This window comes from Mirounga angustirostris, unplaced genomic scaffold (genome assembly GCF_029215605.1).
Source record: "Mirounga angustirostris isolate CCGP_5_RB_7025 unplaced genomic scaffold, mMirAng1.0.hap1 SCAF_14, whole genome shotgun sequence".
Taxonomy (NCBI): domain Eukaryota; kingdom Metazoa; phylum Chordata; class Mammalia; order Carnivora; family Phocidae; genus Mirounga; species Mirounga angustirostris.
Window position 1 is genome coordinate 19830291 of NW_026991722.1, and position 288358 is coordinate 20118648.

At 38.8% G+C, this 288358-nt stretch overlaps 2 protein-coding genes across 6 annotated transcripts; one reads left to right on the top strand and one right to left on the bottom strand.

Annotated features, from left to right (window-relative positions):
• Positions 1–36430: 36430 nt before the first annotated feature.
• On the top strand, positions 36431–89071 carry CCDC68 (coiled-coil domain containing 68). Of its 4 annotated transcripts, XM_064578887.1 has the most exons (16): positions 36431–36554; positions 36910–37059; positions 43841–43952; positions 46558–46651; positions 47781–48032; positions 48344–48437; positions 51230–51360; positions 52485–52571; positions 56304–56444; positions 57851–57976; positions 59626–59754; positions 65189–65271; positions 72726–72831; positions 74133–74216; positions 83602–83678; positions 85990–89071. In XM_064578887.1, exons 7-16 carry the CDS (start codon positions 51244–51246, stop codon positions 86045–86047), a joined length of 1008 nt encoding a protein of 335 aa, XP_064434957.1. In that variant the 5' UTR covers positions 36431–36554; positions 36910–37059; positions 43841–43952; positions 46558–46651; positions 47781–48032; positions 48344–48437; positions 51230–51243; the 3' UTR covers positions 86048–89071. The 4 variants fall into 4 exon arrangements, with proteins under 4 accessions (XP_064434957.1, XP_045742631.1, XP_064434958.1 ...); XM_045886675.3 differs by lacking the exon at positions 47781–48032; XM_064578888.1 differs by lacking the exons at positions 46558–46651; positions 47781–48032.
• A 7755-nt stretch (positions 89072–96826) lies between these two features.
• RAB27B (RAB27B, member RAS oncogene family) lies at positions 96827–213601 on the bottom strand. Of its 2 annotated transcripts, none has more exons than XM_064578890.1 (6): positions 213339–213601; positions 111723–111894; positions 109968–110053; positions 104471–104574; positions 100961–101084; positions 96827–99892 (listed from the first exon to the last, which is right to left on the bottom strand). In XM_064578890.1, exons 2-6 carry the CDS (start codon positions 111873–111875, stop codon positions 99703–99705), a joined length of 657 nt encoding a protein of 218 aa, XP_064434960.1. In that variant the 5' UTR covers positions 111876–111894; positions 213339–213601; the 3' UTR covers positions 96827–99702. The 2 variants fall into 2 exon arrangements, with proteins under 2 accessions (XP_064434960.1, XP_045742634.1); XM_045886678.3 differs by lacking the exon at positions 213339–213601 and adding an exon at positions 151433–152235.
• Between the last annotated feature and the right edge of the window lie 74757 nt (positions 213602–288358).

Here is a 288358-nt window from a genome sequence, read left to right on the forward strand (position 1 = left end):
TCAAGATGCCTGACAAAAGATAGTTACTTTCTCCAAGATTGACAAGGTATTGTTTGCTGGTCCTCAGAGCTACAGCAGTGGTCACCTGTGTGGGTAATAAGGTTTGGTGAAGTGAAGGTCAAATCAGACCTTCTGGAAGCCCTGCAGGCTCTCCCTGAGCCCATGGTCATATATATAGGAGCTTTCTGCATTAGTTAGTATGCACCATGCTGGACCTCTCACCTGGGCCAGGTGCACTCCTCAATCGTGGAGTTACACAATGCACTGTAGATCAAAGCTTGCTATAAAATCCAAGCATAAGCAAAGTCCCTGCCTAGAATTCTACACTTGGACACTGCAGCGAAGTACAGCCTGTGCTCGGGACATCACTAAACTCAGGGCCACACAACTAAAACAAAAGCCACGTTTCGAAATTCAGTTACTTTTCTAAAAAGGTAGACTGATGGTGTCTTGTATAATGAGATGTGCTAGTGATTTCTTTTTAAACAAAAACATACACCAGGGGAAAACTGAAACTAGGATTTACAACATTACATATAATTACAGAGTCATGAGGCTGATAGGCCACATGTGGCTCTCATTCTCCATAACTCATACACATAGACTCTACCCTCTGTTGCAAGAAACCTCTCTTGTCTATACCCTGTTTAAATACATGAGGTTGACACACTGTTCAAAGAACTAGATACTTACCTTCTTAGCAAGGAAACGCTGGTAGGCAGGTATATATACATATATATATATATTTTTAAAGATTTTATTTATTTATTTGACAGAAAGAGACACAGCGAGAGAGGGAATACAAGCAGGGGGAGTGGAAGAGGGAGAAGCAGGCTTCCCGCGGAGCAGGGAGCCTGATGCGGGGCTCGATCCCAGGACCCTGGGATCATGACCTGAGCCGAAGGCAGACGCTTAACGACTGAGCCACCCAGGCGCCCCTAGGCAGGTATATTTTTAAACATATGTATGACACGTTTTATAATTTTTTTCTTTGAAAGAGTAAAAATGATGATCATTTTAGAAGGTGGAGAAATAAAGGAAAGCAAAAAGAAAAAATACAAGAGACCCAAAAATCTACAATTTTTAAATTGTAGTATTTTGATCTATTATTTTTTAGTCTTTCTCTTACAAATTTATTTATTAATATTGTGTATTTTATGAGCAAATATATTGTTTTAAGAGCCTGGAATGATTAATGTAATGAAATGAACATTTTATCATATTATTAAATATTTCTCACCAGTTGGATCAATCAACATGTAGTCTAAATAAACCTGACCTCTAAAACAAGAAAACGAAATTCATACTTCCACTTGAAGTGTTAAAGAATATTTCTCATTCTTAAACCTACGAGACTAAATATTCCATTTTATTTCATTAAAAAAATAAAAGTTGATACCTCTTTAATTTTTAGAAAACATTTCTATGATTACTGGAGATTTAAAATTTTTTCATGTGCTGATTGGCCAATTATATATTATTTTTTGCAAATTAGCTGGCCCTGCCCTCTCTGTAGTTTAGTGGGGAGGGAGAATGGAAGATTTTATTTGTTTCTTACTGGTTGGTGAGATCTATTTCTGTAAAAGAATAATAAACCTCTGTCTGCCATTTATTTCAAATATTTTTTTCTCAATTTGATGTTGGGCTTCCTTATGGTCAGTTTTAGTGGCAGAAATTTAATATTCTATGTGTTCAAATCTCAGGGACTTGGAAAGAACCACAAACGTGAGTGCATGAGTAAATAAATCTTTCTAATCAGGACATTCCTAAAATAGTTTGGACCTGGGAGTGCCTATGTTTGTATATACAGGTGGCTGCTGGCTGGTGGCCCCTCAGCCTCACTCCTACATCCTCTAAGGAAGGGGGTGGTCAGTTTTAAAATGCTTTGTTGCAATCACTTTGAGGAAATGGTCCAGTCAGGTAAGGCGCTCTTTCTGGTACTCTGACGGGTAACTTTGCAAAGGACCCAGTCAGAGAGTGAGTTTCTTAAGATAAAATGGGAAGAAGGCTTTTAAGAAATGGAACATCTGTGATAAACTCATTTTTCTGTGCGCACACCAATGGAGATGCCTGCCTGGGTCGGCTAAACAGCGTTTCTATAGCAGTCGAAAATTCATTTAATTTCATTATCGGAACTGTTCAAGCACCCCGGTTTGGATCAAGAAACAGCTTCTTAAACCTGCGGGAAGCTCATTTACCCCTGCTGAGGCTCCAGCTCCCTTTCTTGTGGGAAGGTAGAGGCGGCTTGCTTACAGATCCTGGCAGATATATGTATATATGTATTTCCTGATCATATATATAAGTACAATTCCTATTGAAGGAACATGAACGTTTCTCAGGACCCTCTATCTCTAACAGCTTTAATATTACCCTTTTTCTGTTTGATTTGGGTCTGTTTCAAGGCTACTTTCCCAATCCTCCCATCTGGTAAAAATACCGCTCTCAGTGCATTAATACCCAGAGAAGAGCTTTTGAGGTGGTGCACAGTAGAACAAAGGACACAGCATCAATTCTCTCATCAGCCAGCAATAAGGCACAGTGAAGTATTTTTCAAAAAAACAAACACTGATTGAGAAAACTTTTAAGAATCCCAGATGGCATTTACGGATTCAGAACTAAATTAATGGAGGGGGAAAAAATCCATATAATTTGAAGTCTTTACAATCAAAGCCATAAGACTTCTACCTGTTTCTCAACCATGACACTTCCAGACTCAAAAGCCATTAACTGCAAGTGCATTCTTGGATCCTCTATGTCGGGGAAGGAGCCAGAAGCCAGGCAGGACTGGGAAGAGGCCAAGTGATTCCGGGACACAGGAGAGTGGCACACTGTTGGGGGGTGGGGGTATGGAGATTGAGGTGACACACAGATTCAGGTAATACTTGGGGCAATTCGGTGGCCAAAGAGTGGAAGGGCAAGGAATGGGTAATAGTCAAGACAAGTCAGCTAGCAGGTAGGTACCAGCATCCCAGGAATTGGGGAAGAGGCGCTGCGGAGACATCCAGACAGGTGGTCCCCAGGTCAGGGTGAGAGAGTTTAGAAAGAGTAACCCCAGAGGGAACTCAGCATGGGCCTCCATCCCGGGGTCACTGGCAGGAATAAGCCACGATCCTGGGTACTGGGCAGACTCTTTTTTTTTTTTTTAAGATTTTATTTATTTATTTGACAGAGAGAGACACAGCGAGAGAGGGAATACAAGCAGGGGGAGTGGGAGAGGGAGAAGGAGGCTTCCCGCGGAGCAGAGAGCCCGATGTGGGGCTCGATCCCAGGACCCTGGGATCATGACCTGAGCCGATGGCAGATGCTTAACGACTGAGCCACCCAGGTGCCCCGAGGGAGAGAATCTTAAGCAAAACATAACTTTGTTATGTTTTGGGTTTTTTTTTCCAGCCCAGTGCATTTCTTTCCTCCAAGGGCTCTGCCCATCATGATGCTGTGCATACAGTGGGAGCAATATTAATGTAGGCTGCTGGACTGGCGATATCTCAGGAAAATCAGGGACGGGCATTGTGGATAAGCCATAGAATCAGTTCTGGTCCAGAGAGAGCTGGGCTCTGCTCTGTGGGATAGACGAGTGGGTCACGGACCAATAGAGGGCAGTCAGTGCCAAAGCCAACACTGTGGCCAGATGCCCTTGGTTGAGCACTTCTATAGACTACTCATTATGTGAAATGTTTCATGTGAATTGTTTCCTTTACAAAAGCCCTATGAGATAGCTACAATTTTTTTTGATACCCACTTAAGAATGAAGAAAGTAAGTCTCAATGTAAATGAAAACATCCCCAAGACCATAGAAATAAATGGCAGAACTTGCATATGGATTTCTCAGACTTGGAAGCATACAATGTTCTATACAGTAGAACGTCTTCTTGGTCTCATAACACTCATTTAATGTAGCATCAGGCATAGCCTGAGTGATTCACTGCTGTACTGAAAATACAGGGTCACATATCTTGTCAACACAGGATATTTTATTTGAATTCCCGACCTTCAACTGGTTCACCCTTTGCCTGTGTGGAATTAGTAAAATGGCTACATTAACATTTCTTTTAATGCTCTTTTTTAAAGAGTACATTTTTAAGCACGGAAATAATGCATTTAAATGTGCTCTACAAAATGTGCATTTGTTTATAATAGGCCAAGAAAACTGCAAATGCAAAAGTACAAATTGTCTTAGACACAAGCAATTTTTGTACTTATAGTACTTATAACAGCCTAAAATACACATTTTAGTGTATATGTGCTAAGAAATGTGTTTTTAAATGTTGACTTGTAATATAGACATATCAAAAAATTCTTATTAATTGCAAATATGTCCTAGTTATTACCTATTTCTTAAATTAGAACAATATCTACCTCATTTTAATGACCAATATAGAACAATTCACACATATGTAATTTCTGAGTAGGAAGCAAGATAGAAAATAAATGTACAAAGTGGTAAGTCTGTTAATGCAAAAGTTAAGTGCCTTTATCTTATGTATTTGAGCAATTGCACTTGTTTGATAGGATAATAAATAAAGGGGGAGGTGGGGAGACAGAAAAATAGAAGATAAAATGGCAGGAAGGAAGGAGAAGTAGAATTAATGGAGGGAGTCGGGAGGATAATGTTTATTTATCCATATGAAAAATAAAAATGATTTTTGGCAGAAATATTTCGTTAAGGTAGGACTGTGCCTTTTTTACTCATTTATATTAAACTTAAATGCCAGAAAAATGTTATTATTTTGCCCACTCTTATTTATTAAAATCATTTTAAAAATGCAGTTCCCAGACATCCATCTGTCATATCAGGAAATAATCGACTGTTCTCTTTCTTTTTTTTTTCCAAAAAGAAATTAGATAAATGAATGTAATGTAATTTATTATACGTTTTCTCCACAGTATAAGAATGCATATACTTATTAGAAAAACTTTGAAATAAAGAAAAATAGAGGAGAAAAATCAATATTTTCATCACGCAAAGGAAACAAATCTTAAAATTTCAGTGAATTCCCTTCCTTCCAGTCTTTTCCCCCCCACCCGCCTACTTATGGGTTTAAACCAACATTTTCGCAAACCGTTAAAATATCCAGAGTTCAAGAAGTATTAGGTATATCATTATTATTTTCTCCCAGATTGAAAAGAAGCAACAAAAGGCTTCAGAAACATAGTTCATGCATCTTGCTCTGATTCCAATAGAAATGATATTTTAGTCTAAGCTGAGTTCATTTCAACCCTACATCCCTCACTGCTCTTGATGTATCCAACCATATGTGCAAGAGAGCAGAGCTTCCGTCCCCCGTTCCCCAGTCTCTCTCCCAAGTGCATTGTAATGATGATGGAACCATGAAAGCTGCGTCAATGAAGAAATCGCACAATTCAGAGTGTTGGTGCAGAATAAACCTGATGAACTTAATGTCTCAGTAGGTATCCATTGGTTCCAAAATTGGAACATAATACATGTGTAAGAATTTTCTTTCCTGGAGATAGTAGCCGGGAATATGTCTGCTTTGATTCCATGAGCTCAAGGGAAAGTGTAAGTTGCTCCGCACTACTTAGTCATTTACCAGAGATTGATGAGAAGACAGTCTGTGTCGTCCAAAGGAAGGGCAACGTCGGTCCTTCTGTGGGAAGTTCAGGTTCTGGAGAAGCAGCCTTTGCACGCAAATGTACACTTGGGGCTTGACACCTGCTTGAAGTCTGTGCTGTGTGGCTACTCGAATGAGGAGTCAGGAGACCTCAGAGGTTCAGTTTGGACAGTCACTCAACAGCCCGCTCCTTATTCTATTGTCTCCAGTTGAGGTGTGAGAGAGGCTGTTCTAACTTTGGGAATGGAGGAGATTTTGTATTGATTATAACTGATGTGGCTTACAGACTTACACGTTATAGACTCAAACAAACCATGGTTGCTTATTCAGAAGTTAGCATTTGGTGCCTTCATCCACAGGTGCCCAACCCTATGCAGAGGAAATGATAGGAGATTCTGTAGCTTTGGCAACTTTATCCCACAGAGTCAGGGATTTCTTCCTCATGAAAGTAGTTTTGGCCTGATGTTTTATAGGACTTTCTGTCTTGGGAAGGTGCTGTTGCCTTCATCTTCCCAAAGGCGTTGTAACCCAGCACAGAACATCATTCAATCTTTACCTCTGGATAGGCTGGGTACTCTTGTGTATCTTCATGTAATTCCCAAGAGGCTGACATCACTTTCAGCTAATCAGAGAACTAGATTTGGCTGACTTCTCTAGGCTCGATTTTCTCTGCCTTAGTGGTCTTATGTTAGTGTCAGCATTTTTGATGTGTGCACACATATACATTTTTAATAATTATATACAACATGACTGATTAATTTCTGTATTTTATTATTGCCTTGGAATACAGACCTATATGGCATGAAGATGGCATTCCTTGTTTGCCTTAGTTGATAATATGAAAACTTTATATTTCCTTGGTCTCCCTTATCCTTCCCATTTCCCTTCAGTGGGATCTGTCCCCTTGGCCACAAGCCAACTACTGTTTATTCTTTGATGTTGTTCTGCTCAGGTGATCACTTGCTTCTATAGCGGTTTCCTGTACTGTTTTGCTTGCTAGCTGGTGAATCAAGGTAATTCTCAGACAGTCTCTTCCTTTAGCATTTCTCTAAGTATTGCATGTCCTTCAGCTCCCCTATATTCTTTCTTGATTCCTTGTATTTTCTTTATGGTCTGGGTGAGGGAATGGCAAACTTTTTCTGTCGGGGACAGATGGTAAATATTTTAGGCTTTTCTGGCTATGCAGTCTCTGTGGTAAATACTCAATTTGGCCACCGTAGTACAAAACACCATAGACAAGATTTAAACAAATGAGTGTAGCTATGGTCCAATAATGTTTTATTTACCAAAAGAGGCAGCAGGTCAGATTTAGCCTGGGGATCACAGTTTGCCCACCCCTGTTCTGGACTATCATCTACCAAGTCAGACTCGCTGTTACCCCATAACACTTTTGGCACATTAAGAATTTATAAATATTTACAAGCACAGTTATGTGAATTGTTAAACATAAGGAAAAGCTCATAATGATGATGATGATGATGTTATTTCTTGAACACTTACTATGTTTTAGGTACTATGTTTAGTATATGAATTATCTCATTTAATTGGCTCCATGGCCCTATGAGATTGATTCTCATATTAGTCTCTTTATAATGAGGAAATTAAGGAACAGAGAGGTTAAGTAGCTTGCTCAAGATCTCCTGTTAAAAGGAATCCTTGTGCTCTACCTCCAGAGCCCACTCTAATAACCACACACCTGTGTTGACTTCCATACCCTAGGAGGTATGGTTCCAGGTCTGAGGACTATATGCCCGATGACACCATGGTCAAAATGGCCATTCAAGTATGTTTTAAGTAGCTATAACCAAAAAAATAACAACAGTGCCATTGTTGATCATCCATTCCTCAGTGATATTCAAGATTAAGTATATCCACTATCCAGCATTTTAGCCAAGGTGACTTCCTTTTCTTTCTTGCTACCTTTTGATTATCTATAGAGAATTGAAGAGGAGATTTAACTGTTAGTTGAGAACATGTATGTTATATGGAACACTGAAATAATTGCTGAGTTTTCTATTCACATGATGAATGTTGGCAGTAAATCAGACAACTTCTAGCTACTGGCAGAAATTTTGGGCTGGAGTAGCACATCCTCCAAGGTTGACTCTGACTGAAATATGTAAATAGCATGTCCTTACTTTGCTTCATAGAATGTGGAGGAAGGATCAGTTAGTTACCCATCCTATATCTTCTAGTAGACCCCTTAGCCTCTGTGATAAATGACTACATATTTATAGAAAATTTTAGTCTATCCAAGAAAACTACAAAAAAGCTTTCTTTTAAGTGAAATAGCTCAAGAGCAGCCTGTGTATGAAGATGCTCTCCGAGTTTTTGAAGGAATGTTTTTGTGCCAAAATGAATAAATAAATATTCTCTGAGCATCTATTATATAAAAGATATGTATTCATTACTTAGTATGTAACAGTCACTGTTAAATGGGGGATAAATAGGATATCTATCATACAATTAAAAAAAAACTGCCAACAACCTTAAAAAAACCTGATTATAAGAAAAATGTTCATTGTAGAAAATCTGAAAAATTAAAAAAAGAAAGAAAAAAATTTAATCTTCCTTAATTCTCCATTCAAAGAGAACCATATTACCAATTTGAGGTGTTCCATATTTTCCTGTGAATACTCTACATGTAAATCATCTTTAAAAAATACATCAAAAGATCTACTTTCTTCTATACATACTCTATCTGTAGATCATTATTGGGATAATACAGAATATGACTTTATATCTTTCTTTTTCCATTCAACATTATAGAGAAGGGATTTTCCATATCATTAAATGTCATGCAAAAATATCATTTAAATTGTACATTATATTCTAATTCATGCTCACTAAGTAATAGAATTCCTTTCTCACAATTATCTGGCTCTTACTCAGAATCCTCATCATTTAAGAAATGAGGAAAGTTGAGACCTTTCCATTAAAATGGTTAAAATTAAAATTTTGTGGGTTTAATTTTGGTTTTCTGGAAAATTCACTTATGCAAAAACTCATAATGGTAAATAAATGAGCTGTTAATGAATGCACATCATGTCTAGTCCAAAAACGTCTATCTACATGACAGAATGTAATCGCTATTCCTTTAAATTGTTGCAGAGAGGTAGAAGCTATGGTATCAATAAAGCTGCAGTTTTAAATGAAAATCCAAAGGACTATAGGTATGTAAGTCAAACAAAAGGTGAACTGACTACTTGGCAAAATTAATTAATATGAATAATTACTGTAATTCAGATACTCAAGAACTTTTTTTTAATTAACATTTTTAATCTTGCCACTCCTTTTCCTTTCAAAATGCATGCACTCACACAGCACATACACAACAAACACACACAACAAACACACACACATGCTCATAAACACACATCCAATTCCTGGATCAGTCAATCAATTTTCCATTTTGCTATAGAGTTGAATCATAAGATTTAGTGACAGATATTTTTCATATCTTGTCATATCTAACTTGTACAATCATGTACATATGGTGGATTTTGGTGCAGAATCATGACCAGATTTTTTTCTAAGGCATCAATCAAAACATTTTGATCTTTCATTTAATATAAGCAAGAAAACCCCTCATTTTACCTTTTTTTGTAACTTTGTAAAACATGTGATTGGGGGTGGGGGTTGGTTTCACTGTATCAAAAAACATCTTGAATCCCTCTGCCTTTTTTTTCCCCTCCTTCTCAAAGGTTCTTCAACTTGGAACTCAGCTCAAAATCTGAGTCTAACTAAAATTCAATTTAGTTGTTAATTCCATAAGGGGATACAATAGCTTCTACATATTCTGGCAGACTCAAAAATCTACAAATTTTTACTTTTAATAATCTTTTCCCTGTCTCTAATTTCCTGTGTAAGAAAACATTGTCTTGGACAATTACCCCCATAATGGCCTTGCCAGAATCAATTTCAACGTGCGCTGTCTCAGAGAGTTCAGTAGCAGTCAGATTTTTTTCCTACAACTTTTGTTTTGTTGCACAAGAAAACTGAAGTGCTTTTTCATTGCCTTCTCAAATGTTTTCACTTATTGTTAAATGCACATGGGACATATATGTATTAGTATTAGTATGAGGGCAAAACTCAGACGGTCTCCAACTTACAAATGGGTTAAGTCCTAAAGATTATTTTATTACTCATTTGAAGGATGTTATACATCTCCCCAGTGGAACAGTGGTAGCATTAAAGGTGGATTGCAAGAAAAAAATTTAAAATAATGTAAACCGTAATAAAACAATATAAAGCCCTTGAAGCAATATCTTAATGACACGTAGTCACCAGTGATACTGAGAAATGCATTCCGAATTCCAGGACAGATACCAAAAATGCATCTCTCTTCATTCATTGGTTTCTCTGCAAGGGACATAAGGAATGGCATGTGGGGTTAGGGAGAAATGGGTGATATAGGCAGAAATGATCCCTATGCCAATATCTTGTTAACACTCTATACAGTTCAAAAGAAAACACATTTCTTGAGATCAATCACAGTCTATGGGGTTCAAACTGAGAAAGAAAGGATAAATTTATCCAGAAGAAATGGGATCTCTAGTCTTCAATATATTCAGTGGCCTGGTGTTTGTCTATCAGATTCTTTTTTTTTTTTCACTGACAAATTTTTTTAATAACTTAAAAATGTAATGAAATTCAAGCTGCACAACACTGGGAGCTCAGAGGCTACTCTCAGATCATCACTGCATTCGTAATAATTTGATAAGCAAAAGTGACCAGCAAGCTTGCTACAAGGAACCAGGCAAAAGCATCACCTACTTAGTGAATACGTCACCGCTAAGGGATCAAATGGCAACTCCATGGCCCATGAGCAGCCATTCCACTTCCTATATGCTGTTCAGGCTCATTCATCAATTGTCCCCTTGTTGCCTGCGGAGCCCGAATGAGGTTTCAGAATCTTTTCCTATGATGGTGCTGCTTTGTTTTCATAAAAAGAATACATAAAAATCAATCAATGTAATCTACTACATTATAACACCAAACAAGAAAAACCACATGATCCTAACAAGAGATTCCAAAAAAGCATTAGACAAAATTCATTCAGCAGAACTCTTTGCAATGTAGGGATAGAAGAGAATCTCCTCAACTTGATATTGGGCTATACATGTTTAATAGGAGAGTGCAGAGAACCCACTCAAGGTCAGGAATAGGACCTGTTCCGCATCAGCCAGACAGAAAAAAATCTTATGATTCATAGAGCATTGGATAGTAGCTTCCTCAAAGTGACAAACTGATAAAGAACATCTACAGAAATGTTAACAGGTAACATCATGTTTAGAGATGAAAGATTAGATGCTTTCCCTCTAAGATCAAGTGAAAGACAAGGATGTCCACTTTCATCATTGAAATTCAACATTGTTTTAAAGGTTGTAGTCAGCAGAAAACAAGAAGAAAGGCAAATCAAATAAAAGGCATCCAGATTCGAAAAACAACCTTATATGCAGATAACATGTTCATCTATGTAGAATATTCTATGGAATTTATGCAACAAAAGACACCAAGACTAGTAAGTGGGTTTTGTTAAGATGGCAGGACACAAAATCAATATAAAAGTTAATTCTATTTTGATATGCTAGTAATCAAAAAGCAAAAATTGAAATTAAAATAACATTACCATACATTACTATGAGCAATTTAAGATGACCTACACAAATGGAGAAATATATCATGTCCATTGGTTGGAAGACACAATGTTAAGATGGCAGTTCTCCCAAAGCTCATGTATAGATTCAATGCAATTTCAACCAAAATCCCAACAACGTTTTAAGCAAGAATTGGCAAGCCACTTTTGGAAAATGGAAATGCAAAGGGCCCAGCATAATCCAAACAACTTTGAAAAGGAAGAACAAATTTGGAGAACTAACACCATCTGATTTCAAGATTTACTTCTACACCCGAAGTATAGGGTTATACCTTTTACTACTCCTAGTGCTCAAGGTGAGAAAATCCTAAACAAAACAATATGCTATATGACAGAGTTCCTGGAACATTCCACCCCACTATCCTTTCTTTACCAGTCAAGGGGAGATAAAAACAAATGGAATTTTAAGGAGTCTCCTAAACACTATTGGCTGTATGAGTTTGGGCAAATCACAACTTGTCAGTCCTTGATTTTCCCAGCTGTAGAGATGAAAAGATTATACAGAATGATCTCGAAGGTCTCATTCAATTCTATGCAGACACATATGTTCCCAGGCCTTAGCGGGTTTGCAATCTGGTAGGACTGGAAGACTAACCATCCTGAAAAAAACAGCAAACATTACTAAAAAAAAAATACAATTAGGTGTTCAATTATGTGGTGCAGATTCTGAGTGTTCTAAGAATTTAGTACGCAGTAATTTCTGAGGTTGTAGAAACAAGTCAAGGCTTCATGAAGAAGTGGTGGTTTCATCTGGATCTTAGACATGACTTATTAGCGTTGTGATTCCAAAATCCATTGGGGCAGTGGCAATTTTCAGGGCAGGAACTGTGTCTTCCTAATTGTACTTTGCCTCCCTAGAGCTCCTTGTCTACGCTATTGGATTTAGTTCCAAATCCAGTCTATCTTGTCCTGCTTACTGTGGACTCATGCATGCTAGTCCAACTATGTTGTGAATTCTTCTAGAGCCTCTATGCTAGTTTTCTGTATCCAGATTCATTGATTCGGTAGTTCAACACCAAAGTAAATCATACTCTTTATGACGCAGTCCTTTCTAAACTCCTCTCATAGAATTGAAATCTATTTAAAGGATGTGATAAGGGCAGGTTTCAAAGGAAAAGAAATTATTGAAGAGAAACCCAAGGAAACTGGGAGGAGAGGGTGGGTGGATTTTATGTGGCACATATATACCACCCTTTTGTGGTCATGGGCTGAAAAATATGAACCTGAAAAATATGAACAAAACAAATATGATTGTTTTGTTTTAGCCTGATTGTGTTCAGCTCTACCACCTTCTGCCCTGCTTGCTGCCTTTTAAAATCCTTCCTCCACTCTTCATAATTTGTGTATCCCATGCTGAGGTCATTAGAGAATTATAACCTAGTGATGACTGTGTCTGCATCCCTCCCTCAGCCTCCAGTATGGATCTGGGCATAGTGTGGTGCTTTATAAAATTTCTGTTTCTTCATCTATTTATCCCTTAAATTTAATTTGCCTTAGGCAATCAAAATGTTAATTGCTTCATTAAATTAGGGTAGTATCAGATTTCAGAGCCCAGTTGATTCTGATGTAGCAATCGGCTAAGGATATAGGCCCATTGAACCTAGACCTGCTTGAATAGTGTAGAGATTTGGGACATGATGGTTCAGGGACTTGACCCCTGGAGCTTGAGTATGGCTTATGATCAGGTTCTGTGCAGAATATAGGCCAGGAAGGGTGTAGTAGATGGTGTTAATGGCCCCAAATATGCTCCATCCCTTTCTGGAACTTGTGCCCTTTGCCCAAGGGCTTTGTGTTTTAGTAAAGAGGTGAACGCCACTTTGCTCTCCTTCAGTTTGGGCTGATCCTGCCACTTGCTTTGGCCAACTGAATACAGCAGAAGTAATGGTATGCCAGTTCCAAGTCTAGGCCTCAGGAGGCCTGGCATGTTCCCACTTGCTCTACTCTTGCTCCTCTTCTGTAGCCATGAGCACATGCCTGGGTGAGCCTGCTGAACTCTGAGATATGGGGCCAGAGCTGAGTTGCCCTGTCATCCCAGCCAAAGCCAAACTAAACATATGATCCCGAATGTGTGTTGCAAACTCAGCCAAGATCAGCTGAGCCCAGTCCATGTCAACTGAACCCTGCGAACACATGAGCCCCCAAAATGCTCATTGTTTTATGCACCTAAGGTTTGAAGCTGTATGTTACACAGCATTATTGTGGTGATAGGTCACCGATACAGAGGGTTCACTGCAGCCGTGGAAAGTGGGACTAGTGTTCAGCTGCAGCTCTTCATGGTCCCCTCCGACACACCAGTACTAGGCGCCATCAGGCTCGTATTCTTCAGACTTGTCGGTTCTTGCTGGGAACACTGTTGGTTACTGGGAAGCAGAACTGACCTCTTTGGGACTGATAAAACGAGAGAGGTTTTTGGGCGAGTTGAGGGAGACAAAAGGTAGAGATTCTATACTTCCTGCTCAAAAGCCAGGGCTTTTTTGGGGGCGGAAGCTCAAATGATCAATTAGAAAAAAACTAGAAGAGACATGAGTATATTTTGTAAGTGGACCATACCCGCTATACTGTACTTTCAGGTGAGTTGGGGGAAATAAACCAAAACTAAACCAAATAAATGTAGTATAATTCCTATCTGAGATATGGTGACATTGGTATGTGTTCAAATGTCTTGACGAGATGGACAGATCTATTCATTTTTGCGACAAATATTTATTCAGCAACTCCTTTATGCCAGACACTATTCTGGATGTTGGAACCACATCAGTGAACAAAACGTAAAAACTCTCTCTACTTGTTGAGCTTCTGTTCTAATGGAGGGGAAGATGTAACAATCAACAAACATAATAAGTGCAGAATATGATATGCTGAAAGGTGATGCACGCCATTGGAAAGGGGGAAAAAATAGAGTAAGGGGAGGGGCATTGGATGTGCCACGGGGGGGGGGGCAGTTAGAGTTTCAAGGTGAGACTCAGAGGTAAGAGACAGGTGAGGTGGAGGGGATTTAAGGAAGAAGGTCCAAGCAGCTGCTACAGCAAAGGCCCTATGTGGGCTCTTGCCACATGTAAAGAGCAGCAAAAGGTCGGTGTGACTGAAGAATGAGCTGGAGGCTGAGGAGCAGTAAGAAGAGGTCAGAGAGGTAGTAGGAGGCAACACTGTTAAAGCGTCAAAGGCCATTATGAGAACTTTGCCGTGTACTTGGGGAACAAATGGGAGCCCTTGGAGTGTGGTGAGCATGAAGTTGTTCTTAATCAGACTCAGCCATCAGCTAGTTCTTAATCAGACTCAGCTGTCAGCTAGGCGAGGCCAGATGCGTGGGGGGCACTGAAGACCAGTTAGGAGCCTACTGCAGGAATCCTGGTGATGGCTGGTGGCCTGGCACAGTGCAGGCAGACAGCATGGGAAGAAGGGGGTGGATTCTTTGTATATATTAAAGGTAGAGCTGGAAGGATTTGTTGGTGGATGGGTTGTAGCACATGAGAGGGGGAGGAGTCAGGACGACTGTAAGGCTTTGGACCTGAGAAACTGAAAGGACGGGGTTGCCCTTACTTGAATTGGGAAGACTGTGAGAAGGACAGAGTTTACCAGAAAGATGGGGAGTTGGTTCCATTTTGGAAAGTTGGGGTTGAGCCCCCTGCTAGCCCTTCAAGTCGAGATGTCCTGTGCCAGGTAAAACCAGATCTAGCTTTCTGGATTCAGTGGAAAAACTAGATTCTCCTCTCAAATTATTTAAGCAAACCTAAAAGCCCATAGATTTGTGATGTTCTAGAAGGATGGTGGTTATCAATATCTGTTTACTTTTGTTTGTCTTTTAAATAACATCTCCATTTTATTGACCCAAACACCTGCATACACGGTGTAATTGTTCCTCATCATGATGCACTCAGTTATTTATCCCCAAATTATGAATTTTGTTTGGTGATGCAAACGACCAATCAATACAAAATCTTTCAAAGCACCCCCTACATCATTTCAACTGCAAAGTCACAACAGAGTTGAAGAAAACAACTTACTGTCAAATTGTACATTTAGGATTTTAATTTTAGATAGACCTAAATTTATTTTATCTACCCAACAAACATTTCCTGAGTAAATACTGTGGGCCCAGCAATGTGCTAAATACCAGAGGGTGCAGAGATTTTTTTTTTTAATGCCATTTCTTGTTTTTAGGAGCTTGCATGAGGCAGCAGTGGGGGTGATGGGCACAGGTAAGGGGTTAGTGAATAGACTGAAATATTCACATAATATAACCAAATGCTATAATTAAAGGGCTGGGCAAGTTGTTTGGGGAGCGCTGGAGGAAGTTCTATCTCTCTTTTGTTCCACATGTAAATTCCATCTCCAGTGTTCCAGACAATTCCTTGTTTTACTAGGTCTGAGATTCAACACTTTCTCACTTCTAACCCAGCAAGAGGTGCTGGTTGGGCTCAGAAACAATGGGCAGAAATGGGTTAATTAGATCAAATCTTCACAGCTTCTGGGTTACCCTCTCAGATAACAATGTTTTAGCCCTTAAAAAGTGAATTTGAATGCACTCAAATTTGAATTCTGGCAGTGGGCAATGCTCTGTCTGATGGCAATAGGGTGGGAGTGGGCTTCTTCATTCCAGCACAGAGGACACACAGCTTGGGGTCCTCTTGCTTCCTTTTTCGAAAGCCAAGTTACTTCAGGTATCGTATACATTCAATGAAGAGTGTGAAGTTACCTCCCAGGATGCCATGTTTTATAAAATTAGGTCCAGTCCCAATCATTCGCCCGTGATAAACCGAGAGAGTCACCTCTGTTCACAAGATGACCTAGGCTCTGCATTCAAACCTCAGCTCCACAGCTTGAGACCAGGTACCTTGGGTGAGTCACTTACTCTTATTCACTGATTTCTTAATCTGTAAAAAGAGGATTTATAATAGTAATGGGGCTGCTGTGAGGATTATAAGAGATAATCCAGGGAAATGTTTGCATATAGAAGGTGCTCAATAAACGTTAGGCATTTCTATCTTCTGACTTTGATTCTTGACGTTACAAATCAAATTCTGACAAATCTGGAGTCGAAGCTGATGGTATCAAACAAGAGGGCTGGCTAGAATGGAGTCGAAGTTCCCCACAAACCCTACATTTTATGATCCTAAGTCCACATACAGTGTCAGGGAACTGGATGTCTAGAAATTTTATGAAATGTCCACTAGGTGGCAACATGTTGTCATATTTACCATCTTCACTGCATAAATTTGTAAAAGGAATCCGGAGAGACCATATTCACCTTATATATAATTAAGAATTTTGTTACCACAAACAAAAATGGTCTGGCTATAGTCATTATTTGAAGGGAAAATGCTCCATTAGTGGCTTCTTGTTTTAAAAAGAACATATTTTTAATTCATGTTTGGTTATCCTTGTATCATAAGAGCAATATAATGTTAACTATTACACTCTAGGATTTGCCTATTTCCTATTCTTAGGCTCTTATTTATTTGATTTTTAAGTGTTCTAACTTGCTGGTTGCCTGACAAAGGATGAAGAATTTGGATATTTATCTCTGTGATTCAAAAAATTTCATTTGCACACCCTTCTGTTCGTTTGCCATGATGTTAACAACTCAGGTAGACAAAGGGAGCAAAGTTTCTCTCATGGATTTTATGTTCTTAGATCAAAGTATTGATGCAGACACAAAAAGTCAGCAATAGCATGTGGGATTGACTGGCTGATAAAACAGGCTGGTATATTTCACAAATATCAAAGTAATCTCTCTAAAATGAACTTCAATTTTACTTTCCTTTGCTATTTCTTTATAGTGTGTTTAGTTAAAGAAGCATAGGAAAGGAAGGAGCAAGGAAGAAGTTGGTGAATATGACCTCAATGAGGCTTTGGAAGCAGCTATGAGAGAGGGGGGTGAACAAAAACAAGAGTTTGTGAATGAGGGAGAAAACATTACCAGTGATGGGAATCAGCATTAAAGAACTCCATCCTAAAGAAGGACTTAGGGTTATATGTGAAACACAATATACAATCAAACCATTATAAGGACACAATTTAGGAAATCTTTGCATGATGGCATGTTATATTATTTTCAATAATACATATTTGAATACATTACCGAGTCCTTTGAGAGTACCATAACACACTGGGTTGCTTACTTACATTTACTGTAAAGCCTTCAATGGATGGGGAATAGTTGATATTAACCAATGAAATTCCCTAATGAGTGCTGTCTGTGGGCGTTGCTTCGGAAATCCCACTGCCTGGAATAAAATAATCATATATTCTTGATCCATACATACACCACGTCTTCTCTTTTTAACTGAAATAGCCATGAATTGTCTGACTATTGCCTCAAGGAAATTAACCCCTGGCCTATTATCAAATTAGCATTCTCAAACTCAGATTTTTAAGCAACCTTTTAAAATTACTTTTGCTGTTGTTAGTGATGGTGCTGTGGTCCACGGTGGAAAAGGAGGTATATTGATTACAGTACATGCTATTGAGGAAGAGTCATCCACCATAACCCTCCAATTATATTGGAAGTCACTTGTGGTAATACGTTAATATTTTCTAATGTTATATAGTAGGGGTTTATCTGTTTGTTTGGCAAAGAATACAGTGTCTGTACATGAATGGTTTAGAAGTATTTAAAGTTGTAATTGTTGAGAGCTGGAAAGTTAGCCTTAGCAAGAACAAAGATACCATTGTTCACTAAACAAATATGTATTGACTTCCTATTGGCCTTAGGAATGCAGTAGGGATCCAAATAGACATAATCTCTGCCCTCACGATTGCTCATAGATTCTAATAGGAAAACAGACAATGAGTAAACAATCGTAATACATGCAGCAATGATAGGAAAGCAGGCTAGTGTGGAAATCTGAAATAAAAGGAGTTTACCCAGAGTGCACATTGGAATTTTAGTCTACTAAATAAAGGACTTATACGTGTAAAACAAAATAAAACAAACAAAACCCACATTGTTTAATAACTAATTAATGACCGACCCTTCAAATAATCAGAAAACATGTGGTGCTACCAATTTGTTGATATCCTTCAAGCTAGCACAGAACCTAAAAAGAAACTCTTTATCTGATCTTCACCTGACTGACTCATGGAATTAAACCTTTAGGGTCCATTCCATTGGTAAACTCTATGAGTAATGCTCACCGCCTCTGGATACTGGCAGCTGGTGACGGAGCTCTCTAGAACCTCCAGAAACTTCTGCTCAGACTAGTGAATTACATGAGTATTAAGTATCAATTACATTTTTTTCCAAACCTGTTTATGCTAGTTCTATTCTACATGTTGGTTTTGTAATTTATTTAAATATTTTATAAACTGATGTAGTGCAAAAAAAAATGAGTAGTTTTTATGAAAAATAAGCTGAGTGCTTTGAAAAGACTCAGGTGAGTTGCTAAAAAAAAGCGTAGGTAAGATAACTTTTCCTCTCAAAAAAGGTGTAGGTAAGAAAATTAATGCATTAGCAGCAACAGTAAAAGTCTAGAAGTGTCCTACACTGAGTTTGTTTCACAAGTGTATTTAAGTCCTTGCTTTTCTTTAAAAGATCTGAATTTGCACATTTCAGACCATGCCCATTTGAGTGTGTTTTTTTAGAATTGAGATGCCCCAAATGACTCATCAGAGGTCAGCTACTTACAAAAGACTCAAGCCTTTCCTAAAAATATTGGTGAATAAATGTACACTTAACATTTTAAGTTAAAGTAAAATGTTTTAAAAATCTACAGACTATTATTTTATGATTATGCCACTTTAGCCAACTTGTTGGACCCCACTACAATTTTTTTTCACTAGAAAAAATTCTATAAAGAATAGTCAAACATTTCCTGCTTCCATTTCTTTACACTTCTTACTCCTGAACACTTTGAGTCAAGACTTCAGTGATCTCTAATGGTTTCCCCGACAGCCCAACCCCCACAGCCAGTGGCACTCTTGCCTGTCTTCTATTCCCTCCCCAGACCCTCCCATTTCCTCCCCATTCCTTGTCCAGTCCAAGTTCAGGCTCTTCCATTTTGCAGAAACCTCCCATCTAACCCACTGCCTCCAATCTGCTGTATACATTGATGCCAGATTAATCTTCCTAAAGTACAATCCTGTCCAGGTTGTCCAGTTCTTACTTGAAAGATCTGTGGGACCTGGTAGGAGTAGGTTTGATAAAGAGGGGTGAGCAAGGGGGAGGATGATGGGAATGGGGATGCATGGAGGGGTTCCAGAGCCAAACTGAATGAACCATGTAGACCCAATCAGCTGAATTCACAAAAAATCCACCCTGTGGTCAAGGAGCCAGGAAAATTGTGCCATATATGAGTGCTGAAGGATGAGATTGAAGGGGAAAAACCATAAAGGGAAATAGGATTAGAAGACAGAAAGATGGGCTATATAGTATTGAATATAGTCTTAATAACAAGAAGGCCCTAAATGGCAAGAAGGAGTGTTGGGGTTGGCTTTCTCTGAGCTACTTGGCCTGTGATGTGGGATTGGGGTTGAGTTGAAGAGCTGGGGCAACTTCCCAAGTCTTCTACCTATCATTGGGCTAGGAGTCCCCACATTCTTGATTGGACTGCTGACCGAGATGCTCTTTCCAACATTGGCCAGATGATGAACAGCTGATACATAGAGATCATATAGAGTAATCTTCCTCTTAGAAATTTGAATCTTGAGTGGAGAGAACCAAAACATCTGTAGATGACTTACTGTAACATCAGTGCCTTGGAGAGACTTCCACTGGGTCCTGCTCCTTGATCCCTAGTAGAGCTCTCTGGGTTTCTCTTCTTCCTGAGACCTGGTTGTCCAGCTTTTCCTTTGACTCTATGACCTTTTTCCAATTCATTTATCCAATCAGCTCTGTTTGGGGCACAGTTACTGTTGCATGCTACCTGAGAGTACTGTCTGATTCCCAGCTTAATATCCTGGCCCAAGACAATGGGGCCTTGCTGTCCAAACATTCAATGGTCACCTCTGAACTGGTGAATTAAGTGTACGTTCCTCACCGTGGAGTTTTAGGCCTCCCAAAGGATAACAGCAATCTACTTCTCCATTTTAATTTGTACTATTTCCGTACTGACACATCCTGCTCTCTAGTCCATAAATTACCACCTGGGGTAAATCATTATAGTAAAGGCTGACAGTGAATCATTGCTCTTGGACTTATGTCTCTTGTGGAGTCCCTCCTGCATTGACCCTGGGCTTGGTCTTGTGACTTCCTTTGGTGAAGGGGGCGTTAGTAAACATGGCAGAAGCAGAGGCTTGAAAAGTGCTTCTCCATTGGGCCTGCACCTCTTAGAACATTGCTGCCACCATATGATGAAATCCAGTCTAGACTTTTGGAGGGCAAAAGGCAACCAGCAGAGAGGCCAGCCTCCCAGCCCCCAGCAAGCCTCCAGCTGAAGCCTAATGAGCGACCCAAAGAATCAAATCAGGAGAACTGTTATTTTAAGCTACTTAAATGTTAGGGTAGTTTGTTGGGTAACCGAGACAGAAATTGTTCCCATCTCCTTAATCAGAGCCGTAAGTGCATTAGACACATGTTTTATCCTCCAAGCTGTCTTCCAGGCACCGGTTTGCCCACCTGTTTAACTGCCACAAAACACGGGTCTGGGCAGCATCCTGCCAGCTTCCTACAGCTGTTTCCCCCCTGCTCTTCCAGACCCCACCACCAGCCTCCTTGCTGCTCTGCTAGCCCCTGCCTGCTATCTGGGCACAAAGTCAATGCCGCATGTTTTCATTTTTTTGTTACAGCAACACCTGCGTAACCAATCTATGTCTCTTGCAAACTATCACAGTCATATTTTTTAATGTAATACAACTTTTTTAAAAAGATGACCCTAAATGCCACCTTCTCCATGAATATTTCCTCCTGTACCAAATGTAGTTTCTCCTTTCTTGGAGATTTTCACAGTACTTTGAACCTCTCTCACGGTACTTAAAATTTGCATCAGATTCTTCTCTGCCTTGCCATGGTCTTATGGGTGCTTCATTTTAACAGATGTCGGAGCACTCATCTCTGCAATCCCTATCCTGTACTCCCCAAAAGGTGGCTCCCAGACCGGAAGCAATGATGTCACCTGGGAATTTCTTAAAAATGCCAAACCTCAGGCCCCACCCCCAAAATACTGAAGCAGAATCTGCATTTTTCCAACACCTCCAGGTGACTTGAATACATAAAGAAGTTTGAAAAGCATTACTTTAATGCGGTCTCATGCAGCTACATGTTAAAATACTGTGGGGACTTTAAAATCTATATATCCCAATGCTTGGGTACCACACCAGATGAATTAAATTCATTTACAGTCTGGGTTGAGACCCAGTGTTCTAACATAGAATTGGCAGATGTAGCAAATGAAAATGCAGAACACCCAGTGAAATTAGAATTTCAGATCAATAGTAAAGAATTTTTTTGTGTAAGTGTGTCTCAAATATTGCATGAGACATACTTATGCGAAAAAATTCTTTGCTGTTGATCTGAAATTCTAATTTCACTATGCATCCTAGATTTTATCTGGCAGCCCCGCTCTAATGTTAGTCAAGAGTGGTGAGTGGTTTTCAAACATTAGAATCACTTGGAGGGATTCAGCAACACAAAGTCCTAGGCCCCAATGCTCAAAATTTAATTTCTGATTCAGTGGAGCTGGGATAAGACACAAGAATTTGTATTTCTGATAAGTTTTCTGGATGAAACCCTTGATCTGGGAACCACATTTAGAAACATTGTCTAGCATTAGGTTTGTCTGAATGCATGTCTTAAGTGTGCACAAATCAGTGATTAGAAGAAAACTTCTGAGTAGAGACCATGGCTACCTTCATCAGCAATAGTGAACATGAAAATAAACCTTATGGGGTGCCTCAGCTGGTTAAGCGTCTGCCTTCGGCTCGTGATCCTGGGATCAAGCCCTGCATCGGGCTTCCTCCTCAGTGGGGAGCCTGCTTCTCCTTCTCACTCTCCCTCTGTGCACATGCTGTCTCTCTCTGTCTCTCTCTCAAATGAACAAATAAAATCTTAAAAAAAAAAACAAAAAACAAAGAAACCTTATAATGGAGGTGGGGATTATAGGAAGGCCAGGTGCATGGGTAGGAAAATAAGTTCCTCACTGGACATAATGAGCTCAGGTATCTATCTACAGGACCCCAGTGTGTACCCTTTCCTCCAGGGGCAGCTGGAAGCTTAGCTTAGCTCTGTCTAAGAATATGGCTCTAAACCAAAGCTCTCCCAAGAACACATGTGAGCCACAGACATAACTTTTAATTTTAGGAGTTATAGAAAATGACTTAAAGACGAACAGACGAATTCATTTTAGTAATAGATTTAACTCAACATGTCCAAAATCGCATCATTTTAATCTGTAAGCATTACAATTAATCAATGAGATCATTTACATGATTTTTTTCATACTAAGTCTTCGAAATCTGGTATATATTTTATGCCTGTGTTACATTTCCATGCAGGCTGGCCACATCCCAAATGCTTGGTAGACACATGTGGCCAGTGGTTGCCCTATTGGACAGCACTGCTTAGAACTATTGTCTGACCCTGAGCTTGAGGACACGGCCCAACCTTGGAGTGATCACGTGGTCCAAGCACCTCACTCTTCTCTGACCACAGGCTGGGGCTAGTTCTCAGGCCAATGGTACCCTGTGAATTTTTCTTTTCCTGAATTCCTAGCTTTGTCCTTCCCCTCCTTTCTCCTGAACGCTTGCCCAAGGGGAAACCACATGAATGGAAATCTCAATGCCAAAAATAACTAGCCAGGCTTAAAGGGACCTTGTTGCCCATCCAGTGTAATGTGAAGTGAATGAAACATTGCATGAGTTCACTGAACCTTGGCTTTGGACTGGTTTTTCCATCACACGGGAGGCTTAACCAAAGTTTCAGTCCAGGAAGCCCTGTTGAGGCCTTGTTTAATCTAGTTTTAAAATCACAAGCATCGTTGGGGCGCCTGGGTGGCTCAGTCATTAAGCATCTGCCTCCGGCTCAGGTCATGATCCCAGGGTCCTGGGATCGAGCCCCGCATCGGGCTCCCTACTCTGTGGGAAGCCCTGCTTCTCCCTCTCCCACTTCCCCTGCTTGTGTTCCCTCTCTTGCTGTCTCTCTCTCTCTGTCAAATAAATAAATAAATAAATAAAAATAAAATCACAAGCATCGGTGAGACTAACATTTTCCTAGGATAGCTTGAATCCTATAGCTTTCATTTTCAAGAAAATTGGCTTCATATAAATAACACAAGTAAAAGAGAAGAAAAATCACCACAAAGTAATAGGCCAAAAGTCTTAAGTTCTTGGGTAAAAAATAAACAGGGTATAATTGAAACCATCATTAATATTTTTTCACATGTCAGTGGTATATTTATCCCATATTTGAAACTCTTTGAGCTCTAAAGATGTCAAAGAGTTTAGTAATTTTACATTTAAAAGTCAAAAAGGAATTATTTATCAAACATCTTATTCTATGAGACAGAAAAAATATGTACAAATTGTCTGTATATTGTTTCTATTTTCATAGCCAAGGAAGGTTCAGATAAGTCTCCACTGTAGGCCTGAGGCTTTGTGGGATCTGAAACTTGCCTACAAGTTAATAGAGAAACAAAGAGGCACATAGGGGATTCTAAAACCATGATCACTGCTGTGATCTGGAATTATGTTTGAGGTCCTGAGACATGGGTTAAATTTAACTTAGATCATTAACTAGACGAATTTTCGGCTAGGATTTCAGCTGTAAACAATCTGACAGGGTGATTGGCAGCCTCTCATTATAGAGGCGTAGTGATTAATTAACACGGAGCTTAATTAATTTTGTAAGGCAAGAAACAGTATTTCTTTGCAGTGAAAATCAATACTTGAATATTTGGAACCCTTTCTCTGAGTTAATTTCACTCAGATATTTAGCTCACTTTAAATTCTCAGCTCTTAGTTAATATTATATGCTCCTGACTATTAAGGTAATTGGGAATATTTATGATATTCTACCTGAAGCTATTTTTGGAAGAAGGTGAGGTAAAAATAAATACGTTATTTTATTCTTGTTTCAATTTCAAAAGCATATTTCTATTATTGTACTCACAAGGATGTTAAACTACATTCTTGAAGGCAAAGCTGAATATAGAAACTGTGGAAAAGTATCTTTCCTCCTGCCTTGCTTTTAGTAGGGATTACCTGAATGTCATGCTCAATGCCCATTTAAATCATTTCGCCATTGTCAAAGCCTGGAGAAATATTTCCTTAAGTACTGGAGTGAATCTTAGGGACTCCACAGAGAGGAGTTCCTCTGGCATGTGACTTAGCAGTAATCTCCATTCTGCAAAGAAACCAAGAATGGGGGATTGTCGTCAGCCTGGAAAAGTAATTTACTGGGAGGGTCTGAAGAGAGCCCAGAGGTTGGAAACTAGAAGGTCTGGGATTCTCCCTCTTGGCTAGGAAAGAGAGATATGCCCACCAAGAAGCTCAAGGTGAAGACTGGGCTACATGGCAGTCTCAAGGACCATCCAGAGACCGGGCTCAGAACAACAAATGAAGAAGCTCGCTTTCCTGAGGAGGACAATGGTGTATGTGGCATTGACCAGTTGTATAGCAAAGAGACGCAGAGAGAGGTGAGACAAGGTGGGCGGTGGACCCCGTGGGAAAAGGGACTCTAGGACATTCCTGGAAAGGGGGCAAGAATTTGCTACAAGACCAGAAGCCTAGGGAAGACTCGGTAGTATCTTCTTTCTCCTACACCAAGAACTGAAGCCAGCTTGAGGGACGCTAGAAAGGCAGAGGGAAGCAAGCAGAAAGGCAATGACTCTGCTCTGTAAGGACCAAAGAGGACCATGGGAGATAATGATGAGGCAACAGATCCCAGGATTCACAGGGCAACCTGCTACACCTCAAACCCACAACGGTGGAACTTTACATCTGTGAGAACTGTATTTTACCTCAGGTTGCAGAAAATTTCTCCCCAAAGTAATTTAGTAATTATGTGGTTCAGCTAAGTTTTTAAGTAACTATCACTCCATTAGAGTCTCTTTAAAGTCTTAGGGGTACAGTGTTTCCTTAGGAGTCAGGTGTGCATGCCAGTGAACCCCAAAGCCAAGGGAGACTCAGTGATGCAGGACAGGATGAGGTGAGGTACCGGAGAGAGAATTTCAGAGTCAGCTGTGGACAGCTGAGGCCCCGATGCCTGCATCGGTTACTGAAGCCAGCTGAAATGCTACTCCCCAGGCGTTGTGACTACCAGATACCATATGTACAAGTCATGTGCACACAGAGGGGACACTTCTTTTTTTTTTTTTTTAAGATTTTATTTATTTATTTGGCAGAGAGACACAGCGAGAGAGGGAACACAAGCAGGGGGAGTGGGAGAGGGAGAAGCAGGCTTCCCGCCAAGCAGGGAGCCCCATATGGGGCTCGATCCCAGGACCCGGGGATCATGACCTGAACCAAAGGCAGACACTTAACCGACTGAGCCACCCAGGTGCCCCCAGAGGGGACACTTCTTTGTGAATAAAGGTAAGCTGTGACCCTTGATCACTCTCTGTTTTTAGGAAAAAGACACGAATTAGATTTTTTCCCAGACTTTAGCCTAATTTCACGTGTTTGAACTGTCTAAGATCTTTTTTAATATTTAATTTTAGTTTTTATTTCTTATTTCACAGTTCAACATCATGGAAACATACACACATAAGCTTTAAATGGTTACGTACTTAGTAGGTTAAGCTGACTTTGACTTTTGATTGAATCCTCCCATTGTCATGGCATCATGAAATTTACCAAAAGAGCTGGCATTTCAAAACTATGTAAATCTAGTTTTTCTCCCAGTTGAGCTGTTTTTTCTCAATCTTTGCTACAACCTTCTCCTGCTTTATCATCTCAATACTTTTTCTCTGGACTCATTTCCTTGATACTTCATTCAATTCTATATTTCCTATACCTTTATTAATTCATATATTCATTTTTCTGTATCTATGGAAATATAGTCTTGAATTCTAGACGCATATATTCAACTACCTAATTGTCATTTCCCTCCATTGGGTATCTAACAGGCACGTTAGTTATAAAAGTTTGAAAACAAAACCCTCAGTTCTCTAAAACTCACTCTTTCTTCTTTTAACCCAATTTCATAAATTAGTTTATTCAACAAATATTATTGAATACATCTTATCTGCCAGATATTGCTTAAGATTAATCTATGAACAAAAAAGAGAGGAACAGAAACGAAGCAGCAAATAAAACACCCAAATAAACCCCCAGTGTGTTAGAGGGTAAGAAGTGCTTTGTAAAAAATAAAAAAGGAAATCAGATCAGGGATCACTGGAAAGAGGCCTGCATCATTACCTCAGGTGTCCAGGGAGATGTCACAGAGAAGGTGGCATTTGAGCAAAGTCTAGAAGTTGGTGAGGGCGTTCTGGAGCCTGTTTAAGAAAGAGTAAGGAAAGAGAAATTAGATGTAATAACTCCTTTTTTTAAGTGAAATTATTTTTTTAAAGATTCTTTTTTTTTATTTGAGAGAGAGAGAGAACAGAGGTAGAGTGGGAGGGAGAAGCAGACTCCCCACTGAGCGGAGAACCCAATGTGGGGCTTGATCCCAGGACCCCAAGACCATGACCCAAGCCAAGGGCAGGCACTTAACCTCCTGAGCCACCCAGGTGCCCAGTAATAACTCTTTTTAGGAATTTTGGTGCAAAATTGTTGGTACAAAGGAATGGAGATATGATTGCCAAAAGAAGTAGAATCAAGAGATTTTTTCCTTTGTTTTTATTAAAAGTTTTATTTGAAGTACAACAGACTGTGCAAAAATTCTAAGTGCAGACTGTAAAATGTTTTCACAAGGTGAACATCACCCAAGTCAGAAGATGGACTAGTACCCACACTCCAGAAGTTGCCCCTTGTGCCCCAGCCCTAGCACAAAGTGCCCAAGGGGAAACTCTGTATTGACTTCTGATTCCACAAAGTCATTTTCCAGTTTTTGAATTTTATATAAATGAATCATTTAGTGCATACACTTCTGTGATTGGCTTCTTTCTCTAAATAAAGTTTGTGAGATTTATCCATACTGTTGTATACAGGAGGAGCTCATTTATTCTCATTTCTGTACAGCATTTACACTGTACAGTAGATCACTCTGTAATTTGCTTTTCACTCTTAATGATGTAATTTGAGGAAAAGAACTTATTAATTTTCAGGTAGTTACATTTATTCGTCTTATCCTTTATAATGTGTGATTTGGTGTCCCATTTAAGAACGTTTGCCTATGCTAAAGTTATAAATAAATTTTCTTATGTTGATTTCTAGAAGCTTTGTTACTTTTCTTTTTCTTTTCTCTCTCTCTCTCTCTTTTTTTTTTAAAGATCTTATTTATTTATTTGAGAGAGAGAATGAGATAGAGACAGAGAGCATGAGAGAGGGGAGGGTCAGAGGGAGAAGCAGACTCCCTGCTGAGCGGGGAGCCCGATGCGGGACTCGATTCCGGGACTCCAGGATCATGACCTGAGCCGAAGGCAGTCACTTAACCAACTGAGCCACCCAGGCGCCCTCTCTCTTTTTTTTTTTTTAAGAGAGAGAGAGCACGTGTGCGTGGCAGGGTAAGAGCAGAGGGGGAGGGAGAGAGAGAATCTTAAGCAGGCTCCACGCCCAGCACAGAGCCTGATATGGGGTCCAATCCCACGACCCAGAGATCATGACCTGAGTCAAATCAGGAGTTGGACGCTCAATCAACTGAGCCACCCAGGTGCCCCTGTCTTTTAAATTAAGATCTATGATTCACCTGGAAGTGATTTTATGTATATGATGTAATTCGGATACAAGATTCATTATTGGCACTGTATTGAAAAGAACATATTTTTCAATTTTTTTTCACTTCATAAATTATGTGACTGGATGTATGTGATGTGTCTCTGGACTTTCTATTCTACTCAGGTTGTGTTGTTGTCTATCTTTGGGCCACTTACAAAGCTAATTACTACGGCTTTTTACTAACTCTTGATATTTGATTGTGTAAGTCCTCCAACATAGCTCATTTTTGTTCACGTTTGTCTTGACTATTTTTGGACCTTTACATTTCCATATAAATTTTATAAATAACTTGTCAACTTAGATTTTAAAATGTGATTTTGATTGTGATTTCATGAAATCTAGAGAGATCAATATGGGGACAACTAACATCTTTATAGTCCATCTTCAGCTTTACAAATTAGGCTTCCAACCTCTGAACATAGTAGAGCCCACACCATCATCTACAAGCCTTCTTTAGTTGGGTTTATCGGGGGGAGGGGGATGGGGGCGTTGTTTTCTGTGCAGTGGACTTGGATTTCTTTTGTTTGATTTATTCCTAGTATTTTATGTTCATTGGTGCTATTGTAAATGACATCTTTCTAAGTCACTTTCTGTCACTTACTTCTATGTAGAAATAGAACTGATTTTTTTTTTCACGTATTGACCACATAAATACAGCAAAACAATGGATTCACTTCTTAATTCTGATAGTTCTTGTGGACATTCTATATATACAATCATGTTATCTGTAAATAAGGACATAATGTTTCCTTTTCAATCTTTATATATTTTATTTCCCTTTCTCATCTGACTTCACTGGATGGAATTTCCAATATGCCATTGCATAAAAACTGTGATGGAAGTGTCCTTACCTTACTTCTGATCTCAGATTAGTAGCTTTCAATTTTTCACCATTAAGTATGATGTTTTCTATAAAGTTTTGTGGGTATTCTTTTATTGAATTAAGGAAGTTTTCTTCTTAGTTTTCTAAGAGTTTTGTTTGTTTTTAAAATCATGAACAGGGGGCACCTGGGTGGCTCAATCAGTTAAGCAACCGACTCTTGATTTTGGCTTCAGGTCATGATCTCAGGGTCCTGGGATCAAGCCCAGTGGTATAGGACTCCACGCTCAGCTAGGAGTCTGCTTGAGGAATCTCTCTCTCCCTCTCCCTCTGTCCCTTCCCTGCTCACGCATGCTCTTTCTCTCTCAAATAAATAAGTAAATCTTTTAAAAAATAAAATCATGAATAGGTGTTGAATTTTAACAAATTATTTTGCTCCATTTTAAAAATTACCAGTTATTTTTCTTCTTTAGTCCCTTAATGTTGAGACTTATGTGGGATAATTTTTAATAGTTAAACCAATCTTGCTGCTCTGGAATAAGCCCAACTTGGTTCGGATGTATTGTACTTTTTGTGCCTTGCTAGATTCAATTTGATAATATTTGTTTGAGAGGTTTACATATATGATTATGAAAGGCATTGGCTGGTCACTCTCCTGTCCTCTCTTGTAGTAGTCTTGTTGCATTTTCCCTGGCCCGAGTGCCAGGCCATCTCCAGACGGTACCAAGCCAGCTAGCAGTACCATGCTATCTTTTGCTGACAGGGGCTGCTTTTCTCTTTTTAGTCCCCCTCCATTTGGGCCAAGGATAAACAATGTTAGACCAGGGGGCATTCATCTTGGATATGCAGGTTTTTACCATTGCCATGATTTTGCTGATCAGGAGGTTGTCCCAAGTATGTTGCCTGTAGCGGGAGAAAGGTTAGTGTTTCCTAGTCTCTTTATTCCATGATGTGTTATTCAAACCCTTGCAGTAGCATTTAAGAATATGGAAAAGATACGTCAGCCATCTGCAACCCGGGTATTTACCAAAAACAACCTGGCCATCTCTTCTTATATTAGACTCTCAAACAGAGGCCTAGATTATCATCTCAGGATATGAAAATATGTCCCAAAGGTTAGCTGGTCTTTTCTAGAGACCTGGATGGTGTTCTCATCCTTACAATACAGAAGGAAATGGCACTTATTACTCTAGCTACTGCCAAGGCAGAGCAAACCAAGCTCATCACAGAAAGAAATGATATAACAATCAAAATTGATTAGGTCCAAAGGAATATACTCAACTGTGTGCTTTCAAAGGGAATTTTTATTTTTTTTTAAATTTTTTATTGTTATGTTAATCACCATACATTACATCATTAGTTTTTGATGTAGTGTTCCATGATTCATTGTTTGCGTATAACACCCAGTGCTCCATTCAATACGTGCCCTCTTTAATACCCATCACCAGGCTAACCAACCCCCCCCTTCCCTCTAGAACCCTCAGTTTGTTTCTCAGAGTCCATAGTCTCTCATGGTTCATCTCCCCCTCTGATTTCCCCCTCTTCATTTTTCCCTTCCTGCTATCTTCTTCTTCTTCTTTTTTTTAAACATATAATGTATTATTTGTTTCAGAGGTACAGGTCTGTGATTCAACAGTCTTGCACAATTCACAGTGCTTACCATAGCACATACCCTCCCCAGTGTCTATCACCCAGACACCCATCCCTCCCACCCCTCCAGCAACCCTCAGTTTGTTTCCTGAGATTAAGAATTCCTCCTATCAGTGAGGTCATTCAAAGGGAATTTTTAAAAGAAAATGAAAGAACATCTAGTTATGCTAAGATAGCAATAATAGTTTTAAATAAAGATCTCCTTCAGCTGGTCACATAGGTTCATCCATACCAGGTCATTATGGCTGGTAGCTTTTCTGATTGGTCAGTGCTACCCCTCAATCAGTAGGCACATAGTCTGAACATTACCTTTGGTTATGTTATGCTTTCTGTGTCCATTATGTGAAAGGAGCCTTAGAAAAAGATCCACCTGTTTAGACAGACTTGTATATACAAGCAGACACTCATTTATTGTTCATAAATATTTGTTAAGTGTTTTGCTAATGAACTCAGAACAACCGGGGTTTCATTTCCCACAGTGATTTTTCCTTCTTTTCTTAGAAGAGATGAACAAGAAAAATATATTATTACCCGAACCTTTTGTGTTTTACACATGATTTGCTCCCCCCTCTCTGTTCTGTCTCCTCTGAATCTCTTGTGATCCAGCTGGACTGGTCTACTTGGTAGCTCACAAACCTGCCTGAACATTTACTTTCTTTGTGCCTTTGCCCATGCCCGAGCAAAAAAAAGCTCCCGTGCTCTCCCATGTAACATGGTACTGATGTGGGAAACAAAGGCAAAAGAAAAATTAAATTTCCTTACTACCTACAGCCCACTGACAAGTCCTTGAAACAGGCAGAGTGACGTTTCTCTAGGAACTCAGCTGCCTCCACGTTAATACTTTGCTAAGGGCAAAAGGCAATCTTAGCCCAACCCCCAGGATCCTATAAGTCTACTTTAACATCTAAAACTTCCTTTATCTCTAACCCCCAAGATATATGGTGGCAGTCATCCCCCAAGCAAATGACCCACCGATATATATCTGAAGGGTCTCGTGACTAGGGTTTTACTTGACAGTAATAAATGACCTCTTCCTAACAATAGCGAGCCCCCTCAAGGTCCTGGAAACCTTGCTTCCAAAATTCCTTAAGAGACTTAAGTTACTCCTAATCCCCTCTCAACTTGAAAGTGTTTAATGGGCCTCTCCTCATGACCCCTGGGCAGCTCTTTCTGCCCAGGGGCCTGTCCCCAAGCTTCAGTAAAATCACATTTTTGCACCAAAGAATTCTCAAGAATTCTTTGTTAGCCAGCCCAAACCCTAACATCTTTCCTACATCAGTACTTACACTTAAAACCCAGTTCCAATCCTACTTCCTCCTGAGGATTTCCCTGGGGCACTGACTAAACTCAGTACTCTCTCTCTTAGTCATCTAGTACTGGTTAGCTCTCCTACTAGTCAGTGATAGTTTGTTGTTTGGGAATATTTTAATTTACTATGTAATAGTATTTATAGTTATTTTCCATGTGCATATGTGACTTACCCATTTCAAGTGCAAACTCATTGAAATTTAAAATTATAACAATTGACCCCAATGCTCAGCAAGGCAGCTTGCATAGGGTAGACAGACTGTGGTTCCCAGCTGGTGAGAGATATGTAGGTGCAGTGCGTTTTCTCTGGGCCCAGAGTTCAATCTGCAAGACTCAGGGGGCCTATAGGGTTCAATTATGTTAAGATCACATGCCTTAATTTCTACATTTGCTTTCTCTTCGCCCATCAACAAGTCCCAGAAAGCCCAGGAAGACTGTAGGTATGGGGAAGGAGAAAAACCTCGAAAAATCTTCCAACATCAGGTGCTCCTTCGGCTGGTGCTATGGGGGTGCGATGGGAAGGAGAGAGAAAAGAAGAGAAAGACAGAAAAGAGGCATCACTAAAAAGGAATGGGAGCATGCCTCCTTCATAATGTTGCCAAGCCTTCTTGATTTAGTGGCATAAAAGAAGTATTTAATGACAAAATTTAATGTTTATTTCGCAGCACAGTCGTGGCAGACAGAATAATGACCCCTCAAAGACGTCCAGGTCCTCATCTCTGGGACCTGTGCATATGTAATTTTCAATGGCACAACAGACTTTGCAGATGGGATTAAGATATGGGTCTTAAAATGGGGGAGATGATCCTGGATTATCCAGTTGACTGCAACGTAATCCCAAGAGTTTTTGCAAGTGAAACAGGGAGAGCTGGAATCAGAGTTGCAGAGAGATATGTTGTTGGTTTTGAAGATGGAGAAAGGGGCCAAGAAATGCAGGCAGCCTCTAGAAAAGATGGAAAAGACAAGAGAACAGATTCACAGGAACAGGGCCTGCCGATGTATTGAATTTAGGTCCATGAGTGCCATATCAGACTTCTAACCCACGGAATTGTAGGATAATAAATGCGTATTTTTTTTAAGCAACCAAGTTCAAGGTAATTTGTTACAGCAGCTGTCGGAAACTAAAACAAGTGCAATATATGGAGCATTTTGTGGGGAAGACCTAAGCGGGCTGCTCAACGTCAGTGGGGGATCTCAAGGGAAGGTTTCCCTGTACATACTGAATAAAGTGAACAGGAATTTCCAGGCGAAGAGGAGGGGAAAGAACATTCTCGCCTATGGGGTGAGGGTGTGCTTATGTGGGGAATTAGGGCAAAATGGAACATAAAGGGAGAAACAAGAGAGGGTTTGGAACAGTACAAACCATTCACCTTGCTGGCAAACAATGTGGTGATGTGGCAAGAGAGGAAGCAGGAGGGATGGAGGTGGGTGACTTCTCTGCCCGGGGGAGGGGCTTAGGCTTTAAACCCAAGGTCCTTAGGAGGTTTTAAAGAATGGTAGTGGTGGTGGTGTGGTGGGTGTGTGTGTGTATTGGGGGAGGGGCAGAGCTGAAATGACATGGTAGGATTTGCATTTGAAAATACATATTACATATAATTTCCTTTTAGCAAATAACCCCCAAACAGAAATAAACAACAGTGATTTCAAATATGAGCCCCAGTCTGAATGCCACAAGGCAGAGGCTCTGAATGTGGGCGCTTGATTCACGGTCCGAGCCACTTTTAACCCGGACAATAATGTGTAGTGTCCTCCAAGAGGCAAGACTGTATCTGCTACTTTGTTCTCCGTCCCCCAAATCCTTCCTTTTTAGTGAACCCCGACACAAGGTCAGAGCATTTATTCAGTGAGGGTGCTGAGGGTGGTTTGAGGTGCTTTGTCCCTACAACCCAAGCCATTCCAAAACATACATAATACTAATACCAATACTTTTTTAAAAATGTGGATAACCATAGGTAAAATGTGAAGAAAAGCAGCTTTAGAAAATATGGCTATTTAAAATGATTTATGTATATTCTGACATAAAAATAGCAATCAAATGCTACAGCTATAAGAGAAATCCATAAACATTGATCTGCCTTTCCTCAATTTCCACCCTCTGAGACATACCACTGGAGTTTTAAATTTAAGGATGGTTTATGGGTTTTCCTGGGCAGCACTATTATAGGTTGCTAATATTTTATAGTTCCATAGTCTCCTTAATCCTGAGTGGTTCTCTGCTCTCCTCCCCAGAAAGTTATTAAAATTATTTGGGTAATAGCCATTTAGAAAACTATGAAATACAGTCAGTACTTGATATTGATTAGAATGATTAGTTTCAGTTAGAGTCCCTTCTCCCTCCAGGAAAATGCACAGAAGTCTCACCTTTACCTCTGATCTTGTCCATTTCTCTGGGATATGGTGGGACTTAAATACAAAATGGAAAACATTTAGTTTTCCAAAATGGAAAAACACAAGTATTATTATTTTTAGTAACTTTGTCAAAAATGCTTAAAAAGTAGAAAACCTCTTCATTCCGTGGTGCTGGATTACTCACTGGGCACCCCTCCTGTGTTTACCCAGCAAAACTCGGACTAATGGAGTAGATTTCCCTCTCCGAGAAAGGTTAAGGCCAGAAAGACAGGTGAGGGTCACAGAACGCAAGGCAGCGTCCCAGATTCCAGCTCTGAAGGAGGAAATGTAGTGTTTACAGGACCAGCTTGCAAGTGCAAACAGGAGCAATCCAAAGCAACATAACAAAGGATCCTCAACAGCAGGATTTCTTCAATGTTTAATGCAATTATAAACACCCATGGCTAACTTTGGAACATGATTTGTCTATAAATATCCATTTATCTATTAGAACCACAAGGATTAGTTGACCAAAATTTACCTAAGGAAACATCAACTTTCACTTCTCCAGTTGGGTCCCAAACTACAAGTTCATCTGTTAGGAAAACAAACAGACAAAACAACAATTTTCCACCCCCCCCCTCACCTTTTTTTCCCCAGGAAGATTCAGAATAGCTCTCAGATATTAGAGGACTGTTTCAGTTTTCTGTATCTGTTAAATGTGAGAGGGGTGGAGCCAATAATTAGTGAGGTTTTTATCCCCAGTCCCTAAATGTTTATGAACTTCCAAAGGGACACAGGAACCAACCTGAAAGAGCTCCCAAGAGTCAAAGCTGGAACAATTTGAACAACATCATACATAATGTGGTATTGAATTATAGCTCCAAGTATAAAATGAATATGTATGAGTCCATGCTGATATAATAAATGATCGAATAGGTCAATAAATGGGAGAGGAGGAATAAATCCTCCTTATAGAAATATTCCAATAATATATGTAGATAGCCCCTCCCACCCCCAGATGTTGTTTCATTCCCCCACTCTCCTCTCCTGATACAGGTTGAACTTAGTGACTCCCATCCAAAGAAAAGAGTATGGAAAAAGAAAAATAGTAACTGTGCAGTAGAGAAAGAAGGCAGATAGCTACTTCAACCAAGCGATAAAAATTAGTATCACCGGCAGTTAAGTCATGTTGCTATCATGTACCCTGGTAGGAGGCTGTGATGAGAAAGGCACTTTCCCATTGTGGTCTTTCTCCACCAAACCCATAACCACAGTCTCATCATGAGGAAAGCAACAGACAAAACCAAATGAGAGATACCCACAAGACAGCTTAGCAGAATTCTAGAAAATGATCAAGAAAAACAAGAGTTAAGAAACTGTTACAGGGCGCCTGGGTGGCTCAGTTGGTTAAGCGACTGCCTTCGGCTCAGGTCATGATCCTGGAGTCCCGGGATCGAGTCCCGCATCGGGCTCCCTGCTCGGCAGGGAGTCTCCTTCTCCCTCTGACCCTCCTCCCTCTCATGCTCTCTGTCTCTCATTCTCTCTCGCAAATAAATAAATAAAATCTTAAAAAAAAAAAAGAAAAGAAACTGTTACAGACCAGAAGAGATTAAAGAGACATGACACTAAATGCATTGTGGAACCCTGGATGGGATCCTGGTACAGAAAGACATTAGCAGAAAACTAGTGAAATCTGTAACAGGTTGAGTTTAGTTGATAGTAAGGGACCAGTGTTCATTTCTTAGCTTTGACAAATGTACTATGTACTATGCACACGCTTACGTGCACACGTACAGACGTAGGATGTGAATATTAGGGGGCACCGGCTGAAGGGTTTAGGGAACTCTGGACTCTCTCTGCAACTTTTTCTTTTCTTTTTTTTTTTTTAAAGATTTTATTTATTTATTTGAGAGAGAGAGAATGAGAGAGAGCAAGCACATGAGAGGGGGGAGGGTCAGAGGGAGAAGCAGGCTCCCCGCCGAGCAGGGAGCCCGATGCGGGACTCGATCCCTGGACTCCAGGGTCATGACCTGAGCCGAAGGCAGTCGCCTAACCAACTGAGCCACCCAGGCGCCCTGCAACTTTTTCTTAAATCTAAAATTACTCCAAAATAAAAAGTTTTATATCCTCAACAAAGACAGAAGTTCCTGAACTGAGAGTGCAGACAGAACCTTCTTCAAAAACAGCAACATCTGCCCCCTTGTATCTCTCCACCGACAGGAGCGCAGCGTTGGGGACCGGGGGGCGGCTGCAGGGAGCGCACACCCGGGTGCGTGCAGCAGGGCGTGCGCGTCCTAGCGCGGCGGCAGCGCGGGCTCCTCCCCGGAGTCTCCCAGGCGCCGGACTCCGGCCGGGGCGCACCCGACGGGGCGGAGCCCAATCGACGGCGGCGGAGCCACCGACGCCCCGCGGAGCCGACCGTGGCGGCGGGCGGGAGAGCCAGGTCGGGACCCCCGCGCGCTCCAAGGTAGGCGAGCCCCCGGCGACCCGCGAGCTCAGCCCTTGCGGCGCGCGCCTGGTCACCCCCTCCCGCCCCACCCCCGGTGAGCGGACGTCCGGGGCCCTCAGAGCCGGTTCCCCCAGCGCAGCGCAGCGCAGCGCAGCGCACCGACGGCAAAAACAGGTTCTTGGGGAGGAGGCTACTCCTCCCTGTATACCTCTCTCTCTGTTCTGGGCGAGAAGTTCCCGATCCCCCGGGCGAGAAGTTTCGGCTCCTCTCGGAAGAGAAAGAGCTGCCTTTCCCCGGGAAAGGATAACCCTCCTTTCGCCCGCTGCGCATCTGGTTATTTATTTGGGTGACTGTTTTGCAATCCCTTTGCCAGGGGTCTCCGAGAGTGAGCGGACCGGAAGACTTGCTGTCCCCTTGTGGCAGCTTCGACAGGTCACTGGCCGCAATTTTTAAGAGCACAAATGAATGAATAAAGGTGGTGGTCTTACCCTCCCTTCGTTACCGCTGGCTTCTGTAGCTGCAGGTACGTATTCCAAAAGGAGAGCAGCCCATTGGCTGACAGTTTTCTACTGCCCTGGGATTTTAGAGCTGGAAGTTACAGAGCTCTTGGCAGGTGCGCAAAGGGGCATTGTTATCTTACTGAAGAATATAGTACAGGACAGTGTAAGGATAGTTGTTAGACTGAGTGAAGACATGGCTGTAAATTTTTCACCCTTCTTCAAAAGAGGGGAGAATATATATATGTAATATATATAAAAATATATATTATATATAAAATATATAAGAATACATCGTGTATATGAAATATATAATATATAGATATGTAAATATAAAAACATAATATATAAATATATGTATAATATATATATTATATATAGATTATATATTATATATATTATATATAGATTATATATTATACATATATATTATATCTATATATACATATATAGATATGTAAATATAAAAACATAATATATAAATATATATAAATATAAACATATATGTGTATATATATATTTATAAAATAAGGATCAGAAGAAGCAATTAGCCCCAAACATAACAGAGCTGTGTCTGTTTACCATTATACTATAGTTGTTTTATTTTAGGAATCAAAACTTTATTATCTTGGTATATATAGACTAGATAAAGCATCAAAGGGAATTATTCTGCATTTGCAATAAGGAAAAGATAATCTGCCCTTTTGACTTTACCTAATGCTATTAAATATTCAGTTGTGCAGAAGTCTGGTTTTTCAGAAATATGATCTGAGCCACAGTCTCAGGTACCCTGGCAGACACAGTTTGTGCTTTGTTTCCTGTTACTGGCCTGTTCCCCACCCTCTCCCCTCCCCCACACTGAGAGTTTTAGAGTGAAGGTCCCTGACACAGAGGAATTTGTGCCTGAGGCAGGGTGTACCCTTGTGGTTCCTCAGCTACTTACAGAAAGAATGAAAACATCTTATACTTCCTGCAAATTTCTTAAGGTTCCTGTCTTTGTGATTTGCTGAATAAATTTCGTTAACTAAACCTACACTAATGAAAAAGAGACTTTTGAAATAAACACACTATTTCAGTTATATCATTCCCTTTCATAATTTTATGAAATAATAACAGGCATGTTATTTGTTAGCTGATTGATTTACAATGTGCTGGACAGTGGGCTTAGTTGTAGTCCAAATTCTGGCCGAAGCTGAAAAATTAGGCATATATTTATTTGTTTGGATCATGACTGAAAAAGGAAAGAACTGAAGGTTTTGAAAGGAATCTAAAAGTCTTTCAAAGTCTTGGCTTCGAATCTTCTGAACTGAGATAGTTATATCAAAATTATAGGCCGTTTATCAATAGAAAATAAATTCATAATGGCAAAATGTTACTATCAACTTAATAACATGTTTAAGTGAATTTGCATTTTACTAAGCATGAAAACAGCCAGCTACATGGGTTTGGAAAACAAAAGCATGAGTGTGTGCACATTCAGTTTTAGAAAATATTTGGTGCATGTGTGGATTTGTGGGCCCATTCATGCATTGGTTGAGCACCTGTTGCGCAGAGCACTTTGTTTTGAGTTCAGATTGGGAGGGAGGGGTGGATACAGCGATGTGTAAATAAGTCACATTCCTGTCCTCATGGAATTTGCACAATGCTGGAGTCCTCCAGGACACCTTGAGATCATAGATAAGAACCGTATCAGTGATCATCTACCAGTTTTGACAGTGACTGAAACTAGATTATCTTCAAATCACATACTCTCTTTCACCAGTTTAAATAGTCAACTCTAAAATTATAAAGGAACTTATATATTATTCAGGTCAGTGTTTTTCTCTTTTGCTTAGATTGGGGAAAAATTTAGGAATCACATGTTCTGGGTTAAATATTAAGAAAAATTGAGATGTTAAGTCTGAAATAGCTAAATATCAATTTCATGCAAATTAAATAAAAACTGAGCTTGTAGCAGTGGGTGCCAATAATTTAGCATATAAATCAATAAATGAAAAACTTCAAATTGAGAAAATTCTATCCATCACATTGTTTTTTCCTGTAAATTAGAAAAATATGACTGTAATTATATTTTGCCCCAGTGGAAAAGACTTACTTTGTCCAAGGCATTCTTGCTTTTTGTTGTTGTTGTCGTTGTTGCTGTTTTTAAAAAAACAGCTTTATTGGAAGTATAATTTACATACCATAAAATATATCCAAGTGTACAATTCAATGATTTTTAGGAAATTTATGGGATTGTGCAACCGTTACCACAACCCAGTTTTAAAGCATTCTCAGCATCCCCAAAAGACCCCACCTTCCTATTTGTTACCCCCAGACAACCACTAATCTGGTTTCTCTCTCTTTAGATTTGACTTTCTGGACATTTCACACAAATGGGATAATACAATAGATGGTCTTTCGCATGTGGCTTCTTTCACCTAGAACCAGTGGTTTTGAGGTTCATTCAGGGTGTAGCATGTTATCAGTAGCTTGTTCCTTTTTATTGCTAACTACTATACATTCCATTCTATGGCTGGTTCACATTTTGTTCACCAGTTGGTGGGTAGTTCTGCATTTACATTTTAAGTGGTAAGACAGATACTTTGGTCCAGCTTCCCTGGTAGCATAATTAGAAAATAATTGATAGGAGCCAAACTCTTATTTATATTTACGAAAAATACAGTCCTGGTATGGATTACTGCTATTTTCTGTGATCTTTCTGTGATACTCCCATGAAAATAGTAAATAGTAAACCCTGTGCAAATAGCAGAAAACATCAATCATTTGGTATTCTAGGTTGGACTTAGAAGATGTTTTGCTCTTGACATTCATATTTGCAAAGAGAATTCGTATCTCCTTTGCTATATTTTCTTCACAAATGATGCAGTTAGAGTGGGTGAATTTTGTTGATTGTTTGACCTAACAGTGATAACTGAAGTACCCTTAAAAATCTGAGTGTTTCCTAATAACATATTTTAATGGCCCACTTAACATAAAGCATGAGTCATCTATTTCCTTAAGCCTTAAAAAGTTGAAGGGAGTGAATGTGAATTTATATGCTTTTAGTTTTATTATTCTATGGTTTCTATGACTGTGCTAAAGAATAAAACATACAGCTGTTTATTTACAAAATGAGGCACTAGTTTGAGCTCTTAGATCAGTGAAAATCTAAAACAAAACAAAACAAAAAGGTCCCACTTCTTTTTTCTCTGGGACCTTTCTAAGGAGCTAGAACAAAATTATAAATCACTCCAAGTTCCTCTTAAGTGGTGGTGTTTTTCTGTGTGTCGTCCAGAGAACAAGCCAAATCAGAACTTTCTCACACTGCAAAAGCATTGACCTTTGAATTACCTTTCTTAGGAATCAGGAACCTTGAACAGCAGTTCGGTTAGAGCTGTTCCCTTGCACACCCCCATTCACCCTGCTTTGTGCCAACTACTACAGCAAATGCATTCTTAGGAGGCTATGCTTGGCAACTTATGCTTAAAGATCCTCTTAGAAGGATTTCTCTGGTTGAGTAGAAACCCTTCTAGAAAAAGCTGGCAAATTCTGTGAAACTAAAGAGAAGACAATATGTCTCTTCATGCCTGCAAGTTACTGCTGAAATTACACTTTCCTACTGGGGAAAAAAGAGCATTAATATAACTTGAAGGTCTATTTTATTGACAACTTAGAATGGGAAGGATTTTATTTTTAAAATTCTAAAATTTGAAAACAAGATAGTCTAGATTAAATAATGTAGTTTTCCAAAGCTGAATGTGCTCATTTGGAACTCAGTTTTTTCTGCTTGGAATATCAGAACAACTTGCTGAAATCCCTGGGTGGGAACAGTGTGCTTTTGATGATCTGTGATTGGATCAATTAATCAGTCTCTACTGCTAATGTCCTTTTTTTTTTTTTTTTAACTTGGTAAGGGTTTAAAAATCTCTAGAACAGGTGCATTTTTCCAGACTTCCACTGACAATGTCATTCCAAATGTCTCCTAAGAGTCATATACCCTTGACAGGAATCTGTCTCCATCCTTCCCACTTTCATATGCTCTGAAATTGGCGGGGATATGCTCCCCCCAAGTTGTGTCTGTTCACCTGCAGGAGGAAGGCTTGATCAGCATTGAGCTGTGAGAGTCTACGAATTATTTTGATGAGCTCACTCACTCATCACTCATGATGATGTGATCTGTTATAAGGAACTAGGTTTTACCCAGAGCCAGAAGCTGCTCTCACCCTGGTTATCTTTCTGTGAGCTCCGGTTTGGGGAGGATGCTGCACTGAGCGTGTGCATCAGTCTGACATCTTCCTGCCATGGGAAGGTCCTCACTGCTGCCGGTGGTGGCCATCCTGGACAGACTTTGGAGTCGCTAACCCAGTAGTCTACGTGCAAATGGGCCGTGGTGAAGAGTGGAAACATGTTATGCAGCTAGAAAACGATTAAGAAGGGGATGGGTAGATGAGATGAGGAATTCTAGGTTCATGAATTAGATTTAAATCTTGTCGTGGCAAATACTCTTATGTACTTCTTGTATACTTCTATAGATTTCCTCCTACTTTTCCACTTTAGTGAATAATAAGTGTGGTTAACTTTCGTAAGATGTTTAGGATTTTCCTGGGGCTCCTCTGTCACCATATTGAATGTCAGGCTCCCCTGGCTATTCTTGTGGCAACAATGGTTCTACTTTACCTTTTAACAATCCTGATTCCATCACTGTTTTGTTTTGTTTTGTTTGCCATTTACATTGTTTGGGGGTCAATAATTTGAATAAAGGGAAACAAATCCAGCTAATTGTGACTTCCAGTTAGTGCTGATAAAATCAGTGAAGGCCCTTGGCTTTTGAAATCTCAGTTGTACTTTGCTTTCTCTAGGCTGCTGTTGCATGATTATTATTTTTAAAATAAAAGTATATAAGTTCACCCCTTTTAGCACAGAGTTCTGTTAGTTTTGATGAATGGTTACAGTCATGGAACCACCATCACCATCAAGATGTAGAACAGTTGTGGGGCACCTGGGTGGCTGAGTCAGTTAAGCGTCTGCCTTCGGCTTGGGTCATGATCTCAGGGTCATGATCTTGGGGTCCTGGGATTGAGCCCCACATCAGGCTCCCTGCTTAGTGGAGAGTCTGCTTCTTCCTCTCCCTCTGCCCCCCCCCACACACTCCCGCTCATGGGCTTGCTCGCTCTCTTTCTCAAATAAATAAATAAAATCTTTAAAAAAAGATATAGAACAGTCATGTTTCCCCCCCCAAAACAATTCCCCTGTGTCCCCTTTGTAGTCAATCCCTCCCCCACTCCCAGTCCCCAGGTAACCACTGATCTATTTTCTGTGCCCATAATTTCGAATTTTCTAAATCTCATACAAATAGAACTATAGAACGTAGCCCTTTGGATTTAGCTATTTTCGATCAGGAAAATGCTTTGGAGATTGATCTACATTGTGTGCATCAGTACTTCATTCTTCTTATTGATGAGTAGGATTTACCTTTGGAGGAATATTTGAATTTTTTCCAGTGTTTGACAATTAGAAACATTTGTGATTTATGGGACATAGACCTTCATTTCACTTAGGTAAATACCTAGAAGTGGGATTGCTGGGTTGTACAGTGAGTGCTTAACTTTATAGGAAACTGCCTTAGGGTTGTCCAACGTGGCTGCCCACTTTGCATTCCCATCAGCATCAGACAGGAGTTCTAGCTACTCTGCATCCTCATTCACACTTACTGTTGTCTGTCTTTTACCTCCCTTACAGGATAATTTTTTAAATGAAGTAAATTATGTTGGAGCTAACATATTCCAGGATGAGTTTAGGAAGCTAAAGATATTTTGTGGATTCCCGAACCTTTCACTCTTAAAATATTTTATAGTTACAGGAGAAATTTTCCAAAAGGGTACCTTCCTTTTAAATGTTACAAATGACTAAAATATATGTCATTGACATGTTTCTTTTCATATTCTTGTCACAGACAAATCCTAGGTGGTTTTGAGTTGATTGTTAACTGAGGTCAAAACAGGAGGAATAGTTGACGGATGGGGGTGATGGCGGGGTGGGGAGGGGTGGATAGTGAGGGGACAGCTGGGCTTATGCTTCGACACTTCCAAACGATGTCCTATATGCAAATGTCCTTAATGGGCTGTGGATTTCAATATGATTATTTAATATTCTTTGTGCGTGATGGGTCAGACACTTCACGAAGCATTTTTATGCACTGTCCCGTTTAATCCTCATACAACTCTGTGACAAATTCAACAGTTGCATCTGAAATTTTCAGTTGGGGAAGCTGAAGCCTGGGAAGTTTGAAACTGTTCCCAGGCCACCCAGCTAGTGGGAAGTAGAAGAGCCTCGTGGACAGCACCGACCAAGTCCTAAGCCGCCATTTTTAAGCCATGAAGCCATACCGCCCCTGTCCGTGGAATAAATCTATTGGGACAAAAATATCTGCTCTTGCTCCTGAAGGACACACCGGGGAGCTCACAGCAGAAGTCACTTGACTGTTACTTAGTGACCTGACTACTAAACTAGCTCGGGCCCAAGAAAGTAGGCTTAGAAATCCACTCAGAATAGAAGGCAAGGTGGTAAGATGGAAAGAACCAGCAAACTCAGGCTTGAGATCCACGACCATCATTAACTGGCTGTTTTGCTTCATCTTGCTCAGCTATGTTTATTCATCTATAAAATGGAAATAATAACACCGACCTCTCAGAGTGTATGTGAGGATTATTAAAGGAGGTAAACCCTAGCCTGCATGCAGTAGGCTCTCAGCAGACTCTGGTCCCTTCTCCCCAGTGGTTCCCCCAGATGGGAACGGATTCATGTGATTTTTTTCCTTTTTTGCAGTTTCGTTGCTATACTGGGCACTGGGTGAAATCTTCAGCTGTTTTCAAAATTTCAAATTATGCAATGAACAAAGAAGATAGATTATTTCATTACAAAGACACCTCGATCTAAGGTCAGTCTGTCTGGGTTCAGGTGGAGAGGTCAATTGATGACCGTGAAAAACTTGAATCACTGTTCTGGGACTTGGTTGCCTTATACATACATACATGGGTGGATTTAGATACAGCTATAGATATATAGATAATAGGTATAGTGGTACAGTATGTTGTAATGATTAATTTTGACAATATACGGAAACTGATTTAGTAAATGGCACAGTGTTCGTCAATCCCATTTATTTGTATATTGCGCGTGTGCCAGTATTTCGATCCTTTTTTCAAAATCAATGACTTTTATTTCCTATCTAAGAGCTTTCTATAGTGTTGACTATGATGTAAATATCTGTTTGTATATAAATGAGTGTCACAAATGAATAAAATTAATTCTACTTAAAAAAATCTTAGATTATTACTTGAAAACAATGTCATTATTACTGGAGCTGAGGGTTAACACGCATGTCTTCTTATAGACGCTTCCCTCCAGCATCGCTTTCAGGTAAAATGCACAGTCACCTGAGATTCAGCCAGCTGACACTGGATGTCACCATTGTGCTGTGTAATATAGCTGCAGAACAGGTGTGCTCTTTAATGTTCAAGACACAGTCAGTCTCTTCCAGGGTTTGGACATCTGTTCACGTTCTTTCCCTGCAACATTAAAAGAAAAAGAAAGTGGTAGGTTACACTGTGTACCTTATTGTTCTTAGAACACGACCCTAAGCAAATTCCAGCCTCTTGTCTTGCTGCCCCTTCGCCTGGGACCCTCTTCTCCCCAGCTGGCCACACAGCATCACCTTCTGTCGTTCAGGCCTTTTGCTTAACTGCCACCTCTTCAGAATGGCCTTCCCTCACCACGCATCCAGAACCGTCCAGAACAGCACCTCGTTCTCTTCTGTTTCCCTTCTCTACTTTTCTTCCTCACGCTTGTCGCCACCTCTCAGTACGTTCCCTGTGTGTTCACTGTTTAGTGTAATGTCTGTCTTCCCTCTGCGCTGGAAGTCCCATGAGGGCAAGGTGTCTTGCGCACCTCTGTGGTCCCAGCACCTAACACCGCTGTATTCAATGAATACTTGATCCATGGGTGAATCAATCAAAGGTTAAATAAAGGGAGAAAATACCTTTGTTAGAAGCTCTAGAATATAAGCAGTGCCTGTATTCATTTCCTAGGACTGCTATAACAAAGTACCACTGACTAAGTGGCTTAAACATAGTAATTGCTTGTCTCACGGTTCTGGTAGCTGGAAGTCCAAGATCAAGGTGTTGGCAGGATTAGGTTTTTCTGAGGCTGTAAGGAAGGTTCTGTTCCATGCTTCTCCTCCAGCTTCTGGTGGTTTGCTTGCCATTTTGGCTTTTCCTTGGCAGATAGAAGCATCACCTTGATCTCTACCTTCAGCTTTACATGACATTCTCCTGTGTGCATCTGTGTCCCAATTTTTATAAAAACACCAGTCATATTGGATTAGGGGACCAGCCTACTCCAGTATGACTTCATCTTAACTAATTACATCTGTGATGATCCTGTTTCCTAAGAAGATCGCATTCTGAGATACTGGGGAGTTAGAACTTGAACATATGAATGGGGAGGAAGCAAAATTCAACTCCATAATGGTGCCTCATATGTGTTTATTGTATAATGCATAAACCATTCTTATGTCATTAAACAGAGAAGTAGGTTTAGTTACATTACCCTGGGCACCCAATGATGTGTTGGTTTATTGCACAGATTACAAATAATGTGTATGAATTGCTTTGTAAATTGGAAATTATTCATTAGGTGTTAGCATAATCAGTTGGGGATGTTGATGAATTATTGATGTGTTATTGAGAAAGAACCAATACCATGGATTTGCTAGTCTTAAAATCCCAGAAGCAGATTTTCCTAGCTGGGTCTGCAGACTGTTTAAAATATTACCTAGTTCTTCTCTAATAATCAGATGGCTTATCAGCAATAATTGTGGATAATGGATTCATATTTTATTTACTCATTTGACAAACAGATACAAATCACTTATTTTATGCTGTGAACTGTTTTCGGTGCCCGGAAAATGTTAACTCACAAAAAGCCCTATGTTGTTTATTATTTCTATCATTATTAATTATTAATCTTATCTGGGAATAAGGGAACTGAGGCACAGAGAGGTTAAGAAACTTGCCCACGGTCACACAGCTCCTGAGTGGCAGAGTCAGGCCATGAAACAAGGCAGTCTGCCTCCAAACCTTTTCATTTGTAGAATGTTCCTTCTTCACAGAAAATCTCATGGAAGAATTCAGTGTGTGGCATAACAAAGCAGAACTGCTTTGGTTCAAGTTGAGAATGGCAAAGCCCTGTCTACTTAGCACCTCCCCTCCCCCTGGGAACCCTGTTTGCAAAGCCCCGATCTAGGAAATAACACCTCTTGGCGTGATGCCACTTGTAAGCTGTCTTCAGTCCACTCTAGCATAAAACAAATACAATTCTTTTCTCACTTTAATTAACTGATTGTGTTTTATTTTGAAAATTTTATCTGCCTAATCTACTTCTGGCAGAAATAAAATGCTAAGATGGACTTTCCCTGGGATGGTGATGCCATATGGTAATTTGGACTTTGCTGGTTTAAGTTCACCTTGGCTTTCTTTATACAGATCAAGGACTGTGATCACAAAAATTTCCTGAATCAAAGAGAGAAATGGAATTTGATTTCATTTGAATAGAGTTGGCTATAAACTTCGCAACCAGGTTGGCATAAACCACCCCCTCTGTTATAGGCTGCGTGTGTTCTGTGGTTATTAATAATACTAAAAAATAGGAGCAACGATATTAACCATTACCGTCCATTGAGTGCCTGCTGCAACCAAGGAACTAAAAACAAACAAACTAACAAACAAACAAAACCCTCAGTTTTACAACTCTAGGTGTTTTATCCCTATTTTACAGATATGGGTAAATTGAGGCTAAAATTTTATGTAACTTGTTGAAGATGACCCAACCAGCAAGTAGAAGAGGTAACAGTGTTTTGAGAAATAATCAGTGATTAAGGAGCAGAATTCCTTGATATGAAGAATAAAAGGCACAGAAGAGAATATGTTTAGGATATATAACGTGGGGCCCGAGGTGATTTTCAAATTATGAAAGACTGTGAGAATGCATTTGGGATCCATTCCGAAGAGTGATTCATTCCTATGCTGAAACGCCTCTTATCATTCGTTATTGTACACATTGTGTAACATACTAAAAAGAAAAAAAAAAAGAATGCAAATCAATCAAATGGGACCGTGGATCAGTGGGGGATGGAACTGGAGAACAAAACAGAACTCAGACCAAATTTATTGTTCTGCTCGCCTCTATTTTCCCCCAGATTTTGCTCCCACCCTCTGCTACATCCTAACCCAGGGGTCAGCAAACCTTTTGTGTAAAGGATCGGGTAGTAAATATTTGAGACAGTGCTTGCCACATATTTTCTCTGCCGCAGCCACTCAACTCTGCTGTTATAAAGCAAAAACAGCATAGACAGCATGTAAATGAATGGCTGTGGTTATTGTAGAGTAAACCTTCATGTATGAACACTAAATTTGAACTTCATATCATTTTCATGTAGTGCTTGTTTTGATTTTTGTTTTGTGTGTGTGTGTGCGTGCACGTTCATGTTGGACCATTAAAAAACGTTAGAACCATTGTTTGTTCATAGGTTGTGCAACAGGTGGAAAGCCAGATTGGGTTCCCATGGTTTGGCGACCACCACTCAAGCTTGAACTTCACATTCCCCTCTGGTTTTCAAGCACATTGCTTCTTGTCTCTATGGGTGTTTCTTTTATTTCTTTTTTTTTTCTTTTTTTTTTTTTTAAGATTTTATTTATTTATTTGACAGAGAGAGACACAGCGAGAGAGGGAACACAAGCAGGGGGAGCGGGAGAGGGAGAAGCAGGCTCCCCGCAGAGCAGGGAGCCCGACGCGGTACTCGATCCCAGGACCCTGGGATCATGACCTGAGCTGAAGGCAGTCGCTCAACCAACTGAGCCACCCAGGCGCCCCAGTTTCTTTTATTTCAAATTGCATTTAAATGCTGTTTGGGACCAAGGACTTCATCCGGGAAGAGACTTCAGAGGACCAAGTAGCAGAGGTGCGTGCAGCATATTCTGCGAAAGCTGACTTGCTGCGTTGCCAACGGCCAAATCGACTGCAGGCAACACAAAGAGAAGCCACTGTGGCTGTCTAAGAGGATTTACAATAAAATGGAAAATTCTTGGCGTCCTCTGTCAATTTCATTGATGATTAAATGATAAATTCAGGACTTAGAGTTATCCTAGCCTAGAGATATCCTAGCTATCTAGTTTTAAAGTGATGCTAGCAAATGTGAAAATTCTTTGTGTGTTTTACCAGCAGAGGTCATTGCTAAATTTTAAATATTTTTGTTGTTTTTTTTCTCACTAGGGAAGCCAGCCTTAATGTGATAGAAACACCCTTGAACTTGTCGTCCAAAAGACAAAGGCTTGAGTTTCAGCTCTTAGTTTTACGGTGACCTTGGGTAAGTTATCACCTACGGGAGTCTTGGCTTCCTTATCAGTAAATTGAGACAAATAATCCTACCTCACAGGGCTTTTCATTTTATTTATTTTATTTTTTTCAGTTCTTTACTATTTATTAGGGAAATTTCAAACAGAACCAAAATAGAGGAGTCTAGTGAACACCATGTGCCCTCGACCCGCTTCAGTGATTCCTTGCATTTTGCCAAACTTCATTCATTTTTACCCCACCCCATTTTTTCTCTCTGCTAGAGCATTCTACAGCAATTCCAAATGTAATATTTCAGTAAGTATGACTAACGGAAAAGATCTTTCTAAAGAATATCATAATTCTAGGGGTGCCTGGGTGACTCAGTCATTAAGCATCTGCCTTTGGCTCAGGTCATGATCCCAGGGTCCTGGGCTCGAGCCCCGCATCAGGCTCCCTGCTCAGCGGGAAGCCTGCTTCTCCCTCTCCCACTCCACCTGCTTGTGTTCCCTCTCTCGCTGTCTCTGTGTCAAATAAATAAATAAAATCTTTTTTAAAAAATCATAACTCTAATATCATACCTAGCGAAATTACAATGACTCTTTAACATCATTTGTTACCCAGTCGGACTTTAAGTTTCCCCAGCTGTCTCAACAATGTCTTTATGTAACTGGTTTATTTGAATCAAGAGCCAAAGAAGATTCCTATATTGCATTTGGTCATGTTTCTTAAGACTCTTCATTTGTGGCAATTTTCCTTCTTTTCTTCCCATCTTTCTTCATATAGTTTGTGGAAGGAACTAGTTATTCGTCCCATAAAATGTCACATAATTTGGGTTTGGCTGATTGCAGCCTTAACCCTTGTAGGGTCATTGAACGTTTTCCTCTTGTCCAGATACTTACTGTCCTTAGATACAGTGGCTTGATGAGATTCAAGTTCACTTTTTTTTTTTTTAAAGCATACTTTGTAGGTGATGCTTTCTACTTGTGACTGTACCATATCTAGAGGACAAAATGTCTGGGTGTCTCTTTCTACTCACGTCAAGATGGATTAGTGAGGTTCCCCAGGTTAGTACATCAGCTTCTCACCTAGTGATTTTAGCACTGGTTGATGACTGTTGTTTCAGATCCATTACTTCATAAGGGGTTACAAAATGTAGGTCTTCTATCAATCCACTTGGATTTATTAGCAGAAATTCTTTAGAAAAAAAGAATCAACTATTTGGTCACCATGAAATATAATCCATACAGGAAAGGCAAGATAAATGCTTGTTGGTGACCCCTCACTCCCTCTTTTGAACTAATGTTAGTACGATGGGGGCCTCTCCATTGAGTTGGATGATAATGGTTGCTGGTGTTGGTGGTTTTTCTCCTTCACTATGATTTCAGGAATTTCAAAATCCTTTATATTTTTCAATCCTTCACAGTCATTTTTCTATCATGCTGGCTTTTGTGTCTTATTTGAGTAGCATTTGATCACTTTTTGCCTTCTGGAAGAACAAGATATCTTGAGCTTACTTTGTACATTTCTTGTCCCAGACCTAAATCACTCAAGAAGCCATGGTTTCTTTTTAGTGGAAAGTGGTATACTGAGACCACAGTCTGGCACCAGGAGCGTTAATTGCTCATATTTCTAAATTTTTGAGGGGCTGGACCTAGAATATTCATTTTTAAGGGAAGATAAATCATTATTTCCTACTCATCATTTCAGTTTGGATTGTAAGGTTTTTACAGAACATTTTTTGTTCTAACGGTAGGAGCTTTTTCTTTTATTCTCAGAATCTTGGTTCTTAATGATGTTAAGACAATGACTTTGTGGCTTTATTCTACATCATGCATTTCTGTGGGTGAGTGCATGTGTATGCACGTACACATAACTAGTTTCAAAATAGCAACACCAACATTTCCATTAACAATATTATTAGTGAGTATGGTTTAAGATTGTTTTGCAATTCTTTTCATTCCTAGGGCATAGCACACCTGGGATAAATAGTCCCTGGCAAATGCTTTAAAAATCACTTCAAATAATTCATGTGGCTATGTCACCAACTTGATATAAAGATATAGTCATTTGTTTTATTTATTTCTTATCTTGAAGGATTTCATTTTTTCTTTTTAATTTAGTTTTATTTTAAAATGAGGTAAAATAATGTTGTTCAGTGTCAAAACTTAAATCATAGATTTTCCCCTTCTATCCACCTCTCCCTTCTTTTAGAAATCATGATGCCATAGATCCTTTATATATCCTTTTCTGCACCATGTTTTTTTTATTGAATAATGCATCGTAGAGAAGACCCCATAGCAGTAGATTACTCAACCAGTCCTCTTTTTGTGGGCATTTTAGCTTTTCCCAACATTTTTCTATTACAAATAGTTCTCCAGTAGATGACCTTTATAGGCTATTGAGAGTTAGATAAAGTGTAAAGTGATATATATATATATATGATTTTGCTATAATATATTGTTTTAGTTCCACGGTCATTTATTAAGTAGTTATAATGTGCTAGAATACAAAGATGAATAAGATATGGTCTCTGGTCTTGAGGTTTTACAGTCCAATATGATGTGGAGTAAAAAAGAAACGTTTTACATTTTTCCTTCTCAGATAATTTGATTTTTATGCTTCTAATCAGTGAATGCTTCAGCTGGTGCTGTTTTTATATTAAATTAATTCCTGGATTTCTGGATCTATACAGATATCAATAATTTATAATACTTTCTACTATATTTAATTACAGTGCTAATACAGAACTTCTTTTAGTTTATGAGCCATATTATCGTATCATCAAAGAAGTTAGTTTTGTCTAATCGATTTATGCTTCCCTAGAGCCAGAATTCACAATGACAACAGTAACAGGGACCACAAAGTTCCCCCCAATGGGTAAAAGAGAAGATAATTCTGCCTTGTATGAGTTCACACCAGCTCATGTTATTGAAGAAACCGAATATGTGAGAAAGGTATGCAGGTGCTGGGAATCATATTAGCATGACATGATTTTTTGAAATGCAATCTAATATGGTTTGGTGGGCTTTGTTTCTCCCTCCATAGAACCTGAGAGGACACATTTGGTAAAAGGACAATCCGAGCAGCTGAAATTTCAACATATGTTTAGTAACCTCTCTTGAGGACATGAACCTCTGTTCCCACATGTGGAGTAAACTTGAATAATGGGCCAGAAGGGTTCAGAACACCTATCAGCACTTAATTTGCCCCACACCATTCACCACTGTACTTCCTACCATTTTATATCATTTCTCAGTGGTTTCATGAGTGTTGCTACTGCGTTCCCAAGTAGATGTTTACGAGTCTCTCTGAGTTTCTGTCTCTCCTTACCCACTTTCTTTTTACATTCCGGGTTGCTCTCCCCAGTGACCCATGTTGGCATGTTACTTCATTAAAAATGTGAAATCTTATGAGAATCCAGGGATAGTGGCTGACAAAAGTATATATTCTTAGGAACTGTTTCTTTGAACAGATAGAGAAATTTGGACAGAGATAGTTGGTAACTTATTTAGATCGATTAATTTATCTTTGAGTGTCTTGCAGTTCCATAGGTCACTAAGACATGGGCTTATATTTCCTGCATAAATTTGTATGATCTCCTCTTAGTAATTATTCTGTAGTAATTACTAAATAGTAATTATTCTCTAGTAATTACAAGCTAGTAATTATTCTCTAGTAATTACTAGCTAGTAATTATTTTGTAGTGATTACTAAATAGTAATTGTTTTATAGTAATTACTAAATAGTAAATTAGTACTAAATTACTACATAGGAAAAATAGAATTAAATAGTATTAAATACTAATTACTAAACGGTAATTATTTTGTAGTATAATACTCATTTAGGTTATATTTTAGGTTTGACTGAGAAAGAATTATAAAGACCAAATGTTCATTTTCTGCAATCTAAACCATATTAGCCTAAATGCAAGTCAGGTTAAAGGCAGTGATTTAAATCTAAGATCAGTATTTATGTATTAACTTTCCAGTTAAATCAGGTATACTATAGCTGGTATAAAGGAAAAAAATATTTGGCATTAAATGCCTTTGAAAAAAAATAAAATCTTTTTTTCTTCTAGATCCGAACTACTCTGGAAAAGATCCGAAATCAAATTTTTAAAGATGAAGTAGGACATAACAGTACACATCACAAACTAGAAACAAAGGTAATAAATGGATCAAAATGTACCACTTTATTCCTTCAGTAAATAAACATAAAACAGTATAAACCTTATTTAAATAACTTTTTAATATAATTATTAAATTTTCCTTTGAAGCTTTGAATGATGAATGTTAAATATTTTGTCAGTATCTAAAGATGTTAATGGGCATATGTAAGAAATATTTAACCACAGATGTTATTAGTAGGCTCAGATTGGAATGACTAGACCTTACTTGAATATTTTAAACGGGGCTTACTTATCTAAAGTATATGGGAAGATGTCAGCCCAGCCAGGATATATGGCAGCAACATTTCCCAAAGACAGATGGAGGTACACCTTTTAGGCTCACAGAGTTGAAGCTGTTAGGTTTCTGGGTCAAGTGATCAGACAGTTGATAAACTGAAATTTCCCTCTCCCCTTCGACTGACCTTATATTCGTGACATCAAGCAATCTACGCTTAGCCTTGTCTGGATTCTGCAGGTTAGAGCTCATCTGAGCCAGGTGCACCTCATCAATGTCAGTGTTGTCCACTATATAGTATGGCCACAGAGCATGCAGATCACAGGGTCTGAGGTATAAACAGTGTTCCCTTTATCATCCTCAGCCTCCCAAACTAACACAACTAGCTCCAAATATTTTCTTTTTTTTTTTTTTTTAGGATTTTATTCATTTATTTGAGAGAGAGAGAGAGAGCGTGAGCACGAGGGGGGTGGGGTGAGGAGCAGAGGGAGAAGCAAACTCCCCGCTGAGCAGGGAGCCCGATGTGGGGCTCGATCCCAGAACCCTGGGATCATGACCTGAGCTGAAGGCAGACACTTAACCGACTGAGCCACCCAGGTGCCCCAGCTCCAAATATTTTCTTATAGTAAGTGCTCAGAAACTAGAAAAAAAGGTTAATATTTGTGAATGGTGAAAAAGATAAAAAAATTCCATTTTGGTTCTGTGGAGTTGTTTATTAGACCTCTAAGTGGAGGTTCCTCATGGGTGCTGCATGTCTGATTCTGGGGTTGAAGGGTCTGGGCTTGGAGGTCCAGGCTACAGGGCAGAGATTTGGGGCATAAGGATAGCATTTAAAGTTCTGAAATTGGACGAGATCACCAAATATGTGAGTGTGGATAGAAATGACAGGGGCACCTGGGTGTCTCAGTCAGTTGAGCATCTGACTCTTGGTTTTGGGTTAGGTCATGATCTTATGGGTCCTAAGATGGAGCCCTGCCTCCAGCTCTAGGCTCAGAGGGAAGTCGAGGATTCTCTCCTTCTGCCTCTCCTGCCACATGGGCAGGAGCTCTCTCTCTCAAAAATAAATACGTAAATAAATAAACAAATCTCAAAAACCAAAAGAAATGACAGAAAATTTGAGCCTTGAGTTCTGAGATATCCAACACTTAGGAAGAAGAATCACCAGAGCAGGCTGGGGAAAGAAGCTAGTGAATTAGAAGGAAAATCAGGAGAGAGGGGAGTCACTGAAGACAAGTGAGAAAGGGTTTCAGAAAGTGGGGAGAGGCCACTGTGTCAAATGGTGCCTCTGGGCCAAGTAAATGGAGGGCTGAACATTGACCACTGGATCTAACAATGGGGAGGTTGTTGGTGACCTTGATAGGAGTAGCTTCTTAGGAATGGAGAGGAATTGTGTTGCTGGTGTCTGCCTTGGTCATCTCAAACCTCAGATGGTTAGCAGACATATAACAGCCTCAAAGTACCTGCCCCTTCCCCTGCAATATCTGAACAATGTCCATGTAGGAATTTAGCCGTCGTGATCTCGGGCTTTGCTGCTCACCAAGTGTGGGCTGCCGTCCTGGAAGTAACAGCAATATCAGGGAGGTCTTTAGAAATGCAGCATCCAGCGAAGAATAGCATGGAGCAGATACCATTTGGAGGGCAGTGAAATTTACTGGAAAAAAAAATTGTATAATCACTTCTAATTCTACTCTCTAGAGATAACCGTTACTAACATTTGCTATGTACATCCTTCAGTTTTTTTCCTATGCATGTTTTTGTATATATGGCTATGTTTCTTTCCATAAAATGGTATTACTGTATATATTGTTTTATGTCCTGTGTATTTCATGTAGAAGTATATTGCTCACATTTTCCCATGTCAATATATATTCTTCTATGGCTTAAAAAAAAAAGGAAGAAATGCGGCATCTAGAGCCCCACCCCAGACCTCTTGAATCAGAATCTGCATTTAACCAGATCTGTCACCAAATGACTCATATGCACATTAAAGTTCAAGACGCACAAATCCATGACCTTTGTAGCTATCTATTGCTGCCAGCAATCTGCCTTCTATAAGAATCTTTCTATCAAGTATCCTTTAACAAATTAAAAAACAAAATAACTTCTATATACAGAGAGTGAGAGTATATAGTAGGGTCTGGAGTACAGTAAATAAAACCCTGACCAAGGGCGCCTGGGTGGCTCAGTTGGTTAAGCGACTGCCTTCGGCTCAGGTCATGATCCTGGAGTCCCAGGATCGAGTCCCGCATCGGGCTCCCTGCTCGGCGGGGAGCCTGCTTCTGCCTCTGACCCTCCCCCCTCTCATGTGCTCGCTCTCTCTCATTCTCTCTGTCTCAAATAAATAAATAAAATCTTTAAAAAAAATAAATAAATAAAACCCTGACCAAATTATAGTAACTATATTATTTATATGCACTATATTCTTTTTTGCTTTTTTGTTTTTATTTCTGTAAATGTAGCCCATCTTTTGTACTGAAAAGAATATTGGCTTTGTTAAACAGACTTGGATTCTAATTCTGGTTCTGGTAGTTATTTTAGGTATAACCTCGGCTTATTAGTGAAACACTCTCATCGTCAGTTTTCTTCTCTGTATAATGGTCACAGTGCCTTCTAGTGTTTTAAGTAATCAGACAAAGGGGTGTTGATAAAACATCTAAAAGATTACAGGGCACATAGGTAGGTAGATGCTTATTAAATAGAAGCTATTATTTTATAATTGTTTCATGTAGGGTATGTAGAATCGTGTAATTCCTTCGTCTGTCTTGAAATAATTTGGAAGAGCAGAAAGCATAGGATGGATACTCAAGCGGCTGTGTAAAGAGCTCTCCCACTTATTGCATAAACCCAGGCTCAGTACCTCACTTTTCATATCGTAAAATTGATGTAGTTGGGTTAGATCATTTCAAATTTCCTTTCCACTTCTGCGTGTCCTTGATTCCAGATGAGATTTATCTTATGCTCCAAGTGTATTTTCAGTGGGCTAGAGTTTACATTGAGTCACACTGGCAGTAATATTCAGTTCTGACATCTCTGGAAATTTAATATGGGGTGATTACAGTGAAACATCACTGAACATTGAATATTATGTCTTGTAACTATTATGTCTGATTATATTAGTTTATAATACAATGTAACCAAAATGCACTTATGTCTGCAACTTAGGTAAAAAAGGAAAAAAAGTTGGCCTTGTGGATATTATTTATCTCCTAAAAAGGACTTCATGGTAAATTTAAAACTATAGGAAATATAAAAAGTATAAAAGATGTACCTCTACCTTTTTTTGATATAAGAATCTAATCAAATTTGAGCAAATATAGAGGTCAGCTGCTTCATCTAGAATTCCCTATTAATACTTGAAATTCAAAAGATGTATTTTATTTGTGCTGACCTGAATCTTTTTTGGTATATGTAATAGTGAGTGGTAATTACTGTTGTCAAAGTTTGTAGAGGAAGGGAATAGTCAGGTTGCTGAGTTTTGTGTTTTTTCATTTCAGCACTGTCGAAACATTCAAAATGGCTCTGATTCTGAAATGGACCCCTCTTGTTGCAGTTTGGATCTGCTCATGGAAAGGATGAAAGGAAAAGAACAGCAGATCTTAGAAATGAACAAAGAAAATGAAGTATTGAAAATCAAGGTATGACTATCAGGAGAAATTTCTTTTTTTTTTTTTAGATTTTATTTATATATTTTAGGGAGAGAGTGGGAAGGGGCAGAAGGAAAGGGAGAGACAGAATCTCAAGCAGACTCCCTGCTGAGTGCAGAGCCTGACATGGGGCTCAGTCTCCCAACCCTGAGATCATAACCTGAGCCAAAACCAAGAGTTGGACGCTTAACTGACTGAGCCACCCAGGTGCCCCTATTAAGAGAAATCTAATTTTGTATTTTTGAGCCAATAAGATAGCTTCATGGATGTGTAAAAACAGACAGACATCATTATACATCCACAGATCCATACGTATGTTCACCTATGTAGAGAAATGCTTTTCCATTTCATAAATTAATTCTGTTTTATTTTGAAGACTACTTTACTATTGAAAAGATTTTACACAAGTTCAATGGGTATAAAGTTTCAGTTGTGCAAGATGAATCAGTTCTAGAGATCTGCTGTGTTGTGCCGGTAGTTAATACGGTGTCTTACACTTAAAAATGTGTTAAGAGGGTCGTCTCATGTTAAGTGTTCTTACTAAATAATTTTTTAAAGTCTTTCATGTTTAATAAATATTAATTAGAGCACTCAAAGTCAAATGTCTCATTATTTTGTTTAATTAATCTATTGTTGGATGCTTTAGATTTTCTTCTTTTTCTTTTTCTTTTTTTGGTTTGTTATGTATGCAGTCCTGCAATGAATATCTCTGTAGGTAAATCCTTGTGGCCATTCCTGATTATTTCTTTAGGTTAAGTCCCTTGAGAGATTCATGACACTCACCCTTAATCCTCACCTCTTGTCCCACTGCTATTTTAGGAAAATACATCTTTTAGGACTGTTGTGGACATCAATGATAAAACACAAATAAGTGTATAAGCCGATAAAGCACTGGGAGCTCTTTGAAGGGTGCAGTTTATAAATGTAGCCCATTGATTTTGGAGCTTTATTTTTTTTTTATTTTTTTTTTAAAGATTTTATTTATTTATTTGAGAGAGAGAATGAGATAGAGAGAGCACATGAGAGGGGGGAGGGTCAGAAGGAGAAGCAGACTTCCCGCCGAGCAGGGAGCCCGATGTGGGACTCGATCCCGGGACTCCAGGATCATGACCTGAGCCGAAGGCAGTCGCCTAACCAACTGAGCCACCCAGGCGCCCGATTTTGGAGCTTTAGATTGGCCTGGTCAGTGCAAATCCTTCTGCATGACAGTTTCCCTAAATAGGGCATTTCTCATTTTACATTTTCCTCTTAACCAGATCGTAGTGTCTTTTCTCCTATCTGTTGTCTAGGAGGATGCAATGGTACAGTTACAGCCTGTTTTCAACCGCCTGTCAAGCTGTTCTGCCTTTAACCCTTTTTGCTGTAAACGTCGAAACATTCATGACCTCTTTTCCCAGCTGGAAGCCTGCAGACAAGCAGGAGCAGGGGCTCTGAGAAACGTGGCCCAGAGATTATCTGAAAGCTACCAAACACAGTCTGAAGAAGTTAGAAAGAAGCATGAGGATGGTAAACACTTACTCGAGGTACTAAGCTAGCAGCTTGTCTATTGGAGAACTAGCACCCCGGTGCGTGTGTCTGTGTGTTGGTTCACGAATCTCTTTTTGAGGTTAGGTGTAAAATAAGCAACGTCCCGGGACTCTGGCAAGCCTTGGACAGGGCAGGGTGCCCATCTTCGGCGCTGGTCTCTCCCCACCCCTGCTTGGCCTGGCGCCCAGACGTTGCCCGGATCCTGTGTTGCTGCAGTTGTCCAGAGCCCTGTGGAACACCGGTGGAAGGAGGCGGTACCCCCTGCCTGGAAATCGGGGCTGTCCCGGTGACACTGGCCAGTGACTCCTCCCCTGGTTCTGCTTTGGACTAACTAGATGACCTAGGTAGAGGCGTTCTCCCTCTTTGGGGTTGGCTTTCCGTGTCTCTACAATGAAAGAATTGGCCTAGATCAATGGTTTCAAAACGGTTTTGACCCTAGAATATATTCTTCAAATTAAAAAAAAGAAAACGTATGTGTACCTTTATATTTTAAAATGCATATTTCATATTTTAATATATAAATTAAAATATTTTAAACACATAAATATGTACACATGTGTATGTATGTGTGTGTGTATATCATAGACATACACACGTGCAGACACACCCATCCTTTTTTTGCTTTGTTTTTAAATCTGAAGGGTACATTCTAGGACCAGTTATACACCAAGCGTATTCTAGGACTGGAAAAGGAAAAAAAAATGTGTGTGTGTGTATGTTCATCAAAACTCAAAATAGGGAAGCTCACTGATGCTGGGGTGGGGTGCCTAGGCCTCTGCGAGGTCCCCAGGGGAGCACAGTAGGAAATCCACTGGGCAGGTGATACACCTTCATGCTGCTGGATGTGGTGGTGATGGTCAGAAACTCACACGCATGTGACGGTGCAGATTAAGAAGCTCAGTGAATGAAGCGAGCCCGCTTATGTGGACCCGAGTGCTCTGTGTGAGTGAATGGTTGGCCTGTAGGGAAGGGAATGCACGCACGTTCTGCAAAGGGGCCTCAGCGCCGGCCTGAAGTTGCCTGGCAGGAATGCCCAGCTGGGGTTTCCAAGGGAAGGGAGCTAGACACTTTTTTCTACTGTAAATCTCAAGTTTTATGAAATGTAAATGCTGATGTGTGTGTGCATGTCGAAGTCAGTTGAGACACTCCCAAGTGTGGCCTATGGGCTGCCAGATGTAGACTTCACTTCTATGGTCTTTAGTACAACTCAGGCTATAGGCCTGAGAAATAGCCCCCAACACAGTGGGGATCATTATTCTGCTTTTATGAAACTTTCTGATTAAAAATAAAACACTAAAAAAAAAACTGAAACGTTTTTTACTGGAACAGTAAAAGATTTCATTTTTGTTCTAATTCAGTTTCATTGAGAAAAAGTCAAAAATTTCACTTTTCTTAAATTAGCATCTCTCTTATACCAGTTGGGATAGCATGATTTATGGTAACACGTGTAAACATTCTAGGAATAATACTAATATATTATTAATTCTACATTGCTTTAGTTTGTTGCAGCCCATTAATTCAAAAGAGTAATTTGAATCAAGTGTGAATTATTAACTTTTTTTGGCTACTCAACATTATAGAGGGAGAGAATAGCTGTATAAATTTAATAAAAGCAAGAGTTTGATAATCATTTTTCTGACCTAAGGTTAACAGACTCGAAAAGGAACAGCAACTGAAGCAACATGTTGAAAATCTGAATCAGGTTGCTGAAAAGCTTGAAGAAAAACATAATCAAATCACAGAGCTGGAGAACCTTGTACAGAGGATGGAAAGGGTGAGCCCCTGGGGATTTAAAGGGATTTCTTCCAGACAGGGTTAGGGAGAGGATGAAAGAAAATAGCACTAAAATAAATATATAAATATTACATATGTATAAATATAACTTATAAGTTTATATAATTAAATATATTTATATAATAACATGTATATTTTATTTTATTAGGTTTTTTTTATTATGTTCAATTAGCCAACAATAATATATATATTTTAGAAAGAGAGCATGCATGCTAGAGCGAGCAGGGGGAGGGGAGGAGCAGAGGGAAAGGGAGAGAAACAATCTCAAGCAGACTCCCTGCTAAGCACGGAGCCCAACGTGGGGCTTGATTTCATGACCCTGAGATCATGACCTGAGCCAAAATCAAGAGCAGGATGCCCAACCGACTGAGCCACCCAGGCACCCCTAAAATAAATAAGATATTAATTGAAAGTAAGTACCCTTTGCAACAACTAAGACTTTAGAAAGTACTCAATAATATTAGTTCCTTCCCTTATACATTTAACACGATCTGTACGGTCGCTGATTGACCTCTCTACAAATACTGTAGTCATATCATCCTCTGTCCCTTTCTCTCTCTGGTGTATGTATGGCTTAGAGAGGCGAAGCAGATGAGGCTGTGAGTAGAAACAATGGGAATGATCACAAAGTCCACCTATTACTAGGAATCATACAGTGGATCCCTGTAATCATAGCATTTCTACGTTAGAGTCAGTGAAGTATCCATTCTTTGGCCACCCGAGTTCACTTTGGGATTGTGAATACCTATGGCTGCATTAGGACCGATATAATTCACATTAAGAAAAGACATCCTCTAGGAATTGGAACTTCCATAAGAGACAATTTAGAAAAGAGTTGTGACAGAGCAAAAATTCTTAAAAATTTTATGCCGTGTGCCTTTGAAAGACACTCCAAAAATATGCACAAGGTGAGCCCATAAATTTAATAATGCATCCCTTAGAATTTAGAATACAGGCAAACCAAGGAATACTGGGTTTTTAGTGGCAAAACAAACTAATAGAAAATTGGGCTCTCTGAAACTGAATTTGGCCTAGATAAGAATATAGGCTTTGGAGGTGCCTAGATGCCTGGCTCATTCAGTAGAGCGTGCCACTCTTGATTACAGGGTTGTGAGTTCGAGCCTCACATTGGGTGTAGAGATTACTTAAAAATAAAATCTTAAAAAAAAAAAAAAAGAATATAGGTTTTGACTGCTGGTAAATATTGCCCAATAAATTTTTATATTTACTGTAATAATTCCCTGATTTGCCTTTTCCCTCCTCAGCCTTACTCCGTTTTATGTCTGCTTGAGTTGATGCCATCTGAGAAATGTCACTTCAGAAGCATCACATTTCCATATTCAGGTTTCTTGCCAAAGGAAATTTGATTAATTTTTTACATATTTCCCAATAATTTATAACACTGAGTTTGGTTGAATTTGTAGTGTCAGTGAAGGTCCTATGAGGAAATCACAAAAATTAAATAAGCCCAAATTTAACTGAATCTAGTAATAATAATATATAGCTACATATATAGTATTGTGCAGTGGGTCACTGAATGGTTTACTGGAGCCAGAATCGCTGGGCTAGAATGTCCTCAAGCAGCTGGTTTGCTGAAGTGGGACAGTGTATGGTTAGGATATTTTGAACAAACTGTAACATTTGGATGACTACTTTTTAACATTAGAATATTTATCCTGTAATAAATAGTTTCTCAAACTCAGCACAAAGAATGTTTGCATTTAGAAAAGGAAGACAGTTCTGGAATGCAAATAGGGCTGATTAACCAGCTTTCATTTAAATTTAGATTTGTGATCACCTCAAACCCAAACCCAGTCACACTGGGCCAGGTTTAATAGCCAGCTGTGGAATATCATTTCTATTTCCTAGAAATCCTGTGAAATGGATGTGAGTTCGTCTCAGAATTCTGGGTTACCTTCATTTGACTGTTTACTCAACAAATACTTGAGCACTTACCGTGTACCAGTCAGAGCTAGAGGCTAGATATCTGTTTGTAAATGAACCGGGTATAGTCTCTTTGTGGAGATTGCAATGTAGGATATCTGGGTTCTGTGGGACTCGAGGAACTTCCCATACCTCTCTTCATTCATTCTCCTAGGGAGGCAAACACCCATATTGAAGGTAGGGGAATGTACCCCCGAATAAAGTTGGCTGGCTTAGATATTGGCAGACATTTTTGAGAAGTGATAGCCTAGCATTTATCTTTTTTGTTTTATTGCTTTTGGTTTTTTTGCATTTATTTTGATATTGACCCGTAATGGTGGACTGTCTTTAGGTGCTCTGTGACCAAGTAAGTGGACAGGATGCCCATGGTTCATGGCCTTGCAGGAACTTTCCTGAATATTCTAGTTCAGTAATTTCCTAGAGTAGAGCCTACTGAAATCTCAGGAAGGTGGAAGTAGGTGGGGATGGATGGAAGGGCACTGTGCAGGAGTTTTTTTAAAAACATATTTAGGTTAAAGGGATGTTATATCTGTAAAACAAACAAGCAAATAAATTAAACTATAAGAAACAAAGCTTGGCAACATCTTCTTGTTTTAAGGTAATACTGAGAATACTTTTAAGGCTGTGATGAAGGGTTCCTTAGGTGGGGGGTGTGTATCAGAAGGAGAGGAGGGCGCACTCTAGATTTTTGTGTTAGTAGGAGAAAGACATGCGTTGAGAAAGGAAATGAAAATTAAAAATGAACGCCCACGCAGAGATTGATAAATATTGTCCTGGTAGTCGGTGGCCCCTAGAGAAGGATTCATTTTCTACTCACTTGAACAAGCCACTACTCCAGTAAATAGCCATTAGTGGTATGAGGTCTGGTAATGAACACATTACTTAAAACCTTCACCATCTGTCCCACTTTAATCAGGAATGCAGTGAGAATGAATTCCATAAACACAGTGATAAGCCAGCAAAAACGCCCAATAAGTGCATTTTAATACAGCGTATGTTCCTTTTGCTAGCAGTGCAGTTCTGTTGCATCATATTTGTTTTCCGGTCTCATTGATTTAGCTCTATTAGAATTTTAGAGCTCAGAGGTGCTTTTGAGACCACCTAGTTCCTCGTTCACCATTTTATAAATAAGGGCAGTGGGAACAAGGAACGATTCCACTGTCCTCCAGTTACCAGTTCAAAATGCTTTCCATTATGCCCTGATCTTCTCTGGTGTCAGATAAAAATGATATACTTGGTTCCTAAATCATTTAGATGTTAACATATGGCAATTATTTAAATTGGTGTCTTCTCCACTTTGATCAGTAGGGCGAGGGAGCTCTTGAGCTCCCCAGTGCAGCAGTTTTGGGAAGAGTGCATTGCCCACTGGGTGGTGCTGTGAACTCCTTTCCTATTCCACAAGACACTGTCCCTGAGAAAAAGGGCTGGCCAGTATGGTGTGATTTTCCATGTTGTCAGAGAGGAAGCATTGAGAGCCCAGGCTCCATGCTGGAACCTTGGCCAGGGCAGAATGTTTACTTGTCCAGTTGTCCAGTCTGCTTGAACCCTGGTTATGAAGATCCATTAATGGAGAGTAAGCCCATTAAGAAGAATGTTAAACACCATTTTCCTCCCTACAAAGTCAAAATATATTATCAGTGTTGTGTTTCTTTGATGATCCAAGTATCAGAATAAGCTTACAAGGCATACCTGTGATCCCTCAAAAATAAGTTGAACACAGCTAGGGAACACAAGGGAAATTCCTATACGTGACAAGAATGCTACAGGAAAAAAATTGAAAAAATTAATATAAACTTAAAAAATAATAGCGCCTAAGATAGGGAGTGTTTGACGCCTTCAAATTATTATAAATCAAGGTCCTAATATGTACGAGAGAAGCATGTGGGCCTTTCACATATAATATCTCCAACCATCCCAACGTTTCAATATAGGTAGTATTATCCCCATTTTAGGGATGTTCGGAAAGTCATGACTTAAAAAACCACGACTTAAACAAATATAGAATGAATACATGTCTGATATTTTACTCAGCTCATTCATTAATAAGGGAAGCAGTAAGATGGTAAAGCTGGTTTAAATAGATTTTGAGAAACTGGGTATTTATAGGCATTTTGAAAAAAGGAATATAGGATCGGATTACTAGATTAGATACAAAGCTGGTTAATATTTTTGAAGACCATCAAACCATAACCTGAGGGATTATCTTTTCTACCAGGCAGAAATCTGCACATGAACATGCAACTTCACAGAGTCAGGGCTCTAATCAAATCATAAACAATAGAGTCAAACACAGAAATTCTCCATGAGAATTGCTTATTCAACAATGACCCAATATGACATTAAAATCATATATGGTTTTGTTTTCCAAGTTTTGGCTAATTTTTCTTAAAAAACATGTTACAGTCACAGTTTCAAAACTAGGTCAGTCCATGTCCAAAGAGATTCCCACTGCATTTTGTATTTTACCCATATGAGTACTGCAGCAGGAGTAGTTTATTTTTTTTTTTTAAGATTTATTTATTTCTTTGAGAGCGAGCGAGCATGAGTGTGTGTGGGGGGGGAGGGTCAGAGCGAGAAGCAGACTCCCTGCTGAGCAGGGAGCCCAATTCGGGACTTGATCCTGGGACTCCAGGATCATGACCTGAGCCGAAGGCAGTTGCTTAACCAACTGAGCCACCCAGGCGCCCTGGAATGGTTTTAAACAGCCCTGTAAACAGTGTCAAAACATCAAATATTCTTACCATCGAATATTAAAAAACAAAACAAAACAAACAAAAAAAAAACAACCCACAATCATCCCAACTTGGTTTTCGTGGACTTGTTATTTATTTATTTATTTATTTATTTTTGAATGGAAAGAATTTAATAATGACATTCAGGTATTTCTTTATATTTTCTTTCTCCATATCAAAATTTCTCTTGTATTCTAACTAGGAAGTGATTTTATTGCCTGTGGCCTTGATCCTTCACTAAAAAGGCATTTACTACTTTGCTACTTTCTGACAGATGCCATGTGAGCAGGTAGGGGTATAAGGTCAATAGCGTCTTTGGATACCAGCGACTCGGTCTAATGTAGGAGAAGCAGGTGGGATGGAGGAGAGCCAATGCCTAGAGAGATGAGCTGCCAGTTTGTATTCGGGGTGGGATGGAGAGAGGCAGGAGTTAGACTGAGCACGGTATACTTCAGTAGGTGGCTGGAGGAGGAGCAAAACCTCTCCAGGCAAGTGAGGGGAGTGAAGACAACTAGTCTGGACCTGTGCCTGAGCTACTTGGAAACCACACAGGAGAATGCCTGGCCAGGCCTCATTGGGGTGGGTTGTAACAGCGCCATCTGAAATGAGCTCTTTAGCTTAAAAGGTATTTTCTAATATTATAAGAAGTGTCTTTTGCAAACAGTTTGCAAGAGTGACTTAGCAAACACATGCACACATGCACAGAAATAAATAGAATTGTATTTTATTTTCTTCTAGGAAAAGAAAACACTGCTAGAAAAAAAACTGTCTTTGGAAAACAAGCTGCTGCAACTCAAATCCAATGCTACATATGCTAAAAGGTTTGCAAATCTCCCTCCTTACTAAAGCAGTTCCTGATACCTTTCCTCTCCGATGGTCCACTGGCCAACGGACAGAAGGCTAGCACCCTCCAAGGAGACAGGAAGGCTGAAAGGGCAGGACAAAGGGAGATTACTTAATATTAACAGTCACATACCTCCCCTCCCTCCCACTGGGGAGGGTTCCCTGGTGGTACTGGGAAACTGGGGCAGGGTTAATCCTCCTGAAGAATGAATGAGCCTGTCCGTTCCCTGTTGACCCTGGGTGCTAAAGAGGATGCTTCATTCCCCCTGATGCTTCTGATTTTGTTAAAGGGTCTCTGCGATAACATGTATCAAATTGGCTAGCCCACAAGTGGAACTGTAAGATCCTTTTATGGTGCTCCCCAACTTTGTAGAGAATGAAGGAACTACTCTGAATGCATTCTTAGTTCTTTGGACTTACTTACGAATACTCACAATTCACAAGCTGTTAACAGCCCTGAGTACAGGGGTGGCGTGGATCATGGTTATCACCCAACTGCTGCATTACTTCGCTGGTTTCAGAAAAATTCTCTCAACATCATGTAATAACTTATAACGTATAAAGTTTCCTCACTTTTGTCCCCCTTCCCTTCTCTTCTCTTTTAATTCTAAACCTGCCACTGTCATTATAGGTTCTGATATAATGTTCCAAGTCAAGCCTATTTTGAGGTCTTCTTTTATCCATCTGCAACTATTGCTTCTTAGGATATCAAGCACTATGATGAGCCTCAGAATGTACAAATTCTTATTCTCATTTATCCAGTAATATATACTCAAACATCCCTCTCTCTTGGTCTTTGATTTTTTTTTCTGTTTCTCTTTCCTTTCCAATTATCTTTCTTTCTCTTCTCATCTCTCACAAGCTTCTGCCTTCCGTCTGGCTCATAGTCATGTATTGAACCACATACGCCAAAGTCCAGACCTGGTCTGACCCTAGCAATTGCACTTACATATTCAGAACACACTGCAACACCACTGATATTAATTTACCCATATTCTTCTTTGTGAACAAGCACGTAGCCCCAGTAGGGAGCTTTCTAAGAGAGTGCAGGATAGCACTGCTCATCTCTGTCGGAAATGAAGAAGTACCGTGGAGGACATTCCTAGGTCTTCAGAATTACTTGCATATACTCATAACTCTTAAGTAAATCTGTGGGTTATGTTGGGTTTTTTTCCTTTTTAAAGAGAGTCTGTGCATACAGCAGAACTACTGGCTGGCACACTATGCTTTCCATCAAGAGTCCAGACAACCTGAGTCTGATTTTTTTTTCCTTTAGAAATGATTTTTATTGATAATAGGGTTTTTGTCAGTCTTTGAGCCAAAAATGTAACCATTTTAGAAACCAAACTGAACTGTTCTTTCTGTTCTATTATATATGAGCAGTTGTTATAGGGAATTCTCAGACAGCTCTTAGGGAGGATTTAGAAATGTCTTGAGGGAAATGGATGTTTTGTGTTTCTAGAAAGGTGTTTGAACATCCAGGCTTATGTAATTTTTATAGACTGTAGGCATCACAAATATTTATCTTACTTATTATTTGTCTGTGTGTAGACAAGAAAATGAAATCAGTAGGAGTCAGACTCTTTTGGTTAAGGCAATAGAGACTTGGTAAAGCTACCACAAATAAGAGGATTTCTGGTAGGTGAAGACTGATTAGATATGGCCACAAAGAAGATGGATCTCGTGGGAAGACGGGAAGACCACCCTTTAGCATCTAATGTGTTTTCAAAAACCAGATTATTTTGTTGCTCCTGTTCAGTTATGTGTATTCATACAGTTTCACTCTTTCTTGTTCTTTGTTTTTCCTGTGTGATTTATTAGCTTTTTTCAGTGGTTTTCTCCAGCTGGCTTATATTCTTCATTTTCCTTTCAAATTGCAGAGGAAAGAGTCTATGGGCCTAATACTACTTCCTGTATTGGGCAGATTGTTCATGGTCACCAAACTCCTACATTGTCATCTAACCAATGGCCTTTTGGCAGGCACCAACTCCCAGTCCTACAGGTGGCCTTCCCTTACCCCCAAAAGAGCTCCCTGATCAGGGGGCTCTGGGTGATTACATTTCCCTTGGGCAGGATAGTGGGTTTGACAGGTGCCATGGCTCTCTGCCATTTTTTTTATATCTGTATGACATTTATTTATAGATTTTTCTCTATATAAGCCTAAGTTAATTATTTAGTTCAGTTTAAACAATCTGTTTTTTAATTTATTTTATTTATTTTTTAAAATTTTATTATGTTATGTTAATCACCATACATTACATCATTAGTTTTTTTCCTCCTTTTTATTATTATGTTAATCACCATACATTACATCATTAGTTTTTGATGTAGTGTTCCATGATTCATTGTTTGCATAAAACACCCAGGCTCCATGCAGAACGTGCCCTCTTTAATACCCACCACCAGGCTAACCCATCCCCCCACTCCCTCCCCTCTAGAACCCTCAGTTTGTTTCTCAGAGTCCATAGTCTCTCATGGTTCGTCTCCCTCTCCGATTTCCTCACTTTCATTTTTCCCTTCCTACTATCTTCTTCTTTTTTTTTTTTTTTAACATATAAATGTATTATTTGTTTCAGGACTCTGCCATTTTGATGAAAAGATTCAATATGTTCTAACCTGGCATTTCTAATATTAAAAAGCATCTCTAAAAATGATGACTTTTAAGTATTCTATAATTCAGGAGAAAATGACAGGTTTTTTGCATATGGGTATGAATATATAATATGCTAATCCCCACAATTACTTTTAATGAGAGTTAAGAGATTTGGCAGAAGCATCTCGTGGAAAACAAGGTTGACTCCATGTTTCTAATTCCATCACTACTAGCCAACACATGTATTGTGCTTTGCTGTTTATAGAGTAACTCCAGGTACCTTATTTAATTTAATCCTTTCATTGACTTTTCAGGGAGGAAACTGAGCTTCTAATTTGTGAAGCGATATATACAGCCTCTCAGAAGCTGTAAGAGCTGGGAGTTTGGGCTCTAGAATTCTCAGAGCAGTCGGTGCTCATTCTGCTATAGAGGAGATTTGACCTTCTTTCATTTCTGGAGACCTCTGGAGGCTTTCCCTTGGCCTGGTTTCCTAATTCCCCTGGGTGTGTATGAGCAGATCGCAGTTTCCCAACTTGTCCCTCTGCCCTGTGACATCACAAACACAAAGGTCCATTTTAGAGTTATCCTTTGGAGAAATACAGGAGCTCTACCTCAGAAAAATCCTTTAAAAAAGGATAGAATGATGCCAGAAAACTATGAAAATAAAGCCATTATAACAGTGAGGAGCAGAGGGCAAGGTATGGCATGGTTGAATAATGCTGCCCTCTGATGGTGTAAGTTAACCCAAAGATAGTTAAAATCTAAGTATCCTGATGAATGGATAGAGAGACAATCCTCCCTTAATTCAATTTCCTTTGACTAAGTGTTTGGCAGACATTGGTCATCGGAGTGATTGAGGGTATGCTTCTTGCCAAGTACTTATGCTACAATCATCCCGTATTACTAAAGGCTAAGCCATTTGTTTTCACATGTCTGCAAGTTAAAGATAAGATAGACTTTCTCTCTTGAACGTTAAGGAATCTAAGAGGAAGAATATCAGAAATGGTGCTCTGTTGACTCTCCCTCAGTGCCAAATGGAGAGAGGATCCTCAATTCCCTTCCTCAAAAGAATAGGGCCAAGATTTTCCTCTCCCGTTGATGGGGCTTTTCTTGTTTGCTCTCTTTGGCATTTCCAGACTACAGACTTTTTCAGCTCCAAGTCTGGGATATATGAGGCAAAAAGAAAGCCCAGGGAACTCACCATTGTGTTATGCCTTGGATTCCAAGGTCCTGAACTGGTCTGCCTTCTCTCCACCTTTCAGAGCCTTCTTGTGTTTGTCTACATATAATCTCTAGGTTTTTGGTTGTACTCAGTGGGAAGGATAGGAAAAACACATCTACATCTTCCCAAAGTATAAGATTTTCAATTCTATTTTAATTTCAGCATTTACTTTATATTGAGGCTTTGGGAGGCAGAGCATGAATCAGACATCTATTAGAAGGGCTCAGTGTCCTTTTCTAGGCCTGGCCTTTGTAATGTTTTCTTCCTGCTGGTTTTGCTTTAGTACCTCTTTATTAAGACTGAGTTGCTTTAACAGAAAGATAAAGAGCAGAGATTAAAGGGAGCTCAGGTGGCAGTTTATTTCAGTGTAGTCTCACATTTAAAGACCTTTAATGGGTGATTAGTTTCATATTTATCGAACAATCCTAAGAGAGAATTTCTGCAACTTCTGTTAGTCCCCATTCTAGTGTACTAATGCAGATAAGTCTGAAAGCCCTGTGTTTTCAAGAGTGCTTCTAGAAATTATTTTCTTCCATCTTGAGACCTATTTCAGATTTCTGTTCATCTACGGTGACTTCTATGGTAATACCATCACAGAATACGTGGGGAAGTTCCCTGAGCTTTGTATTTTGAGGAGCGTAACATCTACCCCACCCCATCTTCCTAAAGCCACCCTTTTTTCCCTCTAGTTTTCCCTCTGAGTTCTGGGTCATCATAGTACACAACAAGACATTATGAATACTCATCTTTAATATTTTTATAAATTTTTTTAAATGTTTAATTTTCTTATGGGCTTATGAACAGTTTATGAATATTCAAAGCCAGCCTGCCTCTGTAAGGCATCCCGAGTTATTTCTCCTTATTTCCCAGGGAAATCCTGAGTCTGACAGCTCCCTCCCTACTTCTCTCCTTTTTCCCTCCTCACTGGAGCAGTCTTGAATCTTAGCCCCACCCCCTGTGGGGCAGACTTCTGTTTGCCTTCTCTGCTATTTTGATCCATATGTCCTCAACTCATTTTGTGTGTGTTCAGTATCTCTAGTCCCTTTCTAATTTTTCTACTGGGGTATCTGTCATACTGATTGGTAGATGTATCCTTATATATTCTGGGTACAATGCCTTTATTAATCATTTGAGTTTCTGAGGTTCTGAGGCTATCCTGTTCCCTCTTATTTGATGACTCCCAAGTTTTTTATTTTAGTCTAGTCAAAATTCTCAGTCTTTCCCTTTGTGGTTAATACTGTTTTGAGTTCTGTTTTAAAAAATCTTCGTCTATTGCACATTCACGAAGATGTTCTTCTATATTATCTTCTGAAAGTCTTTTGGGTCCCCAGCTTTATTTACAGTCTACATGGAATTTATTTTTCTTATGAGATGAGTTTAGGATTTTCATTTTATTTTTTTTAATATGGATATAGAGTTGTCTCAGTACCATTTGTTGAAAGGATCATCCTTTTTATAATATTCTGCCGATCATCTTTGATACACATCAAGTCTGTTGGTCTATCCCTGTGATATATGTATATGTACAATAAAAGTGGCACAGATATAGTGTAGTTAGTTTCATTAGTCTTCTATTAATGAACATTTAGAGTGTTCTAATTTTTATGCTATGAACTACATTTTATATAATATTTTGTGTAATTGTGCAGTATTTTTATAGTATGAATTATTTAATTCCATAGGATAAATAAATAGTAATGACTGTCATTATGCAATATTTGTACTTGTGCAAGAATTTCTATGATTTCATAGAAATTAATTTTTTTCTACAGTAAAACAAACTTTTTAAAGCTCTCTCATGCAAAACCAAGAGAGAGAAAAATTAAAAGACTGTCTTAAATATTGCAAGTTGCCTGCAAATTACTTGACCTTGAGAGAGAATATTACTTATGTTATTGAGCCAACCTCAGTGGGCTATTCAAAGCATGGGTAAGCATACTCACTGGTAACAACCTGGAGCCTACTGGAAATGCAGAATCTCAAGCCCTGTCCCAGCCTCCTGGATCCAGATGTGCATTTTAACAGGATCCCTCATGATTTCATAAGATCCTCCAATGCATATTAAGTTTGAGAAGCAATGTTTCAGTACATGATGTGAAACAAAATGAGACTCTCTTTTTTTTTTTTTTCAAATGAGAACGTGGTCTGTAATGTCACATGAGTGTCCACGACCTTTGTAATATTTGTAGAGGCTATAAAATCACAATTGCAATTGCATTGGATGTTGGCTACTAATTATAAAACCTTAATAGCTAAAGAAATATTAATACATTGCTGTGCAAAAGCTTACTTTCCGAAAGCATATTCATTTACCTCCTTTAGTCCACAGTATGTTCTTGTAAAGTAATACAGATGGGAGTTATTCTATCTGTTACACCGAAGCTGAGAAGCTCCCAAGTTTGGTGAGCTTGCCACAATGCATGGTACTTCAAAACTCCAGTAATATTGGCAAGAAGAAAATCTTGGCGGGGCGCCTGGGGGGCTCAGTTGGTTGGGCGACTGCCTTCGGCTCAGGTCATTGATCCCAGGGTCCCGGGATCGAGCCCCGCATCGGGCTCCCTGCTCGGCGGGGAGTCTGCTTCTCCCTCTGACCCTCCTCCCTCTCATGCTCTCTGTCTCTCATTCTCTCTGTCTCAAATAAATAAATAAAATCTTTAAAAAAAAAAAAAAAAAGAATAGCTTTGGGCGCCTGGGTGGCTCAGTCGTTAAGCGTCTGCCTTCGGCTCAGGTCATGATCCCAGGGTCCTGGGATTGAGCCCCGCATCGGGCTCCCTGCTTGGTGGGAAGCCTGCTTCTCCCTCTCCCACTCCCCCTGCTGTGTTCCCTCTCTCTCTGTCTCTCTCTCTGTCAAATAAATAAATAAAATCTTAAAAAAAAAAAGAAAGAAAATCTTGGCAAGTCAAAAGCTGTATAATCAATTCCAGTTACCTAAATGGAGTTTCGGGAAAGTATGAATAATCTAAATCCAAATTTCATCTGTCTTTTTTCACAAAGGTCGATGGGGACTCAAACTATTAGCTGGAATTAAATTTCCTTTTTTTTTTTTTATGCCCTATTTACAAGTAGTAGAATTACCCAAAGCAGGAAGCCAAAATAATAATAATAATAATAATAATAATAATAATAAGACAAACAGGCAAACCACAACATACACCATCTCTGTATCATTGGAAATTGGTTTCCCATTATATGTAAAAATCTCCATTCCTAGCCCCCCATGTCCTAGCCCCACTATCCTTATGTAGTTATCTGGGCATTCTGATGAGTGCTGGGTGTGTGGGTGTTCCTAGGCAAGACTGTTTAGTTCTGTGAGTGCTTCATCGGGCTCAGTACAGTTTGACTCAACCCCCTCCTGGAGGTAGGGAAGTCACAGATGGCCAGGAGGGAGCTTTTGACATGAATGGATATACTCATTCAAGTTCCTGTCTGAGCTAGTCAGAGGCTGCTCTGTGGCTGTTGATCTTCCATGTCTTGCATGGCATATGGGGCCCCCAGCGTCCTTCCCGCACGATGCCCAGTAATAGAGTCGTGTGTGAGGAGAGCCTGGCAGCCTGGCTATAAAAAATGGCTGCACGATGCTTCAGCACATCTTTATCTTTTTCCTTTTGCATTTCCAGTTGCCACAATCTTCAAATGGAGATTTCCCTTCTCCAGGAGAAGATCTCTCATCTGCAGTTTGTGATTCATTCCCAACATCAGAACCTGCGCAGTGTCATCCAGGAGGTCAGATTAATCAAGTGTGTTTCTCTGGTAGATGGTATGCTTACAGTAAGAAGACTGAATACAGGCAGCTTGCCTGGACTTCACAAGCAGTGAGATTTTTCTCCCCGCTGACATTTCCTTTTTCATCCCATGTAACCTGACTCTGTTTTCAATGCCTTCTTCGGTCTGTATGCCAACACCTGTTGTGTTCTCAGTGAAGATGTTTGGGAGATTGTGTTTAACTGCTCTTTAGGTTTCAGTGTTTTTTTTTTAAAGTGTTCCGAGCCAGGTAATGTACACTGTTCTTTAGAAGATTTTGGAGATTACAAGATTCAGCCCTTTTTGAGGAAGCAAGGATCTGTTTTTATAACCTCACAAACAGTAAATTTACTTAGTAGGTGTGTGGGGAGGGGGTGTCACCTGGCCATTCTTTTCTGGGAACATCCTGGCAGGTGAAAGAGAGGCTGGTGGCAGCCAGATGGATGGTGGATTGTGAACTCATACGATTTACTTCAAGAATTCTATGGATCTGGTTCAGGGGCTGTGCTTTCGACTTAAAATCAGACCTTCACTCATTTTTTACTACCTAATATTTGTTTCCAAAAAGAATCCTTTCAAATAACTCCAATGCCTCCCTGATACAAATGTACCATTTGGCTAGGACCTCACCAAAAGGCCAGAGAATTGAGTCATGGCACTTGGGAGCCAGGAAGGATGTAGGGGGCAGCCCACGTTCTCCTTTGACAGATGAGAAAACAGAGGCTCGCAGTAGTTAAGTGACAGGGCTGGTAGTGGCAGAACCAGCCTTCGAACCCGTGGGTTTCCTCTCTTCCCACTCTGTTCTGGTCATCCGCCCACCTCCCCAGTTGCACACTGCTTTTTGGCAGATGCTTTTCTTCCCAAGCAAAGCAGGCTCACCTCATTATGCCGCGGGTTGACCAGATCTCTGCCCTCGGGAGCTTCCCCATTCTGGGTGGTGGCCTTGTGTGATGGCCACCAGCCTCTGCATCGGCAGTATGACCCTGTGTGTTGGAAACAGAAGGATGGCCAAAGCTGCTCTCCACAGGAGGCATGCCCACGGGTTTGGTTTAAACAGGTTTTCCAGAGATTACAGTGTTTAATAGGACTGCCCACACGCTCTCATCCCCAGGTGCCAATTTGCCCTGCTCTTTTCTATAAGCTACTGAATCCGCTAATGCTTTGGGATTTAATTTTTTTATTTGATGGATGTCAGTGGACCACAGAAACCTGTGCAGTGTCTGACTTAAGTAACTTCCCTGTTGTCTGACAAGACTTTTCCAATTGTGTTTCCTCATTCTTAGATGGAAGGATTAAAAAATAACTTAAAAGAACAAGATAAAAGAATTGAAAATCTGAAAGAAAAAGTTCACATACTTGAAGCCCAGGTAAGGAGGGAGTCTGCTGTATAGTTCAGTGTAAATGTGAGTGTGTGTGTGTGTGTGTGCGCTCGGTGTGTTTGTGAGCCTTTGTATGAATGACACCGTGAGTCCATATAAGGGCCGGTGTGTGCATGTGTCTGTGTGGGTTTATGAGTGTCTTTTTGTGAATGTGTGTGCATGTGCATCTTCTATGCATACGAAATTATGGATTTGTGGGAGAGGTACTCCTAATAATTACTGAAGTATTAAATATTATTTTATAATATTAAATTATTAGTATTAAATATTATGAAATTACTGTTAAAAGTTCATCCAAATTTTCCAGAATGCTTGCTCTCCTGGGGGGACAAATAAGAACATCTCTCCATGTGGACTTGAATTAGAAGCTCGATCAAGACCATCTGGGGTGAATTCAGCTCTGGCCAGATGGCTGGGTTTGCTGTCTTATGTCTTTGTTTCCTTCCCGCCCTGAGATGTCCTCTTTCCTCCTCTTTCCTCACTCACACCCATCATGGCTTGCACGGTTTGCCTCGGGGCTCATCCACTTCAAGAAGCCTCTTGTAGTTTTCTTATCTTTCAGTGTTTTGAAACATAACAATAACTTACTGTGATAAGACATGCTTTTCTTCCTGCCCACTCCTTCCCCTCTACACTAGGGAAGCCCTTTATAGGCTTTCAGCTGCAGGCGGAGGCTTGGCAGCACCCTGCCTCCCAGGAAGTGCAGCAAAGCCCACTGAGGCTGGAGCACCTGAAGACGCCACCCCTGCCTCCCCCCTGGGCTCTAGCTGGTGCTCAGTGCTTCCGCCTCTGCCTCTGTCAGAGGCTCTTAACTGACCGCCTGGGCCTGGTCACCTTTTCTCCTTCATTCTGTAGTATTTTGACTTCCTGCTTGTCCCCCTGCCAATGTTACATGAGATGCTCTGACTGCCACCAGACACCTCATCATCGTTGGGGGCTTTTCTCGTCCCCAGGATAGACCACGCACCCAGCACACTGCCCCACCTTTTCTCTTGCCACCTGTTCTCTCAGCTCTCCCCAAACAGAAGGAACAAGTCATCATAACATAAAGAGGTTGTAAATAGTTTTACATCTTAAATTTTTTTTTTAAAGATTTTATTTATTTTTTAGAGAGTGAGCGAGAGAGAAACAGCATGAGAGGGGAGAGGGTCAGAGGGAGAAGCAGGCTCCCCGCTGAGCGGGGAGCCCGATGTGGGACTTGATCCCAGGACCCTGGGATCATGACCTGAGCCGAAGGCAGATGCTTAACCATCTGAGCCACCCAGGCGCCCTTACATCTTAAATTTTGTAACCAGAGCTGTGGTGTGCCAATTCTCCCTTCCCAGAGGACCGCTGTTCTCTCTCTCTTCTGGAAGGTGAACCCTATGAGCCTCAGACTTTCCTTAGATTTTCACCTTCTTTAGGCTACACATGGCTATTTGAGAAAGACCATGCTTGCAGCTCTGTGCAGCTGAAAAATGCAGGGATGGGGGAATAATTGGCTCAAAACTCGTGTCCACTCAAGTGCCCAGTAATGGCTTGTCAGTTTACATCGAGGGGTTCAGATGATGGGATTCAGACCACATTAGAGCCTCTTCCTCCCAAAAAATGTCCCTATAGGGATTTCCTCACTGCTTTTTGTACTTAGTGGATTTTTTTGGCAAATGTTACTTGATAAAATATTTTTCTTATATTATTTTTAATGTAATTAATATATATTCATTCATTCCATACCAATTAGGAAATATGAATAAGTACTTATAATAAGAACATCACGCAGACTTGCCATCCGTGGGTAATCACTCCGCACAGTTGTGTCCATCTGTATTTCTGTAGGACTCGATTTGCCTGTTCCATACCTGTGTGTATGTATTACATGGCATAATATCATACCCGTTTCATTGTATTTTTAAGCTTCATTCATTTGTTCACATTATCAATCTTGTTGTTAATCCTCTAAGTACTTACTGCGTGGCTGCTGGGGTGTAGAATTTTGGGAACTGACTAAGTTGGGGAAGTGGCTAAGTTCGGGAAAACAGTATTGGACAAAAGGGACATGAGGCCCGCACTCTGGAATTGACTGTCTAGAGAGGGAGACAGATGCATAAATGAACATGTAAATAGCACTATTGTGGAAGCATTCTGCAAGGAAAGAACAAGATGTTCTGACAGATAATACCTAGATGGAGGACTTAGCTTGGTGGGTGGGAAGAAGTTCTCTAAGAAAATGAATTTTAATCTGAGCCTAGTGAAAAATTGGGTGGTAGGGCTTGTCAGGAAGAGGGACAGGGAGCCATTGTGAGTGCTTCTAATCTAAGAGTTAGATGGAATAGCATGGGATGATATTGGAAAGGTAGGAAGGGGCTAGATCATAGACCATGCCAAAGAGTTTTTTTTCTCTATATAACAATATAACAAGAAGTCTTTGCTTAACAATCAGATTACATTTATGTTATCTTTTAAAATAGCCACTTTATTGATATACAATAATTTAATTAACTGAGTCCTTGTTATTGGACATTAGATTGTTTTTGGTATTGCTTTTGTAACAGCACTGAATTCAACATATTTATACAAACATCACTGATCATTTGTATATTTACTTCCTTCCTTAAGATAAATTTTTAGAAGCGGAATTGGTAACTCAAAGTATATCCATTTTTCAGGTTTTTGATAATGTGCTCTCTGACTCCCAGGGTTCTGCTGGATCAATCATCTCTCTTAGCAACAACAGCCCCACCTGCAGCTGCCTCTGCTCTAGCAGTCAAGTTTTTGCTCACTTTCAGTCCTTCAGGCCTGATATTTCTGATCTGCTCATAGTCTTATTTTTTCCTCTTCATTACTAAGGGATTTTAATACTTAGAAATCCTTTGTTATTATTTTAATAAAATCTAAGAAGGGAGACATGATAAACACATGTGCTCAGGTTCCCTTTTTGGACTGGGAATCCCATTTAAATCCAAGTTTATGTGTAATTCAGGAAGTTTGGTGTGAGGTAGGGATCTAACATTGTAGTTGTCTCACTTTATTGAGAAGTCTGGCCTTTATTCATGAATTTGAAGTGCCTATTATCCTAGACTGAGTTTTTATGTTGGAAATCTCTTCTGATGGTGTATCTGCCTATTTGGGCTCCAGTACCCTACTGCTTTACACATTGCACACTGGTCACACATTTTAATTGGAGATACTGTTAATCCGTCTCTGAGCTTTCACTTCACTGTGTTCTAGCCAGACATAATTAAGTGCCAGCTATCATCACAGGATTCAGGTATCAATGGTACTGCTGCTTTTAATCCAGTTTTATGTCCTTTAGTTGTGTCTGTTTATTTATATCATCCCAAAAATAAATGTTACCATCCTAAATAGGCTGGCAACTTAACTCAGATTGCTCAGGTACAGTACATTATCCAACTGGTCTTGTGGTCTAATAGTTAGACGGGAACAATGTATTTGTTTCCATTGTACTCTGTTTCTGTATTTCCAAATGCAGCAAATAATTGCTGATTAGCCACTCAGTGTTATATGCGAGAAAGCAACAGATTTGTTCCCTTCGTGGGAACTTCTTGGTTGATTGTAGACTCTCTGCAGTGATGTGCAAACACTGCTCAATACTATCTCAGATTCTCTGTACATAGCTCGATTTAAGCCTCTGTTTTTTAGTGTGTTCTTTCATAAAAGAGTCTTCAAACTATAGCAGTATCTGACGAATATCTTTATATTCTCAAAATTTCTTATCTTCAGTAAATAAATCTTTTCCTTCACAGCAAGAAGTTTTACAATGACCATTTCAGCTTTAAAAAAAGTCCAAGCTGCATCAATTTAATTGATTCATCAAATAGTTTTGTGTGTTTATGATGTACCAGGAAATGTTTCCAGTGCTGGGTATGGGTAACGCACAGAACAGACTGTCCCAGATCTCCTCTAGCTTATTAATTGAAGATACAGATAATAAGCACATAAACAAGTAAATAAACAATTTAATAAGGGAGGGACAAGTACTCTGAAAAGTGTAGAATGTGACAATGTGATAGTTATAGAGTGATGGGGGTCAGGAAGGGTATCTTTGAACCTGTGATATTTGACCAGGTACTTGAATTTGGTGAGTGTTTGAGCCATGGTTAGCCTATTTCTGGTCTGGTCCTAGTCAATGCTTTATTATGAAGTTCTTAAACTGGGGTGATTTATGCAGGGATATACTATCTTGCACTGCAATTATAAGACCACTGCCTATTTTGGAATCCATTAAATCACAGGGTGAATTGATTCCATTTATGATAAATGGTCACCCAAGCTTGAACAACCAAGTTAAACACATCACCTCTGTTTCTAAACCACAGACAGCATCATCCATACCAAAAACATTCATCTCTTTTTAGGCATGCTACATGCTTCATTTTATTTAACCTTCAAGATTACTCTTGGAGAAAGTTATCTATTACATTTTGTAAGTGATTAAACTGAGATCCAGAGAATTTAAGAAACTCGTTCAAAATCACTCATTTGAGTCTTATTGTCTTGGAAGCACAGGCTCCCGTCCTCCCATCACCACCACAAAAATCTATTTATTGGAGTGATTAAATAAGGGTGTGTTGGGGGGAGTACGTGTGTATGTGCATGTGCATATATATATGTGTGTGTGAAATACATGTGTGTGCATACAATATGTATTTAGAAATGAAGAGTTACTAAATTTGCCTGACCATTTATATTGATTTTAGTCATATTCACAGTTACTATATTACAGTGTTTTCCACTTTCCAGTGTTTTGAGTCATAGTAACAAATACTTTTTTTCTGTGGCTGTCTTTCTATCCTAGCAGGGTTTTTTTTTTTCCCCTCTCCAGAAGGGAGGTATATTCACTCATATAACTCAATCCTTTAAAACAACAACGAGGGGTGCCTGGGTGGCTCAGTCGTTAAGCGCCTGCCTTCGGCTCAGGTCATGGTCCCAAGGTCCTGGGATTGAGCCCCGCATCGGGCTCCCTGCTCAGCAGGAAGCCTGCTTCTCCCTCTCCCACTCCCCCTGCTTGTGTTCCCCACTCTCTCTGTGTCTCTATCTGCCAAATAAATAAATAAAATCTTGGGACACCTGGGTGGCTCAGTCGTTAAGTGTCTGCCTTCGGCTCAGGTCATGGTCCCAAGGTCCTGGGATTGAGCCCCGCATCGGGCTCCCTGCTCAGCAGGAAGCCTGCTTCTCCCTCTCCCACTCCCCCTGCTTGTGTTCCCCACTCTCTCTGTGTCTCTATCTGCCAAATAAATAAATAAAATCTTGGGACACCTGGGTGGCTCAGTCGTTAAGTGTCTGCCTTCGGCTCAGGTCATGATCCCAGGGTCCTGGGATCGAGCCCCTCATCGGGCTCCCTGCTCTGCGGGAAGCCTGCTTCTCCCTCTCCCGCTCCCCCTGCTTGTGTTCTCTCTCTCGCTGTGTCTCTCTCTGTCAAATAAATAAATAAAAATCTTTAAAAAATAAATAAATAAATAAATAAATAAATAAATAAATAAATAAAATCTTTTTAAAAAATAATAAATAAAAAAATAAAACAACAACGACAAGAACAACCTTAAGGTTTTTAAAACTTTTAAAAATATCACTGGAAGATTTCTGCTTAACTCTACCAAAATTATTTACTGTTCTTTCTATTTTTGCCATATCTTTATCACCTTCATTTTCATCTCTGACGTTCCTCTCACATCTCATGCATTTCTAGCTTCCTGACTAATCATGGGCTGATACGGAAATACGAAATACATCTTCAGAAATTCCTCCATTTTCTAAACACTGAAGATTATCTTATTTTATATACTCACCGTGATCCCTAAAATTTAATTTAACAAGAATGTGTTGATAGAAAGGATGCAAAAAGTAGGTTCTTTTGGAAAACTGCATCAATAAACTATCCTTGGACAGAGTCATCATAATGGCAGACATATTCTGGTCAGTGATTTGCAGTTTTGTAAAGTAGTGATGTAATAAAACTCCTGGATGTGGCTGTTCTAATGACAGGAAAAACTATGAAAATGAATCAAAAATAAATACCTAAATCTAGCAGCTTAAATAAATCAGCATGGAAGCTGAGATAAATGAACATAAAGACAGTCTAACATGATAACTCTTATGCTTTTGTATTGTTTGATACTCAGCAACTTGAGAAACTAGGAGTTTGTTTTGGAAAAACTCCCAGTAGCCTTTACGTAATTGTCCAGCCTGGATTATTTTTATTCCCATATTCATTGTCATCAGGATGTTATGATTCATATCGCTTCCTAACTTGCAGAGTATTGTATAGAGACTAGTTTTTCTCAGCAACATACTTGGCCTGTGATAGGTGCCTACGCTTGTTTGGAGTGCATATTAGCTTTATCTCCATTACACAAGGAACATCTTTATTATCAATTTATCAAATGTGAAGTACATTTCCTATGTGAGACTTAAGTGCTTAACTCTTGAAACATCACAGCAAAAAGATCATTGCGTGTGAAGATGTTTGCTCCATTTTTTTAGTTATTATGCAGCATAGATGCTGAAGGAGAAGAAGGGGCAAAATCCACATCTTGTCTCTGGTTTCCCTACTCCGGTAGTTCTTCATCTTAGCAGCACATTAGAATCACCTGTGGAGTCTTGAAAACTTTTTTTTTAAGATTTTATTTATTTTATCTTAGAGAAAGGGGGGTGGGGGAGGGGCAGAGGTCTCAAGAAGATTCTCAGCTGAGCATGGAGCCAGAAGCAGGGCTCAATCCCACAACCCTGAGATGGTGATCTGAGCTGAAACCAAGAGTCAGAGGCTTAACAGACTGAGCCGCCCAGGCGCCCCATGAGTCTTGAAAACTCTTGAACCCAGACTACAACCAAGTTAAATAGAATCTCTGGGGTGAGGCTCTAACATGAGTAGATTTTAAATCTCCCCAGATACGGACACCTGAGTGGCTCAGTCCGTTAAGCGTCTGCCTTCGGCTTAGGTCATGATCCCAGGGTCCTGAGAGAAAGTCCTGCATTGGGCTCCTTGCTCAGCAGGGAGCCTGCTTCTCCATCTCCCTCTACTGCTCCCCCTGCTCGTGCGCACTCTCTCTCTGACAAATAAATAAATAAAATCTTTAAAAAAAAAAAAAAAGCTTTAATCTTCCCAGATAATTCCAATATAAAACCAGCACTGTAGTCCAGTGGTTCTCAAATTTGAGCAGATGTCAGAATCATCTGGTGAGCTTCTTAAAACACATCCCTTGGCCACCCTGGGTTTCTCAGTAGGTCTCGCTGTAGACTGAGGATCTGTAGTTCTAGCAGATTCCCGGGTGATGCTGATATTGCTGATATCCCGAGATCACACTTTAAGAACTGTTGCCTTAGTCTTTTCCCCCCTTCTTTTCCACCTACACCATTTCACTTTGTTTTCAAGGTCCAGGTGAAATCTCCTTGTGTATGAAAATGTTACAAAGTTACTCTAGTCACACTGATTTCTGTTACACCTTTTATGTAGTAATTAATTACCTACTGCCTATGGCATCTCCTGAACCGCCTTTATTTATTTATATTTTTTAATGTTCACGTGTTTGTCTTGTCACCCCCACTATACTGTGCATCCTGTGCGCTGGAGAGAGAGATCCACGTTTTCCTGTGTTGCTTCACATTCACTCTGCTCCCGGCTTGGTGCCATAGACATGGCAGAGACTCACTAACTGGATGGATGGATGGATGGATGGTTGCGGTAGATTAATTGTGGATTAATTTCCTGACAGTTTCCTTTTTTCTGTTTCATGTTTATCAGATCTGAAGTCCCTTTAGAAATCATTGAATCTCTATGTCCTCCTGGGGCTCACCATTTACTTATTTGTAATGTAAGGAGGCTGGGCTAATTCCTATGGTTACAGAAAAATAACATCTTGCAGGGAAAAGAGCATAGGATTTGGAGTCAGGCCTGCATAAAGCCCACACATTTATATAGAATGGGTGATCAGAAACAAGTTACCCAAACAATTTGAGCTTTGCCGGCCTTATTTCTTTAATATGCGTAAGAGTAAAAGTCATCAAAGAAAAGATTTTATAGAAAGCACCTGGCAAAGGTCTTGACATTTGCTAGGCACTCATAATTATGAACTCTCTTGCTTCCATCAAAATTCTAACATCTATTTCCCCAAACCATGCATTTGGTGTTGGCTTACTTCAAACCATCAGGTGGACTTTTAGGAAATACCTTTTAAACTTCAATTATATGATTCTTTATTTAACTCCTTAGTTTCCTACTAGGGATCGGAGCTGGTGTGTTACTGTCCTTTGGAGGCCACAGCTCCACCTGTCAGCCTCCCACCCAGCTACCTTCCAGTCCCAGCCCCTGCTATTCTGGTGTATCCTTCAAACAACTCTGACCTGTCAGTGCGGCCCACTGACAACTCCACCCTGGGCATGATGCTTTGCTGTTTTAAGTCTCATGTTCCAGATCTGTGAAATCTGTGCTTGGTGTGGCCATGCGATAGAGGAAGCATGGGCTCTGGACCAGGAGGACCCGACTCTGAACCTGAGTTCTGCCATGAACAAGATGTTGGGCACTTAAGCTCTTTGGATCTCAGTCTTTAGCTATAAAAATGGTACTTGGACCAGAAAATCATAACCAACTGTCTTTAAGTCTTAAAATCCATGCCAAACACTGAGCTGAGTACATATTGATATCTCATTTCAGAACCTGTGAAGAAGAGACTGTGATTCTAGCATACAGATGAGGAAATTGGGCACAGAGAGGTTAGGTAACTGAGGTCATGTAGCTACTGAGTGGCTAGGATTTGTACCTGAGAACTTAAACTCTTGCCTTCCTTATTATCAGCCATTGCATTATTTCCTAGAATTATGAGAGTGCTCCCAGATTTAAAATATTATGATCATATGAGATTTGTTTCTTCCAACTAATACATGATAGGCAAGATGTGTATCATTTACCACTAGCATAGAGATCAAGAAATTGAGGCTTCAGTGAGAAAATTGAGGCTAAAAATGACATGAACTATAAAGAATAGATGGTGCTTATTTTCATGGAGTTTATAATCAAGAGATTGCACAAGAACGACAAACTTGTAATCAATATCGTGGGTGTCTTTAACAAGGTCCTTTAACGAAGTTATTTTATGAACTTCTTTGCATCTGTCTATGTAAAATCGAACATAGTTCAGCTGTTAAATTTCAGAAGCTCACGTAGACTACTCCACTTTTATGCACTTTTCCAGGTGTGTTTGTAATTTCAGAGATAATAGGGACTCTCAACTGGCTGCATTCTGTGTTCTAATAGAGTGACTGAAACAACAAGCTTACTGCCAAGGAATGATGTAGGTGGTGGGTTGATCAGAAGCATTAAGCATGTGGCTAATAAATGTGCTACCTATCTAATCTCTGCACATTTTTTTTTCAACTGTAGAATAAAGAACTAAAAACCAAGGTGGCGCTTCGGTCTGAAACACCTAGGACAACAGTATCTAAGGCTGTCTCTACAAGGTAAGGTTTTCCTTCCCTCACCGCCATCTGCCTTCACAGCTTCTGTTGGACATTCATTCATGAATGTTGACATTTATCCCACTTGAGAAATATTCCAATCTATTAATACTTACGTAGTAATTATTGGTTTACTGTCTGTTTCCCAGTTCTTGAGAAGAAGACCTGTGTTATTTGTTCATCATTGAATCCTCAAAGCCTAACATAGAAATACTTACTGAATAAATGAGTGAATAAATTTAGATATCTTTTCTTGCTTTGTGCCATAAAATAAGTCTAGTCTTGGCTTCAACACTTTCTCCAAGCAGCACACATCATTTCTTCTCTGTTGTCCTTGTTTCTCTGTTTACTCCTGTGTTCTGTAGCATTGATGAGCATATTAATTATAAATTGTTTGTATTTATTTAAATGTCCACGTCTGTATCTCAAACCAGGTAGATTGTCAATGTCAAGAAGGCAGGAGTAGTTCCTTGTATTTCACTTTATTTCCTAAATTGCTAAGGGCAAGTGTCTTCAGTAACTACCTAATAATGACTGAATCAAGCAATGATAATGGCCCATGACAGCAATCAAAATGATGGCTGAAACCATCAAAATCACTTTCTAATGGTGACAGAATCTGAAATGCCAAGTTGTAAAAAAAAAAACAAAAAAACTTCTGGGCTCAAATCTTATTTCCATAATACTCTGTGAAATTATCACTTAAAAGAAAACATAGTCTGTAATTACATGAATCATTTAAAAAGTGATTAAAAACTTCCTGTTCTAGCAGCTTTTGAATTTCCCAGTCTAGTCCCTCTAGGGCAAAAGCCTGTTTTCTGAAACTCACCTTGGTGCAGTGCCTGAGGTAGAAAATCAGGTCTGCTGTGATCAGCCTCAGTCCAGGAAATCAGGTAGATCTATCTTCCTGTTCAGAATTCCCTGCAGCCTTGCTTCACTTTGCTAAGGATGCATGTAATTAGAGACGAGATGAAGCCATTCTGAATCGAGGCTTCTAGAATCCTTGGGCTCCCAGAGGCTAAGTTATCAACTTTTTGGCCACTGGCCCTGCAACTTCCAATAAAGAAAAGAAACTAAGCCCCAGAAAGAGTAAAGGAGGAAGTGAATACCCACGATTCAGAAGCAGTGAGAGAAGAAGTCACTTGAGTGGGGGAAGAAATGAAGAGTCCAGAATAGAAGGGCAAGCATGACTTCCCAAGGGAAAGGAAGGGGATTGCTTTGTTGTTCCCTTACCAGATACCAGTCCCCTTGGGGTGGTAGGGCATGGTGGCCCTCCTCAGCTGTTTTGATCCTGTAGGGAGTGCAGCCAGAGTGGAGTAGAGGAGAGAGAGTCAGGTTGTCTCTAGATTGTAACTACTTCAGTATGGAATGTGGAAACTCTAGCCCGTGCAGAGGGAAGGTGCTGGAGAGAAGGACTTCTACCGCCAATTCTTTAGCTGTAGTAAATTAATTATTCAGGTCTTTTAGTTTTAAAGATATTTTTTTCTTCCTATCTCATCTTTGTAAGATAAAATATGGCCAATTGGCTGCTTTGAGGATGTAAGCAGTAGTATGGTTTGGGAAGTCTTGGGTTCGCCCATAGGCAATGGAATTATAACTCAAGGGAGAGACTGGAGTAGAAAAGTAGCTGGTAAGGGGGAAAATAATCATGTACACTTAAAGATTAATCCAGGCAAATCTCTTTCATCACCCATAAAATATAGCTCTATATCTCTCAGTAAGTACTACAAAGCAAGGTGTTTCCCTTGAGCATTAGAACAGAGAGATATTTCTTGAACACCGGAAGAAGTGTTTGCTGGAGATTCGGGGTCATGCTCTTAGACAACAACAACAGAACACACATAGAAGCCTGTGTGCGTGTGCGTGTGTGTGTGTGTGTATACTCACATATACATACATGTATATTTTAAATACTAGAATCACACACGTTGAGGAGAGAAGTTCAGACAGAACTGCAGTGTCCTGGCAGAAGGGTTGATTTGCTTCCTGTCTCCAAGTCACTCCAGTGTATGTCTTCACTCTGTGGAATGGCAGACACAGGCTCGCTCGCTCTCTCCCCTCCCCTCACTCTTCCTCACTCTTGTCCTACTACAACTAGCTGAATTGACATAAGGTTGATGCTTCCACATGTGATTCTAGTATGTCTCATGGGGAATTAGAGTCAGCCAATTAACCACCATATCTCTTAGGTTAAAGCAATTAGTGCAAACTGGGTAGTAGAGCGGTGGTGGAGATGGTAATCATGGCGATACAGCACTTACATCACGAACATTTAATGTGCTCGATTTCAATAATTGTATGGTCTTTTCTACAGTGAATTGAAGACTGTCAACACCACGCCCTATTTGATGTTGATTAGGCTCCGGAAATGAGCTGACTGGCTGAATATCTGAATGAGAAAGATTGCTACGTGGGTCTTATTTATTCCTCAAAACACAGCCTAAACTTGCATGCTGAAATGGCTCAATGCCAGCATTCAATGGAATGTACTATACATCAACAGTTTTGCAGGAAGATGACATTCCAGAAAATCAAACAAAATATATATTCAGGGGAAGGAACTCTTTCTTCAAAACTTACGAAATGGGTGAAGAGACCAGGGGCTTTCGATGGAAAATGAATTTTGCTTTAAACTTAAAAAAAAAGATCTGAATCTTTCTTGCAGATTTTTGCTGAAGGGAGTGGTTTAAGGTTGTTGACAGTGACTTTTTGATAGTGGTTTTTGTGTATATAAATGGAAGAGTATATGTGTGTATGTGTAAATGATATATTTTAAAGTTCACTTTGGATAATAAAAAAAATATCTTAACATGAATTTATAAATTCACCTCCTGACCCAGTGTTCATGGGAGAGTTACTGTATTATGGGCAGGAGAAGGAGTAGGTTCTGTTTAGCTAATTCCCCAACCCACATAACCCTCCAAAGTTGAGAATCGTGGCGTCTCACCACACCTGAGGAAGCCACTATTCTTCAGTTGGGATTGAAAATTGGTTGCTAGAGACAACCCACAAATAAGCACAAAGAAATGGAGCTTGTGGCTCTCTCTGGCTTCGTGACTAATTTTCTTTTCAAGATTCATTATTATCTGCGACGATCTTTGGAGGGAAGAATAGAAACACAATGCTGTCAGCTCATACCTCCATAAACATGCTGTCTGCAGCCAGGAAGACTCTGAATTCATGAATTGGAATTAAATGTCCAGTGCTTTGGTGAGAGCGTATTTACATTTTGATATGGGCATTCATCACAGGTGGAGTCTGGGATTGCTGTGAGGAAAACCAGACTCTGATTTGCAGAAATGCAAACATGTTGACCCTCCAGAAGAGAACACACTTCAACTAAAGGAATAATGGGCAGCCTTAGTCCCACTGAAGGCTGAATTGCTTGTAAGCCTTTTGATGGTCCTCTCGGGTGTAGGACTGTAAACATTTTCTCAGGAAAGATGCTGGAAGTCTTTCAATGTGGAATGTGAAATAGCAGTGTTATCTATGAAATATTTAAAAATACATACAAATGAGATAAAGTAATGTATTTATAAATTTATCAAAGTACTGTAATCCTTGGGGCACCTGGGTGGCTCAGTCAGTTAAGCATCTGCTTTTGGCTCGGGTCATGATCTCAGGGTCCTGGGATCTTCCTCTGTCCTCTGCCTCCTCCCCACCGCTCATACTCTGTCTCTCCCTCTCTCTCAAATAAATATTTTTTAAAGTACTGTAATCCTTGAAATGTATGTGTGCATTTCATGCTTCACGTTTTTATTGCTTGCTAGTTTTTCAGCTGTAGTTATCGAATAACATTTATGGCACAGTTCCTATACCAGGAACAATTCTAAGTACTTTACCTGTATTAATTACTTTAATCTTCCCAATAGGCCTCAAAAGCAGGTCATATTATTACTCCATCTTCTAGGGGTGGGTACTGTGAGGTCCAGGACTTTTCCCTGCTGCTAATGATGGAGCAAGGATTGGGACCTCTGACTTGGCTATCAATAGTCCTTCTATCTGCTCACTTGGTGGTCTGAGATATTTCCACAATTTGGAAATACCTCTTTTTGCTCCTTTAAAAACACAGCTTCCGGGCGCCTGGGTGGCTCAGTTGGTTAAGCGACTGCCTTCGGCTCAGGTCATGATCCTGGAGTCCCTGGATCGAGTCCCATATCGGGCTCCCTGCTCGGCAGGGAGTCTGCTTCTCCCTCTGACCCTCCCCCCTCTCATGTACTTGCTCTCTCTCATTCTCTCTCTCTCAAATAAATAAATAAAATCTTTAAAAAAAAAAATTTAAAAAAAAATAAAAAAAAATAAAAAAATAAAAAAATAAAAACACAGCTTCCTTGTTGACTATGTGCATTATCCCACAAATGACACTCAGAAATAACCCTGACTCATAAAGTAAATATTTTGCTACAATTAAGTTGGCCTTTCACCTGTTGGATTACCCTCATGCAAACTTAATTCAGAAAAACTTCCCTGCTAAAAATCTTCTAATTCTACATTTATTACCATGACCTTATGCCACATGGAAGATTTTTTGGTAGTATATTTTCAGGCACATTTGTAGGAGATTGGGATCATGAACTCTGTCAAGTATTTGCAGTGTGGTAGGCGAATTTGCCTTTCACCTGGAGACTACTTAGGTTTCGTTTTACACCCCAATCACCATGCAGGATGGTAATAAATGTGAGAGTTTGGAATGGATCCATCTAACTGAGCTAACAACTAGAATGATTCCCATTAGAATAATGTACTCTAGAGTCAAAAATGGGAAGACACTGTTGGATTTAATTTAGGTTTAACTCTGCTCATTTTTGAACATGGAAGTCTACTGGACGTGATACAGCTAGGACCTGGTCATGTGCTCTCCACGTTCACCCTGGAATGGCCTTTGGATTTCCTGAGAATAAGAACAAACAGTTTCAGAAGCTTAAAAAGGTTTGGACTCTTCAAATACGAAAGTATGTTTTTAGTAGCATCAGCAATATCATTTATTTGTCATATGTGGATTATGTCCTCTATCTTTATTTCAGCTTTTATGATTTGGAATGTTTTTTGAATAAATATTTCTGAGCGATGAAACAAATGATCATAGTGAAGAATAAAAAGCATTAACCTAAAAGTAGTACAACAAGAGAAATACAGGAAAAGAAAAACCAGTTTAGTTGTAGTCTAAATAATTGTCCTTATAATTAGACTAATCAATATATCAGATAAGAAGGTCTGAGGTGGATCTTGAAGTGAATACAGGAAGGTGGAAAATAAAAAGAAACTTTGTTTCACTTTGATTACATATTGTTACAAATTATCATTAAGAAACGTTTAAGCAACAACAAAATGTCTAAACAATTGGTATAATACATACATCTTTTGAATAATTGCTTATGGTATGCCTTACAATAAAATTTATATCATATTTTGTTTATTTTTTGTTCTCATTTCTTTTTACATGAAAATTATTACACATAAGTGAATTAAGTCATTTTTATTTGATTGTTTATGACAATATAACCCATAGTAAATGGATTGTTTTTGCCAGTGAACAGATATTTAGATAGCTCCCTGAGTTTTTCTGTTAATTTTCCCTGGATCCAAATTAATGGAAAAAGTAATCTATTAAGTTTTTATCCTGAATTTGAAAAAATAATAGCATTATTATAAAATTAAGAACAAACACACTTCTCAAACATTTCATTTCTTTATTTTGAAAATATTTACCTCTCCTCTGAGCTGGGAATAATTAGAGAATCCTATCAATATTGAAGTAGGGACCCAATCCATCAGGAGCTGAAAATTCCTCACTAATGTTAGCATTATCACTCCCGCCCCCCACTTCCTCCCTTCTGTACTTCCTTCTTTCTTTTATTTTTTTAGTGGGAAATATTCAAGATGCAATAAAGATTTAAATAATCATATTTAATCGCTTTATTATTAAAGTATATACTTATAAGTGTTAAAAATTGAACTAGAATTACAGAAAGTTGGGATTTATCCTAAGCATGCAAGGTTGTTTTATCATTTGAAAATCAATGTAATTAACCATATATACATAATAAAGAAAAACCATATAATTGTTTTAGTAAGTGAAGGAAAGTATTTGATAAAATTCAGCACTCATTCATAATAAAAACTCAGCTAAAATAAAAAGACTGGCCTTACTATGTGGAACAACCAAATCATATGCTAAAGGTGAGAATACAAATACGGTAGAAGCACTTGGGGAAACAGGTTGTTTCTTTAAAAGTTAAATATACACCTGCCATATGACCTAGCCACTCCATTCTTCAGTTTGTTGTTGCTGTTGTTTTGTTTTTTTACCAAGAGAAACAACAGCTTCTGTCCACATAATAATGTGTATCTGAATTTTCATGGCAATTTTGTTTGTAATAGCCAAAAACTGAAAACAAAACAGATGTCCATTAACAGGTGAACAGGTAAACAAAATGCGGTACATCCATACTTTAGAATATAACTCAATAAAAAGAAACAAAAAGCACAAACAAATATATACAACAATGGATAACCATTATCCGTAGTGAAAGAATCTAGAGGAAAAAGGACATAATGTGTGATTCCAGAGGGTCAGAGAGCAAATCAGTATTTGCCTGGGGACACGAGAGAAGAGTGCAGGGGAGTACAGAGAAACATAGGGAGGGAGTAGAAATGTCCAGTGTGTTGATATTGGTGATGTCATGGATGTGTTCCATGACAAAATCAATACCTTGTACAATTTAAATATTTACCTCAATAAAATAGTAAAAAAAATTTTTAAGTTGACACTATGTTATTCTATAGTCACCCAATCAGGTTCTCACATAAGATTCATTCATTCTTTTACTTTCAACAAATATTTTATTGAGTGCCCTCTATTTGCCAGGCACTGTTCTAAATGCCAGGGGTATGACAGTGGAGAAAGAAAAGGGCATGCGTGTGTCAGGGAAGAATGAAAAAGGAAAAATCTCTACCTTCACGTAAATATATTCTAGGGACAAAAAACAGATAATAAAGTCAGAGACGTCCCATGGACTGTGAAGAAAAATCAAGCCGAACACAGGGGTCAGGAGTTACCAGGGGGAAGGGTTGTGGTTGCAATTTTAAACTGGGTGATCATTTTAAACGTGGTAACTATGGCTTGGTAATTTAAAGAGGATAGTCACTTTATTTTTTTTAAGATTTTATTTATTTATTTGTCAGAGAGAGAGCACAAGCAGGGGGGGCAGCAGGCAGAGGGAGAAGCAGACTCCCCGCCGAGCAGGGAGCCCGATGTGGGACTGGAGCCCGATGTGGGACTCGATCCCAGGACCCCGGGATCATGACCTGAGCCGAAGGCAGACGCTTAACTGACTGAGCCACCCAGGCGTCCCAGGATAGTTATTTTAAATAAGGCCTCTCTCTTTCGAGGTAACATTTAAGCACAAACAGAAAGAAGGCTAAGAAAGTGACCAAACGAAGGTGTTGTTATTTGGTGGAGGAGGGGCCCAGGAAGAGGCGGGCACAGGTGTGGAGGCTCCAGAGGACAGGCAGACCAGGTGTGTCCCCGAAGAGCCGGGACATCAGTGCGGCTGGACTGGCAGGTGAAGAATAAGTCCTAATATTGTCTAAATCATTTTCCATGCAACATATTCTTTCACGTATCCCTTGTATAAATCATTCCTTTTATTTGAATAATAAATTATCCTTCCAGTTCTTTGAATTCTGAGCAGCGGTAAGCTAATGAGTTTTAGGAAACTGTATCTCGGTTCCTGTTTGTCTATGTTTTCCTAACATACTGACAAAGCCCATGTTTTCTGGAAGGTACAGTGAAGGGAAAACTCTTAAAAGGTTCAGCCGAGTCGTCTTATTTTGACTTTATCCTCTTTTTTTTTTTAAGATTTTTTTATTTTTATTTATTTGACAGACACAGCGCGAGAGAGGGAACGCAAGCAGGGGGAGTGGGAGAGGGAGAAGCAGGCTCCCCGCTGAGCGGGGAGCCCGATGCGGGGCTCGATCCCAGGACCCTGGGACCATGACCCTAGCCGAAGGCAGACGCTTAACGACTGAGCCACCCAGGCGCCCCTTGACTTTACACTCCCTGCCTAGAGGACTCATGAGGAACTGCTCTTGGAAGTCAAGTGAGGAGAGGGTCCAGGAAGTTAGGTAATGTGTATTCATAATCCAATAATTAGCACGATTCCAAATCCTCCTTCTGCTTCATTTTTTTTCATCAGTGAATGAGTCATGATATAAATTTCTCTGGAGAATCAAGCAAACAGATTGAAGTTGTCTGCTATCAACCTCACTGCTGCTTTTTTTTTTTTTTAATCTTTCTGGTAAGGAAGAGTCATTTTCTCAGAGACCTACAAAAATGATTTAAAGCTTTGATAATTTCAACTATCTGATTATTATCACAAAACATTTCTAATACCTATACTATCACCTTAGTCAAATTATAATTTGTGTGTTGGCTTCGTAAAGCATAACGTAAGTCCCCTAAATGAGTTTCTAACAGAAGAGCAATGCTCACGGTCTTAGAATTTTATTTATTTTTTAAAAAGATTTATTTATCTGATAGCGAGAGATAGCATGAGCAGGGGAAGTGGCAGAGGGAAAGGGGAAGCAGACTCCCCACTGACCACGGAACCTGATGTGGGGCTCCATCCCAGGACGCTGGTCATGACCAGAGCCAAAACCAAGTGTGGGACACTTAACCAAGTGAGCCACCCAGGCGCCCCTAGAATTAGAATTTTATATTAGAAATGAAATTCTTCTTGGTATGAGAGAGTGAAAAATCCAAATACCTTAGTTTTTTAAAAGAGCTCTCTTTTCCTCATTAAAAACAATGAATGTCAAGATCGACTTTTTTCCGTCCCTCAATATGGAGCATGCTAGGACTATTTAAGAATCCTATAAAACCATTAGGAAAAGCAAGTTCTTAACGACTTGTCATAATTTTTTTAAAAAGATTTGATTTATTTATTTGACAGAGAGCAAGACAGCGAGAGAGGGAACACAGCAGGGGGAGTGGGAGAGGGAGAAGCAGGCTTCCCGCATAGCAGGGAGCCCAATGTGGGACTTGATCCCAAGACTCTGGGATCATGACCTGAGCCGAAGGCAGACGCCCAACAGCTGAGCCACCCAGGCGACCCTCTTGTCATAAATTATTTAAGATGAACCCAGGGGGCAAAGGTTCTGCCTATGTAAAACAGCATTATTGCTACCAGGGAGCAAAGTTGAAAGCATGGTGTCAAAGATTTATTTGCCTGCAGTGGGAGAGTTGTTTATCTTTAAATTAAAAACTCATCATTATCTTGGCGAAGACTAAGTAACATATGGAATGAGAGCAACTCTGGGAAAAAGGCAGCCTTTGCAAAGGAATATTTAAAAGGAAGCGTATGGTTGTGGTCTTGAATTGGCCTTGAACATCAGTCCTTTCACCAGTCTGGGACTAAGGAAGTTACCATCACTTGCCTCAGCATTTTATTATGGGGAAGAAAAAGGCTATAATATACCAAGGTGCTTATGCATCATAGAATACTTTAACATGTGAACTGCTAATTCTATACATGTATCCTTCAAAATTATTAGAATATTTTCCTTGCACAGTCCAGTTTTTAAGCCAATAATAAATGAAAAATTTTAGAGGGATGGATAAAAATAACTTGGCTAAATCCAAATCACTTCTTAGTTCCTAGTTCCTAAGGGATACCATTTTAAATGTGAAACAAGTTCCGTGTTGAAACCAATTTAACACTCAACTTCAGCACAGAAATACGTTTGCTTTGAGCACACAAAATAATTGATAAAAATGCATTTTTATTCTTGAAAAATGTGCAGAAACCATCACTGAATACAGTTCACCACCATAGTATTCAAACCCAGACACCACAAAATCATTGGATGCTATGATTTCTGAAGCCACTAGAACTTTGGTACAACAAAACAATGATCCAACAGTGTTTGTCAGGCACCACAGTCCACTCAGGGGCACATAGAATAAAAACTCCATGTTTAAGGTTTTAATTTACATTCATAGCACTAGACAAAACAGATCTGTGGAGATGACAGACAAAACAATCAAAAGTGCTTAGCCCAAAAATGAGAATAATATCACTTAAAGGTAGACTGTTGGAATACAGTGAAGCACTTCAGTGTCACGTTAGAACATTGTCTATTTTTAACACAGTAAGCAAGATAACTTATTTCTCTTGGGTAATTTCAGATGCAGTCAGTATCTTTTACAAGGCAATGGACACAAAAGCCCTATTTGTACAAGGAGGATTTGACCACGTTGTAATATACTATCTAGAATGCAATTGGACTCCTTAGAATACCAAATGACATACAAAATGAGATAGAACTCATATTTTTCAATAACTTCAGATATATTAAACATTTTCCATCAAATACAATGACCTCAAATTGCTAACCATCGATTGCTTCCAATACCCACTACTAAATTTAGTGTTTTGTCCCTGCTATGTCCTTTCTCCTCATAAGTGGTTTAAATTACTGTAATTTTTTATTATTCTTAGCTTGTGATAATAGTGCCTGTTTAGGAAATGGAACATAATTTACAAACCAATTTCTTAGATTCTCCTCTGAGCCTGACATGAACCCTATGGGGGCACACAGGGTTTATACACTCCAAATGAGAAGAAGCCACTAAGATATTTAATGACATACTCATGGTCCCCAAATTGTTCTTTTTGGCCACTTTCCTTTCTATAATACTAAGCTTCCTCTCAAAGAGCATTTGGAAAAATAACCTGGAGAATAAAAGAGTAACTATAAGAATATGTTAATACTTTACTAAGGACAGACACCATTTTGATGTTCCAGCAGACATATGGACAAGAGCCATTGATTAAATAAGGGATCCATTAGGTTAAAGACAGACATGCTTGCTTCTACAAAATTTGCTAATGATGCTTAAAGACTAAATCACCTGAGGGATATTAGCCATGATTTCCATGACCTGTTGGAAAGAAAAGGAACTGGGAAACAAATTCAAATGACTCAATCCAAAGATGATTCCTTTGTATATTTTTTTCTTCAAAAGCTGACACCCTTTTAAATAACCCCACTATTTTGTTGCTAATGTTTTTGCTTGTTTTTTTTTTCTCTGTATATATGAAGCTAGAAAATATCTCAACCACACACTGTTGGTAAAAGGAGATCTGCAGAGAAGCATCTTTGTGATTCTACTCCTTAAAAAGTTAGTCAAAGTGCAATTTATGAGAAAATTAAATTCAGATAGAGCAAACAAAATGTTTCAAAGTCTCCCACATTTTGATGACACTAATGAAATATTTGGTGTTTAAATGTTTTTATTAGCTTAGTTCTAAGGGTATAAACTTCCACTTAATAGATAAAAATGATGGATAAAAATTAGCCTTGGATCTAGTTACAAAAACTCTTCTTGTTACTAATTCTTCTTCGTTTTCTACCTAAAAATCAACCTCAAAATACATGGTCTTCTCTGTGTTCTGCAATATTTACGAACACTATTCAGACTACGTTGAACTCTAACCTCTCTTTATAGTCCTTCCTTAACAATGTCATCATGATTGGGTCTCCACCCAAAAATTCTAAGGCAATAAATTCCTAAAATTCCCTAGATTTCTAACAATAATTTTTATCAGTCCTACCTTATGAGACAAATATCTTCATGGATTTATAAAGCACTGAAACAATAGTCATCTCAGATAATACTCTATTTCTACTTGCCATGTTTAGGAGCTCAGCACTCTCCCCAGAAATAAGTTTATATTATATTGGTCAAAGAGCAAGAAGAAAATACAGTTTTTGGTGAATTTTCATATAGTTTTGCAAATATAGACAGCATCTTGGCATCTTTAAAGATCATAAAGCTTTCCTTAAAATATTCACATACACTAGCCTTTTTTTGATGCTTTAGAGCTTGGTGGTACCGGGTGAAAGACAACTTTTCCATCCCTTTGGCTAACATCAGCTCTCAGATCTCTCTTTTAGAGAGTTAAGTATCTTAGGAAACCAAAAACTTCAGTATTATCTCTTTACAGTTTAAGTTTGAGATTATAACTCCAACATTCTTTATGGATGAGAATTTTCCCTCAGTGTTTTAGTACATACTAAAAGCATATGTACCCTTTCTTAAAGTGAACAGAGATACAGAACAGTGAATAATTTTGTGTCATGGACACTGGTTCCAGGTTTCCACTATACCTAGTTATTCACTATTACACATATTGCTTCTCTTTCTAGCTGATGAGTGTATATATGAGCTTCATCAAATTTGTTGATTTCCAGTTGATTCAATTTATAGTTTATAGAATATTTTGGCTGTTATTAATTTATTGTTTAATATAGTCACGTACTTCTCTATATTCAAGCTTCTCTTTCTTACAAAGGAGATAAGAAAGGTCTGATTAAAACCCTTGCCCAGGGGCTCCTGAGTGGCTCAGTCGTTAAGCGTCTGCCTTCGGCTAGGGTCATGGTCCCAGGGTCCTGGGATCGAGCCCCGCATCGGGCTCCCTGCTCTGCGGGAAGCCTGCTTCTCCCTCTCCCTCTCCCCCTGTTTGTGTTCCCTATCTCACTGTGTCTCTCTCTGTTAAATAAATTAAAAACTTAAAAAATAAATAAATAAAATAAAACCCTTGCCCAGTTGATTTTACCTGTACAGGTTGGCAGAGAATAACATACGCAGGAAGCATAACAAAGACACCCACTAATACATAGAATGGCCCATCTGGTGAAAAACAACAGATGAAATATTTACTTTAGAAAATGCTGGTTTTGAATTTTTTGCAATGTATACCTGATACTATGGAAATGATAGCAAATCAACTCAAGTGGTGACTTGCAAGAATTCTAAAACTTATGTTGAGACCCACAAGCTCAATTCTTAGCATTTCGCATTTTCTCTGTCAATTCATGACTCGTGACCCTCCTTCATACCAAGACAAACATGTTTTCTCAGCTATTTTTTGATACATTTTCAAAGGACTTTTCTTTTTCTGTATCAAAGAGTAACCTTGTACCTACTCACAGTTGAGTCTCAAGCCATGCCCACTCCCACTCTGTGAGAAGCTTAGGAAACCAAGAGATGGTGGTAATCATCCAATAACATCCTGTCCCCTTGCTGAAGATACCAGAATGCCTTTAGCTCCATTAGTGTCTCTGCGAGGACTTCCTCGAAGATGATATAATAGGAGATGAGCTATGTGGTTAGAGACAAATTTGGTCATAGAGGTACTTGAGGCACTGTGTTAGAGCAATGTAAACATCAAACTAGTGTAAGCACTCCAGAAATGATTTCTATATCGGAAAGGAATTTCATGCACATTTTAAATATTTCCCCAAAAGACAATATGGTTTACCAAAGCATTTGGGAGATAAGTAACAGGATATATCTTGGCTAAAAATACATGCTGTTTTGGGTTAAAGGAGGTATGCAATTCTTTAAAGCAGTCTGTACACTTTATGTTCCCAAATCAATTTGAAACTGTAAAATGAATTATATAATAATTAATTCTGAAATAATAAGTGAAGGAATTTCCAGTAATGGTGACATAGAATTTGGGATCAGATGTCAAACTTGACAGAGAAAATATTTTCTTAGATCAAGTATTTATTTATAAGTAGAATACTGTTTTAAATTAGTTTTCTTGTCTTCTTTAAATTTCATTCCTCTTGAGATTGTTGCCCAATAATTGTTATTTTTATAGGCAGAGTTCTATAATTATAGGCATCATCACCCTCTGCTTCATGCTACAGCTATCAAATAATAATCTTAAAATATACCCTGAAATAAATGCTCGTTGAATAACTAGCAATGACAGAATCTTGGCAAAAGTCAGTCAAACATATAACTGGAAAAAGAGTAGAAACAACAACAACAAAAAAAATCCAAAACAGAAAACCTTTAGGATTTCATAAAGGCTAAACATTCCCTATCATGGGAATGCCAGAGACATCACAATTTGAATCCAAAGGAGAGTTGATAAAATAACCAGAGAAGTTTACCAAATTTTGCCACAGCAATGATTATATTGTTTCTGCTCACTTTTCTTTCAGTCAAAACATCTTAGGTGTTAGCTAACAGATTTCTATCTTCATGGCTCAGGCACTGACGTCATGAAGCACATCATAGATAAAAACAGCATTGGAGGGAACACCCAAGCATGATGGATCCTAGAAGCTGGCATTATGTTTCCAAAGTCAGAGGAACCAAGCAGTTCACAGTGAGAATTTTGCAAGAACATTTTAGACAATCTCTTGGATCTGTGTTCCTAATATGGATTCTATACCAGACGTAGACTGTAGAGAGACGTTTGGGGGGGCGGTGGATAGGGGGACTGGGATTTAGGGTTTCTAATGTTTGTAATTTAAAAATATGCCTAGAGTATGGAAGAATGAAGTTTAATTGGCAAAATTTTATAGGAAGAACCATCTTATCATGATAAAAAGAGAAAACTTGAAGCATGATGCCTTTGTTAATGATAAAACTGAAATATTTAAATAATAGTTTAATAGGAGTTGCTTATGCTTATCAAAAACTAAGATAAAAAAAACAACGTAGTATCACTTCAGACACAATAATAAGAATAAGCGAATGGACAATCTTTTTGTAATGATTTTTAAAAAGAAAAGGCAGTTTTATATGAAAAAATAAAGTGATTAACCACATTTTTAGAGAGAAAAGACACAGCTCCACTCCTGTCCTATCCCCAAATATAGTTCAAATGTGGGTATTCTGCCTTAGGCAAATGAAAACAAATGTGAAATATACTGTAATATGGCATGAGGTATCATCAAATTTTATGTGATGAATAACGTGAAAACTCAAGAGTGACCATAAAATCAATCCATCATCCTGAAGTTGATCTACAAAGTGACACACCTGTATTTTTGCAATTGATGCAAAGTCAGGGGTGGGTGTGGAGAGTAGAAGTGTGATTTAGAGTTTCCAGTGTTTTTGTAAATTAAAAAGAAACCCACAATTATTTGTCACTTTTTGTTTTCATATCACTGACATATTTTATCTAAAAACAATTAACCTAAACAGTTTTTCTTGACTGCATTTTTAAAGACATAGTTAATAAATGACAATCTTTAATTTCCCCTTGTGACCATTTACTAAGAAAAATGAAATGTGAAACTGAACACTGAACCGATTTCCAAAATTTTGTTTGGAAAGGGAAACCTCTGGAGACTCTCTTAATCCCAACTGATAATGTCAACTTCTAATTGGCTTGAGTGAAATTTGGCTAAATGATTCTTCCAGACATCTGTAACAGACACATTTAATTTCATTTGTCCAAATGCCATGTTTTCATACTTTCATTTTTCTCCTAGGGCATTTCTCTTGTACTTTGTTGTTTACAGTCCTGTTCTTGTCTATCTGCCATTTATTAAGAATATAAAAATGACATTAATATACAATCTCCCACATTTTAACAGAAGTCTGATTCACAATCTCATAACCTTACCAGTATTTGAGTCACCCTAGGACAGCTTATTGGGTGTATATAGTAATGTCATTACTAATGATCCATTTAGGATTCTTGATTGTATCCTCAGTTTTAGCTAATATGCTCCCCCAATGCAAAACTAAAAGTACAAATCAAACTCTATATAAGAAGTAAATCCAATCTTTAAAAAAAAAAAATTGTCTTTCTATATTCTCCCTTTAGTGGCCTATTCCTTTTCCCCATGTGACATGGTCATTTTTGTTCTGATTTAAAACTCACTGATATCATCTTGAATACTTTCTTATATACTCATCTTCTTCATAAAAAAAAACACAAAAAACAACAATAACAACAACAAATTGAGCATCCATGACCATGAGATCACATTAGGAAATCTCTGATCTTGTTTGGAGGGCGCCTCAGAGACAACTGGTCAATTCTTTTGAACACTGTTGATATTCTGGTTTCTCAAAATAGATTTTTCTGGAAGAAAAAGAAAAACATGCCATTATGCATGGTCTACTTACAACAATTTTGTGGTTTGTCGCTGTTTTTTGGAAGTAATATTTGGGTGGGGTTTTTGATGATCAGTTCCTACGTAGGGTCTAGCAACCGCATTTCTTCTCTGCTGGTTTTTCCCCATCTAGCTTTCCAGAGTCTCCACCATTGACAGTGTCGGGGACCTGTGTCTTCTCTACACACTGTTCCATTCGCTTCATGATTAAGTCCAGAAGGGTTTCCACAGCTTTCTCCACATTCTGGCCAGTCGCGGCACTTGTTTCAAAATATGGCATGCTTGCATCGAAGAGAGGACACATATTTTTGAGAGGAAGAAATCAGAAAAGACACAACAAGATGTACAAATGAGTAACACAGGCAAAAACATGGCTGGCTGAGAGATGGTGAAATAATCACGGTTTAGCCCACTGAGTTGGAAAGCATCTTGTTTTTTCTCAGTGAGTAAAAATTGATGGGCTGCTTTCTCGTATGGGTATAACCGATTTTATGGACAAGGAAACGGATATAGGAGGTACTTAGGCATTTGAAGCTAAGGCATTATCATTGTTTCACAAAAAAATTAAGAGGGTAGAAATACCTAAACTAGTGATAAATCTTACCATTAAAATATCACTTCCCTTCTAATCAATTATCTGGAAATTCGACTTAGAAATTAAGCAGGCACTGAATAGGAGATACATGTAAATAGTCTATGGAATCAAAAGTTACACATTTTTAAAGCTCTCAAGGAAAAGTCTTCCAGAAGAAATTGGCAGGTATGATGAAACTGCTTTAAATTTAAAGTCTGTGTTGGCAGTCAACTTATCATTGTAGGAGGGTATTTAATTTTTTTTTTTTAATCTGCCACTTAGGCTCAGCTAGGATGAGGATTGCAGTATCATGTCCTGGTCAGGTGTTAGTTCTTAGAGTTTTACAGCTCTTAGTGGAAAGGCAATAAACTATCATGTTGGAGATCATGAGCTCTGATCTCAGACTGCCTGAGTTGAATTCAAGCTCTGCTACTTACTAGCTACATGGCCTCCCATCAGTTACTTAATCCTTCTATGCCTCAACTCTTCGTATATAAAATGGGATGACTCTAGCTCCCCTATGTATGATTATGGGGGGTTAAATGAGTTAAAGTCTAGGGACAGTTGTTAGCACCTAAGTATTCAGCAAATGTTAGCTGCTATTACTAGTAAGGACTTGATTTAAAAGATCACATACATTCCCCTGGAAGATCGTTTTCATTCATGCGCCATTACTGATTCAAGGGGATTCCTCCCAGCATCAACCTCATGTTCCTGCTCCATTACTAAGTAGCAGTGTGCAAGGTCAGATGACATCTCCGTGTCAATGACTTACCCGTATTTGTCAGCCAGGTCCCGCGCTTGCCTTTCATTGACTTCCCTCTGGTCTGGCAGGTCTGCCTTGTTGCCAATTAATACTATATCTGGATTTTCACAATAAGCATTTGCTTGCAGTTGGCCTTAGGAAGAAAGCAGATGGACCGAGCACGTTAGTTATAAACAAGTAATGTCAAATGACTGCTCATACTTTGAGTTCCTTTTCTTTTTTTCATACTTCAAATTCCTAATTTAATTGTTCACCTCCAGCATGGCTGCTTGCTAGTTATATCATATTAGTCAAGTTACTTCACTTTACTCAACTGCAGCTTCCTCATCTATAAAATGAATGAAGATGATGCCTCAAAAATTGCAGATTGTGAATATGAATAATGATAGATATGAAGCACCTAGATGATCACCTATCAGTACTCTTGAATACCTGGGGACATGTCCTCCAAGATGGACATACTGCTTCAGACTATTTGTTCTTCAAATATATGTAGAGATAATAGAACAGGAATTTTAAGTGTGTAAGTTTGCTCTTTCCTTTAAGAGGCTGCTACATTTTTTTTTAAGTGGGCTCCACACCCAACATGGAGCCCAATGCAGGGCTTGAACTCATGAACCTGAGATCAAGACCTGAGCTGAGATCAAGGGTCAGATCTTAACTGACTGAGCCAACCAGGTGCCCCACGGCAGCTACATTTCTATCTCCTGAAGTCCAAAGTGAAGACCTATTAGAATAGAATGTTTCCGAACCACCACAAATTTATGCAGAAACAATTTTAAGACAGGTGATTGTTTTTCTTTTTCTCCAGGATACACTGTGCAAAAGAGAGAAGAAAGAGGGAGAGAAGGTGGGAGGGATGGAAGGAAAGAAGGAAGGATGAAGAAGGGTTGGGGGAGGGAGGGAACAAGGAAGGAAGGAAGGAAAGAAGGAAGGAAATGATAAAAAATCTGTCAACCCACATTTTTGAAGTTATGGGGATTACTTTAATTTCTATTTCAAGGCATGCTGTATGCAACTTTGCTGAGGAGGACGACAAGGCTTACCCTTTAACACTGATTATTTGGGTGTTAAAAATTGAAGTGTTATGAGACATGCCAATTAATTATCTTAAATCCCAATAGTATTCTTCTGGATCTTTTTTTAAATAAGGAAGAATTTTATCTGCTTTGATAAAGAATGAACAAATCATTCTCTGAAAGAATCTAATAATCTTATTATCTCTTTATCTCCTCAGAATCTAATAATACCACCAAAATTTAGAGAAAGAAATACAATAATAAAAGGAAATAGAGATAAATCCTAGGATAAACACTCAGTTGGGAGAACCAACGAAGGAAGTCAGAATTTGTTGATATTTGTCCCCATGGTAGCAACTGTATTATTGAACTAACTTTTAAAGCAGTTATATGTATTAATTATAAATATATAATAATAAGAAATACATGTTTTTTGAGTATCTGTTCTGTGCCAGACACTAATCCCAGCTTTGGGTTATTGCGATGGAACAAAGCCAACAAAGTCTGTACTTTGATAGAGCTCACTTTCTAGTGGCAGAGAGTCAAAAGGACAAGTAAGCAAAGAAATACATATGTCAGGTGGTGGCAGTGATAAAAGGGAATATAAAGTGTACTGAGGAGATACAAAGTAGTGAAGCATACTAGTTTATTTTTTAAAGATTTTATTTATTTGAGAGAAAGTATGCATGTGCCCGCGCGCACACAAGCGGAGGGGAGGGGCAAAGGGAGAGGGAGAAGCAGACTCCCCCCTGAGCCCAATGCGGGGCTCGATCCCAGGACCCTGAGATCATGACGGGAGCGGAAGGCAGACGCTTAACCGACACGGAGCCAGCCAGGCACCCTGAAGCATACTAGTTTAGACAGGTGGTCAGGGAAGGCTTCTTCCAAGAGGTAAAGTTTGAACAAACCCTTGAAGGAAGTGAGAGAACTGTCACACTCCATAAATGGGAGAAGAGAGATTGAGGCAGAGAAAATCAGAATGTACAAAAGCCACAAAGTAGGGAATGTGCCTTTTGTCCTGGGAATAGCAGGAGAGACGTTTGGTGGGAGGCCAGTGAGCTGGGACAGATGAAGAGTAAATTACACAGGAATCTAAGGCCTTATCACCAAGGCCTTACAGGTAAGTGGAGGATTCTGGATTTTATTCCAAGTGAGTTGGGAGGTCCCAGAGGGACTCTGAGCAGGGGAATAACGTGATCCAGTGTTTTTTTTTTTTAAAGATTTATTTATTTATTTATTTGAGGGAGAGAGAGAACGAGTGGGGGGAGGGGCAGAAGGAGAGAGAATCTTAAGCAGACTCCCCACTGAGCGAGGAGCCTGACTCGGGGCTCAATCCCATGACCCCAAGATTATGACCTGAGCTGAAATCAAGAGTCGGATGTCCAGGGCGCCTGGGTGGCTCAGTTGGTTAAGCGACAGCCTTCGGCTCAGGTCATGATCCTGGAGTCCCGGGATCGAGTCCCGCATCGGGCTCCCTGCTCGGCAGGGAGTCTGCTTCTCCCTCTGACCCTCCCCCCTCTCATGTGCTCTCTCTCTCTCATTCTCTCTCTCTCAAATAAATAAATAAAATCTTTAAAAAAAAAAAAAAGGAGTCGGATGTCCAACCGACTGAGCCACCCCAGTGCCCCAGTACAATCCAATTTTTAAAAAATATCCCCCTGGCCACAGACTGCCCCAACAAATCTAGAAATGGCAAGCCTATCACCAGTCCATAGGACTGCTCATATATCCCATTAGGATAAAAATTCTTAGGTATAATAAAAATGCAAATCAAGTATTCCCTTTAGTACTACACAATTTTTAGAAAAGGAAAATCAAATACTACTTTCCTATGCTGACATAGATCAATCTGTCTTCAATAACTGACTGGGCTACTTTTAACTTATGTCTAAATTGTAAGATTTTTCATTTTAAGTCTTCCTTACATTTGAACTTTTTTTTTCCAAAAAAGTAAAATTTCAATGTGAGCTGATTGACACACTGACCTTATCTTCATGTGGCTGGTCTGCTCTGGAGCAGTTTCTCACCAAATTAACCATCCGTTAATTGATCCATTAGTTAACCGGTGCGCAAGGGCATACATTTTTAGGTGCCTGTGTACCCTCTCAGAAAACACTGCTGCTTTTCTTTCTCTCCTTTCCAGATTAGATGTAGTAGCTCACATATTTGTAAGAAGTCCTTTAAGACTTACTGGATAAGTGGAATTAATAGCCTTTCAACTGTAATAATAAAGACCTTGAATATTATATATTATTATATATATAGGCTGTGAGAGCTATGCAGGCTTCTTCTAAGAGTGTCAAAGGAAGGTATGATCCCAAGCCACCTTCGGTGAGCCACCTATCGCCCATCACTTTGAAGGTGACACAGGAAATGCTAAACTCATGGATTCCCAAGGTTAATCTGGGGAACCCAATCCGGTTTCATGTTGGGAGGCGAAGAAGCAAATAGAGCTGTTGGGGCCCAAAGTGGCCAATGCAAGTGACTTGGTCCCACTTACTCATCCAGTTTCTGACATTTAAGAAGCTCTGTTGACTGGTGAGGTCAAACATTAATAAGAAACCCATGGCATCTCTGAAAAATGCAGTGGTGAGGCTCCGGAATCTGCCAAGAAAGCACAGTGGATAGTTCTGGAAGTTAGCCCATAAACATACGATGACAGTACACACAACACCATTTCCCTTTGAAATGTGAAATCCCCATGGCATCCCTTATGGATTCTCCTACAGAATAAGAGAGTTGGCAGAAAGATTGCTGGAGGATCATGGAAGGGCATCTGGTTGTAGACCTTTCTTAGGACCACATCCTGGCTTTATGGCCTATGGCACTTACGCACACAGAGTTTGTAACATTCAATCACATGATGGCTTACACAGCCCCTTGGACTCTTTCTCTTGTTGGGTCACAGATATCTTGTGGTCACAGTTATGATAGAAGCCACTTTCAAATGGGGACTTTATATTTTTCAATCTCCCTTGTCTGTGCCTAGAAGAAAGCTTGGCATTTAGTAGCCTAAAAATGAATGCCTGTGATTATGTACAGAAAACCACAACTTGGGCGCCTGGGTGGCTCAGTCGTTAAGCGTCTGCCTTCAGCTCAGGTCATGGTCCCAGGGTCCTGGGATCAAGCCCCACATCGGGCTCCCTGCTCTGCGGGAAGCCTGCTTCTCCCTGTCCCGCTCCCCCTGCTTGTGTTCCTGCTCTCACTATATCTCTCTCTGTCAAAAAAATAAATAAAATCTAAAAAAAAAAAAAAGAAAGAAAACCACAACTTGTTAGCAACTGAAACTGGGGTTCTTTTGCAGGGAAAAAACAACATTGATGAGAAGATTCTTTTATAAGCACTGTGGGGGTAAAGCTGAATTTTAGTCTGGCATCCATGTCTCATGAGGAAGAGGGAAAAACACTGAAGAAAGGAGGAAGAAGAAGATGCTTAGGGGAAGCAAGACAAAGTCAGAGAGATGTAGTAGTTGGAGACAGAAAGCAAGAACGCTCATCTCTACTGGAGGATTTTGAAGAATACACTCTGTCATTTGTTGTGTAAAGACTTCTCTCCTCTGCTCCAACCTCCTCCACCCCAAACTCTTCAGTAAAATTGAAGGTGTGCTGAGATCCACTTCAGTGGCAGGAATGGGCAAAACCAGAGACCATACAGAGGGACCAGAGAAGGTTTGGGTTATACTGATACAGAACTGAATTTGGAAAGGGGTTTTTAGAAAGGCACAGAACTTTGAAATACAGACTATCACTTCCTATCCTAAATGTCCTCCTAATTTTTGGTCTCCTATTTTAGCCTATTTGTGGATTCTTTGGTTTCCTTGGAGTTCTATTCTCAACCCCTTCCCACTATACATACATTCACTGAGTGAGTAATCTCATCTACTTCCCTGGGCTCAATCATCACCTATATGTTGAACCCCAAATGAACAGGCGTAGATTTGTCCTGTCATTCACACTGTGTGCCCAATTACATGTTGTGTGTTTCTGGTTGGAGGAAACTGAGGCACCTCTAACTTCACGAGTCTAAACCCAACCTGGCCCCTCCTCCTGATCTCTTCTCCTATCAATGCATCACCATCTTTGGGGTAAGCATGGCTTCTTTCTCCTTCACCTACTGTATATAATCACCAAGCATCTCCTGACCTTGTCATTTCTGTCCATCTACTCTAGTTTTGAGCCTATCCTCTTTTATCTGAATATTTTCAACCATCTTCTTAACAGGCTTCTTGTCTCCAGTTTTGTTTGGGACCCTCCCCTTCACCGATCCCTTCCTGCTGACTATATAAATCCTCTGCTACAAACATCTAAATGATGCTCTTAAGATAATGACTGAACTCTCTAATATGCTGTCAGGCTCTGCGTGAATTAACCCTTGCTCATCTATCCAGCTTCATCTCCTGACTACCCATAGGCATGCTGATCTTTTAGTTCTTAGAAAGTTCACTCTCCCCCTAAGCTCTCACACATGCTGTTCTTTCTGTGGGTAACCTGGCCTTAATGCTTCCTCTACGTCCTACCTCTTTAGCCTGGATAAGACTCACTCACTCATACGTTGTGTATGACTGTATGTTATATATACATAACAGTCTCAGAGGAAATAGCACCTTCCCAAGCTGCCTTCCTAATACCCACATCTGGGTTATAGGCTCCTTCTGGTGCACCTGCCCATCACCTGTTGTTTTCCTGGCACTGTCCTAAGGCTGTATTGCAATTGTTTGTTATCTGTTCAAATTCCACTCTAGACTTGTGAGCTCCAACAGGAAAGGAGTTATGTTTCTTTTTTTTTTAAAGATTTTATTTATTTATTTGAGAGAGAGAATGAGAGAGAGAGCACATGAGAGGGGGGAGGATCAGAGGGAGAAGCAGACCCCCTGCTAAGCAAGGAGCCCGATATGGGACTCGATCCCGGGACTCCAGGATCATGACCTGAGCCGAAGGTAGTCGCTTAACCAACTGAGCCAGCCACCCAGGCGCCCAGGAGTTATGTTTCTAATTTGCTATCCACTATATCTTCATGGCCTTGAACATATTTGCTCACAAAATGTTTGTCAAATTAAGAGAAAGAAAAAAAGAGAAAGAGAATAGCAAAGGATATTCAAGTATTAAAGATGTCAATGACTTCAGTAGAGAACAATTCTTTTAATACCAAAGCAAAGAGAATAGATATTTTAATGACTATTTCCAAATTTGATTTTTTGGTAAGGCATTAATCATGATAATTATGAAATACCAAAAATTTTTTCTTGTGGAATTGTTCCTACCAGTTGCTGGAAGCTCACAAAGATGCTTTTACTGAAGTTTTCTTTCTCTTTGGGGACTAGCTGCATTCACAAAACTGTCTCCTTCTCAACTACAATAGTGTGGCTAAGACAACTGCTCTCTGTTCTCTCCCAAAAAGAGAGAGAGAGGGAGAAAGAGAGAGAATGTGTCTGTGTATGTCTCATTTAAGGACAAGACTGTGCCATAGCCCCCTCTCATTGCCCATAACACATGAGAAAGTCATTTTTTTTATGTTAATGGCCTTTTTATTGGGAAAAAAAGGCTAGCACTTACAACTTGAAGTGGATATAAATTCTGATTTCTCGAACAGCATTGCTGATGGTTGTGCTGAAGTCCACACTCACAGCCTACTCTGCTGGCTCCAAGTCATGGCTCAGAAGGTTTTAAAAACAGAGTGCAAAGACGCTCGCTTGGTACAGGTTTCATTTTTTTTTAAGATATTTTTTATTTATTTATTTGACAGAGAGATAGAGCACAAGTAGGCATAGCGGCAGGCAGAGGGAAAGGGAGAAGCAGGCTCTCTGCTGAGCAGGGAGTCCAATGCGGGGCTCCATCCCACGACCCTGGGATCATGACCTGAGCTGAAGGCAGACGCTTAACCGACTGAGCCACCCAGGGGCCCGGTAAAGGTTTCATTTTAAAAAATTTGTGTTAATGGTGATGGCCTGACACCCATTTCACTGCAGGACACTGCAGACAATGCTAAATCAACACACGCAGCATGGGATGAGTGTCATTGTCACCATGGGGGGGAGGGGCACACGGAAGTACAAGAGGGCCATTCTGCTTAGTGGGGCTACATTACTTTTAAAACATGCTTGTCGTGTGGATCTCACTGGGGTAAACATTTTTGCATCTACAGCAACATGGATAGGACATTCTTGTTCTAGAACAGGTTATATCCTAGACCATTCTGCCCAGCACCCTTGTTATTCCCCTTTCTTCCCAAGGTGACTCCAGGGGAAAGGTAATTGATTTCCAGCTTTATTCACCAATCTCATTCTGTCCAGTGAGTCAGTAGGGTGGGAAAAGCTGGGACCACATTAAAAAAAACAAAAAACAAAAAACAAAAACAGATCCCAGAGTCACATTATTACTTTCTCCCTCACTGGGAACTAAGGCTGTGTCCTGTATCCTTGAGGTTTACATAAGGGGTATGATTTTTCCTCGTTCCATGATACCACTTTTATCAATAACCATAATCTTATATGGGTTATACTGCCAGATGTTTTTAGGCACAGGGCTGAGGTGTGAGACACTGTTTATCTTGTTGCATAGTTACACCTTAGTTTATACAGAATGCAAAATTCTCGAGGGATGAATCACCTCCGTGGTACTAAGACTGTCCCTAGTTTTCCTCACTTCCCTCAGAGAGCAGCCGTCTTAGGGGGGCAGAGGGGAGAAGCCTACCATCATGTGAGGCTGACATATCATGTGTGAGGACATATGGGAGCCACATTTTCTCATATTACTTCTTCAAAAGTGAATTAAATTGGTCTATGAAACATACATCTTTGTGACAACAAAACTGACATATGGACAGAAATTCTTGTGAGGAATGACTTCAGAAGAACTAGCCGTGTTGAAGAATGTGTGTAAATGGAATTCACAGTCAAAAGAGCTAACGGAGAGGGCCCAGCACCTCTCCTGGCGTTTACACTCACTGAAAGCGAGAACACTTTGGACGCATTTCAAAAACTAAAGTGTTTACAAGCATAAACATTCTAAGACATGTGATGCAGAATTTGGAGGTATGTGCCTTCTAAACATCTTCTCTGACAATCTACTGCCAATTTTTTTTAATCTGATATTGAAAAGCTTCACTAGCTTGTGGTCTTTAGCCCTTTGAAACCTTGGATCTCAAAGAAACATCTTTTTCTCCAGCTCTAAGCAAACAACACTCCTGTCTTCTGAGCTTCTCTTGCCTTGGACATCGTACCAGAGAAGATGCTAGAAAACCAAGCATGGTCTCTGCCCCTGGTATGCTGACAATTTTGTTGGGGTAAGAAGGCCACAGGTGAATCGAAGAACCACAGTTACAGACAAAAACCAAAGATTTGCCTTCTTACAAGGTGGTATTTAATTAATCGAGTAGCTTAAGGGATGGTGGGATAGGCGTAGGAGTTCACAGAAAGAGGGAGTTTGTCTCAGACGGGCATTTAGAAAGGCTCCACAGAGGAGGTGGTCCATGAGCCAGGCCTGGTGAAAGGAGAGGATCAGGGAGGGTGGGGAGGGAGGGAAACATTCTAGCCAGAGAGCAATGGTGTGACCCAAATCTTAGAAAACTAAGCCAGTCAAGAGGCACAGGACATACAGTCTGTGCAAAAGAATGGAAAAACTTGGGAACGGTCTTACCACCCCTTCTTCAATTCCCTCTCCAGGTTGCACTTGTAATCATGTTAATTTCCCACTTTAATTTAATTAAATTCTAGAGAAGGTTGTTTTTTTTTTTTCTATTAGAAAGTACAAAGACAACATATAACAAGGATCTCCAGAGACTGCTAAAGATCTGATTTTTGAAATCTGTACCAAATCCACAATGCTAGTTATCATTAATTAACTATAAATAATTTATTTTCATTTCTTGACATAAATGTCTATTTTAGAACCAGGAGAAGAGTTGTACAACATTTGCTTTTCAAGTCCACGTACAGCATTCACTTTAAAAGAAGTTTTTCTTGGCTGTTTGTGGCTAGAAACAAAGTAATTTACTATTACCTCTCTTGGCCGGCAGTGTCCCAAAGCTGAAGATGCACTTTAAAGGCTTTCCCTGATGATCCATTTGGTCCCTGGGTATTATAAACCTAAAAGATACAATTTTCATCAGTTGATATTACTTTGGATTTTGTAAACATTCAAATTCTCTGGGTTCACTCAGCATGTTTTTTCTCAATTACTATAATCAAAGTTCATAGTGCAGAATAAATATTTGCTCTGTTTTTTCCAGAAGTATCACATATACTCTCACTTTTAAATGTCAAGTACAAGTATGATTTTCAACACAATTTAGGCATACTGCAAACTTAAATTAGACACCTTCTGTCATTTCCTCACGGAGGCAGCAAACATTAGATTTAGGACCCAAGTTCTAGGTTCGAATATCAACCCTTCATTTCACTTCTTTGAATCTTATTTTCAAATAGCAAACTGAGACCCACAATCTCTTCCTACTTTACAGAGTTACTGCAAAAATAAATGACATAACAGATGTGAACGTACTTTTAAAATGCTAAAATGCTTTACTAATACCAGAATATCTTTTGCTATGACTTGGACTTCCAAAGTGACCTACCCATAAAATATACACAGAATTTCTCAATAAGTTTACACAAGATATTTCAAGTCTTCCTTTATTCGCCGTTTTTTCCAAGGGCTCTTTTTCTTAATGTTTAAATTTTCAAAATTATGGCCTTTTGGCTTCTTATTTAAGCAAAGCCTAACAACTTTAATACTTCATCGGCTCCCCTAAGTATGGTTTAGTAGAGATGTTTAAAGTGTGGTTTAGCTTAAGCACGGTTTAGTAAAAAATGTTTAAAGGGAAAACTTTGCAAGGACTTATCTTCCTAGGTCAGTGGAGGCATTTGGGAGGGGTGAAGTCACAAGAAAACCCTGGAGGGGTTGGAAGCCAGGTTGCTAAGACCACACTAAAATGTACTGACCTTCAGATAAGGTACAGGATGTATACGGAACCATGATTTAACTTCTCAACCACGATTTCCTTTTCTCCCCCCACCAAGTCTCGAGCAAAGAGTAGATTTGTGACATCAGCTGGAAGCGTCAGCCATGTTGGCAATCAAGAATACCTTGGGCGGCAGGAAATCTGGCTGAGTTAAGTGTCTATGCTACACGTCTCACATGTCATAATATCCTTATTCCTGTCATTAGAGTCTAGCATAGGAGAAGAAAGCAGTTGTAATTCTCACTTAAACTCCCTTATCTTGGAAAATAGCATGGACTGGTCTCACATTCTGTTCATAATAAGCTAGTGATTGATAGCTGAGTCTACACATAAATAAAAATGCAGCGAGGACTTACAAAACTCACGTTCCAGCTATTTGCCAATCATTCTCTTAACTTCTCTCTGAAGAGTTGAGAAATGAACACTAGTTCTTATTGAGAAACTTAACTCAGACCAAGAGTTAAGGGCTTTGCAACCCGGATCATTCAAGTTTTGAAAGATTCCTAGAGAATTCATAGAAAACACACTATATAAACCCGTGAATTATTTCTTTGTCCTAAACGCTTTTGGAGACAGGTGATAGTGCCACTCCAGATTTTTCTGAGCAAAATGTTATTTATAATTGAGAACATTAAGAATATTCTAAATTGAATCAAAGTGACAGGTTATGAATTTCCTGTGATAAAAGGCAGACACCTTGCAATGCAATAAACATAGCTTCTTAATTCTATTTTATATGGAGGGGGGTAGAAATAAGCAACAAGGTTAACATAACAGAATGGTTAAAAACTCACCACACGTTTTTCCCGAAAGTCTATTCCTACTGTTGTGATAAACTTGGGATTGAATTTATTGTCTGTGTATCGATAAAGAAATGTCGTCTTCCCCACCCCCGAATCTCCAAGGGCCAGGAGTTTGATCAGATAATCATAGTCCCCATCGGTCATAGTGATAGTCTTGGTGGGCCTGTGTAGGAGAGGAAAAACAGTAGGTTATAATAAAAATCAGTTTCCCTCTGCCTTCCTTCAAAACACAACATAAACGTACATTTCAAGGTTAAAATAGTTGAATACTTCTATTCTGTCAATTCTGAATTAACTTATTCAGAGCAGCTCCAGGAGTAAGGGCACCTCTATTATTTCACTCAGTACAAATCTTTTTACATCACATCAGTTAATATGGAACAAAAAGCTATCTGGTTCCCACAATAGCCATTGCCACAGTGGTAGTAGAACTTAGCCACAGGTTTTAGTTTTAAAGCCAATGCCCTTTGCGGCCAGGAGGATGGTGCCAGGAAGAGAAGGAGGTCACAGGAAACAGAAAAGCCTGCCCAAGTTGATGCAGGTAGACTAGGGAGAGACTGAGATTACATATGGGTAGTGGAAGAGAAAAGCCTAAGGAAACATTTTGCATCTAATCATGCATAATGAGCCTCCTATTATGTGCATGCAAAATATTCCTTTTTAATTTAAAAAATTTAACAACTGAGATGACAACCTTTAAAAACATTGATTTGAAATCATTTCAAAAGCAGTGTCTAAAAATCTTCTGTTTTGAAATACCAAAGCCTCTGTTCTCCAATGGCAAATCTGCTGTATTTGGCAAACCTGCTGAATATTTTCCAGACCTTGAAAAAGGAGAAAAGCTAGTAAGAGGCATGACTATGGTAATTTTGCTAGTATTTCTCCTGCTTGAAAGAATGCCATTTGTCATTTTTCCCATTGTCCTGACCTCCTTTGCCTCAGTCTTAATTTCTTCTGTTGTTACAATGACTACGGATGAGGTCATGGGCTAATGCCAAGAACACCTGCACTGGGGATACCTTTGAATTATACTATCACCTACTGAATACATAATGAGGTTTCCACTCCAGAGGTCAGCGAAATGATTTGCCATTTGATAAAACTTTCTGATTCATGAGTTGTAGAAACAGGTTTATGATAGCCCCACATAGAGGAAGGCCTATAAAGAAGTTCCTAGAGAAGTATCTTTCCTATTATATGAACGGGCAGAATATATTTTCCCACCTTTACAGATCCAGAAAACATCGTACTCTTCAGTTCTGGGACGATTAAAATTAAATTTCAACAAGTCATCCCATAGACATATCTAAAAATTGCTAGATAATTCTAATCATTTTCTATCTGTACGAAAATGATGCACATGTTCATCACTTCAAATAAAACTTTATTTTATACGTAGTCACTTTAGTTAGTTATCAAAACTAAAAGGTTTCGTGTCTTTGGATAAATAATGATGAAGATGATAATTAGGTACTTAGCAAATCAGTATCATTACATCATTTGGAAGATTGGCAAATTTTTTACATTAGAATTTTCTAAAATTTGAACCATCCTCCTGCTAAATCCTGTTAAATATATTATGGGTGTATGTTTCTTTAATTAATGAAGTGTTTTGTGTTAAAGCGTTCTGAGAGCTGCCAATATGCACTTCTATGCTAAAGCTCTCCTCCTTATAATATGCTTTCTTCACTGAGTAGGACTCTCACGGTGAATGTTTTCTGACAATGAATGTTCTCTCTTTTATTGTTGTTGCTTTTGTTTAGTATCTATACAAAGTATAATCATTGCTCAGGAAGAAGTGCTTAGCTTCCATCAACAACCAGCCTTCCTCAATAAAAGGATGCAGGTATCTCAAGTATTGACCTGAAATTCTTCTTGGAAAATGTCTTCATTGACTGACTACCTAGCAGTGACTAGTTCTGAGTTCAGATGGTTCTAAATATCTTACCAGGACTTTATAGTTGAAGATGCTGCTGTTCCTAGTCTTTGAACCAAATGGATTGCTAGAGAAGACTGCTGTCAAAATAGTATCATTTCCCCCCATTTGGGTCTATCTGGGCCACCATTACTTGACTTTCTTCTCTCTTTGTCTCCCAAACTTGCTCCTGGGCAACTCCTCTGAAAGGTGATAAAGTCTGTCATTTCACTAGCAGAATTGGATGAAACTGCTAATTCTCTTGGGAAAGAAGGATTATATTTATTCTGAGATATAAGTGACCAAAGCTAAATTCTTCCTGTTGGCAGGGAGGAAATTAAAGTTACTGGCTGCCTAAATACAAGACAAAGTTGGAGGATACTGTGGTCCCCTGGCCTGGAAAAATGAAAATAATAGAGTCAAGAAGATATATCAGCATACTTTCAATTTTTGCTTAAAGTTAACTATGTTTTTTGCAGTATTTTTTTGTGACAGAGTTAAGAAAAGCTAAATCTTGAGCAAATCTAGTTAAATATCTTCAATATATAATATCAGGTCCAAAAAATGAAAATTTTAAAAATGTAATTTATAATCTAGTATCTGATAAGGCATGCTTACACTTAAAGATGCAAAAAGAAAAAATACAACATAGTTTCACAAGATGGGGAACATGATTAATTGACAGATGAGTCAAATAGTTGTGCTTTTAGTTCAAACAAAACAGTAACCTTCATGGGCTGCAGTGGTCTGAGAAGATTTTGTAGAGGAAGATGAACTTGTATTTAATCTTATAACAAAGGGAGGAATTACCTATGTGGAAAGAAGATACAGGAGCACTGCATGGGATATGACTTCCCACTTGTAGAATGAGATGATCACTACTTGCCAGCTACATGACCTACCAGGTATTCCTGATCTGCAATTTGTTTTCTGTTGTTGGTACATAAACTTGCCAGGGGCAATACTGACTTGCCTCCCAGTCAGGCTCTAATCCAGAGTGAACAATTGGCTAACCATGGATTGATTTCACTGTGGCTCACACTGGCTCTTTTCTGTAAGTGAATGGTTGTGGATACTTTGTGGCATTGAACAAAAAGCCCACCTGAAATGAATGCAAAGCTTGGCACCATAGAAAACCTTTATTTAGTGTCTCCAGTAGACTCTTTAAAGAAATTGACAAAGTAAACTCAACATGAGATCATTTGCCTTTTAAGTTTCTTTTGAAAATGCATTTTCTCATTTTTATATCACTACACATGTATAGTTACTTAGTTTGGTTCCGCTTTTATTACCATGCGATTTTCTGAGTCCTAAAATCATATGACCTCAATATTCTATCCTTGGCCCGGCAAATATGACAGCGCAAAGAAAAATAAAAACCTTGGCAAAGTTCCCTTTTCCAAGAACTGAGCTAAAAAAAAGATCTGGGAAGGATCAAAAAGCTGACAAGTTTAGCAGTATTTATTCCTACACAATGATTGATGGTCTTGTCAGCTCTTCCTTTATGGATCTAAAAGTAAAGAAAAAGCCAGAAGATTGCTGTACTTCAGGAAACATGTCTGACTTTCTCCCTTTATCACTGTGTCACAAGCTAAACTACAAGAGCCAGGAGGTCTTTTAGATATAGAAACCGAGAGATCAGCCTCCGAGCCCCTCATGGGAAGGTAAGGGGCTGGGAAGAGTAGGAAAAAGAATCCAAAACACTTGTGAGGCTCTACTTAATGAAGAGTCTCAAAGGTAGAAGGAAATCTAAATAACCCTGTGGTCTAATCCTCAGTTTACAGATGAGAAGTCATGAGCACAGAAGTTATGTGATTTGTGGGTTGAGAGTTTCTAACAACAACAAAAAAACCCCAAGACTATGGTTTGTTATAATTTGAAATGAAAAGTGGATTAGATAGGTAGAAAGTAGAAATATTTTCATTCTATAGGGGAAGGGAATTTTCTCTGGTTATTGACAGGGACGTGATTTTCATAGTTAGACTATATCAAATGAGGCTGCCCACAGTTTCTTTCTCTCTTTTTCCCCACTGCTATGCCTCATTCTTGTTCAACATAAATCCCATTTGCTCAGAATTTAATCTCCTTTGTCCACTGCTGGATCCAGAGTCCAATACAGTGGTTGGCATGTATTAGGGGATCAGTACACATGTGTTGAGCATTGGAGCCATGCAAATGTCACAATTAATGAAATTAATCTTTGACCAGTTGGTGGAAGTGGAGTCCCTCCAAGTTCAGGACTTACATTCTCCTTCCTTCCTCAATTGTGAAGGGACTATTTAGATTAAATGATCACTGTGGGACCTTCCGGGTCTGGCTTCCTGAGCTCATTTTTCTATTTCTATAAAAACCTTCTCAAAATAGAATACTTGTATCTTCAGAGAAGCAGTTTCAAATAACCTAGGAAAAGAGAAAGCACAGAGGGACTGTAATTTTTGGACATGAGATCTGTATTGGCAGAGAGCATATAAACTTGTCAGTTGAATAGGTCAGGGCTCAGAACTGGGCTTCTCCATGAAAGCACCCATTCGCCCATCTAACACATACTCACTGGCACCCCATAATTTGCATGATATTCTGTATGACTCTGAGGATATACTCTGTTTTCTCTAGAGGGAAGCTTAACAAACAAACACTACAGATATGTATGGATGACTACCATACAGGTGGACTTACCCATGCAAATTTAAGACGTTCTTTGCTAGTTCTCCAGCTAATAATCTTAAAAATGCCATGACAAGCTTTATGACCCTGTGACTTGAACTTATTAAATTAATAAAAACCAAGTTAATATTCTTTTTTAAAAATATTTTATTTATGGGATGCCTGGGGGGCTCAGTCGGTTGGGCATCTGCCTTCAGCTCGGGTCATGATCCTAGGGTGCCGGGATCGAGCCCGCATCGGGCTCCTTGCTCAGCGGGGAACCTGCTTCTCCCTCTGCCTGCCGCTCCCCCTGCTTGTGCTCTCTCTCTCTCTCTCCCTCTTTCTCTCTCTCTCTCAAATAAATAAATAAAATCTTTAAACAAAAAAATCTTTTTAAAAAAATAATTTATTTATTTATTTATTTGAGAGAGAGAAAGAGGAGAGAGATGGAGAGAAAGAGCATGAGCGGGGAGAGGGGCAAAGAGACAAGCAGACTCCCTGCTGAGCACAGAGCCCAACACAGGGCTCGATCCCAGGACCTTGAGATCATGATCTGAGCTGAAGTCAGACGCTTAACTGACTGAGCCACCCAAGGGCCCCAAAACAAACTTAATATTCTTAAGGCACTTTGGAAAGCTTAAAATAATAGACAAAGTATCAGTGATATTACTTTGTAGGTACTTTACATAAAATAAAGCTGTCAAGCATAAAACGGACAGATGCTTAATATTTCCTCATTAATCTTTATTCGACTGGTTTGTATTGGGCTCCAGTAGGTATATCTTGAGATCTGGAATTCCCACAGCAAAATGTCATTGAGTGATAGCCTGAGGGTGGTTTTCATTGACTGACCTTAAAATTCTGTTTCCCATAACCACATTCATGTCCTAGAGGTTAGAATTAAATTATGGCTGGAACTGGGGTGCGTTGATGGTACAGTTGGTTAAGTGTCCAACTCCTGATTTTGGCTCTGGTCATGATCTCAGAGTCATGAGATTGGGCCCTGCATCGGGCTCCACGCTCAGCTGGGAGTCTGCTTGAGATTCTCTCTCCCTCTCATTCTGCCCCTCCCCCCAGTCTCTCTCTAAAATAAGTAAATCTTTTAAAAAAATTAATTATGGCTGGTGCTCAAGGGACCTATAGTCGGTGCTTCAGTAGAACAGAAGACATCTTCTGAAAGGAGAGAAGTGGGTGGGGGGGTAATTAAAAAAAAAAAAACAAAAAACTTTGTATCCAGTAGCATTTTGTTCTGTTAGGAAGATTTTAATTTTCATTTTGATTCTTCTTAAAGGCTATTTATAATTAATGGATGTGAGCCTATATAGAAAATTCAAACCCAATTATAAATATTAATCAATATCAACTTAAACAACCTTTACTTAAGCTGACAATGGTCGATGTGTCTCTTGCAGCAATCAAATCTATTTTAAAAGATAAAAATATCCATTTTGTTTCATTCTATGATCAAGGGATCTAATGTAACAGAGATAAACCAAAAAGTTATTGAACTCTGAAGTTCAGCTTACTTGCCCTGAAAATAAGGGGTAAAAACTCTAACACAGGTCATCTTTAAATTGATTTATCTCCATTGATATATTATTCCCATATATTTTTTAAGTTATTCTCACATATTAAACTCACTTCTAAGCCAATGAATAATTCTGTCTAAATATTTTTTTCTCAAAAGTAACATTTTTTCCATGGGCTTAATTTTGTGGCAACTTTTGAAACTACGTGAGGGTTTTTCCTTTTTTTCTTTACTTTTTATTACAAGAAACTTCAAACATATACACAATTTGAGGGAATAGTAGTATACTCCCATATATCAATCAACCAGCTTCTAAATGATCAATAGTCCCAGGTCTATACCCAAAAGAAATGCAAACATATATCCACACAAAAACTTGTACACAAATGCTCATAACAGTCCCCAGAAGGAAACAATGCAAATGTCCATTAATGGATGAATGGATAAACAAAATGTGGCATGGCCACGCATCGGAATATTATTCAGCCATAAAAAGGAAATAGTAGGGACACATGCTACAACGTGGATGAACCTTGACAACATGCTAAGTGGAAAAAGCCAGATGTAAAAGGCCACAGATTTTATGACATTATGGCATTACACATGTAATATCCAGAATAGGCAAACTCGTGGAGACGGGATATAAGTTAGCACTTGTCAGGGGATGCAGAAAGGAGGAACTGCGGAGTGACTGCTAATGGGGAAGAGGCTTTTTGGGAGGGATGATGAAAATATTCTTGATTTAGATAATAATGGGGGCATATTTTTTTGTGAATGTACTATAAACCACTGAATTGTATACTTTCAAAGGGTAGATTTTATGGTATATGAATTATACTCGTGGAGTTATTTTAAAAGCCCAAGGAAGTAAGAATAACATATTTTATTTAAAAAAAATTTTTTTTAGCTGAGCTCCACTAGCTGGGTGTTAATTAATACTTGTTTACAATGAAGTCAATTAGTCAATTACATAGTTACAAATTAATACTTGTTTATAATGAAGTCAATTAGTAGTATGAATCATGTGTATTCACATACTACTAAAGGACCTGTAGAATATATTCGATTAGCCTTATTCGCACATTTACAGTAATTTTTTTTTTATAAAAATATTTCATATGGAGCAACTGGGTGGCTCAGTCAGTTAAGCGTCTGACTCTTGATTTTGGCTCAGGTCATGATCTCAGGGTCTGAGATTGAGCCCCACTTCAGCCTCCGTTCTCAGCGCATGGAGTCTGCTTGAGATTCTCTCTCTCTCTCCCTCTCCTTCTGGTGCACAACCCCCCCCCCCAAATAAATAATCTTTAAAAAAAATTCCTTATTTGACAGGGTCCTGATAGCCAATCTACTGAGCAAATGTGCTCACAAATCAGGAGTAATTGAAAATCACTAAACAGCAGGAGAGATTGGTCATCAGGAGCCTATGAAACAGCATGGAACAGAACTTGGGTGTACACATCATCCAGTGGGTCCCAACGCTGGCTGATCATCAGTATTCCCTGGGGAGTTTACAAGTACAAACTCTAAGACCTCTCCAGAAGGGCTGAATCAGAATCTCTGCAGGCAGGTCCTGGAACTTAGAGTTTACATATTTCACTGAAGTATGACAGTAGAGTGGCCAGATTCGGGAACTGTTTTTCTCCTTTTTTTACCTGGAGGCACGTCTACAGGAAACCCTTCAGAAGGTTGAGACTCTTAACCCCCTTCAGCAACTCGTTCTAGAGTAGAAAAAACTCAATGGTCAAGAAAAGAGTCAGTTTATCTGATTTGATCTTGTTAGAGTTGAGAGCAATTTCCTCTTGCTGATTGCCATCAGTCAAGCTTGGCACATAGCTACTGGATTCCTTCTTCTGCTGATATGTGCTATTACAATGCCCTGAACGTGTTTTCCCAGCTACGTATCATTTTGTTCCCGCACATATTCTAAACTTTGTTTCCCTGAAAATTAGGAGTAATCCTCAAAACATTATTTACTCACTCAAAACACATATACAACATGCACTGAAGACATCGCATAAATGTTTGAATTCAGTAAATAAGTGTTAAGAATTTTTTGAAAGATTTAGTATTTGACTTGGAAAGGTTTTATGCTTGTCTTCATAAGTGAGCCACATGATTTACTTTTCATTAGACAGCCTACTTTAAAAAAATAAATGCTTTTGTAGGTCCTTTCACCCAGGACTTTAACAAGGGAGCAAGAAAAATAAATGTAAATTCCTTGCAATTCAGCAAAACCTTATATGGAAAACCTGTATCTTTTCCAGAATTGAAACAACCTTTGAGGCAATACAACACATTACGAAGCATACACAGAGGTTGACACCTTTCCTGAAGCCAGTCAGCAAGACCAGAAAATGGGTTTTCCTAACTTAGTGGTTCTCAAACTCGGCTGTTTTTTTAAAACCCCCTGATGCACAGACCACACCCCAAATCACATAAATCTGGCTCCTGGTGGTGAGACAAAAGCATTAATACTACAACCTCCAGTCACATTTGAGAATGCCACACTGCCCTTTAAAGATTTTATGAGAGAGAGAGAGAGAAAGTGTGTGCACATGGGAGTGCATGAGTAGGGGATGAGGGAAAGAGAGGGAGGGGCAGAGGGAGAAAGAAAATCTTAAGCAGACTCCCTGCTGAGTACAAGCCCAAATGACTCCATCTCCCAACTCTGAGATCACAACCTGAGCGGAAACCAAGAGTGAGACACTTAATCGACTGAGCCACCCAGATGCCCCAAGAACCACCCCGCTACCTTTTAGCACAGAGACTTCTCACTGCCAGGGAATAACTTCTAATTTCAACAGTGCAAGCCACTCCTAGTTTCATACTACAGCTAACAGGACAGCAGAGAGGACCACATTCAGGAAGACATATCATTTCCTAAGACAGTGGCTCGTTGGGAAGACGGTTCATTTCCCACCACAGGTGCCTGCCTCGTGGGCGCACCGGCACCAGCCAGAGGAGCTGCTTTCCCTCATCGTGACAAGGGCATGCGTCCGCTATGATGGCAGTCAGTCTAGGTCTTTTTTCTGGAGAGTTGTGTGACGTTGAGTGTATATATGTAAATTGAAGCTTCAACTCTTAATGTCTCCACGTAGAAGAACGATAGGAGTTTAAGCTAAAGAGATGAGCATTTAATAAGAGGTTTTCTGACATTGGCCTAATAATCCTGCAAAATTGTGATCATTTTCCAGTCAGCTGCTGCTTTGAGGAAGTCTTGCCAAACTTCTACTGCTCTGCTTTTTATCTGAGAAAGGGCATACTAATCAAAATATCTGCCCATAAATTCTGCATCTCTCACATGTGAGGAAACCAAGTTAGAGAGCATCTATGGGTTCACATGTCAATGAAAGAAAAAAAGATGAGTTCCATATTATTACAATTTTCTCACTGAAACCTAATTCTAGGTAACTCATAGAGCCGTATAATTCCAAAAATAAAAAAAATAAAAAATCCATGACCTCTTTAGGAAAAGAATGTTGGCTGGTTGTTGTCTTAGCTGATATTTAATAGGAAGCATTTTATGAGTTTAATAAATGCTGAAAAAGAGAGATTATATCTGCAAAGAATGGAATTAGTCCAAAGAAAGTGCTTATTTATCTCAAGGGTTCTTTCTATATTATGTAGATGCTTATGTTAATTGAAATTTCTAGATTAAAATCTTATTTCTGCGATATGTATAAGGCTGAGTGGAGAATACAGAATGCTATTATAAGTGGTTCTTAACCCTTATGTGATTGGAGAGAAAACAAATAAATGTTAAGTTTCTTCATCTGATAAGTTATTTGAGATGAGCTCTGTACGAGAAAATCTATGGCTCTGAATCTAAAAGATATTCAGAGGAGAGTGTAAAACTCATAAAGCCCCAAAAGCAAATAATCCAGTTAAAAAATGGGTAGAAGACATGAATAAACATTTTTCCAAAGAAGACATCCAGATGGCTAACAGACACATGAAAAGATGCTTAACATCACTCATCATCAGGGAAACACAAATCAAAACTACAATGAGATATCACCTCATACCTGTCAGAATGGCTAAAATCCACAACACAGAAAACAGCAGGTGTTGGTGAGGATGTGGAGAAAGGGGAACCCTCTTGCACTGTTGGTGGGAATGCAAACTGGTGCAGCCACTCAGGAAAACAATATGCAGTTTCCTCAAAAACTTAAAAATAAAACTACCCTATGATCCAGTAATTGCACTACTAGGTATTTACCTAAAGGATACAAAAATACTGATTCAAAGGGACACAAGCACCTCCATGTTTATAGCAGCATTATCAACAATAGCCAAATTATAGAAAGAGCCCAAATGTCCATCAACTGATGAAGGGATGAAGATGTGGTATTCATAAAGATTTTATATATATATAATGGAATATTACTCAGCCATAAAAAAGAATGAAGTCTTGACATTTGCAACAATGTGGATGGCGCTAGAGAGTATTATGCTAAGCGAAATAAGTGAGTCAAAGATAAATACTGTATGATTTCACTCATACGTGGAATTTAACAAACAAAACAAGTGAACATAGGGGGGAAAAGAGAGGCAAGTCAAGAAACAGACTCTTAACTCTAGAACAAACTGATGATTACTGGAGGGGAGGTAGACAGGGGGACGGATGAAATAGGTAATGGGGATTAAGGAGGGCACTTGTCGGGATGAGCACTGGGTGTTGTAGGTAAGTGATGAATCACTGAATTCTACACCTGAAACTAATATTACACTGTCCATTAACTAACCAGAATTTAAATAAAAATTTGGAGGGGGAAAAAAAAAAAGAAAAACTCATAAAGTGAATCAGGAGTAGGGACAAAAATAATCAGGAGGGCTTTATAGAGGAGGTGACATGAGAGCTGGAGTTTGATGTGGGAAGAGCAAAGGACTGGTGGTGAGCAGAGCACTCACGTCTTGGAGGCAGCATATATACCCCGTGCCATCGGCTACAGCAAATATGGCTTAGGTGAAAGCAGAAGCAGCATTCTGAGGGGCCTTGGTTGGTGAAGTTGGATCTGCAGGGCTGTGGTGTGATGTAAGAGGCAGCTGTTGGAGTCCACAGCCCTGGGTTTAGCAGTTCAGTTTCAGCCCTTTAGCCAGCATCTGACCATGGGCAAATGACTTAACCCTAGATTCTAATGTCTTTACCTGCAGTTGTATGTAAAGTACCTGGCTCAATGCATTCAATCATCCTGGATTCACCTTTCACACTTAACTCGCCAAGAAATAGGGAACCATAAAAATTTTTTTTGATCAGTGACACAATGTAACAAAACCACAAAATAATGAATCAATTCCTACAGGTTACTTTGTAACTTAAAGTGAAGTCAGCAAATTTCTCAGAAAGAAGGTGGTGTAGAAATCCCAAGAAACTGCATAGCTGCATTTTAGAAAGCTCGTTTTCCTTCCACTTGACAAAGCACTAGATTATTTCAGCTACTTTATCCCCTGCTGGAGCTCTGATTAAAAGTACAGTATGTCCACAATGCCTAATTACAGCTTTAATAAGCCTATTGTTTACTTCTTGGCAGTAACCTAATCAACTGACCGTGTCTTAAACTCACCTACCATTTTCCAATATAAAACATTTATAATTTTGTCTTTGACAACATCTACCCCCAGCCGTTACTGGTGAGAAAAGAAAAATCCTCATTAGCACAAAGATATTTACAGCTATACACTCCCATCCCTGCTGTTTGGTGCATTTTCAAGTCTAATCAGAGCAGAGCAGAAGGCAGCTAGGTGCCTCGCTCAGTGCCCTAACTGGCCAGGGTAGTGCTCCATTCTATAATATTCATTAACTTTAGATTTGGTGAATGTTTTTTGGTTAATAACAATTTGGGGTGGAGAAAAATCATGAAATATTCAAAAATGTGAGTGGTTTACTAAAATTAAACTTCATAAAAAGGTTGCTACTCAGAATTTTGCATTATGCTTTTGTCCAATTTTTTTTTAACTGAGAAAGGGACCTTCCTGTGGGAACATCCTCTCTTGAATGTTCATATCCGTAGCGACTGTTCTCACTGATAAAGAATCATGACCTCAGCAAAGAAATGCCAAAGAGTTGGAGCTTTTCTAAACTAGGATTTGTTATAAGACAGTTCTTATGAAATTAGCTTTGCCTCTATTTGCCAGATGGGTTCTAAGATGAGAGGAAACTCTGTAGCATGCTGCAGGAACACAGATTGGGTCATGTTCTATCTCATCTCTGCAAAATCACCACCCTCAAGTCCCCTCCTGCCCAAGGAAAAACATGATCACATTTTCCATTAAAGATTTACATTTTACTTTCTGGTATTTTTTTTTAACAAAAGGAGAAATATCATAATTTACTACATTAAATCAAAACATTGAAAGGAAAAGGTTAACATTTTAGTAGGAAAAATAATCACAGTAAGTTATCTGTCACAAATAATATATTTGTTACATCTGACACTTTCCAGTTCATGGAAAGTCTGTGTCTCAAAGAAATTTTGGGGAATCAATCTATTTCTCCAGCATCAAAGAATGCTCTTTCTATGTCATTTTCACTGCTTTTTAATTTTTTTAATTTTTTAAAAGATTGTATTTATTTATTTGAGAGAGAGAGTGAAGGAGAGAGCACAAGCAGGGGGAACCGCAGAGGAAGAGGGAGAAGCAGGCTCTCTGCTGAGCAGGGAGCCCAGTGCGGGGCTTGATCCCAGGACCCTGAGATCATGACCTGAGCCGAAGACAGATGCTTAACTGACTGAGCCACCTAGGCGCCCCTCTGCTGCTTTTTTAAAAAGGAAAATCCAAATATCTTCCTTTACTGTCTCGTTTCCTAAAGTTCCAGTAATAAGCAAAGGGTTTCTTTTAGCAAGCTATATTATTATATCTAAAGTAAAGGTTTTCCTGCTGAAATCGGAGCCTATTTGTTTAGGTATTATTACAATAAGAGGAAAAAATATGAAAGCTAAATGCTTGTGTACTAAATTTCAGAAGTAAAACTTCTAGTTATATTTAATAGCAAAATAGAGAAGTTTCAGATTTGTTCTATCTATATATTTCTGTTGAATACATTAAGGTGAATATACCATTGTATGTGACTGTGAGGGGGTTTATATTTCAGAATAAAGCTGGCTCTGCTCTTCCCTGATAATGTGACTCAGCAGCTAATCTTCTTGTTCATATTTACACAACGACAAATGCAGACTCATGTCCCCCCCTCACCTCACCCCCCGTTGTCTTTCCCCTAATTAAGTTAAGGGTGGGACTATAATATTATTCACCTTAAAATCCTTCAACAGCATGTGAAAGAGTAGACTTTTCCTAGGATCTAAAACAGAAACTAGTTTTATAAACCCAGCTATAGGTGAGGTTTACTTACTGAATAATCACAAATATTAGCAAATGATATACTATATCTCGTGGCAGATAGGTTTACTTTGTCTTAAGCAAAACAAGTGAGTAGGACAAAATACGAGGAAGAAGTATGAGAATGCAAGCTGGAACATTTTTCTCCAGCCCAACATTGACTGGGTTCCATTAGCTCTTGACTATAAGGGATCAGCAGGGTCATAATGAGCATGTATGCACACGTGCACACAATTGTACACACACAGGCTCAGGCTCATCAAGCATGAAAAGATCATGAGGCCTGGGGCGCGTGGGTGGCTCAGTCGTTAAGCGTCTGCCTTCAGCTTAGGTCATGATCCCAGGGTCCTGGGATCGAGCCCCGCATCGGGCTCCCTGCTCAGCGGGAAGCCTGCTTCTCCCTCTGCCACTCCCCCCTGCTTGTGTTCCCTCTCTCGCTGTGTCTCTCTCTTCAAATAAATAAATAAAATCTCAAAAAAAAAAAAAGAAAAGATCATGAGGCCTGTGCACACCACTCCCTAAAAGCCAGTCCTCTGTTGAACCTGATCTTGTCAGAAGATAAGTCTGCTTTGAATGTTTATGGAGTAAGCCAGAAATATCTACAATTTACAATACAAATTATATAAAATATACAAATTTGAACTTTCTTCTAGGCCTATAATTCAAAGTAGGAGAATGAGATCATCTTTTTTGTTGTTGTTGAGAATTCGGTGCCATCTATCCAACAGGCAGAAGCTACTCTGCCTAGAAAGAGTGTGCTGGGTCCTTTTGAAAGGATTCCTAGGTCTCCTGGCCTGGAAGTAAGGTGATACCAATTTGCTGGATGAGCAGAAGAGGACAGAGCAGGGAGTTCTTTGTATAAGGGGCAGGTGGAACATTAAGGCATGCCCATCATCAGCCTGTTTAATCAACCCTGACATATTGCCCAGGTGGAGGCCTCAGGGCACTTCAAAGGAAAGATCAGAAAGTTGCCTGGGGACCTGACACTGTCAATGGCCAGTCCAATTCCTGCCTTTGATAAAAACTGGTATAGCAAACACATTTACAGAACCTCTGTATGTAGAACACTAACCCCAGGAGCGAGGAGGAAATGAAGGAGGAAAATGGAAATACATGTGAGACGATATAGAAACACTTAAAAAGCAACAAGAATGAGGCCTTCAGTAAGAAATTGAGGAAAGAGGATGGGTTTTATAGTCAAAATTAGGCTTACAATATACTTGTAACACAGCTCCATTTATAAAGCAAGGATACTAATCTCCCCCAGATTCACTCATTCGCTCACCCAACAAACATTTATTGGGCACCTATCATGTGCCTGGCACACTGCGTTTATTGCAGGGATTAAATGAAACCGCATAAAGGCTCCACTACGTTACCAAGGCAACCGTGACGGCTCAAGCAATGGCGTGTTCCCCCCATAGACCCACCTGCCACTCCTACTCGGTTCACAGCGGCCCCTTTCACTCTCAGAAGGGTCTCATTTGAACAAAGGGCATGGTCGCTGCAGCTAGTAAGTCTCCTAACTTGTCTTCATGCCTCTGGCTTTGCCTTTTCCCCCATCCTTCCCCACATAACAAGCAGATTTTCCCTCAAAATTATACTCAGGCAACATCACAGTCCTGCTTCATATTTTCCAATGGCATTCATCAAACTGAAAATAAAACCCAGAGTCCCTTTTTCCTGCCTTACAAAGTGCTGTATGACCTGGCTGATTGTTCTCTACTAATCCTCTACTCCTTCAAGGAGCCACGTTTCGCCCTGTGTTAGACCCTTTGCAAGGGCTGTTTCCTCTGCCTATACCCTATCCCTCCCCTGTCTCACAAACGGCCTTCTTACTATCATTCACTTCTCAATCTAAATGTTTCTTCATCAGAGGGATCTTGTAGGGCCCCCAAATCTAATGAAGGCTCCCATTCACTTTCTGTGGCATCAGTCTAGTTTTTGTGTGGCCCTTCTTCCCAGCTGATAATCTGCCTTCTTGTTTATTATCACTCGCTTTCCCATCTAGATTGCAAGCTCTGAGTGGGTTGCATCCTCGCACACTTTGTTCACTTCGGAGCCTCGCTAAAAATAGGTGTTCAACAAATATTTGCTGGAGACACTAATATATGCTCTGTTAGATCCAATTTGTGTGGTTCTATAATGCAGACAGCTGGTCTTGGAGAACTCCAGCCTGCGCACTAAAAACTCTGAACGCTCTGCGTAAGAAACAGTGTCTTTACCATCAAAGTTACCTTACATGTTGAATTGAAGAAGAAACTAATCTGAAACTCACAAGTTCAGGATAAAGCTATAAAATTAAAGAACCCCTGGTGGTTGAGTGTACAATATCCAACTCTACTAATAGCTGATTTTAATACCTACCTCTACTTCTTTGGTGTTCAGAACCATGTCCAGTTAAAATACAGAAAATTTTGATGAGATGCTAGAAAGGGTTTTATTTAAGTGTGTGTGTGTAGGCTTCCCCACACCAACAAGCAATTCTCTGATAGAGTGTCTGAGATTTCAGCTCAATGCTGGCCTAACACCCGGATTCCACAGGTAAAGAGCTCAGTTCCACAAGATGGCCCTCTACTCCAGACATCAACTGGAAGCCTAGGTTATCTGTGCTCCTACCCGACCAGCTGCAAATTGGAGATTCCAACAACCCCCTCCAATACAGATGCCAACTGTAAGTCAGAAGTTACCTGTAGTTCTGACCAATGGGCTGTAAACCAGAGGTTCCCACAACTCCCTCCTTTAAGTCCTATTAATTTGCTTGCAGAACCCAGGAAACCTGTTTACTCCCTAGATTATGGATATATTACAAAGACTTTTTTTTTAAATTTTTTTTATTTATTTATTCATGAAAGTCAGAGAGAGAGGCAGAGGCAGAGGCAGAGTGAGAGAAGCAGGCTCCCCGCCTAGCAGGGAGCCCGATGAGGGACTCGATCCCAGGACCCTGGGATCATGACCTGAGCCGAAGGCAGACGCTTAACCATCTGAGCCACCCAGGCGCCCCTATTACAAAGACTATTAAAGGTTACAAATCAACAGTCAGATGAAGAGATACATAGGGCAAGGCAGCAAACAAAGGAGCTTCTGTCCTCATGGAGTTTGGGGTCTGGCATGGTCACATGTGGAAATGTTCTGGTTCCCCAACCTGGAAACTCTCTGAAACCCCTCCTTTTTGGGTTTTTTATGGAGGCATCATTACTTAGGCATATTGATCAACTCATTGGCCATTGGTGATTGATTCAACCTCCAGCTCCTCTCCCCTATCCTGAAATCAGCAGGTGGGACTTCAAGTTCTAACCCTCTCTTCCTGGTTGGTTCCCTCATCCCTTGGCCTTTTCTTAAAAGTCATTTCATTAACATAAACCTGGTTGTAATGGAAAGGAATTTGTTATGAATACCAAGACACCCATGTCACCCTGATGTCTCTGAAGCTATGTCAGGAACTGAGAAGGGGAGACCAAATATTATGACAAAAGATGCTCCACTGTGCTTATCACTCAGGAAATTCCAAGGGTTTCCAGAGCTATGAGCCAAGAACTGCAGATAAAGACCAAATATATTTGAGAAATACGTTTTGGTCATCTGAATGTTCAAATATATATGTATATATATTTCTTATAAATCACAATATCACAGAATCTCACACAAGAAAATCATGGGCTCAACTCCTCATTTCTACAATCTCTTATGTAAAGTTCTTAATGAAGCAACACATTATCTTAGACCTCAAACTTTGAGGATACAAAATAAAAATAATCTGAACTTTAAGAGAAAGCAAGAATCCTGTTTTAAATGTATAAAAATGGCTAGTGTTGCAAGAAAATCGAAGAAAACAAGATCACTACAGAATGCAAATAACTCACATTATATGTAACCTGAAGGAATAAGTTTGCTATTGAGCTACTGTTTGTGACTATTTTACTCTGGACTGGATCCTTGGACAGGAGATACATTAACTGCTCAGTAAGGAACTGAACTCTTAAGGCAGGTCTGCCTGTGAACAAATTTCAGCTGTCTTGAATTTTCAGAACCTATATTATGAAGATTTTACAGAGGATTGCAAACTTTTTTACTTAATTCACTTGCTTTATTTCAGCCTCTACATCTTTTTTAAAATAAAGGTTATGGCTGATCTTCCCTTGTGTGGTACAAAGGCAAACTGCCAGAAAACCTCCTGTGTTTTCCCATATATACATTTTGGTAGCTGTTCTCTAACCATGGCCTCTGCAGCCTAGTGTTTTTGAGGTGTACTGAAAGGCCTCCCTGAACCAGCATCTGCCCAGCCACCGTGCCTAAAGCCCTCATGAAATCCTTATGAAACAGATACCCCTGGGGCACCCGGGTGGCTCAGTCGATAAGCATCTGCCTTCGGCTCGGGTCCTGAACCCAGAGTCCTGGAATTGAGCCCCGCATTGGGCTCCCTGCTTCACGGAAAGCCTGCTTCTCTCTCTCCCACTCCCCCTGCTTGTGTTCCCTCTCACGCTATCTCTCTCTCTCTCTCTCTGTCAAATAAATAAATAAATACTTTTAAAAATTCAAAAAAAAAAAAAAAGAAAGAAACAGATACTCCTAAGATCTAGTGGAAGGGTATTAACTGTATTAGAGCAAGAGGTTACCAAGGAGGTGATATATTAACTAGTTCACTCATTAGTCTTGATTAGATTGACTCATTAAATTTACTACCTCCCATAGTCACCTAAACTATGTCTTCCAAGGCAAATTTTCATTAGCAGAGTACCTGGTAAAAAGGGACACAACATATTTTGTTGAATGAATAATGAAACCGAGGCAAAGGTAGACTAAGGCATATTTGTATCAGTGAAATTCCTGAATGGGAAAATAGGGAAGAAATTTAGTAAAATAAAGTCAATGGGCTGATGGAGGGACACTAAAAAAAAGGTATGGGGGGGGCGTATAGAATCATGCCCCTCTCTCCCCTCCCTCACAATTTTGTTCCTAGCTGGCCCCAAAATGTCAAACCCATTCTAAATATCTGTATTATAATTGGTTGAGGTTCTCAGACTCTAAAAGCTATTGTAAATAATTAACTTAAGAAAACCACTTTGCCCTTTACCAGCGGCATTTAATTGAATCTATAATAATCTGTACTTTTGCTAATACATTAAGTCTGCAGCTAGTGTTGAAAAAAGGCACAATAAAATGGTGAGGAGGAAAGGGGAAATTCCAAATTGTTGAGCCATAATTTATAAAGACATATTTGCACTACTGGATTCCAGATGTGAAAGAAGCCACAAGGCAAAAGGCTACCAAAAAATTCAAATGAGTCGTCTGAAGAACAAAGATGAAAGGAGGTGAAAACATTAGAAGCAGGATAATAAAAGGCCTGGGCTGGACAAAGGGAAATTTAGAAACTCCCAACAAGAGCTATACATCATTCTGAGCTTATAAAGGTTAGTCCTTCTACCTGGAGAAGGAGCACTAACAGTAACGCATAGTAAGGAGCCCACTATGTGGCAAGGCACACATGATCGTCATACTTCCAAAAAAGACAAAATCAAGAAACTTCAGACGAATTCATAAAATTAACAAAACACTAAGAGAATTAATAAGATATTAAGAAGTTGACCTGGTTTCCATTTTTCTCCCCCTTCTTCCATAGTCCTTAGAGAAAACTTTACTTACAATTTCTTTGCTGCTCTCACAGTATTATTCTTTGGATGCTGGGTCAAAACCCAATTCTGAGCTACTGGAATCACTCAAATGCTGGTTTCATGGATTTCTTCTTCTTCTTCTTCTTTTTCTTCCTTTTTTTTTTAGCATCCAAACTTGCTCTGCACTGTCAGGCATCACGCACTCTCCAAAATTCACTGGACCTTAAGGAATTCTTTCTCAACTACTTTTTGCTGAATGTTAAGATTTCAAGGTCAGTTGATCTTCTAAAGATGCTTCTAGGTGAGGTGAAATGATCAAAATTCAGAGAACTTAAGACCTCAGTGCAAATCTGCAGTTTCTGAGTCCATGATAACGGTGCTTGGATTCAGCCCCACTCATGTCCCTGCATTGCCAAACTACCCAGAACACAGCCTATTCTCAGTTTTAAAAGAGAATGTCAAGAGAGCTCAACAAACATTTACTGAACATCAACTATATGCAGGAGACTTTCGGAAGCGCTGTAAATATAGAGACAGATGAAAGGAGCAAAGCCAGGAATAGGATTCAGTTTCATCTCTCCTCCCTGAATCTGTGCCTCAAAATCACCAGAAGATATCATTACCAAGAAATGACCTTGAAACAGATACTCACATTGTGTCCTCTGCTACAAAAACCAGAATGGTTTTGCGGTCTGTCTCTACATCATGCATCTCATAAAACATGTCCACAAAGGATGAGAAAGAACATATTTGACATGTGCAGGAATAAGATATCCACCCCTCGTTTTAATCCAGTTCCTTCATTTAGTTACACATCAAGACATGGGTATGATATGCACACAATCTGAGCAGAACGATCAAGTTCCTGACCAAAAGACACGGCTTCCTTTCCCCCTAAGTCACAGCTCATCATTATGTCCGTCAACTCTTTTTTCATAAGCCCTTCATGCTCAGGTGACTCAAGGCAGGTGAACCAACAAACACAAAATCCAGAACTACCTTGCAAAAGATTGACAGAGATGAAAGAAACTTGAACCCCAAGGAATTTTACCTGTTTGGTTTCTCTCGGCTTGTTCTCTCTAGAAGGCATTTTAACTGAGATAGTTGTCCGCTGAGAAAGAGAAACAGCTGTTCTGAATTGTTTTCCAAATTAAAAATTGGAGTTTCGGAATAGCGTTAATAAAAGTGGAATCTCAGAATTAGGTCAGATCGGGATGTGACCCCAACAAGACTTTGGGGCCAGACATGGCTCTAATTCCTTTTCCTCAAATTACTAGCTGTGTGGCATGAACAATTAGTTAACCTGGCTCTGAAATCCCTCCTGTGTAGACAGGGTCATAACAGTATTCATAAAGCACCTGGTTTGCCACTTAGCCAATGGGGAGACCCTGAGTAGGTGAAAATGATCTCGGTACAAGGCACCATCGGCAACAATTTCTTTGTAATCTTTTCATTTCTTTGTAATTAGTGTTGCAATTGCAAACACTTATTAATAACATTTCTCATTTTGTGACTGCAATAAAGGACTCTTGCTCAAAGACCATCACTGGGAGAAATAAAAAGGTACTGTTGCCCAAGTTCAACCCTGAATGATTCTGATGCAACTGGTCTGCAGTGTGTGATTCGGGGATAGAGAAGTCTGAAACCAGCTCAGATGATTCTAATGTGAAAAAAAATAACAAATCAAAAGCAGACAAATAAGATGCTAAACAGCATGACTAGTAATTTACAGATGCCAGAGTTAGCAAATAAAATTCAGGACACTCAGTTAAACTGGAAGTTTGAATAAAAAGACCAATTAATTTTTTAGGGTAATCATGTCCCAAATACTGCACATTTAACTGGATGTCATGTATTTCATCTGGCAATCCTAACCAGTATGATAACTATTGTGCAAAAAAGGGAGAAAAAAAGAGTATGTGTATCCAACTGTTTAATCATACATGGATGAAATGGATTTTGAAGCTTTGCTTCTGGGAGGGGAACTAGATAGGAGGCACTCCTTGGGCCTTTTAAATTTTGAACCACATGAAAGTATTATAAAAATTAAAAATAAAGAATATATAATGGGAGGAAGGAATCAATATAGAGCAGACATAACTAATACATATGATACACTTAGAAAACAAAACTGAGAGGAATCTGTCAAAACATTCTATCACCCTCCTGTTTTTCAGTGTAGACATAAATCGAATTAATATTAACAATCACTTGTTGAGCTGCCAGATTATAATTGGAATTAATATTAACAGCCTCCTGTTGAGTTGCTATTACGCTAAGCACTTTACATCCTTTAGTTAATTTAATCCTCACAATAACCCTTCGGGGTTCTGCAAACGAAAAGGCTGAAACTCGGAAAGGTTAATTAATTTGCCCAAATCACAAAACTAATGATTGGCAGGCCTGGGGTTTAAATCTAGGTCAGTCAGAATCCACAGCTTGTTGCTTTTAAACACAAGACAAATACTGTACTGTCTTCTAGCATGTTGACCCCCAAAGTCAGGAAATTTGTATTTGAGCATGAAAAGCAATGCAAAAAGGAAGAACCATGAATGCACACTTTCATTTTATGCCAGCATCAGTCCCCGAGCTATGAAACATGACACCCCCCTAAGTATTTTCTTGTTAAGTAAATATACAGCTACACCTCGCTTTATGCAATGCCTATGTTCCAGGACAGTTGTTTGTAAATGACACTTATGCAAATGTAATCATATTTAGAGTAAAACTGGGAGTCTGCTTTTTAAACAAGGTGTGTTAAATTTGGAAGATAAATATGACTGAGCTCAATTCCACTGTTTTGGGGCAGGGCATAAAATGAGATCATCTAGGAATTTGCTAATCGTCCTTCAGAGTTGGGGGTCTTAATATAAAACATGACTGATAGTTTATGTGTGGAGAGGATACTTTGCTAAACTGCAAAGGATTTAATCAGTTAAATTTCTAACTTGAGCCTACCTTTAGCTAATTTATTGTTTAAAAAGCACGAGTAAATATTTGTTACAGAGAAGCAGAATGTCACTTAACTTACCAAGCCAATACTATTTTCATAGCTTATCAGAGACAGGAATATGTTAGAGGACTCTTTAGTTTTCTATTGTGAATGGTTTTTAAAAGATTTCTCCAAAATCTATTTTGGGCTACACATCTTACACATCCCCAGTGAGCTGCTTTCTTTAGATGGCAACATGTGGGGAATGGGAGGAAGGGGTTTATCTGTTGGAATTGATGATCAAAGGCTAATAATATTTCAAGAGTCTTTAAAATTAGTAATTTTATAAACAGTTGACCAAAACCTATCATCCCATTGAGAAGAGAGCCACAGACTCTCTCCTGCCAGGATTTCTGTCAGGGGTTGGGATAGGAGTGGCTGAAGGCAGGTAATTGTCCCCTGCAGCCCAAGGGCAACGAGAACAGCAGGCTGAGGTTAAGGCAAGACTTGACGTCCCCATGTTCAAACTGTGTGCTTTCTACGCTACATCAACTCTTCTGAGCAGCCAGTATTACCATGAATTTCCTGAATTCAGGAAAAATCAACTCAGGAATTTAAAACCATGCCCAGAGATGCTGTTGGCCAGGCAATGGCTCCATTTGTCAAAGGTGGCTGCCATCTTGGTAGAGCAGTTATTTGTACCATCAACTAAATATTCTATTTATTTTCCTCTTTATTCCTTATAAAAGGGAGCATTTTCTTTGAAAGTACCATATTAAAGTATATAAAATGCTAAATCAATGCTATCAAAGATTTTATCTAAATAGCCAAGAGTAACTGAGGATTTTATATTACTTTTAGCTCCCTGGAAACAGACAGCTCTCCACCTCCCCACCCCTTACCACTCCATACCACACCATGACATGTATTTATTTTTTATATTTACACATATTTGATTCAGTAGATATTTTCCAGAAAGCACTACATTCTGGTAAGGTACCGCCAATAGTAAATCTGCATAAAACTCATATTGCTTCCAATAAATCAAATTGTATCTCCATTTAATTGTATTTATCATATGTAATTGAATCAAGTTTTTTTGTTTACTCTTCTTGATTTTAAAAATAGGGAAACTGAATTGCTTATATCATTTATAAACTATGATGGTTAAAAAAAAAAATGTTTTCCTTCAGTTTTCTGAAGCTCTTGTTTTTTTATCCCCTGTAGGTCAACAGCCTATTCTTACTTAAATGTCTTCTTATCTAGAGTCTGGGAAAATATATGTACATTTATTTATGAATAACTATTTTTATCTTAACATTTCTTTACTCACTATTTGAGCCTATATTTCATGACTCCAAATTGTATCAGAAAATTCTTAGCACCAGTGGTAAGATGAATTCATAAAAAAAAAATGAGCATAGATATTTAAAAGAGACAGGCTTGGTGGAGTCAGTTCCAGGTATATCTCATCTCACAATCAACACAATATTTCTAATTAACATAGTGTTCTTAACTGGAGTAGTCTGGTGTGGGTTGGAGGCCATAGCTTTCCTCATTTTTCTGGGATGTTCCATGTTGACTCTCCAATCCACAGGCAAATTCACATGTCCTCTCTCGACAGTGATTTTAGCCAAAAGAGTAGCCTGCTCAAATATATTCCCCCTCTCATTTACCAGAAAACTGGATAATTCCACCATTATAATAATTCCATCTGAAGCTCTTTAAAAATGTAAATGTCAGCATAACATGTGTTAAATAGTACCACATTTCACTCCAGCATCCCGGAAACATACAGAAAACTTTAGATCCCCATGGAAATCCTTCACAGAACAATGAGATAGGATTGGTGTCTTAGGCTTTCTTATTGTCAATATAAAAGCAATCATATAAAGTCCATTTCTACATTATTTATAAAACTACAATTAAAAACATTATCCATAATGGGCTTTGTGCCATAAAGTTACTATTAAAAAGTAACAACAGAAAAAGAAAGTGTCTCTCCCAATAAATTGATATACTTTCTTTAATCTGATAAGAAAAGCTATGGTACTCATTATTTTTGTTTGTTTCTGTTGTCTGGAAGATCAGAATTCAGTTTATTCCTTAATGTTTCCCTGGTTAAACTACTTTACCTTTGTCTACTTCTGGACTACATAACTCTGTTTTTGCTTGTTTGTTCTTGTTCCTTTAGCTACTTGATTGCATTTTCGTCTCTAAACTATCATAAACGCTTCTGTGGGAGGAAGTAAACACAGTTGATTCTTGTTAATCACGGTAGTTTTGTTCTATAAAGTCACCGCAAATACTGAATTAGTGAATACTGAGCCATTGTTCCCAGGAGAAATACAGGATAAAGTTCCTGTGAGCCTCTGCTCACCAACTGATCAATATAAACCCCGTTTTATGTGTATTTCTGTTAAGGGCACCTTATTTAATATTATCGTTGATTCATAAACATTGAACTCCTGGCCAATGGTACCATAACTCATGCCTCAATGAAGCTTATCTGACACATGTATTTTTTTCATAAGGCACGTCACAGCCTTCCTGCACTTAAGAACACTAATCAGTTCAGCAATATGCTTGGGGGGCATTTTAAACAGAAAAACTACCACCTAAAAAGCACAAAAATGGGAAACATGTGGCATTAAATAAACCATGAAAAGGACACTTGTTTACAGCATGAGACACTGAAAGGTAAGAAACTGAAACAAGACAGCGTCAACTTGTTTGACCTCAGCTGGGAACAGGCCCATCAGGAGACTCAAAATTTTCCCCACGTCTATGCATGTTTGTGAATGACCACAAAGATACCAGGAGTATTGAGCTTGGAGTTACAAATAAAGTTTAGCTAGTAGGCAAATGCATAAATCTACAACTGGCAAATTATGCGGATTGGTTGTACGACTTCCCAAAACTAACACTATTATATTGTGGCCAATTAGCCCATTAGCCACAATTAGAATATCAGATTATGGGGTGGAAAGGGGGGGCCTGAGGGCAAGGGGCCAGGGACAGGTACGCTCTGATTCTCTGGTGGAAATGAGAGAAAGTTTAGAGCAAAGGCAAAAGGAGCAGGTCCCAGGGGAGTAGCCAGGGAGTCCGACAAGGGACTCAGGTGGAGAAGTAAGGTGAGCCTAAAATGGACAGCATTAACCGATTTCACAACTGTACTTTTTCCCTCTTGCAGTGACCCTTTTATTATACTCATTATTGCTTCACTACGGGAATTCGGGGGGACTTTTTTTCTTCCCCAGTAGATTCCTACCCTAAACTTAAAAAAATATGTCAGGCTAGGGTGCCTGGGTGGTTCAGTTGGTTAAGCGACTGCCTTCGGCTCAGGTCATGATCCTGGAGTCCCTGGATCGAGTCCCACGTCGGGCTCCCTGCTCGGCAGGGAGTCTGCTTCTCCCTCTGACCCTCCTGACCCTCCCCCTTCTCATGTGCTCTCTCTCATTCTCTCTCTCTCAAATAAATAAATAAAATCTTTAAAAAAAAATGTGTCAGGCTATATGACCAGGTATTGTCATGCTAATACGTCTCGGAAAAGAAGCCTGATACATAACGTGTTGATTTTGGCCAAACTGTTGGTAAAAGTTGTAACAACTGGTTCTCAAGGGAGACTCTTCTTTCTAGTTGATGATGAGAAATGTTATTAAACCTGGAAAAGCCACTCCCATTACCCCCACACCTCTATTTTCACAGTGACACCAACACAAAACACACACTAGGCAAAAACTGGTACAAAGGCAGGTTGAGAAAGACACATGTGACATTTGTAGGACTAGTAACAAAGCAGATCAGTCTCTTCAGTTAGGATGCTGCACACAGTAGGTCCTCCAGGGATCAACTATGTTAGCAGTAGTTTGACATCAAAACTAATTAGCTCATGAAATAAGTCAAACAGAGAAAGACATGTATCATATGACCTCACTGATACGAGGAATTCTTAATCGCAGGAAACAAACTGAGGGTTGCTGGAGTGGTGGGGTGGTGGGAGGGATGGGGTGGCTGGGTGATAGACACTGGGGAGCATATGTGCTATGGTGAGCACTGTGAATTGTGCAAGACTGTTGAATCTCAGATCTGTACCTCTGAAACAAATAATGCAACATATGTTAAGAAAAAAAAAAAGAAGAAGATAGTCGGAGGGGAAGAATGAAGAGGGGGAAATCGGAGGGGTACACAAACCATGAGAGATGATGGACTCTGAAAAACAAACTGAGGGTTACTGGAGTGGGGGGGCAGTGGGAGGGATGGGGTGGCTGGGTGATAGACATTGGGGAGGGTATGTGCTATGGTGAACGCTGTGAATTGTGCAAGACTGTTGAATCTCAGATCTGTACCTCTGAAATAAATAAGGCAATATATATTAAGAAAAAAAAAGAAGAAGATAGCAGGAGGGGAAGAATGAAGGGGGGGAAATCGGAGGGGGAGACGAACCATGAGAGACGATGGACTCTGAAAAACAAACTGAGGGTTCTAGAGGGGAGGGGGGTGAGAGGATGGGTTAGCCTGGTGATGGGTATTGAGGAGGGCACGTTCTGCATGGAGCACTGGGTATTATGCACAAACAATGAATCGTGGAACACTACATCTAAAACTAATGATGTAATGTATGGGGATTAACATAAGAATAAAAAAATTTAAAAAAAAACTAATTAGCTCATGAAGTGAAAATTCAGTCTGTTTTCCCTCTCTATTTGGCTTATCACCAACATTAATAAACCCTCCTGGATCTTTCACTCAGCAAAAATTCCTGGGAATATTAGCACCAGCGAGCTCTGTAGATATTTCAACTCACGGCTGTCATGGTTCATGGTTAATTCAATGTCTTTTTCCACAAGGTTATTTCTCATGGAAGATACTGATATATAGAAAAACCATAATTGTACCTGTGTTTTATGCATGAATTTGGCTGGTTCTTAAAGTCACACCCTTGTTATTTCAGACCCCACCCCAATTACTATGACACTGAAGCCATCTCATGGTTATGGAATGGCTTTCCCTCTAGTTCTGTGGTACTTGCACTCCCTGTCCTTTATTTGGACTGTGATCCTAAACCTATTTGAAGGAGCAATTGACATACAGATTCTAGCACATGAGGGATGGTTGCTCTAATATTCATGGCTTTAAAAATTATTTTAATCTTGATTACCTAAAATGGAAGAAAAATGTATAGCTCCAGTTTGGTCAAAGTTTATAAAATTGGAAGAAATTTTTCAAGGAAGTCTTCATCAATTCCATTTATATTTCAGAAGAAGAGAAATAATCCCCCTGTTACCATATGACATTCTAACATGTTGGAATCAAGTAGACTGAGCTGAAGGTTAGGATATGTCTGATTTCCAAACAAGCCAGTTTGCTCTGCTTTATTGTGTAATGGTTTAATACTGGTCCCCTGGCCCAGCTGATAATAAAGCAGGCAGACACCAGTGTGGCTTAAATGTTCCTTTATTCTTACTGGTCAGCAGGGGCCATGCTAATTGTTCAACATTTTCAATATTACCCCTAGTCCCTGGGGAACCAGGAGAGGAAACAGGAGAGATGAGTTTGAATACACCCCCGATGCTGTTTTGAAAACCACTTCAAGTGCAAGTTCTCCTGTCAGAAGCACCTTCTTAATATAGGGTAGCTTAGCACTACTAGAACAAAAAAATAAATTTTATTAAAAATCTAAAATTATAGGTATACTATTACCACAAAACTTTAATACATATTAAATATAAAATATTTAAATATATTAAATAGAAGTATTAAATAAATGTATTAAATACTAAATAGGAAAATTAAATATTAAAATATAAAATATTTCAGAAATATTTAAACGTGGCACAAGGTGCTAATTTATTTTAATGCCCTTCTGAACCTCAATCATCGGAAAAAGTTGTAGCACAAACCCCAGTCAGATTATCTACTCTCTGACACAATATCCAGTGACAAATGGTATATGTAAATTTGAAGGGCAGTGATAGATTTTAAAGAGTTTTAGAGTCTCTGTTCATTAAAAAATAATACAAATGCAAAAAAACTACAAAGGCATGAATTGAAGATATTTACAACACATATTTTTGTCCGAAACTAGCAAATCTAAGGTAAAATGGTTGCAGCACCCCCAGACTAAGAATATTTTTTAAAAAGGCATTTGCTTTTTTAAAAGTAAAAGATAAAACCTAACAACAGCCAAAAATATCTTAAACTACATTGTAACCAATGTTTTGATTTCTGCTTTGACCCATGCCATAGTAAAAAGAATTTCTTTTTTTTAAAGATTTTATTTATTCACTTGAGAGAGAGAATGAGATAGAGAGAGAGAGCATGAGAGGGGGGAGGGTCAGAGGGAGAAGCAGGCTCCCCGCTGAGCAGGGAGCCCGATGCAGGACTCGATCCCGGGACTCCGGGATCATGACCTGAGCCGAAGGCAGTGGCTTAACCAACTGAGCCACGCAGGCGCCCCAAAAGGATTTCTACCTAACCTCTTTATATGCTCCTAATGGTTATTTTATTTATTTATTTATTTATTTATTTATTTATTTATTTATTTATTTATTTATTTATTGTCTTTCTTGATATTATCATCTAAGCTTTGATGGACTTCAGATTGCCTGGATAAATCACATTATACTTAAAAATTAGTTGAAAATATCTGTCTAAATTTCTGTTCAAACATAAAGCTTTATAGAAATCTTTTTCTGAAAAATAGTTCAAAACCTCATGTCTTTGAAAAGAGACTGGAAATGAATTCAGTGCATTTGATTAAGTATTCTAGTAGTTCTGCAAAAAAAATTAAAATTAAAATTAAAAATCCCATAAAACCCTTCTAAAAATTCCTATAGTTATCTGACCTAGGTTTTTCTTATGGTGGAATAAATAGAAGACTGCTTACACAACCCTTCTTACAAATAAGTGGGTCAACTATTTCCATGTCAGTTTTCTAAATTTCACTGACTTGAAACTATTATTTGGAGATAAGCCAAGTACAGATAGAAAACCAGGTCCAAATTTTCCCATGATGAACTAATTAGTTTACTTTGGGCTATTTCTTACATAGCAGCCTTCGGCTATTAGACACTTGACCTACCTTGTTGCTTGACAACATTTCCAAATATGTTAATGTGGCAAATGCGGGACTCTGTTTTACTTACTATAATCAATAAGGTATATTTTTATCTCTAAGGAAAGTCAAACTGTTATCTTTGTGATTCCTGTGAATTAAGTCCTCAATTCTGAACCATTTTATTTTATGTAGTAAGTCGGTTTTTCTAGACCGACAGGTTAGAAATTGGACTGAATAGTATACTGGTGTCTATTTCTGAAGGTAACAACTCAGAGGGCAGTAATGGTTTTAAAGATTACTCTGAAGTTACCCAGATGCAATCAACCAAGAGATCTTTGGTGTCATGTATCTAAAAGTTTGGCCATTTAGTTTGCAATTCTGGGCCTGGACCTGTTTAGAGATTATGCAGCCGTTTATAAGCCTATCTCTTAGGCTAGCAGTTGGCTGAGGTTGGCTCAGAAAAATGCTACCATTCCTGATGGAAAAAATGCTTCGGCTGCTTAATCAATTACAATTACTTCAGTCTGCAGACTAACCACAGTATCTGCCAGCTTACCACCTGAGTCTACTTACATATATTTGTAATGTTTATCCATGAAACAGGAAACAGAGAACGTACTGTCAAGAATATATAGTCAAGTGTTACGGACAGTAATGGTGAGCAAGCCTCCAACTCTATCACAGGCCAAGTGCCTTCCTGAGGATTGACTTAAGAGATTCTACAGAAGGACACTAATGACCCTTTCTGCAAAGGGATGTGACTATATTTTCACAACTAGGGACTTGAACATTTATCTAAGCCAGGATTTGCCCTTAATAATGGAAGATTTTATATGGTAGGTGCTCCAGAATTTTCAGGCCATAGTATTACCAACAACATGGACCACATTAGCTTCTATTTATAAAGTTCTTTCTTGTCCCAAATTGTTCCCCTACAATTCTATTCGTACGCCTACAACTTCTAATGTTATGCATGCCTTTGGATTTTTGCTACATAAAGTAAATATGCTCACTGGGAAGAGTAATTCATTAGCTGTTTTCAGTCATAGCTACTTTAGCAGAATTTAACTCATCAGAAAAACTGGTCAACAAGCCACTAATTTGCCATCTTAGAAGCAACAAAATATCAAAAGAAAGAAAAATGGGCTCTGAGATAAAGTTCTGAAAAAGAACAATTTTCCCTTGCCAAGTACTAAAAAGGAAGTTCTTTGCTCCACTTTCAATGAATGTCAAAGAAAAAAAGACTCAAGGAGACAATTTTACCTCCGTGACAATATGGACTATGTAATAAAATTTTTTGTCCAGGCAGGAGTTTAGGGGCATAGGGAATGCTTGGCCTTATAAGAAGCTAACTTACTTCCAATTATGTAGGAGAAGCTAAGGATATATCATTTTTCTAAAATGTCTGCAAAAAAGAATCTTTTATTTCTTTCTTCATAAAGCTTCAGGACAAAAGCAACTACTCTTAAGAATGTGACGGATTTACTTATAGACACCATTGCTAGAGTGTAAATGTACTTCTGGAAACTCAACACTGGAATGATTATCATAAAAATATTTATTCTCCTCTTTAGTTCTAGTCTCAATTCATTTCAGATCCAGTTAAGTAGGGTAATTTCAAAGTAATGGGAATAAAGTGATATTTGCTGCTTAAAAAAAAATATGGAAGCAACCTAGTGTTCATCATAGATGAATGGATAAAGAAGATGCAGTATATATACACAACAGAATATTATTCAGCCATTAAAAAGAATGAAATCTTGCCATTTGAGACAACATGGATGGACCTCGAGGTTATAGTGCTAACTGAAATCAGTCAGTCAGAAAAAGATAAATACCATATGACTTAATTCATGTGTGGAATTTAAGGGGAAAAAAAAAACCCACTAATGAACAAAGAAAAAAAAGAGACAGACAACAACAACAACAAACCAGAGTCTGAAATTCAGAGACCAAACTGATGGTTGCCAGAGGGGAGGTCAGTGGGGGAATGGGTGAAATAAAGGGGATTAAGAGTACACTTATCTTGATGAGCACTGAGAAATGTGTAGAATTGTTGAATCATTATATTGTACACCTGAAACTAATATAACACTGTATATTAAATATACTTAAATAAAAATAAAATTAAAAATTAAAAAAAAGATATTCACGATCCAGTCTACTCCTTAGACTTTTCCTTTTTTTTTTTTTAAGATCTTATTTATTTATTTGACAGAGAGAGACACAGCGAGAGAGGGAACACAAGCAGGGGGAGTGAGAGAGGGAGAGGCAGGCTCTCCCCTGAGCAGGGAGCCCGATGCGGGGCTCGATCCCAGGACTCTGGGATCCTGACCTGAGCCGAAGGCAGACGCTTAATGACTGAGCCACCCAGGCGCCCCTAGGCTTTTCTTAATTAGTGCTGGATTTGGTATATGTTCTCAGTATCTGGGAGTACTAGAGAGCATATCAGGCCAAGAGAAAAACCTTAAATAGATGAAAATTTTTACTCCTGTCCTTATATGCCCTTTCCTCAAGACCCTGTGGTTTGGAGAAGACCTTACTGTCACCCACATCATTCAGTTCAATTTTGCCTTTAAATCATTCCTTGGGCTGATTTTGGCAATTGTGTTAAAAGAAACTAGACTCATAAAGATCATGGCTAGAAGACACGTGAGATATGTTTGTTTACTTTCATCTTCTTTCATCTTTTTCATATCTTGACAAATAAACTGCATAAATGTCTGAAACCTCAACAAGATACATGTAAAAAAAATTATCCCAAACAGAAAGTGGTAGTAAGAAAAAGTAGAATTTGTAAAACTGTGCCCATTAAAATGAAAATGACCAAACTTTTGATGTTCTTACACAGTGATCGAGATTTGAAAACTGGTGCATTAAGTGAATGCATTCTTTCAGTGGTATATTTCAAAGCTGAAAATGATGGTGGTGGTTGTCAGTCTTTAATCAAGGACTTGTTATCAATGCAAATTTGCATCCTTGACAACGATATCAAAGAGTTATAACTGATAGTGATCTACAAAGGTTCATCATAAGTTACAGATTTTATGAAAAACACACTTGTGCAGAACGAGATGTTGTAAATGATGTATCCATAACAAAGAATGCTTCACACACCTGGAATCCAGAAGGGAAAGAGAGAACACCTCAATTGGACAAGTGGGCATGCAGAATATTCTAATACTAGTTACTTAATAATCAGAAATACTTGAAATGGAGGGTGAGAGGCAGTCATATGGTTGTATAAAGAATGTTTTTAAATGTAATAAACTATTCCCAGGAGTTTTTCAAACAGTGAACTAGAAAGCATATTATCATGGGGATAGAAATGGGATGGGAAAGAGGGGGTAGGAGAGAGAGAGAATGTCTCCCTAAACTTGTCAGTCACTTGACATATTTGACAATATTTTACATATTGTTGGAAATTGCAAAAGTAATCATTATTAGAGAATTATTCTTTAACTCCTAGAATGTCAAGATACTTATTACATTTTGGTAAGTAGATCTTGGGATTAAAAGTGACATAAAGTCAGTCATAGCAGAGCTAGAACAAAGCTCCTGAATAAAATGAAGAAAATAATTGGTTTTTCAAATGATACTGGCTGGGTGTCAGTTATTACAGCATGATATTAATAAGACCAAATCAACAGATTCAATCCCTCTGGGAATCTGTTAGGTTTTTCCATTCCATGGCACTAGAACACATTCCTAACTGAGATACTTGCCATTTTTCACAAGTGGGTGCTGAGAGAGAGTACAGACCAGAATTCTAGAGAAAGGAGGTGTTACTCGAAGTGACCACCCCACAGAAAGGGATAAATGATGTCATATTCATAAACTAAGAGCTAAAGGCATCTTTAATATACTCTTCCAATTTAACAATAATGATAATAAGAATGACAATAAATATATATAATTAGATATAACCTTACACTTCCCCTCTTCTCAGAACTTAAATGTCTTCATTAGCTAAAGCAGATCAGTGCTTACAGAAAAAGAAGAAAATCACAAGTCTGATGGTATGACTACTATTTCTCCCTGAGAGATGGCACTTGGTCTTATGGATTTAGTCAGCATATCTCAGTTGCTGTCACCAGCCTGACCTCTTCTGGGACGTTCAGATTCCAGAAGCCATTTCCCTGCACATATCCAATTGAATGAGCACAGGTATTCATGTGCAATGTATCTTTCTCCCCCAACTAGCTTCACCTTTTTTATACCTAATTTCAATTTGGGGGACCACTTTTCGTTCATCTACTGCCTCCCTAAGACCAGCAGTTGAGACTTTATAAAAATTTCTTCTTTCTCCCAGTAGATGGTCAGTGCCATTCTTGTTCATTATTTCTCTAATCTGACTTCTCTTCTCCAAGCTTACAGTCACTGAGCTAACTTCAGATGTTACTTCCCACTCCTAATTTATCTCTCTATAGTCTTAACCCCCTTAAATTTATCTTCCTGTTTATTATCACAATACTGCATTGAAAGCACTAAGTTAAACCTTAGCTGGTGACACTAAAATTATCTCTTCACGGATCTCTCTAACATACCAGATTCTCAGTTCTCCAAGAGCAGGAATTGTCTTATTCAGCCTTTTACAACCAAAATACCAAATATGCTGCTGACATATCAGAAGCACTTCGTGACTTTTTTCAATAAAAAATTCAGATATACAAAAATTATGCCAGAGGTTAAATTGCTATTATCAGTTTTAATATAATGAGCAGATGTTTTATTGCAATAAATACCATTGTCAACTTTGACAAAACTAGTGCCATTTTCTCTAAAGTTTATGCTTTCCAGGTAGAATCTGTGCTCTCCAAAGGGTGTCAATAATTCTTTGACTTCTTATTTTCATCTTCTGGATCAAGTTATCATGCACAATAACATGTTTACTGTAAAAAAGACTAATTCAAAAGCAGTTTTGAACTATTTCTTTAATCCCATTCCAATTTCTACACACTTTTAAAAAACATAGTTCCTGAAAAATAAGACAAATAAAACTGCTTCTACTGTTTACAAAATATCATGATGCAAACACGGATTCTTTCTTTTAGAGTCACCATTTACCAATTTGAATTCTTTTCTCTTGAAATAATTCTCTGTTCTCAAGCTGCCAAGACTCTCCTTGCATGTGGATATTTACTATATTGATTTTAAGAATCCACATTACTGCTTTAGACCGATTGCACCAGACTTCAAGACTTTATTCACAAAAATCACCCTAATTCAACACTTTCCAGGAACTGATAGGAAGCTAACTTCTGCTTTCCTGGGCCTCACGCATGGGTTTATTTTGAACGTCAAAGTGTACTTTGAGAGAGTGACAAACTATAAGGAGTCAGAACCATGCAGACCACACTTGATTAGAAACACTGCTGGGAATGAGAAAGAAGAACATTTGTGATTCAAGGGAAATCCATCTTCGCAATAACGCAGTTATTATCACACAGTCGTTTTACAGAGAAAACCACAGCACAGAATTCAAAGACTTCCTCCCAGTTTGTACCGGAAACAGATGCACACCAGGCCTTCTCCAGGTCTGCAGAGGACACCAAGTCCGGGGCTCGATGCAGCTTTCTCCATCAGACGACAGCACACACAGGTCCTTACTCTACACTTTTCATCTCGCCCTCACATTTCTCTAGAATGTCACAGGTCCTTTGGTGCCACCTCCCAGCACAGGCCATCTCCACAACAAAGAATTCTTGGAGTGGTGCATTCCTTGGTCTTCTTTGGTTTTACCCAGTTCCTGCAATGACTTCCTGAGTGGTCTTTCCAGCCTCACCTGATGCCCCTCTCTCCACCCCCTACCTTCCACTTAAACCCCCTGTCAGCTCACTGAATGCACCAAGCTCTGTCCCAGGTGGAGATCTCGGCAGGGGCCTTGGCTCTGTCTGGATTGTTCTGTCCTAACTCCCCACCCACCTGGCACCCAGACATCTTTCAGTCTCAACTGAAACATAAGTTTCCTCAGACAGGTCTTCTTGACCAATCCCAGCATTATTCTTTCCCATTTAAAGAAGTTACTTGCGGTCACAATAACTTCTCAACTTCCTTTGACTTTAATTTTCTTTTAGTGTTATCAATTCCTTCCCATTTTGGAACACTATTTTCTTTTTTGTAGAAAGAACAGGGAAGCACAATAGAAACTGAGAAATTCTACTTTCACTCACATCCATCAACTTCCTTATTCACTGCTTTGCTTTAAACAATGCTAGAAGAATGGCTCTCCTCAGCATTCTTTCCAGGCTTCAGCCCACTCTGGGTTTTACTCTTCTTCATACTATCTTGACAGCTCACAACACCTTTGTAAGTATTTCTAATTATGTGTCCCTTTGTTCATCTGTTCTACAAGCCAGTTTTTTTAAAATGGATTTTACTAGAGCCTCTATGTAGCCTCATGAATTTCTCTAGTGGTCTCTCTTTGGGGATTTTGCAAAATGTTCTTTCCAGCATTTGTTAAAATTAGTTTATCTGAATTCCTTATTTTAAGAACTCTGTCTTCTGTCAAAGTTGCCCGTGATTCCAAGATGCCACAGGCAATTATCACTTCCTGGTCCTCATTTCACTCTGCATCTTTGCAACATCTGACCCAAGTGACCATTCCCTTTTTTTGGAAACACTTCCTGGCTTGGGTTCCATGATGACACTCTTTCTGGGGGGAAAGGGGAGTTTTTTACTGGCTCCTCTGCAAGATCCCTCGATGTTAGAATAAGCCAGAGCATGGTCCTTCAGTGATAGCCTCAAGACCAGGGGTCTAAATAGCATCCATAGACTCTTTATTCCCAAATTTCTATGTGCAGCTATGACTTCTTCCAAGTGCTCCAATTTCTATATCCAAAAATCTCCAGTGGATACCTAAACATACCTCAAAAGACTGAAAATGAATTCTGCATTTCCCTTCCAACTTTGTTTTTTCTCTTAGCTTTATCCACCTTAGGAAATAGCCTCACCATCTGTGTTGTATGTCCATACAAAACCTGGTGATCATTTTGATTCTTGCTTTTCTTCAGCACACCCCTTATCTGATTTGTCAGCAAGTCCTGTCAGCTCTGTCTTCGAACAGGTCCTGAGTCTCTTTCTCTCTCTCTAGGACCACTGTTCCAACCTCGATTTATGCCACTGCCATCTGCTGGCATAGCCCCTACCTGGTCTCTCTTCCCCGCTCACCCTGTGCTACATTCTCTTCAAGAAAGCCAGGGTGATCTTTTAGAAAGAGGGCCTTCTCCGAGGCTATTCCTTTGAATCAAACAGCATGCTCCTTCCCCTCCCAGGTCACTCTCATTATTTCATATTACATTTTTCTAAATAGCACTGAAACTTGTATAATTACTAATTTGTATATTGACTTAGGTGTCTATCTTTCTAAGCTAGAATGTAATTTCCATGATATTAACCTCTATTATCCACTAGCTTAGAAGAATACCAAGGCTCAGAGTATGCCTAGTCTCTTGAATGAATTTTCAATAGACAACATCTAAATCATAGTGTCTTCTCACTTCATTCAGAATAAAAATCAAAAGTCAACATGTTTTTCGGGACTTTCAAAGCCCTCTGTGATGTGGCCCCATTATCGCCCCTCCCATTTCTTGTTACCCCAGTCCCCCCTCCAGGTGTTGCAGGCTGCTTTGCTTCCTGGAAGATGCCAGGCAAACCCCTGCTTGTTACCCTTTCTGTCTGGAAAACTCTTCCCCCTCACAACCACGTGGCTCACTCTCTGACTTCCTTCAGACCAATATTCAAAGATCATCTTCACAGTAAGTCTTTCCCTGGGCACCTGATCTAAAATTTCAACACCCGTGGGGCCATGCCACTGACACATTCTGCATTCTTGTATAAGTATAGTATATACTTACATATATACTTATATATAGTATAGATTCAGCTTGCATGTGTCTTGTTTATTCTCTATCTCCCCAGTAAAAGGCAAGCTCTATGGGGCCAGGGATGTTAGTCTGTTGTCTGTTTTGCCCAGTTCTGTCCACAGAGCCCAGAATAGTGCTTGGTACTAATAAATATTTGTTGTATAAATAAACAAGAAACTTAAATTATTTTTCTTAATACAAGGAGCAGTTGTTTACTTAAAAAGACAACTTATTAAAGATATTTTTGATTATGTGTTAAACAGAGTTTTAGTCTCATTATCGGTAATCTAGACAAGTTTTCTTCATTCAAGGAGGACCTATGAGAGAAGGTTAATATTTTTAGAACATGAATAATGACTATGTGAAACTAATTAAGTAATACTCTCAACTCCATGTATGGGGTTTACAATAGGCTTTTATTATGCTTAGTGATGTTGCTACATCCTACTACTATATCATAAACTTTAGCTCTAGGTACACCTAATAATGAGTAAAAAAATCATTCTCCTTTAGACAGCAACTCTAGAAAGTGACATACTCTTCATGGGAAACACCTGGTTTGTCCTATCTATTTTTACTGTAATTGTTTTCCTGCATCTCGACATTACAATTACTTGCTTAAGAGCTCAACTATTGGTTAAGCTACCTTGATGAATCAGCTTGAGAAACTAGATTAATTGTGAGCTGAGCTTTATGTGAATAGTTGGTCTATGTTTCATGCTCTACTGATCTAAAAGACCAAAAACCTAACCTGAAACTTCTCAGAGTGAGGGTGGGAAAAGAGCAGATTTCTGTTCTGAACCACCTGGGGTTTTGGCTGACTTCCACTTTTCCAGAAAAAATAAATAAATAAATAAAACAGTTAACTAAATGAAAAGCAACTCAGAAACCAGTAAGTAATGTTAGAATAAGCTGGTGTGCCAAGGAGCTGGGAAGACCCATGTATTGGGGCTACCTTCGCTATCAGGTCAAATATCCCTATTCCAGAAATGGCCTGTGAGAGTTGTCATCTGCTTACATTTGACAGATTCCCTTTATTCTTTCTTGGCAACTATGAGAACAGGCTCATCCAGTTTCATCTGAAATGTTTTGTTTTCCTTTCGAAAGCAACGATTGTAACATTTTATGAGAGGCCCATAATCCTTAAGCAGAAAAGCCTCATTAATAGGAAACTATCTGTCAAGATGACCCTTTTTTGGTCATCCATAAAAATTCCCTCTTGCCTTCAAGAAGGGCTGATCCCATATGGGTAGAGGATCATGCTAGGAAACTATGAAAAATAACTTTTTTTTTTAAAGATTTTATTTATTTATTTGAGAGAGAGAGAATGAGAGACAGAGAGCATGAAAGGGAGGAGGGTCAAAGGGAGAAGCAGACCCCCTGCTGAGCAGGGAGCCCGATGCGGGACTCGATTCTGGGACTCCAGGATCATGACCTGAGCCGAAGGCAGTCGCTTAACCAACTGAGCCACCCAGGCGCCCCTGAAAAATAACTCTCTAGGGGGAATGCCACAAGGCAAGTATGGCTCTCAATACTACAATGTGGACTTTATAGTAACTTGAAAATTCAACAAACTTAAATGCCTAAGGCTAAAGGCCAAAGTCCATCTTTTCTATTAACTTCTCAAATTTAGAACTATACAATCATGCATATAAATATTATATATTCATTTATAATATCACTGAATATGCGTGACTGTAACTAAATATTAAGAATAGTACACATTTTGGGGGCGCCTGGGTGGCTCAGTTGTTAAGCGGCTGCCTTTGGCTCAGGTCATGATCCCGGAGTCCTGGGATCGAGCCCCCCATCGGGCTCCCTGCTCAGTGGAGAGTCTGCTTCTCCCTCTCCCTCTGCTGCTCTGTCTCGCTCTCTCTCTCTCTGTCAAATAAATAAATAAAAATCTTAAAAAAAAAAAAAAGAATAGTACACATTTTAAAAAATAGAACCAAATTAAAATTCATAGCTCCTGTTATGTTAAATGATAACATAGTTGCTAGTAACCCTGGAACCACATTTATTAAGTTGGGCTTAATTTAATAATGTATCAATTAATCAGCTGGAACCTTATACCCTTAATTTTAAATCTTGAAATAAAAAGCCAGTAAACATGTTACAGGGGTGGTGACTTTCACCAAACATGGCTTTTCCCTAGTAATACAGCCTCCAGCTTTCGCTAGTCACCTGCCTCAGCATTTTTCAAATAATTAAATTATGTTGCATCGGGTGGGAAACTCTTGGAAGCTAAGGCACTGTGGCCACTTGAACAAGCACACATGCATACACCCTAATAGCTGCCATGCGTGGATCAGAATGTGGAAACAACTGAGCGAAAAAAAACCCTGGAAGACAGAAATTACTTTTGATTTCTCTGCTGCTACCACACCTGAGGAAGTGCAAAGAAATGTCTATCACTTAGCTGGCTAGGCTCCCTAAAATACTTCCCCTTCTCTAAACACATTATTATTATTATTATTATTATTATTATTAATCATTTTGGCTGTCTGGGCATCCAGATGGAAGGAAACTGGCATTGCTGTGACCGGTTTGGGGGCGGGAGGGGGTGGTGGTTGTTTAATCCTAACCAGCTGTTTGCTGCGGAAATAGCCGACCAGACACGGCCGGCTCGGGTTCCCCGGGGCTCCCGGGGCGGCCGCGGATCCGCGCGCTCGCGCCCCGCACCTGCTCGCCCTTCTCCCGGCCCGCGCTCCCCATCCACGTCTCACTTCCTTCTGGCAGGCGGGCCGCTGAGAACCCCCGGAGTGGGTGGGAACGCCTTCCAGCAGTAACAGCCCGGCTTCCCCAACTCACCAGCCTGCGAAGTTTCCTCTGCGAGAAGCTGGGTGTCAGGTTTCAGAGGTCTCCTTCCTCTCTCCCGAGCCCTTGAACTCCGGGGCTCCCACGCCAGCGACCACACGCGACCTGCTCTACAGGCGACACTCGGGGGGACAGCTCCTTATTTTCCAACCTGCGGCCCGGGATCGGCCCCCAGCCCCTGCCCGTCGGAACTGCCAATGGCAGGACGTGTAGCACCACCCCTGAGTTGGCCGAGCCGCCGCGATCTGGAAGGTTTGTGCGAGAAGGCGTGTCTCCCCGTCCTAAGGCGACGTGCCGAGCCCACCTCGGGCAAATCTTGCTGGTGACTCAAGGGCGCTGGGCTCCTGGCTGTATTCTCCACACTGCAAGCCCGAGCAGCGAGCTCATTTTTATTCCTCTATTTTCCCATGTCTTCTTTGATATCGCTTATTCAAAGAGCCCAGGGCACTGTGCGAACTTCTTCCAAGGCATTCTCTCCTCCCAGGGGATGTCTCATTAACAACGGGGAGAGCAAGGAACTGCCAGTGCAGAACAGAGAAGTGCCCCGGGAAATAAGAGGGGACCTAACGAAATTAGTGCTTTAAAAGTTGGGACCTGTTAATGTGAATACATTAATCAGTATACACCATCCTAATTGTTTGCCTCCTACCGTCACTCGAGACCGGTAGGATAGTAAAGAGAGGTCATGTCTATGAGATCAAAGGAAATCAAGAGCGTCCACATTCACTGAATAAATAATTATGAAGTACCTACTATGTGGCACGTTGCTCTAGACACGTTGGCTCCTTCTGTCCACAAGAAAGATCCTGGCTGGCTCTCTTGAGGTCACAGTTTAGACTGAATCTGGCATCCCTAGTTTATGGACTGACAGTAAAGGGGAGAATCCAAGGTTGCATACATATAATAACACTAGAATTATTCCTCCGTGAAGAAAATTTAAATGTTCCAAACCACTGTTGGGAAACAATGAGATGCTATTTAAATTTTAATTGTTTGACCCAGTTCCGACAGGGGGCTTTCGGGACCATCTGGGAGGCCCTGCCGTTTCCAGCTAGGGAGCATCTCCCTGAGAAGTGCTGTGGGTGGAGGAGGTGAAGGAAGAGCCCCAAACCAAAACCCAATGTGAACACACAGTACCAAAATAGAGAAGAAGAGGGCAATGGGCGAAAGTATTTGGTCCCACAAGACTCTATTCTATTAGAAAATATGGAAGTTCTGTTTCCTCTGCCTCAATGTTCTTGTATTGAAAATGGGGATGATAAAATGCCTTCATAGGGTTATTGCAAGCAAATGAGTTCACATCAGCAAAGTGCATAGAATAGTGCCCGGGCACAGTGAATTCTATATACATATGTGTTGTCTATACATGTTATTTTAGTAGCTCTTATCTACTTCATTATCCTAAAGTAAGGTCCAATTAATAAAAATTATTCTGAACTACCAGGAGAAAGCATAGGAGATTTGGGTTGTAGATTTTCAAAATATATATACTGGGAATCTGTATTTATGGGAATCTATACATACTGGGAATCAATATTTCTAAATCTATGTTTATGCAAATCTGTTTTGCATCCCTCAACAATATCTGGGTATATAACAAGCATATGTCTGTGGGTCTAGAGAGAGATAAAAGAAAGAACATAACTGAATTTATTCTATTGTATGCAGCAAATTAATTTAAAATGAGTCTCAAAAATTTTTTTTAAATTATTTTCTGTGCTAATCAGTGATAATCTGTATTCTTCACCTAGTTTATGTGTTCACTTACATTAATCCAAATAGCTATTATTCAAGCCATCATCTCATTTGATGTTCACCACACTGCTTTGAAATGGGCAAGGAATCTATTATTTTTACTGTCCCCACTTTAAGAAAGAAGAAATGTAGACTGAGAAAGTCCCAACAAGGTGCCCAGAATCATGAAGATCATAAAGGGAGAACTCAGGTTTGCTGATCCCAGAGGCAGGGCTCAGGGTGGTCACTACACTGTGCTGCCACCTTTTTCTAGAAAAAGTCCCTGCCGTGAGAAAGTCTAACACAGATATTTCTCATCTGCTCTCCTCATCACCCTTCCCCAGATAAGCGGCCAACTGCCTCATAGGGCCCACTTCTGCTGGGACGGCCCTTCTGGTGTCACCTGCCATGTAAGTCCCATCTTTGGGTTCTGAGGCTCAGAGTCACCAACGTTACACAGTAATGCTATTCAGCTACTTGAAAGTGGTGGAACTTTTCCTTCCCTGTGGGAAGAGGGATTCCAAGGAGAATGGTGGGAGAACAGGAGAGAAGCGATTCTGGGCCACCTCATGAAGGCCACGTTGACCAGAGGTAGAGCAGAATAAAAGATGCTGCAAAACCAGTGAAAACAGGGGGGCAGCATCATGAGTCATAATCAAAAATAAATGCCTTCCTATACCTGGAGTTTCTGTGACAAAAATTAAATAGACACAATTTGTCAATGGGTTTATCAATCAATAAATAAGGAACTGAAGTAAACAGATACATGTACATACATGGGAGCCTTCTAGTTAAAAATGACAAATTGATCACATGTGTTTCATCCTCCCCTTCCCCAAACTCCTCTAACGTGAGAATAAGTGGATTTTTAAATGTTATTAAATAATAGAGACAAATAGAAAGGAGAAGAGACCTCAAAAGATAAAATAAACAGCAAGAGATGGTTGGAAGAATGTAAATCAGATGGAGGCTTGTAACTGACTTGGAAGAGAAGAGTTTACACTCTGCGTGCCTATAGAGGGGTTATGGATAAGAAGCAAGATGATTCTCTGTGCATTTGCCTGGGAGGCAGAAATACCAGCAGAGAAGGAGGCCAGGTGGTAGGGTGAACACAGGGGCTTGGTTAGACGTCTGTATACAGAATGCTTGGACCCAAAGCTTCCTTCCCCACTGCCGTGCAATCAACCAACCATAAATACCTCCATCTGCTCAACCCAGCCTCCAGGAGACTAGAAGTTTATTTTCTGGAGAAAGTAAACTAGAGTAATTTGTGGTTTAACGAAATGAACACATATTTTTACCCTGCTCCTATAGAAAATGAATTAAAAAGAAATTTATATGCAAGACAGGAAAAAAACTCTCAAAGTTGAAAATTTACTCAAAATTTTTAAAATTTGACAGATGGGTTGTTAAGATTATGATGAAAAAAATCTTCAGGAAAATAGAACAAAAAGCTAGGGAAATAAAAAAAATTAGAAAAAGGGGAAAATTTTCTGACTAACGGGAATCCCAGAAAGTTCCAGAAGAAGAGTTCTTTTTACCCAGAAAGGGATGAAAAAATTTAATAAAGAAGTAGTGTAAAAACGATTCCAGAAATGAAGGCTTTGAATCTTTGGGATCAAAACTTCCACTAAAAGTCCAAAAGAAGAATTTTTAAAATCAATTAATTAATTAAATACACCAAAATACATCATTCTGAAATATTATAAGCCCAGGAATAAAAAGAAGAACATAAAACATCTTCCAGAAACATAAGGCAGATCACATAAAAGTAAAAGAATAAGAACTGCATTGGATTTCTCAAGAGCAATAATGGATCCAGAAGATTCTTTAAATGTCTTCACATTTAAAAATGAAATTATTTTGAACCTAGAATTGTATACCCCAACAAAATGTCAGGGAAGTGTGATTAAGGATATTTTCAGATCTGCCAGGATTAAAAAATGGACTTCTTGTACTGTTTTTAAAGAAGGATCTCCAGGGGCGCCTGGGTGGCTCAGTTGGTTGGGCGACTGCCTTCGGCTCAGGTCATGATCCTGGAGTCCCGGGATTGAGTCCCGCATCGGGCTCCCTGCTCGGCGGGGAGTCTGCTTCTCCCTCTGACCCTCCTCCCTCTCATGCTCTCTGTCTCTCATTCTCTCTCTCTCAGATAAATAAATAAAATCTTAAAAAAAAAGAAGGATCTCCAAAACAAGCTCATAAATGAAGAAAGAGAAAGAGATGGGACCCAAGAAATGCAGGTCCAACATAGGAGACATAAAAGTGAATTCTGCAGAACAATTGTGAAGCAGGCCTAGAGAGAAAGCAGAAGGATGAATTATAGTAGGAAAGTCTCCAAGAAAAAAAAAAAGAAGAAAGAAAGAAAAGAAAGAAAAAAATTAGAATTATTTGATGTACATATACATTTGACAAATTATTGATAAATGTGTGTGTGGTGAGACTGGAAATGCTCAGCTGAGTCCATGTCCTCTTTTTCCTGAGCACCCCATTAGATTTCATTTCTTAGCCCTCTGCAGGTAGAGAGACATGTAATTGAGTTCTAGCCAATGGTATGTGGGCACTCCTTCCAGGCCATTCCCATAAAGTAACTTAGGAGATCCTCCATGCTTTCCCTTTTCCTTATTAGTAGGCAGACGCAATGCTCAGTAAAGAGTTCTGAGGCTTTAGAAGACATGAGAGCCCCAACATGAAAGAAACGTGTGGCTCTGAATGATCATTTGGCACAGAACGCCTAGCTGCCACACACTGGGCCATGACATAAGCAAGAAATAAATGTACACCATATAAAGCCACTGAGATTTGGGGGCCTATTTATTATAGCAGTTAGACTATTCTGACTGTCACTGTTTGAAAGATCATTTGGGGGCATTTGTGAGTAACTTACAGTAGATACAAAGTTTACTAAACAAATTTGAAAAAGGATATGACTAACTCCAGGGGGTGAAAAGGCTATGAGAGAAAAGAAACATAATGATAATATACCACTCTGTTAGATGTGGATATAATCAGAATAATGGGAACACTGACAAGAGAGTAACCATAAACTACGATGCGAGCAATAATTAAATAATTATTAACAATTAAATCTATTAAATCTAATAATTAAATAATTATTCACAATTAAATCTGTTCATAATTAACAATTAAATCTTTCTTATGAATAAAATTAATATTGAAGATTTATTGCCTTTTAATCAATTATCAGGTAATTTTCCAAGGATCCAAACTAACACTGATTGATGTAATTTCAGGAAAATATGTCTTTCCTCCCAAAATATATATAGAGGGTGGAGGTAAGGAAAGGCGGTCTATGTACATGTATAAGACAACTAAGTCTTCAACCATTATAACAGACAGTCAATAAACAATGCGTAAAATTGCTAAGTCAAGAAATAGCAGAATAAGCAAACCATTTAGAAATATGCAAGTACAATGAAAAACATGACTCAAATGTTTTACTGTGGGGATTGAGATTGGGGTTAGGAGGAGATCTGTGCTAGTTTATAAAGAGTTATCACCATTTTTTAAAAACTATGAGATGTATTACCTCAATCAAAATAAAATTAATATTGAAGTAGTCTTAAACAGAGAAACAAAATATTTTAATAAACAGAACATTACAATTTATTAAGGTATGTGTATATATTTTTGCATAATAACCTGTTAGCAGTGGAGAAAGTGAATTTGGGGTGCAGCCTGATGATAGAGTTAAGAGGGTTGCACAGTCATTTATTCACTCAACAAACATTTATTAAGGTGTGCCTGATACTCTGCTAGGCATGGGGGATAAAGTGAAGAACACAAAAGAAAACTATAAGGTGCTCTAAGAGAAAATGAAAATTTTAAAGCTTTAAACAACAAATATCTTTGGTTTCTTCTCTCTTATCCTTGGTGACATGAGCCACTGATTTAACTTTTTGGGCAAGATACTGCCTTTCATTCCTTCCCAATATTCTTAAAAATTGCCATCTTGTCTAGCCACTTGAACCTCACACTGATGAGATCAGAGGTTACCCAACTCACCCTTCTCCTGGGGTGGCAGGGAAGGCTTTGCCAAGTAGTCATGCACGGGTTTGCCTCCACCCTCTGCTGATTTTCAGTTCATATATAGTCTGTCTAATCACAAATGAAAATCAACCCCTCCCCAGTTTGAGGAAATCCTGCAGCATGACTAAAAGTCACAAGACTGGACATCCAGGTCGTGCTAGTTTTGCTAACTACTTTTAAAGATGCAAGTTCAAGAAATATATATGCTTAAGTGAATTTCTACGATCAAATTACTCTACATACACAACTCACAAAGACCTATTTTAGACATCGAAGTACACTTGTTCACATAATTATAGGTAGAGCATCTACTCTCTATGGTGTGTTCTTAACCTCCCACTTCTAACTTCATTTTGCTTCAGTTTCTTAGGATGTGAAATGAACATACACTGGGACCTTATGTGGAAATTACTGTAACTCAGTCTAATTCTTTCTATGTTAAAGGACTATTGAGTGGGAAAAGACCAAACGGTTTCATGAGTAATGTTTTCATATAGCCTTTATGCAAGTCTTAACTTGCAAAGAAGCCACAGTAGAGTGGGTAAGCCATATTCCAGTGGACCCCTTTATTAACAAAAAATGCTGTAAGTATAATTATGAACATAATTATAATTACAAAATTATTTAATTTATGTATCAAATTGATTAAGGACAAGTAAATCCATTTTAATAAAACTAAGCAGATAGGAAAGAAACACATATGTCACATAAATATAGTCATATAGCAACATATGTAATTATATGTATAAACATAAGTATAGTCTTACACATGCACATGTATGACATATATTTGCTTAATGCTAGCTTTATAGTGAGCTACAAAATAAAAGGTTTTATGTGCCTACTATGTAAGTATAAGCAAATATATGGTGATTTCTTCATTTTCCCCAAACATGTGACCAAAATAGTGTTTTTGTTCCCAACTTTTGCCATTTTTTTATTAGCAAACAGTTCAAATTATGATGTCTTATGCTCAGTAATAATTGAATCTTTCTTAAATTTTTTTGCCAGCCTCTTAACCAATTATCAGGTAATTTTTCCAAGCATCCAGACTAACATTGATTGATGTAATTTCAGGCAAAAATTTTCTTCCTCCCAAAATACTTTTTTGATCAAATTAAAGTACTTTCATGAATGTTCCATTATAAGAGATTTATAATGACACCAGTCGAAGATAAACATCTCTTTTTTAAGGTATAATTTGGGAAATGATGTTGCCTTATACTTGATCATATATGATATTAAAAGATAATTTGCAAAAATAACAACTAGTACATGAAGATTCGGTCATAGCAAAGAATCCCATGCTAAGTGATTACTTTTTAAAACTATATTTTCAAGAAATAGTAAGACTGTCTTAATAAATAATTTTACATTATAACTAAATGAAATATGATTTCTTTTTATCATCAGTATGGTAAAACTTTCTAAGACCATAATAACTTTTTATTATATTTCTAAGATATATTTGAATGTTCTATTTCCAAACTGACTTGAAAATTCTCAGTACCATAGCCATCAGCATCTCCCAAAATACGCATCACTGCCATAACCACTAAGTTGTTCCTGTTCCGTGAAATTGTTAGCTACAGATTTCATTACTACTACAGATTGTGAGAATGGAGGAAAATCCCTGCATACTTCATATAAAATACAGGCTTTTGTTAGAACTACTCAGCCCATCTTAAATAAATTAGACCAATTTATTTTTATAGTCATATATTAGGTGAGAGTCTTGAGAGAGAAGACATTTTAAAGGAACTGATAAAAGCACAAATGATCAGAATGAAGATACAAAGTTATTAAGAACTTCTCATTTTCTTGCATTTCTCCACCTATAAAATGTGGTAAATATTAGTCATCTTCTTGGTATAAGGCATTCGATCTAATGCACGTCTGGGTGGGAGTCTCCTATAAAAGTCAAAGGGGTCAGATACTCATGACAACGGTGGCAGTATATAGGGTCTGGATGCAGTAGTAATGAGTGGTTCCAAGGGTAGTGTTCTAATCACGTAACAGAAGGCAGTTAGGTCTGTAGCTCTGGACCTAAGCCAGCTTGCCCTAGAGTGGGGGCAACACAATTTCAAACCTGGGAAAAGCAATCTTACAACTAAAAGAAATATGGAACTTGCTAACGATATAAGCGAAAAAGAGAGAGAGAGAAACATGTATGGGAATGGATTCTAAGGAAGAAGGACAACAATTTTAGAACAGGATGAACTGATTAATATGGATGCCCAGGATAAAATGTAGTAATTTGATTGAGAGTGCTAATAATTGTTGTCTCAGTTTGATGAAATTCAAACCTAGAGTAAGCCCTATCTTTTTTTTTTTTTTAAGATTTTATTTATTTATTTGAGAGAGAGAGAATGAGAGAGAGCACATGAGAGGGGTTAGGGTCAGAGGGAGAAGCAGACTCCCTGCCGAGCAGGGAGCCCAATGCGGGGCTCGATCCAGGGACTCAAGGATCATGACCTGAGCCGAAGGCAGTCGCTTAACCAACTGAGCCAACCAGGCACCCCGAGTAAGCCCTATCTTAATTCAAAGAACCACCCTTGATTTCTAGGAAGGACACTGCAACATTACAAATACATTGAGAATGTTTTCTTTCTACATTTTCACAAAAGAGCATGCAATTATTTTCCAAGATAATTGGCACTGGGGAACAGGAACCTTTCCAGAATAGAACATTGATCCTGAGGTGTCACTAATGATTGAATAAGAGGAAAGTCACTGCAATTCAAAGATTAGAGTCAGAACTTAGGGCTTAATCAAATTTTACTTCACAGGAGGCTCAGCAGGAGTCTCAAATCCATTCCATGTTTGCCATTTTTTCCCTTAGCCTATAGGTTAAGGGTCAATGTGATCAAAAGGTCAATTTCTGAGTCTCTGATACTGAAACTATGCAACACAAACCTAGAGAATATATCCAAAGGGACAGTTATTCTTGGAACTAATTGCAGATATCAGTGTCACTTCGCTGTTAAGAACTTGAATGATGTAAAGAAAGTAATTCCTATCACATTTCCACCTGTTTTTCTACATTGACCCGTGTAGAAGGTGAATGGGTCTTTAAGAATGACAATGAATATCTAAAAGCCTAATTAGATGATGACTTCAACTGCCACTAATGTAACTAATCAAATGGATACAGATTCTAATATCCTTGGTAAATTTGGCAGGTGGCACTAAGTCATTTATATACTGAATTACCTGCATTTGATCCAGGTTTTAGACAAAGCACTTTTGCTTCTTGTACTCTATGCCCAGGGGATTTATGATACAAGGTTTATCTGTAGTAGAATAGGGTGCTCCAGAGACTTTGGCATTTCCAAGTAGCAGGATCATTTTGGAAGCCTCTATGTATAAAATTATAGAAGCAGGGGTTTTCCCAGGTTCTGGATAGAGTAAGATGAGCAAGAATTCTAAATCAAAAGGCTTAGGTTTTACTTCAAGCTCTGCCAGAAGCTATTTGTAATGATTTCATCTTTGATCTTACATGTTAAATGCACAGGGTTTTTAAATAATTTGCTTATAAAAATTTCACGTGTCTGACATGACTATAGGTGTCCAAAGAGTGAATGTTTGCTGAATGAGTCAATAAATAGAGGAATCTGTTCACTGTCTTGACATCCTTAGCAAGGAAGTTTTCAAGGAAACGGATAGGAGTCTCTTGTCCATTCTGTGTTTTATATTTCAGCAGATCTCTTTTTTTCATAATTGAAATATTAAAAGTTGGAAGAAATATTTGTGAAAATGATTCAAAGCAGAAATACTGCACTCTTAAAGTAAATGTGATTTACAATAGAATTGCCAGTAACGAATTAAGGAAACTCCTTGAGGCATAATGGTACAAATGTGTATGTTTTTTCTCAATGAAAATTGCAATGAGAAACTTTGACTCCCTCACCATAGCTACTATAATCTTACATCGCAATTAAAGGTAAATATATTGGCAACTCTCTCTCCTACTAGTTAAGGAGATAAATAAGTCACAGAAATGCCTTGTCTATTGCTGGGCACCTTCAGCCTTGTCTCAACTCATTAGTGGCAAAACCGGATTTGTAACAACCAGAAAATACACGGCCCAAACTTGCACATAAGGACCTAAGATCCTTTAATAAGAAGCAGACGGAATATAGACAGGAGTACAGCAAACCCTTTTAAGGACATTCTCGCCACAGCGACAGACAAGGACCACAGAGCCCTAGAGGAAGGAGCCACAACTGACAGCAAAGTAAGAACAAGGTATTAGCATTTTCTAAGCCATGACATCGTGTTTCTTCTCTGAATTATGCCAATTAAGGCCATAATTGCAGAGAATGACAGAGGACCTAGTCTTTATTCATTCTATTCCCCACGCTGAGACTTAAAATTCTCATTTGCATCAAGAAGATGGTAAGTATGTCATAAGTGATTAGTTTTATGTGCCATTATTCCATATGTGTTTATTGTATGTACATATACATATGTGTGTATGTATATTTTGTATGTGTGTATATATACATATATGTATATGTACTTTTTTCCTTACACCAAAGGTTAAATTCTTCTTCATTTTATCTTTAAACCACTAGAAATAAGAAAGTTATTAACAAAAGTAATTCCTAAAATGTCTTTGTTACTTACTTTGGAATCACAGAAAGTCAGATTTTAAAAGCCATCATTTAGGTCAAGTTCTCTTCTAAGGAACAGTACATCTAGAGATCTTAATAATTGTGTGTGCATAAGAAGGGTTCCGTAGTCAGACTACTTTAATACTGCTTCTGCTACCACCTCTTAAAATTCATAATGAGTAGGGTGCCTGGCTAGCTCAGTCGGTAAAGCGTGTGACTCTTGATTTCAGGGTCACAAGTGTGGAGGCTACTTAAAAAAAAAAATCCATGGGGCACCTGGGTGGCTCAGTCAGTTGGGTATTTAGTGAGCACCTACACACTTTATGAAGTCCTATGTTTAAAATTCAGAACCAGTTCCATCACTTCTCTCCAATCCCTTATTTCCTCTTTTATATAAAAAGGCTAATAATAACAATAATCATGTCATAGAGTTGCACGCCTGAAAAACACTTTGATAGATATTTCTGGTGAATATATATGTAAGAAAGCACAGTATTCCCTAGAATTAAGTGTTGTTCAACCAAATTTATTGGGAGCCTGCTAAGTGAGAGACCTGATAATTTACAATGGAACTTGAAAGTTTCATTTTACCAAGAGAATGGGGTATGTGGAAGGGATTACATATGAGCAGGAGGAAGCCTTAGATATGACAGATGTGGTCATTGTCTTGACTATGGGGATGGTTTCATCGGTATATCCACATGTCAAAATGTATCATATTATGGACTATAATTAGTGCAGTTTATATACCAATTAAAGTTCAATAAAGCCATCTTAAAAAAGGAACATAAACTTAACACTAGGCTTATTTTTCAACCATTTAAAGAAATGCAGTCAATTAAAGTTCAATAAAGCCATCTAAAAAAAAGGAACATAAACAACACTAGGCTTACTTTTCAACCATTTAAAAAATGCAGCCAGTGCCTTATTTAACTCCTCCCCTTTCAACTTAAACCCCTCAATGTGGGGTACACTGTGAGCATGTGATCTTCTACTGTATATTTTGAAGATGTTTACTTGTTTTCAACAATATTTTCAGATCAATATTCTCAATACTTCAATTTATACAAATGCTGAAAAACTGGCGTTAGAATAAAATTATGATTATTTAGATTCTTAACTAACAGTAAAACCTGGGGCACCTGGGTGGCTCAGTCAGTTGGGTGTCTGACTTTTGATTTAGGCTCAGGTCATGATCTCAGGGTCCTGAGATCAAGTCCTGTGTCAGGGCTCCACACTGGGCATGGAGCCTGCTTGGGATTCTTTCTCTCTTTCTCTGCTTGTCCCTCCCCCTCTCTCCCTCCCTAAAAAAAAAAAATTAAAATCTAACTTTTTGAGCTTTCTAAAAACCAGTTAAATAGGTGATGGGGATTAAGGAGTGCACTTGTGATGAGCACCGGGTGATGTATGGAAGTGTTGAATCACTATATTGTACACCTGAAACTAATATCACACTGTACATTAACTAGAATTTCAAAAAAAAACTTTTAAAAAATCAGTATAATACAAAATATTATTATCTGCACATGAATGGGCATGAATGTACTTTTACAAAGCATTAAAGAAAAATAGCCCAATTTTTTAAGAAATTAATGTAGGATCTGTTTAATAATGTTCATACTTAATTTTTGAATAGTGAATAGTATCTTACATGGCATGTAGGTAGATGGTCAATAGATGTATTGAGGTGAGTAATTATTTTATAATCAACTATTTTTTTTTAAAGATTTTATTTATTTATTTGAGAGAGAGAGAATGAGAGACAGAGAGCATGAGACGGGGGAGGGTCAGAGGGAGAAGCAGGCTCCCTGCCGAGCAAGGAGCCCGATGCGGGACTCAATCCAGGGACTCCAGGATCATGACCTGAGCCGAAGGCAGTCGCCCAACCAACTGAGCCACCCAGGCGCCCTAGAATCAACTATTATCTACTTAACTAAAGCATGTTTAGCATGTTTGCTCTGAACAATTGGCTTTGACTCTCCTACTAGTTAAGCTTTTATGCAATAATGTACTACAATAAATTACTCCAAACTTCAGTGGCTTCGACGAATGTTATTTTCTAATTGGGAAAACTTCACTCAAAAGATTTTATCATGTACTAATTGCTCTAATAACTATCTTTCCTTAGGAAAAGTTCCCAGTGGGCCCTGGGTTGTATCTTTTCATTGAGGCCTCATTTTGACATCATTGCTTCCCTTTCACTTTCTCTTGGCAATTTTTCAGAGTTCCTGGTCCAGTAAGGACTTCTCATTGTTGAGTACAGCTAGATATTTAATGACTACTTTTTTTTTTTTGCTATTCTAATTATTTTATCATATTAATTCTGTTATTTTAGTAAGGTGGGGGTATTTAGCTCTGTATTCCAGTTGAAAATTGGAAACTTTTCAGGGCGCCTGGGTGGCTCAGTCGGTTAAGCGTCTGCCTTTGGCTCAGGTCATGATCCCAGGGTCCTGAGATCGAGCCCCGCATAGGGCTCCCTGCTCAGGGGAGAGCCTGCTTCTCCCTCTCCCCCTCCCCCTGCTTGTGTTCCTGTTCTCGCTGTGTCTCTCTCTGTCAAATAAATAAATAAAATCTTTAAAAAAAAAACAAAGAAAGTTGGAAGCTTTTCAAGGTATGCATATGTGTTTGGATGTGTACAACATGATGACTGTTTTACATTTTTTACTACAGATTGGAAAGAATAAGTTGATTCAGTGTGGGTAGTCAAGAACTGCATGATCAATCATAAATTAATATATCGAAAAAACATAATCCACTAGTATATTGGCTTTGTTTGAACAGGGTGACATGTGGCATTACTTGTGGATGACCGGTGGAGATTCCTAATGTTCCCAAGTTTCCAGTTCTTCTCTACTTCTGTGTCAATGAATGTTTGCACTCTCTTGTCCTCTGAAGTTTGCTTTGGTTATGTGACTGGCTCTGGCAAATGAAATATGAACAGAAGTGATATGTGTCACTTCATTTCCTGAAGGAAACGTTTCTTTTTTTTTCATTTTTTAAATTTATTTAAATTACATTAGCCAACATATAGTACATCATTAGTTTCAGATGTACTATATGTTGGCTAATGTACTATTCAGATGTAGTATTCAATCGTTTATCAATTTGCGTATAACGTTATACCAGTGCTAACTGGGCAGAAAAGAAACATTTCTGAGCTGGTGCATTGCTCACCTCTGATTACGGAATCACAGGTCAAAATGGAGATGTCTGAGAACTTCAGGAGCCTCGAATGCTGGGCCACTGTGCAGACAAAAACTGCTCTGATGATGGGTCACCTAGACTATATGTGACCAAGACATAAGCTACTTAGGTGTGTAGCTTGTCACCACAGCATTACTGAGTTCATCCAGATGAATACAGAAGACGAACAGTATCTTATGTAGTAAACAATGAACAAAATGTAAACACTTATAATGGCATAATATGTAACCAATTTTGTTTGTTCTTACAGGATACAATTTTAATTATGACAGAAACTTCTCTGGCTTCTGGCTAGTGCTTTTTTAAATCAATGCTTAGCATGTAACTAATGCAAAATTAACTCTATTTTGAAAGATACAAAAGACTGGGGCAAGAAAAAGATCTGAAAGACCAAGACCCAGTACCATGTATATTCCTGTATTCAGAGATAGATGATACCCCCTGAGGTGAGAAAGTAATAAGGTGAATTTAAAGGTCTCATTTATTTTCTGAACTTTTTTCCGCCTGGGTGAGACATGGGTGGTTTTTCACAGTGTATCCTTTGCCAACATGGAGGTTTCCCATTTTCAGAACTCACCTGTGAGTTCAGGTGTAGATGCACTTGGTCAGTTCTCCACTGAGTGTTCAAGAACAAAACTATTAAAACATCACTAACAGGGCGCCTGGGTGGCTCAGTCGGTTAAGCGACTGCCTTCGGCTCAGGTCATGATCCTGGGGTCCTGGGATCGAGTCCCACATCGGGCTCCCTGCTCGGCAGGGAGCCTGCTTCTCCCTCTGACCCTCCCCCCTCTCATGTACTCGCTCTCTCTCATTCTCTCTCTCTCAAATAAATAAAATCTTTAAAAAAAAAAATCACTAACAAACATTGTGGGTGGTGCCTAAACCATATAAAGGTATCGTAAGTGATACACACTCACCATTAATAAGACAGGCTTGTTTCCATAGTGCGGTCAAACAATATGGGTGTTGATAGAGTTAGCTTATCTTGTCAAAGGTGAGGGGCTTGGCGGGGGGGGGGGTGAGTCAAGTTGTTGCAGTCACCCCTATAAAGCTCCAAGTTCCTGATGGGGTTATGTTCTTAGGGCAAAAGTGGCACACAAAACCTGGCCAACAACCCTGCCTCTTGCTGACCTCGACAAGAAAACTCTAACCCTCAGGAAAGACTTATCCTCAAATTCAGGACCCATCAAAACATTCAGAGACTTTTTTTCTGCACACCGACATTGCACACGATGGGTGATTTCTCAAAGCAGGAAAAGAAAAGCTAAATTAAACTCAATGCCAGTTAATTTTATTAAACCTCTTAAAGTGCTTCAACATCTCAGAATGAGCTCAATATCTTCTAATCAATGCAATTGGCTCAAACCTACCCATGTTTGCTTTTAAGAGATTTAGAATACTTCTGATATTGAGCAGGTTGGTATTGATGTAATTCTTTACTTTTTTGAGTGTTATTTTTGCTAGTTGTTAGTAGTTTAAACATGGTGTTAATGACTCGTGTTTCCAATCTACCTAACCATCCCGGCTTGATAGTAACTAACAAAACATCCTGAAAGCTAATCTAACTAGGCCATTGTACTTCTCAAAGACATTGTAAAGTTACACATATATATCCTCAGACATGTATTTATATTCCACATATTATCTCCTTTGATAGGTCTGAAAATTTCAAACTTTTTGATTAATATATTGGAGCAATCAATTTTAACAATTCTTCCTTCTATTTGTTCCTGTCAACATTCATCCCCATTTTAACCCATATTTGTCCTTAAATAAGATTTTTTTTTCTATATTTGAAGAGCATATTGTGGAGACAGCAAAATTCATATTTTTAGTGTGTGATTTTGCAAGTTTGGTAAATGTATAAAGTCATTTAGTCTGCATGACAATCAAGACAGAGAATAGTTCCATCATTTCAAAAAATTCCTCCATGCCCCTGGAGCCCAACCTCCCAGCAATTACTGATCTGTTTTCTCTCCCTATAGCTTTGCCTTTTCAAGAATGTCAAATAAATGGAATCATACAGTATATAACATTTTCAGTATTGTTTCTTTCAGTTAGTTTAGTATAGAAGTATGGGTTTTTTAACATGTCTTGCCACTTCTCAAAATTTGGTTTATTAATTCCTATAGCACCAAATATGTATTTCTCACTCACTTCCATAATCTGACATTTCATATTTAGTAATTTCTAATGTAAGTTCTTCACACCAATCAGATCAATTTCCTCCAAGTCTTGTTAGAGCAAATTCCTTTCCACTTCACTATCTTTGTTCAGGTTGCTTTCCCCTCCTGGAGTACTGAAACCCATCACTTCGACTAATTTAAATCCTTCACATATTCCTATAGCCTCAAATCAGTCCTGCCTTCTCAAATAGTTTTCTCTGGGAAAAAAAAAAAAAAAAAGCTAATAACATACCTGAATTGATCTCATTGAATTGCTTGATTATGTAACACTTGAATTGTTTCAGGTTTATTTTTGTTTTCTCATCTATCATATTGTAAGGATGCTGACAGCAAGATAAGGTCCTAGCATGATAAGGGTTACATACAGATGCTCAAAGAGGTAACTTGAGAATTCCTACAAAGAGGTGTTGAGAGGAGAGTAATAGATTTGTATGCCTTTGTAAACTTGATTACTGGTATGCAGGTAGAGTGAGTTATTAAACCAACTCCTTGATGAGTTGCAAAATAAGGATTCTAGGTGGTTTTGTTGTTTTTTTAATAGATAGTATGTTTAATTGGCATGGCTTTGGGGAATTGATAGAGATTGGTATTACCAGTGTTCGTGGATTCATTGATTGCATGAACAATCTTAGTGACTTCTTGTTTTCCCTAGATTTAGCAAGTAGAGGGAGTGCCTAAGTTCCTAACTGAGGAGCAGGTGACTGCAAAAAAGTTGTTAAATGAATACTATTTCTTGATGTAAAGACTGCAAAATGGAAGGTGAAATTTCCTTTGAGACTCATGAGATGCCAGAGCCCGATCTAGCTAACCCAAGAAAAAGTCCCAGGTCAGTATTGGTTGTCAATGGTTCCCTCAGATTCCAGGGAAATTCATATTTGCTTCATAGTGGCTAAGAACCAAGGGTATCCAAAATGAAGTACATTGGCACAGCTATTTGAGAGTCAAGCATTTCTTATTTTAAGAATTTTCAATTTGCCGACACTTTGCATTAGTATTAGCAGTCATATGAATCCATCATTAAAGAGCCACAGAGTCTTAAAATAAATATTTTAATGCCTTTATTTCAGTTGAAAATAGTAACAACCAGTGGTTCTTTATACTATTTTATTAAGTAAGCAGTTTTAGAAACATTTAGTTTGAACAGACTTTGAATATTTTTCAAAATACATTGAATAAGCAGAGACTGTCAGGGAGTAATAAATGTACCCCATCAGCCACTGCTTTGGTCCCTCATAACTTCTCCCCTGTTCAACAGAAGTCTTAGAGACGTGTTTGTTTTCCCCCAGGTCCCCGCAGGTGAATGCAACCTACTCCCTAACACATTCTCCATGCCTAGGTCATGTTGGAAGTGAGAAACATTTCAAGTGACTGAGGAAAAGAAAGTTTGCTTTCTTAACACCTGAGTTACTTAAACCTAACACAAAAGAAAGAGCTTAAAGTAAAGAATCATTATTATGATAATTTTCATCATGATAATTCCTGTAATAATAACTTCTGAATTAGGCATACATTCAACCTCTTAAAAATATGCACGGGGACAGAAAACAGTGTTTGAGAGTGTTGCGAATGCTGTATTTTTTCATTTTTCCTTTGGATACTTATGCTTGTATACACTTGATATCAAAGCGAATAGCAAAGCAAGGAGACAAAAAGAGATACTGCTCCTCTAATCAAAGATTTGCCCCCCACAAGGGAACACACAATAGCTTCCATGCTACACCCAGCTCCATCTCCCTAAGAGGTGGGTTCTGAGTGAAGCAGGTGATTCAGATACCAGTACATTTTCCAGTCCTTGACCTAAGGCTCAGGACATTGCTTATGCGTGAGGGCTGTCAACATATTTCAAAAACGGACTCTCCACAGAGCACAGAGTGTGGGCGTCAGAAACAAAAAAGGAAGCTGTAGCAAAGTGTCTCATATCTCTCAAGGAAATCCCATAGCTTGGGAACAAATCAAGTGGACTCAATGCATCCTTCGCTTTTACCACAATGGGTCACGATTAAGCGGCTAAATCAGGTGTTCTACAGTAGAACAATTTCGGGAAAATGAGCACATGATTTCCTATGACATGGGTTTGTACCAACTTACGAGTAATAAATGCATGATTTTGATGGAGCTGTATTTACTTATTCAATCTGTGCATCTGGGAACCTAATTATATTTTCCAATGGAGAAAAAAATAAACACTTTTCTAAAGCATTCTTCCTACTCAACATGAAATCCAGTCTCTCGAAACCTGATCTTTGATGTAGGAACTGAAGTTTCAAACAACAATTAAAGATACCTGCTTGGTGAATGCTGAGTTAACCTTGAGATTCGTTCAACTCTATTAATATTTTCTGAGAATTCTCTGCCCTTCATTTTCAGGGCATGATAGCACCTCATCTCTAAACCTATAAATTACCTGTGCTATATGATCCTCAAGTCAACACTACTGGATTAAGGTCTTTTCAGTGAGGGAAGTCTTCAACCACATTGGGATAAAGACAAACCTGCTCATGGATTCTCCAACATATAGAGCATATCATTACCATTTATGGTCGTGAAAATTGTATTTGTGCTTGGAAGATACAACTAGCATAGTACCTTGACAGTTTTAAAGAAAAAGACATAAATTTCTACAAGAACAGGAGGAGACAAGTTACAGTTTTTAACATTATACAATCATCGATGGAAAAAATCAACCAGAAGGAAAAGGGATCCAGAGTTACAAATGTTTCTAGGGTGTTTTCTTTTCTTTTTTTTTTTTTTTTAGATTTTATTTATTTATTTGCGAGAGAGAATGAGAGACAGAGAGCACGAGAGGGAGGAGGGCAGAGGAAGAAGCAGACCCCCTGCCGAGCAGGGAGCCCGATGCGGAACTCGATCCCGGGACTCCAGGATCATGACCTGAGCCGAAAGCAGTCGCTTAACCGACTGAGCCATCCAGGCACCCTCTATGGTGTTTTCTTATAGTCTTTTCAGGACTGAATGCCATGGTGATCTCCATGTTTACCCAAGTTTTTTCTCTGGGTACCTCTCAGAGACTTGATGAGACTTCCCTTTCTCAGCCTGTGATACCACTCAGAGTAAAACATGTGCAAGGTCTGCAGAGCACCTTATGCACCTGGTGAGACTTCGCCCACCCCCCACTAGCTGAGATTTGAAGGAAGGCGTTGTTGGATTGAAGTGAGGCTGCCAGAAACCAGCCCCCACCAACAACAACAACAAGCTCCATCACATTCTATCTCAACACTGCAGCAAATGGCCCGTACCAGTCAAAATTACAAACAAAGCAGAACAAAAACAAAAAAACAAAACCTTCAAACATACACAAAAAAGGTAGCCACCATTTTAAGTAAGAAACTCCTATATACCCTTCACCCAGAAGCCCCATTCAAACTTGGTCAGCTATCCTAAGAATATCTTTTAAAGCAAAAGAATCCAACTCCAATCCAGGATCACGTGTTCCGCTTAATTATCACATCTATTTTTCTTTAATCTTGAACAGCTCCAGCTCTTTGACATTCATGACCTTGATTTTTTAAGGATTACGGACAAGTTGTTTTGTAAAATGTCCCTCAGTTTGGATTTGTCTGATGTTTTCTCATGATTAGATTCAGTTACTTCTTCCTAACACACGTGAATGTGCATAGGAATCTCATGGAGATCTTGTTAAAATGCAGATTCTGATTAATAGGACTATAGGGAGATCCATGTACATTTCCTATAAGGCTGAGGCCATTGATGGTACTGACCACACTTTGATTTAAAAAGACACCAGTCAAGAAGAGGAAGATATAATTAGTCCTACATCAGGACTAATCCCTCCGTCCTTCATGGCTCTTTAACGTAGTCCCATCCAGAAGTCTAACAAAATTATTGATTTCGCCACCAGAAATTCCAAACTTGTGGAACTACTGATTTCCCCCATCCCTAAATGAACCCAAACCTGACCGCCATCTTAGTAAATAGCTCTATCATCCACACAGTTGAACTCCAAACCCCAGGAGACACCGTTGATTCTTCTCTCTTGCTCAGCTTCCACAGCCAGCCTGGCAACACAGTCTAATTCCAGCATGGCCCAAATCTATTCACTTCTACTTCTCTCTTCTCCTCCCCATGCATCACCTCTTCCTTGCACCACTAATGTTGTTTCCTAACTGGTCTCACTGCTTCCATTCTTCTCCTCTTACACACAGCCTCCAGGGACGTCTTTTCAAAATAATGTAAGCAGATTCCTCAGCTTGAAAACCTCTAATGGCTACTTATTACAGTAGAGGAATAAAATCCAAACTCCTTTCTATGTTTACAAGGACTTCCCACTCTTGCTTGCAAGCTTGGTTTTTCTCTCACCAGCCAAGCTCTATGGTCCTTCTCTCTGGATATGCTTCTTCCTGAACTTTGCATAGCTTGCTACTTCATATCATTTAGACCTCTGCTCAAAAGCCATCCATCCTGAGGACCTCCAATTGCCCTATCTGAAAGCCCCCATCCCCAGTTTCTGTACTTCTCTACCCTCTTTCTTTATTTTTCGTGATAAGCATCATCACTATGTAAAATTGTTATCTAATTATTTTCTTGCTAGCTTTGTGTTTCTTTCCCCTTCTAGATATAAGTTCATAGAAGGAACATTGTATTTTTTATTGATATATTTCAGCTACAGTGTCAGGCATAACATAAACACTCAATAAATATGAATTGAATAAATGAAAAGGTGAATAAATGAGTCCTACCCTACCTAAATCAAAATGTTTACATAAGCTAAGAACTGCCAATGAAGAATTATTTAAGCTACCACTTCTCACATGATTGCTCACCACCAACATCTCCTTTCCAAATCTTCAAATGCTCAATCAACATAGGCTTTAGACTGGAATGACATTGAATGATGTGTAGCCCTTGGACTATTCCTCTTCCTACATTTAGGATCTTAATAAAAGTTTTGTAGAATGATACTAGTCCAGCTAGACTTTATAATCTTCAGAGAAGACATCTCAATGTCCCCCATTCCAGTCAGGGAATTTCTCCTGGCAAATTGAGCCTACACATTGAAACTTCTTTTGCCCCATATTCTATTGAAATGACTAAAGAATTTAAAAATAAGTATCTGTAGCCATTTAGAAAAATAGAAAAGGGTAAAATCCCTCAGCAAGAAACTTGAAAAATGTTAAGAGGATATTAAAATAATGGACTTGGCCCAAAAGAAAATCTGATCCATGCCAACCAGTTTATACATCCAGTCAAGAAAAGAAAGGACACACCTTGAACATACATGAAGAGGTTTCCTTGAATCACCACATACCAGATGTAAGAGTGGGTACTGAGACCATGGAGGAAGGCCAAACCAAAGACTAAAGGAACAATGACGGCGCCCCCAGCACCCGCTCACTTCAGTCTGCCAAAGCAAAGAAACAAAGGGAGAAATTCAGCTCAGTCCAGGGGTCAAACCTTAGTCTTCTCCCTCTCTGGGAATTTCTTCCTTACCTCCTACTGGTAAGTATTGCTGAAGAGAAAGCATACTCCCCAGTGATACTGCTGGAAAAGGCCTGAGCAACAGTAAGGCTGCTGTGAACTGGGGTAGGACCTGGCTTCCCTGCACCTTCAGTAACTGACCCCTGGCTTTACTCTTTCTGGTCATCACACTGACAGAAATGGCAGCTTTGCTGTTTGGGAAATCCCGTGGTCAGTATCTTACTCAATGGGAAGGGAAAGGGGCCGGGAGACCCAACTCTGGACTGCTCTTGGCCTCTGTATTCTGAAGGACAGTCCAACACGTTCCATCTCCTTGTACTCACAGGTCCCAGATTCAAGCTTACTCTCCATTCTCTGCAGTCATCCTCCACACTCAACAAATAGGGGGACAGTTTCTACAGGGAAAGTGACCTGCACATTTGCTGACCAAGCCCGTATCTTCTACACATTTTTTAAAGATTTTATTTATTTATTTGACAGAGAGAGACACAGCGAGAGAGGGAACACAAGCAGGGGGAGTGGGAGAGGGAGAAGCAGGCTTCCCGAGGAGCAGGGAGACTGACACGGGGCTCGATCCCAGAACCCTGGGATCATGACCTGAGCCGAAGGCAGATGCTTAATGACTGAGCCACCCAGGTACCCCTCTTCTACACATTTTAAACAATCTAGATCTTCTAAACTCAGGCGGTGGTTCTCACAGAGAGGCTATGTTTGATCTTTCTTTATGCAAGTGATCCCGGAGTGACTGAATGAAACTGAAAAACTGTGCAATTTGATCTTTGCCTTCATCCCCATTCCTCTGGATGAGGGTAATTTTTTTTTTTAATTTACAAGACTTGGAGGTACATTACACTAATACTGAATACCATGAGTGAAAACAATAGTCATAAATAATACTATTTAGTATTCAAACAACTAGTAACTCTTGGATATTAAGTTTGGATCATGAAATATGATCTAACATATAACTGAATGTTAGCAACTTAGAAGTTTCAAAACTTACAAGGCCTATCCTTTTCAAAGTAGTACTTTGAAATGTTGGGCAACATTTGTCCTATTTTCTTTGAAGGCCTAACACATAGAGAAACTTCACACCTGGTAGGTTTGACTTAGGATGTGACTTTCCTCTGCCTTGATGCTTATCTGGAGGGACTCATTACTCTCCTATAACAGGGATGACATCAGGATGGAGCAGAGACTGAGCGAGCCTAGATGCCCCATGATATCTGGTTCTCATCTGAGCTCTGCTATCACTAGTTCTTTGATTCCTACATCTTCACACTTCTGTTTCATCATCTGCAAAATGGAACTTTCTGTAACACAGTAGCTAAGGTCCCTTCAAACCTTAACCCTCCATGATTCTATGAGCAGATCCAGGAATATGCTTTAATCCTGGATTCCTGAGGGTTTTCTCTCAGCATCTGTCAGCCTTTGAGGAGGGGTATCCATAGGTTCAACCTGCTCAGAGGTTCCCAGGTGACCAATTGCTAAACAATAGGGAGGGGAAATGAGCTCTCAGTATGAAACGTTAAAGGGAAAGAGAAGTCATTTAGGTTACAGAATAAACCAGTGGTTTTCACATTAGAGCCACCTACAGAGTTTTGAACAAAATACTCAAAGCTTCATTGTAATCAGTTAAATCAGAATCTTTAGGGTAGGGCTAATACTGGATATTTAAACAAGATCTAAAATAATAAAACTCCTGGTACTTCTCTTGCATGGTCAGAATTGAGAATCGATTACAAGACAAGATGGTGGTGAGAGTATCATTTGAAAAAGAGAGGGAATAAATCAGAAATATCCTTATGCAAATGGAAATTATTTTTTTAAATCTACAAACCTAAAAATGTTAACTGTTCTTGGTTTATAAAGATACCACAAATCACTCCTTTTCATGAGTCTGTTGGGCAGCCAGAGTGGAAAGCCCCAGAGCATATTTTAATATTTGCTCCTTATTAGATCATTGGAAAGTTAGGTCATTGGGAAACAGAGATGGAGAGTTGTTATTTAATCTGTCACCATAAATGAGAAAGGCTATAATTTAGATTCAACTATTCTGAATAAAGAAGGAATGAACAGTTTTGCATTTTTAAAAAAGCCGTGGGTCCCTATAACTAATTACAAATTATTAAAGGCCTTCACACTTGCACACTCAAATGCCCGCTTGCCTTTTTGTATACATAATTCATCTGCACATACTTGGATAGGGTTGAAAATAATAATTTCTTGATGTCAACAGAGTTTGAAATCAGCCACATCAGAAATGAACAGGAGAGGTAAAACTCTGCCTCCCTATTTCCGACATGGAGCAAAGACTGCAATGATTCCTCTTAAACGCTGATGTTTTAGAAGAGTATCTGTCTCTATGTCTGCTCAGAACTAACCGCCTTGTGACACAGCTCTTAACACAACTATCCCACGGTCAACTCTGTCTTTCAGATCTACTAAAATGAGTGGTTCCTTCCTGAGTACAATTGGTCTAAACTGTAGGTCTAAACTGGAAGAGTCGATGAAGAGAAAGTATCCTCACAGAGCTCTAATCTCCGATTATTTAAAACAACTGGGAAAAAAGATTAGACCTCAAACGTACTATATTTCATCTATCAATTGATCCATCAATTTCCATGTGTTCCTCTTTGAAGTTGGGATGGCCGGATTTGGATGCTGACGATGATATAAACAGTAATAAAGGCAACAATTTCATTAATAATTTTGAACTGAGGGCCAGATTTTGAAGCGTTAGTCTCAGAGCTAGGGATCTTGAAGCTGTACTTGAATATTACTGACTCAGGCATGTTACCAGCAAATGACAGCATGACAGCACCACACATTCTGTAACATTAACCTGAAGTGGAAAATCAAAATTCTTTTAAAAATCACTCTAAAGCTTAACTTCCACTCTGATGGATGGATGTAAGGATGAGAAATTTGGGAAGCTCATGACACGATCAGCCTGCCATGCTGCCACTAGGAAACAAGGGCCTCATTTTGAAATATTAATGCCTATAGTCTCTGCAGTAGATGGAACAGCCAAAAAAAGCAACAAACATATATACTAACTAGCCATGTCATTCAGAGGAAATCACCATTTGTGTATCACGTAACAGGATTGCTCCTCACTTGTTTTTATTTGCACTGTTCATGATTTCCTACTAAAAGAAGGAACCATGAACACAAACATATTTGGGGGAACACTAGTCCAAACGCTAGATGTAAAGTGATAGGGAACGCTAAGGACTGTGGCATTCTGGCCACTGCTTCTCCACTCTCAAGGAGGGTACCTCTGCTCCACACGAGCTGATCACTGTACATAGGACATATTGTCAGGTCTTCCCTTTTTTCAAAAGAAGTAGGAATTTAAGATATTTATGCGAACTCCCATTTAAAAAATAGTAACCATTAGTCCAGTAATTTTTCAACAGTGTATGGATCAACATTTGTATGTATGTGACTTCTGTCATAAAACTATTTAAATATTCCCAGCCAGAGAATTACCCTACATGGAAGGCTCAAATCTCATTTTTTGGAAAAAAATGTAAAGATTTTTTTTACTCAATCAGAGCTCATGCCAGAGTTGGATGGCATTTCCCTAGTCCTGCTTAACTAAGTGCAAAAGCCATCCCTCTAGATGAGATAGTGGAGCCCATTTTGATTATTGTCAACTCTTTATTTAATGAAAACAAAATCTTATTTAAATGTCAGTGATAGGGCGCCTGGGTGGCTCAGATGGTTAAGCGTCTGCCTTCGGCTCAGGTCGCGATCTCAGGGTCCTGGGATCGAGTCCCGCATCGGGTTCCCTGCTCGGTGCAGAGCCTGCTTCTCCCTCTCCCTCTGCCACTCCCTCTGCTTGTGCTCTTCTGTCTATCTCTCTGTCAAATAAATAAATAAAATCTTTTTAAAAATAAATAAATAAATAAATGTCAGTGATAAAAGCACTCAGAAAAATATGCCTAGAGTATGCAATGATGATGAACACTTAGAGCATGTTTTCTGGGTCCCAGGTTCTAAGTACTTTACATCTATATGTATAAATTCATTTTATTCTCACAACCACCACCCGATACAGGTAGTACTTGGTTTTCTCAACCAAGTGGAGTTTGGACCAGATGACTTCTATGATCTGTCCCTTCTAATTTTCATTCCTTAGCATATTATGAAATATTTGAAGTGCCAAGTGAGCAAATCAAATGGAAAACCAAGTAAGAATTAGACATCTCTCTTTCCATTGACCACCAAAACTGAATCAGGATACATGGGAATCCTTTTCCTTCATCACTAATCTATGCTCTTTTCTCTCTTTCTACTGCAAACCACATGAAAGAGGACGCCCTTTCCTGAGAGAGGAGAATTCTCAGGGAAGGAAAATGAGGAGGAGTCAGATCAAATGACTTTTTCCAAAGTAGGTTAAGTAGTGAAGTTGAATATTTTAAATCCAAAGGATTCTCCTTCTATTTTAATTCTGAGTTTTTATTCAAAAACCCAGGATATTTCAACTGTCCATTAATTTACCAAACACACCCACTGCATTTACATCAGGAACTGTGATAGTCTCGATTTTTACATAATAATATCAAAAGTTGGTTGTTATGTTGCTGTCAATAAAAAAGACAACCATTATACTATTGACCCTGGTGATGGTTTTACAAACCCCTTATGTCAAAATATTTTTCCTTTTATGACTACTGCTTTAGAATACCTCCTGTTTGTTAGAAATTTGTAAGGCAAATTTTCTCCTGGCAATAATCTAGTGGAGGACTTCATGAGTTCCTTATTACAGAGAGTGTGTTGTGTATTGGAGCACTGAAGAAAAGTTATTTTTTTGCTTTGAATGTAAATTAATATAGTAATGTCAATTATAGTAATAACTAGCAGAAGCGAATGAAAGGATTATTTAGAAAACCAGGGTCTATCCCATTTATCCATTGTCTTATGTGTGTAAATATATTTATTTTTGCTCATTAACACAAGTGTTCTTCTTTTTTTTTTTTTTTAAAGATTTTTTTATTTATTTGACAGAGAAAGACACAGCAAGAGAGGGAACACAACGGGGAGTGGGAGAGGGAGAAGCAGACTCCCCGCCGAGCAGGGAGCCCGATGCGGGGCTCGATCCCAGGACCCTGGGATCATGACCTGAGCCGAAGGCAGTCGCTTAACCAACTGAGCCACCCAGGCGCCCCGGAAGTGTTCTTCTAACATCCTACCTCTTACCTTTAGTCATCTGTGCAATGCAATAAAGGGGTTTAGACGGTTATTTATTTGACCTCACTTTTGCATCTGTGATGACATAAATAGCCATGTAGAGAAACCAATTAGTAGGGAGCACGACCGACCAAAACTAGTTTGTGAGTCTGATGTTCTTTGTCCAAATAAAGTTAAGGTTTCTTTTTTTGTTTTGATGATTTATATCTCCCTTTATTATGTTGTAAGGCTATAAAGTAATGAGAAGGATTTAAACACTTACATCAAATTCTACTATCTAAATGACAAATGATTAGTCACCTAAGGCCACATTCTTATGACAATGTTCCTGTTCAAGATGTTTCTCAAAATTCTACTTGTAAAATTGCTTTCAGTGTCTTTGAAATACATCTTAGCAGTAAAAAGCTTGGTACTTTAGTGCTGAATTTGATATCTGGAAAGAGCCAAAACTCATTCTGAATCAGGTGTGGTAACAGAGGAGCTGGAGTTGAGTCATGCCATTCTCTGTGTGGGTCAACAGTAAGGTTTGAAAATATTCTACAAGTGTTAGAATGTTTTACAGAAATTTGGCATTATTAAAAAGTGGCATAACTTTCCAGGACAACTCTCTAGGGACAACACTTATATGCCTCCTTAAAAAATTAAAAAATTGCTACAAATAGCTATTCTGCAATAATAAATGTTACAGTCATCTCTAGATAGTGTTTCAAGACTCCGGGCACATTACACAAAACATCCCCAAGAAAAGTTGAATTTTTTTCTTTGTTGAAAAATATGCCTATAAGAATATATGCTAATTACCTGACTCTTTGATAATCTAGCTGTTCAGTGAATTTTTCATTTTTCCCCTGTATGTGTTAACATGAAAGACTATCTTAATGTGTTTGTCTTCTAGCATCCTGCAAGATTAAATCACTGATGGTCTTGGGGTGCCTGGGTGGCTCAGTCGGTTAAGTGTCTGCCTTCGGCTCAGGTCATGATCCCAGGGTCCTGGGATCGAGCCCCGCATTGGGCTCCCTGCTCCGCGGGAAGCCTGCTTCTCCCTCTCCCACTCCCCCTGTTTGTGTTCCCTCTCTTGCTGTATCTCTCTCTGTCAAATGAATAAATAAAATCTTTAAAAAATAATCAATCAATCAATCAATCAATCACTGATGGTCTTTACGTAGTCAATATCCAAAATAAATTCAGGTATGGTGATGGCAGTGGCCAGTTAAGATCATTCAGAGTAATTGGGAAGGAATAATTTGTCACAAATGTACTCACTTTTTTAGAAAAATGTTTCACATGTTTCTTGGATACTGTCTTTAAACACTGTAACTAAGTTTCACTCTGGTTTATATACCTACCTGTCTTTTAATTTTTTTTTCTTTGAAATAAGCCATACTTCATATTTAGTTTCATACAGTTCTTCTATGGAGATGAGCTTACATAATATCAACAAACAGTGTGTGTATTTCTTTAATAAAGTGACGATGTCTTTAAATACTATCTTTCCTTTCCTGACAAACACAAGTGACCAGATGTCAATGGTTCATTTCTCTACTTCATTAATTTTCCTTCCATAAGTTGATTTTGTGGTAAGCTATGTCTAAAAAGAGCTATGAAATCCATCACTTTGAATGAACTGATGGATCAAATAAAACAACTAGACAATTTAGTCAAAAAAACAATTTACAGCAATAGATCTCAAATTTAATCAAAATAGTCCACAGCTCAAAGGTAAAAGCAAGTCTTAGTAAATGTAGAATAGACTGGGGTGGGATTGGAATGTCAACATGAAAAAAAACTCTAGTAACAGATTGTTTCCTTGTATTTAATTTCAATTCTGCTAATGAAATAGGAAGCAAGCAGAAGGTAATTTGAATTTAAACATGGCCAGTCCTTCTGATATGCTAATTACATTACAGAAAGTATTTGATCTAAAAATCCATGCGAAAGATATGAAAAACCACTTGTAGTGTGTTTTTTCTAACAGAAGACATCTGCAACATCATATTAAGTTCAAATGTAAAACTTTACTGTAGCATCCTACTAAATTCAAATCTAAAACATAATTCCCTAGTGGAAAACAGAAAAAAAGAGTTTCGAGACAGGATATCTGAAAACTATACCTGGGCAATAATATAATCAGAGGAATATGTATATATAGCACAATGGAATTTTTATGACTTTTCAAATATCCATCATTTATAAATTATTGGGACAATAATATCTAAACAACTTTCTGCATTTTATTGACTTAATAATTTAAAAAGAAATAATTGTTGGGGTGCCTGGGTGGCTCAGTTGGTTAAGCGACTGCCTTCAGCTCAGGTCACGATCCTGGAGTCCCGGGATGGAGTCCCGCATCGGGCTCCCTGCTCAGCAGGGAGTCTGCTTCTCCCTCTGACCCTCCCCCCTCTCATGTGCTCTCTCTCTCTCATTCTCTCTGTCTCAAATAAATAAATAAAATCTTTTAAAAAATAAAAAATAAAAAGAAATAATTGTTATTTAAACAGTATTTATATACCAATTTAGAAAAATATTAATCAGTTTGACTGAAAGCATACCATAAAATGCCCAAATTAATGATATTGATATGTTAACACAACATAAATTAAAGTCATTGGTATGAATATAAACACAAAATGTTTCATGGTTGATGTGCTTTTAGTCCATAATAGTATTTGAAAGATGCTATGGATAGCACCATAGACAGGAATTGAACGTTTTCTTATAGTTCTAGTCCAGATGGTCTATATTTCTTCAACCTCAAAGTTGGAATTAAAGTTAACCTTTTTTTGCCAAGTGGCTAAAATCTCTCTATCGGCAAGATAATCAGGTCCAATATCTAGAATAAAAATTGTTAGGACAAATGTCACAATTACTTAAACCATGAATTAAACAGCAGTTGTAGATTTCATAGTCTGCAGTTTCAATGACTTCTTGTATGTACTGTGAAAAACCAGCACACACTCTTCAGGGGACCTTTCCTGTGCTACTAAGTTCCTTGGGATGTAGGCCTCAAGCAAAGGGCAAGATGCTGACCAACTTTATGTTTTATTCCTTGATACACAGTTAGGGGATAAAACAGAGGTCCCTACTGAAAAATGGCTCCTTTCCATATGATACCACTGGGAGATATCTTTGAGTTACTGAACTCTTAAATGCAAATTCCCTTGTGAAGTTTATTCCTTTTGCTTAGTTCCCATTTGCTGTTAATTTTAAGAGGGGGGGGGAATACTAGTTGGGATAGGGTTTTGCTTTGAATAATGAAGATACTAAAGGGTAGAGCTGGAAAAAGAGGAAACTGTGGACAGCCCTTTGAGTAGTAAGAAACACCTAAGAGTCAGGGTAGGAAACCAGAAGAAAAAAATATGTTGTGTTTTCTTTTGTGTTTTTTTTTTTCCTTCCTAATTTTGTCTTAAGGTTGAGAAAGATAGCCTGAGGTAAAATTATCAGATTTCCAAGGGTCATGGTTGTAATCTCAGCGCTCTTAAAGATCAGCTGAACCACCATATTTTAGCACCATGAGCAATCAGCAGTGATGCATGCAAATATTGAAATATTTGGAGAGATTAGGGGGTCTCTCTAAATCTGCATTTCTTCCAATTAACCCAGGAAGAGATATACTGAAAATACAGATGTGCACAACTAAGATGAGATACTCAAAGTTGGTCTCTTCATGAATTCCAGAAAAGTGACTTCTGGGTGATAATTGGGGACCATCTAGATTTAGATCTTTTTGGTTTAACATTGCTTGAATGGAATCTTTTACTGGAATTTTAGACCAATTAAATTGATTTTTAAAGAATCAGTGTGAGTAGATTATATGGCACAAGTTAAAAAGACTTAACTGAGGTATGTACTTATAGGGGTAAAGCCATTACTTAGCTATGAACCTGGTTTTCATCAACTCGTGAGGGAGTGGCAAGTTTTTACTGGTTTTATAGCCAGTTAATATTTTCTTCTGGAATCTTACAGTGATCCTTATTGATTTTCTCTACATTTTATGGTATTTCCTGAAATTTGACTCAGCTACTACTATTCTTAAATTTTACCTTCTTTTATTTTATCTCTGCCTCAGGGTGTGTGTGTGTGTGTGTGTGTGTGTATGTGTGCACTGAGACGTCAACATTTCTGTCTGCTAAGCAAGAGCTAATGCTTTCTTCCTGAGCAGGAGGCAAGGTGATCCCCTCCATCTCTTCCCATCAAAGAGTTGCTTAGAAGCCCCCATATGGTGGAAAGGTGAATGTTATTTTTGTTTACTCAGAGCTCCCGCTCCTTTTGAAAATAACAACCCTGCAGTTACACTTGGAGAATCACTCTTAGACCACGTACTTCTTGTGGGAAGAGAACCTTCCCCAGAATCAGGAATGGGCACGTGACCCAGTGCCAAAGGCTCAACGGTAATGAGACACAATTCCAGAATAATTTTGTGTTAGTAGGTGAAAAATCTGAAACAGCTGGTAACCACCTTGCCCCCACAAGCCAGGAAACTGCCCATCAACAGAGCAACCTAGAAGAACCGAGCCGAGATACGGAGAGAGATTGAGTGGGCCCTAATGACAATATCCGTTGGTGAATCCATCCCTCTTTGCAATTCACTCTGCTCCTAAACCTTTCAGGGCTCTTGCTTTTGTGAGAAATGCTAGACTATTAAGGCAATATTTTGATGCTATCTAATGAAGGCAACTCTTGTTTTCACTTACAGAGTGTAAAATTAAAGGGAAGATTTTTTCTGAGGTGTTCCAACACAGGGCTAGAGATAAACTTTTAACTCTTTTCTGCTCACCCTTCTTCTATTAGGTATTTATTTTACATACCTCCTACCTCATTTTCAATATTGGGACCAACTTCTTGGGCTTCTCTACTCAACATATGCACTGTATCTTGAAATATTAAATTGCCTTGGACATGATAAATTAAGCTAAGTAAATAAATTTGAATCAATTTCTAATTAATCAATGCATATGAGCACAAAAGAACTTTATTAGTCTCTGTTGATGCAGAGAGATGTGTTTAAATATTGTTATTCAGCATTTATTCCTTGCAATAAATCATACCACTTTGTCATGGCTGAATAACCTTATTTAATTTAATTTACTTATGAACACACATCCTCCAGTTGTAGTTGTCAAACTTCAACTACTTCATTTCTAGATAAATATATTTCAGGAATGTTAAAAATGTTAATTGAAAAATTCAGTTTCATAATGACTTTGAATCTCTCGAGCTTTTACTATATTAACATTTCAAGTGGCATTGGTCTGTAAAATAATTTAAAACCTATTCTCACACATTCATTGCATATGTTACAGATGTACTATGTGTGTCTAGATGTTTTTTAATCAAGTATTGAAAGATATTATCTAATATAACCTGGTATCTCAATGGTGTTTCAGATGAGATATTCTTCAGACAGATACATCCTATTGCTGATTTGTATATGAAATGGAGCAATGTGTTAGAGCATCACCAGGGATTCATGCAGAAATGAAGGTTGGGTCCTGGCTGCTCTCAGTGGACCTCCATCCTCACTAGACTGAGCACACAGAAAGACAAGTGAGAACAAGTCTGGGAGGCAAAGTGCTGTCAAAGGCATGTTGCTGTTGATATTATTTTTTTCAAGAACTTTGAATTGGTTAGAGTAATCCTGAAAAGACTCAAGGAAAGGAATTTTGTCTTTTTTGTAAAGTTGAGAGAAAAGATCATGTTATCCAAGGAAGGGGGAACTATTTTGCAGAAGACAAAAATGATGAAAAAGTGAAGGAAGAAGAGAAGTAGAAAATTTTTAAAGGAGAAGAGAAAGTAAAAAAAGAAAAGAAGGAAGAGGCAGATGAGCCACAGAAAAAATGTGGAAAGAGAATGTGTTTTGGAAAATGTCAGTCCAATTGGCATAGGTTTACACCAGTACCCTGGTTTCTAGGAACTGGTTCCCCCACTCCTTTCTCATATTTTCTTATCTTTTTTTTTTTTAATTTATTTGACAGAGAGAGACACAGCGAGAGAGGGAACACAAGCAGGGGGAGTGGGAGAGGGAGAAGCAGGCCTCCCGCCGAGCAGGGAGCCCGATGCCGGGCTCGATCCCAGGACCCTGGGATCATGACCCGAGCTGAAGGCAGACGCTCAACGACTGAGCCACTCAGGCGCCCCTCTTTCTCATATTTTCATAAGCAAGCATATTTGGATAATGTGACCTGCCTTTGGTCACAACTGATTGGTTCAGTGCCGGACACAAGATCAAGCTGGACCAATAAGCTGCTACCTAAGCGTATGTATAATTCGGAGAGTTTAAACAGAGTCTGGCTGTTCTTTTGAGGAGTTGAGGTGTAAGCTTGGAATGTGTTGTTGGCATCCATTTTCCACCATGGAGACTGAAGTGGAAGAATTTGGTTTCAAGAAAAAAGGAAGAAGAAAGCCCATGCCCAGAGGGAAGCAAAGAGATGAGAGACAGAGAGAGCAGTCATATTGCTTCCAGGACATTTCTGTGGTCCAGCTTTCTGTGGTTTCCATGAGACACCATCCTATCCTCATAATAAATTGCCTTCTACTTACTGTGAGCTAGAGTTAGTTATAACTACATGTAATCAACAATTTTTAATCTAAGAACGTGGGGTAACAACTAGAGATCTAAATAAAAGTACAATAATCACTGTGTGTATATGCATATATAAATATGTAAATATATATTTATATATCTCCACAGGCTCCACAATTAACATTTTAAAACTGAAAGCAAAATATTTACTAATTCAGCCACTACATTCAAAATACTTTTTAAAAATGGGTACCAGAGTTGCAAAATCACAGTAGGGGAGGTGATAAAACACATTTTTCAAACTCGGAAAGAACTGCGATAATGATAATTATCAGCTTGGTGTGTTCCCAAAAGCAGTTTAAAATGTTATCATAAGAATCTTGTCAATGTTATCCTAAGAAATCCAACAATGACCCTGTCATTGTGTCAGCTGCACATTTAGTTCTGGTTTTCATACAGGATTCTGATACTTTATCTCATCACTGGAACCACGTTAAGTACTGCATGGCATATTTCCAGTTTTGTTTTGTTTTTTAAGATTTTATTTATTTGACAGAGAGAGATACAGCGAGAGAGGGAACACAAGCAGGGGGAGTGGGAGAGGGAGAAGCAGGCTCCGCACTGAGCAGGGAGCCCAATGCAGGGCTCGATCCCAGGACCCTGGATCATGACATGAGCCGAAGGCAGATGCTTAAGGACTGAGCCACCCAGACGCCCCCATATTTCCAGTTTTAAAAAATATGTTGCCCTAGCTATTATTTACTGATTTGTTTCTATGGTTTTCTGAAGTAGCACAAGGGTCAACATCACTACTGTTCAGAAAATGGGGCGTGTCTGACCAGTCTATGCTTTACAATCAAATTTGAAGAATCATTAGAGATTTAATAATAATTTTGAAAATTACAGTAGAGGTTTCCTTGGAATTTATATGACCATCAATGACAAATACATGTCAGAACAGCCATAAAGTTATGCCTTAGAGTTGTTTTATACAAGAGAAATAGGAAGGGATAAGGATAGGAAGAGAAGTTTATTAGAGTATTTAAAACACACTAAAGTGTTGCAAAAAAGCATCTTCTTGTATCTCTTGGATGGAGGACGAAGAAAGGCTGTACACTGTGGCTCATGAGTGAGCACACTTAGACTAAATTTATATTTGCACTGTCGGCATGGCAAATGAGTGAAAAAAATGGTAATATACAAGTGGATTTTTTCTTTCTTTCTTTCAAGTTAGTGTGTATCAGGGCTGAAAACCTCCATCTATGTTCATTACAGCGAAGATTTTTTTAATGTCTACAATCCTAAAGAAGATGTTGAAAAAAGATGTTGAAAGACTTTCAAAAATATAAGAGAAATGCAGTGAGCGTTCAGTTGTGATGCAGCAGGAAATGGGAAAACTGAGGATCCTAAGCAGTGGCAACTGGGGTTCAGGCTAAGTAGCCATTTTGGAGAAAGGTGATAAATATGGCTTTGAGAGTGTTCGCGGTGATAGGTGATGGCAGGACACCCAAGCGCAAACTCGAGAAGCCCCTGGGGAAAGCAATGGGAGTAATGGCATTGTGAGGGATTTAGCAAGAGAGCATATGACTTACTGGCCAGAGGGAAGCTGCCAGGCCTTTCAACATTGCACAGAAAGTTTTTGAGAGGGCGCCTGGGTGGCTCAGTTGGTTAAGCAACTGCCTTCGGCTCAGGTCATGATCCTGGAGTCCCGGGATCGAGTCCCGCATCGGGCTCCCTGCTCGGCAGGGAGTCTGCTTCTCCCTCTGACCCTCCTCCCTCTCATGCTCTCTGTCTCTCATTCTCTCTGTCTCAAATAAATAAATAAAATCTTTAAAAAAAAAAAAAAAAGAAAGTTTTTGAGAGAAAAATCTACACGTAAGTTTATGATTCTGGAAAGTTGTAAATTGTTACAGCAAATGAGCAGGGGAGGGACTTATTCATTTGTACATTGACTTCTGTCGTAAGTTGACTTCTTAAAAGTTTTCCTTGTCTGACACAGTCTTGTTATTTTATATTTTTACCAGACTTGATAAGTGAAAGTGAGAGCTAGTCTGGGAGCAAAAGAGAAAGGGGGGAGAGGGGGAGTAGGAGGGAACAAATGTCCCCCTATTATATCCAAAGAAGTACATAAAAACCAAATAGTCAATGCTTAATTAAATTTGTGAGGACTCTTTTTTTTTTTATTATATCATGAAGGAAATCAGGAAATAGAGTTTGCAATTTAAATCTATCTTTAAGGAGGTAAAAGGGAAAATTAAGACAAATAACAAACGAAAGGTAATACTTCATGTTAAATATAGTCACCCTAAAGAACTATAGCTAAGAGCACAAAGGATATACTTCTTGAGTACACAAACTACATCTGTATTTCTTTTCTCTCATTACTGAAACGAAAGGTAAGTTGTCTCCATGTTGCTTACTACATTTCTCCTATATCCTTCCAGAGTTTATCTGAGGACTTTTCACTGAATTGAAGTGCAGATGAAGGATGAGCAGCCTGTGCAGGCATGCTGGGCTGCAGAAATACTGCCCTCATTTCTAACTTTGTAGAAATCGGTCTTCACGTCAGTGCAATTCTAGAACATTTTTCTCATTCACTGCCAGTTCCCAGCCCCACACCCAACTGATCTGTGAGTATGTTGGACGTGATCTCTCTTCTTTCTCATGATTCACCGTCTACCGTTCTTGACTCCTTTACCTTTGCTGGCCCAAGCTCAAATTCTTCCACGCTGTAGCAGTACTTCACCATATAAAAGTTAGTGCAAGTTGAAGTATTTCTCTCACTTCTCCAAAAATGTATGGATAAAGATCTCCCCAAAACACTTCTCCCCCCAAAATGAATAAGGAAGGCTTCTAAGCACCCTACTTTTATATATAAATCTATGTGATTGTGATCAGTTTCATTCATTCACCAAACAGTCCACGTGTGACTGATTGGGAGCTGGGGTTATTCTAGGCACTGTGGACACAACAATGAATAGGACTCCAGAGGCTTTCACAGTCCACAAGACAGGCACATAAACCAACGATTGCAGCCCGATGCTGAAGAGGCCTACATAGAAATCAGCTCAGGGCGTCATGGCAACACCCACAGAATCTATCCTCCAGGACGGTAAGGAAGTCATCTGTTTTGCTCACTGCTGGTCTTACAGTCTCCAAAAGGAATGATGACACCTCTCTTCTGGGTTGTCCTTGCTGTGATTCATTCAACCACAGGAGATGGAAGCTTCAGGAAGCAAAGGGACAGAGAGCAGCCACTTGAGTTTTATCAAGCCCTATTGCCTAAAAATTACAGGGCCCAGTAATACTCATTGAGGACCCCAGCTGCCCCTGCTCTCTGAAGGTGGGGGGCCTGATCTTTTTTTTTCCAGCAGGGGGCCTGATTTTATGAATGGTTGAAGCCATGGAGAAAGGCCAGTTCACTTGTTCTTTGGGGTGAAATACAAAGGTGTGTGGGGAGTGGGGGGTGATAGTTGTCTGAGCAGGCAACTATTCCGAGATGGAAAGGTGTCCTAACCCCCTTCTTTCCTCAAAGCTGAGATTATGAGCAACTTTCTTTCCTCACTGGAAACACTGAAGGGCCAGCTTCTGTCTGTTTTCTAAAAACACTGCAGTCAGGTAATTTCAACATGCAAAGAGGATTTCTACCAAGAGGTTTGCAAATACTACACGTTCTGTCTTTGTGTCACATACAGCCTATTTTCTGATTCAGTGGCACATAAATCTTGGAGTAATTTGCTTAAAGGCTATGATCACAGTATATTAACTCTAGTATTGTTTCCATGAGAAATCATTTGGGGAGATGCCAGAGGGTCATACCATTTTCCGACGGTTACCTCATAGCATCATTGCACTCCTTAGTATCTGGCACTCTGCAAGTGTATGATGGTGAGTGACAGCCCTGCTCATATGGGGGGCGGGGGGAGTGTCGGGGAGAAAGCGGGGAACACTAGGACTGGCTGGGTAACTAAGAGGAGGGGCACTACGGGCATTCAGGAAGAGGGGACAGCGTGAGCAAACGTGGAGTGGAAGCAGCATGGCTGACATGAAGCAGCTTCATCAGGAGGTAGTAGGACATGAAGCTGAAGAAATAGACAAGGGCTAGATTTCAGGGGACACTATATCTGATTCAATTCACCGGAACAATTATTCCGGGGTCAGACTCCATGCGTTCCACATATATTCGTGGCATCCCAAAGGCCAGGATGCAAAAGTTGGCAGTTGAAAGAGATGGGGAGTTTCTGGATGTTGAAAGGACCACATCATTGCTTGGGGCTGTTGGAGACAAATCCCTAGACACTTTTTCCTTGACAATACGATGCCAGGATGACAAACATTAGGCCAAGAAATTCAGCCTGTTCTCTGGAAGAGTTATGGATGGAATACTGTTAATTTGGCATCAATGCCAGACTCAAGGAGAAGGTCTAAAGTGCATCTGCTACATCCCATCATTTAGCTAATGGGAACTTGAGGATTTGCCAGATGTCATTTCTGGACTTTACATGATTTCAGAGCTGCTTTTTGTTGATACTGTGGTCATTGCCTCCTCTGGGTCAGGGCCATATAAAAGGGGAATGGTAGACATACTCCCAAGTCAGGGCTGGGTGAAAAGCTCAACTGCCTGCTCCAAGGTCAGGCCCTTGGAAGAAGCTGTGGGAAGGACAGAGACCAAGTTCCTCCCAGGATGCAAGAACAGCAACTGACAGCCCCCAAAGCACACAGGCCCCTTTTGGGTTGTATTCTTCAACCACTGGGCAGATACTTGTCATGTGGCTAGTATCTCTAAGGCACGGTTCTGGGCTCTGGGGACGCAGCAGTGAACAAAACATAAGGAGCTGCTGATGGAGAGAGGGGAGACTGACAATATACAAATCAATATAAAACTGTCAGATGGAAGTAGGTTCAATTAAAAAAAAATAGTGGGGTGCCTGGGTGGCTCAGTCATTAAGCATCTGCCTTCGGCTCAGGTCATGGTCCCAGGGTCCTGGGATCGAGCCCTGCGTCAGGCTCCCTGCTCCGCGGGAAGCCTGCTTCTCCCTCTCCCACTCCCCCTGCTTGTGTTCCCTCTCTCACTGTGTCTCTCTCTGTCAAATAAATAAAATCTTCAAAAAAAAATAGTAAAGCAGGATAGGGGGATAAAGAATGACAGGAAAAGATGCTAATTTCAGGTCTTGAGCAATTATTGAAAAGAGTTTCTTCGTTGTAAATTAGAATTGAATAGTCTCAGCCTCTCCGGGTTGTAACAAGAATGAAATGCAATGTGGTTATGAAAAACTTTGTCGTCTCTCTGGAATATAGCAAGTAGCCAGCAATCAGTACCTTCTATTAAGACTGAGGGTAAGACCACTATAATAATTAAGTTCTCTTAGAACTTAGAATGTCGTCGACCTTCCTGTGTTCAATTTTCATTTCATTCTTCAAAATCCACATAGGCTTTGCCAGTTACTTTCTCTCTCTAGGTCTCTGTTTTCTTGTCTGTAAAATAGGATAGTAATATATAATAATATATTCTTCTTGTTAGGTTGTTGGAAGGGTTAATGAGATAATACATGCCAAGTGTTTAGCTCTGAGCAGTCACATAAAATAGATGTTCAATATAAGTTATCTATTACTATGGTAACCTCTTCAGGAAAGTTTTTTCCAGCTTGAAAATTAGCCTTCCAAAGTTACAATTATTTCTGAATGGTAATACATGATTGTTTTTTTTCTTGTAGCATTCACCTTTTGGGGGGGGGGCAGTAAAGTGTTGGTTGAAAGCACAAATAGGTGGAAATACCGTATGTGTTTTAGCGATTTACATACAGTTTCTTAAAGACATTTCTGGTTAGCATTTGAAGGCAATGATATATTAGGGAAAAATAGAAGATTTCCTACCATTCAAAAGTTAAATTAAGGGCGCCTGGGTGGCTCAGTTGGTTAAGCCACTGCCTTTGGCTCAGGTCATGGTCCTGGAGTCCCGGGATCGAGTCCCGCATTGGGCTCCCTGCTCAGCGGGGAGTCTGCTTCTCCCTCTGACCCTCCCCCCTCTCATGTGCTTTCTCTCTCTCAAATAAATAAATAAAATCTTTAAAAAAAAAAAGGTTCAATTAATTGATGCTTTCCGGCCTTAGGAAGTGGCATCTATCCTGCTTCATGTGTCTGTATCCCCTACTAGAATGTACATTCTCATGTAAGGAAATCGTCCTTATTGATTCTTCCTTAGTCACCTAAGCCAGTACTTGGCAGAGTTAAGTGCTTGGAAGATAAGGTTAAATTGACCTGAGCAGCACAATGGAAAGGAATGCATAAACAATAATCACAGCGACAGCAGTGGCCATCAAACTAGGCCACACTTGTATGGAATGGAACTGGGGCTCACTGTCATGGCAATACCCCCTTCCCCTTCCTCTACCGAGCCTTCATGGTCTGTTTCCTTTGAGGAAAATCAGGCCAAAGTCATCTCTACCCTGGGTGTGCTCATCTCCTCTGCCTCTTCAGCCACTGCCCCAGGGCAGCATGCCATGGGAGCTGCGCTTTAATTTAGAAGGTCCATCCAGGAGCATCGAAGAGGATGGACATTGCTACATTAACTCATGGCCTTAGGAACAGGAAAGTATTGATCCCTCTGTTTGCTTGACTCATAAAAACATTCCTTTTCTTTTGTGGTTTAGAGAATGAAATTTCAAAGCCAATGTCTACTCAATCCAATTAAATTCAGGACAAAATATGACATGATCTTTGCCAAATGAACCAAATATGATTGGTGAAGATAAAGAAGGAAATACTGGCATGACTATCAGTCTACGGCTTTTTTGTTGTTGTTGTTCTGAAAATACATTGGATTACAAAATGCATGAAAAGAGCATGGAATTAAATTATAAAGAAAACTAGTATTATTCTGCCAGACAGCGAAGGGGAAGTTTTATGAAGAAATGAGCAAACAAATGAAAGCAGTAAGAAGCAAATATAAGAAAGTGTATACAGTGGGACAGCATCTAGCCCGGTGATTGTGTATAGAATATCTATAATATGAGTTTGGTTAATAGGTTAATGAGTGAGAAGCATGATTCATTAAATATGAAATAAAATGATTATAAAATATGTCATGAGTATTACTTTGCAATAACTAATAAAGGGACTGGGTTTCAAGTAAGAATTGTAACTGTCCTAATTCAGTGTAATTAGCTCAAAGCAAAACATCTCCTGTTCTCATACTGAAGGTCTATTTCAAATTTGGATGCATACAACTTTTAAAATGAAAGATCTCACATTTTGATTCAAATGGCTGCATGGAAAATGTGGGAACAATCAATATGGATAAGCCTAGAGGCCAATGCAGAATTAAGGATGAGCCACCAAAACATTCTCTTTTCTCCAGCAGAGGAAGAAGAGCTCTGATTCCCAGGCTTCATTTGCACATGCTGTTATTCACAGATGAATAAAGCGTGCCACTTTGTTAGGCACCCCCTGGGTCCATAGCACGTAAGCACAGAGAGGAAATAGTCCAAGAACCATTGGCATCCAACCCATGATACATTATGCTACTAAATATCTGGCATGGCAATTGGCTAAACCTCATCAGCCACCTGCCAAATGTCATTTAACAAAGCAGTCCCCATCCAGGACCTCTATGTGACTATACTGATAATATTATCATTGGAGGTGAAGAGACACATTCCCTAAAGAAATTCATCATTAGAAATAAACACGGTAGCTTATCAAAAGCAAAAGCAACATGAAGAAATTGAAGAGGAGCTTTTACATAAACCAGTGGGTTTATGTGGGTTTCCATGTGTGTTAAGTGAATGTGTGCAAATGCAAGCCTTTATTTCACCAAGTAATATAGATGATATATTTTTCTCTTAATTGCCTAAATTCGTGACTAGACTTCCCCAACACCATAAATAAAACAAATATTTATTCCTGCCAGCAGTTTTCAGATCACAGTGTCCAAAACTGCTTGGGTTTTCATGCTTCCTTCTAACTATTTTGGGAAAACTGAGTGAAGATTTCTCCTCAGTCTGGCTTCTTTACAAGTAGAAATATCCTTTGTAACTTTGCCAAGCATGAAGTCAAATGTTATGTTTCAAATTGAGAGTGGAAGAGTTCCTTTAGTGAACTTTTATCTTCTTATTTTGCATGGTCTTTGGGGGCAATATCACCCCTAAACACACACACATGCTCACATCCTCTCAACTATCAGTTATGATACTCCTCTTATACTTCTAACCCAGATCTCTCACTTCAGTTCCAAATTCATATCTATTATTAAGCACTTCAAAATGAAATGTGTCCAAGATTGAGCTCATTGTCTCTCCACTCTTAGAAATGTTTCCCTGACTCTGACTTCTCTTTATGAATGGCGCACGCATGAATCCAGTCACAATCCAGTCAAGGTCCTGAGCCATTAAATACTCCTTTGTCTCCTTCAATTTCTGAATCAGTTCCATTAAAATTTAATGTTGAGTTTTACCTGCCGAATAACTTTTTTCAATACCCTCTTGACCCACCTGTCACTGCCTTAGCCTGGACTCAGCATTTTCTGGATGGTGGCAACCACCACACATTGGTCTCCCTATCCAGTCTTACTGCAGTCTGATCTGTCCTCCATTCTGCACTGAACCTTTAAACTATCTATCTGATCATGTCCAGCCACAGCTGAAGAGCCTTCCGTTTAACAGAAAAGGGACAGAACCTAAGTGAGGAAAACTCTGCTCCCAAAATTAACATATAAATTATAATGCAACTCTAATTAGAACCCCAATAAGATTTTTTCAACTGGATCAAATAATGCTAATATTTATATGGAATAATAAGTGCTGGGAAAAATTTGGGAAAGAGTGTTAAAGAAAGGATAAGCCTCACCAAATAACAGAAAGTACTATGTGGCTACTATGAAAACGAAAACCCAAGTACTATGTGGCTACTATGAAAATTGTACTATTGATACAGGGTAGAAAAGTGTCTCAAGGAAACAGAATTGAAAATCCAGAAATAGATCCCAGAATATAGAAGAACTTAGTGTATGGTAAAGGTATTATATTTCAGTGCAGTGAGGGAAGAGGTAGTTTATTTAATACACAGTGTTGGCCCAATGGGCTATTAACTGAGAGGAAATGAAAATTGGACCACTGACATATGTTGTATACAGAAATAAATACCACATGGGTTAGACACTTAACTGTAATACATAAAACCACAAAATTGTCAAAGAATATCCCAGTAAATGCATGTGCAATGTTGGAGAAAGGAAGACCCTCTTAACCACAAGTAGAAATCCAATGCTGTAAATTAAAGATACCATACAAAAGTTAAATCTTTTGCTGGCAAAATAGACTACTCACAAAGGCGCTAGACAAACAATAGATTTTCAATAAATATTGCTACTGCAGAGGATAGACAAAGACCTCTCAAAAATTAACAGAAAAAAAATTAGAAAAAGAGTGGAAAGAAGGTAAGTTCAAAAAAGCAAATCCAAATGGTAAAGAAATATAAGAAAAGGTGCTCTCTTGTAATAATGTGATGGAGTTTGACATACAATAGACTGTCAAAGCAAAAAAGAACTCTACGGTGCAGTGCTGGAAAAGTTGTGGAATAAAGTACTCTCATATGCTGCTGGCAGAAATGTGTATTGTTACAGTCTTTGGGGAAATAATCTGGTAACTTATTAAAATTAGGTCTTTACCCTAGAAAAATAAACACCAGTTTGTAAGGATATATATGTATATGTATGGGAGTATATATACTGGAAACAAAGAAAAACATACAAATAGATGGATAGGTGAATAATTACATAACGTGGAGACTTAAAAATGGAGACTTATTTGAAGGAATTTCAAAGAGGCATTAAGTAAGAAAGGCAAGATGCAGAAAAATATATACAATATGAGCAAACTTTTATAAAAGAGTGGCAGCCCCATTTATGGATGTCTATGTGTTTTTACATATTTGAATATGCTTGTATGAACCATGAGGAAAACCATGAAGGTTAGATTAGATTGTTGACACTGATTGCCCCAAGTGGGCAATGTGGTGATGAGACTATAAGAGGAAAAGGCAAAATCAAATATAGAAAGACTGTATGTGTTCGCTTTTAGTATATATGATAATTATGTATATTTTGAGTATAGGAAAGAGAATTTAAAAGTTCTCAATGGCTCTTTATTGGCTTCAGGCAATCTTTTAAAAAAACATTTATTGGGGCTCCTGGGTGGCTCAGTCATGAAGTGTCTGCTTTTGGCTCAGGTCATGATCCTGGGATCGAGCCCTGCATTGGGCTCCCTGCTCAGTGGGAAGCCTGTTTCTCCCTCTCCCACTCCCCTTGCTTGTGTTCCCTCTCTCTCTGTGTCTCTCATTGTCAAATAAATAAATAAATAATCTAAAAAATACAAAATAAATTTTAAAAATCTTTTTTTTTTTAAGATTTTATTTATTTATTTGAGAGAGAGAGAGAGCACAGGAGGGAGAGGGAGAGAGAATCTGAAGCAGACTGTGCTGAATACAGAGCCCAATGCAGGGCTCATCCCACAACCAGGAGATCATGACCTGAGTTGAAACCAAGAGTCAGACGCCTAACTGACTGAGCCACCCAGGTGCCCCCTTTTTAAAAACATTTAAAAAATTGTTTGCTACTCAAGCCTCTTCACTATTTCACCATTGTCTATTATTCCAGCCCCACATCTCTACATTTTCACAAACACCTTCATGCTTTCTCCATAGGGGAACATTTTTCCATTCCCATACATGCTCCATTCTCTAACTTTATCAGGATTTTTTGGGGGGGGTTGTTATTAAAAGGATTTCCTCTTTAATTCCCCCAGTGAATTTCTACTTTCAGTATGAGCTCATTTCACCTCCTCTAGGGTGTCCATCCACTCCCTCTATACCTTCCTTGTCTTTACTCTGCCATGACTCCTACTCAATAGTATTGTGGGGGCACTTGGGTGGCTCAGTCATTAAGCATCTGCCTTCGGCTCAGGTCATGATCCCAGGGTCCTGGGATCGAGCCCCGCATCGGGCTCCCTGTTCAGCGGGAAGCCTGCTTCTCCCTCTGCCACTCCCCCTGCTTGTGTTCCCTCTCTCGCTGTATCTCTCTCTGTCAAATAAATAAATAAAATCTTTTTTAAAAAAATATGATTGTAATTACTATTTACCTGTCTTCTCCACGTCTCTATTAGCCTGGGGATTCTCAGAAGAAAGAATGATCTCTTATTTATCATTATATTCCTGATCATCATTTAATCTTCCCATTAGGTCCTTCAACACAGGCATTCCCTGAAATGATTCTAGGTTACTTTTATGGAGCAAAACATTTCTTTACAATCTAATTACTTTATTGGAGATAAAACTTGCTGTGTCCACACAATGGGTAAAGTTCAATCATATAATAATAACAACATTCCATGTGCAGAGGGTGGTACTTGTTGTTATTTTGTGTGATCTTACGTTAATTGTGGGAAACAGGCAAAAGAGCCAAGCAAGGTCTGACGTCAGCTGGTTGAGGACTGGCCACATGAAATGAAAAGGAATGTATATTAAATAAGATAAAAATGGAAAATAAACCATATTCATGGACTTTGTCGTATTTGGGGTCATTGTCTAAAATACACAAGCAAAGTGATTGCCTCATTGTGTTTGTGAACTCCTTGAGACAAAGAGTTCCTATCTATATTACTTTTAATTGTATTTTGCTTTGAAGAAAGACCATTAATTAGTCACCATCTTCTGGTGGTTCTGAGTTCTTCTCAGAACCACCAGAAGATGGTATAAGTATTGTCAACTAGATATGTAGGTATTTAGTTCAGAGAGCTAAATACCTATTGCAATTAAATGCCCTACAGCCATTATCTTTCCAGGGCACCATGCTATGAATGCTAACCATGTAGCTGTTAGAACAGCTGGGCAACTCCTGAAAAATCAATACAGCGTACTGCACATCAAGGTGAGCCACGGAGTAAACCCTTGTTCTATGCGGAGTTATTTACCTTCCAGGCTATTTACCTACGTGAAAACCTGCTTGGGGAGTATTAGAGCAAACATTTCCGAGAGGAAATGGAGAAAGTAGTTCAGTGTTTCATTTCCTTTAAGCAATATGTTGAAAGTGCAGGACAAAAGAAAAGAAAATCTTTGGTTTCCAGGGTGGGGAAAACCTTTGCCATAGACTAAAGTTTTCGCACATTCTCTGAGTTGAGAGTCCAACTTTGTAATCATTCACAAATTGAGTGAGTTGGATGTGTGCCAACTGTGGCCAAATGCCTACATTCGTGTCATTTGGCACAATTAAAGGAAGAGCCAAAAATGAACCACTAACAACCTTCGAAAGAAGCCATTAGAAAAGTCACATTACAATGCATTAGTGATGATTTAGCTCCGTGATTTACATTGAAAATTCCCCAGGTGTTCATTGCTTCTTCACTTCAGAATGCATAACTGAAATGACATTTCAAAACTAACACACTGAGTATTTTATCTCTGGGAAACCAGCACAGAAACCACCAGAGAGGATGTGAAACATAAGCCAGTCACCTGCGCATGTCTTACATAGATTTCTAATATTTTATGCACTAGGTATATGCTTTTAGGCACATCTCACGCATTTCTATGTACAGGTAAGACACAACTGAAATATAGGGCACCTGGGTGGCTCAGATGGTTAAGCATCTGCCTTCGGCTCAGGTCATGATCCTGGGGTCCTGGGATCGAGTCCCGCATCAGGCCCCTGCTAGGCGGGGAGCCTGCTTCTCCCTCTGCCTCTGCCTCTCTCTCTCTCTCTCTGACTCTCATGATTAAATAAATAAAACATTAAAAAAAAAAGACACAACTGAAATATAAAGAACTTGCATTACACAAACATAGACATTTTGGCCTGGGAGGTATTTTAGCACTTACTTAACCTAAACTGCTCATTTTATAGATGGAACCCAAAAAATGGGACCTGAACAGATTAAATGACCTGTACAAATAATAAGGCAGTTGAGGGTAAAGCTAGAAATGGAACCCAAGTGTCCTAAATCCTAATCTTGTGCTTCTACTCATCCCACTAAACAACCTCTCTGAGCTAAATATATAGGGTCATTGCTACCCTTTTACTCATCAGTAATGACCCCATTTATAATGTTCCATGCTTGCTTTGCTGTATAATTGTTTTTATTATTTGCTGCTTTGGATAATCCCTGCAAGGTATACAATGTAGATGATAAAATGGTGCAATGGAATGAAGCCATGTGTTACTTCATGCAGCTATTACAAACCAAGAACTGAACTGCAGTCATTCTTAGGTGTACTGAGATCTAAAACTGGCAATTCCAGAGGTATGATTGTTGAGCGCTAATTCTACGGATGTGCTCCCAACAAAAACATTGGAGTTTTTTAGCGAAATACCTTGGAGAAAGTACAGTCCCCACTAGAAGAACTCAGTGTCTATTAGCATATTAAAGGATCTGAGAAGTCCTACTGTAAATAAACTAGTTTAACTTAACTCATTATTATCAAACATATTTGACTCTGGAAGTTCTTTCTGTGCGTGTGTGTGCCTAACACCAGTTTCGGGCAGAACTCATCTTCTGCAGAACAAACATCAGTAAGTTGCCTTATGGCAGTGAGCAATGGGGTGTAGGGCGGTATCTCACCCTTCAGTACGTCATTTTATTGAAAAGTATACAAATGTTCCTGCAGGCAGTTCATTGTATGGTGGAGGTGGGTAAAGGGAGAGGGGAGGGAGAAGAGGATACAGGAAGTGAACAACGACTCTAGACTCCGGAGTCTAGCACCTCATTGTGTATAGGCAAGGCAAACACAAAGTAAGCAAAATTATAAGGCTGTGAATAATTCAGCATCCGGTATCTGCATAAAGTACAGATGAAGGCATTAGAATTTTAGACTTGAGCACAACTGGGACAAAGTACATTTTAAATTAGACCCTGAAATACATATATATGCAGAAAGGAGAGCGCCTTGCACAAAGGCGCCTTGCTTAACAGATGAAGAATGTTCTGGGCTGGGGAGCAGCATGAGCAATATTTTGACGTCAAATTGAATGTAGAATGTTCGTCAAGAAGTAAAGAATCTAGGTTGCCCAGAGTGGGCCGGGGTGGGCATTGTGCAGAAGCAAAAAGGAAGTTAAGATTGGGCTGGCAGGATATATGCAGAATTGAAAAATCTTTATTCTGATGAGAATTCAAGAGTCTTCCTGGAGTTCGGTTCTTTACTTATTCATCTTTAGCATCTAGCACACAGCCTGGGCATGAAATATGCATTTAAAAGATGTTGGGGGTGGGCAGGGAATAAGATGTTAGTTAATTAAAAGAACAGATGAATGAGCATGAATGAAAGAAGTACAATAGGTAACAGCTGAAGGATCTCTCGGAAAGTAAGATGATGTAAGCAGTTGTTTTTGGAAATAAATGTGGTTGGTGATATGTGAAGCAAGTTGTGGTAGTGAGATACCACAGATAGTTGGTAATCAGTTAGAGGACAAAGGTGGGAGTTTAGGACAAACTTCTACCCTGGAATGGACAGATTTGAAATACATTTGGAAAGAAGAATCAATAAGCCTGAAGAGCAACTAAATAAAGAAAACAAAGAACAAGGACAGGAGAAAATGGCAAGCAACTTTAAACCTAAGAGATTGACAGTGTCATTAATAGACAAAGGAAGATTCCGAAGAATAGCCTTTGTAGAGGAATTAAGGGTTGATGCATGACGACAAAAGTCCAGGAGGAGATGTTCCATCACCAGGACAGTGACCTAGGGGAGCAAAACTGCTCACAACACACTCACCCATCTTAGCTCATTTTCCAGGGAGGTATGGATATGATGCTTATCACCCCTATTCTGCAGACGAGAAAAGTGAGTAGGCGAAATACCAGATTTTGCTCTAAATATGCAGTCTCAGCAGGGAGCATAGCCAAGACTTTAATCCCTATCTCCTGATTTTATATTCAATGTTCTTTTACGATATTACATTTCAGGAGACACAGGATTGAAAGAAAATGTCCAGAGATAAAGATTTGAAATTTACTCACATAGATATGAGAGTTGGAGTGACGAAGTAGCATTTATTCTTCAAGAGTTCAGTTTGATGAACTTTAACTGGGTGCCTGGTATGTGCCCAGCTCTGTGACCTCCAAGAGGGAATGGAAAGACAATAAGCACAGGGTCAAGAACTTACATCTAGGGAAGGCTAAGAGGAAGAGAGAGGAATCAATAAACAAGACAAATTAAGTAAAAATTGTTACCTACTGTTTCGTGAGTACCTACTACATGCAAGACAGGGCATGGTTAGAAGAAGAACGTGCAAATGAAAAAGAGCAGTGTTCCAGATGTCAGGACTGGCAAAGAAGATGGTTTAATTAGAGATGACAAATGCCATGACCAGGGAGTGAGAACTTAGAAAACGTTCCCTTCTCAATACTTCTTCCCTTCGGGCAATCCAAGAATGAAAAACAGGCTCAATTAATAACTCTTATTCATCTGACTTCCCAGTTTCTACTAGGACCAGACTCTTCCTGGAGTGCTGGGTTGAGTATGGGGCTTTAGTACTTAAAATGGATGGGTCAAGGGAGAAGAAACAAATTATACATAGGGATTTAAAGGCAAAAGACTGAGTCCTAAAGTGTTTCAAATATATTTAAATGGCAGGCTCCTCCTATCCCTGTTTCTCCCTCTCCCAAACACAATTAGGGGAATCAAATAAAAATAGTATGATGTGCAAAATATTCCAGTCTATCGCCTGCCTCTCCAGCATTCTCTCCCCGCAAAGCCCGATGAACACACTGCAGATTTGCCAGATTGGTGTATTATTACACAATGTATTACAGCATTATTTGCTGTTTTTACAGTACATTCTGATAATCTCCATCAACCAAAATCACACATACCCTCAGTTTTGTTCAAATACTACCTTTCCCAGGACACCTTCCCTGAACACCTTTCTCTAAAATGATCTCTGCCTCTCTGGGCTCTTCTTGGGGTTTGGAAAAAACCTGAAACTCACTGATCTGTATTGTGACTTTTCAAAAAAACATCATCTATAAAAAATATGAATTAAGCATTTTAAATGCCCCCAAATAATAGTAGACACAATGTCTGAACCATGGTACTTTCACTTCAGAGCCTTTCCTTTACCCTCATTTATCTATATCTGTATAAAATATAGATAATATAGGGGTGCCTGGGTGGCTCAGTCATTAAGCGTCTGCCTTTGGCTCAGGTCATGACCCCAGGGTCCCGGGATCGAGCCCCACATCGGCTCCCTGCTTGGCTGGGAAGCCTGCTTCTCCCTCTCCCATTCCCCCTGCTTGTGTTCCCTCTCTTGCTGAGTCTCTGTCAGGTAAATAAATAAAATCTTTAAAAATATATATACAGATAATATAATATAATATAATATAATATAATATAAATAATATATATTATTTACCTTTTTAAGTTTTAAGTTCTCTGATGGCAAGGACCAAGTTTGATGAATCATAACAGTCATCAAAGCATTGAGCTTAGAGACTCAATAAATATTTGACAAATGAATTAATTAATTAGAAAAATAAGTGTGAAGTAAAACATCCTTTAAGTTAAGCTTTCATTCGTCTATGCCTGGGCATGCTGTGACACACTATGACAGGTGTTGGGGACACGGGTGTGAGAGAAACAGTAAAAACTCCCACCCACAGAGCCTACAGAGGAAAGAAGGAGCCATAAAATATGCAAATAAAGTAGTAAAATATTTGCCAAAGAGTGGTAAGTGCTAGGAAGACTAATAAAGCAAGGAAGAAGGATAAGCAGTGGGCACAGGGGAGAGGAAGATACGCAACTTTAACTTTTTTTTTTTTAACATTTTCTTTGTGCTCTAGGTCTTTATGTTTTTTAATTTTAATTCCAGTAGAGTTCACATGCAGTGTTATATTGGTTTCAGGCATACAATATAGTGATTCAACAATTCTATGCATGACCCAGTGCTCATCCTCAGTGAACTCTTAATCCCCTTCACCTACTTCACCCATCCCCCCACCAATCTCCCGTCTGGTAACCATCTATTTGTTCTCCACAGTTAAGAGTCTGTTTTTTGTTTTGTCTCTTTTTTTTCCCTTTGCTTGTTTGTTTTGTTTCTTCAGTTCCACATATGAGTGAAATCATATGATATTTGTCTTTTTCTGACTGACTTATTTTACTTAGTATTATACTCTCTAGATCTACCCATGTTGTTGCAAATGTTTCATTCTTTTTGATGGCTGAGTAATTTTCCATTGTGTATATATACCACCTCTTCTTCATTCATCTATCAGTGGACACTTGGGCTACTACCATAGTTTGGCTTTCGTAAATAATGCTGCAATAAACATAGGGGTGGACAGATCTTTTCAAATAAGTGTTTTTGTATTCATTGAGTAAATACCCAGTAATGGAATTACTGGATCATATGATAATTCTATTTTTAATTTTTTGAGAAATCTGGATACTGTTTTCCAGAGTGGCTGCACTGGTTTGCATTCCCACCAACAGTGGATGAGTGTTTCTCTTTCTCCACATCCTCGACAACACTTGTTATTCATTGTGTTTTTGGTTTTTAGCTATTCTGACAGTGATAGCTCATTGTGGTTTTGATTTACATTTCCTTGTTGATGAATGATGTTGAGCATCTTTTCATGTGTCTGTTGGCCATCTGTACACCTTCTTTGGAGAAATGTCTGTTCATGTCTTCTGCTCATTTTTAATTGGATTATTTGGGGGTTTTTTGGTGTTCAGTTGTACAAGTTCTTTATATTTTTTAGATACCAATCCTTTATTGGATGGATATGTCTCCCATTCAGTAGTTTGTCTTTTAGTTTTGTTGATAGTTTCCTTTGCTGTACAGAAGCTTTTTACTTTGATGTAGTCCCAGTAGTTTATTCTTGCTTTTGTTTCCCTTGTCTAAGGATACATATCTAGAAAAGTGTTGCTACAGCCGATGTCAGAGAGATTACTGCCTATGTTCTCTTCCAGGATTTTTATGGTTTCAGCTCTCACACATAGGTCCTTCAGAGATGAGCAATTTTAATAAGACGATCAAGGAAGACCTCAAGGATAAAGTAATCTTTGACCAAAGCACTTAAGGAAATGACTGGACAATCCATGCACACATCTGAGGGAATACTATTCCCAAGAAAGAGACTAGCAAGTATAAAGGCTCAAGACATAATTGTATGTTGGTTGTTAAAGGATGAGCAAAGAGGCCAATGGGCTGAAGCTGAGTGAGCAAGAAAAGAGTAGAAGGAAATAAGGTCAGACTGTTAGGGAGTCTGTTATTTTCCTAGGGTAGCCATAATCAATTATCACAATCTGGGTAGCTTAAAACAACAGATTTATCACAAGTCTAAAATCAAGGTGTCACCATCCTGTGGCTCTCTCCTAACTTCTAGTGATTGGTGGCAATCCTTGGCACTCCTTGGCTTGCAGATACATGGCTCCAATATCTACCTCCAACTTCACATTTCCTTCTTCTTTGTATTTCTGTGTCTTCTCCTTTTCTCTTTCTCATAAGGACATACTCATTGGATTTAGGACCCACCCTAATCCAGTAGAGTCTCATCTCAATCCTCACCTTAACTAATTCTGTGAAGATACTAGTCCAAATAAGGTCACATTCTGAGGTTCTGGGTGGGCATAAATTTGGGGCAGACAATAATTAAACCCATTGCAGGGAGCAAAGGAGAAGCACCAAGATCAGTTGGGAGACTATTCAGATGTCAATAATCCATTTGTGGGATCATGTGCCTTCAGTTGGTAACATGGAGGTGGTGAGAAGTGGTCCTATGAGATTTTTTTTTTTTTTAATATTTTTATTTATTTATTTGACAGAGAGAGAGACCGCAAGAGAGCGAACACAAGCAGGGGGAGTGGTAGAGGGAGAAGCAGGCTTCCCGCGGAACAGGAAGCCCGATGCAGGGCTCGATCCCAGGACCCTGGGATCATGACCTGAGCCGAAGGCAGATGCTTAACAACTGAGCCACCCAGGCACCCTGAGATATATTTTTAATAGAACCAATGGGATTTATTGACATGTAGGATTATTAATTTATTGGGTTTTTCTTCTTCACTGATATATATATAAGAGAAGCATTGATGTTTGGAATAGAAAGAGTCATGTGGCAGCTCAGTAGTTGTTATTGCCTAAATAGAGACATAAACCCAAATTATGATTTACAAATAATTGTATCCAGGCAGAGGAAGTAGGAGCCTTTTTCCAGTTTTTAATATTTGGTGGTTCTTATTTGATGTTTTTTATTAAGTATGCCTATGGTAATATATTTTGTTGCAATTCAAATAAGGCAAAATTCTAAAAATAAACACAGTTGACTTTCGAACAGCACAGGGGTTAAGGACACTGACTACATTCAGTTGAAAATCCAGGTATAACTTTTGACTCCCCCAAAACTTAATTATTAATAGTCTACTGTTGACCAGAAGCTTAACATAAACAGTCAACATGTATTTTGTATGTTATATCTATTATATACTATGTTCTTACAAAAAGAAAACTAGAGGGAAAAAAATGTCCTTTAGAAAATCATAAGGAAGAGATAATGCATCTAAAATACCATAATGTATTTATCGAAAAAAGATCCGTGTACAAGTGGACCATGTAGTTCAAACCCATGTTGTTGTTTTTTAAGATTTTATTTATTTATTTGACAGAGAGAGAGTTAGTGAGAGCAGGAACACAAGCAGGGGGAGTGGGAGAAGGAGAAGCAGACTCCCCGCCGAGCAGGGAGCCCAATGTGGGGCTCGATCCCAGGACCCTGGGATCATGACCTGAGCCGAAGGCAGACGCTTAATGGCTGAGCCACCCAGGCGCCCCAAACCCATGTTGTTTAAACTGACAAAGGTCAAAAGTAAATTGTTCTGAGAACAGGAAATACAGTCACATGACAGGGATGGATAAATGTATTACATTTCTTATGCAAACCCTAGAACCAAAACAACTCTGTATTCTGATTTACTGCATCTATTTGCATGGAAATACTTCTCTTTAGGGAAGAAAACTGACCTCACCCATCTAAGAAGAAAGCAGACTTAACAACTTAAAGAGCCTTAGGAGTTGGGCTTAGCTGGAAAAATAATAATGAGAAATAATATGAACTTCTAATGTTTTGGTAACAGTTTCAGCGAAATCTTGATTTAGTTCCCAAGCTATAATCTCAGGGAGCAGGACAGGCAGGGAAAATAAAGGAAATGAAATACTATAAATTATTCCCATTGCAGTATCAGATCCTCAAGCAAATTTCTCAGTATTCAGTACAAAATCAAGACCTAGTAAGCCCCTTATTTAACAATTGCCTGTCTATGGACCTTTCTTATTGATCCGACAATGGTCTCTTGTTATTTATTACCTAAAGAATATTCTTCCATATTCTGAGATTGGCATCCAAAGACCTCTCATTTAACTCTCAAACTTTATCCTCCTTTCATAAGAGAACTCAGGGCTCCAGTTAAAGACATTCAATGTCCCTCCAAACATGGCACCCTCCTAATACTTCATGAAAGGCATTATAGTATGGATATCACTTCCTTTCACTGAAAAAAACACTGATCTGACAGCAGCTTGTGAGTAGCTAATTAGAAATATCTTTATTATGTCTTTTTTTTTTATTGAAGTACAATTGACATAATAAGATATTAATTTCAGGCATATAACATAATGATTCAATATTTGCATACACTGTGAAGCAATCACCATAATAAAGTCTAGTTACCATCCATTATCATATATACAAAATTTTTTCCTTGTGATGAGAACTTTTAAGATTTACTCTCTTGGCAACTTTCAAATATGCACTACAATATTATTAACTGTTGTCACCATGTTGTACAATTCATCCACATGACTTATTAATTTTATAACTTGAAGTTTTATAACTCTTCCCCATTCACCCATTTTTTCCCAGATCCCCATTCCATCCACTCTGGCAACCACCATTCTTTTCTCTTTATCTATGGGTTTTGTTTTGTTTCTTCATTTGTTTTGTTTTTTAGATTCCACATATAAGTGAAATCATACGGTATTTGTCTTCTCTGTATGATTTATTTCACTTAGCATAATACCCTCAAGGTCCATCCATGTAAATGTCAAGATTTTGTTCCTTTTTATAGCTGAGTAGTATTCCATTGTGTGTGTGTGTGTGTGTGTATTACATCCTCTTTCTCCATTCAACCTTCAATGGGCTCAGGCTGTTTCCATATTTTGGCTATTATAAATAATGCTGCGATGAACATAGGGGTATATATATCTTTTTTGAATTAGTGTTTTCACTTTTCCTCAATAAATAGAATTTCTAGATCATATGGCAGCTCTATTTTTAATTTCGTGGGAAACTTCCATGTTGTTTTCCATAGTGACTGCACCAATTTACATTTCTACCATCAGTACACAAGGGTTCCTTTTCTCTGAGGCCTTGCCAATACTTACTATTTCTTGTCTTTTTGATAATAGCCATTCTAACAGGTATGAGGTGATATCTCATTGTGGTTTTTCATTTGCATTTCCCTGATGATGGTGATGTTGAACATCTTTTCATGTGCTCACTGGCCACCTGTATGTCCTTTTTGGAAAAATGTCTATTCAGATCCTCTGTCCATTTTTAAATCAAATTGGCATTTTTTAAAAAATTTTTATTTATTTATTTTTGCTCTTGAATTGTATGAGTTCTTTATATATTTTGGATATTAACCCCTTATCAGATATATGATTTGCAAATATTTTCTCCCATGCAATATGTTACCCTTCCATTTCATCAATGGTTTTCTTTGCTGTGCAGTAGCTTTTTTTTTTTTTAAAGATTTATTTATTTTTTTGACAGAGGGAGACAGTGAGAGAGGGAACACAAGCAGGGGGAGTGAGAGAGGGAGAAGCAGGCTTCCCATGGAGCAGGGAGCCCGATGTGGGGCTCGATCCCAGGACCCTGGGATCATGACCTGAACCGAAGGCAGACGCTTAACGACTGAGCCATCCAGGTGCCCCGCTTTTTTTTTTTAAGATTTTATTTATTTATTTGAAAGAGAGAAAGAAAGGGGGAGAGAGCACAGAGGGAGAGGGAGAAGCAGACTCCCTGCTGAGCAGGGAGCCTGACATGGGGCCCGATCCCAGGAGCCTGAGATCATGATCAGAGCTGAAGGCAGCTGCTTAACCTACTGAGCCACCCAGACGCCCCTGTGCAGAAGCTTTTTAGTTTGATGTACACCTACTTGTTTATTTTTGCTTTTGTTGTCTTTGATTTTGGAGTCAGATCCAAAAATTCATCACCAATACCAATCAATGTCAAAGAGCTCACTTTCTATGTTTTCTTCTAGAATTTTTATGTTTCAGGTCTTACATTCACGTCTTTAATCCATTTTGAGTTTATTTTTGTGTGTGGTGTAATAAAGTGGTCCAGTTTCATTCTTTTGCATGTGGCTGTCCCATTTTCCCAACACCATTTATTCAGGAGACTGTCTTTTGTATGTTTCTAGGAATTTATCCATTTCTTCTACGTTGTCCAATTTATTAGTGTATAATTGTTTATAGTAGTCTCTTATGATCCTTTCTATTTCTGTGATATTAGTTGTAACTTTTTTTTTTAAGATTTTATTTATTTATTTGACAGAGAGAGATACAGTGAGAGAGGGAACACAAGCAGGGGGGAGCAAGTGGGAGAGGGAGAAGCAGGCTTCCCACGGAGCAGGGAGCCCAATGTGGGGCTCGATCCAGGACCCTGGGGACCATGACCTGAGCCAAAGGCAGATGCTTAATGACTGAGCCACCCAGGCACCCCTGTAACTTCTCTTTTAACTACAGTTTTACTTATCTGAGCCCTCTATTTCTTGGCACATCTAGCTAAAGATTTATCAATTTTGTCTATTTTTTCAAAGAACCAACTCTTAGTTTCATTGATCTTTTTTATTGTCTGTTTAGTCTCTATTACATTTATTTCCACTCTGATCTTTGTTATTTCCTTTCTTCTACTAAGTATGAACTTCATTTGTTATTCTTTTTCTAGTTCCTTTAGGTTAAAGTTAGATTGTTTACTTGAGATTTTTCTTATTTCTTGGTGTAGGACTGTATCTTCCCTATTAGAACTGCTTTTGCTGCATCCTACAGATTTTGATATATTTCCATTTTCATTTGTCTCAAGATGTTTTTATTTCTCCTTTGATTTTTGTTGTTGTTGTTGTTGTTGACCCACTGGTTGTTCAGTAGCATGTTGTTTAATCTCAACATATTTGTTCCTAAGGGGCATCTCCAGACCAGGTGGTTTACAATTCAGCAAGATCAGCAGGGTTTACAATGATAGTTCCATAGGACTGTACATATTTGCACATTGTTACAATGATAGTTCCATTGGACTGTACAATTTGCACATAGTTGTCAGTTCCTCAACACAAAAGTTGCTGTCTGAGGATCTAGCTTCCAATCAGCCTAAAACTAGGTGCTAAATGAGATCCCTCCTTTTAGAACACTGACAGGTCTTGGCACACCCTCAACAACTATGATCTATCAAGAATAAATCAAGCCATGATAATCACAAAGGTTCGAGAGACAACCAAGAACCAGGACCAGGTTGAACTATAAGTTTCATCTCCTACACAAGGCCACTCCATCAAGACTGAGAGAGGTAGCTATTTTGCCTAATACAGACAAATAAACACAGAGAGTCAAGCAAAATGAGGAAACAGAGGAATATGTTTCAAATGAATGCCAAAGATACAAACCTTGGGGGAAAAACCTTAATAATAAGTAATTTATCTGATAAAGAGCTTATTGACCAACTACTATGTGCAAAGGTCAGTGCTACTCACTGACAGAATACACAATAAAAAAATGAAAAGGAAATGTTTGCTTGCCTCTGGTCAGAATACAATAATAGAAACTGGTGCTGGGTTTGTATTTAATTATACAATTCCAGAGCTATAGAGAGAATTTTGAAGTCTTCTGACCATCCCCCACACAAACTCACTTCAAAATGAGGCATCAAGACCTGAGCAGGTTAAGTGACACAAAGCTAATTAGTGACCCCTCACTAACTCCTATTTGCTGCTTTGATATTTGTCCCTACTTCAGCACACTATAGAGCATATTAGAACCATCAGTCCAATATCTTCATTTTAGGGACAAGATAAATGAGAATAATTTGTTTGTCCAGAGTGACACAGAATGAACTTAGGAGAAAAAATTAGTATTAGAATGCAACAGGGTCCCTTGGCTATATTGTTTTTCTCTGTTTTATATTTGTTTTGGTCAGGGGCGCCTGGGTGGCTCAGTCGTTAAGCGTCTGCCTTCGGCTCGGGTCATGATCCCAGGGTCCTGAGATCGAGCCCCGCATCGGGCTCCCTGCTCAGCGGGAAGCCTGCTTCTCCCTCTCCCACTCCCCCTGCTTGTGTTCCCTCTCTCACTGTATCTGTCTCTGTCAAATAAATAAATAAAATCTTTAAAATATATATATATATATATTTGTTTTGGTCATTTGCAAGCTCAAGAGAGGTTACTTGGTCTACTAATCTCCCAACCTTTGAGGTCCATCTCAGATAATCCTTCATTCATGAAGTCTTTCCTGATTCTTCCCAAACTTGACATATATTTTCCCTCTTACTTGTTTTTTTTTTAAAGATTTTATTTATTTATTTCACAGAGAGAGGCACAGCGATAGAGGGAATACAAGCAGGGGGAGCGGGAGGGGGAGAAGCAGGCTTCCCGCCTGAGCAGGGATCCCGATGCAGGACTCGATCCCAGGACCCTGGGATCATGACCTGAGCCGAAGGCAGACGCTTAACGACTGAACCACTTAGGCTCCCCTCTTATTTGTTTATAGCACATTTTAGTTATTTCTCTTATTGAATTGTGTACTATATTTATTTGGATGCTTATTTAATTTCCTTTACTGAGTTGTCAGTTCCTCAAAGGTCAAACTTTTATCTGTTCTATTTTCATATCATCCACAGTTACTAACACAATACCATACACATAATGGTTTTCATAAGTATTTGGTAAATTGAATGGAATTCTTTAGAAATTATCCACATAAGTACCTGTTCTATAAATTACAGTGAAGGCAGTTTCTGAATCAAATGACCAGGGAATTGACAACAATTTTAATTGTCATGTCTCCAACTAGAAACTGGATTTAAGAATACTTGGTTATTATCTAACAGAGGGCAAAGAATTGCCTGGAAAACACAAGAAAAAAACTTAGGTTATAAGACATCCATTAATCTTACACTTAACATTCATCAGATTCTTCAAAAATAGTTCTTTTGTTCTAACCAAAATCCTTCCCCCTTCCCCAGAGAAAGGGAAGATTCCACACTCACTGAGTCACAACTGATTTCGCAGAAGGATTTCTCCCTTTTCCAAAGGAAGACAAGATTCGTGACAGAAAAGTACAATTCTTGACTTGTGTTGGGTTTCCTACAGCATGCCATCCTTTCTGAAGAAGGTGGCTTTGTTATTTCTTTGTAGGGGGTAGAGGAGGGCTTAAGAAAATTTGATACATAATCAAATGAACACTTTGAGGAGAGCATTCAAGAAAGCCAACTTGATGTTAGGGGAAGACACAAATCAAAAGTATAAAGGAAATTTTGAAAGCATCATATACCTTTAAAATAATAACAAGAGTTTTCAGGCACTAAATTTTATTTTGGATCAAATCATTCAAACAGGTGAGCTACATACATCAGAGCCTTTGCATTTACCAGTGGAACAATCTGAGTTAACACAAAATTTAAATTTATTTTTGGCAGGCACAATAATTTGATTTAAATGTCCAACAGCTTTTAATCTACTGAACATTATGAAAAAGAATCATTTCTTGGTTCAGATGTGCTTTATGTTTTATTCTTGGCTCAGGTGTACATTTTAGATGATATTAATAACCACCTTCATTGATTTTACATAACTTGGAGCAATGCTGTTTAGTTGGAAAAAATGGAAAAAGAGCAAGGCCAGAATTGAGAGCTTAGTGATAGGAGTCAAGTTTATGTACACAAGCTTTGGGCAAACTGATATTAGAGGAGTCAGATTACTAAACAATGACACACTGGCTGCACTTAACAATATATAATAGGGGCGCCTGGGGGTGCAGTCGGTTAAGCATCTGCCTTCAGCTCAGGTCATGATCCCAGGGTCCTGGAATCGAGCCCCGCATTGGACTCCCTGCTCAGCTGGGAGCCTGCTTCTCCCTCTCCCTCTGCCACTCCCCCTGCTCGTGCTCTCTCACTGTCAAATAAATAAATAATCTACAAAAAAATAGATAATAGTACCTGAAAAAAATATCTATTCAGTAAAAATCAGCCAATGTTTATTGAGATTCTGCTCTGTTTAAGGTATAATCTGGATAGCTATTTGTCAGGGATAGAGCCCATACATTCTTCCTGATTCATAGTCCAAATTAGAGTGGATTTTCCTAGGTATAATATGGTAAGCATGCATGGCAAGGTTTAGAGAAATGCCAGATCTGGGGTTTATTTTTTTATTTTTTTTTTTAAGATTTTATTTATTTATTTGAGAGAGAGAATGAAAGACAGAGAGCACGAGAGGAAAGAGGGTCAGAGGGAGAAGCAGACCCCCCGCTGAGCAGGGAGCCCGATGTGGGACTCGATCCCGCGACTCCAGGATCATGACCTGAGCCGAAGGCAATCGCTTAACTAACTGAGACACCCAGGCGCCCAGATCTGGGGCTTAGAACCATAAATTATGGTTGGCTGGTATTTTTCATATCTCAAAGCAGGTCACATTAGTGGTAGTTTAAACCAGTTCCGTGTCACTCTGTGTATATGTGTGTGAGATATATATAGCTTGTATTTCATTGTTTTCCAAGTAGCTGTTTTTCTCCCCTACTTCTTGTATCAATGTATTTTATAAATACTTATGCAGATATAATTGCTTGTAAAAAAAAACTTTACAGGATCACTTCTTTTTCAATGGGAAATCATGATTTTTTTGTGTGCATTACCTAGTGCCATCCAGATTATTAAATAATTGGGTTATATCTCATACTTTCATATGCAGACAAATTGCATATGTGATATGTTAAGGGTCATCCATAAGAAGATTTGTCACAAATGCAATGGAGCATAAATTTCAGGCCCCCTTACTTGCCTGGGGTAATCAAAACATTGTATTTTTTTGCTAAATGTACAAAAATGTGATATTTTCACTGCCACTGGTTAAGGACACTGTCAATTTCCATTATGACTTTTCCTCTGTCACGTTTCCTCTTCTATCAGACATATATAAGTGGCCAGGAGTATTTGGAACATATGACAAGGGAATGTGGAGTTGAAAATTGGCCATTTTACATGGCCTGAGTATTTACAAAGTCCTGATTTCATATACATGAAAAGCAGTTTCTTTAATCTCCTTAACAGGAGAGATCTGAGAGAATATTCACATAAAAAATAACTGAAAATTAAATAAAAGTGATCATGACCATGATGAAATCAATCAAGTGTCAAGAAGAGGACTGTAACAAAACATCATATTAAAAAAAATTATCTGCCAAAAGCAATAATTTATTGAGAGGATATACCTTTTTAAAGAGATGTAATGAATCAATGCTCTTCATAGTTGGATAATTTAATTAATGAAGAGGTATAAATCCATGAACACTGGAAAAAGATTTAAATTTCTTTTTCAGATTTCACACAAAATATGGATGGCAACACAAAACTCAGAATATGTCATTACGACAAGGACATCAATGACAAACTGGTAAATGAATACCATCAATTTCTTTTTAGATTTTATTTATTTATTTGACACAGAGAGAGAGAGCACAAGCAGGGGGAGCAGACAGAGAGGGAGAAGCAGGCTTCCCGCTGAGCAAGGAGCCTGATGCGGGGCTCGATCCCAGGACTCTGGGATCATGACCTGAGCCGAAGGCAGACACTTAACCGACTGAGCCACCCAGGTGCCCCAAATGTCATCAACTGAAACAGCATTTAAGATTAGATACTGCATGAGAAAACCTAAAATACCTTAAAAACCATAGCTCATAAATGAGGAAACCTAGTCTGTTTACAATTCTATAAATTTGTATCATGCGACCAAAAAAAAAGGTGTGAAGCTGAAAAAAATCTTTTCTACATAACCAATCAGTTACATGCATGTGTATATACAGGCCGGCCTGTGCCTACTCACAGATTCTGATCAATTATGCTAATTGAGATCGAATTATCTTTCTATTCTTTCCATAAAAAAACTTACAAATCTTTATCATATGAAGAACATAAAGCGAAAAAAAAAATAGGAAAACAAAGTTATTATAGAAGTGTCAATTTATTAATAAAAGTGTATCTAGATTTTGTTTGTTTCTTGTATTTTTCAGATTTTAGAAGATAAAATTTCTTGTGATTTTTTGTCATTTCAGATAATTATTTGCTTCCATATCTAATTTTGTATTCATAATTCATTAACTTATAATCAAATCAAAGAGGCTTCCCCCAGAATTATAAGCTTCAGGCCCCATAAAACCTATTATTTTCCTTTATTACAAGGATGACTTCAACTAGCACTACCTTGTTCTTAAATATTTACAAAGAAAAATAAATATGTAACCCTTTTCAGTCTCTATGCCATCAAAACACTCTTCCTCAGAAATAGATTACATTGCCCACGCTACATTTATACAATGTGTTCATATTCCATTTTAGTGGACACACACAAAAAAAGATACTGGAATTGATAAAAGTATATAACTCACAGCTTTCTCAGGAAAGGGTGGATTGAATTTCATGCTATCTTTTTTATCATTACACTATCCATCACTCTTTCAAATTAAGATGAAGAATTTATGGTCAAAAGGTATGACTAACTGCAAATGTTATAAGGAAATAGTCCTTTAATTAATAACCAACAGACAAGTTGTAGTGAGTTAGAACTCACTCAGATGTTGCAGAGCAATACCTCCTCTCCCGTCCCCACAAAGTTCTGATTTTACCTGCAAATTTTGGTTCCGACTTACCCTGATATTAGCTCGGGTATCCACGGGATTCCAGGATCTCTATTTTGTTCTGACTCTGGTGTCCTTTGAATACTTGTGACAGGTCTGCTTTCCTACTCTGCTCATGCTTCACGTGTTGATTTTTGTGTACAGCTCTTAACTGAGATTTTGCCTGTTCCTGCTCTGAGACCAGGACTCCTCCTGGGTGTGGGCTCCCCCTAAGCTAGCCTAGGAGCCTCATGGCCCTCAGCCCATCTGATTCTTGGCTCTATCCTGACCCCTAGCGCCCACTGCAGAAACCACCCTATTTGAGGCCCTTATCGCTGGTGGGCCATATCGATGGATCTGATTGGACTGTCTCAATGAGGATTACCCTAGTAATTTTTTACTTATACGAAGTATGAAACATTAGTTAGAAATAAAGAAATTTCTCAAAATTAAGGTGATAGAGACAGGAAATTCATCCTCTTTTAAACAAAATGAAGTTTCTCAACTGACCTTGGTAATTTATTCCCGTATCTTTCACCTTCCTTCTTCATCCATTCATTTAACATGAGTATCTGACAAAGTGCTAAGGTAAACTGGACACATTTACATCACAGTGTGGCCTGCAGCTCGCCCTGCCCAGACTCATAAATATATTCAGCCCAGAATGCGGCAGAGTAGATATCTGTCCAGCAACACAGTTCTGGAGTGAAGAGCTGTTTCTTTACTTGCCACATTGAACAGGTAGTTCTGAATAACAAAGTGGTTGATTCACATGCTAAAAAATAAAAAACCCAACATTTTAGGGTCTGGAAAAACTGAACCAGCATTTGGTGTTCTGAATGACTATATGATGTAGGGTCACTTGAAATAAGCTGGGAGACCTCATTAGTTAGGTGCAATGTGGAATAGAAAGAAAAAACTTTCAGCTGAAAGAGGACCAGATGGTAGACATAAAAAAAGGGCAGAAATAGTGTCAGTGATTGCAAGAAATACAAAATGGTGCTTTCATGTTGTATTTCTGTTACTTTAAAAAATATATATATCATTGGAGGTTGGTAACTTCTTGATCGTTCTTGTCGAATTTTGTATGGTAGAGGTCATGTTAATTACTTAGCCAACAGACCAATTATCATTCTCACATTTTTTTTCAATAGATTGATAACACTACTCAGTTATCATTCTTACTCCTCAGTGAGAGATGTTCTCACTTTCATGTAGAAACAAATAAACTGGGGCGCCTGGGTGGCTCATTCGTTAAGGATCTGCCTTCGGCTCAGGTCATGATCCCAGAGTCCTGGGATCAAGCCCCGCATCGGGCTCCCAGGGAGCCTGCTTCTCCCTCTCCCGTTCCCCCTGCTTGTGTTCCCTCTCTCACTGTGTCTCTCTCTGTCAAATAAATAAAATCTTAAAAAAAAAAAAAAGAAAGAAAGAAAGAAAAAGAAACAAACTGCACATAGCCAATACTACGAAATCTGTCTTGAAATGGCCAATGAAAACAAAGTCACTATTAATGGATTGAGGTCTCCGTGAGTTCATTGTGTTTGATTTCATGCAGGGCTCTGGACAAAGGACAGATTGTGGTGACACTGTTATTTGCTTTCCACATACTATTCAGTGTCCTCTTGTATAATATTTTTCCATGACCATTATCCATTGACATCTAGATTGCTTGTTCCCACTCATTTGGCCTAGGGAACTCTGATGGCTATGCTGGAATAGGGGTATTCGCTATTATTGGCTTTCCCTACCAGGAACTCGCACTGAATGTTCATAAAGATGGGGACGTGGGGTCAGACCAGGCACCTGCACAATAAAACTACTGCTGAGTGATCATCCCATGCTGCCCATACTATTGACCGATTTTGCTGGGGCTCTCCTTAGCTCCAAAGAAGGTAAATGCCAACGTGCTTAGAAGGATGAAGACACCTGAGAAAGTCTACAGAAATGCTTCTGTTTTAGAGAAAAACCTAGGGGAGGATATGACAAAGAGATAAACAATAAAATATTTTACAAATAATGTATAGAACTGCAGTGTGGCTTTACCCATTTTTTCCAGAGCTGACAATCTGTCTAGCACTGTGCTAAGCACTTCAGATATATTACCTCCTCCAACGTCCACAACCAACTTGGGTACAAACGAAGAAACAGTTGCCAGAGGAATTAAAATGCCCAAAGTCAAATGGATATTAAAATAGCCAAGCCTAGAAGTCAGAATAAGAGTCCTGAAATGTGCTGCCTGTATGTAGATATGTAGATATATAGAGAAAGTGGAGAGGCAAGTGGATAGTTTAGAAAACAGGAAAAGAGCACAAAAATGGCAAGTAAGTGATTATAACTACACATCTAGCAGAGCCATTCCATCCACACGGGTGCGGTGAGTAACATGTCAGCTACAGCAGGCCTCTCTCTTCTGCTCTGACAGGAAGGCTTTCATAGACATCTGGCTGCTTGAAGGAGCATAGAAAGGTCTCGATTTCTATGCCTGAGTCCATTCCCCACCCCAGCACAGGTACCTTTAAAGGTTAAAAACAACAAATGGGGATGCCTGGGTGGCTCAGTCATTGAGAGTCTGCCTTCGGCTCAGGTCATGATCCCAGGGTCCTGGGATCGAGCCCCACATCGGGCTCCCTGCTAGGCGGGAGGCCTGCTTCTCCCTCTCCCACTCCCCCTGCTTGTGTTCCCTCTCTTGCTGTGTCTCTCTCTGTCAAATAAATAAATAAAATCTTTAAAAAAACAAACAAACAAAACAAAAACCTATTTCGTGCTGCTTTCTTAGGACCTTGCTAGTTCATTCCTCAACAGCCACTTACAATGTGATTATACGTTCATATACATGATTTTTGTACATATACAGTGGGTTTCTTCCCCACGACTCTGATTTGGCTAAGCAGGTGTTCCCTTACTTGCCAGCAGTGATTCTCAATGTTGCCTGCACCTTAGAATCTCCCGGGGGGGATTTTTAAAACATACGAATGCCTGGGCGCTACCCCACCACAATTAAACCGCCATCTCCGAGGGAGTGGGTCAGCGCATCTTGCTTCATGAAAGTTCCCCAGATGATTCCAGTGGGCAGCCAGGGTTGAGAGTTGCCCTGAAGCCTGAATGAAGGCAGATTCATGGCTTAGGTTTACAGAATTATTCCGAAGTGAGCCAACCACTCACTGGGCTCCCCTGCCTCGATTTACTTGTGAATTGAGCACAGAAAAATTTACCATGGTGTGTTATGAAGTACTAAGTGAATGCTTGCAAGCAATAATAACTTCTTTGCCTAGAAGAACCATGTCCTCATCCTCACCTCACATTGTAGGTCCTAGACTGTAAGCCAGATGGGGCCACTGAGGATGACTAAAAACTCCTGGTTAGTATGAACTCTTACTTCGAAGCCCCAGAAATGTTAACTTCAGGAAGGATCTTCCCAGCTCAGCATTTTCTCTAGTTACTCTGACTTTTCCCCAGGTGCCTTCTCACAAACCTGATAGATGTGATGCTCAATTTTTATGGATTTTCTTTATTCTGTGCTTTGTTAATTTCATCTTTTACATCTTCCCTTCAGCATTTGGGGAGACTTAACCACCTCGTTAATCGTATTTTGTGTGATCAGAGAGAAATATAATCCACACATTTGCTGCTGGTGTCAAAGTATAGGGCTCACTCAATCTCACTTCTGAATTTTTAGACTTGCATTGCCACATTCCAATGGATCCCTGAATTCATTGTGCCCAAAACCTGAACTCCGATTTTTTTCAACTGTCCCTATAGTCTTGTGAGTCCCAAACCTATATCCCTTGCCTAGATTCCTTTCACATTCAAATATCTCATCACCTGTGGTGGCTCCTCCAGGGTGATCCAGGCACCGCAAAAGCAAGGTATCCAAAACCAAATTGATCATCTTTCTCTTCATGCCTATTTCTTCCCCAAAATTCTTAGTTAGGTGTCATAACCATCCATCTAGTTAGCCGAGCTAGAACTCTGGGCACCATTCTTGATTTTCCCCTTTAGCACTACGTCTCCTATCAAGCGATCACTAAGTGTTACTGATCTCATCTCCTCTGTATTTCTCCTACCATCCTCTTCAACTCTCCCACCTCAGGCCTAATTAAAGCTCTTATCTCTTGCAAACAGTATTACTGCAAAGCCCAAAGCTTCTAGTACTGTCTTTCTCAGATGCATCAGCCATGAAACAGCCAGAAAATGTAAACTTTATACTGTTCCATTGCCCCCTTAACCCACAGTGTCTCCCCAGGACAGGATAAAGTCCTGTGTCTTCAGCTGGCCTTGGATCTTTCTGTGGACGGGCACCTGTCTCCCCCTCCACTCACAGCTTCTGTCAGCCTCTGTCTAGGACTCGATTCTCCAGAAATAATAAATCATCTGCAGTCCCCTCCAACTTGTTTTGTAACCTGTCCTTTGGCCCTCTACCTTCTGTTTGGCTAACTCCCACCTAACATGTAAGACTCTCACATATGTTACATCCTCTTCCAGGAAACTGCACCTTGTCCCCATTGCCTCCCAGGCTCTTCTTTGCTTTCATAATAGTCCATGCAATTCTCTATCATTAAAATTAATCCTCCTCCTCCTCTTCGTCTATAATGTAACTCCTTGAATTCAGCAACTATACTCCGTATCCTCAGCAGCTAGACAGAATCTGGCACTGAAAGAAACAGTGTGAATTATGAATACCTCCACGGTACTCAGTATTTACTGCTTTCACAGTCCTTATTGCCTTGTCTAGTATTTACTGTGTTCTTTCTCTCCCTTTTCAACCAGACTGTTACCTCCAGGAGAGCTACCAAGGACAGTTTTGGATTCACCTTTGTTCCTTTGGTCTTAACCATATTGCCTGAACATGAATAGGTGCTATGACAACTGAAAGAAAGGAAGAAACAAGGAAGGGAAAGGAAGGTCCTATCTCCGTCTGATGGTTCAGAACCATTTGAAAACGTCAAACATGAAAAATCTAAGTAAAATGTGTGGTATTATCCTTCACTTCTCTACTCAAACAAATGAAACAAACATTCCTGGAGCTTTGAGAGAGAGTTCCTATCTTCTCATATCTGACAGGAAATAGAATATTTGTCTTATAATATTCCAGAGTTGAATTATGATTAAGATCCTGAAAGGGATCATCAATTTCATTGGTAGAAAACGGAAGGAAGTAGCTCCCTTAACATGTACGAACGTCAGAGACGTACTTGAAAGAATGGCTACTAAGGAAAAATGGAACTTCCACTGTATTTAAATACAGTGTGAGTCATTTGTCTTTCTAGCTCAAGCACCATGTTGTGGAAAGCATGACACTAACTGATACAAAATCTCAAACATTAATGATTAGGGATTCAAGAATAGTAGGTATTTTTAAGAAGCTTGTCAATAGGTATCTTAAAACAGTAGATATTTTTTAAAAGCTCAAAGCAAAGAGCATCATTAATAAGTATTAATCGGTAATAAAAATATAGCCAACATTGTTATAGCTTGCAGGAAAAAAAAAAACAACCCTCTAATATTGTTTGTGGTGTTGCTGGGGAATGCTACGAATACTTAGAAAAATCTTGTTCTTTTCTTCCTTCCCTGTCATCTCTCTTCACGTCCAGATCGGTCACTCATAATTTTAGCATTTTTGGACTCTCTTATGTCACCCATTTAGTGGCTTTTTTTCATATTAATATGTGCTTTTTAGAAGTGAAAAAAAATGTTTTTCAGTTTTTTGTGCTATTATTTGTAGGTAGAAGCAAACTACAATTTACAGAATCCTTTTACAATCTCTGTTAGCGCATTTGAGGAGGAGGGTGACTCATACCAGGAATTGGTAGCTGTCAACACCTGTCATAGGAAGTTAGGGTCTGTGAGCCAAAACTCTGGGGACTGAGAACATACCACTGAGTGTTAGACTGGGAGCTAGGACAAGGCATTCAAGCTGGAAGGAAGGTATGAGATCTGTTTGAGACTGGCTGCCCTTGGTGAAGTCCAGTCACTGTTTGTGAAAATGGGATCTCTACGTCAGAGTCACCTGGGTTGCTCATTAAAGATGCAAGTTTGTGCCTCAACCCAGACCTAGGACACCAGATTCCTTGGAAGTAGGGCCCAGGAATCTGAATTTAACCAGTCTCCCCCGAGGATGCAATGGCCTGCTAGAGTTTGGGAACATCTGTTTTAAACAATATACAAAATGTCTATACCTACAGCCCCTTTCCCTCCCACTCAAAGGAATCACATTATTTTAGGAAGAGCCTTGAATCTGCTTACATGAGGATATGTGTTTGGGAAATTTTGCATTTTACTAACATGAAATTACTTGTGACATTCTGCATCGTGAATCCCAAAGTGTGTTAAGGCACAGATGTGAGAATTGCCATGAAACTGAGAGAAACCAGCTCATTGAATTCCCACAATGGTTATTCTGACTTCTACAGAGCACTCAAAAGACTTACCCTTCAGAGCCATCCCTCACAGAAAATATGTTAATCCCTATGAGAATGGAGATGATTTTGTGGATGTAACTTTTGTAACTTTAAATAGGATAGGGTCAACCACTGAGAAAGTGAGAATATAAAATACTCGAGCTGGAAATTCTAATTTCACAATCTAATAACTAACATTGGCTATGAAATCCATGCATATTTTGGAATGTCATAATTATTTGGTAGGCGGGTGTGGGAAGCAAAAAGAATTTAAATGAACTCATAAACGGGCATGTGCTTACAGACACACACAAACGTACACACTGAAGCACCAAGAACTATCATTCAGTTTTGTTTTAAAATCCTCCCATATTCTTGGGTGCCTGGGTGGCTCAGTTGGTTGAGCAACTGCCTTCGGCTCAGGTCATGCTCCTGGAGTCCCGGGATCGAGTCCCGCATCGGGCTCCCTGCTTCTCCCTCTGACCCTCCCCCCTCTCATGCTCTCTCTCTATCTCATTCTCTCTCAAATAAATAAATAAAAATCTTTAAAAAAAAAAATCCTCCCACATTCTTTAGGCTGAATCATCCACTGTGGTCGTCTGTAAAACACCATAAGCTATCATTCGCAATTCATAATTCATGTTCATGACATAATGGCACTGGTCTTACCCATTTTGATAAGGTTTTTATTTTTTTTACTCTACATTTAAAACTAAAACTGACATCCATGGATTCAAAGGCTTCTGCGGCTTTTAACCATATCACCTGCGAGAAGGAAGCCATGATTATTAACAACCCCCATTATATTAACTTATATTTGTTTGTAAGGTAATACAAAGACCGTAAGACATTGCGCTAGCAAAACCTTGGTCATTGGTATTGGAAAGAAAAATCTACAGGATGCAGTCTCTCTTAGAAGTAAAACTAGAAGACAATTCAGGAGTAGCTTGAGGCTATAAAGGATTTGAGATTGTGGGGAGGGGTTCTATGAAAGAGGAAGTTCCCTCAGAAAGCCAAACCCAAACATGGAAATTTCGTCTTGGCTAGTACGATGGAATGTTACAGGGGAATATGAAGCAGATGCACATTTCTCAGCTTCATGGAGATCTGGGAAGTGAACAGCTCAAGATTTTATTTTACTTACAGGTAAACACTAAATCTCTGTACTGTTTCTCTTTGCTATTAGGAAGCCATTTGCCTCCTGTCCTCCAAGCCAGGATTCTTAGATAAAGGTTGGTTTATGTTATAATATTGAGAATAAGTTACTTGGAGCAGAACCATTATGGAAATACAGGCATACAAAAAGTGAATTGGGGATTGAGCATAATAGTAACTGTTACGCAGTAAGCACTTACTATATGTCTCCCATCTTGCTAAGTGTTTTACCTATACTAATTTCTCTTTCACTGTAACCCTGGGATGAAGGTACTGCTATTCTCTCGGTTGTTCAGATGCCAAAACAAAGCCTAATTCATGTAGCAAGGATAGCAGGTAGGTGATAGAGCAAAAGTTTACACTCAATCAGATTTCTCCCAGTCCCCTCTGTCTTCATTGCAAGCTAGAATGTCTCCAAAAACTAAGAGTGTTCACCACATAAAGAGCACTAAATGTAAGATTTCTACACCTACAAGCGACTCTGATCTACATTAAGTAAGGTCAAATTTATTTTTAAGCCTTGCAAAGTTTCAGGAACAAATTTTCATAGATTAAGGTATGACCCACGTGAAAATACTTCAAAACAGGTTTTTAATAATGATCAATGTCACTGAGGGCTCTGGCCTTCCAAAGAGCCTCCCAAGAGTAGCAGTTATATCAAATAACATTCTTGCTATCCAGACACCAAAGTCAACCTCCTGGTTTTTATCTTATCCAATTGGCAATTAAGATTCTTACCTAATACCTGGGACCTCACTAAAGGTGCTTCTCACCATCTAATAACCATGCTATCATCTTTCTTCAAGTTCTCCCCCCGTTGGGGACTATTTTTTTTTTTTAGAAGGACCCCTACTAATTTCACTCTTCTCAAAGACCAAAACTAGTTACTGGACTTCCTCGTCCACCTAACAATCTCCTTCTAGCTCCATTTCATATATCGACACCTTCTGAAGCTCTCCCACACACAGTGAGACACCTCCCCTCTCTACGCTCCCACAGCATTCTGCACATACGCATCCTGTGGCTTGTGCATCACGCTTCTAGATACCTGTGGTGTGTGTGCCATTCACCAACCAGACTGCATGTCCGTCTTTGTATCTGTCTTCACCAGCATGGCGGGCAACTCACTGCCATATCTCAATAAATATTTGTAAACTGACTGAATGAACAGCTCCAATGACTCCTTTTGAAGTATTATTCTTTATCAGATGACACTGGTCCTGACCTTCTAGACATCCTTCAGTAAAAGGGACAAGTAACAAGTCTAGGTTGTGGGTGATGAGATACAGTGTCACCTGTGATCTGCGCCTCACGATTCTAGTATTATCGGCGTAAAGTCCAAATCGTGAAGGAAAAAATGGTTTTTATGTTCTCTTAGAAGATTTCTTTATCACATTTTGAAATAAAAATAACTAAAAACCTTGTCTTGAAATGAGGTAGGAAAAGGAAAAGGAATATTAAAGATCCATATCTGTTGGTCTTCCTGTCTGGGTCCAATATGAGCTGCCAAAAAGACGTACATGTAGCCAAGGCTCAAAACCCTTCAAATGAATGAAATCAATCTATTTAATGATTGATTCACTGTTTTAGGAGAGGCAATACAAATGGTCAAGAGCCCAGACGCAGGCACATTGTTTGGCGCAAATTCTCTCAAGAGATGTTTGCCATTATCAGTATGTCAGAATTACTCCTCCAGCTACTGGTTTTAACCATTACTATCTCTTGTCTGGACTATTTTGACAGCCTTGGAATTGGTCTCCCTTGCCCTCACTACCTCCACTAATGGCTTCCCATCTCCCTGGGCATATAGGTCACAGTTCCACAAGATTACTCATGCTCTCCACTCTGGCTCTGTCTTGTGTATCTGATCGCACCTCCTATCATCCTCCTCTCTCTTTTTTCTAGCTATTTTTACCTCCTTGCTCTTCTTGAACATGGCAAACACAGTCTCATGCAAGGCCCGGGGCACTTACCATTTACCAGTTACCATTCTTCTGCCTTCTGGGCTCTTTTCTGCATTTGTTATCTGTGTGGCTCATTCACTCACTGAACTCAAGTCTCTGTCTAAGGAGCACATGGTCAGAGTTTCCTTCCCTCCCCACTCAATCTAAATCAGCCCAGGCTCTCTTGGAGACCTTGCTCTTCGTTAAGTTATCCCCATCTAACCTTCCCTAGATGCATTTGTGTGTTTTTGGTGTTCCATCCAGAACTCCAGGATAGCAGGGATTCTATCACCAGTCCCTCACGGAGGATCTGGTCCATAGTAGGCACTCAGCAAATATCTGCTAAATAATGGGAATGTCTCTGCTAAAAAAGCATACAATTCAGTTTGTTAAGAGGATATAAAGTGTTGAAAACAGGTAAAAGCTAAATAGCATGATACTTGAATGATAAGCCACATGGTAGTAGTATAGAATGTAGGGTCAGATGAGCCATAACTGGTATCAAAAATGAGTTTGAGGTCTTTGCATGCTTAAAATTATGTTATATAGCACCAGGAGGGATAATTATTCTGTTTCCGTCTAGACTGCTGAGAATCCCTTCTCATATTGAGGATAGCCGGTTCTCAGATGCTTCCCAAAGTAGAACAGGGTTAGAACATACTATCAAAACTTGTCCCCACAATTTAAGTTGACATGAATCCAAAATTTATAGGGTTGTCTTGCACGCTTTTGAGGAGATGAGACCTACCATTGACGTCCTAGGATATGGCCACCATCTGCAGAGGAAACCAGAATGTTATATAAACGGAGCCTTTGGCCTTGAGATTTAAGTCGTCAGTCTCCTCCTTTGGCTTGACTCCAGGAATTAGCTGTGCTCTCCCTGACAGCCTAGAAACACAGAAAATGGGGAAGCCAGATTGGCTTCCACCTACCACTCAGCTGTCTTCAGGGCACCTGTTTTTATAATTACTTGCTTTGTACTCAGAAAATGCAAATAAACTTGATTATTAACAGAAGCAAAACACAGAAACGAAGACAAGTCCATTGCAGAAATAGCAGCTGAATTCTTAGTAAATAAATTAGGAATGGGTTGAGTGACCTTATCCTTTTTAATATTTGTATATTTGAGGGGTGCCTGGGTGGCTCAGTCGGTTGAGCTTCTGCCTTCAGCTCGGGTTGTGGTCCCAGGGTCCTGGGATCAGATCCCAGATCGGGCTCCCAGGGAGCCCGCTTCTCCCTATGCCTCTCTCTCTCTCTCTCTCTCTCTCTCTCTCTCTCTCTCTCTCTCTCTCCCTCTCATGAATAAATAAATAAATAATGAAAATCTTTTAAAAAAATATTTGTATATTTGACCCTAACTTCTTCCTGCCTTCCATTATTATAAATTCAGATAATTCTATACATGTTCTTGGAGGTTTTTAAAAACAAGCTAGGATGCTTATAAACTCAGAAAGATGAAACTATCTCCAGAAATTTTAGCTACAAAATAAACTGCATTCATAACAGTGACTCCAACACAGCTCCACCCACCATTCTGACTCAGAGAAGGGCCTCTCGTGTACTTTCTTGGGAGGAAGTGTTCCAAGAAGTTTATACTTTCCTCCAGGGTGACAATTAAGTTTTAATTGCCTTAGAAAGGTTTCTTCCCAGGTCATTTGCCCTACTCAGAAAAATAAGACTGCTTTAGATTCCTTTGTCCTTTCAAGCTTTACAGGTGAAAACATTCACTCTTCAAGAAACACCTTTATTCGTATCACTAAGCCTTCAGGCTAAAATCAATCCCTCAAGACTGACTTTGCCAGAAGGAAGAACGTCAGAATTCCCAGAGTTTATCTTCATGAGTAGTTAAACTCTAGAAAGGTCTTCAAAATTTATAGAGGCCTTGAGATCTTACCAACTGCCACCTTCTGCCTCTAGGCAAGAGAACTAAGGCAGCAAGGCTGAGAGGGGGTCACTTTTCATTTAGCAAAAGGGCTTGCTTCATATTCAATATTCATATTCAATAAGGCTGGAACGCTGCATAGAAGCTTAGCATGGCCACGCTCCAGAGGTGACATGCTAATTCATAAGGCTTGCCACACATAAATATATATATATTATAAGCTGGATGTATAACAGTACATGCAGTATACAAACTTTTGTGTAACAAAAATGGAGGAAAGACTTGACCTTCGTATGTGTCTGTATTGGCATAAATACTGAATACGTAATAGAACCAATTAGCTTTAGGAAGCAGACGTCTGGGGAACTTGACAGGTGAGGAGAACAATGCAGGTGAGTCTTCTTGGTGTAGCCTTATTGTTTGAGTTTTGAACCATGAAAATTTATTACTTATTCAAAATTTCAAAATTTCACAAGGTCCCATAGGAAGATACAGCCTCCCTTAATAATATTAATTTTGTTTTGTCTTTGAAAATAATTGTGATATCACTTGGCTCTTTAGTTTTGTATGCCAAGGATATTCAATATTCACCACTTCCAAGGACATGCTTCTTAATGATGAGGGAGCAGGAGGCTAGCTGAAGACAAAGCACAAGCTGAACACCCTGCAACCTCCCCCCTCCCTCCTGGGTGGGATTTATGTGACAGTCTTCCAGGAAGCTCCCAACTGTCTTTTTTTTTTTTTTTTAAAGATTTTATTTATTTATTTGAGAGAGAGAGAATGAGAGAGAGTGAGTACATGAGAGGGGGGAGGGTCAGAGGGAGAAGCAGACTCCCTGCCGAGCAGGGAGCCCGATGCGGGACTCGATCCAGGGACTCGATCCAGGGACTCCAGGATCATGACCTGAGCCGAAGGCATTCGCTTTACCAACTGAGCCACCCAGGCGCCCCTCCCAACTGTCTTAATGTTAATACCTTGCTAGAGGGAAAAACAACCTGAACTTGACAATGGCCAAGGCCTCCAGTATCTTGTAGGTCCTCTTTAGCATATAAAAGTTCTTTTGAAAACCTCCCTTTTTCCTTACTTCCCCCCAAGCCCATAGTATATAATCAATTGCCCCTCAGAACCCCAGTGGAGCTCTTTCTGCCCACGGGTCCTGTCCCCCTGCTTTTATAAAACCACCTTTTTGTACCAAAGGCGCCTCAAGAATTCTTTCTTCGCCGTCGGCTCCGACCTCACCCCACCAAGCCTCACCTACATTCAAAAACCACATAATAAGAAAGTAGACCACAATTAGATTATTATCTTGACCAAAAACCTAGGTAGGATTTATGGAAAATAAAGTCCAAGTTTTTAATCTTGTCATCTTTTTTCCTGAATTTCTCAGCTTTCTTCTAGTAATAAAAATGCACCAGAAATAATATTTCTGTGTTTCATCATTACTATCACTAATCAATTTTTTAAAATTACCATCTAGTGAAAGTCTTCTATGTTCTGGTGTATATATCCTAATCTTTACATTTTACAGATGAGATAAAACTGTGGCCCGGGATATTTAAGTGACTAAGCCAAAACATGCCGAGCTCTGCCTGATTAGAAAGCTCTCGCTCTGTCCATACTGATGAGGGAACAGAAGGCAAGCTGAGGACAAAGCAGAAGCTGACACCCCACATCCCCCCACCATGGGATATATGTGACATTCCTTAGGGACTCCTGGCTGCCCTAAAGAAAAAACAAATAGTTAACTTAATAGAGTTTCCCTCAGTTTACAAATGTCTTAGCAATCTACAAGAACAAAGCATTCCTATCATCAATAACCTAGCTTCCAGAAGGAAACGTACAATTAAATGTCTTTATAACCTGCAGCCCATCAACAGATACTTGAAGTGGGCAGAGTGTACCTCCAGGAAGTACCCAACTATCTTAATGTTAATGCCTTACTAGAGGGGTAAACAACCTTAACTTGACAATGGCAAGGCCTCTGGTATCCTGTGAGTCTTCTTTAGCATATGAAAGTTCTTTTGGAAACCTCCCTTTTTCCTTACCTCCCCCAACCCCAGAGTATATAATCAGCCACCCCTCACAACCCCAGGGCAGTGGCTCTTTCTGCCCACGGTCCTGTCCGTGTGCTTTAATAAACACCATTTTGCACCAAACACATCTCAAGAATTCTCTTAGTCATCTGCTCGGGACTCCACCCCCCTGAACCTCACCTGTATTCCAAAACCCCATCAATACGATCATTTTACCCCTCCCTAGGCACGGTACCTACTTAAAAGTAAGTGATACATTGACCGGAGATGTTTCACTGCTAAGCTGAGGAAATTTAGGCAGGCATCTTATAAATGAAAAATTAGAAGTTCTTTTTTCCTTTCCTGTTCTAACATCCAGATGAGTTACACTAGATTGCGGCCTATAATGAGAATAGGTTCTGGAAATGTACATTAGAAAAATGATCTGACTGCTAAAATGTTTATCCAATGGATGGAAAGAATGTCTTATCTTTTCCTTCCTAACCCTGAGGCTCTATAACTCTATTTAGACATCCAAGGACTTAGGAGGACAATGTCTATGAATCATTTCATTATCCAAGGGACTAGTTAATAAAAAGCGTAAGATAAAATCACTCTTAAAAAAAGATCCTCAGTGTTACTGCCTTATGTAGAATCAATCAAGTAATGGAACTTTAATAATATTAGCCATGTGATGAATTCTTCCTCTAGTCATGAACTTGTCACCAGACCATAAGAGACAAAAAAAAAAAAAAGGTGTTGGAGAAGGTCATCAAGAGCATTTGACTACCAGTTGACCCAAGAGTTGAACCCAGGCAACTGAAGGCTGCTCACCCACTCCCCAGTCCTGGGAATATATGTTCTGCCCACAATTCCCACACTAGAATCCAGTTCCAAGGATGCAACCTTGAGAGAGCAATGTGTTGTTGAGGCCATCTGGACCGTGACTGAACACAGTTAAGGCCTCTACGTAAACCTTTAATATTCCGGTAGGTGGGTGAGGAGATCTATTTGTTTTGCAGGCACCCAAGACAAGTCTGGTATGTAAGTTCCCTTGCTTGGTGAAACTGCCACCTACCAATCTGGAGAGTGGTCTGCCTATGGGCTCACCCTGCCCTCTGTGTATATGAGCCAGTTTCAGATTTCACCTGCGGAACTCTCAAGATCCAAACTAATGAAAGGTAAATGGGACTATATCAAAGTTAAAACCTATTGCTCTCAGTAACTTCTAAAAATGAAAGAAAAAAAAAAGAAAAGAAACTAAACATACTCTCTCCCTACAAGTCAGCAAGCATATTCCTTGGTACTGATGCATGTGAACTGAAATTTTATGTTCACACAAAACCTGCTCATGGATGCTTATAGCCATGTTACTCATAATTGCTAAAACCTGGAAGCAACCAAGATTTCCTTCAAGCAGATGAATGGCTAAATAAACTGTGCTACATCCAGGAAATGGAATATTATCCAGCACTAAAAAAAAAAAAAAGCTATCAAGCCATGAAAAGATATGGAGTAAACTTAAATGCATATTACTAAGTGAAAGAAGCCAATCTGAAAAGTCTACAGACTGTTTGATTCCAACTACATGACATTCTGGAAAAGACAAAACTATGCAGGAAGTAAAAAGATCAGTGGTTGCCAGGGGTTGGAGTGAGGAGGGAAGGATATATCAGTAGGTAAGAATAGGTAAAGCACAGGGAATTTTAGGGCAGTGAAAATACTCTGTATGATACCATAATGGTGGATACATGTCATTATACATTTGTCCAAACCCATAGAATGTATACACCAAGAGAGAAACCTAAGGCAAACTATGGACTTTGGATGATTATTGATGTGTCAGTGTAGGTTCATCAACTGTAACAAATGTACTACTATGTAGGGGGATGATAGTGATGGGGAAGGTTGGGGGCACCTGGGTGACTCGGTTGGTTGAGTGTTCAACTCTTGGTTACAGCTCGGGTCATGATCATGGGATTGAGACCTGGGTCAGGCTCTGGGCTCATGAGGGAGTTGGCTTGTGGATTCTCTCCCTCTGCCCCTCTCCCCATTCTCTCTCTCTCAAATAAATAAATCTTTAAAAAAAAATAATGGGGGAGGTTGTGCATGTGTCAGGGCATGGGCTATCTGGGAAATCTCTGTACCTTCCTCCCAATTTTAAACTGCTCTAAAAAATAAAGTCTTCGAAAAAAAAAAGAGACAAGTCAACAAATGAGAGAACATATTTGCAATACAAATACCTTACCAAGGATTTGTATCCAGAATGAAGACATAACTCTCATAACTCTATGACAAGTAACTTAACACAAAAGTGGGCAAAAGATTTGAACAGATAACCTCCCAAAAGATAAACAAATGTATAATAAGCCCATGTAAAGATAATCAACGCCATTAGTTTACTGGAGAGATGAAAATGAAAATTATAATGAGATCCCACTGTACACCCACAGAAAGGACTAAACTTAAAAACGTTAACAATATCAGGTGTACTGAGAATGTGGAGAAATTAGAACTCTCATACATTTCTTCTGGGCAAAGTGTAATGCAGCAAATACTTTGGAAAACTATTTGCCAGCTTCTTACAAAGCTAAATGTACACTTACAGAGCTCAGCAATTCCACTCTGAGGTACTCACCAAGAGAAATAAAAACCTACTTCTACACAAAGACTTGAAAATCAAGGTTCATAGCGGGGTGCCTAGGTGGCTCAGTCAGTTAAGCAGCTGCCTCTGACTCAAGTCATGATCCCAGCGTCCCGGGATCTAGCCCCCCATCAGGCTCCCTACCCAGAGGGGAATCTGCTTCTCCCTCTGCCCCTCAACCCACTTGTGCTCTCGCTCTTTCTCTCTCTCAGATAAATAAATAAAATCTTTAAAAGAAAATCAAGGTTGATAGCAATTTTATTCCTAGTAACCAAAAAAAAAATGGAAAACTACCTAAATGTCCATCAAAAGGAGAATGGATAAATAAATTATATTATATCCATGAGATAGAATACTACTCAGAAATTTCTTTAAAAACTTCTTGAACTTTTGATACATTCAGGGACACAGGTGAATCTCAGAAACATTACACTGAGTGAAAGGAGTCAGACACAAAATAGTACATACTATATGATTCCATTTCCATGTAATGCCAGATAAGGCAAAGGAATTCATAGTGACAAATAGCAGATTGGAGGCAGCCTAAGGCCAGGGTTCACTGCAAAAGGACATCAGAAGACTTTTTGGGGGTGATAATATTCTCTATCTTGATTGTGCCCATGACTATAGAGGAGTATACAGTTTATCATCTGCAGAATATAGCACAGCAAAGTTGTTTTATGAAAAGATATTCTGTCCCACAAATAGCAAAAGATGCAGATTAAATTTTTTTAAATCCTGTGAACATGTTTATGTTCTATAAAAGCATTTAAGGTACAAATACATTCTGTAAAATCTGTTCTCTTGTGTCTGGGATATGGTAGGTGATCAACAAATATTAATTTCATTCTTTTCTTTCCAGTTGTTCTTATGTGGAAAATATAAGTAATGTCCTCAAAAGCAGTCAGCTATAAAATACTGGAAATATATACAGAAGGACAAAACTGTAAGTCAATGTTTAGTCATCTAAGAACAATTAAAGGGGTCTGGTATTATGTGGACATCTTCCCTCATTTGTGGCCTATAATATGACCAGGATTTTGGAATACCCTTGTGGTTTATTTTTCAAACTCTGATTTTTGTCACTTTTTATTACATTCATTTGGCATTTAGTACATATTTCCTATATTAGTCTTTGCATTTTTAAGCATACATTCTTGTTTTTCAACTTTATCTCAAATTCCTAGAAGGCAAGAACTGTATCTCCTGTCTTTTTGAATGGCTGATTTTTATAGAGGAGGCATTCAATAAAGGTGGAACATCTTGTTGATAATATGGATGTTCTTACCTTTGAAAATTTCTTGCCTCATCAATATTATTTAGTCAAATAACTTAGATATCATCAAGTTATTTCCATATAAAATGAAAAAAAGAATTATTTAAGAGATTCAGCCAGGTAATTTAAGGTCTTTTTTTTTCTCTTGATACATTCCTAAATCTAGGATCATTCATTTATCCACTTGCTTAGTCCCTCAATGAACATTTATGGAACATCTCTCCTTGCCAAGTTTATGTTAAGTGCTGGAAATACAGAGGTTATTAAGGGGTCACATTCTAGAAAGGATGTCAAATATAGCAAAACAAATATATCACACTAGGACAAATACATCATGAGAGGTGTATGGAAAGGAAGAAAGATGATGCCAAGATGATATACCATATAACATTCAAATGTAAGATTTGGGGGGCACCTGCATAGCTGTTGGTTGAGTGATCAACTCTTGATTTTGGCTCAGGTCATGATCTCAGAGTTGTGAGATCGAGCCCCATGTAGGGCTCGCGCCAAGTGGGGAGTCAGCTTGAGATTCTCTCTCCCTCTCCCTCTGCCCCTCCCTGCCCCTGCTCTCAGCACACGTACTTTCTAAATAAGTAAATAAATCTTTTCTTTTTTAAAAAAGATTTTATTTATTTATTTGAGAGAGAGAGAGAGAGCATGAGATGGGGGAGAGTCAGAGGGAGAAGCAGACTCCCCGCCAAGCAGGGAGCCTGATATGGGACTCCAGGATCATGACCTGAGCCGAAGGCAGTTGCTTAATCAACTGATGAGCCACCCAGGCGCCCCAGTAAATAAATCTTTAAAAAAAAATAAAAAGAAGAAGCTGAACTCTTCCATTTTGGATCTTAGTGGAAGTCAAAGTAACTATATGAGCAACTTTCTTCCATAGAGGGAAACACATTTGGCAATTTTGAATGAGGAATGGGGCACTAGGTTCATGTCTACTTACATAATTCCTTGATTGCAGTTTGATATATGAAAGTAATCTGTGTCCTCTTTCTTTTTTTGCCACAAAAAGGAAGTAATAGCAATAAAACACGATTCTTTGAAGTCTAAACTTTATGTGTCAAAAACTCAAACGTTCATGCTGCCTCCTTTGTCAAGACCTCCTACATGATGTTTCCTTTCTGAAGTTTTCCACCCCACTCTCTTCACAACCCTTCCCTTAACCTAGAAAATCCCTACTTATCTTCTAGATCCTTGTTTAAATGCCGATTTCTTGGACATGGCTTTCTTGATTCTATCCCACCCCAAACACAGCCAGCCTATATCCCAACAGACTAGAAAAGGATTCCTGTCATCCGTACTTTTTCATAAAACTTACAACACTTGTAATTAATTGGTTATGTTTATTTTCTCTCTTCCTTATCAGTCTGCACCCTCCATATGGGCAGACACTGTTTCTATCCTGTTTGCATAATAAGCACCTCATATCTATTTGTTTAATAAATGATGAAATTTACAAACTAATGAAATTCAGGGACATAATCCTTTCCTTTTGTTAATGAGAAATCCAAGGTAAAGTAGTTCTCTCCCATAAAATTAACTCTCACAATTTTAAGTAGCATCCTATTTGATACACATTCTATTTCCCTACTACTCCATTGAGTGTTATTATAAAACATAGGTTCTGTTTAATGTGGAAGTTACTTTAACAGCAATATGTGCAATTCCATTTTATCATAATTGAGCATGGAAAAATAAAATTCTGTGTGAAGCAAAAGGTCACACAAATTTCCTTAGATACCATGATTGCCCTGACTCACTCTTTTCTGTTTTGATCCTGCTCTGTTTTACCAGAACCATTCACTATATCCCAACTTTGATGGTTTTTTAAGAGTATTGAATTACCTTGTGTAAACTAAATGATACATAATGTATTTGGGTAGTATTACACTTTTTAAAAAATTTACTTGCTTTAAAAACAGTAATACCAAAATATATCATGCATCATTTGGTTTACTCATATCATTTTCCATTTGGGCATGATCACAATACACATAAAGTTTACTCAAATCGTAGGCATTTACTATCTAATTTTAACTTTTAGATGGTTTTAAATTCTATCACAATTAGAAAAATTCTCTGACCCTTGGATATAGAGCAAAAATGTGGGCAACACACCTTTAATATCCTACAGGACCAATGCCCACCCGAGGATTGTGTAGGTAAGATGTCTAGAATTTTCTGTGAAAATGGAAATGTTGCCCAATATGGTAGCCACGAGGCAAGTGTAGCCACTGAGGATGTAGAAAGTGGATAGTGTGACTAAGAGACTAAAGTTTTTGTTATATTTAATTTTAATTAATTTAAATTGAAGATTAAATAGCCACATTTAAAAAACTAGTGACTACCTCACCAGACAGCACAGGTCCAGAAGAATACACTACTTAGTTTGTCTCACTTTTTGTTATTAATTAAAAATCCCAGACTTATTAAAAGTACTTGTTAGGGGCGCCTGGGTGGCTCAGTTGGTTAAGCGACTGCCTTTGGCTCAGGTCATGATCCTGGAGTCCCGGGATCGAGTCCCGCATCGGGCTCCCTGCTCAGCAGGGAGTCTGCTTCTCCCTCTCCCGCTCCCCCCTCTTGTGCTCTTTCTCTCTCTCACTCTCTCTCTCAAATAAATAAAATAAAAATCTTTAAAAAAAAAAGTACTTGTTAATTTATAGAATTTTTCTATTAAATATGCAAATACTTTTTGCCTGGTGGGACAAATAACTCCAAATATTTATGGTCTGTTAGATATTAGCAAGTTTTAAAATCTGACTCAGTAGTTTTATCCTAACATATCTTTGTCAAATTGCCTATATGTACATATTTTCTTGGCAGCAGTCATAACATCTAGTTCCCTTATTCATTAATAAGTTACGTGAAATTGTTTACATATGTGCATTTTATATATGCCAGAGTCATGATTTGCAAATTAGACTTCAGCAGTTTCGGAGGTGACCCCCAATAGCCCTTAAAATTGACTCATAAATTTATTTTTGAGGTTTTTCAGAAATACCAGCAATCACAAAGATTTGTTATTTTACTTTATAAAAGTAAAAAAAAAAAAAAAAGCAAAAGAGAGAGAAAAGATGCAAGAAACAATTAGGTTGGTTCGGCGGCTCCTGAGTGACTCATTAGTTCAATACTATTGGAACAGCTACAAGGGAAGAATTATAAAGTCAGGAGACAGGCTCAGCCTTCCTTAGGCTAATCTGCATAAGTAAAAGATAATTAATATAAATATTTCAGAAATTAGATGCTTTGGGGGGAAGGCCCTGGAGATTCTTCAGTGCCTTCCATAATATGTTCTTACCCTCAGGGAAAACATTGGTCAAACCATTATGAGAACCTATTAGAAACCTTTACTCCCCTCAATCTGACATCATTGGTTATTGTTATAAATTAACCACAGTCCGTGTCATCAACAAACAGCTTTCTGTTTGTTGATGCTCTCTCAGAGCTCTGCTCTAAGCTGTAGGCCAAAATTGGTGTTTTCAACAAAGAAGTACAGTCCCAGAGCCTTGTGAAAAAGACAGCACCAAGTACTCTTCAGAGCGTAGACTCCCGGGGATAGCTTCTAAACTAACATGGCTTGGACAACTTTCAGGCCATCCCAGTGAAAAAAGTTAGGATTTTCTGGATTCTTTCTAGTCCAGAAGCAGACATATTACACGAAAGCAGACTGCTGGTCCAAGTCAACAGGGTTTATCACCAGGACTAAATGAGCTCATGAGGAATATTTCATTGTGATTATTTGTCTGGAATATGCTTGGCATTGTTTTAACTTTCTATTTTTTTATAAGTGTGTAAGGAAACCCTTTCTCTTTCTTAAGCTATCTCTAATCCTAACCTTAGAAGATTATTAAATTAATATTCTAAATGATATCTGAGTCTCACTGACCCACTAGGAATTCAGAAGCAAATATTTTTACTGCATCTCTTTACTTTCCATGGCAATAGGTTATTTGCATAGGCTCAATGCCAACGTGTCCCCATTTTTACCAGGATGTAACTGCACAAATCAATGTTGCAACAAAGTCTACACTTGGAATGTCATATCTGAGAAGGATTCTTATTTAATCAAGTATGGCAACTCATCATTAAGGAATCTATATGGACTGGATGCCCATGAAACCCTTTTAGGAAGCTGGTCTAGTACCTAAGTCCCTGTCTTTCGGGCAATAAAAAGGTTACTTCCAAAAGGCTAAGGACCATAGCAAATTTGAGGACGATCTAGAAGGGAAGATTTCATCTAAATTTATAGGAACAGCAGGTGAAAGCTAGTGGAGAGAGAGTATTTGGGGGTTCGTTTTCCAGACTTAGGATAGAAGAGGCACTAAAAGAGAATATAAAAGACCGACTCAAGACTATGAAAATTTCCAGACAGACGTTAATTTTGTGGTCTTAGTGATTAATAATACTGTAAGACCCTAGATTCACAGGGCAAACTCCAGGAAGTATATTTGGTTAATTAACACTCTTGATGCGCCCACGGAAAGAATCAGGTCAAAGCTGTGCTCTGGTAAGACTTCACTTACAAAACAGGTGATGGGCTGGATTTGGCACACAGGTTAGCCGGTCAATCCCTCATCTAGACTGCAGAAACAAGACACAATGAGGGGCAGAAAGTACTTTCAATAACACATGGGGACAAAAGACCACCCAAGGATTGTCTAAGAGAAGATATTTAGTTCATCTCATTGTTTATTATTGATTAAAAGTCCCAGATTTAGTGAAGTGACTTGTTAACTTGTAGGCTTTTGTCCTGTAGAAATGGCAAATAATTTTTGCCTGATGGAACAGATAACTGCAAAGATTAACCTTTAAAAAAAAAAAAATCCATAATCTTATCCTAATGCTGCTTTTTAAAATTGCCCACATGTATATATATGAACATATATAGTTCCCTAAGTGCTTTTCAAACTGCTCATTACATCTGACTGATATCCTTCATTAATTAAGTAATTAAAGAAAATTTTTTACACATGTTCATTTTCTATTTGCCTAAGAGTTATGATTTTACATTTTGACATTGCCCTTTAACAAACTATATGCTGATATAATAAAGCCAGGGTGAAAATCATAAGACAAGATTCTCCTTTCATTTCTGGCACAACATGACCTGACCACCAGGAACTTCAGAATCTTCATCTCTAAAAGGGAGGGGGTGGACCAAGATTTCAAAAGTCCCTTCCAAACTTCACTTTAAATATTCTGAAACTAGAAGTTTTAATACATTAAGGGAGGCAGAATATTATTGAGAGAAAGAAATTTTAACATTCTGAAAAAGACTCGAACAGACTTGGAATACACTAAGGCTTTTTATTGCAGTAACAACTAAAGGGATCCATTCAAAATGAAAAAGCACCATTAAAGTGATCACTTTGCTAGGAGCAATTGCTCTTTAATTGAGCCATTTGTTCGTAAGATAGATAACTTTTGACATACACAGAGAAGGACACAAGATGTATATCTTTCCTGGAGTTTTTTCTTGTCAAGGCATGAAATAGGGTCATTCTTTTTCTGAGAGCATATGCAAAACTCAGAGACTAAGTCTCCACACCCTATTCTTTTCTTTTTTTTTTCCACACCTTTTTCATACTGAAAAGGGTGTGGAAATATTTGCTATAGATCTCAAGTGGAATTTTTTTTTGATTCATTAAAATATTTATTGAGCAGCTAGGGAGATACAAAGGTGATTAAAACATCATCAAAGAGGGGAGGCAAATGCACACATCACAGAAAGCCAAGTTTAAGGGGTCACTGAATCACAGCAGTCGAAAGAAAAGTGCTTTAGGAGATCAAGAATGAGATTGCTTCCAGTCAAATGGAATTTTGATCCAGTTTGAGTTTAGACAAATGGAAACTTGTAGATAACTAAAATTTTTCCAAAAGGGCATTGGAACGGTCTGCTAAGGGTCATTAAAAATTTCTTTGTTAAGACTTTTTTTTTTTTTTTAAAGATTTTATTTATTTACTAGAGAGAGAGAGAAACAGCATGAGAGGGGATAGGGTCAGAGGGAGAAGCAGGCTCTCCGCCAAGCCGGGAGCCCAATGTGGGACTCGATCCCAGGACTCCGGGATCATGACCTGAGCCGAAGGCAGTCAGTCGCTTAACCAACTGAGCCACCCAGGCGCCCTATGTTAAGGCTTTTAAAAAATAGTTGCGAAAGGCAAGATAATATTTAAAACAACATAGATAAAAGTATAACACCTACAGTATTCATAAGCCGGCTGAATTATTTGGGGATTCCATCAAGAATGGACTTGGTTGGTATTTGTTTACAGTGATTGGAATATTTTCTGCTTTAAGAAAATATAGGATACTGAAATATAGACCATCTAAAATCCAGTTAGGAGTTAATTCCAACCTTGACAATGAGGATTTACCTACAGGACATGATAGTTATCAGAGTAGGCCCAGTAGAAATTTGGCCTTAGAATGAGAATCATGGATTTATCATAAACCAATCATGTTTTTGGTTATCATGCAGATGTGGCTGAATGGGAAATTTCAAGAGTGTTCAGTTCAGAACATTTTTATCTAAACCCTTACACAGTACCCTGGGGTAAAAGCTGAAAAATGTGCCTGGTTAGAAATAATCTCAATGAGATGCATGGATAAAAGTGAAATTTTTTAATGGAGTCAAATGCGATTAATAGCTTTTTTTAAGTCTAGACATTATTTTCTATATTTTCAAGCCTGGATTATATTACCTTTTAGATTGTATATGGTTAAATTGAACTGTATGTTTCTGATACAAACACATTTGTTAAATTGTGATCAAATGACATTAACTGTATGATACTGATCTTTGTCATTTGTTGAGATTTACTTTGTATTTTGTTAGTATATTTTTAGGCATAAAAAGACTGTTTTGGGGGACACCTGGGTGGCTCAGTTGGTTAAGTATCTGCCTTCGGCTCAGGTGATGATCCCAGGGTCCTGGGATGGAGCCCCCCCATCGCATGGCTCCCTGCTCAGCGGGGAGCCCGCTTCTCTCTCTCCCTCTGCCTGCCACTCCCCCTGCTTGCGCTCTCTCCCTCTGTCAAATAAATAAAATATTTTTAAAAAGACTGTTTATGTATGCTTAGAAAGTAACTTTATGGGTTGCAGTTTCCATATATGTCTATTAGATTGAAATTATAAATTATATTGCTCAAATTCTCTATCCTTATTAATTTTTGCCCAGCTTCTGAGTGAATTTTAGTACAATCTCACTATGACTGTGGATTCAGTTTCTCCTTGCTTTATATATTTTGTTTATATAATTTTGGGTTATGTTATTAGATGCTTACAGGCTCAGGATAGATTTATCTTACTGATAAATTGTATGTTTAATCATTATTTAACAACCCTTTTAAATCTTAATTATGCTTTTTTTTTTTTTTTTTTTGGAGTTAGAGATGGGGAAGGGATAGAGGGAGAGGAAGAGGAAGAATCCTAAATAGGCTCCATGCCCAGCACAAAGTCCAATGTGGGACTCAATCTCACAACCCTGAGATCATGACCTGAGCCGAAATCAAGAGTTGGACGCTTAACTAACTGAGCCACCCAGGTGCCCCTTAATTATGCTTTCTGCTTTAAAATGTAATTTAGTAATTATCTGCCTGTTAGATATTTATGTATTACCCTCTTCCCGCATTTAGTGATATTAATTCACTACTAAAATTCAATAGATTGCCATAAAGAAACTAAGACCTAAATAGTTAAAGTTATGTTTTCAAGGACACACAAATGGAGCATGACAGAGCTACAAACAGATTTAAACATGCGCAGTGCAAGATCTCGTGAACTTGAATTTTGCTTCCTGTCCTGACCCTCTGGACTTCTTTATATATATATATATATATATATATATTGCAACATACAAATATATGTCAATATTCTAATGTATATATATTTGGAATACATGTGGTTGTTTGTGTGCAAGTATGTATTTTCTAGCTGTGCACGGATGAGATGACAAAACTCCAAAGTGTTCAGACGTGAGTCATTCCAAGTATTAATAAACTACCTTCTTCATCAATGAACTCACTCCTTGAACTTGAGCCTGCACCCTGTGCTGTGCCCTGGCAAGTGCCATGTTCATCTCACTGAACTTCTCAAGAAGTTGTGTTTGAAGACCAAGCCCAGTAAGAACAATCCTGCCAGGGAACCCAAACCAACCTCTTGGAGGTGGTCTTCTCCCTCCAGCATTCCCTGGGAGGAACAGCATCTTAATTAATCCCCATCAACCACTGTGTTGGTGGTTTCTGAGGAGACAATCACAAATGTACCACAACTGCAGCTAACAAAGCTCCTAATTGAGACTTGGTCTTTAGAAGATTCAGGAATAATGCTCTTTCTGCTGTCTGGGGGAGTGACCGTCTTTCCTCCTTCAACTGTGTGATATAGAATCACAGGAGTTTAAGGAAAGGGACACAGGAGTGATCAAATGGTCCAATACTTGTTTATTTGACTAGGTATTCAAAGGAGTGAATTCATAAAGTTGTAACAACACTTTACAAGTCATAATAGAAATTCAATTTGCCTCAGATATTGTCATGGACTCTTAACATGTTATCTTATTTTTCTTAAAACTCTGTAAAGTTTTATCAAGGGGGTAAAATGCTCAAGATTTCAAGACTTAAGAGTGACCTAGAATGGATTTAAATTGTAGCACTAACTCTGCACTCTTTCTGTTACAACACATTGCTGCTCATTACTTAGCTATCTCTTTCACTCAGATCCCTGATGATCTACCCCTTTTTCAGGGAGGTTTCCAGACAACTACATCTAAAAAAAAAAAAACCACCAAGTCATTCTTTATCATAGTATTCTCTTCTAAATTTCAAGTTAGCACCTATTAGATATATTCCGGTTTACTTTGTAACAAGTTATAATAATTTAAAGAGAACTTTAATAATAATGCATCTGGTTTATAATATTTGGTTTTTGTGGCCTATTTCCCTCCACAAGATGATGAAGCCCATGAATGATGGGACATATCATTTACTGGTCTGACCTTCATACCCAGCATACAGTGAGGAATTGACAAATATCTAATAAATAAATATAATCCAAAAATATTAAATGCTGTGTCCATAAAATCCTATACTGATTCCAAAATGTAAACTGTAATCATTACACTATATTTTGGGGAATAGCAAAGCTCATTTGCTACTTAAACATCTATGGAATCATGATTACTGTTTATCAACAGTTTCCTTATGAAGAAGGTTTAACTTCTTCCCTATTAAATAAAAGACATACATGGAAGGAAGCAAGAGTGTATGAGTGGTGTCCTTTGTCCACATCAGTTATAACTGCATGAACTAGGAGGGATAATTGAAACAATGTTTTGCTTATCAGCAATCCACAGTACACCTTTCATTTTGCCTAATTGGTCTTTTACACCTAAAGGCTGAATCTCATTTATTTAAAAGCTTTCTGCCGTACCTACAAACTTAGTTCTTTGTAAGTAAAATCAGTTATGGAAACAAAACCTTTGCTTTTGAGAAAAGCTTATTCCCAAAACTATATGGATAGTAACTTCTCCCTTTTGCCAAACTCCCACAAAATATGTCTCATCCCTCCTGGTTCACACAAACATATATGAGGTGGACCTGGCATGCTACTAACGTGCTCTCGTTCCGTTTCCTTTGCCTCTTTCATTTAACAAGAAAAAAAATCACAATTAGAGACACAATTAGAGAATTTCAAGGAAAATGTCAAGGAAATTCTCAAGTTACATATAATTCCTAGTCACTGTGGCCAACAGGTTTGTAAACATTCATGCTAGCATTGTAATCAACTCTCCGGGCAAATCAAGGACCGTTATTTCTTTCCATTTGTTTCTTTATCCCTTCAACAAACACTCAGTGCCTCCCAGAGGGTTGACCATTAGAAGTCAGCCCCCAACTGATTTTTTGCATTTTCTGTGACTTCTACTGGGAGACATCTTTTCTTACTCCATGCAGAAAACTAAAATAAATGTAAATTGAAATGACACAAGTTTCGCTGATATTCCTCTTCTCCTATTACATTAGCTCCTTCTGGGTGGTTTAATAATATAAAAGCTAATTTTTTTCATCTCTTTCTTAAACGTCTTACTAAGTACCCTCTTCACATGAGAATCCCTGTTTCGGAATCCTTTATGTCCTTTAGGGAAAAAAGCACTGCCAAGGGTGAAATCGGTGTATACAGATTTGCTATATGCTGAGCCTCTTTTAAATAAAAATTGTATGTTAAAAGTAATCTTCCAGAAATATCTACCTCACTATTATCTAGTAAATCTAGATAATGTTGATATTCACGTGGATCTCCTGGGAAGCCAGACTTTTCAAGGCCTAAAGAGATTATCCTCAGGGATAAAAATCATCAGATAATCACTACTTTCACACTTTAAGAAATTAGTTTTAGCTTTTGCATTTTATTCTGCAGCTTAAGCCCCACTTGTCTGCCAGCAAGTCTGGACTTCCGCTGAGCCTTGTGCTCTTGTCTACAGCCAGGTCTGGCCAGTGGACTTAATTTCAGGACTTAAATTGAGAAACAAAGTTCTTGTTCTGCAAAGAGTATCAAATTCTGAATAAGATCTCTCCTCTCCGGTTTCCCCCCACCCCCATCATCATTGAATTCAATGAATCTCTAGACCCAACATATAATTAAATTATTTTTAGATTATTTATGGTAAGGCATGTATAATGAGTATGACATAAAACTAAAGTTTAAGGCTGCAAATCACATGTTGGGCAAGAATTCTTAAAACTAAGTTTTAATTTGAAAGAACTGAGTCATCTTCCCAGACTGAGAATATAGAAACTTTTTTTTTTTTAAAGAGAAAAAGGAGAAAATTTATTAACACAAAGCTCACGGAGTTATGTAGTATTTTGTTATGCCAACTAAAAATAAAGGTAAAAAAATTTGTTTTCTTCACAAAATACTGAAAGTCTATTACTACCCCAATCTGATTTCCCTTTCTCTAGAAGTAAGGCATTGTTTTCAAAAAAAGATATTCCCTGTTTAAGAAATATTATAGAGCAATATTAACATGTTATTTTTACATGATTATATTCATTTGCATTTAAGGATATTGCAAATTAATTGCTACAACTACTTGTAATTTGTTACATTAAAAAATATAGGTAGCATATTTATATAGTAAATATTCAATCAGAATGTTCAAACAGAAAGAAGTATAGAACAATAAAATAAAACTCAATCCCTCCCTCCCTCATATCCTCTGTGCCTCTTTTTTTGTAGCAACTAAAGAGTTTTAGGAGAATTATAGGTATATTTTCAAAAGCTTAATACTTCAACAATTTTAAATCTCATTTATGGTATTTCAATGTATCAAAAACAAGTACTTAAAGGATACAATTTTTGAACTATTAAATGTATTTTAAACTCTTCTAAAAAATCCTTTTCATTAGAGTCACCTTTTCAATGTTGATGCCTTGCTATGAGTCTCAGTTTGATATTTTCTTTCCTGAAATAAATTTAATGCCACTGCTTATCTTAAAATTTCCCATGAATTAACCATTAATATGACTCAACACATTATTCATTTATAAATACGTTTATCTATTTCATTTTGGTATAAGACACCTACATTTGATCTGATTTCTAAGGTAATAATCTAACTTAGCAATCTGACAAGGCTTTAAAGTTTTCAAAGAGCTTTTAATGCACGAACTTGGCATCACATCCCTGCAAAAGCATCTTCAACTGTTTGTAAGATACTTAAAGAGAATGTCCCATTTTCTCTGTAGCGTGATCTTCACTTAGGTTTCCTAGTAGCAAACTACTCCCTTATCACACATAACCAGATGCATTGTTGAACAGGAGAGGGAATCTTAGATAGTTAATTTTTTTTTAATGTTTCTGTGTGCAATCTCCTAATTGTAGTATTGAGTGGAGTATGGTCCAAGAGAAAGCCAACTCAATTTCTCCTCAATGGCTTTACACTGAGAGGTACAGAATGCTATAACAGCTTCCTGGCAGTCCACATCCATGAGGAGTATTTGGAATGCAGAAATAAAGCAAGCATAAAAAGACCCCTACAGTGCACCACGGCAGTGATTAGAAAGGACAGTCTTTGCGCTTTGAAAACAGAAAGCAGAAAGCCAGGAAGCAGTCTGCAGCCCTGAGCAAAATCTCTTTCCCATCCAAACTCTGTTGCAAATCCAGCTTCTCTTGCAAACCCACAGGCTGGGACGGGAAGCCACAGCCACTCCGAAGCGGAGCCGCAGGGCCGTCATTAGTGGGGTCTGCCACCGTCCCGGTGCTCTTCCTTCATGAATGAAATATGCAGATGGCATTTTACATTGGCTCTTTCAGGGAGGAAGAAGAAGGTCAAGAGGTAAACTAGCACAGCCAGCGCGTTAGAGATCCGTGACCAATGTACTTACACCTTCAAATGTCTCCAGATTTCAGCCTCTGGAAATATCTAGCCCATTTCTTTATGGCACTGTTGCTTCCATCAGCTGTGGGAATTAACATAAAATAATAGAGTAACCCGATGAGTGCTGGGCAGCCTCCCAGAGCATCAGACTAGGCGAACATGAAAGGCACACGGACAGGCTACAAAATCTGAACGGTAAATAGCCAGTAAATACCTTCCAACAGGCCAGAAGGGGGGAGGATGCCGAGCTGCCACTGCTGCGGTCGGCTCCCGGGTGTAACGGCAAAGGCGGCTCGGTCCGCTGACACGCTGGGAAGCGGGCTGCCGAGCGGCGGCGGGCGGTCCTAGTGCCTGCGCCAGGTTACACGCACGGTAACCCCGAAGCGCTTCCCTGCGTCTTGCGATCCCTCCAGAGGGGTCTCCCCACGGGTTCTCAGGGACGTGAGCTTGTGAGGCATGGGGGCAGTGAGCCTGGGGTTTGGCAAAACTGCTTCATAGTGCACAGGATCTGCTAACATTTCCAGACCCTGCTGCTGAACCCAAAAAAGGATTACGGATAACCTGGGCTGTTAAATAAACGGAGCTCTTGAAAATGTTAAAGCCGGAGGGCTTTTTAAAGGAAACCTAATGTGCACCTATAGTATATCGACTGTATCTATTTATTTTGCTTTTCCGCCCGCGTTTAAAATGCAAAGGAAACAAGAATAAAGAAGTAGGGGATTTTTCTTTTTAGGTTTGATATCTTACCATTTGTGGAAAGTGTTTGTTAAAGGCCTAAAAACTCCATGTTTAACAGCACATTCAGTTCAAAAACCTAAACTAAAATAAAAGCAAGAATAAAAGAGGGGCGCCTGGGTGGCTCAGTTGGTTAAGCGACTGCCTTCGGCTCAGGTCATGATCCTGGAGTCCCGGGATCGAGTCCGGCATCAGGCTCCCTGCTCGGCAGGGAGTCTGCTTCTCCCTCTGACCCTCCTCCCTCTCATGCTCTCTGTCTCTCATTCTCTGTCTCAGATAAATAAATAAAATCTTTAAAAAAAAAAAAAAAGAATAAAAGAGCTTGCTCTTGGGGAGGCGAAGTGTGTAAGTGCCATTCCATATAAATACCACCCTCCGCCTCTATTCTGTGCCCCATCTCTTTCTTTGTAGCACCTTTCCCCCAACAAATTCATGCTTTTTTTTTTTAAGATTTTATTTATTTATTCATTTGACACAGCGAGAGAGGGAACACAAGCAGGGGGAGTGGGAGAGGGAGGAGCAGGCTTTCCGCAGAGGGCAGGGCATCCCAATGCAGGGCTCCATCCCAGGACCCCGGGATCATGACCTGCGACTGAGCCACCCAGGCCCCCCAAATTCATGCTTTTTTATTTTGTTGCTGTCTAACTACCATCTGCAACATAATACCTATGAGGGAATCTGTTCTCTCTACTTTGATAAAGTAGCCTGGAAGATCACTCAGCACATAGTAGGTCCTCAGTAAATATTTGTGGAAACAATAAACTGGACAGTAAGCTGACAAATTATACTACAGAAAGCAAGTACAGAAGTCAATCCCTTAACTAATTAAATTCAACTAGCACATCTCCCCGAGCAGCTATTTTATTTAAGGTCTGTGTTAAGTCTATGTTTACCTTTAAGAAGCTTATAATTTAAAGGTAGAGAAAAGATAGTAATATATGTGTATAGCCAAGCAGTTATGTGTACATATACTATTTGCCATAAGAGAGTGAATATTATTAAGTCAGGATGTGCTATATCTGATAAGAGTTTCTGTGTTTTGATATTATGTGTATGGTGTTGAGCCAGGGAATTGGCTCTGAGAAATCAACACTGATTTCTCCCTCTGCCTCCCCAAGTATATAGCTATAGTTTGGTTGGTTTTAGGCAGGTTGGTTCAGAATGGACCAGAATCTGGGAAGTTAAGTAAGATTATTATTTAAAAATAATTAGAGATGTATAATCATTAAAATACTAGCTAAGAGGCTATCAAAGCATACTTAAATTTATAGTCTCAAGTTCTTATATTAGCAAATGAAAAGAAAATTAAGGTAAGATAATAAATACTAGAGAATATATCAATGAAATAGAAAATAAATCTATACTAGAGAGAAATATAAAACATCAAGAATCAACAAAGCCAAAAGGATATTTTTGAAAAAGTTAATGAAATAGATAAATATTTGACTAGAACAGTTAAAGATAAAAGAGGGAAGGCACAAAACTCATTTAGAAACACTTTAAAAAACAGTGTTTTCGTTTCTGAAAATTTAAACATGCACCTGTCATATAACCCAGTCATTTCATCCCAAGGTATTTGTCCAAAAAAGATGATAACTGTACAAAGGTTTATAAGGCTTATATGAATTTTCATAGAGCCTTAGTTGTAGTAATGGAAAATAGGAAACGACTCAAATGTCTGTCAAGAGATGAATGATTAAATTGTGGTGTATCAGCAAGATATCACTCCACAATAATAAGGGATTAACTATTGCTACATGCAACAACATATGTGAATCTCAAAAGAATTATGCTGAATTTGTCAAAAGCCAGACAAGGGTACATATTATGACCTCATTTATATAAACTACTGGAGGATGCAAATTAGTCTATAGTTTCGGAAATCGGATCAGTGGCTGTGTGGAGGCAGGGTAGAGGAAGGATGAGTGATGGCTGGTGGGTATGTATGTTCATTATCTTGCCTGCGGTGATGGTTTCACAGTTTGACACAGGTCAAAATCACTGTGGTAGGCCCGGTCCTCGAGAAGCAGATACCATGACAGGAACAGACTGCAAGAGGTCTCCTGGGGAGAAAACCTGTGAGGGAAATGGGGGAAGGAGTCAGAGGAGGCTGGGAGAGGACTGGCCAGGTGTGGGAGACATGAGGGTAAGGGAAGCAGGATGGCAAACAGGAAGGTCTTGGACTAGAGTGTCATTCTAAGAAATTTAGCAAGGCTGACGCAGTGCTCTGGGCCCCTGAGTGGAGTCCTGCATCTCAAAGGAATGAACCTCCCTCAGTTCCCTGCCCTATGTGGTCACTAGATAGGAGTGGCCTATGGGAAGTGTGGCCTGGGTCCAAAATGCAGTGATGGATTTTAGAGCACGATAGTCAGGACTGTTAGTCAGTTACTCTCCTAGCACTAGCAGATCTGGGAAGTTCACTGCCACGGCTGCCCCCTCACCAAATTAGACACCTCAAATATGTACAGTCAATTATGTCAGCTATGCCTCAATAAAATTATAAAAACAAGAAAGACACAATGGCAGATAGAGCAGAGGTTAAACAAAACAGGAGAACACTATGGACAACTTCACACCAGTAGATTTGCAAACTTGGAAATGGACAAATTCCTAGAAAAATTTAATCTACTGAAACCGATTCAAAAGAAACCGAATGTCTGATTAATCCTAGCATTATGAAAGAAATTAAAAGAACAAGCACCCTACCATCAAGTAATCCTATTCATGGGACGATACCCAAGAGACATATATAAGAATGCTCATGGCAGCAATGTTTGTGTAATAAAAACTTGAAACATTTAAATAGTCATGAAAAGGAGACTAGATAAACCAGCTGTGCCCTATTTACACAACAAATACTATACAGCAGTAAAAATGTATAATCTTAAATTATACACAACCAAATTTTAGAACATAGTATTAACTAAAAGGGTAAATCCCAAAAAACTAAACATGATATATAAAGTTTTTATAGAGATAAAAAAATAGCAGAATTAAACTATATTGTTGAACCATACAGGTTCAAAACTATATATTTTATATAGTTTTATATAGTGTGACAAAACTATATATTTTAAATAATAAGGAATTCATAATAAAGTTAGTGATCATTTCTAAGGTAGGGGTTGAAACATAACATGCGTTCTATTGGTAATGACCTAATTCTTGTGTTTATGGACATTCGTTATATTATTATGCTTTTTCCTTAACATGTATCCTCTATTAACCCTTTGTATGTAGCAAATATTACACCTTCTTTTTTTAAGATTTTATTTATTTATTTATTTGACAAAGAGAGAAACAGAGAAAAAGCAAGGGGAGCAGAAGGCAGAGGGAGAGGGAGAAGCAGGTTCCCCACTGAGCAGGGAGCCCGATGTGGGACTCGATCCCAGGACCCTGAGATCATGACCTGAGCTGAAGGCAGACGCTTAACCGACTGAGCCCCAATAATACATATCTTCTTTAAAAAGAAATAAAAGCAAGAGAGAATCGTATTCCACATGGAGGAAATAGTCTGTGCAGAGATATCAGGACAGCAAGTTGGGAAAATAACATGGAATGAGTGAGAAACAGGACAGCACAGTGACTGCAGCCAGATGAGTTTGGTAGCTGGGGAGAAGCGCGGCTCATGCGCACCTATGTAACGTCGATATCGGCCCTGTCACAGCCAACATGTTCTCACCTTGTTAAGAAGGTGGTCTTTGCAAACAGACCTCGCTTCTCTTAGCAAGTGCTGATTAGTTATTTCATGACTACAGATTTCCAAACAGGCGAAACTTACAAGGAAGGCCTTTTTTTTTTTTTTTTTTTTAAAGATTTTATTTATTTGACAGAGAGAGACACAGCGAGAGAGGGAACACAAGCAGGGGGAGAGGGAGAGGGAGAAGCAGGCCTCCTGTGGAGCAGGGAGCCCGATGCAGGGCTTGATCCCAGGACCCTGAGATCACGACCTGAGCCAAAGGCAGACGCTTAAAGACTGAGCCACCCAGGTGCCCCAGGAAGGCCTTTTAGATTATGCACAATTAACTCAGAAGACATGTATCAGTGAAATTTTCCAATTCCTCATGAAGACCTGCCACATTTTTAGCTTGGAAACATGAACAGACCATGTCAATTTCTTATTTTATCTCACTTCTCTCACTACAAAATTTCATATAAAAATACCCTTTTCCCCGTTTTTTTTTTTTTTAAGATTTTATTTATTTGACAGAGAGAGACACAGCGAGAGAGGGAACACAAGCAGGGGGAGTGGGAGAGGGAGAAGCAGGCTCCCAAGGAGCAGAGAGCCCAATGTGGCTTGATCCCAGGAACCTGGGATCATGACCTGAGCCGAAGGCAGACACTTAACGACTGAGCCACCCAGGCGCTCCTCAACTAAGAAAAATCTAAATGATAAATGTTCATGAAATTGTCTAAAGAATTGATTTAATTACATGTTAAATATTTCAGTTTTTTTTTTTTAAGATTTTATTTATTTATTTGACAGGGAGAGACAGCGAGAGAGGGAACACAAGCAGGGGGAGTGGGAGAGGGAGAAGCAGGCTCCCAAGGAGCAGAGAGCCCGATGTGGGGCTCGATCCCAGGACTCTGGGATCATGACCTGAGCTGAAGGCAGACACTTAATGACTGAGCCACCCAGGCACCCCGCTTTTCCCCCTCGTTACAAAAAGAAGTAATATATCATTATTGTAGAAAATATGAAAATACAGATAAGCACTAAATAGATAATAAAATTCACTGTGATGCCAGGACTCAAGATTATGCCCTGTTTAAAGACTGGTGTACATAAACATACATTATATTTCACAAAATTGGAAAAGTTGTAGATATCATTTTAAAGCCTGTCATTTCTCATATTGTTAATTACTTTTGTTAATAATGTCATATTGTCTCCAATTCTTTACATAATATTCAAATACAGGGGTAGGCACACTAGGACCTATACACCAAACCCAGCTTGCCACCTGTTTTTGTAAATAAAGTTTTATTGGAACACAGTCATGCTCATTGGTTTACATATTGTCTGTGGCTATAACGGCAGAGTTGAGTAGTTGTGACGGAGACTGTCTGTACCATAAAACTATTTGGACCTTTGCAGAAAAGTTGCCAACTCTTGCTAAAAGACACACTTTAATGGCCATATAGTGTTCCATTTTATGGATGTATCATAAATTAACTAATTTCTCACTAGTACACATTTTGACTATTTTCAGTTTTTTTCCTATACTGGTTGCCTTGGCTTACAAATCTTTTCCAGCATCCTAAAAATTAAATCACTGGATAAAAACCCATGTCTTATATAAGGCTTTTGAAGATATGGCCAAATTTTCTTCCAGAGGATTGCACCAATTGACATCACTGCTACCCACAAAGAAATTTCTGGAAAGCATATTTACCCCCACTGCATATGCATTCTCACTGCCTACTTTTGATCATTTACTCTTGGTGACTATTAAGAATCTCTTGGTCACAATATTAGGTACCTTGTTTTCAGTCTATCTTTCTTGACCCCCCTCAGGCTCTATTTTCTCTCAGCATTTACATTCAATCTCCTCTCTCACCTTGGGCTTTGTAATATCCGGCCATCAGTGAGCACCTTCATTTTGGCAAATTTTACTTCCATCCTGGAATGCTGAAGCAGCCTCTTTACTAGTCTACTCTTTATAGTTACAGTTTCCTCTATTTTTTAAAAATCTATACTCCTGCTAGATTAAGTTTCCTTTTTAAAGTTCTAATTATGTTAAATTCCTGCTCAAAAATCTGCAATGAATTTACATTGCTTACAGAATAAAGTTTAAATTCCTTTCATTGGTAATGAATACTCTTCAAATTGGCCCCAACTTGCCTTTCAGATCTTAATTCCTTAATTTGTTTGTCAAACTGTGAACTTAAAACAATTCAACAATTCCCTATTCTCTAATCATGGATTTTTAAACCCTCATGTATTTTTGGTGAGTTCTACATATATAATATGTGTGTTTATCATTGACCCTAATGCCCTCTGCCCAACCCATCAAATCATACCCATTTTTCAAAGCCTAGGTTTAATGTAGTTTCTCTCATGAAGTTTTTGCTTCATTTCATCAGCCAAAAAAATATATCCTCCTCCTATGAACTCTCCATGGTAGTTACATATTTATCTGTACCTGTCATATAATATTTACTTTATACACAACAACCTCCGAAAGTATTTTTTTTTTTTTGCTATTTGTTTTACACTAAATTGCTGCATGCTTATGCCTTTTTTCCTTTGAATCCTCATTGTGCTGTGGCTTCCACAAGATAGAGAAGTTATCATTGAGTGAATGGCGGAATTGAATGGATTGATCATTTATTTAATGGAGAATAGACCTGAAGTAGTCCAATACTTCATGAGTCATCCAGCACTGAGATAAAAATCAGAACATTATGGATTCAGGCCTTCTAGTAGTATTATGTAATCTATTACAACAACACTACTGCTATTTACTCACCTAAAAAGTGGGACTTGTTAGATGCAACATATATACCTCATAATGCATCAAGATAGAATACTAATACACCAAGCCAACCAGGGATGAATCTGGTTCCTTCTAATTAGACTTCAGGGAGGGTAGTTACTGCTGATCCGTTTCACTGAATGGGTGGTGCACAGTGCAGTTCTTACCCAACTTGAGAAGCAGAGGAGAAGCAGGTCTTAGGCTTGAGGACATTTCCCAAATTGAGAAGCAGTGAGGACTTACTCTATTCTGGTTCATTACGTTAGACACAAACTAGATGGTGGGTTTTGTTTTGTCATCTCTTTGGCATTAAAGATTTGTTTACTCCTAAAATTCCAGATGACAGATGCACAAGAAAAGTATACTACTCATAATTAATATTATCGATAGAATGTAAGTATATCAGATGACAAAGAAGCATTTGTTATTGCAGGAAGTAGGAAAAAAAAAAATCCCCCAGCATGGTGTATTAGCACGTGGTCCTTCACTGTCCAGTTGTATATAACCTTGGGAAAATTATTTCAGTTCTCTGGGCTTCTTTTTCCTGCCAGTCAAGGAGCTCAACTAGGTGATATTAAAGCCCATCTCCACCTCTGAGCATCTGGATTCTGTCACCAGGCACAGAGTGAGGGCAGCCCCTCAGATAGACTGGATCTGTCAGGGAAAAACCCACATTGTGTTCTGTTGTGTGACTGCCCCTGGGAGTGTCTGTGTTACAAGACCTCCCTGGACATCTCCCTCCTTACCCAAAACTGAACTCACGCTGCATAAAAAAATATGTATTTTCTGTTTAGAAGCGGCTATGCGTCCTGGTCTTCCACAATGAAGTAGATGGAATGTCCCGGTCCGGGGCATGAATTCGTGGATTTACGAAGCTCTCCTTGTTTCGATGACTCTGTCAGCCACAGTCATGCGTTTTGTAGGAGGGTTTGCTTAATCTTTCTCACATTTATGTTTACAAAAGTGCAATGTCAGCATCATTTATGAGAACACGATTGAGTCATCCCCTCTTTAGTAGTTATCAGACGAGGCTAGCACTTTTTACAAATATCTGTTCTTTCTAGTTTGCTTTAGCTTATTTTCCTTATACTTCCAAAAATCCCGACTGTGCTACCAGGGTCAGCTTTCTACCGTACTTCCTTGCTCAAAAATTCTAGTGATTAAATTATAATAATGGCATACCAGAACTTAAAAGGATCATAGAAATAATTTGGTTCAATCTCCTCATTTTACAGTTATTAAAATTGAAGAGCAGGGAGATGTAATAGTTTCAGGTCACTGGATTAGCCTGGGTTTCCTAGAAAACGGGGCTGAAGTCAAGGCTTAAATAGTAATGCTTTCTCAGGAGGGAAAACCAGGTTGCTTAGAGTAAGGGAAAGAGAGGGAAGGGAGGGAAGGGTGGAAAGCAAATGTCAACGATGTATTGTTCCCCTGACCACGGATTCATTCCCAAGCTCAAAGAGACAAAGCTGGTTTCTCTGCAGATACCAGTCTAGCAAGACAGCTCCAGAAATTTGTTCCATGCCTCAACATAGTCTGTCAGAGAGAGAAAGAAGAAAGAATTTACCTGCTAGACCCAAGAACAAGAAGTTCTTCTATCACTCTTGAGAGCTTACCTGATGGGAAGTTAACTCACTGGCCCACAACCCCCAGGTTGTGCTACCCGGCCTCTTTGGCATCTCCTAGCCTCTTTGGCATCTCCTGGGGAGTCAAATCCCACAGCCTGGAGCATGTTGCTGGAAGTGTCAGTAAGAGTCAGAGACTCTGGGTGAGGTGTCCGTAAGCTTCAGGGGGCAGAAACGAACCCAAATGGAGTTGATTGCTACTACAGCTGTCAAAGCAGAGCAAGTGTCTCAGTATTTTGGAGACAAGTAAGCCTGAGAGAAAACTGAACACGGGTCCAGTATTGTCACGTAGCTTCGTAGTAGCAAAATCATGACGATAAGCTGATATTCTTAAACTAAATTTAACACTCACACAACAAATTTCTCAGTTTGTCCTCCAAGATTCTCCATAATCTAAATTTACCTTATTTATTCAGCTTATTGCCAACTAAACTACTTTATGAGAATTAACATCATCTGCATCTAAACCACTCAACTATTGGGATTGAGAACCGAGAACACTTGGGTCAACATGACTTGACTGCGTTTTCCAGGAAATTCTTGCCCAGATAGATAAGAATGTAAATCAATTTAAAAAAAAAAAAAAAAAGCGTTTGCTTTAGAAAATTCTTGCAAACCCATTTACCCAGGAAAAGAGTTTGCTCATCTGGGCAAACAGCTTGCTTATCAAACAACAGTTTGCTTATTGACATTATCTTCAAGATCTTTCAAGATTGTGCCCACCAATCTTAGACTATTATTTCACAGACTTTGCCCAATTCCAATCATTTACTTTGAAGGGCCTGCGTTAAATTCATGAGCCTAGGTCTTTATCTTTTGAAATAAATATTTGATTGACTTAGTTACCCCCCAAAACACCCACAGGAGATAGGCAATTAATTTACTTCATTGCAGTTGAGGTAAAAATGACCAATTAACGCACACAGATAAGGTAATCATTGTCTGACTCCCCAAAATAAAATCAGAAGAGACCCCACACAGAAAGAATAAGATCAATTATCTATTTAATTCAACATATTCAAAACTCCATCATAAAAGAAAATTAAAAGAAAACATATCTATTTAAAATTATGTGAATATCACCCAATTTCATTGTGTGTAGTTCCCATTTTATCATATAAATTCATATTTGTTTACACTACATTCCCGTTTGTAAAATAGTGTAAAATTTTTCCTCAAAAGTGGATTGAATTTGAATGCCAGCTAATTCGATGGCAGTGTTAGGCTTGGAATTATCCTATCACAGCTGCAGGTTAATTAAGCACCGACCCTGCCATGGGTGATTTAATAATCAAAGAAGTATTGGAAGCATCTTCTCTGACAGATCTTCAGCCATGCGTCCTAAAGAATCAGACATTATCAAAAAACATCTTTTCTCCAGCAACACTCCTCTAGCCGCTGAGAGGCACACATACAATTATGACACCAAAACAGCCTTGAAGAACATGGTTTTAAAAATCTCACTAAGGTGGGAGTAATCATGGGTGAGTTAGGGGATACAGTGTGCTAAGTGCACCAGGAGGAAAAATGTTCCTTTGTAAGATCTCTCTTTTTCAGGTTCCATTCACTGTTATTCTGAGAAAAGTTTAGAATAATTTTGCAACAATAATAACAAAAGATTTCTTACAGCTGTTTCTTCCTTAATTATATATTTTTTAAATCATGCAACTTAGTACCATGCTAAATATAAAACCAATGGATCTGGTGTAAATGCAACATTGATCCCGACAGTCCTGGAAGAGAAGGACAGGCTGGTCTAAGAGGGATGGATGGGATAATTGGAGTTCAGGTGGAACTTGGTTTGAACAATGTCTAGAGTCAAGTAAGTGGTAGGTGCGGGAGGTCCTTAAGTCCAAGTCACATGGAATGGCTAAGTAAAGAGAGGAATGTGGCCATTCTATGCATTCAGAAGCTACCTACATAAGACCATAAACCTATAACCAATGAAATAAAAATATTATTAAAGATGGAAGAAGGTGGTCAAAAGGTACAAACATCCAGTTAATAAGATAAATAAGCGCTAGCGCTAGGGCACCTGGGTGGCTCAGTCGGTTAAGCGTCTGCCTTCGGCTCAGGTCATTATCTCCTGGTCCTGGATTCAAGCCCCACGCTCCTGGCTCAGCAGAGAGTCTGCGTCTTCTTCTCCCTCTGCCTCTCCCCCCTACCTGTGCTCTTGAGTGCTCACTCTTTCTCCCTCAAATAAATAAATAAAATCTTAAAGAAAAGGAAGTGCTATAGGGCTATGATGTATATGACAACCATAGCTAAGAGTGCTGTATAACATACAGGAAGGCTGTTCAGCGAGTAAATCCTAGGAGTTCTCATCACAAGGAGAGATTTTTTTCCTTTATTCTTCTCTTTTCTTTTTATTGTACCTATATAGGAAGATGGATGTTAGTTGAACCTATTATGGTAATCATTTCACAATATATGTAAATCAAGCCATCATGTATGCCTTAAATTTATACAGTGATATATGTCAATTATTTCCTCAATAAAACTGGAAAAAAAATTCAGCCAAATGGACAAATCCCTGGAAGGGATTACAATGTAATGAAAATACTTGTTTTGTTAAGGTGGTGAAATTGTGAATTACAAAATGTTTTTTTCTAATATTACCATTATTTGATAATTAAAGAAGATAATTTGAAAAACAGAAAAGCTATCCATAATAGCAACAATACTATATAAAACACCAAAATGCAAACCCAACTAGAAATGAACAAAAACTACAGAACTGCATGAAGAAAACTATAGATCTTTACTAAAGAACATAAAGGAAGACTTGATTAAGACAGAGAGCATAAGTTCCTGTATTGAAAGAATTTAATATTGTAGGGAAGAAGTCTCACTAATTCATCTATAAATGTAATGCTAATGAATAGCACCAAAAGAATTTTTATAAGAATTAACAACCTGATTTTGAAAAGAATAATTAGCTTTCTCTGCCCTGTTCGCTATCAAAGCACACCATAAAACTAGATTAACTTTGAAAATTGTGGCATTGGTGCAGAAATCTACACATTTCACAGTGAATAAGCACAAAACAGAGACATGTGCATATGAAAATGTAGTTTATGACAAAGGTAAAGTTTAAAATCAGTAGGGAAAGGATAGATAACTCCACAAATAGTATTGACACAATTGGCCATCCATTTGGGGAAAAGATGTCAGATACTTTCATCAGTCCATATACAAAAAAAAATTCAAATGTAATTTGAGTAATAATAATTCTTAAAATGAATTTAAAAAGAAACTATAATGGATTATTTTCATATTCTAAAGAGTTTTTCTAAGCAACACACTAAACCTAGAAGTCATTAAGTGATATATAAAATTGTTTAAATATATAAAAATTAAATATAAACTAAATATCAGAATAAAGATTAATATCTATAATTAATAGAGAACAATATCAAATTAAAGAAAGTAAAAATAAGCCACCTAAGAGAAAAATGGCCAAGTTAGATGAGCGGCAAATTTCCAAAGGAGATCTACCAATAAGGTAAAGGCAAAGATTTTCTTTTTTTTTTTTTAATTTTTATTATGTTATGTTAGTCACCATACAATACATCATTAGTTTTTGATGTGGTGATCCACGATCCATTGTTTTCGTGTAACACCCAATGCTCCATGCAGTACGTGCCCTCCTTAATACCCATCACCAGGTTAACCAATCCCCCCTCCCCCCTCCCCTCTAAAACCCTGTTTGTTTCTGAGTCCATAGTTTCTCATGGTTCATCTCTCCCTCTGATTCCCCCCCCCCCCATTTTTCCCTGCCTTCTCCTAATGTCCTCCATGCTATTCCTTATGTTCCACAAATAAGTGAAACCATATGATAATTGACTTTCTCTGCTTGACTTATTTCACTTAGCATAATCTCCTGCAGTCCCGTCCGTGTTGATGTAAAAGTTGGGTATTCATCCTTTCTCATGGCTGAGTAATATTCCATTGTATATATGGACCACATCTTCCTTATCCATTCATCTGTTGAAGGGCATCTCGGCTCTTTCCACAGTTTGGCTATTGCAGACATTGCTGCTATGAACATTGGGGTGCATATGGCCCTTCTTTTCACTACATCTGTGTCTTTGGGGTAAATACCCAGGAGTGCAATTGCTGGGTCATAGGGTAGCTCTATTTTTAAATTTTTGAGGAACCTCCACACTGTTTTCCAAAGTGGCTGTACCAACTTGCATTCCCACCAACAATGTAAGAGGGTTCCCCTTTCTCCACAACCTCTCCAACATTTGTTGTTTCTTGCCCTGTCAACTTTTGCCATTCAAACTGGTGTAAGGTAGTATCTCAATGTGGTTTTGATTTGGATTTCCCTGATGGCTAATGATGATGAACATTTTTTCATGTGTCTGTTAGCCATTTGTATGTCTTCTTCAGAGATGTGTCTTTTCATATCTTCTGCCCACTTTTTGACTTGATTATTTGTTTTTTGGGTGTTGAGTTTGAGAAGTTCTTTATAGATCTTGGATACCAGACCTTTATCTGTAGTATCATTTGCAAATATCTTCTCCCATTTTGTGGGTTGCCTCTTTGTTTTGTTGACTGTTTCCTTTGCTGTGCAGAAGCTTTTTATCTTGATGAAGTCCCAAAAGTTCATTTTTGCTTTTGTTTCACTAGCTTTTGGAGATGTATCTTGAAAGAAGTTCCTGTGGGTGATGTCAAAGAGGTTACTGCCTATGTTCTCCTCTAGGATTTTGATGGATTCCTGTCTTACATTGAGATCTTTCATCCACTTTGAGTTTATCTTTGTGAATAGTGTTAGAGAATGGTTGAGTTTCATTCTTCTGCATGTGGCTGTCCAATTTTCCCAGCACCATTTATTGAAGAGACTGTCTTTTTTCCATTGCATGTTTTTTCCTGCTTTGTCAAAGATTATTTGACCATAGAGTTGAGGGTCCATATCTGAGTTCTCTATTCTGTTCCATTGGTCTATATGTCTGTTTTTGTGCCAAGTACCATGCCGTCTTGGTGATCACAGCTTTGTAATATAGCTTGAAATCCGGCAACGTGATGCCCCCAGCTTTGTTTTTCTTTTTCAACATTTCCTTGGCAATTCAGGGTCTTTTCTGATTCCATACAAATTTTAGGATTGTCTGTTACAGCACTTTGAAAAATGTCATTGGAATTTTGATCGGGATGGCATTGAAGGTATAGATTGCTCTGGGTAGCATAGACATTTTAACAATGTTTATTCTTCTGATCCATGAGCATGGAATGTTTTTCCATCTTTTTGTGTCTTCTTCAATTTCTTTCATGAGTGTTTTGTAGTTCCTAGAGTATAGATCCTTTACCTCTTTGGTTAGGTTTATTCCGAGGTATCTTATGGTTTTTGGTGCTATTGTAAATGGAACCGTTTCTCTAATTTCTCTTTCTACAGTTGCATTGTTACTGTATAAGAAAGCAACTGATTTCTGTGCATTGATTTTGTATGCTGCCACATTACTGAATTGTTGTATGAGTTCTAGTAATTTGGCGGTGGAGTCTTTTGGGTTTTGCACATAAAGTATCATGTCATCTGCAAAAAGAGAGAGTTTGACTTCTTCTTTGCCAATCTGAATACCTTTTATTTCTTTTTGTTGTCTGATTGCTGTTGCTAGGACTTCTAATACTATGTTGAACAATAGTGGCGAGAGTGGGCATCCTTGACGTGTTCCTGGTCTTACGGGAAAGGCTCTCAGCTTTTCCCCATTGAGGATGATATTTGCTGTGGGTTTTTCATAGATGGATATTATGAACTTGAGAAATGTTCCCTCTATCCCTATACTCTGAAGAGTTTTAATCAGGAAACGATGATGTATTTTGTCAAATGCTTTCTCTGCATCAATTGAGAGGACCATATGGTTCTTCTCCCTCCTCTTATTAATGTGTTCTATCACATTGATTGATTTGCAAATGTTGAACCACCCTTGCATCCCGGGGAAAAATCCCACTTGGTCGTGGTGGATGATCCTCTTAATGTATTGTTGGATCCTATTAACTGGGATTTTGTTGAGGATTTTAGAATCCATATTCATCAGAGATACCGGTCTGAAATTCTCCTTTTTGATGGGGTCTTTCCTGGTTTGGGGATTAAGGTAATGCTGGCCTCATAGAATGAGTTTGGAAGTTTTCCTTCTGTTTCTATTTTTTGAAACAGTTTCAGTAGAATAGGTATTATTTCTTCTTTGAATGTTTGGTAGAATTCCCCAGGGAATCCATCAGGCCCTGGACTCTTGGGAGGTTTTTGATCACTGTTTCAATCTCGTTACTGGTTATTGGCCTATTCAGGTTGTCAATTTCTTCCTGTTTCAGTCTTGGCAGCTTATAGGTTTCCAGGAAGGCCTCCATTTCATCCAGATTGCTCAGTTTATTGGCATATAGTTGTTGATAATAATTTCTCATAATTGTTTCTATTTCCTTGGTGTTAGCCATGATCTCTCCCCTTTCATTCATAATTTTATTAATTTGGGTCCTTTCTCTTTTCTTTTGGATAAGTCTGGCCAGTGGTTTACTGATCTTATTAATTCTTTCAAAGAACCAACTTCTAGTTTCGTTGATCTGATCTACTGTGTTTCTGGTTTCTAATTCATTGATTTCTGCTCTAACTTTAATTATTTCTCTTCTAATGTGTGGCTTAGGCATCATTTGTTGCTTTTTCTCTAGTTCTTTAAGGTGTAGAGTTAGTTGGTGAATTCGGGATTTTTCTATTTTTTTTGAGTGAGGCTTGGATGGCTATGTATTTCAAGGGAAAGATTTTCAACCTCATTACAAATCTGGGACATTCTAACTGAAATGAATTTTGTCCATCCCATTGTCAAAAATTAAAAAGATTGATTCCATACATAAGTGACAAAAGGTTAGGGAAATTCACTCACTGCCATACTTTATTTGTGGCATTATATACTGCTAAATCTATTAAAGAGCAAGTTGATGTTATTGATTAAAGAACAATACATAAAATATAATTTAATTACATTTTCATACTATTACTTGTATGTATTTATGTGTGTAAATGCCATGGTTAGAAATGGAAAGATGCCTAATGATTTATGTGATTACTTCTGGACAGACAGAATAACATCGGGGGAGGGAGAAGAGGGGGGAAATTAAGTGCATTATTTTATTTCTCTATTTTGTGAAACTTTTACTGATATCTGTCAGTCACATCCCACTTGTCTAAGGTATTTTTAACCTTTTACTGAACATAATGTGTGTTTTGTGCATGCACCCATGCACACACACACACAAACAGGTGTAGAGAGAAGTATGCCTAAGTGTATATAGCTTGATGAATTTCCACAAGCTGAGGTAGAAACCTCAGTCAGATCATGGAACAGAATGCTCCCCACACCTAAGAAGCTTTCTTGTGTTTCCTTACCAATAAGAAACATTGTCTCCCCTCAGAAGGTAATCATTCTAACATCTGATGACTAATATGTTTACTTTTGTTTTATATTAAAGAAATCGCATGCTCAGTAATTTTTTTTGTATGTGGCTCCTTTGCTCAACATTATGATTTAGCGTCATCTTTATTATAGCTTCAGATTTTTCATTCTCAATACTCTCCACCACTGAGGTAACATTCCAGAATTTATTTATTCAATCTACCATTGATGGCTATTTGGGTAATGACTCCGTTTAGGAGCAATATACACAGTGCTGCACTGAACATTCTTCTATATGTCTTTTGTTGAACGAACATACGTACACATGTCTGCTAGGTATATACCCAGAAACAGAACTGCAGAACTGCTAGCTAAAGGCTTTGCATTTGTTATTCTTTTCTTTTTTTTTTTTTTTAAGATTTTATTTATTTATTTGACAGAGAGAGAGATAGCGAGAGCAGGAACACAAGCAGGGGCAGTGGGAGAGGGAGAAGCAGGCTTCCCGCCAAGCAGGGAGCCCGATGTGGGACTTGATCCCAGGACCCTGGGATCATGACCTGAGCTGAAGGAAGATGCTTAATGACTGAGCCACCCAGGCGCCCCTGCCTATGTTATTCTTGAGAAGATATTGCCAAGCAGTTTTCAAAAGTGGTTTTATCGATTTCCACTACCACCTATGTTGTATGAAGTTCAGTTTACTCTACATCCTTCCCAAAACTTGGTATTATCAGCCTTTTTCACCTGATAATTCTGGTGGTTTTTTAGTGGTATCTAGTTATGGTTTAATTTGTACTTTATCAAAAATCACTAATAAAGTTAAGCGTCTTTTCAGAGATTTAATCTCCGTTTAGATACGCTTCTGTGAAGTGCCTATTCATTTGCCTGTTTTTCTACTGAGTTATTTATTTATTTATATTTGTGCAAATATATATATTGTAAATATCTGTTCTCATTCTGTGGGTTGCTTTTTAACTTTTTAAAGATACCTTTTGAAGAATATTTTTTATCTCAATATAATCCAGTTTATCATTTTTATCTTTTATGGTTAATTTGTTTCAGTGTCCTAATTAAGAATCTACCTACTCCAGCGTAACAAAGATATTTTGTGATGTTTTATCTCACTTGTCCAATTTTTGAAAAGCAATAAAAATATAAAAGATTAGTAAAATCCTTTTTTACGTATAACACCTAAAATTAGAGCACTGACCATCAATAGAATTTCTTAGTGAAAGTTAGTATTTTCATTGCAGTGATCTTGCTGGAAGGGAATACATCAGTCCCATTTGGCATTATAAAGTTTAATTCCACATCAACATTTGTAAATGAAATGCATTGCCACTTGACTATAAAACTGTTGACTGCAGTGAATAGCCATATGCAGAAGGCATAGGTAAATTCACTGAAAAAATAATACCTTAGGGTATCTTCAGATTGATATTCATTATCCTGACAACCAGGAGACAGACTCTTCACCATGTAGCATACGAAAAAGGAGTCAAAAATACATTGTGACTTCAGTGTTAAATTGAAAATGGTCATTGGACTTAGCCAGCATAAACTCATTCTCTACCATATTTTAAGTACTCCTTCTTTATATCCTCTTTTAAATTTCCTCTTTCTAATTTTCTTGGATTAACAAAAGGAATTTGATTAAAGATGAACTTTACTGAAAGAAATCAAGGTTTTCTCTTGTTCTGTTTCTTTTCTAATTGCTGATATTTTTGTTTAGAGTTTCACAGATTTACAGAGCTCAAAGAGATTTTAAAGTCTTATCCTATCCATCCTTCCAAAAACATCCAAGCCATATGAGAACCAGTCCTGATCATGTGACAACTTGCCAAGACTTCAGCTACAGAGATCATAATCATCTGATTCTGTTTTTGACTTTGACTAAATAAAATATGAAGACTACAAACAATACATAAAACTCACCAAGATAAACTAGAAAAATTGTTTTATTCAATGTCAGGTTTTTGGGGGTTTTTTTTAAGTAATTCCTTTTACTACTCCAAGTTATTAAATGATGAATATAAAGTGTTACAGGATTAAATATGTTTAGCATCTTAGTGAAGAAGATGGGTTCCATTATTCTCCTAAGGGCTTAGAGAGAAATGGTATTGATTTGCTTGATTTCTCATGTATGTTATCACTTGTATGTATCCTCCTTTAAAAAAGAAATCCACTTTTACCATTTAAATCTGAAATTCACCACTTGTCTGTTTGTCATTGAAATAGCTCCCAAGTGTTCTTCATCTCTTTAGTCACCTATATTTTCAATCTACTCCTTTTCAACTTTATCTTTTCAATTTACCCACTTTTTATGTTGCTTCCCTTTGCTTGTTGCCCTTCAGTGGCTCCCCATTATTAAGGGAATAAAACTCAAAATGTTTAAATCGAGCATCAAAGGTCTTTTAAAAACTGGCCTGAACCTACCTTCCCAACCAGTATTCACAACATTCCCTCATACAAACCCTGATGGCTACATCTCTGGTCTTCAAGCATCACAAACACATGTACATATCCCCATTTTGCATCTATAATCGAATAATTTTCTCTCTTTCTGGAATGTTCTCCTATCTCTTTTCCCTATCTACCTCTTTCAAAGTTAACATCAGGTCCTCCACTTTCTATGACGTTTTACTAATCACTCTTCTCCATGAATAAGAACTTCTGTGGAATATGTTGGTTTTGTCATGCATTGAGAACTACCAAATACTATCTGTCCATCTATCCATCCTTCCATCCATTCATGCAGCCATTTATTAAATGAACATGTGTTAAGAACCTACTATTACTAATTTAATCTAGGCAATAAATAAGCAAATTCCCTACTCTTGTGAAGTTTATTTCTATTCTGGAGAGACAGAAAGTTAACAAATGTGTGGGTGTGCGTGTGTGTGCACGCATGTGTGTATTTCAGACGATAATAAGCACTATGAAAAATAAAGCAGAGTAAGAGCATAAGTAAAAGTGATAGTATAGGTATGTGATCTATTTTACAAATGATGATTAGGGAAGACTTCTCCATTAAGGCAATATTTGAGAAATGAATGTATTCTAGGCAAAGTAGTTTTGACCCACAGCAAAAAGTATCTGCATATTTCCCGAGAGAGAATATCATGTGCAAGATATTCTGTTGACTAGGAATCCTACAGAATTATTTCATTAAAATATGTATCTATCAGATTTCTATAAGGGAGGCTTGTTCCTGTTTCTCCAAATAAAGTAACAGATCTAGTGGAATTTCACCTGAGTGGAGGCCACAGACCTGGAATGTTACAACACTGGATTAGGGGTTCTCCTGCAATTGCTGTAAAGGTAGTTGTAACCTCTAGGGACTTAGTTTTGGGCAAATAGGCAAGTTCTTGGTCTTTCTCTGAATACCATGTATGAGAAATCTATATCAGCTCTAGAGTCCAAGGTGATCCAAATGCATGAAGTATCCTAACTTCAGGTAAAGGCCAGATAACAATACCTAAATATCCTTTGGTCATTGCTCTTAAATGAGAATAAGGGGAGGGTGACACATTTTGAATATTTGTAAAAAATTTCCTTCTCATTGTGATGAAAAAAGCCAAGGTGCTCTCTGGCCAGCAGGTGGAAGAATCCTAATTTTAGCAGATCCTAAAATCCCAATATGTTAATATGTAACCGTTGAGTTGGAATGGAATAAATGAGATATTACATCATCTTCCCAGTGCTTTAATATCAGAAAGGAATTAATATATGCAAAGATGTTCAGCCCAATTAATGATTAAGAAAATAAGCATGGAAACTAAGGCATGGAGCTAATCAATGCCAAGCTAGTCTTGTTGCTTATATCCGTTCTAAATTCAGTACTTTTTATTTGGCCATAATACAAAGGAGCTAAAATGAAAAATACTTTTATATTTAAAATCAGTCTTTTCTTTTTCTAGTATAAAATGTTTTTGCAGATCTTTATTTCAAGTAAATCTAAAATAACTTAATTTAACCTTCAAAAGTAATTCTCTGTATAATACTTCATGAAACTTGAGACCACTTTCTATTGGATCAAGATGTTTAAAAACTAACAGTTTCCAAAATTACATCATTAGAAGTCATTGAAATAAGAGTCTGAAGCAATTGGAGAGAATTTTTTGAAATCAGAGGCATTTTTTTGGTATCTCTTACATTTCTTCTGGTTTCTTTCATTTTAATATTGAGTCACCAGCCTTGCTCACATCCGGAATTAATTTCTTTTCATCTCTCTTCCCTGTTGAAGTTATCTTTATAATTGTTAGTACGTCATTACTCCATCTTCATTTCTCAGATGACTAAACTGAGGGTGAATGACTCGGTTTGGGACCAAGTTGTTAGCCTGGGTATACTTTGAGCTCTCAGCTGGAAAGCACTACCGATGTAAGACGTTGTAATTACAATTTATAGCCTCTGATTCTGCCGCATGTTGCTTAGCTACTAACTCACCTTCCTTGTACTCTGATCTATACTCCTTTTAAGCTATTTCTCTTCTTACAAAAGCTATGAATACACTTCACTGTTACCCTTGTCTTCTCTATGTATGAAAATGAAAAATTTTGATCACAACTTTCTTTCCTAAGAAGGTGAAGATTCCATGGAGAAAAGTGTCAAATCATTTTTGGAACCCTTTATTTTCAAAACTACATGCCTGCTGCATCTTTAATATTTGTGCAGTGCTATAAAATGTTCCCCATAAAATGATGCATGTACATGGGCTCATTCTTGTGAGGAAAGCTTTAAATTAAATGATTATAAATGCTTTTAGAACATGCCCATAATGCATTGACCATCTGTCTTCTAGATAGCATTTTCTAGTAACTGACTCATAAGAAGAAATTCTTCTCAAATTCAGCAATATGTGTAAATAACATTTGATAATATTTTTATTTCTGAAAAGTGTTAAATATAAAATATGTTATGGTCTTTTCTATTTTCCCTTATAGTCTGAATGATTAATATCAAAAATGAGAGAATCTTACGATAGTAATCAACTTTGTGTTGAATAGGAAAGAGACTAGCCCAGTCATTTAAAAAAAAAAAAAAACCTATAATCTAAATGGGGAAATAAGACTTAAAAATATTCTATAAAAATGCATGTCATTATATTATTAAGTGATGAATAGAATGATTCAGCTCCTCAGTGGTGTGGAGCAATCAAGAGTAGGAATGGGTTCTATGAGGACAGGCTCATCTAGTAAGGCTTCAGAAAGTAGGGAAACATAAAAGTTGATGTGAAGGAGACATAAGATAAGGAAAGGCAGAAAGTAGTGGCTGCAGAAAGCTGATTTTTACACAGCAGAACAATACAGAAATAAATCAAGAATGGTAAAGAGATAAGCTATGTTACTTGAAGGTTGTATACCAGGATGATAAATGAGATGAGGTCAACTAATGGAGAAGATTAGCTATCAGGAATATCAAAGAATTTGGATTTAATTAATTAAAAAGGCAAAGGTCAGAGTAAACTAATAGGAAAATGTAGGCATTATGACATTGCAAAAGTGGACATTATTTTTGCAAGGGCATTTTAAGTGGCATCTAGTACGGGGTAATGGAAGATGTTTTCTTTTCTTTTCTTTTCTTTTTTAAGGTTTTATTTATTTATTTGACAGAGAGAGACACAGTGAGAGAGGGAACACAAGCAGGGGGAGTGGGAGATGGAGAAGCAGGCTGCCCGCCGAGCAGGGAGCCCGATGCGGGGCTCGATCCCAGGACCCTGGGATCATGACCTGAGCTGAAGGCAGACGCTTAATGACTGAGCCACCCAGGCGCCCCTGGAAAATGTTTTCTATTCATTTTAGTGAGCTGTAGATATGGAGGGTTTCTAGGATACAATGAGCATAAAATACAGACTTCAGCATTTTATAAGGCAGCCATACAAATAAACACAGAAGTACTACCAAATAATCTAAGAAAAGAGAATGAATTGAATTCTATCTCACACCTTAATTAAGTTTACTATACTTGGTCTATATTCATTAGTTTTACAGTAATACTTGGGAGGAGAGTTTTCTGCAGTTACGTGCATCCAGTTGTACAATGAAGAATAAACAAAGAGAAATATAAAACTTGAAGTTTTTGATTGATAGTCATAAAGATAAATTACTGGCCACTATTTGGTTTAATACTACAGCAAGCATAGGTTGTTGCTATTTACCAGAGACCACATCTACTGGCCTATACTCCCCAACTTCCCACATAATTAGCTCAGAGTTACGTGACTAGTTCTAGCCAATGGGTTGTAAGAAAGGATGTATTGTATGTGTCACTCCTAGGTCAAGACAGTTAAGAGTATGTGTTCTCCTTGTATTCTTCCTTTCCCCTTGCTATGGCAACCTTAGAAGTCACGTGTTGAGATGGGGGATAGCAAGATGAAGAAAGAGTGGATCTGCAAATTGCTAGATGGAAGAAAGTCCCCCCAAAACTTCATAAGGGGTAAGCCCTTCTGCTAAACAAAGAGTTTGCACTCTATGGCCCATTGGTGAAATCTGGCCGGCAGCCTCCTTTTATATATCTTGCAAGCTAAGAATTTTTTTTTTTTTTTTACATTTTGAAATGGTTGGATTAAAAAAAAAAAGCAAAAGAAGAATAATATATCGTGGTCCATGCAATTCAGCTTCCATGTCCATAATGTTTTAATGGCTCACAGATGCTCTCACTTGTTAATATATGGGGTATGGCTGCTTTTGCGCTACACCAAGAGTTGAGCATTTGTGACAAAGACCATCTGGCTCACAAACTCCAAAATGTTTACTATGTGGCCCTGTATCGACACCGTTCAGTGTCAATGCTCCCCACATCCTAGGCACTCATAAGATGAATCCCGAACATCATGTTTTTACTAGTTGATTCCTGCCTTTCCCCCCAACAATAGCTGATTACATGAAAGTTAAAAAATGACCCAAACTGAATAAATAAAATGATCTCTTCCAGGATATTGGAGTAAATTTTAGAATTAAAGAGATTAAGAAAGATAGATGCCAGGTATTTCTAATTGCTGGAAGTGAGCACAAGGGAACCTGAGAGCTAAGTTCACCTGTTGTCTAACATGTGCTCAGAGATGCAGGGATGAGAGGCGGGGGATCCCAGGAAGGAGAGGGAGAGAGAAGTACCCTTGGCCCCTTGCTAGCTCTCCTGTTCCAAGGGTTCCATTCTTCCTTTGTCATGTTCCATGAACTATCCCTTTATCTTTATTTTTTTAACTCATTAATTTATTAAAATACTTATCTGCTTGAGCGAGTATGAGTGATTTTTTTTTTACTTGAGAATGGAAAAAAACATTCATTCAGGCACTGACCTCAAAAAACCTTTAATTAAAATTTCCAGAAAGACTTCATCAATATTTAGTAGGGAAAGCTCTAGTGAAAGAGACAATCTGTTATAGAGACAGCAAGAACATCCTAGAGATATCCTAGAGCCTTTCTGCAAAGTTTCTAATACATTTCTATAAGGTTTAATATAATTTTTATAAGTTTGGTATGTCATATTTCTTTCTCTTTTTTTTAAGATTTTATTTATTTATTTGACAGACAGAGATAGTGAAAGAGGGAACACAGGCAGGGGGAGTGGGAGAGGGGGAAGCAGGCTTCCCACAGAGCAGGGAGCCTGATGCGGGGCTTGATCCCAGAACCCTGGGATCATGACCTGAGCCGAAGGCAGACGCTTAACGACTGAGCCACCCAGGCGTCCCTGTCATATTTCTTCTTATGGTTTGGTTAACTACAGATATTTCTTATATGAAGTGAACGAGGTGTTTGATCCCAAACACATTATTGTTGTATGACTTTAGAGTAAACATGCAAACTTTTATGGGTTGGTTTCATTCTTAATTAAATGAAGAGCAATGCTCCATAAGTCTCCATTTCTTACTTGAAGTTCAATGAACAAAATTCAAAGTCCTAAAATCACCTGAATATTATAAGCAAAATGTCATACATATATGTGTATATATATATGTGTGTGTGTATATATAATATATATAGTTTCATTTTTTTTCTATAGGTCATAAATTTCATCAGATCTTCAAAGGAGTCCATCATGCAAAACAAAAAAACATTAACTTAAAGAATCATTATCAAGATAATGAAAAAATATATGAAGTTATTAACATACATAGAACATAGCACACACATAATACATAAAACATACATAGTACATGGAACTTGATAAATGTTTGTTTACTTCTTTCTCATTTATTCAAACCTCCCACCTATTTGGGCCTTACTCCCCCAATTACATTACAATTGTCTTGAGGACAGAGACTAATTTTTAATTCCTTTTATGCCTCCCATTGCAATTAACTGTAGTAGAAAACTGCTCCAGATTGAATATTTTTGTCTCCCCCAAAGTTCTATGTTGAAACCTAATCCCCAATATGGTGGTATTTGGAGGGTGGGGGGAGGCTTGGGAGGTGATTAGGTCATGAGGATGGAGCCCTCCTGAATGGAATTCATACCCTTGTCAAAGAGGCCCCAGAGAGCACCCTCACCCTTCTGATATGGGAGGATGTATGGAAAAGACAGCAATCTAGAAGCCAGGAAGTGGCCCTGACCAGACACCAAATCTGCCACCATCTTGATCTTGGGCCTCTTTTGTTTGTTTGCTTTTTAAGTTTATTATGCATTCTTACATAGGTAGCACATTCACATGGAACAAAATTCAAGAGGTGCACTGTGTTCTATCATTGAAATTTATTAAGAGAATAGAACTTAAATGTTGTCCCCCCTACCAAAAAAAGAAGATAAATATGTAAAGTGATGGATGTGTTAATTAGCTAGATCTTGGACTTGCTGGCCTCTAGAACTGTGAGAAATTTCTGTCGTATATAAGCTACCTAGTTTATGGTATTTTTGATAGCAGCCTGAATGGACTAAGACAGAAACTATTATTTATTGAATAGATCGTCGAAACGTGATCCTGGATGTGTGAAAGAGTGTGTGCGTGTGTGTGTGTGAAGGATTATTTTCAGTAGCACATGGTTCTCTTCCTTTATGTCTTTTTTTCTCTTGCAGCTTTTAAAACATGGAATACAATGCTCATTTAAGATTGGGACCAAAATCCCTTAACTGGGTTCTTCTGCTCTTCGTTCGCCTTATAATATCTCAAAAATACTTGTATTCTAGGAGTAATAACAATCTCCTTACCCAAATAATCCCCTAACCTACTTTTCCCCTAAACTATAAAACTTCTCTGGAAATGTAGAGAGAAAAGTTTCAGCAGCTAGATCTCTTTTGATTTGAAATCTGTGATTTTATTCCCCTTCATAGGAAGAACCTCCAGGGATCTTCCTATGGAGTGATTTCCCTCAGAAATGCTGACGCTACCCTGTGGTTGCAGAATTCCCTTGCCCCTCCACTGTCACTGACCTGGTTCCTTCCCAGCTTAGACTTTTCCAGCTACCACATCCCTATTGGTTGCTATGCAACCAGTCCTGAGAGGCAGTCTTTCTGTGCTTTCTCTCAGATGAATGATGGGTCTACCATTCCAACTATGTTGCCAACAATCCCAACTATGGCTGTAATCTGGGGTTTTGACAAACTATTACGGTACACAAGACTGAAGATCTTTTACTTTTTATTTATATCTAATTTCTTCTCTAAAAAGCCTTCTTTTTTGATGTCTCTCATGATTTTCCTTCTTCCTCATTAAACATTGACATAAGTTCCACTGCCAACCAGTCAAGACTTCTCAAATTTACACTCTATCACTGTGGAATGTCCATTTTTTCACTTGGTTATTGAACTGTAAGTTACATTATAAACACTAAAACAGTTACGTGGGAGAATCACATGTAACTTATTGACTTTTAGATTTTATATCATATTCTTGAATTTTTCTAGGCTTAGAATCAAAATGTCAATGACAAAATTTCATTTGTGAGTTAATTCTTTTTCCTCTAAAGATTTATAAAACTGGCTACAAAATGTGTATGGTCACTGGAGAGACTATTAAACAACTGAATATGTTAAAATATATGGGGAAATGATCTGATAATTGTTGATAATTTTAGTCCCCTCCAAATTAATTAACAGTAAAACCTAATTAAATGTAATAAAATTATTTATTTTAAAATCTGGTACTTTTCCGAATATGTGAAAATAAATCCCATATTATTAAAAAGAAATCTGAAAAAGTTTAAAGAAGAAATTCTTGATTGTCTTAAATTATATTTTAGATTATTATATGCTAGCCCTAAATCAAGTAACAAAGGGATGTTACTTCTAGCCTACCAAATTGCCAAATCTCTTTGAAAGGGAAGTAACTAATGTTGATAGAAGACAGCGAGGTGGTTGTTTTGTATATTTTGAAGCTTGTAAATTGGTAGAGCCTTTCAGGGGCAATTATTATAATGACATGAGTTGCAATTGTACCTTCATTTTACTTTCCAAATTCTTGACCCAACAAATTCACTTCTAGGTATCCAACCTAAAGAAATACTTGACATTTAGGCAAGGAATTAAGTTCAAGGATGTTCATCACAAAGTTATGAAAACAAAGGTTATAATTATGAAATTTATCTCCCCAGCAATTTTCCCTCTCTTCATGCCTCTGCTCCCACCATTCCTCAGGGGTGTACATGGTCCATGCCTTCTGGAAGGTTTTTTTGCAGATTATTTGAATTGGAAAAAAAAAAAAAAGTATAGCACACAGTGATAAATGATAATTGGAGAAAGTCTTGTGATGGCCACTGAGCTCTTTCTACTGTGGTTCCTTCAGCTGCCCTGGTTCCTGTCTTTCCCCAGACTTGAACACTTAGTTCTTTGTGGGTTTTTTTGCAATTTTCCTGGTGAGCTACTTATTAGTATTCCCCTTATTTATTGTGGTATGAATTCAGTAGACTCAATTTCTTTGGCTTACAAAAGAATCTTAATTGATACAGGTGTCAGGACTGTAATAAGCACTGTAAGTATATTTGCTTGAGGGATTATGGCATATTGGGGATGGGCTAGAGAATCAAAATGGGGCTAATGACAGAAAAAGTTTGGCTATACTCCAGGAAAGGAAAATGGCACCCTTAGGTGAGCAGTGAATAAATAACAAATCATGTGATCTACCATCATTTAAGACCATTTATCAGCCCAACAGGGAGCTCTGGGAAGGTCAACCAATATCAAAGTGATTAGGAATGTCAAAACTGGGGTGGGGAATAAGACAAAACAAGGCAGTCTAATCTCAAAATTCAAAATTCTTTGATGTGGCACACAATAAAACTCAGGAATACTGTGTGCCTGGTGTGAGAAAAACTCCTTTCTGTTTGTCACTGCTTTGGTGGCCATGACATTGAAAGGTAGGTTTAGATTTCATTTTAGGAAATGATCTCTAATTCAGAAGCTACCAAAAGGACAACCTTGCAGATCTCTTACTTCAAGATTAGGGGAGGATGTAGAAAGGCTGGGATCCCAGCAACTAAAATGAAGATAGCTGGGAGTCTCTAAAGACTTGGAAATGCTGAGTCTCTAGATTCTGAAATACTGCCCAGTGCTCTTTTTAAAATTGAAATACAATTCACATATAAAACTCACCACTTACAATTCAGTGGTTTTCAGTATATTCACAAGGTTGTTCAACCATTGCCACTATTAAATTCCAGCATATTAATAAATAAAATCTTAAAAAAAGGGGGGGGGCACCTGGGTGGCTCAGTCTTTAAGCGTCTGCCTTCGGCTCAGGTCATGATCCCAGGGTCCTGGGATCAAGCCCCGCATCGGGCTCCCTGCTCCGCGGGAAGCCTGCTTCTCCCTCTCCCACTCCCCCTGCTTGTGTTCCCTCTCTCGCTTTGTCTCTCTCTGTCAAATAAATAAAATCTTTAAAAAAAAAAAAAAAAGGGCACCTGGGTGGCTCAGTTGGTTAAGCGACTGCCTTCAGCTCAGGTCATGATCCTGGAGTCCCTGGATCGAGTCCCGCATCGGGCTCCCTGCTCTGCAGGGAGTCTGCTTCTCCCTCCGACCCCCCCCCCCCTTTCATGCTCTCTCTCTCTCAAATAAATAAATAAATAAATCTTTAAAAAAAAAATTCCAGCATATTTTCATCACCCCCAAAGAAACTCCAAATTCATTAGCAGTCACTCCCCATTATCTCCTCCCCCAAGCCCTGGCAACCATTAATCTACTTTCTTCCTTTATGGATTTGCCTATTCTGGAGATTTTATATAAATCGAATCACACGATACATGTGTTCTTTTCCTTCTGGATTCTTTCCCTTAGCATAACATTTTCAAAGTTCATCCATGTTTTCGTATGTATTACTACTTTATCCCTTTATACGGCTGAATGACATTCCATTATACAGATATACCACTTCTGTTTATCCATCATTAGTTGCTGGATATTTAGGTGGTCTCCACTTTTTGGCTACTATGAATAATGCTGAGAATTCTTGTACATGTTTTTGCCTGTGTGTTTTTAATTCTTTTGGGTATATACCTGAGCGTAGAATTCCTGGGCCATATGGTAATTCTATGTTTAGCTTTTGAGAAAGTGACAAACTGTTTTCCACAGCAATTGTACCATTTTATGAACCTACTAGCAAAGTATAGGAGTTCCAATTTTTCCACTTTGTCTCCAATTTTTATTTTATGCCCTAAAAAATTACTGTTATAATCATCCTAGGGAGTATAGAGTGGCATCTTACTATGGGTTCAATTCTCATTTCCCTAATGGCCTTTGAACCATGTTCAGGGTTCAAACTGAATGTGCTCTCAATGGGGAAATACAAACTGGCATAGAAAAGAAAGGAAGAAAGCAAGCAAGCAAGAAACAGAAAAATCCTCAGGAAGGCATGACAGAAATCTGCTACAGTCATTGTCAAATATATGGGGACACGATCCGATAATTGTTGTGCCTGTGTGGTAGGTATATGAGGGTTCACAATCTGTTGCCTTTTGAATGTATTTGAATGTTTTCATAATAAAATGTTAAAGACATTTATTTGTTATTTTAATTTTTTTCAAGCTGAAGTAAATCTATGGGCACAGAATTTGGGAGTATCTAAGAAAAATTCTTTCTTAAAGGCTGGACACTTGAGGCGCCTGGGTGGATCGATCGTTGGGCACCTGCCTTCGGCTCAGGTCAGGATCTCAGGGTCCTGGGATCGAGCCCCGCATCGGGCTCCCTGCTCTGCGGGAAGCCTGCTTCTCCCTCTCCCACTCCCCCTGCTGGTGTTCCCTCTCTCGCTGTGTCTCTCTCTGTCAAATAAATAAATAAAATATTCAAAAAAAAAAAAAAAAAAAAAGGCTGGAGACTTGCCTCCATTCAAGGACTCAGCTCTTAAAATTAGGCAAGAGACTGAGAATCTCCAGTATAGCCGCTCTGGTCGAGCCAGGATTCAGCAAACCTCAATGTTTTTGGCTAAAAAATTCAGACTGTACCCTCTGTCATTGTTTTTAAATTGGGGCACTACTGACATTTTGGGCAAGCCAAATGGGTGTGGGACAGAATCTCCATTCCTGCCATCGTGGCCCCTTTATCACGATTTCAGTCAGCAAGCGCTGGAGTGGCAAAGGAAGGATGCCCTTCCTTTAGATAATGTTATGCTATAGATAAGGATGCCCTTATCTATAAAGTGAATCCTTCTTCCTGCCTGATTTTTAAGATCCTCTTTTGCACTAGAAACCTTTTTAGGAGTATTCTCAGGGGACACAACTATTCTCAGGCTCTGAGCCCATTCTGAGAGTTCCAGCCACATCCCTGTTCTTCAAATTTCCCATGTCACCTCTGGATTTGGTATCCAGACAGGACTCTGAAGAAGAGGTGAGTGTGTTTCAGGGTTTATGTGGGACGGCACTATTATGTTAGGCAGCAGTGGCTCTCTGGTGAGCAGGGAGGGAATGTTGCATCAAACTGGAGGATGAAAAGACAGACTACAAACGGGGAGATAGTATTTGCCAACCACATACCCAACTAAGGACTGGTATCTAAAATATAAGAAATTCTCAAAATCCACAGTAAAATAAAAAATCCAGTTAGAAAGTGGGCAAAAGACACAACTAGCAAATATGCATATGAAAAGATGTTCAAACGTCATTAGCTGTTAGGGAAATGGAATTAAAACTGTAATGAGATATAGTATATATCTACCAGAATAACTAAAGTAAGAAAAAAAATGTGATAATACCAAATGCTGGCAAAGATGCAGAGAAGCTAGATCTCTCATATACTGCAGGTAGGAACTAAAAATGATACACTCTTGGGCGCCTGGGTGGCTCAGTTGGTTAGGCGACTGCCTTCGGCTCAGGTCATGATCCTGGAGTCCCAGGACCGAGTCCTGCATCAGGCTCCCTGCTCAGCAGGGAGTCTTCTTCTCCCTCTGACCCTCCCCCCTCTCATGTGCTCTCTCTCATTCTCTCTCTCTCAAATAAATAAATAAAATCTTAAAAAAATAATAAAAATTAAAAAAATAAAAATGATACACTCTTGAAAACACTTTAGATAGTAGCATAAAAGCTAAACATACCATATGACCAAGAGATTGCACTCCTGAGCACTAATCCCAGAGAAATGAAAATTTATGTTCACACAAAAACCTGTATGTGAATTTCGTGGCAACTTTATTTGTAATAGTGAAATACTAGAATCTGATCAGATGTTCTTCAACAGGCCAGTAGTTAGATAAACTGGTACATAAATATCTCAGAAAGTGAGTCACCAATAAAAGAAACAAACTGCTTATACACTGAGCAATCTGCATGAACATCCAGGGATTTATGTAGGATAAAAATGCCAATCCCAAAAGGTTACTTACTGTATGATTCCACTTATTTAACAACTGAGAAACGAAAAACTGTAGAAATACAGGATAGATTAATGACTGCCAGGGTTTGACACCCTGAGGGGGCTGCTGAGAAGGAGGCCAGAGGGAGGTAGGTATATTATAAAGGGAAATACTCAGGATCCTGTAACTTTGACTCTGTTTAGTATCTCAAGTGTGATGGTAGACATACAAATTTACCCATGTGGTAAAACTGTGTCAAACTGAACACACACACACAGATAAATAGACACAAAACAGGAAATCTGAATAAAGTTGGTAGATTGTATCAATATTAATGTCTTGCTTGTGATACTATAGTTTTGCAAAATGGTCCATTGGAGAAAACCGTGCAAAGAATATGCCAGATCTCTCTTATTTCTTATACTTGCATGTGAATCTATAATCATGCCAATAAAAATTTTAATTTAAAAGCTTGATTAAAAAATTCACACTTACAGAAAAGACATGTTATGGAAATTCTTATTAAAAAGGGTTTTAACTTCACAAGAGGATTGTCACAGGAATTCTTTAACTAAACATATATTTTTTCTATAGTAAATTCACAAAGAGAAAAAAATGGATTCTATATCTAATATCAAGCAGGAGAATGTTTGAAAGGTAAAACAGATGAGAAGCATGAGCTCACAGTGGTCCCTGGAATCTCTCCAAGTTGTTGTTATCTGTCCTGTCAGTGGGCTCCTTTCATAATGTCCCATTGCCTTCTAGAGTGTCACTTCCTCTGCTATTCAAGGACTGGAATTGCTGAGTAGGAAATGATATCTTTTTTCTCCAAACATCTTTCCCCTGGATACATACTTCTGAAATTACAAATGTGATCATTTTGCAAAAATTTGTTCAACATTTCATAACTGTTCATCTCTGTAAGTAAAACACGCTTTCTTTGTTTTTAAGATGAGATCAGAAGTGCAGATGCTAATGGCAAGGTTTATATTTAGATCATACAGAGAACTTATTGTCGGAGACTTCTGGTATATTTCTAGGGCACTTTGGCCCCTCCCCCACCTGCCCAAAATAAAAGGTGCAAATCTTCTTATCAGTGCATTTCTGAATCCACAGACATCTGTGCTAAGCGCCCAAGAACAAGACCAAACCGCAGCGCCACAGAGACATCTACTGGCTGGCTTCTTTCCTTCTGGTCTGGCTTTTAAAAAAAGATGATGCTGGGTCACAAGGAACTGTCACTCATCAGCACCATTCAGCATTGCATGTAAGCACTGTATGTATGGCGGTACTGAAAATTATATCGCCCCATATCCTGGGACAATTAATTGGAAGTCTGGAGGGAACGATGGGCTCACAGTCCAATCTTACCACATGCCCTCCGCTGGCTTTCATAGGGCCTCCGATAGCCAAGATGGCAAAGCGCCAACCCTGTTCAATCCAGCGAGTGAGGCCAAGGGTGGGTACCAACAGGGCAAGTCACAAATATGACCCAGCTGGAAAAATAGGTACGGGCTACTCTCACCTTTTCACAGATTATTTCCTATAGCTCAGTACATAGGCAGTAATTAGGAAAAGGGTTAAGGATTAGAAGTACTTGTTTGAGACATTTTCTTACAATGACATTGGAAGCTCAGAACCTGAGGTATATTTTGAAGAGGAAAGACCAGTAAAAACACATCAGTAAGTCTACCAAGCTGTGTGCCCCTGGAAGGCACTGATCACTTGGACAAGAAAGGATAGAGACTTCGATGTCCCTTCCTCGTGAAACGCTAACATTTTGTAAACCTACTTTTACTTTTCTAGGATTTTTCAAGTGTTGTTCTGGACTTTTATACTCTCTGGTCATCTTTGGAGGCCTGGTTGTTTTAGGTCTCACTATAGAGAATATTTTACCTCAAATACAGTTGTGGGGAACAATGTCACAAGCTGAGCTGTATAATATTTGAATGAATTTTGATTATAGAATGAATTTGGCACATATGAGGTGACCCAGGGGCCTTAAGTCACAATAGGCCTAGATGTTTGACACAAAGAGTTATGATTTATCTCCATGGCTGTCCTCCCTTGCTTTCCCGCATGAGGAAAAAGCACAAGTTTATGCTAGAAACAAAGACAAAAAGATTACCTGTCTAGCAGATTTCATATAAAATGTATCTCCATTAGTATCTAACAGAACTATATTGATATCGATTTGCAGAAGAGAAATAAAGAGGCACATTTCCTTTAGTTTATTAAAATCGATTTTGGGATTGATCATATTGTCATAAGCATTAGCTATGAGAGAGGATTCCTATTGTTTTTACTGATTGTGAAAGCAGCGCATACTCATTGTAAAAATTCAAACTCCTTACTATCTCGTCATGTTCCACATTAAAAAAAACCACTGCCAAGAGTTTGCTGTATATTCTTTTGGTGTCTATATGCATGTACAAATATGCCCATATACACACGAGAGTAAGTATGAAAACATACCATAGTACTCTTTGTCACCTATTTGTTACTTCTTTTCTAAACTGATTGTTCCAAATATATTGCCCTTGTAATACAGATATATCTACTTCATCCCCTTAAAATGCTTTTTTTTAAAGATTTTATTTATTCATGTGACAGAGAGAGAGATAGGGAGAGCAGGAACATAACAGGGGCAGTGGGAGAGGGAGAAGCAGGCTCCCCGCTGAGCAGGGAGCCCGATGCGGGCTCGATCTCAGGACCCTGGGATCATGACCTGAGCCAAAGGCAGACGCCTAACGACTGAGGCACCCAGGCACCCCTAAAATGCATTTCTATATTTATCCAGATATTAGGTCTTCCCTAATATCCTCTTTGAAAGGACAGTGTTCTTCGACCCACAGGGGTAATCAGAGGGCTTGATTTTCCTGATTTTCCTGTTGAGGGTCTTTCCCCATTCCTCCTAGCTCAGCTATGGGCCTTTTTCTCTTGCTATCTGTCGTCTCCTATAAATTTTCCTCTCATCCATCAAGTCGATGGGCAATCCTCTTTTCATCTCATAGTGCCATAGGCCATTCTCCCCCCTTGCCTTACAGAGTCACCCAGCAAATAGCAAATGAAGCACCTCCTATATTTCAAGCATTACATAGACATGAGTCAGCAAAATAAACATGAGCCCTGCCCTCTGGAAGCTTATAATGGTGCATATATTTCTTTTTTTTAATTTAATTTAATTTTATTTATTTATTTGACAGAGAGAGACAGCGAGAGAGGGAACACAAGCAGGGGGAGTGGGAGAGGGAGAAGCAGGCTTCCCGGTGATCAGGGAGCCCGACATGGGGCTCGATCCCAGAACCCCGGGACCATGACCTGAGCCGAAGGCAGACGCTCAACAACTGAGCCACCCAGGGGCCCTGCATATATTTCTTGATTAAAAGAATGTAGGAAGAAATCAGGAAACAATGACGTCTAGCGGGAATGAGGTGCTTGCCCAGTGTAACTCAGCTAGGAAGGAGCAGAGCGGTCATTGGGACCACTCTCAAAATCCACTGATTTAAATACTCATCTCCTTTGGAAAAAAACTCAATGGGAGAGTTGTTTCCTTCTGATTTTCCTGAATACCTCAAATCTGAATTTTCTTTCCACAACCCCATGGGCTTTGCCCATATGTTCAGTAAGGCTGGTGGCTGCTCAAGTCTCCCAGAATAGCTGGAAGGAGAGAAATACGGTGGGAAGGGGAGGGTCTATATCCTTATGTCCAATGTGCAAGGATAGTAGTACAGTCCTCTGATGCTTTATTTTTAATATAAAAATTTTCTTTTATATATACGTGTGTTCTTTTAACAATGCAAGTTCCTTTTCATAGTGGGCTACTTATACATGTAACTCTTTTATTTAAAAAAATATATTAATTTCAGAAACGATTGCCTAACCCTATTTTAAAAATCTCACTTCTCTTGTAGTTTCTATGTATTTATTAGTGGAGTCAAGTGTCTTTCCCCCCTGCTTATAGCCATTACTTGTAGTTTAATTCTATGATAAGCAAATTCATGTCCTTCGTCCATCTCTTTTTGTGAATCTAGAAGTACACAATTAATTTGTAAGTACTCAGTATATGTAAAGAATATTTTTTAAAGATTATATTTATTTGAGAGAGAGACAGGGAGAGAGGATGAGTAGGTGGAGGGGCAGAGGCAGGAGGAGAGAGAGAATCCACAAGCAGACTCCCCGCTGAGCATGGAGCGCAACCCGGGGCTCGATCCCACAGCCCTGAGATCATGACCTGAGCCGAAACCAAGAGTCAGGCACTTAACTGACTGAACCACCCAGGTGCTCCTGTAAACAATATTTTTTAAATTGCCCTATATGTTGAAAATATTTTTTCCAGTTTGTTGTTGACTTTGATTTATTGTGCCTTTTCTGTGTAGAAATTTAAGGGCTTTCATGCAGTGCTATTTGCCAATATTTACCTTAACAGCTTCTGAGTTTTTTTTTTTAAATGTTTTATTTATTTATTTATTTATTCATGAGAGTCAGAGAGAGAGAGAGAGAGAGAGAGAGAGAGGCAGAGGCAGAGGGAGAAGCAGGCTCCCCGCCTAGCAGGGAGCCCGATGCGGGACTCGATCCCAGGACCCCGGGATCATGACCTGAGCTGAAGGCAGACGCTTAACCCTCTGAGCCACCCAGGCGCCCAACAGCTTCTGAGTTTTGATATGGGATATACAGTACCTCTATATAAATATAAATTTAATTTTGTCTCTAATTTTTAGTGAAAAAAGATGACATAAGTCAGAATATTTTTACACCATAGCGATTACAGTCCTTAGAAACTGCTCAGCAAATTTCACTTTAATTCTTTCCTTAAATTCATACAGAGTTGAATTTGGGGCACAGTCTCAGATCTAAAGAATATAAAAAGAACTTCTTGGAGGTCTAATGCACAGTATGATGAATATAATTAATAACACTGAATTGTATACTTGAAATTCGCTGCGATCAGATCTTAAGTGTTCTCAACACACACACACTATAGTAACTATGGGAAATGATGGATATATTAATTAACTTGACTGTGATCATTTCAGTGTATGCACACACCGAATCAACACGTTGTACACCTTAAATATTTACAACTTTTATTTGTCAATTATACCCCAATAAAGCTGGGGGGAAGGGAAAATACTTATGTCCGAAGAGAAAAATCAGCAAAAGCTAAAAGAAAACAAGGGAAGTGTAGAAATAAACAGGTAATGTAAGAGATGTTATTTTCTCCTACTTTCTCAGATGGCCTTATTGTGTGACGCACAAACACAGCCCCATGTGGACCAGTGACTCTCCCAAGGCCTTCTGGGGTCTGTGTTGTCAGCCATTTTAATGGCTGATTTAGTGCACAATTGATTGGATTAAGCATGCAGTCATCCAAATTAGACTTTCAGTAATCTGACTGACCATGTGAGACCCTATGTGACAGAGGTCCCTCAGGCTGATGCTAAGGACATAGAAAGGAGAAAAGAGGCTGTAGTCTAGCAACAGTCTTCTCTGGGACAAAACAAGCCAACAAATATGGATGGCGAAGGCCCCTCAGGATGGACAGGGTCATGGAACAAGGATTTTGCTCAAAGCCCAATTCCACCCCTTGCTGTCCAGGTGACTTTAGACAAGTTATTTAAATCCTTAAGCCTTAGCATCCTCCTAAGACGTAATGGACAAATTAATATCTCTATTTCAATGTTGTTTCGATCAAATTAAGTAATGTCTATAACACACCTAGATTGTAACCAAATGTGAAGCAAATTCTTGCAAGCCTCCTTCATGAGCTTCTCTTTCTTCTTTTCATGTTTCATAATCTCAAGGCCTCATAATTTTCCTATCCATTCAAAAATTATTTTTGAGTGCTTATTTCTGCATAACACATTATGGCATGGGATACCAGACTAGTATACTATTGAATAAAACATGAGTTTTGCTCTTTAAAAAGCTTATAGATTAATTAGAGAGATAATGATAATGAAAGGCAATATTCATCAAGAAATCATTCTGTGCTAGATGCTTAATCACATAATTTTCACAGCTACCCTACAAGCTATGTGCTCTCTTTATCCCCATTTTACAGATTAATAAACAGAGTTAGGAAACATAAACATCCAAAGTCACATAGCCTCTAAGTGTTAGAAAAAAGATTCAAACCCAGATGTCTATGAATTTAGAGCCCACGTTTTTTTCTTTCTTTCTTTCTCTTTTTTTTAAGATTTTATTTATTTATTTATTTGACAGAGAGAGAGACAGCGAGAGAGGGAACACAAGCAGGGGGAGAGGGAGAGGGAGAAGCAGGCTTCCCGTGGGGTTCGATCCCAGGACCCTGGATCATGACCTGAGCTGAAGGCAGACGGTTAATGACTGAGCCACCCAGGTGCCCCTTAAGCACTATGTTATATGAAAAGTAGTAATATAACTACAATGTGATAAGTGACATGGGAAATACAGATGTATTTGCAGGGAAATTTACAGGAAGGGGTGGCCACATTTGGCTGAAGCATCAGGGAAGACCCTATATAGAAGATACTGGAGATATAACTTCAAAAGCCATAATCTATTAGTCTGTGCTGTGCCAAAGTAATATTTTTCCTTTCTGCAGAAATGATTTCAAGGGATAGTGGGGGCCTCGTCAATGACAAACCCACATGAGTAAAACACAGCCTTCAAAGTTAAGTGCCCACTGCTGTGAAATAAATGTTCTTGTCTGAGGCCTCCAAATGGCAAGCCTGGGAAGTGGAAATTTCTCGCAGAAGAGCAAACACTATTTCATCCTTGACCGACCATTGGTGGGGGCCAATCTGTGATCTCGCTCAATGTGACACGAGCTGTGCTTGTGCTGGGGTCACGTGATGTGATAGCCCAGCTGCTGTGAGCAAATACAAGTGTCGCTCCTGGAACCAAACAAATAATCTCTTTAAAACCAGGATTCCCTGTCAAGCATGGAATTGTATGATCTATTCCAGGGGAAGGAGAAGAACAAAGATCTCTCTAACCAGTCATAGGCTGGTGCTTTTTGTGAAAAATATATATCACAAGATATATATATACATATATATATATATATATATATTTTTTTTTTTTTTTTATCAGCACCATTAAAAACAAAACACTGTCACGGCGCCTGGGTGGCTCAGCATCCAACTCTTGATTTCAGCTCAAGTCATGATCTTGGGGTTATGAGATCGAGCCCTGAGTCGGGCTCTGAACTCAGTGCAGAGTCTGCTTGAGACTCTCTCTCTCTCTCTCCCTCTCCCTCTGCTCGTGCGTGCTCTCTCTCTTTAAAAAATAAAATAAGGAGGGCATGTGAAGCGATGAGCACTAGGTGTTATATGCAACTGATGAAATATTGAACACTGCATCTGACACTAACGTACTGTATGTTGGCTAATTGAATTTAAATTAAAAAATAAATAAAATACGGGGCACCTGGGTGGCTCAGTTGGTTAAGCGACTGCCTTCGGCTCAGGTCATGATCCTGGAGTCCCGGGATCGAGTCCCGCATCGGGCTCCCTGCTCGGCGGGGGGTCTGCTTCTCCCTCTGACCCTCCTCCCTCTCATGCTCTCTGTCTCTCATTCTCTCTCTCGCAAATAAATAATTTAAAAAAAAATTATTAAAAAAAAAAAAATAAATAAAATACAAATAAAAACACGGTGCATTGTGGGGTCTTTTTTTCAATGCAATACATTTCGAAGAGTAGGTCCTATCAAGCAAATGATAGAGTATCAATCCTATTCCTGCCTATTCCAGTCCTATTCCTGCCCCCCCTGTGAGCTGTAAATTTTTAGTATCAGCCAGGGACCATGCCAGGATATCCCTGGCCTCTGATTTTCCTTTTTCTAACCCTGGTCTAGTCCTGTGGACATCTCAGTTAAACTTGCTGAAGATGGACCCTTAAAAGTGTCCAAGGTGGGGCGCCTGGGTGGCTCAGTTGGTTAAGCAGCTGCCTTTGGCTCAGGTCATGATCCCGGAGTCCTGGGATCGAGCCCCACATCAGGATCCCTGCTCAGCAGAGAGTCTGCTTCTCCCCCTCTCTCTCTGCCTGCCGCTCTGCCTACTTGTGCTCTCTCTCTGTCAAACAAATAAATAAAAAATCTTAAAAAAAAAAAAAAGGGTCCAAGGTGAAAAATAGGTAAAACTCTTCTCTAATTGCCTGCCCTCCCATTCCTGAGGCCCTTAACCTTGCTGATTTGAAGCGGACATTTGTTGCCCTAACATCTGACCTCCCTGAAGGCCACACACCCACGCCTTGCTTAGCCCTTTTGTTTGTTGAATCTCTAATGCAGCTCTGGATTCCCATGTTACTACTGCACTTTATCTTAGAGCCCAGATTTCCCACCCCTGCTTCTGTTTGTCCCATCAGCCAGTCCTAGTAGGACAGCTGTGAATGGAGAAGTCAGCTCATCTATGTTGAAATCAAAGTTGACTTTGGTGCAAATATTATTTTTAACTTACATGTTTATAACTTCTGTGTTTGGCATACAGTACATATGTAATGGGCATCATTTTGCAAATACAGATTCAGTTGAGTAAGAAATATCTTATTATTGTATTTAGTTTGCATGAAATAAAATAAAATAAATTGGTAACATTTTATCCTAAGTCCTTTTAGCACTTGGCCGCTGGAGAATTTAATCACATCATCAGTGGCCTTCCTTGCCTTTTTGCTTCTTTCTGCAGCCAAAATCTGAAGGAAATTAGTGAGAAAGCTCTTATTTGTGGTTTAAACAAAATAATATAACTGAGTATGAGAAGGTATATTGTAATATACAGAAGAAAAAATTCCAAGACCAGCTTTAGCCAGGTTGATAACCTTGGACACTAAGGCCCATTTCGGGGCTAGAACACAGAGCAGAAGTTAAGGAGGTCCTAGATGTCAAGTGTAGATATTCAAACAGCATCCTAGAGGTCTTGCAAGTTAGACCTAGGGTATTTTTGGAGAAGCAGATTACTGAGACAACGTCCAGAGATTCTGATTCTGTAGGTCTGAGGTTTCATCCAAGAATCAACATTATTAACATGCATTTTAGGTGATTTGTCCATGGGCTATGGAATGAGAAATACAATTTTAGAGCTAGGGACTGATCTAAGAAAGCTATCTCCTAGAAGATCAATCAAAAATGTGTTGCAAGAAGAGTCAGAGCGGGCGCCTGGGTGGCTCAGTCGTTGGGCGTCTGCCTTCAGCTCAGGTCATGATCCCAGGGTCCTGGGATCGAGCCCCGCATCGGGCTCCCTGCTCCACGGAAAGTCTGCTTCTCCCTCTCCCACTCCCTCTGCTCTCGCTGTCTCTGTCTCTGTCAAATAAATAAATAAAATCTTAAAAAAAAAAAAAGAAGAAGAATCGGAGCTAGAGATAGAAGAAGACAATTAAATTCAATAAAAAGAATTTAGACTACGTGTGATGGGAGTCTGGATGAGGCTAGCAGAGAAGTGTGTTTTTAAATTTTGTTTTCGACTAACATGATCTGGATCTTTCTACCCGTCACTGTTCTGCTGTTGCTGTCTTGCCAAATACATGATAAGCCATTCAGTGTTTAGGGGTAGGCTAGCTTCAAAGTGTCTCTACCACAATTTTATGTGTAAAACTGAGGGTTGCTGGAGGGGAGGTAGGTGGGGGATGGGCTAGATGGGTGATGGGCATTAAGGAGGGCACGTGACGTGATGAGCACTGGGTGTTGTATGGAAGTGACGAATCACTAAATTCTACTCCTGAAACCAATATTATACTATATGTTAACTAACTAGAATTTAAATAAAAATTTGAAACAAAAAAATAAAATTTTATGTGTAAAAATCTCCTTTTATATAATTTTATTCCAAGTCATTTTTATGCAGCATGTTTCTTTAAAGAGAAAAGTAAAACATTATTTTTCTTCTCTTAAACTTTTAGTCTTTTGTTTCTTTTTTGTACTTAAAAACGATTTTTGACTCAGAACTCATTTTAGACTTACAGAAAAGTTGCAAAAAATAACACAGAGAGAGATTCCAAATATCCCTTACCCAGCTTGAAACAGAAAAAGGACATTAGTGGAAAAACTGGTGAAGTTCAAATAAGGTCTTCAGTTAAGAATATTGTATTCATGTTAAATCCTGGCTTGTCATTTAGACACTTTGAGTTTATCTTCTGTTAATTAATGTAAACAAAAACTACTGAGAGGCTGTAGGGTAACTTGTGAACCTCTCTTCCTTAACAGAAACAAATGTTATTTCTATGCATTAATTTTATGCCATAAGTGTATGCCTTCATTTTATCTTTATGCCAGGTGTTGATGGAAAATTACAAGAAGTGTGAGTCCTTAAATTACTTAGTTGTAAGATTATTAATATAACCTCTATGATTATTTCCATTTAAAAATTGGGGGAGGGCGCCTGGGTGGCTCAGTTGGTTAAGCGACTGCCTTCAGCTCAGGTCATGATCCTGCAGTCCCGGGATCGAGTCCCGCATCGGGCTCCCTGTTTGGCAGGGAGTCTGCTTCTCCCTCTGACCCTCCCCCCTCTCATGCTCTCTGTCTCATTCTCTCTCTCAAATAAATAAATAAAATATTTAAAAAAAAAAATTGGGGGAAAGGGCACCTGGGTGGCTCAGTTGGTTGAGCATCTGACTCTTGAGTTTGGCTCAGATCATGATCTTAGGGTCATGAGATCGAGCCTTGCTCCGGGCTCTGCATGCATGGAGTCTGCTTTTCCCTCTCCCTCTGCTCCTCCCCCTACTTGCACACTCTCTCTCAAATAAATAAAATCTTTTTTAAAAATTGGGGGAAAAGAGGCACAGAAAAGTTAAGTAACTTGCCTAAGATTACACATGGTAATAGAAGCAGAGAGTCATTCAAACCCGCTGTCTGGCCCCTGGGCCCCCAATCTGTGCTCCAGGACCATCATGTTATCTTGCCTCTATATAAAAATCCACAAGATGCAATAATGCCAATTGTAGAATTCTTCTAAATCCACACTCTAATATCCCAGGGAGAAAAAGGACATCTTGGTCTTTCATTTGTATAACCATGAGTCTCACCCTCCACAACAGATTGAAAACACCAATAAACATTCTGTAAGTGAAGGAAAATTACAATATCTCTTCTGAGATGTATTGAAAAATCATAGCATAGTTATGATAAAATCTCTAGTCTGAAATGTCGCGTCAGCAAATTTCTCATGAAAGTTCTTTCTATTACACTGGAAAATCATAATCAATTACACTCCTATGCTTTAACATGATTTACTGGAGACAGCACCAAAGTAATCTCTTCAACATTGACAAATAACAGTAGCTGTAGATATCACTGCATTGGTATTATAAGTGGGGTGTCAGTCAAGGTTCTCAGCTTCCAGTAACAAAACTGACTCTGATGATCTTATACAGAAATAGGATTCATTGGATGATGTAATGTATGGGGATAATATAAGAATAAAAAAAATTAAAAAAAAAAAGAAATAGGATTCATTGGAAGCATAATAGCAGCTCCCAGAATTAATGAGAACCTACCAAGCCAGGCTGGTAAAATATAAGAGGCCAAGGAGCAGAAAGGACATCAACTTTTGGAAGGACCAGTTTGCACAGACCCCTTCTCCAGCAAATGTCTCCAGGTATCACCACCATTATGAATGGCGGTTGTCCCTTCTTACTTCTATCATTTTTCCATGACTTAGAGTCCCAGGGGAAAGTATCTGATTGACTGAGCATTGGTCTTTTGCCGGGGTCAGTTTGGGTGATAGGAGCCTCGACCTACATGAAGAGGGTTCCCAGGTTTCAGAAAGGGGTTTAGTTTCTTAGAAACCCAGATGATATGTCAATGTCAATTGTCAACGCCAATTGTTAACAACAATGCCAATTCTGATGCACAAGGGAAATTTTACCTTCATTTCTTAGAGATGGAAAGAATGCAAGGTCATAGTATTTCTTTTGTCTATGAGAAAAAATTCTTTTTATGGAAACACAGAATGTTAGAATTTCAAAGGTATTCTGGGGCCTTCTAACTGAACCACACACATAACACCAGAAATTCATTTACAATGAAATGAGATGAATAAATGGCATCGAAACTCATTTATAATTGTTGCAATTAGCAACAGAGCAAAATTAAGAGCAAAACCGGACAGACTTGGTTCAAGTCCTTCCAATACCCCTGACTAGCTGCATGACCTTCAACAGGTTGCTTAACCACACTGTACCTTTTTCCTCTGTTCTATAAAATGGGAAAACTGATACTACCAACTCACATGTTTGTGGAGAAGATTGATTAATATAATTTATAACATTGATGAGAACACTTGTTGGTGTGTAGCAAGCATCCAATGGCAGTTTTGTTATGATGTCATGATACAGTCAGGCGGTCATTATGTCCTCACTGTCACTGCCCTCCAGCTAAGTTGGCGTGCATCCAGCATAAGACCCCTGCCTCACGAGACAACGCATTCCACGGTTGCACAGGTCTCGTGATCACCAAGCTTTTGTCAGTTAAGGAAAGAAAAAAAAAGATGTCAGCTTGGCAAGGAACCTGAGCTCCAGTGGTTTGCATCCTTCCCTGTCACCTGCGCTCGTACATTCCATCTGCATTTATTCCATTCCGTCCACACATTCATTCCATTCAATAGGTAACGTTGAAATGATGTTCAATAAATAACGTTGACCGACGATGCACACATAGATGCCACATTAAACTACAAAAGTGATGACTTAAAAATATACTGTTTACGGGGCGGTGGCTCTGTTGGTTAAGCAGCCAACTCTTGGCTTCGGGGTCACGGGACAGAGCCCCAGCAGTGGGGAGTCTGCTTATAGATTCTCTCTCCCTCTCCCTCTGCCCCTTCACTGCTTGTTCTCTTTCTCTCTCTAAAATAGATAAATCTTTAAAAAGAAGATTATTGCTTAATAATGGCAGAACATACTCTGGAATTTTGTTTCTAAGAATAACGAAGAACAAAATTTTACAGAATTAACACAATGAATGTTATGCTAAAATATGCTAGGTTATTTCCCTAAAATAGTTATTTGTAGTAAATCATACTCTCCAAACTAAGTAATTTTGTAAGAAATTATGTTCTTGTTATTAACACTCTTACACTTAACGGCAATATCAAATCACTTCTTCTGAATAGCATAATTTAAATTTTTTGATTGAGAAATATGTGTTGTGGAATTTCAAATTAATCTTGAGAACTTTAATTTTTTTTCAATAAAATAGAGTGATTATAAGCTCTTTGGGCAATTTCTACTGTATTTCTTAGCTGATCAAAAACTAGTTATTTAATGCAATAGTAAGTAATTTTAGAATTTGTTGACTCTATTATATCCTAATTTATAAAACTTGAGATTCAAATAATATACATTCAGTAGCATTATAAAAAAAATGCAACAAGCCTTTTTGCTAAACACCATTTTGAGAGTTTTGTTCACAACAAACTACCCACTAGATGGCACTAAACAACTGCTAAAAAATTTTTAACGCTGCCCATCTACCTGGTCAAGAAAACAAACCAAGAATCCTATTCATTGATGGGACAGTTGTTTCAGAAAGACCTAGTCTCAGAGTCAATGGATTACGTGTAAGATGATATTTAAAGTAAAATTGGGAGATATTTACTCAAGAAATATTATTGCTGACAGTCATTTGATAGAAACAGAGCAAGTAGCTAGATATTAAGAATTCAACACAAATGCTAAAATATAAATGATTCTTACAATTGAATTGCACTAATATGAATTCCACCAAAGAAGATTTCACTAATGAAGGCCTCGATTTTCTGTGTTTATAAAGAAATAGAGCTTCTTAAACAACAGTAACAAAAGAATAATGGAAAGGAGTTCCAGGAGCAACAGTTTATATATAATTTGAACTGATAATTATAAGTACTCTTGACCAAGGGCTGGTCGGTAAGAGGTGAATATTGAAACATTTTCACTTATGGATATCCTGTCATTTAGACTGATCTTTGTCCAGGGTACTAAGGTAATAATTCATAAAATTAGAAATATTATATCCTAGTCATACAAAGCCAAGACTTCAGAGGAAAGCTCCAAGTTTCAGATAATGACCCGGGTATTTGCGGGTGTGGAGATATGTGTCATCCTGTAGAAATATTCCACTCTCCTTTGGAGGCTGGTCTACACTATGTCACAAAAGGCATCATCAAACACTAGCTGGCTTTGAAGGCGGTGCACTTGCCCGTCTTGCCCCCATTTTGTTGTCTACAAATGGGATGAGGTTAATGGTGATAACTTTGACATCACTTCGTTTTGCCCCCTGTTATTCTTGTAGGGCCTTACTTAGCTCCCCAAAAGGTGTACTCTACTAAAGGATTTATGAAGCACCCAAAGGTCTGTTGCCTGTTCAGTAACCACAGTGCTCTCTACATTTTTATTTCTTCTCTAAGTTAGGTCCATCTCTGCTGGGCACCTAGAGGGTCCCCCAGGCACTTCTGCTACTTGGGCCGAGTGCCACCTTGCATACCGG

Coding starts and splice junctions, on each gene's coding strand:
- RAB27B (XM_064578890.1), bottom strand. CDS start 111,875: ATGACCGATGGGGACTATGATTATCTGATCAAACTCCTGGCCCTTGGA. Junction 104,575..109,967: donor GACACTGCCGGCCAAGAGAG/GTAATAGTAAAT, acceptor CTTTCTTGGCAG/ATTCCGGAGCCTCACCACTG. Junction 101,085..104,470: donor AAATGTCAGAAACTGGATGA/GTAAGTGGGACC, acceptor TTTCTTCCTAAG/GCCAACTGCAAGCAAATGCT.
- CCDC68 (XM_064578887.1), top strand. CDS start 51,244: ATGACAACAGTAACAGGGACCACAAAGTTCCCCCCAATGGGTAAAAGA. Junction 65,272..72,725: donor AATGCTACATATGCTAAAAG/GTTTGCAAATCT, acceptor TTGCATTTCCAG/TTGCCACAATCTTCAAATGG. Junction 74,217..83,601: donor TTCACATACTTGAAGCCCAG/GTAAGGAGGGAG, acceptor TTTCAACTGTAG/AATAAAGAACTAAAAACCAA.